Here is a 284,693-nt window from a genome sequence, read left to right as displayed (position 1 = left end):
GGCTTGATTCCCCCACCCCCACCCCCCTACAAGCCCTGCAGACAGCTGGGCACACAGAAGCAGACAATGGGAGACGCAGGCGCTGGGCCCCTACAGCATACTTTCACCGTCAGAGCGCACCCAAACAATCCCAGGCTCCCATATACAAACACCTCCCCACCCCCATCACCCAGGCAGACACAGCAGGAAGACAGGAGGCTTGGATTCACACAACACAGGCACAGGTGCACCCCAGATGCCTGCCACTCTGCTGAGGAAGGGAGGGGCCTCTCCAGGCTATACCAGAGCTCAAAAGGACCCCCAGCGCAGGGACAATAAGACACCCAAGGAGAACTGCATCCTCTTTAGAAGCATGCTGCCCAACCCGTTCCTTCCTCCCACTACATCTGGGAGAATAGAGGACATCTTCAGTCAGAGCCGGGCTTTGTGTGCCAGTTTATCTTGCAGGGGACACTGAAAATGTCCTCTGCTCCTGTGGTCCACTGACCCCTTCAAGCAAATACCCCACGAATGTTCGGGGGCACTGTAGGGAAGGAAACACATTCCAAGGTTCTGGGAGTACACACAGAAACACACACAGACACACACACACACACACACACACACACACACACTTGAGCTGGCCTCATACAGAGATCTGCCAACCTGTCTCCCAAGTGCTGGGGTTAAAGGCACACACCACCACCTCCAGTGAGTGACCCTGGGACTTTTACAGAGGAGATAGGGTACATTGTATCCCAAGAGACCCTGACCAGGAGGCAGTGTCCTAAGAGGGAGTATGTGATCAGGGGAGGTTGCAGGGCGGTGAGGATCATGCAAAACACAGGCAGAAGCTGCCAAGAGCCAATGGTCCAGGGCTGAGGGAGAAGAACCGTGATCTGGGGACCCTCCTCATGGCCGTGATCCAACAAGAAGCAGGTTGAGGAAAGGAGCGTTGCTTGTGGCTCACAGGCTGAGGGTGCAGCCCATCATGGCAGGAAGTCCCGTGTCGGGAACACGAGGCGGAGGCTCGCAGTGCATCCATCCACAGTTGGGGAAGCAGGGAGAGGTGAATGCTAATGCTCAGGCCAGGACCCCAGCGCTCAGGAAGTGATGCCGTCCACATCCAGGGTGGGTTTTTCCCCTCCTCTGCTGAACTCTGGGAGCGCCTCGCACAGTGCCAGCCCAGAAGTGTGTTCCCTTGCTGATTCTAAATCCAGTTGCTTTGAACTGTAGATTAACTCTCACAGGGAGCCACACAGGCTGCTGCACGGGGACTGGGACAGGGGGTGGGGGTGGGGCAGGATGGCCAGCAGGGAACTCAGTGCCTGAGAAGGCTTGCATTCTGGGGCAGGCTGGTCTGGGGAGCCTGAGTCCAGAAGACAACAGGCTGAACCAGGCATGGCCTTGGGGACTGAGGGGGGAAAAAAAGATGTGCAATTGGACAGGTGCTAGGCAGAGTGAAGCGCCTTCCATTCCCTGAATAAATCCCAACTCTTGGTCCTTTCCTTCAGCGTGTGTGCCCATATCTGTCAACACAGCAGTAGAGATCTACTCTTACCCTCTGAGACCACTGGTGGCGGCTCCTGACCTTTGACCTACACTGTGGTGTTGGGTAGGAGCAAGGGGAGGATGTCAGGGAGCCATGGACCAGTTGCGGCCTGAAACAGCTGAGCCGTCAGGTCAGGCTTCCAGGGCAAGCCAGCACCCCACATATGTGCGACACCTTCCGCCTGGTCAGGTGTGATAGCATACTGTAGCTCAGGAGTCTCAACCCTCCACGCAGGCCCGGCCACAGCAATTATACTCCAAGAGCACGCTAGGAACTTTACACCTACCACAGGCTATGAGAACAAAATATTAGAATTTCTATTGTGTGTCTCCCCCAAAGAAAAACGAATTGGCTATTGAGGGCATTCAAAGGTGCAATTCCCTCGTCAGGCAGCCCCATACCTTCACAGGGAAACATGACAGAATGGAGCTGGCCTCTCTCTCCCTGGCTCATCCTCCTTCACGTGGCCCGTAAGCAGATTTGTGGATTGTCATTTCTGGATTTAATTAAACTAACCCTAACAAAATGAGCAAGTGGCTTAAGGACTGTCCTGTGCAGGAAACATGGTTGAAGATAAGGGAAACAAAAGCTCAGCGAAAGGCTCGGCGGGGGATGCGGCATCGGCCATGTCTGTTCCCCTGTGCTTCATGCACGTGGATGCTGACGGAGCTGGAGGTTCCCCCTCCCCCCAGGGCACAGCTACACTTCATACCCTATGTATGACAAACAAAATACATGCTGAAGGGTGTGCACACTCCTTCCCCAGGGCTACCCACACTGCAGGTCTCTGGGAGGTCAACCCATTATATATGGATTTGTATTACAGCAAAGATGAAAGTGCAGTAAAAATGTTAAGCATCTTGGGCTTTTAAACTATTTTGAAAATAGTTGTAGGCTTATTACTGAAGAATCACAAACACACACACACACACACGCACACACACACACTCAAGTTCCAGAAAACCCTCCCCTAGCTCCCCCTAGTGGTAACATGTCACATAACCAAGGTGCACTTACAAAACAAAACAAAACAAAAAAAAAAAAAATGGATATTGCAAACTGGGTGTGGTGGCACAGGCCTTTAATCCCAGCACTGGGGAGGCAGGGGCAGGCAGATCACTGTGAGTTTGAGGCCAGCCTGGTCTACAAAGTGAGTCCAGGACAGCCAAGGCTACACAGAGAAACCCTGTCTTGAACTCCCCCGCCAAAAGAAGAAATGGGTATTGCTATATAATGGGGGAGTAGTTTTGATGTGTCATGAATGCCTCAGAGGACACAAGAGAAGTCTAGTTCACCCCTGTGGTTCCTCAAAGCCCACAACTCCAGTGCAGGAGTGAGAAAGCACCACACAGTCCCCAAACTCAGGGACCTTCCTAAAGAAACTGGCAGTCTTCTTTCAAAGTCAAAAAACGTGATAGTAAGGAAAGACTGAAGAACAGCGCCTGGCAGATAGCGAGACCTGGACACTGCCATTCCTGCTGAGCTACCCCAGCTTATTCTCTCCCTCTCCCTCTCCCTCTCCCCCGCCCCAACACCAATGGGAACCTCAAAGCCTCAGCTGACTGCGTCATGGCACCTGCAATGTAGAAGCCTGGCTTATTCCCCTGGAACACAAAAGAATGTGAGTGGAAAAACGGGGCATCTCAGCATCGGTGAGCGGGGATGCTGGGGCTTCGCTCTGGACTCTAGAACACTGTAGACGTTAACTTCTGTTGAAGTTGTATCTGCCAGCTGTCAATCAAGTTGGCGTTTGACTTGTGACTAAGCTAAAGGCAAGCTTGGTCAAGAGACAAGGCAGTGGCCAGTCTGGATGGCCTCGACCACAGAGTCTGAAAGGCCTGATGCAGTCAGAGCAAGGCTCTGAGGACCCAGTAGTACACATGGGTGAGGCAGAAAGCAAGTTATGTCCAAGTGATAGGAGACAGATGTATCTCAGTGAGCCCTGTAACGTGAGGAGACAGTGGGCTCTGAGGAGCGTATCTCTCCCCTGGAGAGCAAAAGCTAGGCCTCAGAGAGGCTCTCCTGGGAGACAACATCTGTCATGTGGCACAGACCCACCTCCTCAAAAGGTTGGCTCCAGAGGGTCGTGCACACACTCACACATCAGCACCACATGAGGTAACGCAGGAGGGGTGGGGAGCCAGGGGCTCAGCTTGCCACTGTGTCTCTGTGCTTGAGTCATCGGCATGTTCCGAGCCTCTCCTTCCTGTTCAATGAATGAAGGAGACAGATTGGGGGAGGTGGAGCCACTGGCTGGATGCAGCCCGCGCTTGAGCTCCTTTTCCCACCCTGCAGGCTTCTCTGAGTCTCTGACAGAGATAGGTAAGCGGTACTCTGGTCCTGAGTTCCCAGTCCACCAAGCTCCCTGCTGAATCCAGCTCCCCGGTTAATAATGTCAGTGGCCCAGATCAAGTGGGGACCAGCAGGAGGGGGCTCTGCTATAGTTACTGCTGCTGTGAGCCACTCCTGACTTGCCAGTATTAAATAGTTGCCATTCCTTCCTGTGCTCAGCTCAGAAGGACAGTACTTCACACAGAGCCCAGCAGGATAGCTCACCTCCACAGGTCTGAGGCTGCTGGGAGGGGCAGAGGGGCGGGCAGTGATTACAGCCACCGAGAGTTCCGAGTCACCTGGAGCTTCTTCATCACGGGCATCCCTGGGGGCTGGGATGCAGGCCGGGTGGCTGGCTCCATGTGGCCTTCCTGCTTGGCCTGGACCCGGAGCCTTAGTTCCCATGGGGCTGCTACAAAGAAGGCAAAAGTCTGACCCTCACCTCTAAGCAACATTCTGTCCAAGTTATGGAAATCAGGAAGGTTGGCCCAGATCCAAATCCGAGATCAGCCCTTGACAGGGACAAGAAGCCGTTGCAATGGATCCTGGGAGCCAGAGCATGCTCTGACCTATTTTAAGAAATGCCTCTTTCTTCAGGGTCCTCATGGCCCTGTGTCTATGCCCTGGTTCACACAAGGACCTTCCTTCTGGCCCCGCACCACCACTGCAGTGTTGATCCAGCCCACAATGTGGTCTACTGGCCTTGGTCTCCCCACCTGACACTTCACTTGGCACGGTATCCCGCAGAAGAGACCCAGCTTCTGGCCTGCAGCATCCTCTGGAGCAAGCCATATTGCATAAGGCTCTGACGGCAGAGCCAGCTTATGTCATCCACAGTATGAGGGTGGGTGTGGGGTGGGGTGGCTCCTCTGTCTCCCTCTGCCTTAGCCCGCATCCCACTCCTCTATACACCCCCAGCCTTCACCAGCTTGGCCAGTAGTCCTGCTTCTTCCCTGAGCCCAGACCTGAGGACTCTAGTCCTGTGACCCCAGTTATGTTTCAGTGATTCCACTGTAGGGTTAGCTTCCATGGAACTTCTCAGAGATGGAGCCAACTGTTAGGATCCTGTCCCAGTCTGCCTAGCAACCTGTAATGTCATTGCCTACTTGTCACTGGGAGTGTTCCTGCCCACCTACCTCTCCCTCTTGCTCTCCCTCCTCCATTCTCTTCCTCGGTTCTCTCTTCTTCTTCTTCTTCTTCTTCTTCTTCTTCTTCTTCTTCTTCTTCTTCTTCTTCTCCTTCTTCTTCTTCTTTTTCTTCTTCTTCTTCTTTTCTCTCTCTCTCTCTCCCTCTCTCTCTGTCTCTGTCTCTCTGTGTCTATGTCTCTCTCTCTCTCTTTGTGTGTGTGTGTCTGTCTGTCTCTGTCTCTCTCTCTCCCTCTCTCTGTCTCTGTCTCTCTGTGTCTCTGTCTCTCTCTCTCTTTGTGTGTGTGTGTGTCTGTCTCTGTCTCTCTCTGTGTTCTCTCTCTCTCTCTCTCTCTCTCTCTCTCTCTCTCTCTCTCTCTCTCTCTCGGCACCCCTCCTTCTCTGCCCCCCACCCCATGCTCATAAAATAAACTCTTCTCCATATCAGATCTGCTGCCTGGCCAGCCTGGAGCTAGAGCGAGGTGGAGACATGTCCAAACCCCGAAAATCTCAGCCTTGAGTCTGGCAAAAGTAAGGATCGCTCCCTCCGTGTTCTGTCCCTGCATGCCCCCAGCTCATGCAGTCTTGCAGACCCCCCAACCCTCGAGATTCTTTAGGTAGTCACATAGCCTAACATCTGGAATTCCTCTCCATGCAAATGAAGCATTCCCAGCACCTCGGTCCCAGCAGATGATGTTCAATCACCCAAAACCTACCCATTTCCCCAAGGTACAGTCTTTATCCCCTACCCCGCCCCCAATAAAGAGGAGCTGTGTCACTGAAAGGGCTGTGTCCCTGAAAGAGCTGCATTGAATACATGCATGTGTGTACACACACGCACGTGCGCGCGCGCGCGCACACATACACACACACACACACACACACACACACACACACACACACACACACACACTGCCCTGGGCATTCACTGCTGGACTGGAATCCTGCAAACCCACCAACCAGCTAAGCTTCATTCTTTGGGATCCAGCTTTGGTACCTAAACCTCCAAGAGGAAGAAGCAGAACCAGGGCTCCAGACCAACACCAAGAGACTCATGGTGCATAGATCCCCAAACCAGCAGATTGTGGCCAAGTGTAAAGTGGCAGGAAAAGAAGTGGATGGGCTCTGTGGCAGGCTAGAAGAGGAGTGAGCAGGGGTCCATCGGGGTGGGTGCAGGTGATGGAAGGGGGAGGAGGCAGACCTGGGCTGGGATAGTGAACTCTGACCCTCCAGCCCCAGCTGGCCCACCAGAGCTTGGGAGGTGCATACCCTGCAGGGAGGGGCATGTCTCATCCAGGCAGCTCTCTGCAGCTGGAGAGATGGCCCTAGTTGTCTGATTCTGGGCAGCTCAGCAACTCCCACAGGTGCCGTGTAATTAAGACTTCCGTGGTGGATAACTCTGGGTCAAGTTAGCCAGGTTAAACCAATACTCAAGCTGAGGTCAAAAGTCAGTGCAGATGTATCCGCAAGGGTGTTTTTTTAGACAACGTTCTTATTTAAGTCAATGGATTTTGAGGAACTCAGATCACCGTCTACTTACTGCATAGTGGGTCTCACTTCATCCATCAAGGCCAAAGAGAGCAGAGGCTGACCTCCCCTGGAGGAAGGAAGACTTCCGGATGCTCTCAGATTTAAACAGCAAGGCACCTCTTTCCAGCTGCCCAGACAGCTCCAAGGTGCTTAACCTGAGCATGCCTGCGTGCGGGGGTGGGAGTGGGAGTTATCTCTCTCCCCTTTTTCCTCAGGGCTGTGTGGATTTCCTTCTCTAAGGAACAGTCATTTACACAGAGGGACACTGACACACAGGTGCCTGGGCCATGGGTTCAATTAAGGACTTGAGGGCAACTAACTGGCAGCTTATTGCCAGCCAGCTTGGCTTGGGAGCCAGAGACTCCCCGCCAAATGCAGAGGGGTTGGGGGACAGCTGTAGGGGCCAACTCTGTGGGCCTTGTAAGAGATGATAAACTGCTGCTTGTCCTAAGGAGTTAGGAGGGAGGCAACCAGTTGTAACATGGAGGGTAGTGGTCCATGAGGAAGGTGATGCTGTGGCCTGTGTGAGAGGTGACAAGCACAGCGAATAAGGCTGGGAGCATGGGTGACTGTATTCTGTTTTGAGGTTGACTCTAAAAGTCAGGGTACTGGCTCTGAGCTTTGAAGCAATGAGGGGCGTCATGGTGGGATGAGGATGTAGTCAGAGTTTAAAGAACTCCAGAGAATCCTGTCACAGTGGGATGGCATGAGAGCGGCAATCCCCCCCACCCCCCGCAACCCCGCTGTCCTTTTAAGCAGGCTAAGCTTTGGTTACACATGAGTAGAGGGGCCATCTTTTTTTTGTTTGTTTTTTTGTTTTGTTTTGTTTTGTTTTTCAAGACAGGGTTTCTCTGTGTAGCCTTGGCCATCCTGGACTCACTTTGTAGACCAGGCTGGCCTCGAACTCACAGCAATCCGCCTGCCTCTGCCTCCCGAGTGCTGGGATTAAAGGTGTGCGCCACCACGCCCGGCTAGAGGGGCCATCTTTATCCTAGCCACCCTGTGGCCTGTGGGTGTAGACACCTGTGCTCTAGGCAAAAGACCTCAGCAGCCCCTGGCCTGGCGAACCAGGTCCCTTGCAAAGGGAGCAAGACCAGAGCCAAACGAAACGGAGCCTGAGGAACTCAGGCGAGCTAAAGAGAGAAGACACAAAATAATTAGTGAGCAGAGTGTGTAATTAAGTGCTAAATTGTGTGTTTCAGACTGGCTGCGCTGCGGGAGTGTGGGGTGGGGGAGTCACACTATACTGCAGTGGCTGAGGAAGGAAGACACCGGGAAGGGTGCTTCCACAGAGAGACGGTCTGGTCTCGCGGTCTCTCAGGTATGTGAGCAGTGGTAGTAGGTGGGGCCAGATTACAGTGAGGAAGGGTGCTAAGGAGGGAAACCCCAGAACAGTAGTGGAGGAGCACAGTCCATGAGCCAGGAACCCCAACACCCCACGCCAGGGCTTTAGGTGCCTGTGAAATGTGGTTACTTCTACTTAAGGACACCGGTAGCACTCAGCTGTGTTCAGGCCTGGGCCAGGGTCTAGAACTGGGAACGCTAGGCAGATAAGTGGGTGGACAGGAAGACAGGCAGGCAGGCATGCAAGGGAGACCTGGATGGACAGGTAGACAACTGTTTTTGGCCCCCTAGCCTGGCCCTGCTGCAGGACCCTGGTGCAAAATCCCACCCACTCTTAACCTTATCCTCCAGCAGTGTAGAGCTGCATGGTGGTAGCCCTGGTTTGGTCAAGACTCAAGGGCCTTGCATGACAGGGGGACATCATTGAGGCTCTTAGGAGCTGGAGTGCTGAGAGAGAGGACCCCATGGAAACTATAGGGCCCAGGAAAGCAAAAGTGGAAACCTCAAAGCCCAACAATGCTCAAACATTCAGAGTTCACAGCTGGGACAGGAGAGGCCCTGGCTGAGAGGCAAGCTGTGAGGGTCAGGTTCCAATAGGGACAAGCAGGGCCTGGCAGGGCACTGATGCCAGTGGCTGGGAAGGGAACCGGCATGAAGGAAGCACCCCCCTCTTCAGCTCTGTGTTTGCAGTGTGGCTTAGCACACACTGTCTGCTAAACAAATGTTATGACAGGACTCCTTGAGCACCCAGAGACAGCTGTGACACTCGGCTGTCACCAAGGGTGGCCTGCAATGGGGCACTGTTCTCCAGCCAAAGCCTCCAAGGTTTGCGCATGGGCAGAACGGAGCTAGCAGGGCAGGAGCCTTCCTTCCCTCCAGGCATGGTCCTGTCCATCGACAAGGGCTGCTGCAGGCCCTGTTCTGGGGTCTGGGACACAGAAGCTGCCTGGCTGCAACTGATACCCAAGTGTGGTAGGCTGCCAGAGAGAAATGAGTCCAACTTGTCCAGGACCCGTGTATAGGTAGAGCATAAAGACTCAAGGTGAGGAGATGGGCACGGAGAGATAGCAGTCCGGGGACAGACTTCAGGATGGAGACCCCGAACAAAGCGGAGGAACCATATAGGGATATGCAGGAAGAATATCTAGGTACAGAACAGTAAGAGCAAAGGTCCTGGGGCCAAAGGATGCTGGGTGGTTCCTGAGACAGGAAAAGAAACAGACGTGATGAAAGGAGAATAGGGAGCCAACTTCCTGAGGCAGGAGAGGCACCTGGATGTGTGCACTCGCCGCCAGGGGGCCACTGGAGGGGAGGGAGCAGGAGGGACAGGATCTGAGTTGAGAAGGAGCAGGAGCTCTTTGGGAGCTCGGAGGAAGGGAGGTGACTGAAAGCAGAAACAGGGAAACTAGATATTGAGGGACCGGTGGCTCTGCACAGGGAGTTGCCCCAGGACGGCGGTCAGTGTGTCTAGGGCAGCGGTGACAGGATATCTTTACAGAAGTCTCAGGGGCAGGGAGATTCACAGGCTTCCAAAGAGTGCCGAGTCTCCTCATTCATTCATTCCCTCATTCATTCATTCCCTCATTCATTCATTCCCTCGTTCATTCATTCATTCATTCCCTCATTCATTCATTCCCTCATTCACTCATTCATTCATTCCCTCATTCATTCATTCCCTCATTCACTTATTCCCTCATTCATTCATTTCCTCATTCATTCATTCCCTCGTTCATCCATTCCCTCATTCATCGATTCCCTTATCCATTCATCCTCCACTCATTTCTTTTTGCTTTTGGGGGTATGAGGAGGAAGCCATGACAGCCATGAAGAGCTGGTTGTTACAGCACTGTTTGTCAGAAGTGACCTGATTATCCCTTTACCAATAGGGTAATGAACAAACACACCACTCAGAGTCATTCAGAAACAAAAAGGAGGCGGTTCTGAGACTGGGAGAGACTTTTTTTTTCTTTAGAACAAATCCTGCCCAGCCCTGTGCAGGCTCCTTGCGATGCTGAGACCCAACAGCCCCAGCCTAGCCCAGGCTGGACCTATAGCACCAGGGCACAGGACCAGCCAGAATGTGGAGGGAGGGCGAGGGGCGTGTGCTGAAGATGGCGACAAGGCAAAACCCAGCTGAAGAACAGCTGTGACCAGAGATGCTTGGACAGTGAGCAGGGGAACGTGTTCGACAAAGCAGACAGGGTGGGGCTTACACCAGGAGGCTGCTGGTCCCAAGAGACCTGTGACAGCTGCTGGGGAGTGTGAACTTTGCCCGCTGGGCTAGGCTAGCACAGGAAAAGAACCATCCTGTCATTCCCTTAAGATAACAGTTCCCTGTGGCTCCTCCTACCTGGACCCCACCCAGTGCCTTCCTCCCAAGCCAGCGCCTGCTTTCTCTCCTCTGTGCCCTAGTCCCATAACTTACTATGAGACCTTGGCAAGACCTCTGCCCGCTCCGGGCCTCCGTGGAAGGCCTAAGTTCAATCTGCTCTTTGCAGAGTCGGGGACACAAGGCACAATCAGCCAGTCGCCCACAGAGGACCTTATCGATGACAGCAGCCCAGCTGAGCAGCTGATTTCACTGTCTTTAAACAAAGCTACCAGATGGGACACTGCTGTCTGGGGGTGCGCTAGCCGGCTGCTTCAATGGTCCACTAATTGGGTCTCCAGGGAAGAAGCTGAGGAAGAGCAGCCTCTACTCCATCCAATTGGTCCGTCGGTCCGTCCGTCCGTTCACAAAGAGTCTACCATGTGAATGAGGATGCTGGGGGTTGTTGCAGTTAATGGGAAGACAGTGTTGCACAGATGGGCCAGGCAGCCCACCATGCCTGCATGGGGGGGGGGGCGGGGGTAATACCCAAAGCCCATAGGGCAGAAAGTTAAGCATCTCTCAGGAGATGAAATTGAAGCTGAAAGCTGAGACTCGGCAGGTGAGATGGGGCCAGTGGGCCACCTTGGGGAGTGGACTTCCAACAGGGGGTTGTAGAACAAGGCTGAGAACCAGCCTATGCTTAGGGAGGTTGAGCGCCTTCGTTTGGGTTGGTAGATATGGCCAAGAAAAGGAAAGACAGCCTGTTCCTATGAATAGCCACTCCTTAGGAAGAAATGGCCCTGGGCACTAGGTACCAGGGCCAGAAAAAGTGTGTCACAGCTCCCTCTGCTGGGCAGGGCTTTGATGACCATCTGTGTGTTCAGTTGCTGGGTTGGGAAACTAAGGACCAGAGACTTATTCTGTATTCTTCTGTATTCTGTCCTAAAGAATCTCTCTCTCTCTCTCTCTCTCTCTCTCTCTCTCTCTCTCTCTCTCTCTCTCTCTCTCTCTCTCTCACACACACACACACACACACACACACACACACACACACACACACACACACACCACACACCACACACCTTTTTCTTCTACCTGAAAAGCTAAGAAAAATCTGTTGACAGCTCTCACAAGCTGGGAGACTGAACTGCATATGATAGCACAGATTCCCATGATCCAGCACACAGGAGGTTGAAGCTGGGTGGGAAATTCAAGGGCAGCATGAGGCTACAAGATGAGACTGTTGAAGAAACCAAAGTCAAGTGACATAAAACTTCATGCAAATATGTCGCTTCCCAGTCTCGCCTGTACTGTCTGGCAGAGGTGGTTAGACACCATGCCAGGCTTTATCCCCTTTTTGCATTCAGTCTCAGCATGCTGGGATGCTGGGCTGGTACCTCCCTGGGTCGCCTCTGGGAGGCTCATGATGGCCAAGAGCCTCTCTCTCCGCTGACAAGGGACCCAGGGAACCAGCCAGTCTCCTGCCCCTGGTTCCAACACTGTCTTCTCATAGCCCTGCCTACAGCCCTAGAAACAAAACCCCGTAGGATACAAATAAATTCAAAGGCCTTCACAGCCAGAGTCCATGAGCAGGGCAGTCCCACAAGGTGAAACTAAGGCTCAGTGGGCCTCAGGATAGCCCAGCCAGGTACCCCAGGTGACTTATAAGATATTAAAAAAAAAAAAAAGAAAGAAATAAAAAGGAGGGAGGGCTAGAGTATCTGCATTCAGCTGTGTGATTCTGGGTGAGTGGCTGGCCACCTTGAAGCTCTGAGTCGTCTTTCCAGGGAAGGCCAGGCTCCTAACAATGTGCTCGTGTCCACCATCATGGGCAATGCAGCCAACTGCGGTGGGGAAAGGGCAGTGGGGTGGTGCCAGGGTCTACCTCAAGGTGACAGGCAGCCTAAAAGGTTGGGACCATGCAGCCGTGGCTCCCCGCCCATCAGTCCAGGCTACAGGGTGCAGCAGGAGAGGGGAACCCAGGCTAAGAGAACAGTGAGGGGCATTGCAGTAGCATGCAGACTAGGCCAGAGCTGGGATGAGAGGGTAGGACATGGACTAGGGTCCCAGGAGGGGCATAGGAGGAGGAACAGGGTGGAGTAGACTGAAGTCTGGGTAGGGAGCTTGAGCAGGACACAGTGAGACGACAGGAACACAGCTGATCTCTGAGTGTTTGGGATGAGCAGCTGATTGTGGCCAGGTCCGAGGAGGAGGTGGCCTGGAGGGTAGGGCAGCAGCAAGGACCATCAGTCTCCCTACTCTCCCCTCGCTTCTCCCTGCCCTCTGCTATCGCTATTCCCAGCTTCCATAAGGAACTGCTCCTTAGAGCCTGGTACCACAGCACCCTCTGCTGTCCTCACGCAGCATCGTGTCCTGCCAGATCAGACCTGCTAGCAGCCAGAGACCGCATCGCCTTCTGTGGATCATGCTTCCTGCAGGACACAGTGCTCAAGTGTGTGGTGCTGTCCACCCAGACAGAAATTGTGGACCATGGAACCTCCATCTGGCTCCGAAGGACAAGGCCTGGGGTCGCCATCTGTGCATCAGCCACAGTGGTGGGACAAGCAGAATGCAGGCACCCCAAGTCCCCAACCATGGGAGACGCCCCACCTACCTTCCCTCTTCCTCAGCGTCTGTCTGGTACCCAGAGCGGAGTGATGCTGAGGGTCTCTGTGTGCAGGAGTGACTTTCCTCTTGGTGTCAGAGCTGGAGAGTGGCCATGGTAAAGCTGGGCTTGGGGGAGGAGAGACTAGGAACCGGCTTCCAATTTCAAATACACTTAAAGCAAAGGAGGAAAAAAGTCACATGGCAGATGGGAAACCGCAGCCCTTCACAAGCCAAATGAGAGGTCAGCACAGACAACAGCCTCAAAGGAAGACCCAGCGGAGACCTGGAGCAGGAGGTCTGCAACAGAGAAAAGCCCAAATGGCCCTGAGCTGGACAATCGCTGTCACTACAAATAATGAGTGAACCAAGGATATGCAGGCATCCTTCATTAGTCACAGAGTACCCTCAGGTGTGGCTGAAGTGCCATGGAAACAGCCTTGCTGCGCTGCCATCACCCCTAAAGACAGACCCAGCACGCCGTGGCAGGTCTCACAGACACTGGGTGTCTCCACAGCTGCACCCTAAGAGCTAAGGCATTGTCACCTTGGAAATGCTGACTGCACCCTGCCCAGGAGCTGGGGTTACATAAGCTCTGCTATGTCTGATGGCCTCTGGCTGCTGAGGGCTGTGAGCTCCCAATGCAGCACAGAGCCCCAGGCTCTGCACTCAGAAGCCCTCGCGCCTGGCTGTCCATCCTTGGCTGGAATACCTCCCAGAACAGGAGGCCCACTCCCTTTCAGGGAAAGTGAACTACAGCTAGACTCAAAGCCCTCCTCACACTCAGGGACAACCCACCTCCCTGGCCCACACCATCCTCAGAATCCAGCCTCCCCACCCTCCAGGGAAAGCCATAAAGACCCATGTCCTGGGGTCTGGGGCTATTCACTGCGGTGACTCCTGTTGGGTGACACTGGCAGTTCCTTTTCCTCTCTGAGTCAGTGCAGGTAACCTGTCCTCCTTTGTAGAAGACTGCCCCAGAACACACAAATGAGGCCAGTATCCCCTAACTCGTTCCCAACTTCATGGTTTAGTCATAATGTTTGGTTTTGCCTAGACTGGGCATTATGGGCATGCCCCGGGGGCCTCACACTATTGTTCCTTCTCCCTGGGAAGTGCCTATCCCTGCATCTTCTCTCCCTCATCTCCTTGGATAGGCCTCCACTGCCACTCTAGCTAACAATAGCCTCTTTACAGTCCCCTTCCATATTCTTATCCAGGCTCCCCCCACTCCCACTCCATCCCACCCCATCCCCCAGCCCCATTATCTGTGCTTCCTAATAGAACACAAGCCCAGAGGACAAGGTCCCTGTCCACTCCATACATCAGCAGAGCCTAGTGCCTAGCACAGTGTCTGGCACACAGTAGGTATTCATTAAATAAACCCATGAGTGAACAACTGCAGACTAGGAGCAGCAGGCTGGAAGCGGAGCTGCTGCACACAGGGCCACAGGCAGGCAGGGTCCAGCTGGGAGCTCTGCCCTGAGCAACCTCCACTCAGGTCCCACGCATTGACAAGCCCCTGCCTTTGTGTCCCATCTTCTCCCATCAGCCTCCTCCGGCAGAGAGGAGGCCAAGAGGTCATGTGTCTCCTAGAGACACATTGGGGTGGTGGGGATGGGGGGGTCCTCAGTTCAATAGGAAGCAATGTGACACCTAATCACTCTGCTCCTGGTGTGGGACTGTCACAGGAGCAATCCCAAGTAGTCCAGTTTGCAGGCAGAGAGAACAAAAGAGGCAGAGGCCCAAGGGGGCCCAGCTCCCAGCCACCCGACTCCCTCACACCATCCCAGCCCTTCTAAACCCTGGGCACCCACAGGACAGAAGAGGCCTTGAGAACCAGAGCACAAATGTGGGTTCTGTGAGGTACCTGTGCGGAGAAAGAGCAGGTGCTCCTGCGGATGGATGCCTCTGGTTGTTCTCCTGCGCACACCTGCGCTGTCTCCTCTTTCGTGTTTAATGTAGGCTTTGCAACAGAGGACACACACAGCACAGAACTTGGAATAGTGGGTCTGCATTGGAAAGGCTCCCCTTCCCACACCTGGCTCCCACCCCTAAGGATAAGCACACTGAGCGAAACCTTGTAAGATGTATTTGTGTACATTTGCACACATGCGCGCGTACACACACACATGCACTCACAGACACACATGCACGAACACAGACACACTCGCACACATGAACTTACAGACACACACGCATGGACACAGACACACATACACACACTCGCACACACACACATACACAGACACGGACATGGACACACAAACACCCACACATGCACGCGTGTGCGCAGCTGTGCACTATAAGCTTGCTTCTGCTTGTTATATTTCTCCACACGGTGCATCTGGAGACTTCCTTGTCCTGAACCCATCTGGTGACTCTCCTGAAAGCCTGTGTGTCGCTTCGTAGTGAATCCCCTCTTGTTGGACATTAAGCATTCTGCTTTTACAGATGATATCTTGATATGCCAATCTTTACACATTCCTCATTTTGCAAGCTGCTTTTCTTTTTTGCTCAATAATAAATGATGCTTATCTTCGTGGGTAAACAGCCCTGCCATTCCTTTGAGAGCTGAATAGCATGCCGTTGTGCTTTCTAGCCAAAGCAGATGTAACCACTCCCTTACTGGAGTCTAGACTGTTGCCAGCGTTTTGTTATTACAAGCTGCTCTGCAGGGACATTCCTTTAAGCTAAGCCTTGGCACACGTCCTTAATTCTCTCCTCGGCCATGTGCCCAGAGACAGAATTTATAGGTCAAAGGGTGTTGTGTTTTTTTTTTTTTTTCTTTTTTCTTTTTTTGGTGCCACATTTTAAAATCCTTTGAGGTGTGTGTGTGTGTGTGTGTGTGTGTGTGTGTGTGTCTTTGTGTGTCTTTGTGTGTCTGTGTGTCTGTGCTTTCTTTGTGGGCTAGGGATTGTTTCTGTAGGTTCCTGGAGGTGCCTTCAAAGCTTCCCTGTGGTTTCTCACGACAGGCTGTGTGTGCGTTCTCTCCCTGCCTCTAAAATTACTTAGCTCCATATTCTGCTTCTGCCTCTCAGGTGGGGGCAGACAGAAGTCTTTCCCCAGCCTGGAAGCTTTTCCACCCCAAGCAAAATATGGGAAGAGATACAGATCTCACTGGAGTTCCTGGCTGACCTGGGCTATCAGGGTGGAAAGCTGGGAGTGGTGGCATCACCAGGCCCAGCTGCTCAGGGCTGAATTGGCCTGTGACCCTGGACAAACATCTCACCACTAGGAAGCATTGCCCAGACTCAAGCAGAGGCGCCTGATTCAAAAACTAGAGTTCTGGGCCAACCTGGTCTACAGAGGGAATTCCAGGCCAGCCTGTGCTACATAGTAAGACCCTGTTTCAACCAACCAACCAACAACCAACCAAGCAAGCAAGCAACAACAACAAACTAGAGGGCAAAATGTAAAGGTGGCAGGTCAGGAAAGACTGAAGAGTGTTCCAGATTAAGGAAAGGCTGGAGACGGGCCAGCTCTGCACCATCAAGCCTGACTTGATGCTTCAGCTGTTAGGAACATCACTAGGCCCTTTGGCTGGGCAGGGCCTGGGGTTTGACTAGAGTGTCTATCTTCGGTGTCACTGACTGCCATGGGTGTTGCTGTTGGAGCCGCTGGAGAGAAAAACCTACCTCCTCCCTGTACTCTCTGGCCTTCCAGCCTGCCTGGGTGTTCTATACCCAAACACAGACTCCTTTTGGCCTATGACAGACATGATCATAACAGGATCAGGCCAAAGGGGCTGAACCAATGACACCGTGGCAAACCACCAGCCACTGAGTGGGCAGAAGAGTTCTGAGAGGCCTGAGACAGAGGAGGAGACCCCACTGGCCCTGAAGTGCTGGACAGGTGTTGGGCACTGGACATATCACTATTATTGTTAATTATAAATTCTCTAGGTTCTTACTGTAAGCTCTTCTGATGTCCATGTTCCTGCAAATAAACAAAGGCGGGGGTAGGGGGGCCGGGGTGGGATTTGGCTCCCTAATTAGCAGCTATTAGATTCATCCAAGTTTCTCTGAGCAAAAGGATTATCAGATAGTCAGCCAGGTGACCCTGATGCCTGGAGGAAGTGACACAACAGTTGCAACTGATTGCTGCATCTCTTGAATGTTGTAGCTCCAGCCAGGGCTGTTTCAGTATAAGACTTTTGTTATTACAAGTCTTGGTGAACTCTAGGTGACTCTGAAACCATTTCTTCCTGGGGCCAGAGGAGAAGGAGTACGCCCCCTGGTGGTCTAGCCACAAACCTCCCTGGCTGTGATTGGAGCTAAAGGAATAAAAGGCTGTGGGTTAGAACAAAATTAAATCATGGTTTGTATGTGAGGCTTAGCTGTGATTTGGGCAAATGCAAACTTTTATTTGTATATGAGGCTTGTGGTGATTGGTGGACACTCAAACTGTCATTTGCCTGTGAGGCTTGCTGTGACTGGTGAACACACAAACTGTCATTTGTGTGTGAAGTCTGTGCAATGTGTGCACTCACCTCACTTCAGATTTTAGAAACAGGCTGCTCAGCTCACGTGCCTCAGTGCTAGGAGAACAAAAAGTGTGTCCTGATAAGCCAGTGCTTGCTTCTACCTCACACATTTTGAAGACCTGTAGGCTCTGCATTTTAAATCTATTTTATTTGGTTTCCTTAATGCCTCTACCTCCCTTGCACCAAGCTCTCAACACTAGATAAGAGAGAAAGAAGGTTAGTGGGGAGAGGGGGTGTAGACCTCTTCACTTAGTTCCAGTTGGGGTTGTCAGGTTCTTTGGGAAAATACCAATCTTAGTCGTCAGGATTTCCAGCAGTCCAGCAGCCTTCTTCTTTCTCTGTTCATCTCCTCAAAATCCTTCTAAGCCCTATTCCTCTTTTTGGGCTCTGATATTTATACCCTCTCAGAGTCCTCAGAATTAACTAACTCCAGCTGTCAAAGACTACACCCCATCTGTCTCCTGAGTGCTGGGATTACAGATGTGCACCATCACCACCTGGCAAAAGACTTTTTAAAAATAATTTTTAAATTACATTTATTTATTTACCGTGGGGGGGGGGCGCACATATACCATGGTGTATATGCAGAGGCCAGAGGACAATCTGTAGAAATTAGTTCACTCTTTCTACCATGTGGGTCCCAGGGATCCAAATTAGGTTGTCCAGCTTGGTAGCAATCACCTTTACCTGCTGATTCATCTTGATCCGCTAAAATACTTTTTTTTCAAAGCCTGAGAGACTTTTAAAAGAACACACACACACACACATCCACGCTTGTCTTTTTAGCTACCAGAGCTATGATGTTAACACATACTGTGCCTAGGAAGTTCTCCTGGACATCTGTGAGAGAATGAGAAGGCAGGGGTTGTCTTACATTATTTAAAAATAGTTTTGACCTCAAGAACCCCTTTGAAGGATCTCAGGACTCCAGTTTGAGAACTCCTGGTCTGTGTCATGGCCCTGCTTCAAAATATTCAGGGATTGTTAAAGCCACTGAGAAGGAAATGGCAGCATGGTGGCACTGCAGATGTGTAAGCTATGACCACAGTGGCTTTGTCCCTCGGAACAATACCCAGGAGAATCAGCTGCAGAACGTGTGTCCCATCATCCTTTGTTTTCACAGTTACCAAACAACTCAAGTTGACAGGAGACTAGACAAATAAACGATGCCATTTATGTAACAGTGGCACACATGCATCTTAAGTATTCGTGCCAGTCCCTAAATCAAAGCGGGATGAACCAGCAAGGTGTAGAAGGTGAGCCAGTTCAAACTGGTTTGCTTCACTTCAAAGCAGGAATGACAGAGGTCACATGTTGTTTACACACACACACACACACACACACACACACACACACACACACACACAAGATTCGGTTGCTGTGGGGTCAGATTGGGAAAGAAGAGATGGACACAGGGGCCTTTCACTGTACCTGTGATGATTTATTCTTTAAGTAACCGCTTCAGTACCCAGAGACGATGGAAAAGCTTAAGCAAAGAACTCCAGCCAGGGGCAGAGTGAGCCACACCAGCCTCTGGGCCCATCTGTTACCATTTTCAGCCCTGACAGCCCACTGCCAGCTGCCTACCTAGTATCCATCTCTCTTCTTTCTTATTCACTTATGGAGAGTAGCAGTCCCAGAGGTGTCCAGCTGCCATTGTAGAGAGCTGACTCTTCCAGCCAGGCAACAGTAAGGTATGAGGCACCTTCTCATTCACACAGGTGAAAGTGGTAGCAAGGGACACTCTGCAGGACTAGACAGTTGAAGCCACCATCTTGTGAAAGAGAAGCGGGGGCTCAGGAAAGCAGGGCGCAGTGCAGACAGGCTTAGGTCATAGATGGCATCATGGGACCTCCTGTGCCAGCCTGGACCTCAGGCTCTCTTCTTGAAGTCAGTGTGGTCCAGCTGGTCTACCTCCAGCCATGCCTCCTTGAGCCATCCCTCACACTGCCCAGGCAGGACTGTCACCTCCCGAGCATAGCCTGAGTATGTGTTTGCTCACTGAAGATGCAAATGGCACGGGCTCCACCTCACTTCTTCTCCCTTAGCATCTCTGAGGAAGAAGCCTTCCCAGGCATGACAGAGCTCAGACAGGGACTGAGTACATGAGTCAGTCAGTCAGCCTGGAAACATCTGGATCCGCCTGTGTGTGTGAACAGGCACAGCTAGAGGTTTTTGGACGCCTACAGGCCTCTGGTTTACTCCAAGCCATTTTGAATTGGATTTGTGCTGCGTGTATGCAAAGGAATCCAGCTGATAAAAGAGCAGGAGCCTGATGGCTTTTGTGTCTCTAGAACTCTGGTTCCCAACCTTCCTAATGCTACATTGTGGTAAACCCCAGCCATAAAATTATTTCATTGCTACTGTTTGAATCGTAATGTAATATCTGATATGCAGGATATCTGATATGTGACCCCAGTGAAAGGGTCATTTGACCCCCAGAGGGGGTCCTCTGCTCTAGAATAAAACTGTCATTGAGCAGTTTGGCTCAGAAACCTGCCACCCAGTTCTGTATTTTATTTTATTTTTTATTTTTATATGGAAAAGCTTATTATCTGAGCATGGAGAAAGAAGGAAGAGGGGGCACCCCAGAAAGAGAAAGAGACAGAGACAGAGACAGAGGAAGAGGAAGAGAAAGAGGGAGAAAGAAAAAGGTAAGAGCTCTCCTTTATTTTAAAAGAAATTAAGAAACACAAATTGGTGAAGGAAACAGATTTATTTACAGCTTGGCCAAATGGGGAGAGTCTAAGCTCTTCCACATTCCAGTCCTTGTACCTGTGGCTGTGTTAAAGTTGTAGAAGTCATGAGACCAGGACTGGAGCAGGTGTCAACTCACCTGACAAACAGAGGCTTCTTTCCTGGGGGAGGGAACCTGCACGACAGATCACCTCCTGCTCTGTTAGAGACTCTTTTATTCAAGTCTAGGATGAGGAAAATAGAGGTCTTGAGGATTCCCCATCTAGGAAAAGAAAAGGACTTTAGGGTTTTGAAGGATTCTCTACCAATTTCAGCCCTGGCAGAGGACTTTGTCCCTTTCTTTAGTTTAAGTCCACTCTGTGTGAAAGGAGAGCATAGGGAAGGAGGGCCCTGGGGCAGCAGTGTCCCTCACGGGGTGGGGGTGGGTGAGGTGGGATGGGGGATGGAATGGGGGGGTAGAGTGGGAGGGTGGGGGGGTTAGGGGTGGGAGAATAGGGGGGTGGGGGAGTGAGGGGTGGGGGACTGAGGTGGGGTGGGGGGTTGTGGGAGACAGGGGTGGGAGGCAGGGGTAGAGTGGGAGGGTAGGGTGGGATGAGGGGGGTTGGGGTGTGAGGGTGGGGCCAGTTGGGGAGTGGGGGGTAGGGGTGCGGGATGGGGTGGGGTAGGGTGGGGTGGGGGTGTGGGGTGGGTGAGGTGGGGTGTGGAGTGGAGGGGTTGGGGGTTTGGAGGTGGGAGAATAGGGGGGTGGGGGAGTGGGAGGGTGGGGTGGGGTGAGGGGGGTTGGGGGCTGTGGGGGTGAGGCCAGTTGGGGAATGGGGGGTGGCGGTAGGGGTGGGGGTGGGGTAGAGGTGGGGGATGGGAGTGGGGTAGGGTGGGGGTGGGGATAGGGTGGGGTGGGGGTGGGGCGAGGTGAGGAGGGTGGGCTGCAATCCAGGATCACAATCCTCTTGCTTTGGAGCCTCTTGCTCTTGCCTTTAAAAAATTTTTTTTCTTCCTCTTGGTGACAAATAATGACATTTCAGCATTTAGCCTTGAAACTCCTGAGGCCTTTCTTCCTGCTCCTGAAGAATCTGCACTAAGATAAGAAAGAAAAAGAATGTCCCCACTTTGCTTTGCTACAGCTGCAAAAGCAGCCGCACTCGGAATCACAAAAACAAGTTCTGATCAAGTGGGGCGCGCGCGCACACACACACACACACACACACACACACACACACACATGCAGTCTCCTTTAGTGTGGAGAACAATGTGGAAGCCTAAAAGCCGTTCTAGTTTCTGCTACTATAGCTGCGTCTTTCTGGAAGGCTGATTTACACAGAGCCGTTAGGATGACTTCGGCCGCATCCTTCGAAGCGTGTGATCGTTGAGACGTCTCGTATGATCATTTCTTGCCCTGCTAATAGCATCTAATTTGGCGTCTGCTGTTTTCTGAAATCTCTTTGTCAAGTCTTACGAGGATCACTGCCATTTGCATAGATGGAAATAATTAGTAAATGCTGAGATACTGTTAAGTGCCTTATGGGAGCCAAGGCTCCTGGGGTCTTGCCTCATTTAAATCAGCACTGACCTGGGTTCTCCCTCCTGTCCCACCCCCACCCACCCCCATTCCCACCCCTTGCTCACCTTCAAACCTGGCCTAGTACCCACTTCTCATCAGGTAAAGCCAGGCAGCCCTCGGCTTGCTTCTCCCTCTTTTCAGGTCAGCTGGGCTCTTGCAGGTTCAAGCGCTAAGAGCTCAACTCAAACCGGCTTGAGCTAAAAAGCAGCTGCCCTGGTTCTTGTCCCTGAACATCCCAGCTGGTCCCTGCTCAGGCACAGGTGCATCCAGGTGTTCAGAAACTGAATGGCTCCTGTGCCCTGCCTGTGCCCTGCCTGTGCCCTGCCTGCGCCCAGCTCTGGCCTGCTTCTGCTCCGGCCCTAGATGACTTCCTCCTCCAAGAAGGAAAATTATTCAGAAAACTCTTTACTTCTGAAGAATTCCAGAAGCACCTTGGCTGGAGACATCGATTGGCTGGGCTGAGGGATGCACCGGCCCATTCCCTAGGGAGGCGTGCAGCTAGTTAAGTTGGTGGCACTGTCAGCTTCCCAGAATCAATTGCATACGTCTCCCCAAGCATGCAGTGACTTCACCTTGCTAACTGAACATCAGCAGTGAGCGGTGAAAGTAATAAGCAGACACTATAAAGGCTTTCTCGGAGCTGGGAATGTAGCTCCGTTGGTAGAGAGTTTGCCGACCATGCACAAAGTTACCACTACCTCCCACACGCAGAATTCCTCGGGGAAGTCAGGGCAAGGCTTTATGGCCAGTTTTCCATAATAGAAGCCAGCTGTGCGGTGCAGAGGAGCTAGGGTGAAGATTTAGGAGTAAGGAATAAACGCTATTGATGGCTACTGGGATGATTGGCTGGGTTGTGCCTTCTCCAAACCTTTGCTGGCTCTGTGTATTGAGTGTTTTCTGGGAATGGCTAACAACATCGGACAGGCCTGCCCAGCCCTCTTTGGCTTCTGTCTTGAGCACAGGAAATGTCAGTCAGCTGCACTCACTTCTTGGGCTGTCTGGGGCTTTGAGTTGTATGCAGAGGTCTGAAGGAGCCATTCCGTGACTGCAGCCACTGACGAATAAGCACGAAGTTAGCCCTTCAGACAGTTTGAACCAGGCTCTCTGGGCACCACTGGCTCAGGTGGCCTGAGAAGAACCTATGGCCACTTCCACTCAGACCAGAGGGAGCACTTCCTCCAGTGGCCAGCACGCAGGACTATACCCTGATTGGTGCAGGGAGCCCTTGCCACAGCCTCCTCTAGCTATGCATTTTCTATTAGCCATAATTGTCCTCACAATGAGAACACGGGAGCAAGTGCTGGTGGAAGTATAGACACCAGGCACTGCCCTGCCTCAAGAGCCAAAGGCTCTAGGATGCCCTGGGCCTGAGAGCTGTCACAGTAGCAGCTATGCCCCCCCCCCCACGAGGGTCCCAATCCCTGAGGCTCACCCAGGAGCTGTAGCTCCAGCAGGTATCATTGGTTGTCACCGTGAGATGCTGCTTAGAGACGAGGGTGAATGCTGGACTTTCATAGCAGAGCAGTGAACCTCCAGCCTCAGCGCTGGGAGCTACAACCCTGTGCCTGCTGATGCTGATGCTGTCTTTAAGTTCTTGGAACTTGTCACCTCTGGGATCCATGGGCCTGTTCCTGAGCATTCGGCTCCGTAGCCTCAAGTCTGCCAAACACCAGAAACTAACTAACTTTCTTTCTTTCTTTCTTTAAGATTTGATTTATTTATTGTATATGACGCTGTATTTGCATGTACACCTGCACACCAGAAGAGGGCATTAGACCACATTACAGATGCTTATATGTCACCATGTGGTTGCCGGAAATTGAACTCAGGACCTCTGAAAGAACAGACAGTGCTCTTAACCACTGAGCCATCTCTCCAGACCCCAGAAACGTCTCTCTTTATACTCATGACATCCTTCTGAGATGGTCCTTGGCTGGACAGGCTGAGGGCCAGGTCACTGAGGCCTGGGTGGGCAGGGGGGGGGAGTTGGTTGTCCTCTGGGTCACCAAGCATCCTTGTACACATGGCGCTTGGCAGAAGCTGCCTGCAGTGTCTGAGCAACCTGTGAGGTGTCACCCTAGTGCTACACGGTGGCATTTAAAGCTTACACATGTACAGGGGCTGCGGGACTGGCCTGGAGTCTGTGGGATCTATGGAGTGGGAGGCTCACATCCCTGTAGTTGGAGACCCATCCATCTCCTTGTGGGTGGGCTTCATTCCTCCCAGCTCTATTCAAGCTGCCATCTCCAAAATGCCGTCAGATCCCACAGAACTGATTCTGTGTTGAGAGGCTCCAAGGAGATCTGACTGCAGGCTGCAGTATGCAGCTGAGGCCTCCGTGCCAAGTGATATGAGAAACCAAACAGCAGGCATGCTCTATCAGCCAGCCCAGGCCCTAACCTGGGGCCAATTACACAGCAGCTCCCCTCATCACCTGGGACTCCTAGAAGGCTGCTTAGAAAGGGTCCATGGAGAGTGCCTGAACAGAGAAGCTACCCTCCGCAGCCACCCCACCCCACCCCACCCCACCCCTCAGAATGATTAGCCTCAGACACTGAGAACACTGGAGGAAGTAGCAGATGGGGACTGAGAACCAATCACCTGCCGTCGGCTTATGTGCGCATACTGGGTGTGGGGATGCAGTTCAGTTGGTACAGTGCTTGTCTGGTGTGCATGGAGCCCTGGTTTGCATCCCCAGCATTGAACAAACTGGCTGTGGCGGCTACGTGTCTATAATGCCAGCACTTGGAGAAGTAGCGGTAGGAAGATCAGAAGTTCAAGGGCATCTTCCACTATATAACAAATTCCAGACCAGCCTGGGCTCCATGAGACCCTGTCAATAAATAAATGACTGAAGAAATGATTCGGTGGTTAAGAGCACTGGCTGAGCCAGGCGTGGTGATGGGACACATCTTTAATCCCAGCACTCGGAAGGCAGAGGCAGGTGGATCTCTGTGAGTTCAAGGCCACCCTGGTCTACAAAGAGAGTTCCAGGACAGTCAAGGGTTGTCACACAGAGAAACCCTGTCTCAAAAAAAAAAAAAAAAAGAATTGCAAAGCCTGGAGACTCTTGCAGTGCCCTGGACTTGTGGTTTCTCACAGTTTTCTCTTATCCTTCAGTGTCAGCTGTCCACTCTCTGCCACCGGCACCGTGTCAGCTGTCCACTCTCTGCCACCAGCATGTCACCCGTTCTGCAGCCAATCCCTTTTCTCCTCTGCTATCGTCAGAGTTAATGCTGAAGTTCTTGTAATGACACCAGGGGGCAGCATAGGACAGTCAGCCGACTGAACCCTGCAGCTTTCAAAGGTAGGTGTGTGTGTGTGTGTGTGTGTGTGTGTGTGTGTGTGTGTGTAGGACATCTGCACCATCCACAGCCCAGCCCTTCCTGTACATAAAGAACTTCATTCACAACATGCAAATGAGGGACCACTTTGTCCCCAATCATAACAGTCCCTCATGCAAATGAGAAACCATCTTTGCACCAATCACAGGCCTTCTGCTGCTTTTTGGGTGAAAATGACTGCTAGAGTCCCCTTGGGCTTGTGATGGTAAAAAAGCTCTCTCACACAGGGCTTCAAACAGTGGCCAAAGCCTTCAGGAGCCTGAGTGCTTTGGCAGCGAGCAGCTTCAGTTGGCCTGGAGATTTCATCCGTGGAGAGTTCAAAGCAGTAGGTGCTGGCATAAGCCGCAGCCATGCTGGCTGCTTGGCTGACAGTCTCTGCCCAAGGCAGGCTCTTCAGAAAGACGGGGCATGCCCAGCATGTGACTGGCAGCTTGGTGTGTTGACTAAGATTAGGTTTAAGTGTGAGGGGAGAGTCCAATGTGGTTAAACAAGATAGCCATTTATCTTGCTCATTCCGAAAGCCACTGGAAAGACCATGGCAGACACATCGCAGTGTCAGGGATATCAGCCCCTCTATCTTGTTGCATGAGAGGCTTCTGGATGCCAAGTTAACCCTTGGTTCAAGATGGCTACTGTTACTTCAGCCATTACAAGAATTTCTCTGTGAGCTTGAAAGAGCCCAGTACCTCTCTTTTTGGGCAGAATGTTGCTTGCCCTCTCCATCCTATTGACCAGAACTTGGCTGCTGGGTCTCACATCACTCAAGGGAGGCTAGAAAGCATGGGCTTCGATAGGCTTTAATTAGGAGCAGTTACGCATCCAGGTGCCCCTCCCCCAACAAAAGAAACCAGGCCTTCTACAGTATAGAAAAATAAAAATAAAAATAATTTTAAAAAGACCGTATCTGGGAGGGTAACTCTTAGTTTCTGTAGAAGACTGATTAAAACTAATTTAACTGTGAATTCCAGAAACTGTTCTTGGGTAAAGTCCCCACAGGCCAATTTATAAGGATTTGGAGTTGAATTGTTCACTTCGACAACATTAAATCTAACCAAGTTGCTTGCTGGTCATGAGTGAGCATCCATACATGCGGGCCCCTGCAGAGAAGCCCTTCTCCCACCTGTCTGGAAAGACCACCAAGACCCACTGTGATGGGGAACGAACAGCTCCAGAAAGGTACAAAGGTGACATAATGGCAGCCTCCCGGTGAGCACCTTAGGCAGGCTAGCTCCAGGTCCCTAGGCTCCTGCCCTGTGTGTAGAGATAAAGTCCGAGTGGGAAGGTCCGCCACACATCTCAGCCTGCGAGTTTGCATCTTGCTTTGTTTTGCTTTTCCGTGTGCATATAGTGTCTGTATTTATTTAAAAAACAAAACAAAACAAAAACAAAAACAAAGAGCTGTAGAGCCAGCTCAGTGGTTTAGAGCAGACCACTCTTACAGAGAGGGCTGATGTCTTAGTCAGACTCTCTACTGCTGTGATAAACACCACGACCAAAAGCAGCTTGGGAAGGAAACGGTTTGTTTTTCTTTCTTTTCTTTTCTTTTTTTTTTTTTTTTTTTCGAGACAGGGTTTCTCTGTGTAGCCTTGGCCGTCCTGGACTCACTTTGTAGACCAGGCTGGGCTCGAACTCACAGCGATCCGCCTGCCTCTGCCTCCCGAGTGCTGGGATTAAAGGCGTGCGCCACCACGCCCGGCTCAGGTTTGTTTTTCTTATGCTTCCCATATCAGTTTATTATCCAAGGCAGTCAGGGCAGGACCGGAAACAAGTCAAGAACCTGGAGGCAGGAGCTGACCTAGAGGCCGCTACGGAGCGCTCACTGGCTTGTTCTTCGTGGCTTGCTCAGCCTTGTTTTTAATAGAACCCAGGAGCACCAGCCCAGGATCGTCTCCTCTCACAGCAATCACTAATTAAGAAAAATGTCCTCCATCAGTGGCTCTCAACCTATGGGTCGTGACCCCTTTGGGGGGGGGGGTGTCAAATGGCCCTTTCACAGGGGTCCCCTGAGACCATGAGAAAATACAGATATTTGCATTATAATTCGTAACGGCAAAACTACAGTTATGAAGCAGTAATGGAAATAACTTTATGGTTGGGGATCACCACAGTATGAAGAACTGGATGAAAGGGTCGCAGCATTAGGAAAGTTGAGAACCACTGCCCTACAGGCCTGCCTACAGCCTGGTCGTATGGAGGCATTTTCTCATTTGAGGTTCCCTCCCCTCAGATGACTTCAGCTTATGTCCAGTTGACATAAAGCTAGCCACCACACCTGAGCTCTGTGCAGTAGTAGTTTGGCTGGCCCGTAACACTCTGCAACTCCAGCTCCAAATGATCCAATGTCTTCTTCTGGTCTCTATGGACACTCCACCCCCCAACTCACACACATCGCATGCACCCACGCAGACATACACACATTCACATAAATAAAAATAAATCTTTTTTTTTTTTTTTTTTTAAAGTTGGCATCTGCCTCAAGCTCTGTGGTGGCTCCCATCCCCGCACTCTAACAGCTTGCTCAGTGACAGCTCTGGCAAACAAAGTTTACTACTGTGATGTCACAACCTACTCCTCCCCACTCACTACACACACACACACACACACACACGCACGCACGCACGCACGCACGCACGCACGCACGCACGCACGCACACACATGTATGAATGCACAGCAAAGGCATGAGCCCAGCTTTGGACTTGCCTACCTAATCCTTCTTGGTGGTTCCCACAGCTGCTGTCACTTCAGTGAGTGCAAGCTATCTGTAACCGCAGACCAGGCGCCTGTGTGTGCCACTTGGGAGAAGCTTCCAGAGATCCTAGCAGCTTTGTGGTCTGTCCCTTTACCACAAGGACTGAAGCTTCACTGACCATACCAGGTCAACTGCAATGTTCAGGCCTGTCAATGTCCTTCTGGGCCTGGGTCCCAAGGGGTCTTCCATGAAGGTCTTACCATGTTACAACAAGATGTTTGTGGCTATGCTCTTGCCATCCTCCTGGCCTGAGAGCCAGCCACTAGGCCAGGTAAGACACCTGGGGGAGCTGTCATCACCTCTTGGCTCTGACCACTTGGCTTGTCTATCACCTTGACAGACCCCCTGCTTGGAGGTCACCAACCACACTGAGAGCTCCTTTTCCAGGCCATGCCTTGTAGAACACCCTACATACAGTTCCAGCCCTTTATTTTTATGTGCATGGGTGTTTGTATTTGTACCGCGCATATGCGCCTGAAGATGTCAGAAGAGGGCAGATCCCCTGGAATTGGGTCATAGATGGCTCTGAGTCACCATAAAGGTGCTGAGAATCAAACTCAGGTCCCTGCAGGAGCAGCCAGTGCTCTTCTCCGCTGAGCCACCGTCCAGCCCACTCTTAGCACTTTCTTCCACCTGTTCTGTCAGTTACCGTTGTGCTCTCAACCAGTGTCTCTCCAGTGTCCTGCACTGTTCCAGAAGCTTAGAATGGTTTCCACGGCAGGTGATTGGTAGCACACGGGGACAGATGGGTCTCTTTGCCCCTATTTTACATCTGACATAACTGGAGAGGGGTGGCCCTAGATGGGAGGTTAAGGGGCTGAGGGTGGGAGGGGCCACAGGCTCTACCATATGCACTGAACATGGCAGGGAGACAGTAGCTCCCCAGAACTCCCTTCTTTCCAACACATGGCAGTGACCTGCCCCTCACCCTGCCCTGGCATCCGGTTCTGGGGGACATCCCTTGGTGGGGGTCTCCCTGCCACTTATATGGCTCTGCTGCTGAAAGTCACCAACAACACACCTACTATTCTTTTTGCTTTTATTAAAAAATAGATCAAGAAAATATACACACTGTAGCCCTGGGGCTAAAGAGGCTGAGAGCCGTGAGGGAGGGACAAGTGGATAGGCAGGCAGGACCCCAGCAGGAGTGTAGTACTGGGAAGGCGAGGGTCCCAAGCTGGAGCACAGGGGGCAAAGGAGAATTGGGCATGGAGAAGAGGAGGAGGCCGGTAGCCTGGGGCACAGGTACACCTGTCCAGGGGCTATCCGCATGAGGTCCTCAACTGCACTCTGCTCCACCTGGGAGCCCACCTGTCCTCACAGGCCTCCCTATGCCTAGGTGCCCACTCAGGCATTGATGGCTTTCCAGCGCTCGCTGTCTGTGCTGTTGATGCTGCCCGTGTGGCAGGGCATGGAGGCAATGTCATCTAAGTAGGCCACTCCAGCAGAGTCAAACTGTGTGCTGGAATAGCTGGCTGCTGAGGCCCCCGCAGGGCCTGCAGACTCTATGCCCTCACGCCGGGCCACCGCGTAAGGTTGTGGCAGGTGCATGTCTGGCTCTTCAGCCTCATCCACTTGGCATTTGTAGGAGAAAAGGATCTTGGGCTCTGAGCTGGTGAGAGAGTACAGAGGAGCCATTGCAGCCAGGGGGAATAGGCGCCAGACAGAAGCCTAGCTCACCTGAGGTCGGTGAAGGAACCACACAGCTGTGGTAGGGAGCAAATCAGCATGGCCAGGGCTTGTGGTCCTGCCCTGACCCCATGTCATGCCCAAAGGAATGGGGACCCTTCCTGCCATGGTGGTGGCCACTCTACTCCACTCCAGATCCACCCCACCCCCATGGTGGGCACCTTCTTACCAGAGCCCCTCAGGAACCCTTGAGCCCACCAAGATTTGCTTTGAAGCTGGTCCCATCCACACCTGAGAGCTGGGGCAGGAGTCTCTATACCTCCCCACCCACGAGTGTGTCAGCCCCTCGTGGCAGACAACCAACTAAATTATAGCCTTCCCCAATCCTGGGCAAGTGTGACCCCCAAGCCTACAGCATAGGACCACCCACTTCTGATCAGGCCCGGATGGGAGCCAGTCCCTGTCTTAGCATCCTGGCCTCTGAGGCTCCCCACATGCCCCTGTGCTCTCTCAGGCTGAGTGCACTCATGCCTGCTCTGCTCCCCTGGTGTCTGTCTGTACAGCAGGGTCTAGCTCACAGTATCTGCTTGCTGACAAACTAGGCAATGGAAGAGCGTTGCTGAACTGCAGCCCCTGTCTCCGGAGAAACGCACCTGTCTGTGCTTGCTACACGTACCCAGAGAGAGCACACAGGTGCCGCTCGGCACACTCTGTACGCACACCTCTATGGCCATGCACACACAGTAGTTTCAGGTGCAGCCACACTAGAGAGCAGAAGTGTGTTCATCACTCACCCAAAGAAACCACGGAGGAAGGCCACATAGATGAGCGGTGCAAAGAAGCTGAAGTAGAGGAAGGTCGTGGCGTCCACACAGCTGTGGTAGGGAGCCAGTCAGCGTGGCCAGGGCCGGTGGTCCTGCCCTGACCCCATGTCATGCCCAAAGGAATGGGGACCCCTCCTGCCATGGCGGGTACCTCCTTACCAGAGCCCCTCAGTGATGTCAGCACACAGCAGAGCACTCCCCAACCCCTGCACCAAGTTGAGTGTGGCCAGGATGCCTGCATACACGTAGAAACTCCTCCGTGCTGGAGAGTAAGGGTCATGAGCTTCTCAACTACCCTACCCTTTGGGCCCAGGTATAAAGCCTGGGGTTTTGCCCCTGCCCAGCGCTCCCCAGCTGCAGGTTGGGAGCATGCCAATGCCCTCACGCCCCCCGCCCCAGCAGGTACTCACAGGGCAGGGATATGCGCTCCTTTAGTGGGGTCTTGGGGAGAATTACCACCAATGAGTAGACCTGCAGAGACAGGGGTGACAGGGAGGCCGGGCCGGGCCAGCCTACTTCACCTGCCCCCAGGGAGCACGCTAGACCTCACCAGGAAGAAGAAGCAAGAGCTGACTAGCCAGAACTGGCGGCCACCGTGGCCATAGATGTTGAAATCCTCAGCCGAGAGATGGGAGTCGGGGTACAGGATCTCCAGAGTCCCCTGGGGGTGAGGAAGGTGGGTCAGTCCTCTCGTGGCTTTCCCTTGCAGAGCCCAGGGCTCCCCAGTATGCCAGACCCTAGCCCTGCCTATGTTCCAGCCACCCACCTAACTTCAGGGGCAGTTCAGAACCTGGCTGAGTCCCGCGTGGACAAGGCCTTCATAAACAGCTCTATCCAGCCTAAGAAAAGACCCATAGCATATACTCTCGGGGTGCCTGTCCAGGCACTAGCTCTCACACATTTCCAAGCCTTCCCAAGGCTATCCAGGGGAAGTTGGCCCTGCCTAGTGCGTGACTCCCTGGGAACACTCATAGTTTAGAAACATGACCCTTGACCCCACCACTACCACCACATACCTGGGTGACTGAGTAGGCCAGAGACAGTACTGTGGTGATAGCCAACACTCGCTTGATGCTGGACTTGCTCTCTAGGTGGCCTGTAAGGTACAGAGGTGAGTCAGTCCCTCCTCTGGTAACTCTCTGGGTAACTGCAGAAATGGTAGGGAGAGCAGGCCCAGGTTTGAGGAAGGCCCTGCAGCACACATACCAAAGGCAAGGCCCAGGATGACCACACTCAGCTCAATGGCCAGCAGGAAAAAGCGGGTGATCTCCCACAGAATCTGAGCACAGAGAGGCACAGGGTCAACTAAGGGTGGGTTCCACCAAGCCAGACATCCCTGAGTCTCTCCAACAGGGTCAGGGTACAGAGGGAGCATCGTAACCTCCACCAGCCTGGCCTCCCCCCTGCACCTTGTCAGCAACTCTTGCGGCATCGGAGGCGCTGACCGTCATAGAAACCACAGCCCTGGCAATGCCTACCAGGGCTACCACAAACACCTGCAGGGCAAGAGAAGGACAGAGTGACCAACAAGGCCTCGCTTCTGCGGGATCCACTCAGGAATGGGAGGCTTTAACTAGACAAGAAGGGGACAGGGTGGGTTAGAGTGGAACACAAAACCGCACATTCCAACACAGGGTTCAGGCATGAAGAACCAGACAGCTGGGGCCTTCCTAGCGCTGCTGCTTCTGTGCGTTACGACCTAAGGCAAACGTCCGTGCCCAACCACATTAGAGGACGCTAGCCTCACTAGCATACTAGTGCCTTGAGGCTGCACCCACAGCACCCAGTGCTCCCCAGGTCATGTCTCCCTATGTGCCCGCCATCCATCATTAGTGGGAAGCTCAGAGTCTGACAACACAAGAGACCAGGGAGCCACTCAGCTCTTGGAGTGACATCTGAGAGTCTCAACGTGGGGTACTCCAGTCAATTAGGGTCCTCTCCATATGGAAAAAGGAGTCCCACATCCTGGAATGGGGGTCACCCCTAGAGCCTCTGCCCCATGTACAGCCTTGCTCCGTATCCCCAAAGCAGCATGCATAGAGCCCACCAAAGGCTGAGACTACAAGGCCCTCCCGTCAGGTAAGCCTGCTGCAAGGACATTACATGAGTGGAAGAATGGACGACTGCAAGGGGCTGCTATGGACATCCCCCCCCCCAGTATCCATCCCACCCCGCTACTAACCAGTTCCCCATTTCCCATAGGAGCCACCTGCCTCCCTCAGTCAGCATGGTCCACTGGCCTGCCTCAGCCTTCCCTTTCCTTGCTAGCTGGCTCAGGCATGAATGTGGGATCCTAGTTGGATCGATTCAAGGCCAGGCTAGGTCTCTCTTAGCAGCCAGGAAAGAGCCACTCCCTGATGTCACTCGAAAAGCCAGGTGAGTCCCCAGCTGTCCTTGGCATCATCTCTATGGGGAGAACCGAGTGCAGCAAAGAGCAAGAGGAAGAGCCCCTGGACCCAGCCATAACCAGAGCCGTTTTCATCATGGAAGCCACTCATTCATTTTCCTTTATTTTCCATAGTGCTTAAATCAGAGATGGGCTTTCTGTCACTAATTGGAGGAAACTCACCAAGATGTAGAAGGTGATAAAAATGGGGCTGGAGGTGACACGGATCTTGGCTCGAGCTAAGGGAAGCTTCCAGAGCAGGAAGATGAAGAAGAGCACATTGGGAATGAGCAGCAGGAGGTCCCAGTACCGGACCCTGGCAGGGAACACAGAGGCTGGCTCACTGGTGAGGTGGGTACACAATTCCCCAGCCCATATAACACCCTGAGAGCCTACCCACAGCCCCTACTCACAGAGCCTGCTCAGTGGGGCCAGGAATCCTACCTGGAGGAGCCGATTTCCTCGTACAGCAGCAGCAGGCACTGGTGGGGCTGACTGATATTGGATGCTGCGGGCGGCGGCCACGCTGTGCTTCCATTGGCCTGCTGCACACTGGCCATTCCACCGGCAGTGGCCCTGAAGAGAAGCCCTCGTGGTTAGGGCACAGGGCCCTGGACCCCCTCCTTCGCCCTAAGGCTCCCAGGGAAAACCAAACCAGTGGTGCAGAGTACAGGCCACACTTGGGACTTGGCAGGTAGGATGCTGAGAGAAGACTGAGGGGCTCTTAGCTCCATACAGGGCCTGGTCCCTCCTCTCAGGCGCTGCCTTAAGCCTCTGTCCCCTGACGGTGACCCAAGCCACCTCCAGTTACTAAGCATCGAGCACCAGAGAGTAAGGATGCAGGCACCTTCCAGATTGTTCCTCCAGTCTCCAGAAACAAAGGAACTCAGAGCACAGCCCCTGCCCTGCCCTGCCCCTGCCGCTGGGCCTCTGGATGCTTCAGTGTCCCTTCTGGAATGGCACTGAGACCCGCATTCTCTTGGTGAGGCCATGTGGAGGTAGCATGCCCCAGCAAGACTGTATTGTAAGGCTGAGTGCTGTGGCTCCTGGCCCACCTAGCAAAACGCACCCACCATCTGATTGGTGAGGCCACCCAGCTGCTAAGGTCCTCAGAGCAGCCCTCTCAGCTGCACCGGAAAGGCAGCTGCAGGGGGAGGGGAGACCTGGAAGCACACAGCGGTCTCTAGGTACAGGGCCTAGAATGGTGGTACAAAGAGGGCAACAGGGTCATCTGAGAAGGACAGGCTGCCAGGAGAAGCTGGAGGACAGAGGAGCCCAAAGACCAGTGTCTTTCTGGCTATCTGGGCAGAAAGTCTGGCACTCAGCCTGGAGCACCAGGGGACTGAAGATCTGGGTCCCTGGAATGCCTCGGAAGGGAGGGGACTAATGGTGGCCACAAGACCCTACACAAGGAATCTTGATGAGAGAATTGCATGGGGATGGATGGCAATAGGGCCTCCAGCGGGACAAGCTGAGCCCCAGGACTCATTCACAGGTGGCAGTATTAGGGTCAGTGATCTGAAGGGAATCGCTCTATCCAAAACAGACAGCATCCAGGTAGGGGATGTGCACAAGTGATGCAGTGCCTACACTTGACCACAAGATGTCAGTAAAAAGAATGAGCCTGGCAAAATGAATGGGCCTCCAAAATGCTATGTGGGTGGATCTAGACTCAACAGTGGCACAAGGGACCAATATAGAAACATGGCTGGGATTGACTTTGCAGACTGGGGTGGCACACAACGCCCCGGGCGCTCCACCCATGTGTGGGCGCACAATCGAGTATACTAGCAGGAAAGCTTCAGAAGGCTTTTCACAGGAAAAGGTCATGGCCTGATGACTTGTCTGTGGCAGGAATGGCCAGGAGGCTTGCTGCACCCCCCCAACCCCTCACCCCCCACCCACAACACCTATCCCCCATTCAGAGTCAGCAGTAGTACAAAAGGAGCCCGGTGAGTTCACTAACAGCAGCAGGAAGAGGCAGGGCTTGGAGGACTCAGGAACATTCTCAGTTTGCTGGGGCCTCTGCCCTCTAGTGCTACCTCTGTTGAAAGGGACAGTAAACCTCTAGGGAGGCAGCCAAGACCCTGTCCCCAGCCTCCAGCTCTGATTTGTTAGACCTCCAGCTTGCTGATGGGGAAGAGCAAGGAGGGAAGCGTGTGCCTGGTCCCTAGTAGACAGTCCCACCGACGCTGGCTTCTTCCCAGTCCTGACAATGGCCAAGGGGACCGGAGCAACTGCCTTTCCCTCGTGCTGCGCTCTTCTGTTTGCCCAGCAGATCTGACCAGCCATGTAGTTAACATACCCACCCAGGTCGCTCAGATATGGCAGGGACAGAGCAGGCAAGGCCTAGCCTCCTGAGGTCTTCCTCCCAGGGACTGAAGGAGAGCTGACACAAACCCTTTGAACTTAAAAAGGCAAACTTCTGCTACATCCAGGCGCTTGAGAAGACAGTGGAGCGGGACACAATGACAGAAACACAGCACAGACAGGGAGGGCCCCCAGTGTCCACACTTCTTACCAGCAGAAGCCTGGGTGTCAGTCTGCTTTCCCCAGCTTCCCTTGCAGGAGGGAGTGGCCACGTGGACACCAGCAGAGTGGGGCTCGCCAGTTTCAGGTCGTCCCCTTCCCTTCCTCCTTCCTGTTAGCTGGAATGTGGACGTGATGATGGGAACAAGAGCGGTCATGTCAGACCAGCAGACAGATAAAGGCATGTGTTGAACTCACAAAGTAGCATGAAAAGATGTCCCCTCCGTACACGCCCAAGGCTGCGTCCACAGTCTGACAGGCAAGACAGAACAGTCTTCTATTTAGCCATCATGGCCTCACTTCACAGTTTAAGGCTGGATTCCAAGGAACCATATGAAGGTCAGTGTTCAGTCAAGATGACACATGACTGAGGAGTCAGCCTTGGAAAACTCTGGATAAGGAACATTCCTCAGGGAGAACAACAAATACAAAGGCCCTGAGGTAGAAACAGACTTGGCCAACAACCAAGAAGAATAGGCCTGGGCAGCTGTCAAGATCAGCGGGGTTGGTAGGGCCCGGGTCAGATGCAGTGTGACTGCATTCTCAGAGTACTGAAAGGGGCCTTCCCAAAAAGGTGAGAGGGTCCCATTTCATATAGGTAGGGTCCCTTAGGCTACCACAGAGAATGCACAGACCCAGGGGAAGGTGAGACAGGTGCAACAGGTCAGAGAGGATGGGACAGGGGTCAGGCAGCAAGAGGGCCCCACTTCCACAATGAGCTCAGCGCCCCTGCTCTGTTCAGGGGTTTAGATGTGGCTAGCTCCGTGAGTACAAATGGCAGGAAATGTGAGCATATCCGAGCCTGGCCAACCAGAAAGTCTCAGCACCCTGGCCAGTGAGAACCTATCCTGCTTAGGTCAGCAGGCCAAGTGTGACTCTGGGGCTGGGGCTCTGGAGAGAGAGCTCACACAGGGCAGAGTCACCAGGTGGAGGGAAAGAGAAACTCTGAACTCCCAGTAAACCCCTGGATTCAGTCACAGATGACACCCCATCTTTCCTGATCATAAGACACCTGTCTCCCAAGTCCTCCTCACTACCAGGGTGTCAGAGTTTGACCCCTCAACTTCCCAAACATGTTTGCTTCTTTATTTTGCATTGCTGGAGACTGGCCCTCTGCAAGCCGAGCACTGGACCATTGAACTATATCCCTAACCCTCCTTCTGAGACAGTGCCCCTCTACGTTGCCCAGCCTTGAACCTATCATTCTCCTGCCTCAGCCTCCTAATAGCTAAAGTGACAACAAGCTTGTGTCCCCAGGCCTGGTTCCCATCTCCTGTTGGTTATGGAATTGGCAAGCCAGACAAAGATGGCATTCCTGGCCCTGCCTCCTGCTTGCTGTGTGACCTCTGATGAGTCACTTCCCTTCTGTGTGTCACAGGGACAATCAATCACAGGTTGCTACGACAGCCAACAAAGGTGAGCTGTGAAAATGTCTACAGAAGCCAGGCAATGGACAAGTTTCCTACAGGTGGAGGGTGGGAAATAGGGAGGGGTCTGCCTATGGACCCAGGTGTCCTTAGAAGGTCTAGTGGCTATGCAGGGCAAGAGGACCAGAGATGTCAGCTGCCACCTGTGACACTCCACTATAGGATTGGGAACCACTGTAGCACTGAGAGTCACAATGCTCAGACATGTGGCCACCTGCTGCCTATGGTGCAGCTGAACCCTCCAGAGCCTGACATCATGGCTAGTCCTACACCTAGCAATAGCTCAAGTGGACACTGTTGAGCAGGCGGAGCCCCATCAGCTGCCAGGCCGAACTCTGGACCCAGAATATTCCTTCTCCAGCAGCACCTGGGGCTAGGAGGCAGGCCGCCACACCGCATTTGCCATAATGACTGCTCTCCTGAAGTAACTGATACCAACCACATCAGTGCACAGGCTCAGCACCCTGTGTGTCCCTCCTAGGAACACTGGACAAGCACCACCAGGGTCCCCATCGAAGGAAGAGCAGGCATGGCCTAGCAGACGCACAGACTCTGCCTCCTATGCTCGGGCCCAGGGCTTCTCCTTCCTCAGACCTGGCCTTGGTCACATGCAGTGATAGAGAAGTGAAAGGAGCTGGCCCACCAGAAAAAAGAGGAAGGAGAGAGGGCTGACTGAGAAAAAAAAAAAAGAGGGGGGGTTGCTGCGACATCTTGAAGGAGTAGCAGAGAAGCCCAGGCCTCTGGTGACCAGGGAACTGAGTCAAGGTTTCTTCCACCTAGGAACCTGAAAGGGCAGCTCTGACCTCAGAGTATTCTCCAGAGGCCAGGCTCCTGCCCACGGCTCACGCCTCTCACCTTCCTCCCACCTCCTGTGCCTAGTCTACTAGGCCTTAGGTGGAACCTACTCTGACACGCCCCCAGACATCACACACACACACACACACACACACACACACACACACACACACACACACACAGCGACCCCAAGGGCCTTCTCTCCCTTGGGAGAGGTTGAGAGAGCTGTCTTTCTCACCTCTGCGATGGAATTACCTAAGCCATCTGTGCTCTTATGTGGGATCTCTACCCAGTAGGAGAATAGCAGCCCCAAACACTTACTTATCTCCCTAACCTCCTAGGCTGCCGAGCCTCTAAATCTAGCTGCAGGGCAGCATGGGAAATCTCCAGAGGATAGGTGGGCTAAGCTCACTGCCTCTCTGAATCTGTCAGCCTTGGTGAGAGAGAAGAGATTGTCCTAAAAGGCCACCCTGGGCACCAGAAGAAGGGATGGTCCGGGTGACCTGCCCTCTGCTTCCTGACAACCCTTGACCCTTCTCTAGCGACTAACTTATAGCTCACCTACTTGAGAGGCCTTTGTGCTTTGCGTGTACCTTCCCCCAGCTTGATCTCATCCCTTCCCGGTGGACTTTAGCATCTCTAGCCCACCTAGATTTAAGACAGGGTCTCATAGGACCGAGGCTAGCCTCCAACTCAGCCTGTAGCCAAGGCAGGTCTTAACTTCTGATCCTCCCACCCAGCTGTTTATAGCGCTAGGACTCCATCGGCAGTAGGTGCATTTACATGCTTTCTGTCGGTCTGTCGGTCTGTTGTAGGCCTCGTAACCCAACCCCCTAGAACAGTGTAAGATCGATGACGGGCACAAATTTCCCAGCACAATGCCACCGAGCTGGGCAAGGATGGGAGGTCTGTGTCCCATACCCCACATCCCCCCCTTCCCTACGGAGCTGAGAGGTGTTGCCCCTTCCTTCCGCACGGCCAGGGAGGCAGAGGCAGAGCCTGGGCTGTCCTTTCCGGCTGCCGCTGAGCTCGGGCTGCATCCGGCGGCGCTGACAGTGTCCAGATCCATACAGGGTCCGGTCCTGACCGCTAGGGTCCCCCCAGAAACTTCTCAAAGGCTGTTCTGCGGCTGCACTTGAAATGGCATGGGGATAGGAGGGGACGGTAGGCCGGAGCCCGAGGAAGGAGCGCGGCAGGGCCTCCTTGCTAGCTTGGCGGAGCAGGAGACCAGGACTGGGCAGCGCTTACCTGAGAGCCCAGCTGCGCAGGCCGCGGGACTCCGACTCCCGGTAGGCGGCGAGAACCGGGGAGCGTCGCGCAAGAGACGAGGCTGAGGTTCTACACGGGTCGGTGGCAGGTAGCTCTACTAGTCCCCGCCAGCGCGCAGGACCCACAGGACCCGAGGACTTCGCCGACCCTCCGCGGCAGTGGCGACTCGCAGGCGCTTTCGGCTGGTGTTTTTCGTCTAAGCAAAACTGCGAAAACAGTCCTGACCCCTGTTTGTGGCACTCAGCCCCGCCCCCGGCCTCCAGCAACCTATCGTCACCGGCTCCCACCCACAGGAGTGGAGCAGGCCAATAAAAGTCCTCAGGGGGCGGGGCATTCCGCGGAGCTCTTAAAGGGACTGCAGTTGCAGCAAGGCGCAGGGGGCCAGAAACTTCTACCAGGAAAAGATTTTCTGCACAGCTCACCCATTCCTAGAGCGTTTTGCGACAGCGGCATCGAGCTCGCTCCGCCTTTGCTTCGCGTCTTTCTGGGATCAGCTCCGGTCCTCTGACCGGGTCGCCACCTGTCTCCCAGGGTGGAGCTTCGGGGACTGGCGTCCCATAATTATGACCTCTGGTCACCTGAACCAAGGAGGAGGGAAGGGAGGGTGGCCCTTCTTCGGACGCCGTGTGCTTGCCCACTTCAAAGAGACTTGGAATTTACAGGACTCCAGCCCCGGTCCCAATCACGCTGTACGCTGGGTGCTATTAGTCGCGTTTTGCAGAAGGAACCTGACGTTTCCTGAAGGGGTTAGGGAAACCCCCTAGGGAAACCCTGCACAGTGCAGGGTGGGGGGAGCTGTGTCGGTTTTGAGAACATAAAGTATGTTGGGGTGTTGGGACCCTCCATTGGCCTGTTCCACTCAGTAAAATTACAAACCAATACCTCTTCCCACCCCATTACAGGAAGGGGATAGCCCACCTGCAGGGTCCTTCCAGGCCTGTAGTGACACCTACCTCTGCTGTCACAGGGTCTGTCAGGACCCAGGCCACTTGGGACTCTTTGCAGAATTTGGCTCTGGAATGTGTCCAGAGCCATTGGGCTAGGGAGTGGTCAGACCAGGTCTCGTGGTTAGGCAGATACCTTCTAGAGAAACGCATCTCCTCCCCCACCCCCAGGCTCCGAGGCCTGGCCTCATCTCAGGCCACCACCTGCCTACCTTGTATAATTAGGCCTTGTATATCCAAGCTTGTGGCCGCCCCAGCCTCGGCGTGCATTACTCAGACCTGGCTTCTCACATTCTTCCCTTCACAAAGAGCTTCCTGGTCTCTTCCTCAAGTGACGGTACTTGACATGTCTGTCCTTCTCAGGCATCTGGGAGGCCCAGGATGCACCCCATAGTGTGTCCCAGAGAAACGCCCCTGAGGGGTGACTTTTCCTGGCAGACAAGGTGTTTATTATAGGATGCCAGGATAGCCCAGGACAGCACAATGGGCCTGGAATGAGGCTGAACCTCCTTGTGACTGATGTGAGACTTAGCTTCCCTGAGACTTCCTGGTTAGGCCCACTGGTCACTTTTGGTCTTAGCCAAAGAAGCTGGCTTCGCTTGACTGCCTGCCTGCCTGCCTACCTACCTACAAAGTCAGCAGTTGTCACAGCCACAGTGGGCTGAGAAATCCCAACTTCCTGCCAAGAGGATTTACAGTATCCTGTTTAGAAGCAATGGCACAACAACAGGTCCTAGGACCTCAATAGGTCAGAAAAGCCACAAGAATTGAACTGAGGACTTCTACAAAGGTAGTATGTGCTCCTAACTGCTAAGGAATACTCTCTACTCTCGTTGCCTCTCTACCCCCTCTCCCTGCTCTCCCCCTTGCCGTCCTGTCCCACTATCAATCACACTCGGGCCTAGTGACTAGGCAAACAGGGTGTGGTGGGTGTGATGAATTGATGGAATTACATGCTTGTAACCCCAGCATTCTAGAGGCTGAGGACAGAAAACTGCCTCAAGTCTGAGGCCAACAGGGCTACATACCACGACAATGTCTCAGAAAAACAAAAAACAGTATGTTATCTGCATCTCACACTCTGGAATTTTGGTGTGTAGGTTATGAGAGATTTTACGGCACTTTGCCGAGTAACAACCGAGGTCGTCAAATGCCTCTTTCCCTCTGGAAGATGAGGCCGTGGCCCCTTCATTGCAGTGTCCTCTGCACACAGGACAGTGCGGTGTCCAGTGAGTCACATGAATGAGGGTCTGCCAGGTGGTGTTCCTGGCTTGCACAGTGCAGGGTGGGGGGAGAGCTGTGTCGGTTTTGAGAACATAAAGTATGTTGGGGTGTTGGGACCCTCCATTGGCCTGTTCCACTCAGTAAAATTACAAAACCAATACCTCTTCCCACCCCATTACAGGAAGGGGATAGCCCACCTGCAGGGTCCTTCCAGGCCTGTAGTGACACCTACCTCCGCTGTCACAGGGTCTGTCAGGACCCAGGCCACTTGGGACCTCTTTGCAGAATTTGGCTCTGGAATGTGTCCAGAGCCATTGGGCTAGGGAGTGGTCAGACCAGGTCTCGTGGTTAGGCAGATACCTTCTAGAGAAACGCATCTCCTCCCCCACCCCCAGGCTCCGAGGCCTGGCCTCATCTCAGGCCACCACCTGCCTACCTTGTATACATTAGGCCTTGTATATCCAAGCTTGTGGCCGCCCCAGCCTCGGCGTGCATACTCAGACCTGGCTTCTCACATCTTCCCTTCACAAAGAGCTTCCTGGTCTCTTCCTCAAGTGACGGTATTGACATGTCTGTCCCTTCTCAGGCATCTGGGAGGCCCAGGATGCATCCCATAGTGTGTCCCAGAAACGCCCTGAGGGGTGACTTTTCCTGGCAGACAAGGTGTTTATTATAGGATGCCAGGATAGCCCAGGACAGCACAATGGGCCTGGAATGAGGCTGAACCTCCTTGTGACTGATGTGAGACTTAGCTTCCCTGAGACTTCCTGGTTAGGCCCACTGGTCACTTTTGGTCTTAGCCAAAGAAGCTGGCTTCGCTTGACTGCCTGCCTGCCTGCCTACCTACCTACAAAGTCAGCAGTTGTCACAGCCACAGTGGGCTGAGAAATCCCAACTTCCTGCCAAGAGGATACAGTATCCTGTTTAGAAGCAATGGCAAAAACAGGTCCTAGGACCTCAATAGGTCAGAAAAGCCACAAGAATTGAACTGAGGACTTCTACAAAGGTAGTATGTGCTCCTAACTGCTAAGACTACTCTCTACTCTCGTTGCCTCTCTACCCCCTCTCCCTGCTCTCCCCCTTGCCGTCCTGTCCCCACTATCAATCACACTAGGGCCTAGTGACTAGGCAAACAGGGTGTGGTGGGTGTGATGGAATTGATGGAATTACATGCTTGTAACCCCAGCATTCTAGAGGCTGAGATAGGAAAACTGCCTCAAGTTTGAGGCCAACCAGGGCTACATAACAAGACAATGTCTCAGAAAAACAAAAACAGTATGTTACTCTGCATCTCACACTCTGGAATTTTGGTGTGTAGGTATCTGAGAGATTTTATGGCATTTGCCGAGTAACCAACCGAGGTCGTCAAATGCCTCTTTCCCTCTGGAAGCTGAGGCCGTGGCCCCTTCATTGCAGTGTCCTCTGCACACAGGACAGTGCGGTGTCCAGTGAGTCACATGAATGAGGGTCTGCCAGGTGGTGTTCCTGGCTTGCACAGTGCAGGGTGGTGGGAGTTGTGTCGGTTTTGAGAACATAAAGTATGTTGGGGTGTTGGGACCCTCCATTGGCCTGTTCCACTCAGTAAAATTACAAACCAATACCTCTTCCCACCCCATTACAGGAAGGGGATAGCCCACCTGCAGGGTCCTTCCAGGCCTGTGGTGACACCTACCTCCGCTGTCACAGGGTCTGTCAGGACCCAGGCCACTTGGGACTCTTTGCAGAATTTGGCTCTGGATTGTCTTATCCATGGCATCCTGCTAGTAAAGATGGGTGAACACAGAGTGGCAGGCCAACGATGAGACTCTGTAAAGGGAGGAAGAGCTGGGGACTTGTCCCATCACTGGAGCTTGTAGGGGACGGGGGGCCTAGGGTAGACTCTGTTAACTTTTCGAAGAACATATCCTAATTATGGTGACAAAAATGCATCTTTTATTTATTTATTTTTGAGCCCCTGGCATTTAGACGCAGTATCTTCCACGACGGAGAATGCAGCTGTCACTGGCATAGATCTGGGTGGCACAGCGGCTTCCAGCTTTGAAGGAGACCTCCAGCAGGAAAAGGGCTGTGGCCTCCTGTCTCAGAGGCCCCACTATCAACCCATCTCCCTAAGGCAGATCCTTTAGCACCTAGTGGTATCTCTTGTGCTATAAGGCCTGCAGACGCCACCCTCTGAGCTTCCTTCCATATTTCTTCTCCACCCTCCTATTCAGACTGAGCATACAGCATAAATCCACAGCAGCTGTCTCACTGGAAGCATCCGGCCTGTCTCTGCCACTTGGCCAGGTGGCAGCTACTGGTTCACCAGCACCCGGCTCTCACAAACCCCTCTGGTGACCTCACAGCAGGATAGAGCTCCAACTCCTAGACAGAAGGCAGAGCTGTGATCTGAAGTCTCCCACCCCTTGCTGGGCATTAAATAAAAGTAGTTCCTGAACCCTTCAGCCCGCACGCTATTGCTCCACGCGCCACGTCCGTCCTTCCCTCCTGTAAAGCCCTCCCCGTACCTTTGCCACCCGGGCCAAGTTCGACTCCCACTTTGATAAAAGTGCACAGAAGCCTGGGTGCTTGAAGGATTGAACCTCAGAGCTTTGGGAGAGGTTGATACCAAGTCAGGAAGAAGTCAGAAAACAGACTCAGTTGCATCAAGTGGCCATACCGACACCAAGGTCACACAGAAGGCTCGACTGGTCCTCAGAGCCACCAGCAACACTGCTTCCAAGCCTTAGCGTGATAGACTCAGAAAAGTTACAGCCTTGGTATACAGGCGGTGTGGGCGCAGCCTTTTGAATGCTGTGGGCAGGTTTCCTGGAAGCGGGGCGGGGCCTCGAATAGTGTGGGCGTGGCCAACCGCTCTAGTCCTCCTCCCCGCCCGAGATTGACGCGTACGTCGTGACGTCTGCTTTCCCCGGGCGCTTCCCGGGAAAGGAGCGGGTCACGTGATCCGGTTTTCGCGCGAAAACCGGTGGCTGCTGGTGCGGTGGAACTGTCGCCGGGATGGCGGTGAGGAGCGGGCTGATTCCGGGCGGGCGGTGTTCAGCGATCTTGGTTTGCTTTGCTGGGTATTTCCCTCCACTGGCAGGCCTGAGTGCCTGGCTACCTGTTCCAGTCCGGCACGGGTCATCTCTGTGACCCTAGGCCCCAGGTCTCCACGCACTTTTTATAGTGAGGGGGCAGGAAATGGAATCCAGAACCTCGTGCACGTAGGGAGAGCGCGCTACCACGTAGCTGCATGCACCAGACCCTCCTGAGAAAGTTTTACAGCCGGACAGTGTGGCGCACGCCTTTAATTCCAGCACGGGGGACGTAGAGGCAGGCGGATCTATGAGTTCGAGGTCAGCCTGAGCTACAGAGTGAGTTCCAGGACGGCCAGTGTATTGGAAAGAAAGAGAAAGAGGCTTACTAAATAACCCAGGCTAGTTTTGAACTCACTCTGTCGTGTGAGTTAACCTTGAACTTGGCGATCTTCAGGCCTCAACCTCTGTGTATTCCGGATTACATGCCTGTGCCATCAAAGCCCGGTTTCTTTACTGTTAGTTTTAGCGTTCTCATCGCTCTCATTAAAGGTTAAAGCTGTTCGTTACACCATTCAGTTCTAGAATAGTGTTCCTTGGTGAGTCCGTTCCCCCCCCCCCCCCAGACAGGGTTTCTCTGTGTAGCCTTGGCTGTTTGCTTTGTAGATCAGGCTCACAGCGATCCGCCTGCTGAGATTAAAGGTGTGCCCCACCACGCCTGGCTTCTTGATGAGTCTTAATACTCATGTCTTGTTCCAGCACCCAGCATATTGTCGGGGCTGGGGTCTGTGGGATGTGTAAATAGATGACAGAGGGCTTAAAGGAAACTGCATAGCCCCTTGTGGTTTTTCACCTGGTATGTGAGGAGAGGGCTCAAAGGCTTCCATGTCCTTGAGAACAATGCCTGGTAGACGGGAAGGCCCCATGGTAAACAGTCAGCCTGTGTGTCCCTCTGGTGTCTGATGGCAGCCTCTCTTGCAGGAATCTTCTGAGTCTTTCTCTGCAGCGTCTAGCCCTGCCCGGCAGCGGCGACGAGTCAGCGACCCTCTCACCTCCAGCCCAGGCCGCAGCTCCAGACGTGTTGATGCCCTGACCTCCAGCCCTGGCAGAGACCTGCCCCCATTTGAGGATGAGTCTGAGGGGCTGCTGGGCACCGAGGGCCCCGTTGAGGAAGAAGAGGATGGAGAGGAACTCATCGGTGACGGCATGGAGAGGTATTTTAAGTCTGGGCTGTGGTTAGGTGCTTAGCAGGACCCTTGTGTCTGGTGGCCCAGCCTTGGGGACCCATGAGTGTATGAACCTGGTGACTTTAAATGTGGCTTGGTTGGGGGCAGGGCGGGTGTTCACCAGCCACTATGAAGATCCATTTAGCTCACTGTGTACAGCTCAGACTAGACCCGAAGGCCCAGGCAGACCCCTGCTCAGAAGAGGGGGACCCCAGAGTCTGATCTGAAGAACCCTGGGCGAGGGGAGGTGCCAGCTCAGAAAGATGGGTTCAGTCAGCAAACTTGCACCCGGCCTGCATCAGGCTTGGGGTCAGAAATGTGCCGGGTTTGAGAGCAGATACACAGAAGGTAACTGAGGATGAGCAGGGGGGAGGCTTTGCTGGTAGGTAGATCCATACTTCAGCCTTACAGCAATTGCAGCTGTGGTCTGGTACCAGTTACGTGAGCACCTAGGAGCCTCGTGGCACCCTCCTTTTGTTCATAAGGGATATTTGTGGGGTGTGAGCCATCTCAGGGACTGCCAAGGACTTTGTGCACTACTCAGTTCTTGGCTTTAAACACTGCTGGGCTAGGTATGTAGTGTGAGTCTGGGTATGGGAGGAGTTGGTACAGATCATCCTAGACTCAGGGTCAAGGGCTTTTCTGAGAGCTGCTCACCTGAGGCCCCTCCTATGCTGCCTCCTTCTCTGTCTGTGGGGTGTGTGTGTGTGTGTGTGTGTGTGTGTGTGTGTGTGTGTGTGTTTCTCTCAGAGAAACAGACAGGGTTCTTCTCTGTAGCTATGGCTGTCTTAGACTTGCTTTGTAGACCAGGCTGGCCTCGAACTCACAGAGATCAACCTTCCTCCGCCTCCCCAGTGCTGGGATTGCAGGCGTGCGCCACCACTGCCTGACTCCTTCTCTGTCTTGACTCTGTAGATCAGGCTGGATTCAAACTCCCAGAGATCCTCCTGCTGGGATCCTCCTCCTGAGTGTTGGGATTAAGGGTGTGCACCACCACTGCCGCCTGGCTTTTATACCTCTTGTTTAAAGTGAGAGAACCTTGGGGATGCCTGAGGACTTTCTGACTTAGGGTTTGTGTGGAGAAAGGATAATTTATATATTATAAGCCTTATCCTTAAAGAGTACAGCACAGGGACATTCAGTGCAAGCTTTCTGAGCATTTCTGTCACCCCACTGCGGTCCCTCCTGTCTGTTGGTCATAGCTCCCCGCCCCACCACTGGCTACCAACTATCTACTCTGCATCTCCTCAGCCCTCCCAGCCCTGATCTTTTACCAGAACTGGAATTATACGGTGTTTTGTCTTTTTGTGCCACCATTTCACTCTGCACATTGTTTTCAAAGTTCAGTTTTTAATGTATTGATTGTTTTTACCACATGCATGCTTATTCCTGCAGAGACCAGAAGAGGGCGTCAGACCCCCTAAAACTGGAGGTAACATAGTTGTGTTTTTGTTTTGTATTTCGAGACAGGGTCTCTCTGAGTAGGTTTGACTGTCCTGGATTCCCTTTGTAGACCAGGCTGGCCTTGAACTCACAGTGATCTGCCTGCATCTGCCTCCCAAGTGCTGGGATTAAAGGCATGCACCACCACTGCCCGACTAGTTAACATGGTTGTGAGCTGCCGTTGGGTGCTGAGAACTGAACACAGGTCCTCTGCAAGAGCAGCCAGTACTCTTAAACACTGAGCCATCTCTTCAGCCCCTCTTTTTTTTTTTTTTTTTTTTTTTTTTTTTTTTTAATTTCATTACATTATTCATTGTGTGTTTGTGTATGGCTGCTCCTGTCATGGCATGTGTGTGGAGGCCAGAGGACAAGTTGCTGGAGTTGGCTTTTTTCTTTTCACTATTGGGTCTGGGGTTGAATTCAGATCCGGTTTGGTGTCAGGCCTTTAGCCATTGAGCCGTCCTGTCTGTCCAGATGTGTCTTTTCAAGCACAAACCTTTTTAATTTGCTGAGGTCTAGATTGCTTGGTTTGTTTGTCTTGCTCTAGACTGATTAGAATCTCACCGAGTGTTTCCGGTGACTGGAGTCCTTTAAGGGTCAGGATGTATTTTTCTCAGAAACCACTAAATTCTGGACTTTTACCTGATTTGGTGTTGTGAACTTGTTTTGACCAGAGAAAGTGGTAGCCTTACCAGTTACCCAGAAGAAGAGAGAACTGTTTCCCTGGGAGGTGCCAGCTCCTGGGTCACACTGAGGAAAGAGCTTTAGCCATTGGACTGCATTTGCCTCTTGGTGCTGCTGCTATAAAATTGCCCCCTCAAAGAGGAGGCGGCCCTGAGATGCAGGGACTCTGTCAGGGACTCAGCACCATAGGGAAGCTGTGCCTGGCTCTCTGTTAGTATTTCCTTTCAAGTACCTAACAAGTGGTTGAGCCAGTGGCTGTGAGCTTTCCAGGAAGCCAGTGTGGCAGGGGAAGGTGTAGCCCCTGCACTCGCTGGGGTCTGCTCTCTCACGCCTTTCTGGTGTCAAGGTCTTGGATTCCTCTCATTCCATTTTCGTTTTCCTTTCTTTTTTTTTTTTTTTTTTCAATTTCTTTCTTACTTTGTGTATATTGGTATGCACATATATGTATGTATGTAGATATAACGTGTGCACATTATGTGCATGTATATCTGTCTGTGAGGGTGTCAGATCCCCTAGAACTGTAGTTACAAGTAGTTGTGAGCTGCCATGTGGGTGCTGGGAATTGAACCCCGGCTCTCTGGAAGAGCAGCCAGTGCTCTTAACCACTGAGCCATCTCTCCAGCCCCCTAATTCCTTGTTTTCTTATTGGAAGTTAGCAGCTCTCTTTAGAGCCCCGTTCCCTAACCCCTCCCTTTAAAAATAATTGTGTATAGTTGAGGGTCTGCATTTCTGCCCGTGCTGGCTGCAGAGGCCAGAAGCTGTCAGATCCCCTGCCTGAAGCTGGAGTTACAGGTTGGTTTATGAGCTGCCTGACATGAGTGCTGGGAACCCAGGTCCTCCTGAGCCCTCTATCCAGCCCAGCCCCCTCAGTTGTAGATACACAACAAAATGTCTTCACTGTCTTTAGTGTGCGACTCCATGGCATTCATACGCATTATTGTGTGGCCATCACCACTGGCCATCTCCAGAACCTTTTTATCGTCTCAAAGCTGAATTTCTTTTCCGCATAAGCACTGACTCCCCTTCCATCATTTGGCTGTCATTCTCTGGAATCTGACCTCTGTGGGTCATGTGGTACAGCTCAAATCCATTGGTGTGATATCAAGACTCATCCATGCTGTGGCACCTGTCAGAGACTCTTGTCTGTTTTTTGTGTGTTGTTTGCTTGTTTGGCTGCTTGTTTGGTTTGGTTTTTCAAGACAGGGTTTCTCTGTGTAGCTTTGGCTATCCTGAACTCACTTTGTAGACCAGGCTGGCTTTGAACTTATGGAGATCCTCTTGCTTCTGCCTCTCTTGAGAGCTGAGATTATAGGTGTGTGCCACTGTGCCTGGCTCCTGTCTGTTTTAGGTTAAGTGATGACTTACTGTGTGGGCAGGTGTATCCAGTGGTCACCCTGGGATTTTATCCCTAACTCCTTTATTAGAATTCTATTCTATTTTTTCTGACTCTTAAAAGTAATTGTTGATTTTCTTCTGAATATCCTTAGTAGTAATTTTAATTTTAACTTAATTCTTCTCACCCATGTGTCTTCTCCTACCCTGTTCTCATACTGGTATTGATTTTTAAGGTTTAGTTCTCACTATGTAGCCTTGACTGGCCTCAGACTCTCAGATCTGCCTGACTACCTGCCTCCTGGGTCCTGGGAGTGAGGTGCACACTACTACACCTGACAAAGATGACTTCTTTAAAAATATTTTTTTTTCAACTTAAAAAGTTATTTTATGTTTGTGGGTGTATCTGGGTATGTGCGTATGAAAGTACGGGTGCCAGTTTGGATGCTGGGAATCCACCTCTGTCCTCTGCAAGAGCTGTTTCTGAGCTAGGCACAGTGACAGGCATCTTTAATCCCAGTGTGCTCGAGAGAGACGGCAGGAAGGCCTGGTCTACAGAGTGATTCCAAGACTCTCATGGCTACACAGGGAGACCCTGTCTGGGGGGAGGAGGGGAAGGACAGTCTGTGTTCTTAACCACTGAGCTATCTCTAGCCCCATATGTGTTCCAGCTGTTGAGAGCAGGCTTGGCTAGCCAGTCAGTACCTTCTGTTTCCACTGAGGTGATAAGAACTCTAGAGATTTCCCCACATTTGTTATCCAAAGAGCATATTCTGTTGCATATTACGTTTTCCTAGTTTCTGTCCTGTGTCTTGAGTCCCCAGTTTCTTCCTGGCTGTGGCAGTTACATGCTTTCTAGTTTTCTGATGAAAATGGTGCCAATTGGAGATTGTAAAATGACATCATTACCAGGTTGGCTCGTGCCTTTGCAAAGGGACTGCTTAGCAATGGCCTTGTCCATCATATACCACCAGTAGGTGGCGCTGTGGTGTGGTACTTGCTCTCCTGACCAGACTCACATGGCTGTGCACCTCATGCACACAGATGGACCCCCTTTCCATCCTGGGGGCTTGTGTCTCCTTGAGTTCCTAAAATGTCCTTTAAACTCTCAGCTTTCTGTTTACAGCTGTCCAGCTGGGGCCTTGTAAACCTGAGGAGCAGATCTTATTTCTAGGTGGGCAGTTTCGGACTCCTTGTCACTTGTTGGCCTCTTGCAGAGACTACCGTCCCATTCCTGAACTTGACGTCTACGAGGCAGAGGGACTGGCCCTGGATGATGAGGATGTGGAGGAGCTGACGGCCAGTCAGAGGGAGGCAGCCGAGCGGGCCATGAGGCAGCGGGACCGGGAGGCTGGCAGAGGCCTGGGCCGCATGCGCCGGGGGCTGCTGTATGGTATGTGTGGTGGGCGTCCCAAAGGGGCCACTTGGACCTCCAGAGCCTGGGGAAGTGGGGAAGGCATGGGTGGCAGGCAAGTGTTCTGCCGAGGCTGCGGGAGAGGCTTCCTCACAGGGGGGGTGCCTTGCTATCCAAGACAGCGACGAGGAAGATGAGGAGCGGCCTGCCCGTAAGCGCCGCCAGGTAGAGCGTGCCACAGAGGATGGCGAAGAAGACGAGGAGATGATCGAGAGCATTGAGAACCTGGAGGACCTCAAGGGCCACTCCGTGCGTGAGTGGGTGAGCATGGCGGGGCCCAGGCTGGAGATCCACCACCGCTTCAAGAACTTCCTGCGCACCCACGTGGACAGCCATGGCCACAATGTCTTCAAGGAGCGCATCAGTGATATGTGCAAAGGTAATGGTCCTGGTAGGCCGGGGTGGAGCACAGGGGTTCAGCACTTGTCTTGGCTCAGGTCCTGGTTCAGTCTTAGCACTGAGCCGTGGAGGCTGCTCCTGCTGGGTCTGCTGTACCACACTAAACACATAACGAACAGGAGCATTTGGGGACACGGACTGAACCTGAGGCATCCTCTCAGAGGAACCCAAGGTCTCCTACATCTGCAGCAGAGTTGGACTGTTTGGGGACGTGCTTAAAATGTATTACTACCCTGCGGTGTTTTGTTTGTTTGTTTGTTTGTTTTTATAGAATTAGGTTGAGCCCCAGGGTCTAGCACATACATTCGGAAGTAAGTACTCTGCCACTGAGTCTCTCCCCAACCTGTGTGTTACAATTTTGACCCAAAAGTGGTAGCCTTTCTATGTGACAGTATTGGCTTTAAAGCTTGGGGCTGTGGTAGCCCTTCCAATACTGTCTGCAGTTCTTTTGTAGGCTTTTTTCCCTATGACACTGTGGCACTCCACTTTGTAGCCTGAGGGCTCTGTTCCTCTTTTTTTTTTCTTTTTTTTTTTTAATATTTATTATTATGTGTATAGTGTTCTACCTGCATGTACACTTGCATGCCAGAAGAGGGCACCAGATCTCATTATAGATGGTTGTGAGCCACCATGTGGTTGCTAGGAATTGAACTCAGGACCTCTGGAAGAGTGATCAGTGCTCTTAACCTCTGAGCCACCTTTCCAGCCTTGGCTCTGTTCCTCCTAGTGACATGCTGGTTGCGTGCTGGTAATATTACCACTTGGACTTCTGTTGCATAGCCACAGATAGTGGGCCTCGGGTGCAAGCTGGGGGTTCTGGCCCACTCAGGTTTGGTTTGGGTAGAGAACCTTTGGCTAGCAGGGTTCTAAGATGTTAGCCACCTCTGTGGCACCTGGCTATGTCATTGGCCCACCCACCATCCTCTTTAGAGAACCGTGAGAGCTTGGTGGTGAATTATGAAGACCTGGCAGCCCGGGAACATGTGCTGGCATACTTCCTGCCTGAGGCACCGGCTGAGCTGCTGCAGATCTTTGATGAAGCTGCCCTGGAGGTGGTGCTGGCCATGTACCCTAAATACGACCGCATCACCAACCACATTCATGTGCGGATCTCCCACCTGCCTCTGGTGGAGGAGCTGCGTTCACTGAGGTGAGCATGGGGGGAGAGAGAGCGGTCCTCATGCAGAGAGTGGGGCGGGAGGGACCCTGTGGGCTCTGATGTGCTTGCGACCTCCCACACCCAGGCAGCTGCACCTGAACCAGCTGATCCGTACCAGCGGCGTGGTGACCAGCTGCACCGGAGTCCTGCCCCAGCTCAGCATGGTCAAGTATAACTGCAGCAAGTGCAACTTTATACTGGGGCCTTTCTGCCAGTCTCAAAACCAGGAAGTGAAGCCTGGCTCCTGCCCTGAGTGCCAGTCAACTGGGCCCTTTGAGATCAACATGGAGGAGGTGAGTAACCCAGACCTGTCTACGCTGTCCTTAGTATGCAAAGCCTAACCCATGTCCAGGGCCACAAGGGCTTAAGGCGGTTGGACATGGCCGAATGAACCAGATTGGCCCCGTGGCTTTAGGAGTTCAGTATATTTGAAACTGGGTGATCCTATTTGGCGAGTGCACATTTGTGGTCTCTAAAGATACGGACAAACAGGGCCCAATAGACAATAGAGCGTCTACTTGCCCATCACGTGGGCATCTGGACCATCCGTTGACTTGTTGACAGGGCCTGACTGGCTCCTGGTGCCTTTTGTGGGTGTCTCCAGGGTTATAACCACCTTGGATCCTGCAGGGCCCTGCTTGGGGAGACTCCTGTACCTCTGGACTCTGAGGTCCTGGGAACGGCATGTGCATCTTTGTTCTTGTCTTCACCTGCAGCTGGCTCCCCCTTTCTGCCCAGTGTAGTGGATGTAAACATGTTTTTGTTTGGGTGGGGAGGAAGGTATAAACATTAAAGAACTCCAAATAAAGTGGGTTTGAAAAAGTTCAAAGTCTACAACCAGGCTCCAGGAAATCTTAGCACTCTTAGCTGTGGATAGTTCTAAGCTGTCTAGTTTGGAGCTGCCTGACCAGGAAGTTGCCTGTGACAGTGTTCACGCCCAGGTCTGCTTTACCTGGGTGACCCAGCTCCAAGGCTGCACTTAGCTGTGCCTCCCTCCATCCTTCGCAGCCCCCCAACCCTACAGCCGTGTCACAAGCTTGGACTCTGCCCCCAGGACACTGAGCTGTATGTACTATGGGGGGATTAGCAAGTGGAGTCAAGTGTATGCAGGCCTTGCTGGCTACCCAGAGTGACTTGGGTCTTAGTCTTGAGTACATTCTGGGAGGCAGCATCTATAGTTCTCTCCTCGTGGAAAAAAGGGGTGTCTGAAGGTTTTGCTGTGTGGTCACCCACGCAGCAGTGTCCTGAAGATCAGGAAAACATATAGATGTGATTGTATGTTTCTGAGACAAGGGCTTACTATGTAGCCCTGGATGGCCCCAAATTTATGACATCCACCTAACTTTGTTGAATTACATTTTTTTCTACACCCTCTACAGCTCTCAAATAATGAAACAAAAACCTGTTAAATTTATTGATAAGCTTTAATTAAAGTCTGGGCATATTTTCATCTATTCTAACCTGACTATGCTAGCCTGGCCTACTTCTCAGCCGTGTGTCCTGTTTCCTCACCACTCCTGCCTCCATCTTTGTCCTCATGGCCAGCTACCTTCCCGCATCCATTCCCCTCAAATCCCTATCTACTTGGGACTCCCAGACAGGGAGCGGAAGTCCCGCCTACTGTCTTCTTTACCCAGTCGTAGACTCTTCAGCTTCTTTATTAACCAGTTAGAGATAATTTGGGAGCAATTTTTACACAACACTGAGACAGGAGATTCCTCAATAGCATTGACAGTGCCAGAATCTGTTAGCATTTAGCTCATTGCTGTTTGGTTGGGTGATTAACAGTCAGATATACAGAGACACACCATAATACAATGGGAATGAAGGTCGCCTCTACGTAGCACCATGATCTGACACTGTGCTAAAAGCCACTATGTCTTGTGGGTCAGTCAGCTCTGGGTTCCTATAACTACACCCTCTGGTTTGGTTACAGGGTGACTTCCAGTTTGGTTTTAGAGTCGAGTTTGAGGTCAGTTGACCCCATGGCTTAGAGGCTGTGTTGCAGTGATGGTGGGTGGTACAGCAAGCTGTTAACATCACATCAGACACAAAAGAGAACAAGAGACTAGCCAATATCCTTTCAAGGGCATACCTCTGTGACCTAAGGCCTCCCACAAGGCTCCATCGTCTCTCACACGTGGACTGAAGAGACAGTGCCTTCTGTGAATAGGCCATAGGCGCCACTGGCAGCCCACACTGTAACATGGTGTCTCTTTTCTGAACAGTAAATAAACTAGTGGGATGCTGCGGCACATGGCCCAGCTCCACCCTGTGGTCCTGCTTTGCTGTTCGTGGGTGCTGCTGTTGCTGCCTCATACACAGGGCCCAGCTTGATCCTCACAAGGTCATCCTTAAAGTTCCGCATCCTCTTCTGCCAAGGATCACACTACTTACGATTGGCTAGGGTGTGGACATGGGTGAATCCAGGCTCTAGGGTGTAGAATAGAGGCTGGGGCCCAGGAGGAGGAAGACACTGCCCAGGGATGGTGGCAGGTGAAGAGACTTGCTGGGCCCCGGTTGGCCTGCCCTTTGGTCTCTGTGGGTCTCTCGGCCTACTTACCCTTTGGGGACTGCAGTGAGGTCAGAGCATGCAGGAGAGCTGTGCTTTGAGGAGAACAGTCAGCCGGGTAGGAACCGCGGTCCTCTTTGTCCCCTGCAGACTATCTATCAGAACTACCAGCGCATCCGCATCCAGGAGAGTCCCGGCAAGGTGGCAGCCGGCCGGCTGCCCCGCTCCAAGGACGCCATTCTCCTTGCTGACCTGGTGGACAGCTGCAAGCCAGGAGACGAGATAGTGAGTGAATGCCAGGACCTGGTGGGATCTTCTGTGGCCAGTGGGCGTGGGTTCCATGTCCATGGGGGAGCTCAGCCAGCACCAGCTCCTCGGTCAGGAGGAGAGCTTTCTTCTTCCTGCTGGTTGAATGTCGGGCGTGACTCGGTTTTGCTGTGACAGTAGAGGAGGAGAGGTTTATCTTGGGTCAGTGTCAGAGGTTTAGTCCATGGTCTTTGGGCCTGTGGCTGTGGATGCAGCTGCACAGTGCATTATGGCAAGAATGTGAGTTGGGCAGGAAGTGTGGCTGCTCTCCTCACAGAGCCCAAAAAGCAGAGAGCTGGGAGCAGGGAGGTGTGTCAGGGTCGGATGTCCCCTCCCAAGGGCACACCCTTAATTTAATGACCTCATTAACGCTTTGCAGTTAGGTCAGGTCTTCAGTGCATATCCCTTCTCTCCCCTCCCCCCTGCCCCCACAGCATGTAAAAGCACAGCGGGACAAAGCTCGTGTTTTTTGCGCTTGCTGGTTTGCTCATCTTATCTGTAGCATAGGGAGCTTGGGGTGGAGGAGAAAGCAAGATGGATGTGGGCCTCACCTTGGCTCAGGCCCCCAGGTTGCACCCTATGACATGTGACCACTCCCTCCCAGGAGCTTACTGGCATTTACCACAACAACTATGACGGCTCCCTCAACACCGCCAATGGCTTTCCAGTCTTTGCCACTGTCATCTTGGCCAACCATGTGGCCAAGAAGGACAACAAAGTTGCTGTGGGCGAGCTAACTGATGAGGACGTGAAGATGATTACCAGCCTGTCCAAGGATCAGCAGATCGGAGAGAAGGTAGGTGGCTGGGCGAGGCTACACCGGGAATCTTTAGGCTGGTTCTCATCGTGTGGGCCTTAGTGGCAGCAGGCTCTACTCCCTCCAGGGAGATCGTAAGCTGGTATCGGGGACAGCAGCCCCAACTCTGTCTGGAGTCTGGAAGTCCAGGGTGAAGAGTCACCTGGGGCAAGGGGCTTCATGACATGACAGAAGATTCCATGCATCGGAAGGGCAGAGGCTCGGCTCCTGTTGACTAGAGCCCACTGCACACGCGCTGAGCCCTGCTGGCCTGATTACCTCTTAAAGATTCTTCTAATACAGATGCACTGGAAACTCAGTCTCCAGCGCGTGCTTCTGGGAATGCACTCTCAGGACTGCCCTCTGCCCCGGTGTTGTAGCCGTCAGTCATGGCCAGTCTTGCTGCTTTGAGCCTCTCAGACAAGTTTTAGTTGTGGCTATATATATGGTTTCTATACCAAGACCATGACCAAAAGCAGCTTGGGGAGGAAAGGGTCTGTTTGGCTTTTCGTGCTGTGGTGGTAGTCATTGAGAGAAACCAGGGCAGGGACTTAAATGGCCCACCTGCCTGCTAGGTTCCAGTCTATGGGTCTCTCTATTCCTCAGATCTTTGCCAGCATCGCACCCTCCATCTACGGGCATGAAGACATCAAGAGAGGCCTGGCTCTGGCTCTGTTCGGAGGGGAGCCCAAGAACCCAGGTGAGCCCCTCTTGCAGACTCTCCCTCAGTGGATTATAGAGTATTTGTTTTAAACATAAGACTTACTGTGCGGACCTGTAGTTAAAGTTACAGCCTGTAGTGAGCGTGGACTCTGCTCACCCTGGCCCACTCTGATGGGAGGTCTCTCCTGCTTGGCCGTGGTCTAGGGGCTGTGACCTCACCACCCTCTCAGGTGCACAGGGCATACTCAGGGTTTCATGATAAGTGCTGTTTGGTTTGTGTCCCAAAGCTCCATAGCATATTCCTCTGGACTCAGCTTACTAGGATCCTGGGGCTTGGGTACCGCCTGCTTTGCTGAGGAGCAGGTTTGAAATGGAGGGATCTGTCCTGTCCTTTGGCCCTCCTTCCTGCCTGCACACATGTCTTCAATCTCTCTCCGTTTCTGGCTCCTGCAGGTGGGAAACACAAGGTTCGAGGTGACATCAATGTGCTCTTGTGTGGGGATCCTGGCACAGCAAAGTCGCAGTTCCTCAAATACATCGAGAAAGTGTCTAGCCGTGCCATCTTCACCACTGGCCAGGGCGCGTCTGCCGTGGGCCTCACCGCGTACGTTCAGCGGCATCCTGTCAGCAGAGAGTGGACCTTAGAGGCCGGAGCCCTGGTTCTGGCCGACCGTGGCGTGTGTCTCATTGATGAGTTTGACAAGGTGGGGCTCTGGGCCAATAGGCTCTGGGGCTAAGCTCTTGATGGTGGGAAGGCTTTATTAGAGAGTGGTGAGGCCTCCTGTGATGCCCTGTCTTGTGCAGATGAATGACCAGGACAGGACCAGCATCCACGAGGCCATGGAACAGCAGAGCATCTCCATCTCCAAGGCCGGCATTGTCACCTCACTGCAGGCCCGCTGCACCGTCATCGCCGCTGCCAACCCCATAGGTATGCCTGCTGTAGGATGCAGAGTACAGGCCTGAGGGTAGCAGCAGACACAGCCCCCATCCCACATGTCCTACCAGATGGGGACAGGAGGGCTTGGGAACTCGGGGTACCATCTCTTCCTTATACCATCTTTGGGTGCTTTGATCCTTTGTCAGATGGGTCTGAGGCTACACCTAGGCCCAGCCAATAGCACCCAGGAGCCCACTCACCTTCCTCTGGTCAGTATGCGGCTTGGCTTTGGAGCAGCTCTGGTTCTAACGGAATCGGGCATAGTGTCTCCAATCCCTTACTCTTTTCCCCACCTCTGCCCTGGGAGGCACCCTGGTTCTGGAGAAGCTTCCAAAGCTTGGAGCAGTGGATGAGTGACCTGAGACCTTGCCTCCTCATCTCTCAGGGGGCCGCTACGACCCTTCACTGACCTTCTCAGAGAATGTAGACCTCACAGAGCCCATCATATCCCGCTTTGATGTCCTGTGCGTGGTGAGAGACACTGTTGACCCAGTTCAGGTACATCCCCATATATCCCTCGTGACACCTGTAGGTTCTGGGCCATTTCCTGAAGCTTGGGCTGTGCGGTGTGCTGGGTGGACATGGAGTTGGCACTGTGTGGACATGGCCTCATATCCAAGTGTCATCCTGACCTCTTTTGGCTTCCCCGGCCCCTCCCTGGCTGCCTACCTAATCTGGTCACAGACTGTACCGTATCCTGTATCTCTTCCTCTAGCTCTGCCCTCTGACCCCAGGGACTGCTGTTGTCTAGGCTGGTCACTTATTTGCCTGCCAGTTAGAAGAGTAATTTGCATGGCCACCTGTTCTTCACGGTGACCCACAGAAGCTCTGCTTTGTGCCCTGCATGTGTTCCACATCCACCCTCCCTGCACCTGCTGAGCAGGGGGTAGCTGCCCCACACTGCCCCAGCCAGCTCTGCAGCTGCTACCTTCGTATTAATGAACCCATGTGCCTGCTGTCCCTCACAGAGCTTTAAATGTGCTCCTTCCCCTGAAGGCCCCTCCCCCACACCAGATGCCTCTTAGCTTAACCCTGTGCTGAGAGGCTTCTTGGCCACTGGATTCTCCTTGGTTCCATTACCCTGTTTTTTCCCTTAGCTTGTTACTTTTCCATTACTTTTTTGTTTTTGCTTGGCTTTAGTTTTCAAGTCCTGTCTCAGCTCCTGGGTGAATGGGATTGTGCTCCAGGCACAAGTGTTTTTTGTCCCCACTAAGCCTATCAATGCCCTCCGTGCCCATGAGCCTGGCTAGCCTCAGTCAAGTGTGACAGTCATTTCATTCCATGATGTGTAGCTTTTCCTGTCTTTCTGTCCCCACCCTTATGGCACCCCTCACCCCTTGTCTCAATGTCTTAGGATGAGATGCTGGCCCGTTTTGTGGTTGGCAGCCATGTCAGACACCACCCCAGCAACAAGAAGGACGAAGGGCTGACCAACGGTGGCACCACGGAGCCAGCCCTGCCCAACACATACGGCGTGGAGCCCCTGCCTCAGGAGGTCCTGAAGAAGTATGTCATCTATGCCAAAGAGAGGGTCCACCCAAAGCTCAACCAGATGGACCAGGACAAAGTGGCCAGGATGTACAGCGACCTGAGGAAGGAGTCCATGGTGAGCTAGGAGGGCACAGGCACAGGGTCGGGTGAGAACAGGCAGTATTAAGGAAGAACCCCTGGGGCTTGGCGCTGCTCTGTGGTGGTGAGTGCCTGCTTTGTGTGGACAGCACACCGGTTCTATCCCCAGCACTGGAAAAAGAAAGAGGCCTCCCATATCTTAACCATTGGGTTACAGATGAACTTTAGCTGTGTGCAAGAGGGTCATAGTCTGATTGCGAAGCTCTGTATTAACATAAACCTTGGCCAAATCAACATGAGTCTGAGCTGGTTTGGGTTCCCAGTATTGGTACCAAGGCCACTGGCTATCACCGGAGCTAACCAAGAAACGAGCTAGAGTTTTTGTTCGAGGGTTTTGTTTTTGCCTTTTCCATGTAAACCTCCCATCTTCAGCACGTTCAGCTTGGCTTCTCTCTCATTGTTCTGGGTCATGTAATGCTCCGTGTAAGCTGGATGCAGGTGTCACAGACCAGGGGGATACACCTAGCTACGGTCAGAATAGGCAGTGTGCTAGTGGCGGCCACACCAGCCTGTTTTTGCACCTGGCATTGGAGCTGAGTTCAGCTGTGCTTGCTGCTCCACTAGGCACCTTGGCTCTAGCTGCCTGTTTGCCTCTGGTCCCTCCTGTCCCTCTCCTCCTGAGGAAGGCCCCAATTGTTCTCTGCAGGCAACGGGCAGCATCCCCATCACAGTGCGCCACATCGAGTCCATGATCCGCATGGCCGAGGCCCATGCGCGCATGCACCTGCGAGACTATGTCATGGAAGATGATGTCAACATGGCCATCCGCGTGATGCTGGAGAGCTTCATTGATACCCAGAAGTTCAGCGTCATGCGTGGCATGCGCAAGGTGGGTGGCTGAGGCCTGTTTTAGAGACTAGAAGACTCTAGCCTGGGCCTAGATATGGAAGGGGGCCCCTGCCCTGGTGGCTCAAGCCATGAAAGTGGCCTGACATGACTGGCAAATGAGCTGGCTTCTGACCTCTGACCTCTCCCTGCAGACTTTTGCCCGGTACCTCTCATTCCGGCGAGATAACAATGAGCTACTGCTCTTCATACTGAAGCAGTTGGTGGCTGAGCAGGTGACGTATCAACGAAACCGCTTTGGGGCCCAGCAGGACACCATTGAAATACCTGAGAAGGACCTGGTGGACAAGGTATTCAAGAACAGGGCGGGGCGGGGCTTGTTGCTCTGGGGAGCTTGTGCCAATCTTTGGTGTGCATCAGGTAATAGCTAAATCAGCTAGAGATAAGCACACGGAGATGGGTCCCAGCAACCTAGTCCGCATACCTCCGGTTTGGAGCTCAGTCCTTTCAGAGACGAGGGCTAACCCTAACCCTGCTAATGGCTCTGATGTCCTTCCTCCTCCAGGCCAGGCAGATCAATATCCACAACCTCTCCGCCTTCTACGACAGCGAACTCTTCAGGATCAACAAATTCAGCCGTGACCTGAAACGCAAGATGGTTCTGCAGCAGTTCTGAGACCGGACCCCTGTGTCTAGCCAAGGCTCAGTCACCACTCTGCAGACAACAGCCCACTTCTGCCAGGGGCTCCCTGTGGGGGTAGGATGGTAGCTTAATGCAGACCTTTACCCATGAACCCCTGGGCCCAGGCTATGGTGTGCCGTGGCTGTGTTTATTCTTCTGCTGGCCTCTAGAGCACTCTCCTTGGCCAGACCTCTGCCTGAGGCACACCAGCCTCTCAGAGTACCCCAGAGCTGGTGTTCAGGAGACTCGGGGTGTGTTCACGTGACAGACTTTACCAGAACTATTGCTATCTTGGCAGTTGGAGTTTTGTTTCTGGATTATTTCTTCCCCTTTTAGACAAAGAGCGACTTGTGTTTGCAAACTTTTCCAGAACATTCTCAGAGCCTATGGTGGAAGGGTATAAGGCCCTGGCTGTGGAGGGCCTGTGCTTCTTGTGATGTGCACCTCTCTGGTTACCATTTCTGTGTGTGAACCCGTTTCCTTCCCACCAAACCAGTGCCTTCATTCGCTTGTTGTACAGTTTCTTGTCTCTGTAGTTTACTTTTTAATAAAGTTGAATAAAATCTAAATTTACCATTTCTTTGGTTCTGGTTCAGTGTGGTAACCCACGCTTCCCTGGGCTTCTCTGAAGGCCCTTTCGAGCATGAGTCCTGTACTTAGGGTTTTAAATGTCCCCCTTAAGGGTCATTGCTAATGAGACCACCATTTTTCTTTTTGTTTTTTGAGACAGGCTTTCTCTGTGTAGCCTCGGCTATCTTAGACTCGCACTGTAGACCAGGCTGGCTTCGAACTCATAGGGATCCACCTGCGTCTGCCTCTGTCCCCCGAGTTGCTGGGATTAAAGGCATGCGAGACCACCATTTTTTAATTCAAGGTCTCACCATGTAAACCTGGCTAGCCTGGAGCTCAATATGGTGTTCTGCCTGCTTCTGCCTTCTGGGATTAAAGGTGTGTACCACCAGTCTTGCTCATTGCTAATTCACCAGCTTGGAGCCTTATGGGAGGAAGTGAGGTTTTTGGACCCCAACATAACCCTGTTTCCAGGTCAGCAAGTCTGCCACTATGAAGCTCTTTTCTAAGTACACTCAAGCCAACAGGCCAAGGGGAAACTTTGGAACTTATCCCCAAACCTTACCTCCTTATAAGTTGGTTATCTCAGGGCCTTCATCAACACGAGAGTGACAACACGAGGCAGGGCTGTCACAGCATACTAATGGGTTCTTGTTCCGACAAGACACATCTTTGTCCATTGTTCCTGCCTCCTAGGAAGCTGCGGACCCTTCTGCATTTAGATTCTACACATCTGGTTTGGTTTCTTCTGGCTTTTAATTGTGCTGTTGAAACAATGTCTTTTTATAAAATATTTTATTTAATTTTAATCTACGTGTATTGGTGTGAGGGTGTCAGATCTTGGAGTTACAGACAGTTGTGAACTGCCATGTGGATGCTGGGAATTGAACCCGGGTCCTTTGGAAGAATAGGCAGTGCTCTTAACCACTGAGCCATCTCTCCAGCCCCCTGAATGTCTCTTCTTTTTAAGCCGTGCCAGAACAAGCCAGGGCCCTGTGCATGTCGTGCAAGAGTGCACTGAGCCACATGCATGCCCCCTGCACTGTACCAGATAAAGGAAACAGGTGAGATTGATGGGGGAAAAACGCAAAATTCCAGCTGAAGAGTTGAAGGCTGGATAGAAGCTGACAGTCGGCCCCAAATGGTAACCACTGGAAAGTACAGTTAGCAGTTTGGGTGTTAACGCCCTTCTCCCTTTGTATATCGGGGCACGCTTGTAATGCGCTTGAAGTCTGGTTATTGATGGTAGGTTTCTGGGTGATCCTCTTCTGGATCATGGAAGTTTCCTACACTTAGTTTGTATCCCTGCAAGAGTTTTGCGTGGTTTTTTTTAATAGAGAATCCAAGTTTAATCACATAATTGAAAGAATAAGGTTTGTGTCTTTTTTTTCTCCCACTCTACCCATCATGTCCCTGAGCTGAGCCCGGCTTAGCTGTGACCGGTTGCAGGTGGTGTGTGTGTGATTTTTTGTGAGGCTGTCACTGCTGGGTGAGAGGGCTGGGGCTTTCTGCTGTGCCTTCCCCTTTTCTGCCTTGGTGTCAGGGCTTTACTACCACAGGGTGAACCGGGACAATAGTGGGGTTTCCTCTGGAGACACTGTGTTGTGGGCACTTGGCTTCCAAATGGCCTTAATGTCAGAAAGGGAAGGGTTCTCTTTGCTTCCCTATAGTTATTGGACTCCAGACTTTCTACTCCTGGGATGAGTTTCACTAAACATAATTTTACAGTAAAGCATTTCATCTGGGGGCTAAGGAAATGCTCAGTTTCTAAAACACCGAGGACATGGCATTCTATTTATTCTCAGAACCTATGGAAGGTGCCAGGAGAAATGGTGTGTTTGAGCAGCACTGGAGAGGCAGGGCCAGGCAGATCCCCGGGGCTCAGTGGCCAGCCACACTACCCTACTTGGTGAGCTCCAGACCAGCTCAAAAACAAAACAGTGCCTGAGGGGTGACACTCCAGGTTGTCTTCTGACCTACACACACTTGCATACACGCATTCATTTAGACTGTTTTATGTTACTATGTATGTGTGCGTGTGTGTGCAGGTGCGGATCAGAAAACATTGGTTCCAGGGATAAGCTCAGGTGGTCAGGCTTGGTGGCAGGTGCCTGGCTCAGCCATCTCACCAGCATCATTTAGACCCGTGGTTCACAGCCTAACGATGAGACCCTTTAATACAGTGCCTCATACTGTTGTGACCCCCTGCCATGAAGTTATTTTTGTTGCTACCTCATAACTAATTTTGCTACCGTTATGAGTCATAATGTAAATATCGGATATGCAGGATGTCTGATACGCAACTCCTGTGAAAAGGTAGTTTGTGTTCCAAGGGGGTCGTGACCCACAGTTTGAGAACCACTGATTTAGACTTTAAATTTTATCAATAAGTCATGTTGTTAATGTCCTAGATGCTGTAGGTTTTTTGCTTTATTTACACACACACACACGTTTATTTTGAGACAAGTTCTAAATATGTAGCTCTGGCTGCCCTGGAACTCAGAGATCCTTCTGCCTCTACTTCCCAAGTTCTGGAATTAAGGTGTATGCCACCATACTATTTTTATTTTTGAGACGGGCTCTTATTCTGTAGCTCAGACCTAGCCTGGAACTTGAAGCAATCCTCCTGCCTAAGCCCCCTGAGTACTGGGATTACAAACAGGAGCCCTTTATCTCTTTAATAACAACAACAACAACAACAACAACAATAAAATAATGGTAGTAGTAGTAATAGTAATAATAGGCTTTTAGCACTTGGTTCCATCAGGCTCTTCTTTTCTCTTAAAACAATAGACACTTATTGATTTGTTTTCCGTGGGTTTTTAAAAGTAGCTTCTTAGGGCTGGAGAGGTGGCTCAGAGGTTAAGAGCACTGTCTGCTCTTCCAGAGGTCCTGAGTTCAATTCCCAACAACCACATGGTGGCTCACAACCATCTATAATGAGATCTGATGCCCTCTTCTGGTGTGTATACATAATAAATAAATAAAATATTTAAAAGTAGCTTCTTAAATTGACTGCTTAATTCATTCACTTTTAACCTTTTCTTTAAAAATAGCCTGTATTTGCAACTATGATGCCACTGCCAGCTGTTGGCTGCATCCCTGGACTTCCACACACAACATTCTCATGGTATTAATTTTTGAAAAGACTTAAGGGTTACACTATGATGTGCTCTGACTTGAGCTATTTAGAAGTGCACGCGTTTGGGCCTGTGGTTTTCTCCATTGATTAAATCTCATTGGCTTCTGTGCTGGCTAGTTTTATGTCAACTTGACACAAGCTAGAGTTGCTGGAAGGGAGGGAGCCTCCATTGAGGAGATGCCTCCGTAAGATTGGGCCGTAGCAGGCTTGGTGCCGCACTCCTTTAACTCCAGCACTCTGGAGAAAAAGGCAGGCAGATCTCTGAGTTCAAGTCCAGTCTGGTCTACAGAGCAGGTTCCAGTACAGCCTGCTAGTAAGTGGTTGATGTGTGAGGGCCCCGCCCACTGTGGGTGAGGGCCCCGCCCACTGTGGGTGGGGCCATCCCCCAGACAGGTGATTCTGAGTTCTATAAGAAAGCAAGCCAGTAAGCAGAGCTCCTCCATGGCCTCTGCATCAGCTCCTGCCCTGACTCCTTTCGATGATGAACAGTGGTGTGGAAAAGTAAGCAAATGCTTTCCTTTCCTCCCCTCCCCAAGTTATTTAGTCATGGTGTTTCATCACAGCAATAGAACCCATAGCTAAAACAGCTCCTTTTACACCTTTAAGAAATATTTATTTTTATTTATGTGTATAGGTATGAGTGTATGCTATGCATATGCATACATATACAAAGCACACAGGGTGTCAGATCTCCTGGAACTGGAGTTTCAGGCAGTTTTCAGTCGTATGTGGATGTGGGGACCAAACCCCGGCCCTGTAGAACAGTAAGCACACTTAACTGCTGAGGCATCTTTCTAGCCCCTGTCATTTGCTTCTTATTTTTCAGTATTCCTCATGGGTGTATACCTGCCAGTCCCCAGCACATGAGGCAGAATTCTCAGGCTATGGTGTATGTGTGTCTTTCTGTCACTCTCAGGAGGGGAAACAGCCTCTGCCCAAGCCACCAGCCTGTCTTATGGGAAATTAGTTTTTATAGATTTGGGAGAGGTTTATTGTTAATAAGAATGATCTGGAAGAAACTCAGGCCAACGTGTAAAGAGTAAAGTGAGATGCTGCCGTGAAGTGAGATGCGGAGCCCAGGCAGAGGGAGATGCTGACCCGGATGTGTCTCGCTCTCCTTTCCAAACCAGATACTCAGTGTAACAGCTAGCAGCTCTTCTTGACACTGCAGTCATCTCTGTGACCTGCCCCCGCTGAACAAGGGTCACAGGAGAATAATGCCCATGACGCTCAAACAGTCCAAAACAGCAAGGCCCATTAGCCTTGTGGACATTTCACTTTAGTTTCAGCATTCCATGCCTGTGTCCTCTGGGTGGCCTGGCTCTGCCAACGGGTTTTTCTCTAACTTGAGCTTGTGTTTACAGTCAACAAACACCAGCCAGCGTGGGCACTCTCCGGTCCTTTCTGCTTCATCACAGCGTCCCATTGACTTTAACTCACAGCTTAGCCTAGGTTAGTCTTCATCACTACCTGCCAGGATACCAGCAGCAACCTCCTGCCTGGCCATTGATGGGTTGGTTGCCTGAGTGCTTGTGCATTACTGAGACCTAATCGGACCATAATTCCTATGTTAGAAATGAGTTTCTTACAGGACAAAGTCTATACTTACCCTGACATCCATAACCCTTCACTCTCTAGGGCCAGACTCACCTCCACTGCCCATCAAACGACACAGGCTGGGCAGTCAGGTTGACCTTTGACTAGGTGAAGGAAAAGAGGGTCCACACACCTGTATTCTGACTGTTGTTGCTTTGCCTTGTGTCCTTGGGCTAGCCACTTTGTCCCTGTGTCCAAGGTCCTCACATTGAAGGATAAACTACAGAGCCGCTAAGTGCTACCCATCTCTGTCTTCTGCACGCTCTCCCGTGATGCCCACTCTCCTGAATATGACAGAGCATGTCTACTCTGTCCTTTTCCTTGAAGCCCATGTCTTGCCTGTACCTTCTCCTCAGGTCCTGTTTTTCTAAATAGAGTTGAAGAGCCCAGTTTATCTATCTAATGACACCCCCTTCAATGAGGACTGAATATAGTTTGCAAAAACATCCAGCATAGGCCAGGCGTGATGGCACAAACCTTTAATTGCAGCACTCGGAGGGAGCAGATGGATCTCTGTGAGTTCAAGCCCAGTCAGGGCTAAAAATAATAAATAATATTTTTTTATCTTTAAAAAGTGTAATGATATTTTATATCATTTTATAATTTGGGGGGGCCTTTTCTAGTCACCCACTCCAGCTCGCAAATAATGAGACAGAGACCTCTTAGATTTATTCAGCACTCTTTTAAAGCACCAGAGCTGGGCAGATGTTGATTATTCTAACCCTCTAGGCTAATCTGGCTACTTCCCAGCCATGCGCCTTGAATTACTTGTCACATTGGTCCTGCCTGGGCTGCTTCTGCCCCATCAGGTCAGTCCTCACGGCCACGGCCTTTCTCTCTCTCTTCTCTGTCTACCCCAGACTGAAAACAGAAGTCCAGCCTCCTTGTTCTCTGTCCAGTCATTGGCTCTCAGTTTCTTTATTAACCAATCCAGAGATCATTGGGAAGCAATGTTTACACTGCATTAGTAAAGGGAATTCTTCATAGAAATGGCAGTGCCCACATCCAGACTGTAACCAGATCTCAGGGCACAGAAACCAGCACCTGAACACACACTGCACAAGACTAGCCTCCAACAAAAAGGACTTGGTTTTTAGACTATTTTTATTTTATGTATATGTGTGTCTGCCTGCCTGTTTGTTTGTGCACCGGGTGCATGTGTGGTGCTCACAGAGGCCAGAAGAGGGTACCAGATCCCCTGGAACTTGAATCAATACCAGTTCTAAATCATGTGGGTGCTGGGAATAGAGCCCAGGTTCTCTGCAAGAGCCAGCAAGTGCCCCTAAACAACAAGCCAGTCTCCAGTCTCTTCGTTCGTGTGTGTGTGTGTGTGTGTGTGTGTGTGTGTGTGTGTCTATGTGTGAATATATGTCATGTGTCTGCAGATGACCAGATGTCAGAAGAGGGCATCAGATTCCCTGGAGCTGGACATACAAGCAGTAACAGTGTGGGTGCTGGGAACCAAATCTGGGTCCCTCCAGAAGAGTGGCAAACTTTCTGCTGAGCTGTCTCTCCAGTGCCCCTTCCTCTCCCACCAGACAATCTTATGTAGCTCAGACAGACCTGGTCTTAACCCACAGCCCCCAATTACCCTGCCCCTCACTGCTTGCATTACCTGCATTTACCACCATGTCTAGCTACAGTTTGTTATTTTGCACAAATGTTTTCCTAATTTATTGTCTATAAGGAAAAATCTCACAAACCTCTGGGTGCTGGACAGTTACGCTCTGGACGGTGTTTTCTCTGCTCCTTAAAGAAGCAGGGCATCTTTCTGTCTTGAGAATTGCCAGAGCTTCTCTCTGTATCTAGAATGGCTTCTCCCAAACCCAGCTTCCTCAACATTCCATGCATCCTATGAATGTCTCTACAGAGTGAAGGGTCCCTCTGCTGCCTGCCCACTGCCCTTTGTGCTTAAACAATCTTCCTACAGTGTGGCTCTGGTCCCACATGTTGAGGAATGTCCCTGTTCTCCTGAGACTGAGGAAGAGTAATGCCTGCCTTATTTGCCACCATCGTGCTTGGCACAGGAGAGGGAAGCGCCGGCTAGAGAGAAAGGCAGTTCTCACAAGATGTCTCATGACAGGGACAAACCTTGCCTCAGGCTGTGAAAGCCAACTGGAGGTTGAGGTCTAAACTACACCCAAAGGCAATAGTAGTGCCTCAAGGGTTAAGAGTTCAGTTCCCAGCACCTATATGGTGGCTTACAACCATCCGTGGACACCAAGCATGCACGTGGTGCAATGCATACATGCAGGAAAAACACTCACACATATAAAATGAAAATAAACTACACCTGACACAGAGTTCAGCTCTCTGCTCTTGCCCGGACACCTCACCAAAGCCTGGCCTTCAGGACCCCCAGGCCATGTGCCCCAGCAGGTCTGTGCTGATCCTGGCCTCTGTTTCCTTCACTGAAGCTAGGGGCCGGGTCTACTGCACAAAGGGTGCGGGGACCCGCTTCCCAGGGATGTCCCGGCGTGGTGAAGTGTGCGAGGCTAGAGGTGCAGGTGTGAAGCCAGACTCAGCAGCAAGGGCCCGCCCCCGAGCCATCCACTGCATCGATTGGGCAGCTGAGCGCCTGAGTGACAGGTACGCGGGCCAACGGAGATCGCGCGCGCCGCCGCCTTCGCTTTACGCGCCCCCGATGCCGGCCCGGGCGCCGCGGCGCTGCGGCTGCGGGCGGCGACGCTGCACCATGGCCCGGCCGCTGCGGGCCGCCCGACTGCCGCCGCCGCTACTGTTGCTGCTGGCCGCGGGTGAGTGAGGCCGGGCCCCCTCCGCGAGGGCGCAGCGCGCACAGGGCCAGTGCTGGTAGCGCCGCAGAACAAAGGCTGTGGGGCGCGCGGGGTCGGCCGCGCGCGGGGAGGAGGCGGCGGCGCGGGGCCTGGCGCGGGGACCCCCTTAGGCGCCGTGCCCTGGGCGCTGGATGCTCTATGCCACGCGCGCGCACGGGGACAGCGGCTACGGGGCCGCTGCACCAAGGTGTCCGTGCCCCACCTCTCGCCAGGTGACAGGTGACAGGTGATCAGTCTGCGGCCACCAAGCAGAGGGGCGTGTGCGTGCGCGCGCGCAAGGATGTAGGGAAGCGCAGCAGGGAGGCGAGAGCGCACGGGTGGCACCCTTGGAGAAATCGTATCATAAAGGTCCGGCGGGTCCCCATAACGCTTGGTCCAGGGATGCCGAGGGCTGAGAGCGAGCTGCGTGGCCGGGGTGGATGTTTACATATGCGTGGAGCTTGCCTGGGAAGGCGTGTGCGTGTCGTTGCGAACGCGTGTCCTCGACTGCGTGGGGCAACTTTATTAGGAGCTGACAAAGGGCTAGGTCTGCGACAGCGACTGCTGCCATACGGGGCTGTGTGTGAGACTCCAGTACGCGGGTTTCCATTCAGCAGTCTCACCAGGTACCTCGTTAGAGTGGGTGTGTGACAGGTCTGGCCCTGCGGCAGGTAAGAAATGGATATGTCTGTGTGAGAGAGAGACAGCTTCTCAGAATAGACATGGGATTCAGGGGTGTGTGTGTGTGTGTGTGTGTGTGTGTGTGTGTGTGTGTGTGTGTGTGTGTGTGTGTGTGTGTTTTTCAGGGTGTGTGTGTGTGCGCGTGTGCGCGTGTGTGTGTGTGTGTGTGTGTGTGTGTGTGTGTGTGTGTGTGTGTGTAGGGTGTGTGTAGGGGGCAGGCACAAGAGCTTGACAGGCTCAGAGGCAAGCCAGCGCCACAGAAGGGGATGGAGAAAGGCTGACTGCAAAGGTGGTGGGTCAGACCAGGACATGGTAGAGCAACTTCTCACGCAAGGGTGGAGCTGGGACCCCTTCCTAAGGTGGGCCTGGTGCAGGAGCAGGGTGCTGGGCTGGGTAGGCTACAGGACTCAGTGAGAATAGTCCCGAGCTGCTAACCCCTCCTATGGAGACAGGCATGGGACTGGCTACTAGTGCTCAGGCAGTTACCCCACCACAACCCACCCTCCATAATGTATGCAGATTTGAGGGGGGTCTCTGTGAGGGGAGGAGCCAACCTTGCTTGATATGGACAGGTGGTGGGCCCTTACTTTGAGACTGTTAACGATAGAACCCCAGGAAAATGTCTGCAGGAGCTAAGAAGGCTGTAATTCCAGCTCTAGAAACCTAAAGAGGTAGGCAGCTTGGGAGTGCAAGGCCAGACTTAGTTGCAGAGCAAGACTCTGTCTCTAAATAAATAGATAGATAAAAATAAAATAAAACAAAAAGGATGGGAGGGGACCGGCCCCTCACACTGCTGTGGGCTGCCGTGGGGCGTGTTGGGTTAACAAGAGCACAATTTGGGGGGAACTGTCTATTGATGTTGGCATCAGACATCTACACAGGCCACCTGCCCCTTTGTACATAGCTCTCTCTCTGGAAGGTCTGCTGTCTCTCCCGAGTGGAAGCCACAACCACCAGCGGTACAAGTCAGAACCCAGGCCTGGCTCTTACGGCCCTATCCTAGTGACCAGTGGCATGAGAGCCAGGCTCCCTCCCTCCTCTTTCGCACCACACTCTCTCCATTAGCATGCCCCTGTACAGGCATGCGTGTGTCTACCAGCCTGCCTCTTTTTTATACCTTTGTGTAGAAGAAGAAAGCTTTACTGAAGCACTCTTTCTCAGCAGTGCACGGCCGTGGAGCCCGGGTGGGGGATGGGGCTGTAGGATGGGGGTGCTAGAGCATTTCTGTTGTGGCTGCCACTCCAGGCTATGGGGGCAGAGTGGCAGATGCTGCCCAGCCACCTCCCATGCTGGTGTCTGCTAAGGGCTTAGGGGGATCCGACTTGAAAGCTGCTGACTAGGGGAGGGCGGTGTGCAGCTGGTGGGAGATAGAAGAGCTTGCCGAACAGTAGACACACTAGGTTCCAGGGGCCTTGGCTTTCTGTGATCCTAAGATACTTGCCTGTTTCCTTAGTCCCCTTTTCTGGGTTTGTTCGGGTCCTTTTTTTTTTTTTTTTTTTTTTTTTTTTTTTTTTTTTTTTTTAGGCTGATACCACCATCTCTGCCTTTTCCTTTCTGCCCCCCTTTGGGGTGATGAAATAACAGAAAACGCAGCGGCTCGAGGAAGAAAATGAATCACACAGAGAGCATAATTCCGGGCTTTTCAGTCAGGTGGGGGACTCCACTGAGGCAGACTAGTTATTAAATGAAAAAGTAATGATATACAGAATGGACAAGGCTCACCTTCTATTCTGGTGTCTTCTTAGGGTTGGTAGAACTGAAAAGAAATATCCTGTGCCCCCCCAACCCCCCCCCCATATTGCCTAAGTAATTACACACTCCCAAAGCCTTTGAAAATATTTAGATCTATATAAAGACAGAGCAGCCATCCCCAGGAACATGCCGTCCAAAGAATGAAATTTGGATGGGAAAAAATGAAAACCAAGGAAATAATCAGATTTCTGCCCTCCCCACCCCACCCCACCCCCACACCCCCTTTTTCAAAGTGAAATTTCAGTCTTTGTTAATGCCTACAGACTACCCGGAGAGGTGGAAAAAGAAGAGGAGGTGCTGTGGGGTGGGGTACTGCTGGCTGCTGGGGTGCAGATGGAGGCTGAGAGTGGACGCTCCCGCCTGCATTATGGAAGTATCAACGTGCAGACCCAGGATGAGCCTAGCCATAGTGCTCTGCACACCGACCTGGCTGATCAAGATGCATTGCCTCCCACACCCGTGGGAAGCGCACAGCCCTACTCTGCTGTCTTGGGGCAGCTGGCTGGAGAGCTGGGCAGTTCAAGGTCCAGCTGGCTTCTGTGCCACACTTAAGTTAGTTTTGTTGTTTGTTTGTTTTTGTTTTTCCTTTTTTTTCAAGATAGGGTGTCACTCTGTACCTCTTGCTGTCCTGGAACTCACTATATAGACCAGTCTGGCCTTGAACCCAAAAAGATCACCTTGCCTCTGCCTCCCAAGTGCTGGGATTAAAGGCGTGCCCACCACACCCAGCTAAATTAGGTTCTGAGGAGACAGTGCAGAAGCTCCCAGTCAAGCAGGCCACACATCTCTTCAGGACCCGTCTGGAGTAGGAGTTGAGACTCTTGAGGAGGAACAACGTTACTCTCCTTCTGTGGCCGAAGCTGTGTCTTACCCAGCATCCTTGCTGAGGCACAGCGTCTAGATGAAGCTTTGCTCCTCGTGGCCTCGAAGCGTGGCTACTCAGGCACCCTGGGAACCTGCACAACATTCGGGGCTTAATTAGCACACACATCCCTCATCACCTGACGTTTTCTCTTCTTCCTGGGATGCATGAATGAGTTTTTCCAGATTGGTTTCTCTCATTTGGCTCCCTGCCACCCCTGCTCCTCAGCCCTGGGGAGGCTGCTTCTACAAACGAGGGCTGCTGTAGCAGCTGGTATCTTGTATACAATTTAGATTCCATTTCTTTCCCCCCCCCACACACACAAACTGCTAATTTCCCTGCAGGCAGAGACTGTCCAGTGTCCATCTTTGTATCAGCAGGGAGGGCCTGGCATGCCACTTGGCTCAGGAGTGATCACATGATTCTTGTATGAATTTTACCTGCAATAAGGTGGGTACACTCCCTGTGAGTAAATCTCAGTTTTACCAGGCATTTGGGGTAACAGGAATCTGTGGATCTGTTTCACTTTTTTAAAATTAGAAAATAAGTGTTAAATAAGTAAGGACAGTTTATATAAGTGTTTCTAAACTGGGCCCCTGTGGACCTGGGAATGAGAGATCAGTGGAGGACAGCGTTCTGGAGGCTCTTTGCAGGAAGAGCCTCCTCCCAACCCCCTGGACTCAGCTTGGAACCTCAGGTAGAGTGGTCAAAGAAAAGGGGTGCCCTGCAGTCCTCAGTGCTGGTGCCCTTCCTTGGTACCACCCCTTGGGATAGCTTTGCTGCCTTGAATATCGTTTGATGCAGCCCAGCCCAGCCCATCAAATAATGACTTCCCAAACCTCCTTCCCAGAACATCTGTAAGGCCTTTCCTGTGGGGAGAAGCAGCTAATTACAGCTCTTTCTATTAACTTAATCCCATGAGTCCTCCATGATTTCATCTGTAAAACAAGAAGGTCCAAGCCAATTATTATTTATTCACTCAAGGGCTTGTCGTGTACCAGGAACTAGACACAGCAGTGTCGGGGGACATGCTTTGTGCTGAGGGAGTCTGGATGATTGTTTGGTACCCTCGGGTGGGCAAACGGTAGGGCCAGGACTGTGATGACAAAGAATGGCATCCTGCCTAGGCTAGTAACCAGGAAGGCTGCTCAGAATATGTTTGGGAAGTTGGCTCGGTGGATAAGAGTGATTGCTGTACAAGCTTAAAGGCCTGAGTTAGGGTCCCAGCACCTACAAGAAAGGCTGGGCATGGCTGCGCATGCCTGTAACCCCGTAACCCCAGCTTTGGGGCCAGAGACTGGTAGATCTTGGAGTTGGGTGGCCAGCTAGGTAAGTCTCCATCCCAGTGAAAGACTCGAGCTCAAGGGAATAAAGCAGAGAACAGAAGAGGAAGCCACCTGACACTCTGGCTGCTGCATGTGCAGGCATACTCACATGAATACAACACTTAAACACACACACACACATGCATACACACATGCATACACACATACGAACACACATATACATACATACATACACACGTACATACATACATACATACATGCTTACACACACACACACACACACTGAGCGGAGGAGGCAGGGGTGAGGGATGGGGCAGGGAGCAAGCAAGCCCTGAGCCCAGAGGCAGGAATAAGTTAGGCAGATGGGAAGGCTGAAGAGATGGCTCAGCAGGTGGGATCACTTGCTGCTCTTGCAGAGGACCTGGATTCAGTTCTGAGCACCCATATACTGCAATTCACACCTCTAGTTCCAGGGGATCCAGTGCCCTCAGCCTGGCTCCATGGGCACTACATGCAGGTGGTACATGTAGGTCCACCTTCAGGAAAAATAAAAATAAATCCATCTTTGAGAATTAGACAGGAGAGATGGGGAAAAATGGATGCTCATGCAGAAGGCGTAGCATATATGAGGGGGAAAAAAGGAGCTTGTAATGTTCTAGAAATCTCTAGAAACTCAGTTTACAGCACAGAGCATGAGTGGGGAAGGCTGTGACTGGAGAGCGGATGAGGGGTACTGGGGTGTATGCACTGATGGAGAGCCCCACCCCCCGTCACTGTTAAGGATCTGGCTGGGTCGTCTTTGTGGTGGGATGGTAGCTACAGATTTCGCTGTCAGAAAGCTGCTCTGAGTTTTGCTATTCCAAGTGCGCTCTGTGGACCAACAGCATTACTCATCCAAACGGAGCCAGGCACAGTGGGTGAGTCATGTGTACACTTAGGCCTGGTGGCACTCGGCTCCAGAGGAGAGTGTGGAGGAGCGACGGGGCACAGTGAGCAGCGCCCTGGAGGAGCACCTGAAAGGTCGCTGGCTGGGGCGTTGTCTCAGTGGAGAGTTGCAGAACTCAAGGATGTTCTCGGGGCCAGCATGTTGGGAGGGTGGAGCTTGGAGAAGCCACCTTACCTCCTCAAGGTGTTGGCCTTTGAATAGACCTGATTTCTTCCTCCCAAAACTGCTGGCCCTTTGGGCTGTGAGCAGTGTGGACCTTGTGCCAACAATGTGGCCTTGACTGCTTCGTTGTAGTGTGACGTGTGGATCGCTCTGCCTATGTGTGTGTGTGCGTGTGCGTGTGTGTGTGTGCGCGTGTGTGTGTGTGTGTGTGCGCGCACACGCGCGCATGTGTGTAGCACCATTGTTCACCCTGTAGAATGAGTGGAGGAGGAATGAGCCTTCCCAGGTTCTGTCCACGCTTTGCTCCCAGCAGCACTTCTTGCTCAGCGTCCTTCCCTCTCGCAGTCGGCTAGCACAGGCACCTGCTGTCATTCTGTGCTTTTGGGCCTCTTCCCTTCCTGTTACACTTACACTATGCTATGGGGATTCGTCTTCTCCCTGGGCCCTTTCTATTTCTGTATCTCCCTGGCCTTGTGTAGTGCCCAGTGCAAAGCCTGCATGTATAAAAAGGATTTTTTGGGTGAATGAATGGAGTTTGGTTGTTCAAGTCCTAACCTAACATGAAAGCACTCCATTTATAACTTTCCTTCCTCAGTATCCATGCAGGCTGTGTCAAACTCGGGGCTTTGTAACAGATCACCCCAAAATTTCATGATCTAAAGCAGAACTTCTTGGGATGGCAAGACAGCTCAGTAGGTAAGGGCATTTGTCACCAAGCCTGAGGACCTGAAGTCTCTCCATCCCACGTGGTAAAAGGAAAGAGATAACATCCAAAGTTGGTCCTTTGACATCCATGCACACGTACATATGCATACACGCAAAACACACACACACACACACACACACACAGGGAGGGGCATGGGCTCCGATGAGAGAGAGAGAGAGAGAGAGAGAGAGAGAGAGAGAGAGAGAGAGAGAGAGAGAGAGAGAGAGAGAGAGAAAGAGAGAGAGAATAAATATAAATTTAAATTTAAAAATTAACAAGACCTCCAGAAATTCTTTATCATTATTTTTATCATTAGTAGTAGTAGTAATAGTAATAGTAGTCATAATGTGTGTGTGTTTTGCCAGCACATGTATGTACCGTGTGTGTACTTAGGGCTGGCAAAGGTCAGAAGAGTGTATCAGATCTCCATGAAGTGGAGTCGTAGATAGCTGTGAGCCACCACCATGTGGGTACTGGGAATCAAACAGGAGCAACTTCTTAGCAAGAGCAGCTAGGACCCTTAACCACTGAACCATCGCTCTAGCCCCAGCCCCCAGAAATTATTGATGTGATGACCAAACAGAAACATCCACCTGGGAATGCGCTAGAAATGTGGATTCCTGGGGCTCCTCACAGAACTGGGCTCAAGGCTTATCTGTGGCTTACCTCTCTGTTTAACTCACATGCACCCCCCCCCCCCACACACACACCCTGCGTGTCCATACTGGCTCAGAAGAGAAAGGTTCTGGCTTTGAGCAAGCTCCGTCTATTTGGTTCATGCCTCTGGGCTGGCAGCGCAGCCTGGGAGCTGCTGGCCAGTCTCCTTTCAGCCAGATTCCTTCAAGTTCCAGGTCAGCTTGTCCTGGCTGGTGTTGCAACACCGGCCTTCAGCTGGGACGCTACACTAACCTGGTTGCTTTGCTCTTGTTCTACATCAGGCCAGCCTGGGCAGTTTGGCCAGGAGCCCTAAGAGAATAAAGCCTGCAAAAACGTTTCAGAGGTGTGCCCTCCAGGAGGACCCTTCCCAGAGCCTCAGAGAAGAACCTTGCACCTGGGTGGTTTCTGTGTTAGACCCAGCACCCTGACTCACTACCTGCCACCTATAATGGGATGGCTATTGCTCTTCCCCATAATACCAGGACTAGAAAAACCAGAGTATCCCTGCGAGGGGATGAGAGTTAAACTGGCATCCTCTTCTAGAAACAAAAGAGAACTTTAGGGGGAGCTGGACCTCAAGCCGGTTGCCATGGCTCCCTCTGACCTCTAGATGTCTTGAAACCATGAATATGTAATGTGGACCCAGGGGCATAGCTTCCGCTCCATGAAGCCAGGCCCTCCTGGCAGCAGGACCTTTGGCCTTGGACCTGGTGTGTGGGATAGCTAGAGATGCTCTGAAAGAGATGCGATGAATCCCTCGGTCACAGGACACACCCAGGGAGAGCCTAGCCATGTCTCTGGTCCTACCGCCCAGCAGAGCTCCCGCCACCAGGTAGAACTGGGCCCCCCACAGCTCTGAGTGAGGCCCGTGGATGAGATTGTTGAGAGAGTCTCTGAGCCTCCCAGTGGCAGGGACCAGCATGCCCTGCAGTTCTGCCTTGGTTTCCTTTGCCTCCTCAGTCAGCCAGAGTTGGCTCTGAGGCCACGCTAACATTGATGAGCCCTGACATTCACGTTAACATTTTCTTCTCCCTGCTTCCTTTCATACGGCTCGCCCTTCTTCCCTTCCCATTTGTTTTTTTGTTTGTTTGTTTGTTTTGTTTTTTTGTTTTTGAGACAGGTCTTACTTCAAGTTTGCAATCCTCCTGCCTCAGTCTCCAGAGAGCTGGGATTATAGGTGTGAGCTCAGCCTTTTCCTAAATGCAGGTGAAGATAACAGCCCATCATCTGCTCGTAGGTCTCTCTAGCTGGCCTCTGTGCTTTCTTCGGGTCCCTGTACAGCAGTGCACACAGTACCTGGGGGCTCACTGGGGATAGATAGCTCTGCCCACTTGGAACAGTGTTTCACCCCCATGCCTGGGCCTGGGGGCTTGGAGTGACTGTCCATGTTTTAGAAATGAGACCACCAAGGCTGGCTTAGAGCCCCTCCACTCAGGGAGGGAAGACAAGGATAAAACTTGGTTTTTGTTTTGTTTTGTTGTTGGGTTTTTATTGTTTTGTGTTTGTACCTGCCTGCCTCCCCTTCTGGTCCTTTTAAACCCCACTAACCCCACCCAGGTGCTTTCCTATTGGTCAGTGTGCTATTCCCAGCCCAGGCTGACTGACAGGTGCATAATGTACCTGACATTCCCAGTTTCTGCTGGAACTCTGTGGTCCTTTCTCTTCCTTTAGCGGCCAAGCGCTGTCTTCCTCATCAGGGGGTTGAGGTGATTAAAATTCAGACACTGTTTGTAAAGCACTTTGCACATGGCCCTGAAAATATGAGGTCTTGTTTTTATTATAAACATCACTGAAATTTTCCCTTCATTATAGTCACAGCAGGTCTCCATCCGGTGCAGGGGCATGGGTGGGGCTTGGAGCTGCTCTCCTCACACCACTGATGTCTTAGGAAGGATGCAGAGTACATTCCATTTAACCTCCTGGTCTTCTGGGTAGGAGGTGAAACCCAAGACCATCGAGAAACTTCTCCAAGCATTGAATGAGATGGTGACCAAGCTAGCTGTGAAGGTGGCCAATAGTGCAGTTCTACTGTCCTCAGGGTCAGAGGGAAAGAGAGGGAAGATGGTCCTCTTTAATTTGTAGTCTGGTCTTCATCTATTTTGTCTTGATAAGGCAGGAGAGTTCAAGATTCTAAGCAAACATACAGAATTACCAGCTTGGTGAGTTCGCCCTGCAACCTTGCGTGGGTGACCAAACTGCGCCCAGGAGACCTGCCGCGATGCAGCTCGCATCTAACGCGGGTTGGAAGTGTTTCGGACTGGGATGCAGACTTAGAGAACATTGTCAAATGCGGAGCGAGGTCCTTGGCTGACATTTGTACCTGCAGTGTCTGGCAGAGCCTCCAGACAGGGACAGAGGAGCCTTCTGAGCATCCTGGGGATGAAGGGAACAGGGTCATCAAGTCCTCACTCCCTGCTGGCCCTCTGGCCACTGTCACAGAGGAGACTGCACACACGCACTACAAAGGGCGTCACAGGTCCCCTTGGAGACTGAGTGCTGAGATGTGTCCGTCTATGTGATGTGTCCTTATTAATGTCTGGCTTTGTGTTTACAGGAGCGTCCCTGGGTGCCTGTGCGGTGGGTGTGGATGAGCCTGGCCCTGAGGGCCTCACCTCCACCTCCCTGCTCGATCTGCTGTTGCCCACTGACTTTGAGCCACTGGACTCGGAGGAGCCCAGTGAGGCCATGGGTCTAGGTGCTGGCCTAGCCCCAGGCTCAGGCTTCCCCAGTGAGGACAGCGAGGAGTCCCGGCTGCTGCAGCCGCCACAGTACTTCTGGGAAGAGGAGGAACTGAACGGCTCCAGCTTGGACCTGGGTCCTACCGCAGGTAGCTCTGCCCACTTATCTTCACACAGGATACCTGGGGTGATCTATGTTGACAGGGGCCACGGGGTAGTTTCTGCTCCAGTCTCTTCTCCTTTTCCCTCTGGTGTCCTCCAGGCTGCCATCTGTCACCTGTCACCTGTCACCTGTCATCATGGCCACATCTTCTTAATGGTGACTACTGTTGGCTGACCATGGTGGCGCACGCCTTTAATCCCAGCACTCAGGGAGTCAGAGGCAGATGAATCTCTGTGAGTTCAAGGCCAGCCTAGACTACAAAGTGAATCCAGGACAGCCAGAGCTGCACGGTGAAACTTTTTCTCGAAAACCAAACACCAAAACCAAACAAAAAACTAAAACAAAATAGTGACTACTGTTTAGTGAGGCCCAGGTATCCACACATACAGCCAACTCAGGGCTGCTAACCAGTACACAGAGCAAGCTTGCCAGGCTTCTAGCCCTAGCCCTCTGCAGTGATGTTGGCTTGTGGGAGGTCCTTTTTTTTTTTTTTTAAGATTAGGAAAAGAAAACTGTGGTATCATAAATCAGCCACAAATCTTCCTAAACTATGACATACTCATATCTTTGTGATTTAAATAAGAATTGGTTAAGAGCACTAGTTGCTCTTCAAGAGGACCTGGGTTTGGTTCCCAGCATCTGCATGGTGGCTCACAGCTGTCTGTAATTCCAGTTCCAGGGGATCTGACACCCTCTTTTGAACTCCTCAGGCACCAGGCACACATGTGGTACACAGACAGACAGACATGCAGGGAAAACTCTCATGCACGTTAAAATAAAATATATACATGTAAAATTTTTTACGTGAATATGAGTGGGGTGTGGTGGCCATGTCTTTAATCCCAGCACTCAGGAGGCAGAGGCAGGTGGAGCTCTGTGAGTTCCAGGTCAGCCTGTGAGTGAGACTGTCTCCAAAGAAGAAGAAGGAGGAGATAAACGTTGTGCCTGAGATAGCACAGTGTGTCTGGGGCCTGAGATGTTCCCTGTCCCTGAGGGCGGTTAACCAGGTGTGATGGCCCCGGCAGTCTCTGCACTCAGCTGACACAGGAGGATCAGGATGAGGTGGAGGCCAGCCTAGACTATGTGGCAAGACCCTGTCTCAAAAAAAGCCGAGGTCTGGAGCTGAGACACGAATGTGGAGTTGCCTCCCTGATCACACACAAGGGCGTGGCGTCCATCCCTAGAACCCAGAGGGGAGGATCTTGCTCAGTTTGATAGGAACAATTATAATGGTCTTTGGTCAGGGCCTGGCAAACAATATAAATGGAGTATATATCCATTAATAATATATCTAACATTAAATCTCTATGTATGTGTGTGTACATATTTTAAATGTAGATTATGTGATATATTTTATATAACGTGTCTTACATTATAGAATATCAGCTATAGTTTTAGGGGCTGGAGAGATGGCTCAGTGGTTTAGAGCACTGGCTGCTCTTTGAGAGGATCCAGGTTTGATTCCCAGCACCCATATTGTGACTCACAACCATCATCCGTAATCCCAGCTTTAGGGGACTTAACAGGCATGACAGTGTTGTGCATACATGTATGTAGGCAAAACGATTATAAATATAAAATGAAAATAAATAAAATGTAGTTTTTGGCCCATGCCTGTGATCCCAGCACTCAGGGAGGCAGAGGCAGGCAGATCTCTGTGAGTTTGAGGCCAGCCTGGTCTACAAAGCCAGTCCACAGCAGCCAAGGCTACACAGAGAGACGCTGTCTCAATACCCCACCCCCAATATGGTTTTAGTTTGGACTTGGAGCATGCATGGGGTAGTGGAGAAAAGGCAGATCCTATAGTTCCAACCCCACCCACTGACAACAATCTGGCATCAGGGAGAAGTACAAGGCCAAAGCTCCGTTTTCTCACCCAGGACATGGGGGTCCTCGCCTTGGAGGGAGGTGCAGCTTAAATGAAGGGATGTGTTCCCAGCATGCAGTGTAGGTAGGGTTTGGCACTGGGAAGTGCTCTGCAAATGGTTGCTGCTGTTACCGCTGCCACACTTTTTTTTTTCCTGATGAGGAATTCATTTTTTTCCTGCCACTGTGAAATCTTTCTATAGAAGAAAGAAAATATGTCTGCCACTTAGAAACAGAAGCACTTTTACAGTTTGTCAATTGCTTTTTTTTTTTTTTTTAATGTTTTTTTTAGGTTTTTACAGATTCTGTTTATTTACATACTGTGTGTATGCCTACTTGTTGTGCATAGCATGTGTGTGCAGTGCCCAAGGAATCCAGAAGAGGGCAGCATATCCTCTAGAACTAGAGTTATAGGAGCCGGTGATCTGTCCATGTAAATTCTGGGAGTTTAACCAGAAAATCCTCTGAATATACTTAATAACAGCTGAGTCATCGCCCCAGCCCCTTGAATAGTTTCTGTTGCTTTGCGTTTGGAGCAGTTCTTCCTTCCCTGAGATTGCTGCTCCTCCATCCTGCTGTTATCCTGTGGTTTTATACTTTTATATTTAACTATTGCAATGTACGGTGGGATGCAGAGGCCTGTTACTTTTCTTGTTATTGTGATCACATACCCGACAGGAAGAGTTTAAAGGAGGAGGGGTTTGTTTGGGCTCAGAGTTAAAGCGACACAGCACCACCATGCAGGGGACGATGCAGTGGCCCCACCAGGGCAGGCATGTGAATCCAACATGCCTCAACTGCTCACATCTTGGGGAACAGGAAACAGAGAGTGGAAAGGAAGTGTCTAAGCCTGCCCCTAACAACCCTCTTCCAAAATGGTGCCATGAGCTGGGGACCAATTGTTCAAAACAGGAGTTTGTGAGGACATTCTCATCCCAACCACCAGAGGGCCTCATCTCCTTTACCTGGTTAGGCTCATCACTTCAGCAGTTCTGCCCTTTTCTGTACTGGGCAGTCAGACGCTCTGGGCCTCTTTCTCTCTGGCTCTTCCTGTTGTGGAGCCGCATGTAGGCGGTGGGTAGCAAAGCCTGGGACTGGCTCCTGGGGCCACAGCAGGGCCTGAGTCCAGGGAAGGTTTGCATCTCCTCTCTGGGCATCTCCAGGCCTCTTGGTAAGACGTCATCCACTGAATTCAGGCCGTGTCATAATTTCTAGGCCTCAATACGGCTTACTTGGTGTTGTTGCTTTCTCGTCTTGTCTCACAGAGTGTTGCTAACATACATAGTCCTTGCAAGAAAGGAAGGGAAGAGGCAGGCAGGCCCCCTCAGTGCTGGCCTCTTGTCTGTGTACTTACTGGTGGCCTCCTCCTGTCCCCTGGTGTCTTCCCTTTCTTTCTTTCTTTCTTTCTTTCTTTCTTTCTTTTTTTTTTTTTTTTTTTTTTGAGATAGGGTTTCTCTGTGTATCCTTGGCTGTCCTAGACTCACTTTGTAGACCAGGCTGGCCTCGAACTCACAGTGATCCGCCTGTCTCTGCCTCCCGTGTACTGGGATTAAAGGCATGCGCCACCACGCCTGGCTTTGTCTTCCCTTTCTACACCACATGACCCCAAGGAGCAGCCATCTTCCTGAGCAAACATTCCTGGATGAGCCCTAGTAATACAGAACGCAGCCTATACCTCCAGCCCACCAGTAGCTGGTCTCCACAGTGCAGTCCCACCTCTTCCCCTGCCCTCTCCTGCCTGACAGAGCTGTGCTGACTCAGGGGCTCACCTGGCATCCAGCCCCAGCCCCGGGAGCCTATTCTAACTGGCACTAGCTCAAGCCTGCTCCGTAAGCCTCAGTTTCTGATTCTTTCCATCCCATTGGCCCCAGAAGCTCTTTTGCACCTTGCCTGCCTGGTTGCTAGGTGACCATCCTTTATTTATTACCCAGCTCAATAGGGACGGTCACTCTGTCCGTGAACAGATGATGGGGGTAGGGGGTGGGGGCTGTGGTGCTGCTAGTGCCCTGTCCATAGGTGTGCAGCCTGGCTGGTAACATGGGGCTGCTGTCCCATGCCATCCTACTCTCCAGAGCAGTGCTGGGTGAAGGTACTCCACTTTCTAATCCACCCACTGGAAGGGTGTCTCTATAAGCCATTAGCAGCCCCTCACCACAGTTTCCCTGCAGTGCCTGCTGGGCATTACTGCAAGAGGGATGAGGTGGGAAGAGAGTTAGGGTCTATGCTGGCAGAGGGTAGGCAGGCTGATGATACTCAGAGGACCCATAAGGCCATGTGTCACTCATCACCATTACCCTGTTCTGTTCTTGCACCCTGAGGAGTTGGAGTCCTACACCCGGAGCTTGAGAAGGTGCTCAGGGAGGCTCTTCAGGTCGATGGGTTTCCAGGAGTGTAGACACAACAAAGTGGGGTAGGGTGGAGATGTATCCACGCCCTCAGCCAGCTCAAGGTAGAGTTAAAACAAGATCAGCTCCTTCCCAATTGCTAGTGATAAACACTAGCTGCTGTTTTATCCAGTCTTAGCTGCTTTCTGTTGTAGGGTTGGAAGGTTCTAGAAGCCAGACCTCCATGGTGGAAAGGCTCCATCTGGGAGGACTTTGGGTCCTTGTGGTCCTGTAGCAGAACAAAGCTGGAGAGGGGCGAGCCTGAACTGCTCCGTGAGACTTGCCCCTTGATAATGATACAAAGCCACCCAGAAGCCGGAGCACTAAAGGCCTATCTCTCAGTGCGATCATAACCACAGTGAAACTCTCCCTCCCCTTATGTACCCCACACTACCAGAACTCACAATCCTCCTGCCTCAACCTCCTAAGTGCTGTGCTTACAGGTGTACAACACCCACTGTTGCCTTCTGAACAATACATTTCTCTTTTGTTGTTGTCGTTATTGGTTTTTTTGTTTTTGTTTTTGTTTTTTGTTTTTTTGGTTTTTTTTGACACAGGGTTTCTCTGTGTAGCCTTGGCTGTCCTAGATTCACTTTGTAGACCAGGCTGGCCTCGAACTCACAGTGACCCGCCTGCCCCTGCCTCCTGAGTGCTGGGATTAAAGGCGTGCACCACCACACCCTAAGATTGCTCCTCCTGTCACCCTCTAACTGCTCCCTTTTCTGTAAGGCAGGATCGCATCAGGCACAAAGGTCTCAGAGAAGTGAGTTAGAATCCTGCCAGAGAGGCTGTGGAGGAGAGGCTGTGGCTGTCCCTGGAGGCCTGCAGGTCCTAGAAGCCCCATGCATATACACGCCAACTCATGGGCTTGGGTGGAGAGGGACCTATGGGGGCTTATGGGACAAGGAACAGGCTTGCAGCTCCAGCAGGAGACTCAGTGTGGGTTATCCTGGGCTATCCTGCTCCATCTTGTTCTACTGGCTTTAATTCGGGCAGACTGCTCAGAAAAGTCATTGTCCCTTCTTTTAGTGACCCCCATTGGCAGTGAGCAATCCCAGGACGAGGGGAAGGTCAGGCTGGTTCAGGTCGGGTCTTGAACCCCTTGCCTGTCCTGTCCCAAGGCCAGAATACTCTGATTGGCAAAGCCTGGGGTAAGCTAACCCTAAAGCCAGTGCATTGAAATCCTTAACTCCAAGAAGAGGAGGGGCATCTCTCCAGAGGGGGCTCACACTCACAGAAAGAGGGGCAGTGGAGGGGGCCGCGAGCAGCAGTGCCTTGAGTAGATGTGTGATTCATAAGGGCTTTCACTCTGAGTGTCTCGCAGATCGCAGAAACAGGGCGGCCACCATCACTGTTTTATAGCTAAGGAAACTGGGTCAGAAATGTAAAAGTGGCACTAAATTACCCAGATAAGTGGCAGAGCTAAATCTCAAATCAGCCACCCTCCCCTAGATGGAATCATTCTTACTAGACTTCTTTAATTACGCCTGCCTGAAATGGAGCTTGCAGAAACCAGACGCCACGGCAGCTGTCTGCTGGGACTCGGAGATAGTTTCGTACCGCGAATCCTTGCTGAGCCGTAGCTGCTCCTGCACACGCTCTGACCCTGCGGTTACTGTACCCAGATGAGTCCAGTCACAGGCCCACAAGGCAGAGTCAGCCGCCAATACGGAAGGGACCACCCCGACCCCAGGAATAAGGAAAGCTCCTTGTTTTTAGGCTTTTCAATGAGTACTAGCATATGAATCTTTTAAAATGCAAATAAAAGAAAAAAGTAGAATCAGCCCACATTCTCACCACCTAGAGTTTCCGAACAACGTCGTGCTGGTGTCTCTTCTGACGTCATAGAAAATGGGTTTTTTAAAGGCTTTGGCATTAAACAGAGCTTTGGTCCACACACCTCTGAGGCCTGTTCATCAACATCCATGTCCTGTGCCGGGGAGTACTCCTGCAGCTTCCCGGTGAGGCCTGATGGGGTCCTAGGGTCCACTTCTTCCACTGCAGGGGCTAGGCCTTTTTCTTTTTCTTTTTTTCTTTTTCTTTCTTTCTTCCTTTTTTTTTTTTTCTTTTAAGTCAGGGTCTCATTCCTTCCTGTCCCAGGCTGCTCCTGAACTCTAGCAAATTCTCCTGCCTCAGCTTCCCAAGTGCCCAGTCGAGCTGAGCCACCATACCAGTGGGCTCTAAGCTTTTACTGTGTGACCTGAGCTGCAGTAGATCCTGCAAACGTGAGTGTGAGCCCCTTGATCGACCCTAGAGTTCTAGAGCCTAGGGGGCTAGAGTTCTAGGTTTAGAAAAAAAATTTTTTTAAACTTATTGTGTTTTATCTCTTTAATTTGTGTTTTTTTATTTGTGTGTGTTCGCATGTTATGTGTGTGCCAGTGGAGGCCAGAAGACAGCTTTCTGGAGTCAATTCTCTTCCTCCACCTTGTGGGTCCTGGGAATCAAATTCAGGCTCGGTGGCAGGTGCCTGTGCCCACTGAAGCATCTAGCTGAATGCAGGCTCTTTTTTTTTTTTTTCTGTACTGGGTATGGAACCTAGGACCTCCTGCATGCCAGGCCAGCACTCGCCGCTGAGGGAGACCCCAGCCTTGGCTTCTGCTTCGTTGAACACTTTGGAGGCTGATCCTCGGAAAGCCGGCTTAGCTGTACCGACACGTCTCTCCTTTGCCCCTGAGTTCTATACAGATCTCTCTTGGCTTTGGGGAGTTTCCATGTTAACACTTGGTTGAATTGCTGACTGGCAGGTGCACTAAGGGGACAATATTCAGGGATTTGCCATTAACTGGAAGGGACATTTAAAGTGATATTTTAAGGTCTCTGGCTCTGGCGCCAATTTTAACTCCAGGCCTTGAACAGGGAGGTCAGTCCATTAATATTTCAGCCAATGCCAAATGTCTTTAGTGCAAACACTGTGCCCTGGGGAGAGGGACAGAATACGGTCCCGCGGCCGTAGCCCATGGAGGGAGGGGCTTGTGCAAAGCTCAGATGAGGCAGAGGGGAGACATGCAGCACGGTATATTTAGAAAGCAAACACCAGCACTGTGCTGAGGTTAAAAGACAGAAATAGAAAAGGGTGGAGGAGCAAGCCATTTGAGGAGAGCAGAGTTCACAGAGCGCAACGCTGGCCTGCCCTGAGCCCACAGTATCTCCCAGGAGCCACCACGGAGAGCCTGCTCTTCTGCTCCAGGGAGCCCCCAGCTGGTACATCTCATTCAGCAGGCACTGGCAGGACTCTGCTCTTGAAAGTGTATTGAAGCCAGGTGGTGGCGGCGCACACCTTTAATTCCAGCACTCGAGGCAGAGGCAGGTGGGTCTCTGTGAGTTCGAGGCCAGCCTGGTCTATAGAGTAAGTTCCAGGACAGCCAGGGTTACACAGAGAAATCCTATCTCAAAGACAGACAGACAGACAAAACCAAACAAAACCATTCTAAGGACAAGAGTATCACCAAGGAAGGTGGAGAATGGAGTTGTTTGCCCCCAGGATAAGGATGGTAGAAATGGAGGCACCCGGGGAATATGCTAATGTCCTTTACTTCTCTACCCAGGCAAGGCAAGAGCACTTGACAAGTGGTTCTCCCTAGATAAAACAGAAATTGGTGTAAGCTGAAAAGCACCCATTTGAGATAAGGTAGGAAAAAAGAAGCAGCAGGAGAGAAAGGCTTTTTAAAAAAGGAGGCCAGGAAAGTTCCAGAAGATAATCAGCTGCAGCCAGTTACCTGCCAGAAGGTTGGGGCTTCTAGTAGTGCAGCGTTAGAGGCCCGGCTGGCCCGGACCTCATCCTAGTAGTGACTGCCACAGCTGTTGTTGCAGCCACTGCTCCTTCACGAGGTGCACAGGGGGGTGCAGTGTGGCTCCAGGAGACCTCTGGGAAGGCCAAGGCAAGGCTGTTGCCACTTCTGTGGTGACTTAAGGAAGAAAGGATTTATGGTGACCCGCACTTTGAGGGCACAGTCCATCGAGGTGGGGAGAGCATGGTGGCAGGAAGATGAGTCAGCTGGTCACGTGCCTGTACAAACCGGAAGCAGCAAGAGAGGAACGCTTCATCTCACTTCACTCTTTCCTTTTTATTCAGACTGGGACTCTGGTCCCTGGGACAGTTGGACCAAACTTAGGACTTTATTTAAGCCGATCTAGAACCACCACCAACACATAGTCAGAGGTTTTTTTCTTTTCCCCACGCTGATTATAAATCCTATCAGGTTGGCACCTAAGATGTGTTTGTTCGTTTGTTTGCTTTTAGGTTTTTCTCTTTTTTTCCTTTTGTTTTGTTTTGGTTTTTCGAGACAGGGTTTCTCTGTGTAGCCTTGGCTGTCCTGGACTCACCTTGTAGACCAGGCTGGCCTTGAACTCACAGCGATCCGCCTGCCTCTGCCTCCCGAGTGCTGGGACTAAAGGTGTGTGCCACCATGCCTAGCTTATGTCTTGTGATTTTTTTTATGATGGGATAATTAAATTTTACTACCAGGTTGGCACTTAAGATTAACTGCCCCAGGCTCCCTGTCATTTGTTAGGATGCCATTTGTTATGACATCACCTTGAGAACAGTGTCCCACCAGGGGGGGTGGGTATGGGGCACATAGACTCCATGCCATTTCCCCGAGGTGACGATTCCCCAAATTACTTCCCCTGCCTACAAGTCTTTAGCGGCCCCTCTTGTGAACCAGCCCCAGCGTTGAAACTGTGGTTGTGGTCAGAGATGGGGTTGCAGTGGACAGGGAAATGACGGTGTGAGTCCTAAGCTGAGTCTGAAATGACTCTGAAGTGACTTAACTCCACAGGACTCAGGGCTGCACAGAGCTGACAGGAATCACACTCAGAGGTCATGTTTTCTACTCCTGGGCTCCCCATGTGGGAAGCAGGTCCCTGGTCTGTGGGGTTTGGAGATCAGTTAGTTTAGGGGTTAGTGAAGAGTTAGTTTCAAACTAAAGCCACCAGGTGGTGCTGTAACTTCACAACCTCGATCCCCGGGAGCAGTTCCAGAAGACAGGGAGCCTCTGTGCCATTAGCGACTGACAGTCTAGGCCCAGGTTCTGATTGTGTCTTGTGACCTAGCTTGATCTTGTTGGGGTAGGTTGAGTCTGGGAAAATGTTCTTCTCTCTTTAGTGACCCTTATTCTGTGGATAACTTCTTGGGCACAGGCTTCCTGGAAACAGCCTTGTGCCTCATGGGCAGTCCTACTAGTTGGCTGTGGCTGCATCTGGGTGCCTTGGGTACTCTCATGTGTCTCAGCCTCAGGCAAGCTTTTGGGGCTGCAGCAGGGACTCCAGCGACCTAAAGCCATATGGACCAAGATGGTCGGAGCTGGGCTGGGACAGCTGCAGTTCACAGGCACGGTCCTAGAGAGCGACCATGTGGTGTGTTCGCAGCTCTTCCTCTGGCTACCCTAAACAAGTATTTATGGTTTTTAGTTGGCTAGTTCTTGCTATGTGCTCCTAGGCCAGGGTCTGCACCATCTCCATCTCTCCTTTCCCAGATGCCTTTGCGCTTTGCCATAGGCATGCCCTCTTGATGTCTTTACGAACATACTTTTCATGCCAATCTAAATCGGGCAGAACTGCGGGAGGCTCTGCGACCTCATAAAGATCTCCTCCTACCACGGGACCCAGCAAACCCACTAGCTGCATGCCTCGGCCTGCCTTGGCCTTCTCTGTATTGCAGTGTGAGCACCGTAGCCCAAAGCAGCCTGCGGAGGAAAGAGTTTATCTGGCTCACACTTGCACAGCAATTGCAGTCCATTCTTGAGGGACCTCAGGGTAGGAGCCATGGAGCAAGCTGCTGCAGCTTCCTGGGTTGCTCCCAGTGGCCTGCTCAGCCTGTTTCCTTACACAACCCCGGGACTGCCGCCAGCTGAGGGGTGGCGCTGCTCACCGTGGAGCTGGGCAACAATCAAGGGAATGCCCCACAGACAGGACCACAGGACAGTGTGGCGGAGACGGTTCCTCGGTTGATGGTCCCTCTTCCCACATGACTCTAATTTGTGTCACGGGGACAGAGCCTGCAGCAGCACACTGCTGAGTCAGCATTTTAACTGTCCTGTGACCACAGGCCTACTCAGCCCTCTCGTGCCATCTAACACCACCCGGACCCAATTCCCCCAGTGAAGCCTGCGTTTTCCCTATTGTCTTTGAGTGTTCGGTTCACAGAGACCTCAGCCACTGATAACCGAGTGTCTGCCAGGGACTGGTTTCCCTTGCATTGCTGCAGACGGTGTAACTTCTGTCTGCAGAGAAGAGTACCTGCAGTCCTCAGTGCTTCTGCGTGCACAGCGCCAGGCTGAGCCCGTGCTCCTTCTCGCCATGCACCCTCCTCCCCCCACCTCACAAGCCAGGCTATGGGGAGTTCTTTAGCGTCGTAACAGTCCTCCCCAAGCCAGGCGTGGTGGCGCATGCCTTCAATCCCAGCGCTTGGGAGGTAGAGGTGAGCTGATCTGTATGACTTCAAGGCCAGGCTGGTGGAGAGAGAGAGAGAGAGAGAGAGAGAGAGAGAGAGAGAGAGAGAGAGAGAGAGAGAGAGAGAATTAGTTTCAGGACAGCCAGGGCTACACAGAAACTCAGTCTTGAAAAACAAAACAAAATCCTCCCTGAAGTTCAGAGACAGCATACTCCCTGATCCCCATAGCTCCCTGTATGCTGGTTAATTAGTCAGTCAGGCCCTGTCTACTTGTTGAATCTCAGCTTTTCCCTTCCCCTGTATTAGAGGCTAGACCTGAGGGCTGTCTTCTGGTCCTCCTTTCTCCCTCTCCTCTTGTCTGATTCCCCCCATAGATTCTCAGGGGAGAGCTCCTTAGCACAGATGTAATTTGTACCTCCTCTCTGCTGTGTCTGTAGAACAGCAACCAACACCTCCCTCTCACACCCTGTCTTTCCTGCCACATCAGAGGCTAGCACAGAGGACAGTATTCATGTGTCCTTTTCCCACTGTCATTCTTTCCTTAGGCAGGACAGTACTTTCTGACGGCTTAGCTTCAGTTGTCCGTCTTAACACAGCACAGGCCATTCTGTTACCTCAGAGCACCCGGGATCTCATCTCTTCCGTGCTACTGTCAGGGATTACACTGTATTCTCTAGTTGTCATCTGTTTTTGGGGGCAGACCTCATTTCTCAAGGAGCCATATCGCCCCACGCAGCATAGAGGAATACATTCACCCTGGGATTCCACCTCGAGACGCTCCACTCTCAGGGGTCAGCCTCAGTTCACGTAGCTCATCACTCACCATGGTCTGTTTCCCTTGGAACTGTGAGTCAAAACAAATCTTCCTTTAAGTTTCTTCTGGTCAAGTTTTTGGTCACAGTGACAAGAAAAGTAATTAATACATTGCCGTAACCCATTTCCTTCACTCTTGTTATTTATTTATTTTATTTTTATTATTTTATTTATTTAGTTTATATGAAGGAGTATTTTACCTGCACCATGTCTACGCACCATGTGCATGCAGTACCCGTGATGGCCAGAAGAGGGTGCTGGATCCTCTGGAACTGAAGTTGGAGATGGTTGTGAGCAACTGTATAGTCTGGGAATGGAACCAGTGCTCTTAATACCAAGACACTTCTCCAGCTCCTAAATTTGTATTTTTTTTTATTACCATAAGGGAAGAAATGACCAGTTATCTCCCTGTGCCCTTGTGGGCTGGCTTCATTCTCTCACTGGCTCACTTCCTATCCTTTCCTAGCCTGCTAAACCTCTGGTGTCCCTCTATCCTTCTGTCTCCATGGGAACACAGCTCTTCTTTAATACTAATAGAAACTTCTCCATAAGGGTCACCCCACCCATGTCTGATGAAGCCTGTCAGTTAGCTCTCCATCTCTCCTTAGACTACGTCTTCCCAGACCTGACTGAGAAGGCAACTTCCATGGAAGACCCAGGCCAGGCTTCAGACCTGCCAAACTTCCCCTCCATCCTGCCCAAGACGGATCTTGCTGAGCCTCCCTGGCATATGCCTCTGGAGGAGGAAGAGGAGGAAGAGGAGGAGGAAGAGGAAGAGGAGGAGGAAAAGGAAGAAGAGGAGAGGGCGAAGGAAGAAGCAGAGGAGGAGGAGGAGGAGGAAGAGCTGCTCCCAGTGAGCGGGTCCCCAGGAGCCACCATGCAGGCCCATGACTCTTCACCCAGCACCAGCAGCATCAGCAGCCAGAGTCCCGGGCCCACCAGACACAGGCAGGAGGATTCTGGGGACCAGGTCACACCAGGCATGGATGTGGAGAGCAGTGTGAAGCCCACCTTGTCAGTGCCCTCTGTCACGCCAAGTACAGTGGCCCCTGGGGTTCAGAACTATAGCCAGGAATCTGGGGGCACCGAGTGGCCAGCTGGGGGGCTGGGGGTACAGTCTGAGGTCCCCCAGGGGGCTGGTGAGACCACAGTGGGAGCAGCTGACTTGGATGGCCAGCAGGGGGCGCTGCCGTCCTCCTCACTCCCACAAACAGAGCCTCCGGGTGGGACTGAGGTCCCCAGTGAGGGTCCCCTTTACCCCACAACCCCAGACTCTTTCCCACCTGGCCCCCAAGACACAGAGTCAACCCCTTCTTCTGCTACCTGGGCACAAGACGGTCTCAGTGAGCAGCCCCTGGAGGGTCAGGCAGCTGAAGCCCACTCACTAACACCGTGGGACTCTACTCAGGTAAGACAGGCGCAAACTGCCCTCTCTCTGTACAAGAATAACTGCCGTCCCCTGGGTCCTCGGGATTTCGGCAACAGTGCAGTGTGGTGGGAGCTGACCACACCTTTCCCACCACAACTGTCAGTGCCTATGTGCCCAAGTCATTGTTCATACCCACAGGGAGCAGGGGGCTCGGGGGAGGGGGAGTGTTCAGTCCCCAGAAGTGCACAGCAAGGCCTCTGGATGGGCCAAGCCTCTTTTCATTACGGTGCTCTGTTTCATCTTACGCATGCGGGGAGGGGACCCTGGCGTGGCCTCTCAGGAGGATGCAGTTGCCCTCAGCTCCTCAGACCTCAGGCTTGCATCTCCTCTGGCTCACTGGAAGTCTCTCCTGAGGCCTCCGTGCCCTGTGTTCTGTTTCCTTTCCCAGGTGATCTGTAAGGATTGGAGCAACCTGGCTGGGAAGAACTACATTATCCTGAACATGACAGAGAACGTAGACTGTGTGAGTGCTCCGCTGGCCTGCCCGCCCGCGCGGAGGGGGGCACCGCAGTGGGGTCCTTGCCGAGGAAAGCCAGCCTAGGGCGGGGCTGAGCCAGCAAGAAGTCTTAGAAACTCCAGGGCTCTCTTCCTCTTTTGCTTCCTGTAGTTTCGTGTTGTGTTGTGGTTTTGTTTTTCTTTTTAGCGTAGGCGACCTCAAACATAAATATGTAGCCAAGGATGATTTTGAACTCCTGACCCTCCTGCCTCCACCTCACCTCCCCAGACCTGGGATTTCAGGGTCTGGTTTTAATCAGTGTAATGGCTCCAACTCCGGGTGGGATAGCATGCTAGGCAAGCACTTGACCAACTGCGCTGCCCTCCTAGCCCGCCCCGTTTCAGTTCAAAGGAATTTGTTTTGCTCCTGTGTGCGACATGCCTTACTCTCTGATATCAGAGACCTATTCTTTTTGTCTCTAGGGATTTGTGGAGACAGGATCTTGCTATATTGGCCAGGAGAGCTTGGAATTTCTAGGTTCAATCAAACCTCCCACACCTACCTTCCAAGTGCTGGGAGCACAGTCGAGCACCATTGTTGCCCATCAAGGCTTTTTAAAAGAGTTGTTTTTTTTTATGCGAGCTGTAGTGGCACATGCCTGCAACCCCAGCACTGTGGCAGCTGAGACAGGGGAATCAGGTTCAAAGCCTGGTTGGGCTACATAGTAAGATGCTGTCTCAAGAAGGATGTTTCCCCATCCTGGTAGCTTTTTTATTCGGCCTTAGGCTGTTTCATAAGCAACATCTGTTGGTGTTTGTTCGTAGCTCTCTAGGGAGGCATCAAAGGGCTGATGGGAAAGCTTGTGTGTGTGTGTGTGTGTGTGTGTGTGTGTGTGTGTATGTGTGTGTGTCGGGGGCACGACTCTCAAAGCTTTGTAATGATCATGTGTTGGGTCACCATCACTGAGCCAGCCATGTCTGAGCCTCCTGATGGGGTCTGGACCTTCCATGTGATCGAGATGGTCTGTTGCCGTGATAAGACATCCTGACAACAATCAACTTGAGGAAGAAAGGCCATTTGGCTTACACTTCCAGGTCACTGTCTGTCACTGGGGGGATGAACTAAAACAGAACCCATGAAGGAACACTGCCTGCTGGTCAGCCTGCCCTCAGCCTCATGCTTAGCTTTTTTATATAGCTCAGGACCATCTGCCCAGGGAAAGGTGCAGCCCACAGTGGCTGGGCCCTCCTGCATCCATTAATAAGACAGTCCCTCACAGGCATGTCTACAGACCAACCTGTAGAAGAATGTTAATTTAGAACATGGCTGTTCTGGCAAGAGATCACATCCAAAGACTTAGATATGTGTGATCCGGCTGACAAGACATCACACCAAAGATCTTTTAGGTCTGTGTGGCCTGGCTGGAATACAGACACACCTTTAATCCAGGAGACAGAGGCAAACAGATCTGAGTTCAAGCCTAGCCTGGTATAGAGCAAATATCAGGTAAAGAAAAACTTAGGCCCAGGCATGATGATACACACCTTTAATCCCAAACAAAGGTAAAGTTAGTTTGCAGAAAGAAGCACCTATGTTTGAAAGTGATGTCTAATTGAGTGGCAGACCAGGTGAGGAAATAGAAAAGATTGACAGAATAGGATACGCCCAGCTCTCACAAGAAGAGAGAGGAAAGGGAAGATATTTAAGAAGCAGCTTTACAGAGAGAGGAGGCAGCTTTACCAGGACAGGAAGAGAGAGAAGGAGAACTCAGGTGAAGACAGAATGAGCCAGAAATGAGAAAAAGCCAGAAGATTAGAGCAGATTGCTGAGTTAGTTTGAGGCCAAGCAGAACGATTCTGAGCTGAGAGAGAAGCCAGATTAATAAATAAGTCAGCTGGGAGAGGTGTTTGAGCCAGAACAGCTGAGTTGAATCTGCCAGCTCAGATCTCAGAAAGAACAAGTAAGGGTCAGCTCATTAAGCAGTAAGTCTTAGAGGCTGAAAACATTCTAGGCCTAGATTAGATTGTACGGAGGCTAGAAGCTTCCAGGACTAGGCCTAGGACAGCAGATGGAGGCAGTTAGCCCCCCAGATAACAACTGAGCCAGGAGACTAAATGTTACTTTTACACCAACCTGATCTAGGCAATTCACCAACTGAGGCTCCTCCCCTCGGATGCTCTAGGGTGACAGTTAAGGCTAGCCTAGACTGTGGCTCCTGGTCTGGTGGCCTGGCTTGGGCTATTTCATTTGGAAGTGCCTGATGTCAGTGACATTAGGTCCTTCCTCCTGCGGTGACTATTCTGCCCTACTAGAAGTATGAGGAGCTGTCGTCAGTGTTCTGGGGCTCACGGCGGGGCAGAAGTTGGGGGTCTCCATATAATAGGTGTGTTTGCATGGACACCAGTGCTCATTAACTCTGTGGTGCAGGACACAGTTGTGCTGGATATCTTCATGGTCGGAGGCACTCTGCTTTATTCTTGAAAACATGAACTCCCAGGGCGGGGGTGTGGCTCTGTGGTGCTGCTCAGCACACTCAAAACCCTTTGTTCATCCCCAACATGGGGGTGGTGGCGGCGGTGGTGGTTACAAAAGAAAACAGAAAAGGGAAGATGTCCCCCTCTTCTCCAGGCAGGGAGATAGTTTGCTGTTGGTGTATCCATTACGAAGCACTGTAGGAACACACCTCTTTCTCCATCCTTTCCTGTCTGTTATAGCCTGTGAAGAGAATGGGTCAATGTGGGTCAAAAGTAGTGGGGCACACAGAGCCCTTGTCTCCAGGGGAAAAAAAAAAGAACAGGGAGGAATGTGCCTGCTTGCCCCTCAGAGACAGTTTTCCAAGATGCAGCTACAGTTTTAGAATTTTGCACTTGATCTGGAAGAGTGGGGCAGGCTAGTCAGCTTCTCCTGTTTTCTGCCTAAGACATCGGAGACAGGACGGGAGCCAGCAGATGCCAGCAGGCACAGATGCAGAGTGGTGAGGCGGTGAATGCCAAGCTGGTCTTGGAGTTCTAGAAGCCAGGAGAATCTTTGCTCTAGAGATGAAGGATCCAATCCAATCCTGGCACAAGAAGTACTGGGAACAGAGAATGCTGGGTGGTTGCCAGGGAGGACCACCTTTAGGGCAGAGGGCTGTATTCCCAGCAGGGCTGACCCAGAGGAACAGCTACCATCCCAGAATCTGCCACTGGTTCCATGATGTTAGGTAGCCCACATCTCAGATGGGGAAACTGAGGCTCAGAATGTTGCCAAAGGTCAGAGCTAAATATGATAGCCTTTGGACCCTGGTGCTCTTAGTTCCAAGTGCAAGGGCCTTTCCCTCCCCAGCTAACTCTCAGTCTCATAGACTTCAGTACGCGGTAAAGGGCGGCACACATGTGGCACAGCAACTGTGGGCTGCCGAGTCCCAGCATAGGCCGGTAGAAGTTTGTCCTACCCTCCCACATTAGTAATAACACTGACCACTTGACCCTGAGACTTGCCTGTGGTGGGGCAGAACTGTGACCAGGAAGCTGGAATGTCTAGACTTGAGCTGCACCTGGCATTTGCTATGGTAACAAGGAACGAGCCCAGCATGGAAGTCAGCCTGGTAGACTTCAGGTTGGCATGACAACCAAGGGATGGATAGGTCCTTATCCTAGGCAGCAGCCCAACAAGAGCAGCAGGTTCATCTCTGCCTCAGATATCACAAGGAAGCCATTGGGCATGGCATTCAGGCTGCCCTGTTGGCATGCCTATGGCCTCTGACAGCCCCAGTTCCCACAACACCCTGCAGAGCTGAGAGAGGGGTCTAACCGGGACTCTTGGAAGCAAGAGGTTTTTCATATACAAGAGGGAGAAGTTGATGAAGAGGTCTGGGAACCAAAGGAGGGCCTCTCACAAATAGCCGGCATGAGCCTGCTGGCGGCAGCCTGGCCTCCAGACCTGCCACACTGAGTTCCTGTGGAGGGCTGGGTTTGTTTTGTAATTATATTTGACACGATCGTCTGAACAATAAGTTAGAGAGTCTGAGGGCAAAGAAGCCATCTTTATTGGTTTTTCAAGTCCCTCTTGTAAAAGCATTCCCATCGCTTTCTCAAGGCTCAGTGGCAGCCACATGGTGAATGACCAGCAGAGAAACCCGCTGTTTTTGGCCTTCCTGCTTTCTGGTGGCTGTGGGGACTTAGTGCTGTGTCTTCCCAGCACTGTACACTTGCTGTGGGCATCGTGGGCAGTGTCTCCATAGGCCTGGACACTGCAAACCCCAGTTAAGGGTTTGTCATTATCAGTGGAAAGATTCATGTCCCCTCTACCTGAGTGGCTCTGGGGCAGGCTCACACCTTCACCATGGGGCCTGCAGAGGGAAGTGAACCAACCAACTGTATCTGTGTGTGCCCTGCTCTCAAATGGTCCCAGAGCCAACCAGGCTAGACGGAGGAGCATATATAGGCCGTTGGGAGCTGGGGTGAGGGCAGATGGGGTCAGGCTACCACCCATCCTTGAGCTTGGCTCCTCTGAACCTCTAGGAAGTGTTTCGGCGGCACCGGGGACTGCAGCTCCTAGCCCTGGTGGAGGAGGTACTGCCACGCCACCGCAATGGCCACCGTGGAGACTGGCACATCTCCCTGAGCAAGCCTAGTGAGAAAGAGCAGCACCTTCTGATGACACTTGTGGGCGAGCAGGGTGAGCAGGAGATGGGGGAGGTGTCCCACCACAGGCCCATACTCGGGGCTCAAGAAAGAATGGTTAGGGCTGTAAAGCTAGAAGACCTACAGCAGCATGCTAGTGTAGGATTCTGGGTGGAGCGATACCTGGGACCTGGTCAAGAGGAGGCAGGTATGGGCATCATACACTATGAGAGGGGGACCCTTGGGCTGCAGAGGTGCCTTCTAGCATCACATCTGACATATGGTGTCCCAGTGAGTCAACTCAGTGGGAAGCAGGTCAGCCCAGGACATACATGGGGCCTGAGGCTCTGTGGTTAGAACCAGAAGTGCAACAGAGAAGGCTCGGGCAGGCTGCCCTGGGAGAGGGGTTGGGTGGTGTGGAGACCCCTCAGGGGAGCTGTGGTGACGATGGCATTTCTCCTCCAGGGGTGGTACCCACTCAAGATGTCCTTTCCATGCTCAGTGGCATCCGCAGGAGTCTGGAGGAGGTAAGTGTGCAGGGACTTGACCTGACAGCCACCGTAGCATCCTCTTCCTCCCATCCTCGATGCTCAAGAGTGCTGGAAGAATTCACCGCCTCCTCCAAGACAGGGGTGTGCTTCAGGGCCCTAGCCATCCCCAGACTTACAAAGAGTGTGTGCAGACAACCAACTGGGCAACCAACATGGCCCCAGGCCGTGGTGGAAGAAAAGCCATAGAAAAGGGGGTTAAGTAGGAGGGTGTCTGAAGAATCATGAAAAACCTGGTGGAGGGGGAATAAGCAGTCCCTGCCCCTGCCAGTGCCCCTTCAGGGTAACTTGAGGTATGGGAGGATGTCAGGAGGTGGGAAACAGTCCTCCATTGTTAGAGGTGCCCCGCCTCCCCTATCAGGTGTGGTCTTCTGCCTCCTGCTGGGCTACAAAACATAGATGCTGGAGGTCCAGATACTGAGACTCCCAGATCCTCACCCCTGCCTCTGCTTGCTCTCCCTCACCCATGACCCGTTCAGTCTTCCCTTCGGAGGGACTCTGCAGGGCTTGACAGCACCCAGGATGTCACAATGCAAAGTAGATACATCGAATGTTTACAAGGGCTGGACCACACTGGATTCTCCCTTTGTTCCCTCTTCTGCTCCATGGGGTTGTAAGGGTTAAATGAGGTGAGAGTGGAAGCCCAGAAAGGTCAGGGGCCTGGCCTGAGATCACCCAGGTAGCAAGGGACAAAGCCGCTGTGCTGCCTGGATGACTACCAGAGCTCATCTGCCTGAAGCTCTGGGCACCTAGGAGGCAGAGGCAGGCGGATCGCTCCAAGTTCGAGGCCAGCCTGGTTTACAAAGGGAACGGCGTCTAGGACAGCCAAGGCCACACAGAGAGACCCTGTCTTGAAAAAACAAACCCACACACACACACACACAAAACAAAACGCCTCTGGGCTCAGGAGCACAGATGGACAGTGGAAATCTGCAAGGCTTTCACATGGTGCAGGAAGAGCCAAAGCTCAGCCTCTACTCAGGAGTGATAAACCTTAACCTCCCCTGGTCTCACCTGAAGCTGGTTTGTAGGGAGCTTTCCCACTGGGAGAGGCCCAGACCTCCCAGATTTTACCACTGGGAAAGGGCGCCCAGGCACCTCAGTAGTGGGCTGCAGTTGGCATCCCCACAGGGCTCCCAGTGATGCCAGGCTGCCAGGCCAGAATGACATCGGCTACCCCTAAGTCGGAAGCTATGCTTCAGGGCTCTGACTTTGTGTAGTGGACTTGAGAGTCTCCCGGATGCCTTGTTGCTTTGTGTACTTACTGAGGATAGGTGTGGGGCCTCATTTATTTGGGCCATGGCTGTCATCTCAGTGCTGGGCAGGGCCAGGGCTGGTGCATTCTGAGTTGGGTTGGGGCAGGAATCACCGTGAGGATGGAAGCAGACTGAGAATGCGGCCACTGGGAGAGGCTTGGGGCTGTTCTTAGATGAACCAATAGGGACAGACTAGTATGGCCCTCAGCATGGGTCCCGGTCCCAGGGCTGTCAGGGGCTCCAACTCAGCCCTGTAATGCTAGTAGCTCTCGGAGCTTTCCTGAGGCCTGGTCTCATCCCCCAACCCTCAGATTGGCATCCAGAACTACTCCACCACCAGCAGCTGCCAGGCACGGGCCACCCAGGTGCGCAGTGACTACGGGACACTCTTTGTGGTGCTGGTGATCATTGGTGTCATCTGCTTCATCATCATTGTGCTTGGCCTACTATACAATTGCTGGCAGCGTCGGCTGCCCAAGCTGAAACACGTGGTGAGTAGGCCAGGTGGGGCTTGGGAAGGGCAGAATGTGGCCAGTCTACCCGCCAGTGCCACTCAGCAGCTTCACCTGGTGACCTGTGGGAACCCAGTTGTGCTCAGTGCCACTCTGGGGCCGCCTGTCTCTGAGCCTGGTACTGTGCCTGCTAGGAGGTACACGGTGAAGGGTGTTGGTCTCATTAAGGGAGTCCCTCCTCTTCTTCAGCTCCCCCTGACCACTAAGTGCCCCGCGCTGTAGGGCGTGAGGGCAGCTGCACATCCAGGAGCCAAAGGATCTTGCAACCTGCACAAGTGGGACGGGCCCTGGTCATCCCGCCCAGCTCATGTGTTCTGAGTTTCGGGGAGTCTCATATATAAAATGGGCTGTTGGAGGGATCAGGTGACACCAGGGAGGTCACAGGATATATAGTGCAGAAGATTAAGGTCTGAGTTGCAGGCATTTGTCTCCTGGTCCCCCACGGAACACTCTGGGGACTTGGCGTGGTCAACCACCACGTGCACCCAGCGTTCTCTCCCACTGCCGCAGTCGCACGGGGAGGAGCTGCGCTTCGTAGAGAACGGCTGCCACGACAACCCCACGCTGGACGTGGCCAGCGACAGCCAGTCGGAGATGCAGGAGAAGCAGCCCAGCCTCAACGGCGGTGGAGCCATCAACGGCCCGAACAGCTGGAGCGCGCTGATGGGCAGCAAACGTGACCCTGAGGACTCGGACATGTTCGAGGAAGACACGCACCTGTGAACGCCGGGCCACGCGGAACTGCCCGACGCCACGGCCCCGCGCCCCTCCCGGCCCTCCGCGCGGGGCCACTACGCTTCCCCAACGCAGCAGGCGACCGCGGCGCAGCTCCCACCCCGCCCCGCCCGGCCCCGAGCGCTGCCCGAGGGCGGCGCGTTCCCCGCGCCGGGACTCCATTAAAGCCGCCAAGACGCGCGGGCCGCTCCGCCTCCACGCCTGTTTTCTTGCTTCACTCTGGGAGGGAGGGGATGGGAGGGGTCTGGAGGAGTAGGTGGGGCGGGGCCAAGATCGATGGGCTGGGAATTCGCCTGTTTGTGGGCGTGGTTGGCGGCGTGTGGGCGGAGTCTGAGGGTGAGGGGTTGACTGTCCTAGGTGGCGTCCCGGCCGGATGTGCAGAAAAAAAGACCCCCCTGGTGGGCGGGGCCTGTAGCGGACTGCCCTTCGGGTGAGGCTCTTGGGGGGGCGGGGCCTTGGTAGTTATCCTCTGGGCGAATGGGGCGTGGTCCAGACTAGAGGACCCCTCCCGCCCCTAGAGGGTAAGTGGGCGTGGTTAAAGCTAATGGGTGGGGCCTTGCTGAGCGGTCTCCGGGATGCGGAGGTAGGGTTCGCGGTCCTCCGGACGCCAGGCGCCGCTGCGGAGACTCAGGCGGACATTGCTGGGCGGTGCTGCGAGGGGCGGGACAGTGAATGTTTACATCCGCCCGGACACTGACATCTCCCGAGATCGCTCGGCCGGGGGTCCAGCCTCCTTCGCCATGGACACCAGTGACCTGTTTGCCAGCTGCAGGAAGGGGGACGTGGGCCGTGTGCGGTGAGGACCTGCAGTGCAGGAGGCGGGCAGGTGTTCGCAGGGCTTATTGGGCACGGGTGTGCGGGACCGGCGCTTGTGGGGATCCCGAAGCTGACCAAGCCCGGAGAGATCGGGCTCCAGGTCCCTTACCTAACTCAGTGCAGGGAGAGGACTCTCCCCGTCACGGAGGCTCCAAGAGACGCAGGAGCTCCTGATGCAGCCAGTATAGGCCTGGCGCCGAGATCTTGGTCTCCGTGGGCAGGCAAGGAGGAGAACGGATCCCGGCCCTCACTCTTCTTTGACAGACTTCTTTCTCCCAAGGCCCTTCCTTCCAAATCCCCTGCTCCTCATCAGAAGAGTCCAGGCTGCAGCTGTCTCCCAAGCTCTCCTTAGGCGTATCCCCAACACCAGATGCTACCTCACAGTTAATGATCCCTTCCTTAACTGCAACTCTGAGAGCCCAGGTCTTGCCTTGGTAGCCTTCTTCAGCTACCAAGTCCCAGTGATGGCTTCCTGGCGCGTGGCCTTCTCTCACCAGCATCTTATCAATTGTTCTTTCCACTTCTTCCATAGATCTATCCCTGTCTGCTGCTCTCCAACCCCAGAGTGCCTGCATCAGCTCTTCCCTGGCTTTCCTGCAGAAGTAGGGGCCGACCCCATCCCCCAATATTATAAGACCAAATTTTCAGCCTTCTGAACCTGAGGCTTGGGCCTCTGTCCCCGAAGCCACCACCCAATATAGAGTTCCTGACCCTTGCAGGCCTGTGCGGTTGTAGGCCCTGCCCTTCTCAGAGGCGTCCCTCGCCTAGAGAGAGATGACTGCCTTCCTCTTCCTGGTCCCCTCTCCCAGGTCAGAAGCAGTTCTGACCCAGGCTCTGACCTTCCTGCCCAGGTACCTGCTGGAGCAACGAGACGTGGAGGTGAACGTGCGGGATAAGTGGGACAGCACCCCTCTGTGAGTGTGAGTGGCTGGGTAGCTGGGTGGGCAGGGTGGGCCTGCCCTACTGACAGCGGCCCCCTTTTCCTAGGTACTATGCCTGCCTCTGTGGGCATGAGGAGTTGGTGCGCTACCTGTTGGCTAACGGTGAGAGAGGGTCAGGGTCTGACTCTGTAAGCCCTGAGACCTTGCCACACATTCGCATGTACCCTTGATTTCTCATTACCCCCCCCCCCCCCCCGCCAAATCAACAAATGGCATTCTCCAACTCTCTGTCACTCTTGACACCCGGGCCAGTTCTGGGCTGTCTTTAGACTATACCACCATTGGTCTGCTAAGCTGACTCTCTTGCCCGACCTATAGTCTGACCTGTATATTGCAGGAAGGAGGATCTTTGCACAGCAAAGGTGATGGGAGGCGTGTTTGGCATAAAAGCACTTGGGCACGGTGGCTCACACCTGTAATTCAGTTACTGAGAGAGAGGAAAGTAGAGGCAGGGTGTTTGTCTCAAGTTCAAAACCTAGTCAGGGCTACACTGTGAGACACACTCTTTCCTCCTCTGGCCATTGCTTCCCCTGATGGCTGCATCCCATCAACACCAGTCCCTTAGTGCCCCACTAGACGGAGCCATCTCCTACCTCAGTCGCAGTACCTTCTGCTTAGGCTGGAGTTTCTGTTCAGATCTGTGAACTTCTCACTTCATTCAAGTCTCTGTTCTTAGCCACTGCACGGGCTTTCACAGCCGGCCCATGTAGCGTCATTGTTGTCATGTCACCCTTGGCCCTGTTCTATAATAATGGCGGCTGAAACATAATAAGGTGCTCATGTGCAGTGTGCTAGCAGCACTAGTGTAGGCTCCGTTGGGACAAGGATCTGCCGGTCATCACGATGGCTATATACAGGGCCAGCCGTCCAGTCTGCTCTCAGCTGCATATAGTTCCATAGGGACTCGTGAATATGCCTACATCTAAGTGTTACATATAAAAATTAAAGTAATGATAGAATACAAGGTAGCAGATATTATGTTATATGGAGTTTATTAAATGAGCATGGGGGGGAGGGAAGGGGGGACGGGGTACCCCAGAGAGAGAGAAAGTAGAGATAAAGAGTGAGAGTAGAAAGAGCTATGTGGAGTGCCTGTCTTATAAACGGCCCTGGGCAGGGCCACGCCCCTCTGCCAGGTAAATGATGACATCACAGGTAGACAGACTAAAACAAAATACTAACACTAAGTGCTTGGATTGTGTGCTCTTGGTCTTCACAGGGACCCAAGGGTTGCCTGGGCCACCTTCGGAAGGAAGGGCCTCTAACACGTCTGGGCTCTACATGTGGGAGCTGGGAAGGAGGGGAGGCCTGGGATCTCCCCAGATTTAGGTGTCCCCTTGATCCTGACTGGTGCGCATTGCTTCGTAGGAGCCCGCTGTGAGGCCAACACCTTCGATGGAGAACGTTGTCTCTATGGGGCACTGAGCGACCCCATTCGCCGCGCACTGAGAGACTACAAACAGGTCACTGCATCCTGCAGGAGGCGAGATTACTATGACGATTTCCTGCAGCGGTGAGCTTGCAGCTTGGGGGGGGGGGCGCGGTTGTTTTGCACTCTCAATGGGTTCTGGTGGGCGGTTGTGTTGAGTGGTCCTGATGCACCAGCGGTTACCTGGGTGATGTAGCCCTTTCTGGCTTTCCCCAGGCTTCTGGAACAGGGCATCCACAGCGACGTGGTCTTCGTGGTACACGGAAAGCCTTTCCGGGCCCATCGCTGCATCCTTGGTGCTCGCAGCACTTACTTCGCCAACATGCTGGACACCAAGTGGAAGGGCAAGAGTGTCGTGGTTCTGAGGCACCCACTGGTGCGTCCGACTACTCTGGCAGAGTGCTGACTTCTGGGGGAAAAGTTAGCCCATGCTGGGTGGCGGCCTCTGATCTTTCCTCTCTGCTCTGCCCGCAGATCAACCCGGTGGCCTTTGGGGCTCTACTGCAGTACCTGTACACAGGTGACTGACTCCTTGGCCAGGACAGCAGCACACCCAGGGTGGCCCAGAGCTGATGTGCCACTTCTAAGACACTCACCGTTGGGGAGGAGGGGGTGCTCAGCATGCAAGCCTATCGACTTGGGCGCTGTGTACTGACTTACTTGCTTGGAGAGAAAAGGTTCCATCCACAAATTGATCAGGGCTTAGGGCTTTCTGGATGAGCAAACCAGGGTATCGAGTAGGAATCACTCTTAGGTCCTGACCCAGCCCCCTGCACTCTTCCCCCACCCCACCCCCCATATCCCCAGGCCGCCTGGATATCGGTGTGGAGCATGTGAGTGACTGTGAGCGCTTGGCCAAGCAGTGCCAACTGTGGGACCTGCTTGACGACCTGGAGGCCAAGTGCGAGAAGGTGTCTGAATTCGGTAGGTACAGGGTCTCCGTTCAAGGACTTGGGTTACGGCCTGCAGCGCTGGTCCAGCCCTCTGAATCCCTGCTGTCCTCTTCCTGCAGTGGCCTCCAAGCCTGGCACGTGTGTGAAGGTGTTGACAATTGAGCCCCCTCCGGCAGATCCCCGGTTACGGGAGGATATGGCACTGCTGGCTGACTGTGCCCTGCCACCTGAGCTGCGGGTACTAAAAGGGCATCACCATCCTGGTGGGCAGGAGGGGTGTCTAGGGATGGGGTTCGGAAGGGCAGGCTTCACGGGGCTGGGCTCTCCTAGGCCAACCTAGGAAGTTGCTTCCCTTTCATGAACAGCTTTGCTCTGAAGGGTACCTTTCCTATGGCAGGGTGACCTAGGAGAGCTGCCCTTCCCGTGTCCTGATGGCTTCAGCAGCTGCCCTGACATCTGCTTCCGAGTGGCCGACTCCAGTTTCCTCTGCCACAAGGTGCCTGTCCTACACCTGTCCCTCCTTGTTCATGGCATGGGGTAGCTCCACGGGGGCCGATTCCAGCCTGGTACGTTGTGAACTTGCTTCTCTCAGGCTTTCTTCTGTGGCCGCAGCGACTACTTCCGAGCCCTGCTGGATGACCACTTTCGGGAGAGCGAGGAGCCTGCAGCCTCTGGGGACCCCCCAGTTGTCACCCTGCATGACATCTCCCCGGATATCTTCACTCACGTGCTGTACTACGTGTACAGTGACCATACCGAGGTGTGGCACCCAGTGGAGGACCCCTGGGCTTGTCGCAGTCCTTGGGATTCTGGGCTCTAGGGTCAATTCTTGCTCTTAGCTGTCCTAGAGTTCCTGACTCGGGCCTGTGGGTGTCAAAGGTCAGCAGGACAGCATGTAGAAGTATTTTCCATTAGGTCTGAAGGGGTCAGGTGGCTTGTTGGGGACCCAGGTGTGCCTCTGTCTGGGTTTTCCAGGGCATCCCTGCAGGCTTTTCCTCAGAAGGTAATGTGTTAGGCCTGGTAGGCCACATGGTGTCTTCAGGGCTGTCCAACTGGGCGTGCTGAGCTCCAGGAATGGTCTGTGTAGAAGTGGTGGCCCTGACCTTCAGGCTGTGACTCTCCCCCCTTTCCCCCCGCACCCTGAGTGTCTGCTACAGCTGAGACGGAGCCACAGGAATGTGTGTACCTGTACTTCTGTTGACCCCAGTCTTGGCCCCCAGCTCCCATCAGCCTACCCTTTCTGTATTAGGCTCGGCTATCTCTTCTGTCCACTTCCTCATTTCCTTTGTCACGGCCTGCCACTCACTCTGTGCTTGAGTCTGTCATCCTGAGTCACAAGCTTTCCCTCTGAAGAAGCTTTGTACCTCAAGAGCATTCCTCATGGCACAGCCTCTGAACATGGTCTAATAGTAGTTAAGTCTTTGTTAGCTGGGTGATTTTAGGCAGGTTACATACCTGCTCTGTGTCTCACTGCACTCTCCCGCCCCCCTTCCCGAAGATGATGGAGGAAAATGAGTTTTCCTTGAGTCTTGTGCAAGTGACCAAATGACCACAGGTCAATTAGATAGCAAGGTGACAGCCTAAAGTGTGGCGACATAGCCCCTCTTCTTTTTTTTTCTCCTCTGCTCAGTCCCTGAGCCCCAAGGTCAGGCTGAAGCTGGGCCCCTGATCTTTCTCAGCCAAGGCCTGGCTGTCGCCTGCTTAAATCTATGTGGTCGCTGACAGTTGAAGGAGCCATGCCTAATCAAGCTTGTGGGCTAGAACAGAAACCTCCAGCTCGCTTTTCTAACAGCCTTTGAAGGCAGCCGTGAGTGTCTCTACAGATGAGGGAACTGAGGTACAGAGAGGTGAAGGGACTTGCCTGGGATCCCATAGCTGCTTGTGGAGAGCTCGGGTCTATGACTGACCCCATCTTGTTTTTCCTGGAAGGTCTCTAGCCCTAAGTACCTGCCTGTGGTAAAGCATGGGACCCTGTTCCCACTGGTTTTCTTCTGCCCCTTGCACCTCAAGGACCTGGGTTGGGCTCCAGAGATGGGAGTCATTTGTGCTCCCACTGAAGCTTCCACTGCAGGCCCTGGGAGCCCTCGGTGATCACTGGGTGTTGTCCTTTCTTGTATCACAGCTACCCCCTGAGTTGGCCTATGATGTGCTAAGCGTGGCTGACATGTACCTTCTACCTGGCCTGAAGCGCCTGTGTGGCCGCAGCCTGGCCCAGATCCTGGAGGAGGACAGTGTGGTGGGTGTTTGGCGCATAGCTAAGCTGTTCCGCTTGGCCCGGCTGGAGGACCAGTGTACTGAATACATGGCCAAGGTCATCGAGAAGGTGGGCAGGGGTGCAGAGAGGGGGCACCGTGAGGGGGCGGGATGCAGCCTGGGCTGGGATCCGGCCTGTCCTGAGCCCGCTGTTCTGCAGCTGGTCGAGCGTGAGGACTTTGTGGAGGCAGTGCGGGAAGAGGCAGCAGCTGTGGCCGCCCGGCAGGAGACAGACTCCATTCCGCTGGTCGATGACATCCGCTTCCATGTGGCCAGCACAGTCCAGACCTACAGCGCCATTGAAGAGGCGCAGCAGCGACTGCGGGCACTTGAGGACTTGCTCGTTTCCATTGGCTTGGACTGCTGAGCCCTTGCCACCTGCTTAGTCCTGGCACCAGGGCTTCCATGGTGACAAGCATGCGCAGTGTGTGCATGCAGCAACTGTTGCTCTTGCACGCTTGGTGGCATTACAGTGGGCAGTGGGCAGAGGGGACTCAGTTGGGTTCCTGGGGACTTCATAGGGCTTTCCTGGGATGAGCCACCTCCTCCAGTGCACAAGGAAGCCCCAAGATTTGGGGCCAGCACCACTCAGGGAAAGCTGGGGTATGGTAGGCTTTGAACTTAGTCCCCTCTACCCCAGCACCCCACCTGCTCACTCCTGGTTCTCACCCAGCCCTGGCTTGCTTCAGCTGTTTCCACATACAGGGCTAGACAGGAAGTGGGGAGTGTGTCAATAAAGCTTGAATTCACTGTGAGGGCCTGAGCCTGTGTTGGGGTGTAGCTTGGGAGGGCAGACTTTGGGGGATGGAGCTGGGGACTATGGGTTGGAGGTTTGGGCATTCTTAGGATGCTATGGGTGACCCAAGAGGCTTGGAGAACAGTAGGCTTGTACCCCTGCCACATAACCACAACAAGTTTGACCTCATGGCTCAGCTACAGAGACCAAGACATTTAGAAGAATGTTTTATTCCCTAGATGCCCTCAGGACTATGGACCACACCCCCCACCCCCACAGACCCTTGCTTTGGCCCCATTCCTGGACAATCATCAGTCTGTGCGTGTTCCCTGCAACCTTCTAGGTCTCCCCGCCTTTGTCGTTTTTCCAAAACTTGCTAGATTATTTTCCTCTCCCTCACTCATGTGTTGGTCATATGGGGGGAAGGTCTGAAGCCACCAGCTGGAACAGGTTGCCCTCAGTCAGGGTTGCCAGCCGAGCATTGCAAAGGTGGAAGGCAGTTTGCCCCAGAGCCCAAAACAAGCAGAGGGAAGACAAGATGAGCAGTTGGGTCACACTGGCTCTGCCTCTGTATCTGTCCCTTCCAGGGTCTGAGTCACTACTGTGGTTACCTTAAGTCTGTGGCTATCTGAGAAGGCTCAGCTGTGGTGAGCCAGGGTATTTGTGAAGCCTATGCAGGGGTTGCCTGGTGGGAGGCGCCAGCCAAGCAGGGGTGTGTCAGTGACTTGTATTTTTAAAAGAAAATTTTTAATTATTTTTTTACATATGCATTTATATTATTATACGTATATACAATAAACTACAGCAAGAAGAACCATGAAACAATCAGCATTTATATCTATTTTAGTGTTAGTGTTTGGGCTATGTGACTTCTTGCATCTTTAAGCTTGTACTTTTGAAACCACAGGGACCGGGAGGATGGGGACTCAGGCCACACACAGCCCAGGATATGTGGACTTAACTTCAGAAGGTAAAGGAAAAACTTTAAATTTTGTGCATTCCTTCCCATGTGTGATTACCAAATCAAGCCTATCTTCTGTCCAGATGTTACTTGAAGTTAGAAAGCTCCTGTTTCTCCTCAGACAGTAGGGACAAGAGCAAAGGAGTTGGCAGCACCCTGGGGTCCGTGTTCTCCAGGTCACTGATGCAGCAGCAGTCAGGTGGGTCACTGGTCACTCACTGTGGAGCCAGGCTGTGGGTCAGAGTGGAGACAAGTTCCCTGAACACAGCACACGTGCCCAGTTCCTCATTTTAGTGTGAAGCAGGGCCCCTCCTGAGTGTTGCAAATAGGAAACTGCAGCCTCGTGGCCAGTTAGGCAATGGGGTCCTTCCTTCTCGGTGCAGAGAGAGGTCATGAGCACGTAAGATGTTCTCCTGGGATGGCTGTCCCACAGGGCCAGCCAGCCATGCAAAATCAGAGGCTATGGAGATGTGGGTTCTGATGTTGCTCTTGCCTCTGTCTTCACTGTGTACAGCCCACACCATTGACCAGAGACAAGAACAGGCCACTTTCCTGGGACCAGTGCTGCACCAACAGGGGAGGGAGCACAGGAGGGTGTCCCTGCCACTCAGGAACCTGAGCAGCCTGAGAGAAGCTATTTGGGCCAATCACAGCCTTGCCTCTTAGCCCAGGTCACTGCAGTCTGCTAGGCTACAGGGGATGTGCTCCTCCTCTGGCTTAGGTAAAATGGGCTGTAGGGTCATCTAGGGTTCACCCAGCCTCAGGACAGCCCTGGCTAAGGCTGTGCCTTCGGGAGCTGGGACCGTCAGATGTGCCTAATTGAGAGGATACTTGCACAGTTTTCTTGAGTTTGTGGAATGTTCCAAATGGGCTGGTGCTGGCAGAAGGTAGTAGAGCTGACAATTCTTTTGTTCAGAGCAGCCAGACATACTTCAGAAGCAAACTAGCTAGTTAGGGTGACACATTGGTCCCATCTCACAAACTTTAGGTTTTATTTATAGGAAAACAAAGAAAAGAACTTATAACCAGTAGTGATTTTTCATAAGATTGGTTTCCGTCTGAGTTTGGGTTTTATTGCTGTCAAAAGACACCACGACCATGGCAGTGGTGGTGCACGCCTTTAATCCCAGCACTCAGGATGCAGAGGCAGGCGGATCACTGTGAGTTCAAGGCCAGCCTCGTCTACAGAGTGAGTTCCAGGACAGCCTAGGATACACAGAGAAACCCTGTCTCGAAAAAACAAAAACAAACCAAGCTCTTTTAATGGAAAATATTTAATTGGGGCTGGCTTACAGCTTTAGAGGTTTAGTCCATTATCATCATGGCAAGAAACACGGCAGTGTGCAGGCAGACACGGTGCTGGAGGAGCTGAGAGGTCTACGTCTGGATCTGCAGGCAGCAGCAGGAGACTGTGCCACACTGAGTGTAGCTTGAGCACAGGAGACCTCAAAGCCGGCCCCCACAGCATCGTGCTTCCTCAGCCAATGCTGCACCCACTCTAACAAGCCACACCCACTCTAACAAGCCACACCCACTCTAACAAGGCTAACCTCTGACACCTCCTATAATAGGGCCAAGCATTCAAACCACAAGTCTATGGAGACCATTCCTATTCAAACCACCAGGTTTCTTTTCTTTGTTTTCTTTTTTTCCCCCCAATTTTTCACGTGTTCTTTTTATTCAAGGGTTTACTCACAGGCAGTGTTAAAAACCAGGCATTTAAAATTGAAGGCCCAAACTACGAAGTTTTCCAACTATGACACTGGCAAAGAGCGAGTGGCTGGATAATTTAAGCCCTCATTATTCTGGAGTCCGAGTCTGTGACACTGAATGTTACAAAACAAACAATTGCTGGGTGGTGGTGGCGGTGCACACCTTTAATCCCAGCATTCGGGAGGCAGAGGCAGGTGGATCGTTGTGAGTTCCAGGCCAGCCTGGTCTACAAAGTGAGTCCAGGACGGCCAAGGCTATGGAGAGAAACCGTCTCGAAAAACAAAACAAAACAAAAAACAATTGAGAAACCATACCACCACGGCTTCTTTTTAGATTGCGACTTGTACCCCAGAGTGACTTCAAAACTAGCTATGTAACCTAAAACAGTCCCGAATTTAGGATTCTCCTTCATCCACCTATGATCAAAGGCACAAAGCACCATCCCTGCTTAGCAATTTAAACAGTGTTTTAACACCTACCCAATGCTCCTAGAAGAGGTGGGTCGCTTACATATGTCCCAGGGTTGCAGCTCCTGAAGTCGGGTAGAGGAGTGGGGGTGGGGGGGTGGAAGGTTGGGGGATCGGGGGTAGGAGGGGTGTGCTTAGAGCCACAGCCAGCGTTACAGCTCCGGCCCAGGGTCTGAGAGCGTGTAAGCTCAGTGCCAGTCCCAGCACATGCATCTCTGCTTACAGATAGAGAAAGGGACATTTGCAGCAATGGGGGCCATACTTGGGCCATCCTTCATTTGTATGAATAATTCCATTTGAGCCAATAATCACAGCTTCCTGTCAGCCACCAGGGGGCGCACGTCTGAGCACGCAGCAGGCTGAACGGGTCCCTGAGGTCTGTTTTGTCATGTAACCTGCTGAGCAGTGGCCTTGGAGGCTTCAAGAGTTGGGGCGCCATTCAGCATCCCTGGTCAAGGTGTGCTCTCAGCTCTGCTTCTGGCAGCAGTGTTATCTGTTGAAGGGGCCAACATGGTTCTATAAGACAAATACTTTTGCTCTAGGGTACTGCCCCTCCCTCAGGGACAACTGGAAGGCTGTCCTGTCTGAGGGTTGGCCTGGCAGGGGGTGGGGGTGGGGGGATGGGGCTCTGCAATTCCTGGATTTCAAAGCCAATGAAGTTTTAGGGCGCTGACTCTCTCTTTGCCTCCGAATTTGAAGAGAGGTGCAATTAGTATGCCTGGGCACAGAGGTGAGCAGCTGACACAGAGTGATAGTCACAAGATAAAAGCAGAGGTGCCAGGCTGTCGCCCTGCTGTTTGTGGGACCAAATGAGGAATCAAAGCCTTTTAGCAAAAGCGACTTCTAAGAACCTTTCTGAAGATGTGAGGGGATGGATCAGTATAGCTTTTATATTGGGCTTTTAAAATGAAAACACACCTGTCTCTCACTTGACAGCTTATATTTTACTTGTGTGATGGAACCCAGGGACTGCACTCCTCTCTCAAGCCACACTCTAGCTCTTTGGTTATACACTGACCAGTGTTAAGGCCTTGTGAGTCTGGAGGAGGCATCTGGTTTCTCTGGTCAGGCATGGATGGGCCTCTGGACCAAGTTGACTGGCTGTGCAGGTCACTCCCTCTCTGCAGGGTTTGTGAGTATATCTATGGCGGGCTTTCTTGGGTCCTTGGGGAGAGAACATCTGTCCAGGTCCGGGAGACAGAGGTGGAGGTCCTCAGGCCTCACTAGTTTCCCATGAGGTCTTGCTGTGGGGCCACGAAGGTGTATGGCTCTGCCTCAGCTGTGGTTGTTGCAAATCTCTGCCCTCTTGGGTTTCCAACCAGACACAGGACCCCAGCACCTATGGGGCCATGATGGGACTCTAGTCATTCATTACGTGACCCTGCCTCCCTGGGAAGCAGAACCAGGAAAATGGGTAGCGAGCACCCTGGTCTTACTGGCGGGAGGTCTCCTTCCCTCCATTGCTCAGAGGGGTGCACATTGTTAACTTTATAAAATTGTGTTTCTCAGTCTCCCTCAACCCGGCTATCATCCAAACAACTGAGATTCTATTTTTTGTTTAAACAAGCTTCACAGCACAACACCTGAGCAGTCGTTACTATATTCGTAACCCTCTAAGATAATCTGGCTTCCTCCCAGTACATCTCAGAGATTCTTGTACTTTGTGGCTTCGCTGCTCCAGCCCCTATCTTCTGCTCTCTCCTGAGCTCTGCCCCTGGCTGAATCCCCTACTTCTCTTCTAACTCCTCCTCCTCTGGCTGGCAGGAAGTCCAGCCCTATTCTCTCCCCTGCTCATCTATGGGCTATAAGCTGCTTTATTGGCATATCAGGACAATTGGGGAACAGTGTTCACACAGACAGGAGATTCTCAGAACAAGGATTGCAACCAGATATGGAGGGGGCTCGGGTACAGAAATCCGCATTTGAATAATAACCCTATGCCTACAGCACATTTTCTTCTCTCCTGGCCCCTGATATAGCTGTCATTTACCTCTTAAGCAGTTTTGTCCCAACTGTCAAACACTGCTGGCTTGGGTCCTGCCACACTGTTTTGTCCTCTCCCTATGCTGCCATCTCTCCTCTGCAGGCCTCCATGCTGTAGGTTCATCTGGCAACAACCCACCATACCCCGTGTTTGAGTCCCACCTCTTCCTCTTACAGTCCACTGGTGGTTCATTTCTGGCCTCCCAGCTGTGGCCACTGTTATGTTTAATAATCAGATATCAGACAAGTATAATAAGGTACCAGGCAGCAGATATTATGTTGTGGAGGAGTTTATTAAATGAGCATGGGGGTAGAAGGAGGGGGGAGGGGTATCCCAGAGAGAGGGAGGAAGAGAAAGAGGGAGGGAGGGAGGGGACAGAGAGAGAGAGAGACAGACAGACAGACAGACAGACAGGCAGACAGACAGACAGAGTGTAAAAGGAAGGGGCGAGGTAGGACTGTTCTTTTATATAGCCCTGGGCAGGGCCACGCCCCCATGGCAGGTTAGCAACTGACGTCACAAGGAGGCAGACTGAAGCAGAATGCTAACAGCCATGCCTCGGGCAAGTCGGTTCTAATGTAAAGAAACACAAGTTTTAGCTTCTAACACCTCTTCTTCTTTGAAAGACTCATGCCCAACTGGCCTTTCCCAGCTGCTCATTCATTCCTGCCTGGGACCACCTGGGAAAGGGCTGCACCTCCAACTGAGCCTTCTGCAAGGCTGAACTATTGTAGGTCAAGAGCCTAATCACAATTATTATGGGCTGTCTTTGGCCTCTTTAACAGCCATTCCTTGCCCGCCTCTGTGTCTGGCCGAACATCCTTTGTGGCAGGCAAAACCTTTTGAAACGTGTCAACCTAGCTGGGTGGTGACTTCTACCAACCAAAAGGTGAAGTGTGGACATCAGATAGCATCCAAGGTCTCTAGCAGGGACCCTGATTCACTTTAACTTGATCATATTATTTTGTTGTTGCTGTGATAGGACACCGTGACCAGGAGTGACTTAGCCCATCCTCAGTGATGTACTTCACTTCCCAAAAGTTCCATAACCTCCCCGAACAGCGCCACCAACAGAGGACCCAGTACCTACGCCAGAGCCTATGGGGGACGAACTGCTTCACCTGTGTGCGTACCTAATGTTTTCCATCAGTGTATTTGAGAAGTGCCTTGATTCATGACTTCCTTAATTCTGTCACTTCACGAAACTTGGACATGGGAACATGGACTTTGAAGTGACTGGAATCCATGTTCCCAGGCCATGTTCATTCATATTTAACTCCAGAATAAACTATCTCTTATCCTCTCTGAGGTGAGAGCTGTGGTTTTTTGTTTTTTTGTTGTTTGACACTCTCTTTCCTTCTTTCCTTCCTTGTTCACCTTTGCTCTTTCACCTCATCACAGCCTCCCCCACCCTCAACCCCCCCTCCCCCGTTCCCTCTCACCCGGTCTCTCACTCCCAATATTCATTTACTTGCTCCCCTCCCCTCTGTCCCTCCTCCCACTCATTCACCCCCTCCCCCCACGCCTGCAGCTCCACGACACAGTATTTCTGGGGACCCCCTGGACAATGCATAGGAACATGCCTTTCTCACCTCATAACCCAGGGAAGGGGCCGAGGGATGCCCAGAAGACCAATAGTGTATCATATCTAATGGCGTGGGCCAGGGAGGGAGAAAGCAGGACGTGGGGAGGTTGTCAGTGATGGAAGTCCCAGATCAGAGGCCACCCACAGTAGGGACCTTGGCATTTAGTGGGCTGGGCCCGCAAGTGGCCTCCGCATAGGAGAGACTTCACTTGGGACTTGGTGGGGATCCCTGAGGGAGCTGCTGTTCCCTAGCCCTGATTTTGTCATGCGGGGACATGATGCACTCTTTCTAGTGCTACTGGTTCTTTAACCAGTCACAAACGCATCTCTAAGTGAAGTCATGCATGAGAAAGCAGCCAGCCCAGGTGCTGGCATTTGGTTAGAGTGAAAGAGGGCCAGTCTGATTTTGGTGACACTCTGAAAGCAGAGCTCTTAGGCCGGGAAGATTGCAAGGAGCAAGAGAAGGTGCCCAGGACACCAGCAACAAGTGTTCTGGATTAGCCACAGCCAGGGAGCAGACATGGGTAAAAAATGGGGCATGGCCATAGTGGACACCCAACATGATGGTGCAACAGAGGGAGCAAGCACTTAAGTTGTCTGAGCCACTGGGCAGAGGTGGGGGCTGAAGGAATACATCTAGACTGTAGCATGACCTCCCCAAGATGGGAGAAGATAAAATCCATGTGTCCGATTGCAGTTGGCCCTGGGAGGGCGGCTGAGTTCACGTCAGGTGACGCCTCACTGCTTGTAGCACAGGCCTGTGGTTCTCTTAGCAAGGGGATTAACATACAGGATGACAGACCAGGCCGACAGACAGAGATTTCCAAAAGCAGTGGTTTATTAGGGTGAGCTGTAGTGCACGTTGGTTTCTTTAGTAGTTCTAAGCCGGTACAGGTTCCCCACTAAGAGTATACATGGGGTGTGACTGGGCGCCGTGACAGTAACAAATCAGTGAGCCACTGTGATCCTTAGAAAGTTACACTAGCAATCGAGAGAGAGAGAGAGAGGGAAGTGTGAGGTGACCTAGAGGAGGGATAGGAGCAGAGCCCTGTGGTGGTGTCAGAGCACCCCCATTGCTCTCATGGTGGTCCACAAGACACCCAGAAGCTGAGGGGGCCATGGTGGAGGGAGGCTGTCCCCCTGTCTCTAAGGAGGAACTGGGGCTTAGTGCTTAGTGGGGAATAGTGCCCCACTACCTGCAGGTGGTGCCCTTTCCTAAAAAGCTTTTCAGGCACTGAGTCCATCATTGTTGGAGAAGGTGCTTGGTTCTGGCTTCTGCCGCCTTCACCGGAGCGGGGCTCCTCGGTGGCCCCTTCTCAGGACGAGCCCTGCGTGTCCAAGCCTTCTTTCTTCACTCCAAGTCCTCTGCATCCTGGTGACGGGGTGAGTGTGAGGGCCCACTTGTCAGGCCTCCTCCAGTGCCAAGGGTGGAGTCTGCACAAGGCTGGCTCAGCTCTCTACAGGCAGAGCCCTGTGCCGGTCCTGATTTTGGCATGCAGGCGCACGATGCACTCAGTGTCCCTGTGCCCTCTTCCAGGTTTCATAAGCTGGGTCCCAATTTCAGATCATTTTCCCTTTTGTTATTGTGAGTGGCTCTTTAACCAGATACAAATGCGTCTCTAAGTGAAGTCATGCACAAGAGCAGCCAGCCCAGGTGCTGGCGTTTGGTTTGGAAATAGTGGCGCTGTCAGCATGTGCTTTTGGGAGCAGCCCCGGGTGGCTCCTGGTGAGAGAGAGCCAGGGAGCTGGGCCCAGGGGCACAGTAGTCTGGAGTTGCTTTTCAAAATGGAGAGCAGAAATACCCCATGCCTGCCCGATGCCGCCTGGGGGTGGGAGGGATGGAGGGGTGTGGGGGGCGGTGGGAGAGTGGTGCTGACTGCCCTTCTTAGCACTTTATATATCTTAATTTTCTAAAGAGAAGGTGAGCTAAGAGGGAGCTCTGGACAGCTCCTGGGCCCTTCCTTCCCTGCATGCAGTGCTTGGGCCCCCGCTGAGGGGCACAGTGCCCTTGTGGCCTGTAGTAGGTGGCTGGGTTTGGACTATATGCATGGTCAGGGCCACTGGAAGGGGCAGAGGGCCCTCCCTAGGACCTAGAAAAAACTCCAGAAAGGACAGGGCCTATGTTGACAGGTGCCTCCTCCAAGATCGTAGGGCCCTGGATTCCACCTTCCCGGAGGATCCAGGGCCCACACACACCCCTCCCAGCAGCCAAGCACTTCTCCTCGGCTCCTTCCCAGGGTCTTATGTGCACTAACAAGACTCCTGAGGTAACAGCAAGCCCCTCTGTAAAGATGAAAGTGCTCCTAGAGGGCGGTGAGCCCCAGTTATTGCTGGCGCTAAGTAAGGCCCGGAATGGGCCTCGGGGTGGGCACCTGAGAGGACAGGGGCTTGGACTTCACTGGCCCAGGGTGGCCTCTATGAGGCCTGGCCTGGCCATCCTGCTGCAGCCTGGAATGGGGTGCAGACAGCCGTGGTCCTTGTCTGTGGGCAATTATCGAGTGCTCTGTGCTGCCCTGGACAGGCAGCCAGCACCACGGCCCCATGGGAGTCTCTCCTGCCACCAGAGGTAGCTGTGCTACTGGCAAGCAACTCCTAGCGGCTCTGGACAGAGGGACGGCCCAGGAAACGGTCCTCAACACCAATCCCGTGTGTCTTCTCTACAAGAAGAGTCAGCTAGTCCTCAGTTAGGGGACTGGGGCCCTCAGCGGACTTGCCCTGTATACAGCCAGGATCCACCAACCCACCCACCCACCCACCCACCCATATAGTCTTTACTTTAGAATATACCATATATATTAAATGCTCATTTTCAAAGCCACCCTCCTCAGCAAGGAGTGTGTACTTAGTGACCTGAGAAAAGGTGCTTTTCTAAATACACACAACATGCTGTGGGTAGAACAAACTCCCAGCCGCTGGAGGAGTTGTGTGTGGGGAGAAGAGCTATCCAGGGCCACCCTGCCCTCCCCGAGCCTGGCTTCATCTGAGAAGTCCCTGACCAGGTCATAGGGTGGCTGCCCGTACTGAGGACGTGCCTTGGAGGGGCATGTGGGCCTGGTAAGGAGCTAGCTCTGGGGACACAGGCCACCTCATCACATGCCAGAGAGGACTTGGGACAGGAGAAAAGAGACCTCTGATTATTGCAGGCTGGGACGTGGGACTGAGAGTTGTGAACCCCACGGGAGCCGGGAGAGGTGGGCAGATGCTGCCTTTTTTTTTTTTTTTTTTTTAATTCAAAGGGCATTTCAACACAATCTCTGTGTGGAAAATACACTCCCTCTTTCATAAAGTGCCTACCCCTTAACGTGGTAGATCAGTGGTCATATACATTATCTTTTTTTTGTTTTCAAAGTAAATTGCACTAGGGTTTCCTCCAATTTGTGATTTTTTTTTTTTTTTTCCTTTTTGAGCTAGCCAGTACTGCCCTTCCTCTGCCTGCTTCCCCCAGACCACGAGCTGGTTGCCTGGCCAGCATATTCAGGGCAGACCCCGAGCTCCTGCCATGGCTATCCTGTGGGAGACCCATGTGTTTATTTCATGGAGGACAGAGCTGGTCACGTCTGGAAGCTCCTTGTGGAGAACGTGGTAGGCACCTTCATACATCTGCAATCCAGAGAAGAAAGGAGTTAGAGCTGGCGTGGAGGACAGGCAGGGTACAGGAGTGCACGATGTCATATCTACGAGCTAATTCGGCACACATTCCCAATGGTACCCCGCTTCGTTTTCAGATGGGCTGTTGCCTTGTTGCTTAGGCTAGCCTTAAGTGTCTAGCCCTAAGCCACCACCCCGCCTCAAGCAGTACTGCATCGGCCCTGCCCTGCTCTAGCCAGCACCTTCTACTCATGAGCTACAATTCTGCAATAGTCTGGACATCCCCTGCTGTTCCCAGGGCTCCCCACCTGCTTAGGTTACCCAGAGTCTTCACTGCCAGGAAGCTCTGTCCATCTTCACACCCCACCTTCCATCTCCCCCCAGCTCTTCACCTCCCTCCATACCCACCCATAGCAGTGGCCCTTGGCAAGGTCTCTAGGCATCTCATTTGCCACACCCAGAGACACTTGATGCTTGGATGTCTCTGACCTTTCCAGGAATGTCCAGAGACAGACCAGCAGCCTAGTAATCACTGTACCATGTCGCTGACCAGGATGCCCCCTCCCGTCAGCCCTCCTTCAGACGTGGCACCTACCAACTTGCCATCTGCCTTAGGATTTCTTTCTGATGTCTGTTGGGCTCACCTATCTCAGAGGGGCACTGCAGCCCCCTCGTTTTTACAGAGCTAAACTCCAGGAGCATCTTTCGGTGCTGTGTAGAGCATCAGCACACCCATCGCTCCCAGCCGCTTACTCCTCCGTGCTAAGAGTACTCAACAAATCTCTTCCACTTTGGAATGTTCAACAAGCCACAGAACACCAGGACATACAGGACACAGCCACCTAGGCGCATCTGCCCCAACCTACCTGTCGTCCTGTCTGTCCCTCCTTGGGAACCATCACTGGGAACTGTTTATAGTGTAGTTCGCACATGTCCATGAGGGCATGCCACTCTTGGTTTCTGTGCCTGGCTCATGCTGCCTCTGGATGCCGTTTGTCATCCTCCAGAAGCTGCAGGTGGTGCAGGTGCTCACCCTGTAGGTGGGCTTGTGTACCAATGGACACAGGCGCCTCCCATCTAAAGGCGGCATGCTCTGAATGGTGTTTCTCATGGGCTCCTCCCCCTGTGCCAGCCTTGTTCTCACTTCTGTTCCCTGTGTCAAGACTGAGGGCCTTCCACGCTTGGTCTGGAATATTCTACCATGGCTACTCTCCCTGATTTCTTTCTTCCTTCCTTCCTTCTCTTTCTTTTTAAAAAATATTTATTTATTTATTATGTATACAGATTTTGTTATAGATGGTTGTGAGCCAACATGTGGTTGCTGGGAATTGAACTCATGACCTTTGGAAGGGCAGTCAGTGCTCTTACCCTCTGAGCCATCTCTCCAGCCCCATCCTTTTCTTTCTTCCTTCCTTCTTCTTCTCCTTCCTCCCTCTCTCCCTCCTCCTCCCCTTCCTTTTCTTTTGTGTGCGTGTGTTTTTTGTTTTTCTAGACAGTGTTTCTCTGTGTGTAGCCTTGGCTGTCCTGGACTGGCTTTGTAGGACTAGGCTGGCTGATCCACCTGCCTCTGCCTCCCTGAGTGCTGGGATTAAAGGTGTGCACTACCACGCCAGGCCGGTTCTTGGACTCCTTGTTTCATGGGAGGAAAGCGCCTGGCATCCCTATGTCCTGCAGCCCTTGACCCTTGTCCACAGCCATTTGGAGCATCCATTTCCTCTTTGCTCACCCACTGGAGTGCAGGCTCCAGGGAAGAAAAAGCCATGGCCGGACTGCCCTGAAGACCTCTATAAAGTCAGAACCCAATAACAGGAGTTGCAGATTAAATGGATGGCTGCTGAGTGAGCAGAAAGCTAACTCTCCTTGTGAGCTTGGAGCCAGGAAGGAACCCGGCCAAGAGAGGAGGCAAGAGCTCCACCACTGAGCAGCACCCCAGCCAAGCCCTTGACAACATGCAAAGATACGAATCTCTGCCAGGGTGGTGCAGTGCTGGGAGAGACTACAGACTCAAGTCCAAGGACCTCAGTTCAAATTCTGACTCTACCACTTTTTAAGAGACATCTAGCTGTCTTTATAACATAGTGAGGATGCAGGCCAGATTCTGTGGTACCTCCACACCTACCCAGTCTAGGAGCCTAACAGTGTAGGCAAGTGGGTGGGGATGTTTCAGTTTCAGGGTTGCCTGTTGTCTGACTGGCATCCAGCAGGGCCTCACCCCCTCAGTCGGGGTGCCTCATAATTCAGTGGGACAAACAGACATGCATATTTGGACACCGTCAGTCTTGAAAGCCTTTTGATGGTACTCTGTTTCTTGTGTCAAACATGCCTTATCATCAAGCCTGGCCTCACCGCAGGGCCAAGCCCTGCAGATGCCCTTGCAAACCAGACTCATCCAGGTGCCCCAGAACCTGCACTACCTGCCCCCATAGTCCCGGAGGCCCCAGGACCTGTGGGCCTTGAGCTGTGGCAGGTGCAGAGGACACTGGGACAGTGCAGGTACCCCTGCAGCTTGCATAAGACTTTGTCTCCTATGTCTGTCAGATTATTCTCTTCCTCAGTTGAGCTTCATTCTTTGTGAAGCGATGCACTGGGGACCCATGTGTTGTCACTAAGTTCACTTGCCTCAAACCCCTCCATGTTTCTTCTCGGCCAGGCTGGTCTGACCAGTGCCCCCCACTTCCTCTGCCAAGATGGCCTCCTACCCCTCACCTTGAGTGTCTTGTCCTGACTCCGGGAAGACTCCATAAGCTGGTAGGCACCTTTGCTGTCGCACAGCCGGTCAGCAGACCCCTGCAGCAGCAGGAATGGCAGTGTCAGCCTGGGCATGGCACGCTCCACCCTCGAGACAGCGTTCAGCAGCTGTATGCCAAAGCACACCTTCACGCCCGCGTGGCAGATGAGTGGGTCAGAGTTGTACAGGTCCACCTGAGAGGAGGAGATTCCGTCAGCTGGCGGGCTCCTGGGAGGGTGCTCTTCTGCCTGCCCAAGGGTTGTGGTGCCCCCGCCCCTGAGAACATGGGTCTGAACCGTTGCACCCAGACCTGAACATGTCTCACACAGCTCTGGCTCAGCACACAATTGGGGAACAGATCCAGGACCCCCAAAATGTGAGGTACCTTGTGTAGTGCCTTGAGTAGGACCACCACACACCCTTCCCCCGTTGCCTCGGTCACCCCCAAAGGCTTATCCAATGTATGCCAAGGTCAGTGCTATAGAAATGCTGGACTGTGTAGAACAGATAAAGAAATGGCTGTTTGGAATCTCCTAAGTCGAGTCCAAGGATATGGAGGGCTATCTGTCTACATAAAGGCCTGCAGAAACTTTCCAGTACTAAGTTGCAATTTTGCAAATATAAACAGCAACATAGCCAGGCACGGTGGGAGGGTCAAAGCAAGAGGAGCTTGAGTTCTAGGCCAGACTGACTTTGTTAGAAACAAAACAAAAAACCAACCAACCAACAAACAAACAAACAAAAAAACCAAAAACAAACAAACAAACAAACAAAACCCCAAACCCAAAAAACCCAACCAAACAAAACCCAAAAAAAACCAAAATGCAGGAACAGCGGGTTATCTACTCAGGTCATCTGGCTCACGAGCAGCTCTGAGGGCATTGAGGTGTTACGGTGGGTTTTCTTGCCTCCTCCTCTCAGCCCACAACTCTGCCTGCCTATGTGGGATGACATGGTGATGGACATTCCGGCGGAAGGGCTGGAAAGCGCAGGCTGGAGCAGGGACCCTCCTTCTCTACAAGTCTCTTAGGCTCCCAAGAGCAGGTGGGAAGCCATGATGCCCTTGGCTTACTCGCCACAGTAAGAATCTGAGCAAGCTTGAGACAACCAGATGATCAGACCCTGAGACCAAGGCGAGGGGGGAACTGAGGGCTTCTGGGCCTGATAAGAGCAGGGGTCTCTGAGCCTAGATTAAGTTCACCCAGTTCAGCTGCCACCCCTCCCTCCACAGGCCTGGACAGAGCTTGAGACCCACGTAAGAGGGGACAGGCTGTCCTGCAGTCACCCTGACACCCTGGATCCCTTCCCACGCTGGGCATGGACTGAGCCCTGCCAAGCTGACCATTTGTGATGAGCTGCACGGGACAGATTAGATGCTTCCTGCAGCTGAGCTGGCGAGGACCCCACAGAGCCAGGCCATCTGTTCAGCAGGCTGAGAGGGAGCTTCAGTCTGACAGAGCAGTGCAGGGAAAGTGTGAGGATAGCCAGCCATGGAACCAGGTCATTATAGGTTTGTTTCTTTCAGAGTCTCTGGGGAGCCCTACTTGGAGGACAGTTATGGTGCCATCTTAAGAGTGGCTGGGGTTAAGACCTGGGGTTGGCCAAGTCTTGAGATGGCAATAGTGACAATAGTGAGAGTGGCAGCAACAGTTGTGCCACCCCATCGGAAACCCACCTTGCGCATAACCTGGTACAGGAGGAACCATTCAGGACTGCATTATGTAGCAAAACAACAGTTGTCACCTGAGCTCTTGCTACAGGTGCAGTGCCCCACATGGATGCAAGGCTCTTATTATCCATATGCTACCGGAGAGGTAGCTGAGGCACTGAGAGGTCTAGTGGCCTATTGGTATTAGTACCTCAACTCCTGTAGAGCCCTTGGCATTAAGCAGGGTATAGGCCCTCCCAGACAAAGAGTACACACATCTCAGCCTCCCTTGCAGCTAGGTGTGGTCACGTGTCCACATCCTGGTTAATAAGAAGCTAGCTAAGAAGCTGCCCTGTGCTTTGGGTCAAGGGCTTGCTTTATTCTCTAAGGAGTGAAAGACACTACGAAGGCAAGGGTCACCCCTAGAAGAGCTCGGCAATAGGAAGGGTGCCTTGATGCTGAGAGGGCATGGGCCAGACAGAGGAGGGAACCAGCTCCTGGCCACCATATTGCTGCTTCTGGATATGTTCATGCTGCGTCTATGCTGTTCTCCCCCAGGCTCTGAGGATGACGGCCTTGTGGGCTCCAGCTAACTGGGGCACTAAGTCTGCAATTTATACCCTTCCTGGCCCCCCTGGAGTCTCCCAATATGTTAGGTCCCCGAGGAGTCTACTCCTGGGTTTAATTGCTTCAAGGCCCTAACCACTTCCTACTCTTGGCTTTGTTTCTATTTCCTGGTCACACAGACTTTGTTTACATAGTGGTACCTCCTGGGAAGGAGCACCAGTGGTGTTAAGCAAAGGCAGGTCACAGATAGAACTGCAGCCACGACAGGAGGGAGGGAGACACAGAAGGAAATTAAATTTAAAAAGAAAAAAGACCAGGAGATATGTGCCATGAGGGGAAACTGAGGGGGGCCTCCCTCAAATCCTTTGGTTAGGTCACTGTGGGCTTTCTCTCTCTCTCTCTCTCTCTCTCTCTCTCTCTCTCTCTCTCTCTCTCTCTCTCTCTCTCTCTCTCTCTCTTTGTGGCTCTGAGGGTGGAAGTCAGGGCTTTAGGCATGGCGAGAAAGGGCTGCACTGAGTCAGCCTGGCTAGCATTTGGGAAATATTTATGGCTGTCAGGGCTGAGGATAGGTGATGGTAGCTATACAGGGCCAACGCCTGACTGGGCGTCTTCCTTGTTGTGGGGGTGGGGGCAGAGCGAATGGACACATGAAATGCCTATGTAGCTCTCACAGCTGTATGTGGCTCACAGTGATTTTAAGAAGAGAGCTCTGTGTGTGTGTGTGTGTGTGTGTGTGTGTGTGTGTGTGTGTGTGCGCGCGCGCGCGCAGGTGTTGACAGCTACATTTTTTTTTTTTTGACAGCTACATTTTTGTTCCTAATATGTTACTGTCAAGTGCATTTGGCACAGACATGGACCTGGGTGAAATCCTGACTTCACTGACTGTGCTGTTGGGTGAGTGGTTTGCTTCCTTTTGGCCCAAGCTTCCATTACTTCAAACACAAGCTGACTCAAGGCTACAGGGAGACAGAAGGGTGTCTGGGAGGTGTGGAAATAAGATTATAGCTTCAGGAAGCTCCACAGAGGACAAGACTCAGGGGTGGCCATTGTAAAGTGGCACTAACATTGTTGGGTGGGCTGGAGGACTGTACCACAGCCGAGGGGGCACGGTTTGGGATCCATCTAGAAGCTGGAAGGAGGCACAAGCCCAAGCACAGACTTGTGGACCAAACAAGCTTACCCCCAGCGCTGCCCCTGACCTGCAGCCCTGATCACCGACTCTCCCTGAGCCTCACCTTCCTCCCAGGGGCAGTGAGGTCGAGCTTGCCCAGACCCAAAGCTGACTTTTATTGGCTGGCTTTGGCCTTTCTCAGTCTTTGTTCAAACATTCAGAAAGACTAAGAGCGCCACACAAACTGCCCACCCCCCAAACCCAACCCCCACCCCACTAGCCCACAGAGTTAGCCGGGACATGGTGGCACACGCCTTTAACCCAAGCAGAGGCAGAGGCAAGCGGATCGCTGTGAGTTTGAGGCCAGCCTGGTCTACAAAGTGAGTCCAGGACAGTCAAGGCTACACAGAGCTTAGGCACAGAGTGTGGGCTTGATAATCACCACAGGTTTTAGAATAAAGTTGTATTAAAAGTTTAAGGGAAGAGCTGGGCAGTGGTGGCGCACGCCTTTAATCTCAGCACTCGGGAGGCAGAGGCAGGTGGATTGCTGTGAGTTCAAGGCCAGTCTGATCTACAAAATGAGTCCAGGACAGGCAAGGCTATGCAGAGAAACCCTGTCTCAAAAAAAAAAAAAAAAAAAAAAGTTTAAGGGAAGGTGGATGGCACCCTGGGTCCAAGGCCCTCAGGCTTCCTGAAATACCGCCCCCTCAAATTCCCCCCCCCCCACCTGAAATTTTTAGGGGGACTAGAACCTAGGGCTTCTTACAGGGAGAGGAGCTCTCCACACTGATCTACACCCCAGCCTCTTACAGTCTTTTACACGGCTGGCCCCGCAGGCTGGGGGCTCTCCACCCCCCCTGCAAGCCGATAAAGGCATTCTCTACCCCCACTCCCACACGTGTCCCTGGATGGAACCTGACCAGGAGGCCAGACTGACTGCCCAGGAAAGCAGGCCAGGCCATTGGGTTGTCAGGGTCCTGCCTGCCGCCCCTGCCCGCCGCCCCCCAGCAGGGGAACAGGGTCTTTGGGACACTGGGGTGGAAGAGTTGGCAAAGCAATCAGTAATTCTGGCATCTGCCACATGTCACGGTTGTCCCTTCAAGCCTTCAGGTTTTCAGGCTCACTCACACTCAGCGTGTGGGAACTCCCAGCAAGTTCTCAGGCTAGCCCAGCAGTGGCAACCCCAGGCAGGTCTTCCCCTTATAGAGATTGTCTGTCCTTCCTGTCACCGCGATCCAGGATCCGGGAACCTGTCTTCTTTTCTCTCAGCCCAGAGTGTAGGTGGGGCTAGCCCTACCCACTTCCTGGACAGCCTGACAGCCTGGGACATGTAAGGGAGTTGCACTGTGCTACTCAGGTGGTAAGGCTAGTGTAGTGGCTTCTTTGCCCTTACTTGGGGAAATCCTGGGTGGGGATAAAACCAAGCGGAGGTGCTGGTCAGGGAGAGACAGATAAAGGGCAGGTTCTTACAGAGATTTTTGATCCCTGACCCAACTGTGCCTGAAGCCTTTATTTCCTGTTAACCAATAAACACCCTTGTGTGCTTAAATCCCTTAATTTATTTTGTATTCTTATGTATGCATCATGTATACACACACACACACACACATACACACACACACACACACACACACACACTTCTGGAGGCCGGAAGAGGGTGTTAAATCCTCTGGAGTTGGAGTTACAGGCAGTTGTGAGCCACTGGTGTGAACTGGGAACCTAACTAGGGCCCTCTACAAGAGCAGGAAGTTCTAGTAATTGCCGGGCCATCCGTCTGGCCCCTTACATCTCTGTGACTTGGGTTTCTGCTACTTGGAACCAGGGAGCCCTGACTAACCATGCAGTATGTCCTCCGTCAAGCTCTTTGGTTGTCTGGAGTGGAGCTCAGACTCTCCACCTTCCCCTATCCCCTAAGGCAAGGATAAAAGTGCCTCCCCTGTGCTCCCATCGCCCCATCACTCAAAGAAAGGGCATCAGAGTGAGGAGGAGACTAAGGTCATATCTCACTGGGCCCCACACAGCCCCTTGTCCGCCCACACTCACCTCTGTCTTGTTCCGAGACAGCGAGCTGGTGTCGATGTGCCCCAAGGTCAAGTTTGGCAGGACAAGATTGAGCACTTTGGCAGCAAGGACCTGGGCAGGGAGGCAAAAATCAGAGTCATGAGTGCAAGCCATCCATGTTGGAGGGGCTAGCGTACAGCCTGGGCAAGGAGCCGACCCAAGCTGAGAGCAGCAGCCCTGAGACCCGGGACTCCGGGATGCCGCTCCTGCTGGTACCACCACCAATGGCTTCCAGGAGCCACTGATGAAGCTGCAACCTGGGATGTGCCCCTTCCCCAAGGCACCAGGACGACACAGCAGAGTCCCCAATCATTGGATCAGCTGCCAGCGAGCGAGGGAAACAGGGCGGCTTGGATCAGAGAGAACCTTTTGCATGCTGTGGTCTACCCCATGGGAAAGAACCCGTCACCAGCCTCAACAGCAAGTCCCATGGCAGAGGGAAGGAGACCCCCTGCCTGACTCCCAGCTCCATGAGCCAGGAACACAGGCTGGGGTCTCAGCACTGAGCTCTGTTGGCACAGCTGCCGGTGGGGACCCTGTCATTTCCCCAAATGGGCCACAGGGAAGGCTTATAACACTATGAGAAAGCCTGGGATACACGCCTACGGAACATGAACTTGAATTGGGTCTCAGCCCAGGCCCCACATTTGCATCTCAGATAGTCCCAGGAAAGCTCTGATATTCCCAGGAAGGCAGAAGACCCAATCTTACACATCTGCCTTCTGAGAGAGGCTGTTTAACTTCAAGGCTGCAATGAGTGCAGGCACTTGGGGAGAAAGAAGCTATTTCAAAAGTGAGCTGTGAAATGCTGAAATTAGAACCATGGGAGATGGTGAAGGGTAAGTTCTTAGGAAGCGTAGCGGGCTCTTGGCACACAGATTGGTCCCTTGATGGTGGGTAAATTGCATGTGGCACGGAGGGGCCTCTATGCGAGATGAACCTCTGTGTTAGGTGGACCTCTGTGTTAGGTGACCACTGTGTTAGGTGGACCTGTGTTCCAGGTGGCCTCTGTGCTAGGTGGACCTATGTGCTAGGTGACCTCTATGTTAGGTGGCCTCTGTGTTAGGTGACCACTGTGTTAGGTGGACCTATGTGCTAGGTGGCCTCTGTGCTAGGTGGACCTATGTGCTAGGTGGCCTCTGTGCTAGGTGGACCTATGTGCTAGGTGACCTCTGTGTTAGGTGGCCTCTGTGTTAGGTTCTCTCTTTGTAGATGGCCTCTTTCTAGTTGGGCCTCTGTGCTCAGCAGCCCTGCCTCTTGGTGTCTACTAGATCCTGTGAGTAGGGCTTAACCTTCATCCAGCATTGGCAAGCTTTTTTGGGGGACCTTGGGATATTGGGATAATAGAAGCTTGGCTTCCCTGCAGTCGTCAGGCCTGAGTGAAGACACATTTGTCCTTTTGGTCCTATGGCTTGGACTGCCCATCCCCCCTTTATGTGTCTCTCCATGTTAGTACCCAAGAGCTCTGGTCTTCCTTCTAATGACCACAGCAGTCCCTGATGTTGTCTGGATGACGCTGTAGCCAGGCCTACCCCAGGCTCCTTAGCCAACCTGCCTCTTCTGTACTCAGGGTCAGCCAGCAGGGACCAGGCAGAGTAAGGCCTGCTTTGCCCCTAAGGACACTGTGTTGGAACGAATGTACTCTGAGTACCGACTCATCATCTGCTTGTCCCCAGAGAGGGCGCGGTGGGACACTCCTACCTCAGAGAACATCTTAGCCTGTTCACTCTGAATGCATGTTGGCATCCGGGCAGAGAAAGCTCATTGGTGTTGGTTGCTGCTACTGCTGCTGTGTCAGAGTGCCAGAGCCCTGGGCTCCAATGCCGGCCAGTTCCGTGTAGATACAAAAGGACTCCATCTGAACACACTGTGTGGGTTGCCAACAGGTTACACTCTGTGAAGCCACCTGGGGTGGACGAGTTGTGCATGGGTGTGCATGTATGCGTGTGTGTGTGTGTGTGTGTGTGTGTGTGTGTGTGTGTGTGTGTGTGTGTGTTGCTCTCTCTCAGTATGTGTTGCGCCCTCTCTCTCTCTCTCTCTCTCTCTCTGTGTGTGTGTGTGTGTGTGTGTAAGAGCTAAGTTTTATGCAGCAGCTCAGCACACATACAAAAAGGGAAGGGCTTGGGATCTGGGAATGCTGACAAACACTTAGAGGAAGCATCTGTGAAATCCAAGAAGCGGGGGATTTCTTCTGTGTTCTGGAGTCGGGAGCTGTGCTTTCAAAAGTTACAAAATCTAAGGACAAAGCAGGAAAACAGCAAGTTAAGTGCACAGAAGCTGCGGGCTGCATCCCTGTGGCCATCGCTGGCCTCAGACTACAGCAAGGGGGCTGTCCACTGCCATGGAGTAGAGTCCAGTGGCAGCATTGCTATGGGGAAATCGTCACATATCTTGAAGTTTCACAGAACTGACTCTAGACACCCCGCTGATCTCCATGACTTCTGCCCCAGCTCTTCCCTGAAGCCATGTGAGGCCTCATGGTTGTCTCACGCTATCCCCACTATTCTCAGAGGGTGCAGCAAGGTCCCAGGCAGCAAGAGGACAGGTGTGCTTCTGCCATGGTCCCAGGCACTGACCCCTTCTGCCTGATCCAGCTGACTTGTTGCCCACCCTCAGTGACACAGCCACAAGCTAGGGAACAGCTGGCGACTGACTGCAAAACCCTTCCAGCAGAAGGAATGGATCAATTGATAGATCGGCTGATCGTCCACTGGGTCGCTGCAGGGAGCACTCGAGGATGTCATGGTTGACTATTTATGGTACAGATTAGTGCTCTTAGCCTCATTCATGGAGAGTCAGGGAGATAGGGTCAGCGAAGAGGGACAGCAAAGCAGAGAAGCAGAGACTGCCTCAGCACTGGCTGTGCAGCAGAGGAAGACCGCAGAGTGCCTTTTCCACTTCAACGGACCCACCACCAGGTCCCTCTCATGCCATGTGTCATCCAATTCCATGTGACCCTGGGCTAGTGCGGTCTTGTTCAGGATTGCTCATTGCACAGAGACACACAGACCCTGCTGGCTGCTCCCAAGCCAAAGCATTGATGCCCCAAGGTGCTGAGGCTTCCGTCCCAGGCTCTCAAGCAGTCACTGAGATTCAAGAGGGAGACAAGGATGGATGGCTGGAGTTCCCCAGCAGCCCAGCCCGTGGGGCGGGGGGGGGGGGGGGGGGGGGCGGGTGCTCTGGTGCCAGGGAATCTGCCTCCAGGGGAGAGGTACTGTGAAAACAACTCTACCCTCCTGCCAGTCAGCAGTCTTCTTCCTCCATTAACGAGGACCACTTGGGCAGCTAAAGGAAGCTTTAAAAGAATACTGGGGAGGGGGTTGAGGGAGAGGTCACTATTCCCTGAGATATGTTGCTTTTCAAAACAGGCTGCTCTGCATCCCCCCTCCCCCCAGATGATGAACAGTGGGCCACCTCCCTTTCCAGTATGGAGGCTGTGTCCTGGTGGCCACTTTGGATCCCCAGCAGGCTAAAGCCCAGTGGGGAGCTGTGGTGGGAACACACCAGGATGGGGGAGGTGGTGCCATAGTAGCCATGCTCAAATGCAGTAGCTCCTGCCACCCCCCACTCAGGGTGTGTGTGTGTGGGGGGGGTGTACCGCTAAGCACCTCCCACCTAACAATGAATGTCCAGTGCTGTCTGTGTAGATGAAGATGCTGGTGTCCTAGCAACAGGACTAACTGCCCACTCACAGACATGGATGAGGGCCATCGCCTGCAGGGATGCAGCCTTTTGTCAGGGTCTGCCCCACGGGATGGATGCCACCCAGAAAACAGGAGGGTCTCAGTACATTGGTGGCTGTGGGAGATCTGGGTACAAGCCAAGCCTGGAGAGAGACTGGGCGATGCTCAGTGCAGATGCCCTATTCCTGGACAAGCATAGAGGGGAAAACTATCAAAGAGGCATTCCTATATGGCAGTGATGTGATAGTGTTAGCTGTCAGCCTATGAGATGGACCCCTAGGGGTGTCTTGGTTGTTACAATTGAGAAGGGAAGCCCCACCTACTGTGGGTGAGGTCGTCCTCTTTCTAGGATCCTGGACTGCACTGTCGGGCACCACCGAGCAAGCATTCACTGGATGCTCTCTGGGCTACAGATGGATGCAGTGTTACCAGCTCCCTCATATTCCTGCTGTTGTGTCTTTCCCATACATACCATAGATACTATAACCTGGAGCCGAGAGCAAAACAAACTGTCTTTCCTTAAGTTGCTTTTGTCAGGATATTTTATCACAGCTACAGGAAAAGAAACCAAGGTGGGTGGTGTCTGAGGACCTGGCAGTCCACTGTCCACAGATACCTGGGCCACTCCCAGATCTCTGACCTCCTTAGCCTGAGGTAGGGCCCTGCAGACCCCACCCGAAAGCTCCTCACTGACCTCAGTGCGCAGGCAGAATAGGAGTCATACTGCAAAGCTGGCTGCTAGACGGGCTCAGATGCTTGCCCGGCTCTCTCGTCACCAGCTTTCTAAACCCCGCATGGTAAGCTCTAAGAAACATTTCTAGCAGGGCCCATGCAGAGGAGAGAACATCTTTGGACAACAACAGTTTCATGGCTTACAGAGATATAGGCACTTTTAGTATCTGCTTCCACCAACAAATCGAGAGAGAGGTAGAGATCTGTTCCTGAGAGGCAAGGTATCAAGCGTGTGCAAGAGACCCTTTAAAAAGCCCCATGCTGGATGACTGCATGAGGCAGGGATGGAGGATGGGAGGAGAAAGTCTTCTGCAGTGGATAAAGGATGTGTGTGTGTGCGCGTGCGCGCGCGCGCGGTTGCTGAAGCGGCATAGAAAAAGAAGGCAGCACAGCAGAGCCCACAACTGGAGGAGCCAGGGGTCAAGGTTGCCAGACAGTTCCTAGAAGCGGGTGTCATCATGTCCCTAAACCTCCACCACAGTAGCAGACCATGCTCCAGATTCTTCCAGGAGACAGAGGGTGGGGTTGTGCTCACCCACAGGTAGAAGGCAGATGGGATCCAAGCCTTCATCACTATGGCCGCCAGCTCAATGGGGCTCGCCTGGAATTTGAAGCTTTCCTGCAGGGTGTGGAGACAGCTGTGGGGCCCCTGCTCAGGAAGAGGAGACTATGGACTACCCGCCTTCTCCACCACCCCAACAAGCAAGCCAGGCCCAGTTTGGTCAACTTGGGTGAAGGCTCTGGGTTGAATTCTTGAGACAGTCTCTTTAGCACCTCTTATTGCTAATAAAATATTATATATAATATATTACTGTAAATAGTATACTAGCATACGGCCATTACACAACACACTGGATGTCACAGACATTTCATTCGCGCTTACTATGCATTTTGCCTACATTTATGTCATTCTTCTCTCCTGCTCCCCGTTCCCCTTTCCCGGTGAGCCCATTCCTTTTTTTCAAATAGTGCCCTTTCTACTTTCACAGTGTGTGTGTGTGTGTGTGTATGCACGCGCGTGCGTGCATATACACATGTGTATGGGTGTACACGCATATCTGTGTATATGTGTGCATGCCTATGTGCACGCATGTATGTGTGTACATGTGTGCTTATGCATGCACGAGTATCTGTGTTATATGTGTGTGTGTATGAATGTGTGCGTGCGCGTGCGAGGGTGTGTATGGTGGTATGTGTGTGAGGCAGGTCTCACATATGAGAGGAAATGTGACATTTGTCTTTCTGAGACTCGCTTATTTTGTCTCACATAATGATTTCCAGTTCCATTCGCTTTCCTGCCAGTGATATAATTTTGTTCTTTGTGGCTGAGTAAAATTCCACTGTGGGAACACACCATCTCTCCTTTATCCAGTCATCTGGGGATAAGCATCTTGGCTGGTTCCATATTTTGGACACTGTGACTATTACTGTGGTGAACCTGGGTGTGCAGATGTCTCTGTGGTAAGCTGACTTAGATTCCTTTGGTTAAGTGTCCAGAAGTGGTAATGTCTGTATCACAGGGTAACCTGTTATTCATTTTTTCCCAAATGGGGATAATAAAGTCCCCCTCGAGCCGGGTGTGGTGGTGCATGTCTTTAATCCCAGTACTCGGGAGGCAGAGGCAGGCGGATCGCTGTGAGTTCAAGGCCAGCCTGGTCTACAAAGCAAGTCTAGGACAGCCAAGGCAACACAGAGAAACCCTGTCTCAAACAAAACAAAACAAAACAGAACAGAACAGAACAAAAAAAGTCCCCCCTCAAGGCCTCCTGTGGTGTTTCCCAAGACTGACCCCTGCAGGGCTAATCCCTTGGTCCTTGCTGGTCAACTGGACGAGAAGCAAGGAACACCCCTAGTGGAGACCTGAGAAGTGTGCGACCTGGGACTTTTGTGTTGTTGTTGTTGTTTTTGCTGCAGGAACTCACAAGGTAGTCCAGGTTAGCCTTGAACTTACCACCCTCTGTCTCCACTTTCGGAGAACAGGGATGGCAGGTGTGTGCCCCCATGACTGGCTCGGTGGATGAAGGCCCGCAACCCATGGTGCAGCCCCATAAAGGCGAGCACTTCACCCATGCCTGTGGCTGCTCTCCTGATGAGCAAGGCCTGGATGAGGAGAGATGTCCTGAGACCCTGTCGCACCCTGGGGACAGTTCTGAATCAACTGCAGTGCCCATCACTGTAAACAATCGAGACATGCATAAATGCCTTTATTGATCTGAAAGGTCTTAATAGCTCCTCTGATCATTTTTAAGCTCTCGCCAGAAGAACTTGCCGTGAGAGGTAACTACTGCCCCCTTCGTTCTAACATGGTCCCCGAAAGCTGTCCTGCATTAAGAAGGCCATGGGATGGGTCTGGCAACTTTAGATTGTCCTGGGTAAACATGTGTCTCTCTACATAGTTGTGCGATAGAGACGTCTTGTGCTTTTCCAGTGGCTCAGAGCATGCTCTGGTGACTCCATGGTGCCTGTAGGAGTGAGGGGAAGTCATGCCTACAGCTTATGGTGGCTGCCTCACTGGCCCATGCAAGGCCCTTCACCTGCAGTCCCCCCAACTCCATATCCCTTCCGGCCCACTGGGGTCCAATGACAAAAAACAGGCTTGGGGTACTCAGATGGGAAGTAGGGTGTGGTCACAGGAAGCTGACCTAGGGCATGTTTTAGGGTGAAAGGGGCTCACCGGCTCAAGCAGACCTTGAGGAAGACAATAGCCTCATTTCCTGGCCTGCAAATTGGGAGTCATTTCCTGCCCTTGCAGGTGGTGGTGGGAGAAAACAGTACCCTCTGTGAGACGGGTCTCTTGGAGGTAGCCCCTCTCCACACTTTGGCTAGAGGGACCCTGGGGACCTCAGGCAGGGAGATGGCTCCCACTGATGCAATCTTGGCACCCCCAGCCCAGACCTGCCCAGGACTTTTGCCTTCCTTGAGGCTCCTAGAAAAAGGGATCCTAGAAGGCGTGTAAGACTGTTCGAGGCGGCAGCCAGGGCTGGTGAGCTGCAGAGGCCCGGTTCTCTGCAGCATTTGTCTTTAAATGTCTGCTGCTGCAGCCACCGGTTTCCCTGTGAAACCACTTCCTCAGCACAGAGCGCCGGGCACTGCTTGTCTTTGTCCTCAGCCTCTTCCCCAGGGCTAAATATATCCCAGCTTGTCCGAAACACAGCCTCCTCAGTGTAAAAAGCAGATGGTGGGAAGCTGTTGGTGAGTGAGCAGCCTCCCGTCCCAGGGGTGAGGTGGTCACCCTCCGCACGCCCACATCCTATGAAGAGTGTACACTACCTGGGGACCAGCTGAGGCTAGGGTGACATGCGAGCCCTCTTCCTGTGTTGGCTTCCACTGAATGGGTCCCACAGCCACGCACCGGGGGGGCCAGTCCCCACCACCAAGCGGCATGCGGGCCCCATTAAATGAGCTCAGGGGTCCATGCGGACATCCACTCCACCCTTCAACGCTAAAGCCTCCGACCCCCGGAGTGCCCTCCTGTGAACCGTACCTTCACTTCATTTCCCAGAGCCCAGGAAGGGAAGAGACAGCAAGCAGCGAGCAACTGCTTTTGAACTCTATGAATTATACTAATATTTAAAATTGCACCTGGGGGTAAAAAGATGCTGCAATCCTGTCCCAGGGAGCCTGCCTGAAGACTAGGACCTATGTGGAGAGCAGCCACATGCCCCCTGCAGGTGAACCGAGGAATCACATTTTGACAGCGCCAGTTAAAGACAACCCTGGCTGAAGCCTGGAGGCAGAACAGATGTTGGGTGGGTGGGTCTAGCCCTCACCAGGCCAAGGTGGGGCTAGCCCTTACCAGACCAAGGGAAATAGGGAAATCTAATTTGTTTTGGTTAATCAGAGGAGACCCGTGTCCCCCCTAGAGACCCCGGCTCCTGATTTGACAAGGTGATCTATTAGTACCAGGCCTGAAAGGTCACCAGCCCTAGAAAGTCTGGCCACTGCTGGTCCTAGATGGAGCCCCACGGGACCCTGGGAGGAAACCTCGGTGGCCCTCCTCTGGGCACAGCTGCTATAGTGCACTTTATCTAAAAGGCTCTGTGAGCTTTCTCTGAGGGGAAAGCATCCACTCTCTTCTCTGTGAGGGGCAGCCCCACTGGGGCTCACATGCACCACTCTAGGGCCGATTTCCCTCTTCCTAGGCCTCACCGGTTTTGCCTTTACCCTACTCTGGGACTGTGTGGGTGAACGCAGCTCCCACTTGGCAACTCCTGACACAGTTGGAGGCTCCCCGACGCACTGGACACGGGTCTCCAGGAGGGAACCACTGGAACATGGTACAGCCTTTTTCTCTAACCTCTGTCTTACTTGCTTTCTTTGGAAAAGAGCCTTGGACTAACTTGGCCTTGCCTCACAGAATCAGTCACCAGGGCAGCTCGGATGTGGAGAAAGCCATACCCTTTGAGCTTTTCCACGATGCCACTGTACTCGGTGCCTTACGTGCTGCCTGGGGACCACAGACAAATATCAGGTTCTACTGAGTGGGCCCCGAGAGATAGGGGCATGACAGGCCACACTGGTATTTAAACAACCCCCTGTTGTCATTTGCTGGTGAGAGTACAGGCTGTCCAGTGGACCTGGACCCAGGACACACCACCTCACCTTCACTCCCCTCCAAGCATCCTGAGAGCTGGCTCAGGCCACAGTAGCCGCTGCCAGAGCTGGGGCACTCCTCCTCAGGACAGACACATCACTAGTCTCTCAGGGATACTGGCGTTGGCTCCTTCCTTGGGGTAGGGGTAGATGCAGTTCTAGGTGCCCTAATGCCTTGTTCACCTTGTCAAAGGGACTCAAAAGCTCTGGCAACAACCGCAGATCACTGGCAACAACAACTGATCGCACGGCACATTATTACCCACAATGCAAAACGATGCATCCAACAGTCAAGGCTGGAAGAGCTCAGGGGCGGAATGGAGCCGCCAGGAGCAAGATCCTCAGCTGCAGCTCCGCTCTGAGTTTGCTTTCTGCTGAGGCTGGCAAACATTCGGGGACAGCAGCTCACGCTTGCGTGGGGCTTGTCAGCAGACGTGACTTTGCCAGCTAGAGAATGCCTGTAACCTTTCCTCCCCTTAACTTTGGCCGGCACAGCATGTGCAAACAGGAAGGCTTTTTTTTTCCCTCCTCTGTGTTTGGGGGAAAGACACACCTGACTTCAGAATTGGGAGCCCTGGGGACTAGTTGACGACAAACATTACACAATAGTGTCTGAAGTCCAAGCACGGCAGCGGGCCCCTTGGCACAGACTCTGGCTGTAAGGGGAATGGATCACGTTGCAGAAGCTTCTGGCCCACACAGACTGCTGTGCCCTCCTACCTTGAGAGCTGATGCAGACTCTGGACTGGTAAGAACCAGAGGTGAAATCAGGACCATGCCAGAGAAGTGGGTTGGCCTTTCTGCAGCCGCTAGGATGGAGATGGCGCCGCCCTGCAAGGCAAGATGGACAGAGTGGTGGCAGCCTCTGAGCTGACCGGGTTCCCTTTCCCGTTTCCATGCTGGCCAAGAGGCCAAGAGGGGCCTGGAACACACTCCATCCGCTGGCAGGTCACTCCTTTCCTTCTGTACTTCCTCCCTTTTCTCCTTTCCTCTCCCCCCTTCCTCCCTCACTTCCTTCTCTTTCTTGCTCTCTACCCCTCCCATCTCTTCCTCTCCTCTCTTCCCTCTCCTCTCTTCCTCTCTTCCCCCTTTTTCATTTTGAGACAGAGTATCACTCCATAGGCCAGGGATTCATGATAATCCTCCTGCCTCAGCCTCCTGAGTGCTGGGATTACAGGAGTGAACCCCCGTGCCTGGCTCAGTGAATGTCTTCACAGACATTTCAGACAGACACAAAGAAGGCTCCTGCCTGTGGGCCACAAATGTAACACATTGCCTTCTAGGCTCAAGCCCAAAGCCAGTAGGCCCACAATTCATCTATCCTGACAACCTTCATTAGAGTTGTTTCCTTTCATAGGGAGAGTCCAATTATAGTAATAGGTGGATATATATATATATATAATATATATATATATATATATATATATATATATATATATATATGGTTGAGTAATGATTCCAATACAAATATGTGGATGGAGCAGGAGCAGTCTTGTCTGTTTAAAGCCCAGCAAGGCCGGGCAGGTAAGAGATGTAAAGGCAGAGCCAGGCAGCGAGGAGGTGCCCTGTGGAGAAGTCCCAGGTCTAAGCAGTTCTCAGGCCTCTGCTAGCTTTCCTGAGGGAAGGAATGGCTTGAGGCTGCTAGGGGGTGCATGGTCATCTGAGATTAAAGTAAGCTGGTTCTTGGCACTCAGAGATCTCGAAGGGAAAGGGACTCGAAGGCTTCAGGACGGTCTCCTGAGATCCTGCCGCTCACCGCCATCCCGCCAGCCCTGAGCTTAAGGAATGAACTCTGGGACCTAGTTCCTCTCCTAAGTGCTGGCGGTGCAGAGGACACCATGGGGCTGTGGAAAGGACACCCACCCGGGCAGAGGCCAGAGAACAGAGGGGCAGGAAGTCAGGTGGCCTTTTGGGGACCAGGCTTGCTCTGAACTTCTCTCTGTGGCCTGCTTACCATGGAGTGGCCCAGGAGGAAGATGGGGACCTCTGGGTGGTCCTTCTGGACGGCGTCCACGTGCTGCAGCAAATCTCTGACATAAACCTGGAAGTCCGATACCACCATCCTCTCTCCCTCACTCTGCCCATGGCCAACTGGAAAGAAACAGAAAGAGAGTTTCAGGGTCACCCTGGGTGCCCTGCGTGCATCACGCTTAACCCTGTCCAATTTAGGCGGAGAGAGCTTAAGGGACTTGCCTCATACCCCAGCCAACACTTCTCCTTCCAGGCAGTTTCCCAAGGAAGAAGGAAGGGGCAGGAGGCACCCAGAGTAAGTAAGCCTTAGTGAGGCTCAGCTATTCTCCTGGGGTCCCCAGCTCCCTGCTCCTTCGAGCTGGCCCTGCCTCACTGGTGCCCTTTGACCAGGTGCGTTCTGTCTCCTCTCTGCAGCATTAGGGGAAGATTATACATCAATACCAAACAAAATGGTCCATGGTGCCCGACAAGAATTTCCACAAAGCACAACAAAGTAAAACTAGGCCCCACCCTGTCCCTTTTGGGTTTGTCAACCCGTCATCTGCCCCTTCTCCTCTGCTTTAAGGTCTCTCCACTTTTTCCCTTTGTGAAAGGCATCAGTTGCTATAGAAACAGCCCCTGGTCGGCTGCACGCTGCATCAGGTGCTGGCAGTGCCGCTCACAGGCCGGGCCACCTCTTCAAAGGGACTTTGCCACCATGGGGGTAAAACTGCTCTTTCTACAGCACAACTGGGTTAGGGCTCAACAAACCTAGAACCAGCTGGCTATCCAGACCCAGACTCAGATCCTGCTGTGGTCAGACCCATTTGCCATTGACGCCCTTACCCTCCCAGCTGTCCACCTGCCCGCCCGCCGGCCTTTCTGTCAGTGTGCTGGACAGCAGTTTCACCATCTTTAGAGCAAAGCTTCCAGGGCTCCTGCCTGTCTAGGGCTCCCCTGCTTTACAGTTCATTACCTCTGTGGTACCTGTGTGTCACAGAAACTGTCCCCCACCACCCATTCCTACCCAGCTCAGTAACACTGAAGATGTCCACAGCGTCTTCAGTCTCCACCTACCACCAGGACACTGTCACCTTCCCAGTGGCCTTTGTATGGCCTCCATTATCCACGTCCTCCCCCACCCCCCTTGCTGAATTTCTAACTCTCAGAGTAGTCCTGTGTTTGCAGATGGAGACATTAAGAAGTGGCCAAGTTAAAATGATGTGACCTGGTGTAACTGATGCCATCATTAAAAAAAAAAAAGAGATTTGTATGCCGACACACTGAGGGACAATTATGTGAGGGTACAGGGAGACGACAGAACCTGCAAGCTGAGGAAGGAGGCCCCAACAGAGCCCATACCTTCACCTTAAACTTCTAGTAGCATGGAAAAAGAATTGATTATTATTTTTTAAAAATGTTTTTGACTATTTGATTATTATATATATTTTTATCAAACATATATAACATTTGATTATTATATTGTGCACGTGTGTGTGTGTGTGTGTGTGTGTAGGTGTGCACTTGCATGCAGGTGCCCGTGGAGTTTGGAAGAAGACATCCCACCCCCCTGGAGTTGCAGTTACAAGCCATCTAATATGGGTGCTGGGAACTAAACCTGGGTCCTCTGCAAGAGCAGCAGTGCTCTCAATCACTGAGCTGCCTCTCTGGCCCCCTCATTTTTTTTTTTTTAATTTTTATTTTAAGGCAGAATCTCACTAAATTGCTGGCCTTGAAACCACCCTGTAGCGTAAGCAGTCCTTGACCTTGTGATCTTCCTGCCTGACCTGGCAAGCAGCTGCAAATGGCATCACGGTCCTCCGCGTCAAGCCTTTTCTGTGCTTCCTACATCCATTCTTTAGATAGCGCACTTCATTTATTCACACTTTTTGGGGTGGGGGTGGGGGGTGGGGGAGAGGTTTCTAGACTTCTCTGTGTAGCCCTGGCTGTCCTAGAACTTGATCTGTAGACCAGGCTGGCCTCGAACTCAGAGTTCTGCCTGCCTCCGCCTCCTGAGTGCTGAGATTAAAGATGTGCACCACCACTGCCCAGCTCACACACTTATTTTTAAGGCAAACAGTTGCCCTTCAAAAAACCAGTCTCATAATTCACAAATTGGCACATGGAGCATGTTCCTCCCAGACCCAATGTCTTCTGCCTATCCAGCCATCTTTTCCTAAATTGTAGTATTTCTGCCTCTTTGCAACCCTATGAACGGGTGAGGTAGGTTTAAGGCCTTGCCCTCTATACAGGACAGCATATGAGGAACCTACGTGCATCTCCTAGGAAGAAAGTCAGCCTTGAGGTCAAGCCCTGACCCAAGCTTTTCTGTCAGAAAATTTTCAAATGTGTAAAAACTTTGGAAGACTGTTTCCATAAATACCCACATTCCTGTAGCCTTTACCCAAAGGTTGTTGCCATTTTATTTTCTATCTGTATATATGTGCTATGATTATTACTAACGTCACTTTGGCAGAATCTAGAATTGCTTTGGAGATGGGATCCCAGTGTGGCTGGGGCGGGGCTTGTCTTGGTTGCATTAATTGATTGCATTAATTGATTGAGTCAGGAGGACCCATCTTAACTGTGGGTGAGATGTTCCTGTTCCTAGGCGTGGGAGCCTGGACTGCACAAAACGGAGAAAGCCAGTGGAGTGGCCGAAGAGAATGTGCGTGGTCTCAGCTTCCAGCTGCAGATGTGAAGTAGCCAGCTGCTCCAGCTTCCTGCTTCCTGCCTTCCCCACCATTACGACTGGGAGCCCAAAGAAAGCCTTTTTTCCTTAAGCCGACTTTTTTTTTTTTTTTTTTGAGTGTTTTATCACAGCAACAGAAAAAAAAAAAAAAAAAAAAAAAATCCAAGGCAAAAACTTATCAACGAAAAGACGGATAAATCATTCAAAAGTAAGTTACAGAGTTTGACAGCTGGGAAATCTGCATAATGACATCAACACCCGTGACCTCCAAACGTGGCCTGGAGCCTTGAGGCTCCTCGCCTTTCATCTGTTCATCTCATCACCCACAGGAAGCTCGGCAGTTCAGCAGTATTTACCATCAGCACAGTGTCACCGGTGGTACAGCCAACAGCTCCGCTCTAGCGCCCAGTTCTCAGCTGCCCTAGCAGAAGGCACAAGTGACACTTCTCTCACTTCCTAAATTGTGACGTCAACCTTGTGTTACAACTTCCTGTTCCATCTCAGTCCAGCCTATTTGTGGATTTTACTTATTTCTCTTCAGTGTTGAGAGCTGAACCCAGAAGAGCCTTGCTCGTGCTGGGAAAATTCGCTCCCATGGATCTACACCTCAATGTCACACTTATTTTTTTTTAATTTTAATCTCTATTTAAAAATTATGCGCATGTGGGGGTGGGGGGGGATATGTGTATGTGAGTGCAGGTGCCAGGAGAAGTCAGAGCATCAGTTCTCGACCTGTGGATTGTCACTTCTTGTGTGTGTGGGTGGGTTATTCACAAGGGTTGCAGATCAGATATCCCGCATACAGTTACAATCCTGCATACAGTGCTATTCATGGCAGTAGCAAAATTACAGTTATGAAGTAATCATAAAAATACTTTTATGAGCTAGACGGTGGTGGCACACACCTTTAAATCCCAGCACTTGGGGGAGGCAGAGGCAGGTGGATCTCTTGTGAGTTCGAGGCCAATCTGGTCTACAGAGGGAGTTCCAGGACAGCCAGAGCTGTTACACAAAGAAACCTGTCTTCAAAAACCAAATTAAAAAAAAAAAGAAAAAAGAAAAAAAAATGGTTGAGGTCACCACAACAAGATGAACAGCATTAGGAAGGTTGAGATGCACTGGGTTAGAGGCATTGGATCCGCTGGAAGTGGAGTTACAAGCAGCTGTGAGCTGAGTGACACGGGCTTTGGGAGCTGAACCCAGGCCTTCCTCAAGAACATCATGTCCTCTTAGCCAGTGAGGCATCTCTTCAGCCACCCCGCCCTTAAATGTTTTTTAAAACAGTTACATTTATCATTATTACTACTATTATTTTATTTTGTATGCATGAGTATTTGCCTGTATGTATCTCAAGTAATGCCTGGTGCCAGTGGAGGCCAGAGAGGGCATCAGATTCTCTGGAACTGTGGTTACAGGTGACTGTGAGCTGTCGTGTCCCAACAGAAGTGAGGTCCTCAGCAAGAGCAGCTAGTGTTCGTTCGTAATTGCTGAGCCATCTCTCCACATTACCACCACTTCTTTGATTCCTTTCCTTTTCTTAAAAAGACAGTCCTCACTAAGACTCCCCAGGTTGGCCTTGAACTCTGTCTGCAGCCCAGGCTGGCCTTGAACTCTGCTCTGCAGCCCAGCCTCACCATGGACTCAATCCTCCTGTTTTAACCTCCGCAGTAGTTGGGACTGCAGGCCAGTACCACCATGAGGCGTAGCGTAGCATATGCGCGTTCCCTCTGGATTTCAGCTCAGTCCACCCAGCAGAGCTCACACCCCACCATGCCTCTAATCTTTAGTCTCCCAACAAGGCTGGCTTTGGCTCTTTGGCTTTGTGCTTGCATGCGTCCGACCTTCCCCCACCCTTCGGTTACTACATCACAGTCTCCCAAGTCGGCTTCCATGTGACTTGAAGGGTTGAGACCACAGATGTGTTCCTTGTTCTAAGCAACCTGTTCCCTCCTTTTCCCCACCCGCATCAGAGTGGGGGTGGGGGGGCGGGGGCTCCTGTGCTCTTGGGTCTCTTTTCAGAACACATTCCCCAAGTCCCAGGCCAGCATTCCCCACTCTCCCACTGGCCCTGTGGCCCTGCCATCTAGCACATTCCAAGCCACCTGCCCACGGGGTTCAGGTTCCTGAGACAAGCCCACACTTTCCTGTCCCGCCCCCTCTGCTCAGGAAGCCCATTGGTCTTGCTGTCCAGGTCAGAGATTAAAGCTCTTTGAGGCTGTGTTTGCTGGAACCCTTCTTAAAGAGGAAGAAACACACATCACCCACCTATATCCAATGCTCAGGGTCTGCACAGGCGTGGCAGAGGACGGGTGTGCAATGCTACATGTCTGTTCAAAGCACTGTCGGGAGAGTTCTGTAATGGCTCCTCGCCAGAGACTGTTGGTCTGTTTCCCTTAGGCACCCTGTGAACAGGATCCACTGAGCAGCACTGCCCTGAGAACTCCTGGCCTGCAGCTCTGAGCTTCAGCCATCCTCTGGGATCACAGGTGCAACCACCACACCCAGCTCAGCCAAGCTCATCATCTTCATTATGTATTTTCAGGCTTTGCTTACTTGGGAGGGCGTGGTCCTGCCCTTCCAGCGTTGGCTGTTACTGGACAGGTTATCAATTGCTTGTGAGCTAGCCTTTAACATGCACCAGCCTACAGGAAACTACACCCTTATCAGGTCCTGACTTTGTAGACTTTGCATAATCATCCATAGGCAAGGAGTCAATCAGGGACAGCCCCACTATGCCCTGCCACCCATCTGAACCTTGCCCACCCTTGTTGGCTAGCCCTCTCTGTGGAGCCATGGTGGGAGGTCCCTATGGGTTCTCCTTGCTCCCTGGACCTCCTGGCTTCCTGTGGGTCCCTACGTTGTGTTGGGTCTGTGGGTAGATGGGATGAGGCATGCTGGCGCTTCCTGGTAGTGCTCTGTCCATCCCGGTATGGTAAAGCAGAGCCTGATCTTGAGTGCTGGTCAAACACTCTGGCAGGGCTGGGCTGTGGCTAAGAGGCAGGGCACTTGCCTAGCGTCAGGGGGACTCTTGAGTTCCATGCCCAGTTTGCAAAAAGTAAACCACTCCCAACCAAGAACAAACATACTACCAACACCTTAGAACCCCACTGGCATAAAACAAGTGATTAGCAATTCTTTGCTGAGCCATTATTAAAACCCCCAGTCTCTGTTTCACACATAGGATTCTACCTGTACTTTCTGTGGACCAGGCTGTCCTCGAACTCACGAACATCTACCTGCCTCTGCATGCAAGAAAAAAAAAAAAAAGTTCACTAGCTCAGGACATAACCAGAAAGCCAATCATCCTGTTAAGGCTAGAGTAGGGAGACACAGCGCCTCACCTCCATCTTCTCAGAGAACCAGTTCTACCTAGTGTCCAGTTTCTCCCAGAAGGAAAACCTGGTAGATAGCCTCAGCGCGAGAAGAAAGACCCAGCCTCCACAGAAGCATGTGAGGTCTGTTGGGGAGTCTAGAACCCACACTTTTCTCAGAATCCATGCTACCCAATCCTTGTAAGTTTGTATGTCAGGGGCCCTTAGGTTTTCCAGCCGAGAAGACCGACCAACGCTCAGCAAGAGGCTCGAGCTAGCTACTGGCTGGTAGAAGCCAAGGTGAGCAGGCCTTGGTCTCCGGAGCCAGTGTCCCTCCTGTCACAGCCCAGGGACAAACCAGGCAGGAATCAAGAACCTGGGAGACTGACAGCACCTGGGATGGGACCCAGGACACTGCATGTGCTGGCCGTGAACCAGACTACTGCCTTTCACGTACTTCTTCTCATTTTGAGACGGGCTCTTACTCCTTTGCCCAGGCGACCTTGAACTCCTGAGGAGCTGGAACTAGCAGCCAGCCTGCACCACTAGCCAGGCTCCTCCTCCTTCTCCTCCTCATCCTCCTCCTCCTCAACAACAGCAAAGTCTTTCTTCAGAGGAATAATCTGCTGTAGAAGCACACTGTTGGCCCAGTCCCCAGCCAAGGGGCAGTACCCAGAATTGTGCAGACCTGAGGCTACATCATGCAAAGGGGCTGGCTAGTCACCTTGTGTAGTGACAGCCCACTACCATATGTATCTATATGGTCTTGTCCTCCAGGACCTGCAGATGTGCAAACAGAGAGACCACTGGGAATACCCCCATATAAGCCTCTGTACATTTCTATGTGTCACCATGAGGGCAGATGGGGACTCTGGAATGATCTATAACAAATGACAACTGAGACTCACTGTGAACCCAGTGCTGGAGAGCACTGGGGCTGTAAGCTGATGGTCAAGAGCCCCTGGGGCACATAACTGGGTATCAGAAGCTCCAGATGGCTGAAGTAGCTGGAGGACTGTCTGGCAGGAGGATGGGGAGGTGGATGGGGGTCCTGGTGGCAGGTCACGGCAGTAGTAGACTACAGTAAGGTCACTGACCTCTACCCATGAGAGGTGAAGATATGACCGACAGGAAAGATGGAAAAGATGGGAGAGAAAAGAGACAGAGGCCAGACATACTGAAATCCAACTGTGAGGCCACCCTGTGTTTGGCAGACTCTTCCCTAGAATCTCGCCCAGGGGTGGCTGCTTGACTGTGGACTCTCTGATGCTTTGCCGTGTTTCCCTAAAACCAACCTAGACCGTGCCTTACTTACACAAGTCAATGTGGTGGTGGTGTGTGGGATGGAAAACACAGGCATTCTAGTAGGCTCCCCCACCTCTAGATATCCAAAAGGCAACTCTGGAGCGAGGAGATAGCTCCCTGGGTGTCAGAAGGCCTTCCTTAAATTCCACCATCTTCACAGTGAAGACCCCAGCCACTGTCTAGGCTTCCGAAGTGGACTGGCCTCCTCCCTGACCCACAGGTCCTCTGCCAGACAACTGCACAAACTGAAGTGTCTGCTCATCACTCACTTCTGTTCCTCTTCAGGTCCCACTGGACTCCACAAAGTGGCCTGTCTCCATCTGCCACCAAAGCTAGCACCGTGGACAGATGGGAGGGCTGATGGTGGAACAGGCTCTGGGCTTGGCCTTGTTCCAACTGGACAACTTAGGATGAAGAGACCCATGTGCCATGGGCTCCCTTACCAGGCTGTCGTGTCTGTGCACTTCACCCAGGCCTCCTGTCTGGGTTTATTTTGATGAAGTCCGCAGGGCTGGGGCAACACTGTACTGTAGCGAGCTGGCCTTGGCTTCCAGACAAGATGACAGGCATTTCCTGTCCCTGCAGTCTGCCTTCCCAGACAGCCCATACGCAGGCACCAGAGGACGGAGACTGCAGGATGTAAGATCAGGCCAGTGATAGATGGGAACGGGCCCCGAGAACTACAGGGTGGACCAGGAAAAGGTGGGTGTGGGAGCCTTGACTCCCTCCACTCAAAGGACAGTGAAGTCCCTCGTCCATGAGTATCACAGTGTTTGAGGAGCGTAGAGGGAGGCCTGAGTGTGTGTGTGTGTCCCTACTTCTAAAGCAAAGAGTTGCCACAGACTTACACATGCCCCACGGGTGCACCCATTCCAGAAATGCATGTTGTCCTGTAAGCCTGCTGTCCAGCCTGGAGATGTTAGTCCAAGGGAACTTCCAGGGCACTGGCCTCCAGGACTGAGAAAACTGGAGGGCTACTGTGGTCCCTGGGGCATTCAGACATCACAGCAAAATGACTGCTGGACAACAGACAGAAAAGGTGCGTGGGGGAGATGCCAGACACAAACCATACGTGGGTAAAAAGCTATGACAGAAAACTGCAGATGTAGGCCACCATGCTGGAGAAGCTAAAGCCAAGAGCATGTGGCTCAAACCCACAGCTCAGGGAGTAAGCACAGAGCATCGGGCAGAGGAGTCAACCTTGAACCTCTGGTCACTTCCTGTATTTATCTGTTTTCTATTATTGCTATGAAAATCATGATTAAAAGCACCTTAGGGAGAAAAGGGTTTATCTCTCATAGCTTATAATCCATTATGAAGGAAAAGTCAGAGGGGACTCACGGCCGGTCCTGAAGCAGAGGCCATGGAAAAACATTGCTTACTTGCTTGCTCAGCCTGCTTTCTTAAACAGTCCAGGACCACCTGCCTGGGTGGTGGAGGTGATGGTGTGGAGGTGGAGGTGGTAGTGGTGGTAGAGGTGGTGGTGGTGGAGGTGATGGTGGTGGTGGTGGTAGTGGTAGAGGTGGTGGTGGTGGTGGTGGAGGTGGAGGTGGTGGTGGAGGTGGTGGTGGAGGTGGTGGTGGTGGTGAAGGTGGAGGTGATGGTGGAGGTGGTGGTGGAGGTGGAGGTGGTGGTGGTGTTGATGGTAGTGGAGGTGGTGGTGATGGTAGTGGTGGTGGCGGCGGCGGTAGTGATGGTGGTAGTGGTGGCAGTGGTGGTGGTGATGGCGGTGGTGGTGGAGGTGGTGGTGGTGATGGCGGCGGTGGTGGAGGTAGTGGAGGAGGTGGTGTGGCGATGGTGCTGGTGGTGATGGTGCTGGTACTGCCCACAATAGGCTGGACCTCCCCACATCAGTCATGCCCGTGGTTCAATCTGTTGGAGGCAAATCTGCAATTGGGGCTTTCTCCTCACAGATGTCAAGTTGATGTCTTGTGTCAAATTGACAAAGAACTATCCAACATGCTTCCCTATCTGTAAACGTGGAGATGTCTACATATGCCATAGCGTCTCTGGGGAGCAAGGCATGGTGGCACACACCTGTGCTCCCAGCACAGTGGGTCTGAGGCTAGCCTGAACTACATATACACAGAAGAGGTCTGTGCAGCAGCTGTAAGTGAAGGCGCCCTGCCTGGCGGGCACAGAGCAGGTCTCCAACATCCATAGCTTTTGGCCCCTTTACACTGCTTCAAGTCACCTGTCATGTCAGAGAACCGGCTTCCTTGTCACAGTCTCTGCCCTCTGGCTGCATTTCAGAGAGAGAGAGAGAGAGAGAGAGAGAGAGAGAGAGAGAGAGAGAGAGAGAGAGAGAGAGAGAGAGAAGAGAGAGAGAAGAGAGAGAGAGAGGAGAGAGAGAAGAGACAGAGACAGAGAGAGAGAGAGGAGAGAGAGGGAGAAGAGAGAGAGAGAGAGAGAGAGTCTGCATTCTTGGTCACCCTTGCAGCTTTTCCAGATCCACCTATTTATTGGCTCAGTTCCTTCAAAAGAAAAGTGCCTGCACTGGTCGTGGGGCAGATCGTTGTGAGTTTCTTTTCCTTCATAAATACTATTACTAAACGAGTTCTACTGCCCATTAGACTGCGGAGATTCCCAACTGGCGCCTACTTGGTTCCAGCTTAGGGCTGGTAAAACCTTTGGGTGGTTGGCAAATCAGACCAGTCACATCCAAAGCACTCAGAATACACTGGACCTAGAGGGCATGGGGCACAGATACTAGTGTGGGAATAAACAAACAACATTTAAAAAGCAACCTAAAAATGAACTGCTCCTGTCCTTGGCAAGGCTGTCCGACATCAATGGCTCGGGCATATCTCCTTAAGGAAGGAGCTTAAGTTGCCTGCCAGCTGTCTACTTAATGCTTTTAAAACCCACAGTGGGCTCATATCGAAACACAGAAGGCCCACAGTCTGTTTTCAATGGTCATGGCGGTGACTCCCCAACCCTCGCTCTGGTCCTGGAGATTAAACCTAGGACCTGATCCTCTAGGCAAGTTCTCTACCACTGGGTTATATTCCAGATCTAAAAAAGCAAGCAAGCAAGCAAGCAAACAAACAAACAAAGCAAACCAAACCAAACCAACAAAAAACAAAACAAAACAAAACAAACAAGCCTAACTGTTTATTTTGAGATAGGGTCTCAATTAGTTGCCCAGGCTGGCCTTGAACTCACTATGTAGCCTAGGCAGGCCTTGAAGTTGTGATTTTCATGCCTCAGCCTCTTGAGCACAGGGATTACAGCTATACACTACCCAGTCTGATGCTCCATGCCTCCTCCTTTCCCTCCTTCTCCCTGCTCCCCTCCTTCCCTTCTTCTTTGTAGTGTTTCCTACATGCGAAACAATGCTCTGAGGTTGAATCACATTCCAAAGACCCACCTCTCCTTCACTCTCTCTCTCTCTCTCTCTCTCTCTCTCTCTCTCTCTCTCTCTCTCTGTTTTCTCTCTCTCTCTGTTTTTTTGAGACAGGGTTTATCTGTGTTACCCTGGCTGTCCTGGACTGGCTTTGCAGACCAGGCTGGCCTCGAACTCACAGAGATCCACTTGCCTCTGCCTCCTGAGTCCAGCTCTCTTTTTTAAGGCAACTTTCCCCCCTCCCCGCCCTGCCCCCGTTGGTGAGATGGGAGAGCTCTAGAACAAATATGACCCAAATAATGGGTCACAGAATACCCCCAGTTTTGGACCATCTGACCTCAAATCCTGACCACAGGCAGATCCAAGAGGCTTGCCTGAGCCACATCAAATGCCCCCAAGGGTGTTTTGACAGAAAATCCTGCCTAGGCACTAGGAGGAGCCTGCCAGCTCCAGGCATGGCCCTGTGACTATTTTGATTTCTGGCTCTAGCCTTTAATCTCGGTGTATTATGGGAACAACAGCACATCTTGTGTTTCCTTTCTTCTTTATGTGGCTACTTGACTAAGCTTTCAAAGCATCAGATGTTACAGTTTCCAACTAAGTTTTCTACTAAGATTTGGGGTGTCTTCTGACCTCTTGCAGTATTCAGAAGTAGAGGTTCCAGGAGCACAGGGGGGTTATACACCAACATATGAGCCACTAAAACCAGTAACAAATTGAAAAGCAAGGAGGGCCATTCAAATTTTTTTTTTCCAACTGAAGAACACCAGCCACCAGAGGACACATTCCAACACTACTGTAACCAACATCCTGTTAGGTCCCAGGAGCTGGGGGTGGCGCAAACTCACAGGTCAATGGGACAGGAGAAGGGGGCTGGCATGGGAGAGGCAAGAACTGTGGGCCTGTGTGTAGCCACCCTTCCTGTCAGGGCAAGGATGCCACACAAACAGGCAGGCTGCTTCTCTCTCTCTTGCTGAAAAACACGCAGATGGCAGAAAGACCAAGGCCGCAGCTTGTCGGCCTGGAAAAACTATTTGTTTCCCTCAACAAAAACCATTTCCTCCTCTCTGTCTGCTGAGGATCCAAGTTTCTGTCTTAGGGCACTTAACACTCTCCAACCACCACAGCACTAAGGTACCTTCGCCCTAAGAAAACTGTCGCCCTGGGCAGCTCTCCGCATGGTCCTAAAGCAAGCTCCAATTTACAACAGAGATCAAGGCAGAAATTAATTTCTTTACTAATTGACAACAGCTTGGGAAAGGTATAAAGATGCCAGAATTCAGCATATGGGCTATGGAAACACATCTCGACTCAGATTTTTTTTTTTTTAGCTGTTACAACATGCTTTATAATGTAACCAACTAAAAGGCTGCTATCGGTGCGCATTTTCAGAGTCATGCATTCTCAGAATTTTGTATTTAGAGGATTTATTTGAAAACATCCTACACTCCACTGTATAAATAAGAGGAAACAACATGACAAAAAGCGTCACAACTGCCATGCTTGGTGTCTGGCAGGACCAGCTTCCTTTTGTGTCGTGCTATAGGATGATAGTTTGGAGAACAAGGGAGGAAGGATCTGTGGGACGGGCAGTCACATCCCCATGAGCTGTGCACACCCAGGCTTCTCTTTCAGGAAATAGTGAGGCTCTGGGCAACTGTGTGGGCTGGCCAGAATCACCCCAGAAAGCTATGCCTTTGGCTCACATCTCTCCATGGAAGGGGCTCTCTGGCTTCTGAGCCAGGAGCAGCTGTGAGGTGGAGAGGCGTGTACCACTAGAAACTTCCAGGATGCAACACATCAAGGAATGAAGTCTGTAACGGAATAACAGGATGCTTGAAAAACCCCAAGTGGGGCTGGAGGCCAATTGCAGTGTTTACGGTGAGCAATCCCAACGGCTTTTTAAAATTCAGGAAGATGTTTAATATACATATCTCACAGACAGAGCTGAGTGGGGGTGTGGGGTGTCACAGGACAGGCAACTTAGCATGACCCCGACACCACCCAAGTTTGCTGGTTGCTTCTTCCTTAAGGTCACTGTTGTTTGTGTCAGGAGACCAGCTAGAGACTATATTTTGAATAAATATATCTGCCTCTATGCTGTAAAGCCAATGACGGGCAGTTTCTGGAAGGCAGCAGAAAGGACACAGGGTGTGTGAGACGCAGGTTCCACCGACTCTGTTTTCTAGCTGTGTTACCCGGCACATTCCTTTGCCACTAAGACTCTTGGTATTTCTTTCCACCAGTGACAACTGACATCAAGGGTAATTGTATTTGTTTGATGGATGGCTCAGAGGGTTAAATGAGAAAGCGCCCTCCACAGAGCCCTGCGGGTGCCCCCTACCTCACAGCCTACTTCTTGCCGGCAAGACTGAGGAAGCCTGGCTGAGCCCTTTTAAGTTCTGGGTGTTGTAGACATACATAATCCAATATGCAATCTCACTGCTCGGGCCAAAGCAGGCTTTCAACAAGGTCTAGACCCAGAGCAAGGCCCAGCCTCAGGGCACTGTTCCTATGGCAACCCACCCTGTGCGCAGGCACAGGCAGAGCAGGGAAGGATGGAAGACGGCTGGAGGATACTCCAACCTCTTATAAGACTGGGTGGGAAATTTTGTACTGTCATGTTACTGAAATCATCTGGACTTTTCTAGAGTGAAGAGAAAGAATAGGGTGTTAAGGGACAGAGATTCAGCAGCCAGGAGCTGAGAGAAGAAGAGACCCAAGGCTGGAACAAGAAAGGTGAGAAGCCAAGAGCCAGCCAGCAGCTCACCAGGACTGATGGAGCTAGATGGGATGGGTGACTCTGGAGGTCGGCGGGGGGGGGGGGGGGGGGGGGGGGGGGGAGTCCCTTGAACTTCCTTCCATGGAAAACACTTAGCACGGCTGTGGCCACGGACGTTGCGTTCACACCTTTCCTATGCTCTGGAAGCCACCCCTAACAGTGTGGCAGTGTCCAGGCTCTCATGCACTGCCATGCAGGCATTCCACTCTGTCTGGACCGCTTGTCACTTTCTTCAGCCAACCTGCTCATCCTGTCACCCGTCTCCACTGTTCCCTGGGCACCTAGAGTACGCAAACCTAGTGTCATCCCACCAAAGCCAGAGCCCAGAGGAGACAGTCCCAGTCCCACCAGGTGAAACTGGAGGAAGGCCGTGCAGGCTCCCACGCACACCACCTGTCTCGGCGCCACCGTGTTCTCGCTGGAGAGATTTCAGAAACTGGATCAGGCTGCAGTCCCTGCACATTCTGTGGTCCCCGGGTAACTGGGCCCACTGAACCCAAATAAACAAGGGTTTGGTCACAGGCCTGGCACCCTGGGACCTGACCCAGAAAACCAGCTGGAGTTCTAGTTTGGAGAGACACTTGAACTCCACAGGGGAGGGGGGCCTCGGGTCAACCAGCTTTGAGTAGGGTTAAAAGTGACCAGCAAGAACAGGCAGGGTGTCCTCGGCACTCTCGGTTTTGTTTTCCCTCAATGCTGGAGATCAAACGCCTGGCCTCACACAGAAGCCGCTGCTGCTGTTGGTGACAAGTGTCAGGAGTAATCTGAGACAAATTCACACTGGGTGGGTGTCCCCGGGGCAGCAGAGTGCCTGCTACCGTTTTCTTGGTAAGCAGGTGGCCTCCGCAACTGCACTTACCAAGTTGCGTTGTCATTTTCTAATTTCAGAAAATTACAGCAAAACAAAACCCTAGAGGCAATACAGATGTGAGGGAGAATGCCCCAAACAGCAAGTGGAGGCTGGACCCCAGGGCCTCATAAGGGGCCATCTGGCCATATTGTGTTGAAAAAACCACTGTCCGTGTGTGTGTGTGTGTGTGTGTGTGTGTGTGTGTGTGTGTGTGTGTGTGTATCTGTCTCTCTTACACACACCACCACAGCAGCCAACTGGACGATTAAAACTAGTTTTGGGTCATTTTTTTTTCATATTTTTCTAAAATTTCTAAAAGGAGGTGATATGTCATCATCAAAGGGGGACTGAGTACAGCTAACAGGCCATCAGCCTGCAATCAGAGACGCTGGGTGGCTGTCACTGGAGTCCGATCATTTGTGCATTTCACTGGGGTGCAGGCTATGGTGAGGTGTTGAGCATATGAAAATGAGCCAGCTAAGTGAATGTGAGGGGCGGGGGGTGGGGGGTGGGGAGGGAGCAGGGGAAACAGCAGTCAGCGTCAAGAGCCCCTTAATAGCAGCAGGATGCTTCTGCTGGACTGGATTGAAGCCATCAAGACAATTCCCTAACTGCCACAGAGGTACGCCTGGGATAGAAAAGGCAATTATCAGGAAGAGCTTCAGGAGGCACCTCTTGTGATCTGAGCCACCCTGGCAAACGCATTCGGCAGGCTGACTGCAGAAAGGGCTGTCTTTGGCCCCCTGTACATGCTTCTCTGCAGCGTTGTCCCAGCAAGGATACATCAGAGCTTGCGACTTTAGCCTAAGCCAGGGGTTTTCAGCCTTCTTAACGCTGTAGCCCTCATCAGGTCCTACTGCTGTGGTGACCCCAACAGCTTTCACTGCTACTTCATGACTGTAATTTTGCTACTGCTGTGAGTCGTAATGCAAACCTCTGACATGCAGGATGGTTTTAGGCGACCTCCAGAGGGGCCACTACCTACAGGTTGAGAACCCCTGGAGTGATGCAGGGGTTGTTGTAACATGTTCCAGCCTCAGCTGAGAAGGACTTGAAGCTCTTGTGTGGGCTCCTGAGACACTGCTATTTCCTCACAGCTGTGAGGACAGGGTGTAGGGTGAAGGTTTCAGAACTCATCCTCGCCTCTCCAAAGACCAGGACAGATGCTTCTCGCACTAGGCTGCCTTCCTGCACTTGGCCTCTCCTCACCAATCCACTTGGTGGCCTCCCATGCCCAGGAGGGACAAGGAATGCCAGGTGTACATTATAGGGATTGTTTGTTTGTTTGTTTTGAGACAGGGACTCACATGTAGCCACAGTGGGCCTGGGACATCTTACGTTGATGAAACTAGCCTCACACTCGCAGAGGTTCACCTGCCTCTGCCTCCCAAGGGCAGGGACTAAAGGCATGCATCACATTACCACAACGGCTGTCACAGGGCTTTTGAACAAGTGCTAAGCACAACAGCTGCTTTGGAATGTATGTAGGTGGGGGGCATGGCCCACAAGGGCTGAGGCTCAGCCACAAGGGTAGAGGAATGGTCCTGCAAGTGGAGACACGGCTGTCACCAGGACGCCACCTCCGGTGATCTGAATAAGAAATGCTGTTCTCCATAGGCTCAGATATTTGGTGGTGCTGGTGTCATGGAACCTTCAGGAAGTGTAGACTTCCTGGAGGAAGTATGTCACTGGTGGGGGGGGGGCGGGGGCGGCTGCGAGTCTACAGCTTTGCCTTACCTCTAGTTCCCTTCTCCTGTTTTCTGTGTGTGGCTGAGGATTGGATCTCTCTGCTGCCATACCTCCAAGCCTTAGTTTGCTTGGTTTATAAGTCCAGCAAGAAGGGAAGTCATGATAGGAACTCAAGCAGGACAGGAACTCGGAGGCAGCAACAGATGCAGAGGCCACGGAGGGATGCTGCTTACTGGCTTGCTCCCCAGGGCTTGCTCAGCCTGCTTTCTTATACACCCAGGACCCCGTGTCCAAGGGATGACACCACCCCAGTGGGTTGGACCCTCCACATCAATCACTAATTAAGAAAATGTCCTATAACTCACCTACAGGCGAATCTGATAGAGGCATTTTCTCAGTTGAAGTTCCCTCTTCCCAGATGACCCTCGCTTGTGTCAATGTCTCAGAAAACATAGCCAGGAGACTCCCCACCATGCCTCTGGTACCATAAGCCAAAACAACTCAGTCTCCCTTAAGTCAAGCTGCTTTATCACAGTAACAAACACTAACCAATATACCATCCTTCATGATGGCAGAGGCCAAAGTCAGTAGCAGGGCGGGCCCTTGGTCTTCTGCGTGCACGAGCTTGGCTTGCCAGCTCAGGGCTTCCCTGCCCCCTCCCTCTAATGCAGATGTGAGAAGAAACGAGAGACTCTGAGCCTCAGCTCTGAGAGGCACCCCTTGCTTCTGCCACCCTCAAGGGCTTTTGCTGTTGCCCTGGAAAGAACAGGTCCCAAGCTGCCACTAGTCCAAGGCAAGTGTGAGACACAGAGAGAGCAGGACCAGGTGAGCCCAGGCCAGTGACTAAGTCAGCTAGACAAAGAAGACGTACCTACTGTCGCAAGGGGAAATTTGTTACCCAGCGTTGTCCTGGTCATTGCTGACTGAGTCAGTCAGCGTAGCAGCAATCTACGAATACTGGCTGATCTCGTATTCATTATTTACCTACGGTTCTTTGATTTATTGGAAACTGCTATGCCTGTCCCAGCTGCACTCTACGGCATCCAGAGCAGCAACCTAGGAGCAGCATCCCTGGGGGCTGAAGCTCATTCCCCAGCCCAACCATCCATCTGACACAAAAATCACAATCCACAATTGGATGCATGCTGATTTCCCACTCTTACCACAGAGCAGAAAATATCTCAGGTAGACCCATTGTAGTAAGCCAGGGCGCATCTGTAACACAGACACAGACAGACAAACTGAAATGCCAGGTGGACCCCTCTTCAAGGAGCTTGTGTTCTGGCTTCGGAGCATTCTTGGGTCACGTGCCCAAAGCATTCTCTGATGGATCCAGGGCAGATCTGACTGTGTCTGCAGAAGGCTGGATGAACACCCCCCATACACACATGGACCTGGCCTGTGTTCGTCAAGTCTATGTGACAATGGCCTGGGGTCTTCTGCTCCTATTTTATAGATAGGGGAATGAGGTTCGTTGGGCCCCTCGTGGTTCGGTTTCCTGTCACCCCCCATCCCATCTCTTACCACTTTCTCCTTTTCCCACTCCGTCAGCCATGTCTGGATTGTTCCTTTTGTGAGCCAGCTGCAACCCCCCCCCCCACCTCAGGACCTTTGCACTGGACTCTCATGTCCTTCAGGTCGTTGAGTTCAATGTCCGTCTTTCTCAGACAGGCCTGCTGCCCCTCGTGCCGCTTTTCTGCGCGGCCCTTATTTCAGTGGGAAGGGCCCTGAAGTCATGCCTTTGAGATGACTGCCTGACCAGGCTGTGCTTCAGCCCTGTCAGGAGGCATGGGAAGCTGGACCCAAAGCCTAAGGCCCAGTAGAGCCGTGGCAGGTGCCCAGGGAATTTAGAGGCGGAACTGCGGGCTCAGAGGCGTGCAGGGACCGGCAGAGTCACAGCTAGCCCTGTTGGACGTGAGGTAGAGCCTGTGGGCCAGCCTCCAGCAGCAGCAGCCTGCTGGCACCTGTAATTAACTAGCAGCCCAGCTTCTCTCTGCTGGCGCTCTGAGCTGTTAGTGCTGAAAGACACAGTGTCAATCTCATCTTAATAGCTCCACTGTATGGGAGCGAGGAGGGCGGGGGGAGTCACTTACAATTTCCTCTCTTGCTCTTTCAAAAGACCTTCATTTAAAAAAAAACAAACCAACAGATATATATTATAGCAAAATAATGGATGAAGCAGCCAACCTGCCATGTCAAGCCAATGGCAACCATTCGCTTGAAAAAGTACAAAACTGCTCTGGCCGTGAGGGTAACATCACTCTGGTGGCAGAGGTGGGGGAGGGGAGGTGTCAAGGGGCAGTCCTTGAGGTTCTTAACAACTCCCATTGTAAGGAACCAGCCCTGTTTGTGGTCCCAAGATGCAGCGTCGGGGGTGGGGGGTAGGGGGGTGGGGGGTGGCGGGGGGGAGGGGGAGGAGGCGCAGCCCTCAACTCTGATCCCAGGCAGTGTTTCACAGACCCATCTGCATCTCTCTCCCAGTGCCCTTGTCCCTCACATATGTGGCCGAAGCTCTCAGACTATGTGCCACACACACAGAACTCTGCGAGCTGACATGCCTTCTTCTGGACCATGTGTCATGGGCATCAGTGACTGTCACTGGTACCCAGGGCTCCTTGCAGGCTGGGGAGGGGTGTTGCTCCCAGGAGGGAATTACTGAGGACACAGAAGCCCTTCACAGACACACTTCACATTGGGGCCTGATGACCCTTGAGTCTGGGTGGGCTGGAAGCATCATCAGTACCAACGAGCACCCCCACAGACTCTGCAGCCCGTCCCGCTTCCCCACTCCATTCAGGGGTTGCGGAATCCTCCCTCTGCCTCCTGAGGAAACACAGCAAAGGGTTCATCTCCTTTTTTGGTAAAGAAAGTTTCTACTGAATAAACACCCTTAGGCTCTCCCAATCTGCACAGACAGCGGTAGCTAGAACGGTGCTAAGGGGCCCTTGTGTGTCTCACGCAGGACAAGGGTTGGATCTGCAGCTCACTAGGTCAGGCCTTGCCCTAGACAATGACTGGGTCATGCCTGAAGGCCTTGCTCAGACTGGGACACAGGTTCTGGGAACAAAGCAGAGGGCAAAGCATAGACTCACATCTGCTCTGCTGGGTTTATGCAGTGCTGTGAAAACAGCGTCAGGCCCGTCACGCAGATGGATCACCAAGGCACAGAGGCCCTGCTGCCCCACCAGCAGAAGCAGATACCCAGGAACATGAACGTCAGTAGACAACTGGCCCCTCTGGGGCACTTGGGGAGGACTGTTTTTCATTCCTGAGACAGGCCCCGGCTCTGTCTCTACACCCTGCCCCCCCCCCACCCCTAAGCTGGGCTCAGGTGCCACCTCGGGGAGTTGGAACATCTATGAAGCCTTGGCAAAAGATGGGGAGCTGGCACCACACCCCAACAGTCTGCCTGTCATGAGCTATTCCTGGACTTCTCTTGTCACATGGTGCAGAAACCCAGGGCCACTTGCTTGAGGACTGCATCCAACATCCAAGCTGGGCTTCTCAGAGGCAAGCCCTGCAGTGTGTGTGTGTGTGTGTGTATGTGTGTGCACGGGCGCATGTGTGTGTTGGGGTGGGGAGTTGTAGCTGCAACACCCCAAAGCAGCTTCCACTTAAAATTAGTTATGGCAAGGAGAAACTGTGAAGATCTGAATCTGGCTTTGCCACACTATGTCTGCATCTCCTTGGACAAGTTACTTAAAAGTCTCCGAGTGTTCTTTCCTCCTGGGTAGGGACACTGCAGGAATAAATACAGGCTGACTTGCGGGGAAAGTTACTTGGACCATATGATGGAATTTCCAGTCATGTAATAGTTGCTCGGCTTTCTTTAAACACAGGCCATCTCTGACCCCCATTTATACTTGCAGGTATTATTTGGCTCACAAGTCTGACCTTCACCATATCCAGGGAGAACCCTCAGCTCCAACAACTGTTGCTAAACAGCTATTAGTGCTGGGTTCCTCGGAAGGTAGGGACCAGCAGGCCTTGGTCTCTGTTCCCAGCACGATGGTGTGGTTGGAGGTGGAGGAGGTGGCTCTGAGGGCCACGGACATGGACACGGCAGCTGGGCGTCGGAGGCGCCCTGGAGGCTGGTGACTGACTGCCAGGCTATGCTGAGCCCACTGGGCAGCTGGCTTCTCCCACGGGCTCTGTTTCCTAGAGCACTAAATGGAGTGCTGGCCCTTGTTAAAGGTGAGGTCTTGCAGGCCCCAGCGTGAAGGGCTCTCCCCTCTATGGCATCAGAGCCCACAAGGGGTGCTGCGGAGCCCTGAGGACATTGGCCACTCAAGCTGTTTGGACGGCTGCCTCTAAGTTGACTGACACAGTTAGCAAGCTGTTTCTCTACAGGCATGTCTTAGTGTGTCTCTGTTCAGACTGAGCAGACAAAGAGGCAGCTTACGCCAGCCTGTTCATTCCACGGTCCCCATATGTTCTCCCCCATCACATCTCTGGCAAGGACCCCCGGGGTCAAGCGCCCTTCAGGCCTTGAGTGGATATCACTTCTCTCTCTCAGAAGTCCAGTCAGGCACTAAGGGCTCTTGGCACCCCACGGTGTCATACATGAGGTTAGGGTCCTCTTATCGCAATGGGAGCAACCGGTGTGGCCCTAAGAATGCAGCTGCATGCTGAGAGCTGTCCTGCTGGCTCTTCTCTCCTGGCCAAGTGGAGACGTGGCTCTTCCATCTGCCCCTGATCACCTTGCATGGCAGAAATCATGTGAAAGCTAGGAAGAACTTCAGAGCACAAAAGCTACCTCCAAACTGGATTATCCCCAGAGGGCTTAGGAAACACCCTGCCTGTCCCGATGCTGTTCTGTTCCACTGGAGGACCAGCTGGGTACCACCCCCGCCCCCTCTTTCCAGCCCTCCTGCTTGTCCTGAGCATTGGCAGAGGCCCAGCCATTTATTTTTAGTTGTGGATGGGCTGGCCACTTCCTGGTCACATGCTGCAGTTTGAGCCCTGCAGGCAGAAAGGCTCAGCTCACGAAACACTCTATCCCCCTGGGAGGTCTTCAGCGTGCACCCCACGCAGCAATGTGTGGGCTCCTCGAGGGTGTGCTTAAACAGAGGCAGCCTCAGCGTGCTCTTTCAGAGCTCAGGGTCATTTTCGGCAGAGTCTGCTGAACCTTGGCTTAAAAACAAAAACAAAAACAAAAACAAAAAAACCCCAAACAAACTGCAAAGGCAGCTATGAAAAACGAGGAGCCTGGTGCTCATACCCAGGGCCAAACCTGTGGTTTCAGTTGTTAGGGACTTGAAGACCATCCTCACTCCATAGGATGACAAAGGGAAGGGCCTCCTGGTGGCTCCACTCTGCAGATGAAGCTGTACACAGATTGACAATTCTCTTAGAAGTGGGGACCTAGAGCCAGCCAGGCCCTTGCCTGGTGACAGGAACAGTGGAATCCTCTCCCAGTTTTGGCCTGGGCAGCTGCCCTCATCACCTCAGCAATGCCCCTGTCCCCCCTACCCCACCCCTCTCCACCCCCATGCTCCCTTTCTCCTCCTCAGTGGGGTGCCAGAAGATCACATTGTGTCCCACTGGTTGGTGGCTGAGGACAGACACAGGCTTCGCCTTCTGCGACTGCCTTTAGGAAAATATGCAGAATTTAGAAAGAGGCAGGAGGGAGTCCAGGTCCTTGTTACCTAACCAGGATGCACAGGGTTTAAATTCAGACTGTGTCTGTGCACGGTGAGGAGCCAGCTCCGCGGAGCTGCAGTGGTCCACGTGTGGACAGACCCAGTGGATCTTCTGAGCCACCCCAGCAGCCAGGGGACAGTACAGTACTGCAGGAAAGGGCTCTGTGGGGCACAGTGCCTCCAGAGCATTTTTTTTTAAAAAATCTGTGCCTTATGCCTTACCATAGGGGTCTCACTCTGCAATCTAAAGCAGGCTAGCTTTGAACTCAAGATCCTCTTGCTTTGGCCTCCTGAGTGCTGCGGTCACAGATGCGCACCACCGGGCCAGCTACAAGAAAGGGGGGACACAGCTATATATTACACGACCTTGCCCCCTCAACACAAAGCTAATGCACCTGGCCAGTGTCCCACTGCTATGGCTGCCTGACCTCCTGCAGAAGAAGGCTAGCTCAGACCTGGAGTGTTCCCGCCCCCCCCCCCCCACGCATGCCCCCATCTCCCCTTCCCCCTCCCCCAGCCATACTCAAGAACACAGCCTCTGCCTCCTAAGGCTCCCTGCTGTCTCGATGGGGCAGGTACTCCTTTGGAGACTATAGACTGCCAGAGTGACTCCATTTTGTCCAAGTTTTAGCTTATTTCATCCTGCGCTTTGCCCAGTTGCTCCCTAGTCCCTGCTAACACACAGACTGCTAAGAAGAACGCTTGCAACTTGAAGATTTTTGCAAGTATATTACATTGCTTTACAACATAAAATTGGGTTGTCTTAGTCAACTGAACTGAAACTTTTGAAACTTGGGTCCCTAGACTCCTCTGGTGGGATGCAGTTGTCTTCATAAACCCTGCTCTCTAGGGCTGAGAGCTCTTTCTGAGATGAGCCTGCTCTCAACCACCAGCAAGTCAAGGACTCTCCACCTGACTTTCCTCTAGTGGCATTCTCATGCTTTACATGGACACATTTGGAGGTTCCGAGTGAGATTTCTGCCCCTCAAGGGGCTCAGCCTCACTCTGGGCCTCTCTAGCTTGGTGAGCTGTTACAAAGGAGGTGAACCCGTGAACCACTCCGTGTCCATACAAGGGCCAGAGAGACCCAGGATGACCACTGTGATCCCAACACCCACACTGACCCAAGTCCCTCTGGGCCTCATGGGAAGTAAGTTTTGACTTTTTTTTGTTTTGTTTTGTTTTGTTTTTTGTTTTTTCTTGTTTAGTCTCTGGTATGGGACAGAATACTGACCGGGATGCCTCACTCAGCACTTTCCTCTAGGAGTCAAGACACTGAGAAATCCTGGATGTCAACTTGTGGTTAAATCCTTGTCTTATGTCTATCTCTGGGGATGCCTAAGAGAGTAATTGCACAGTCTAGTTTGTCTTTTCTCTCTCAGCTAGTGTTCTGTGCCTTTGTATTTGTCAGGGTTTTCTAGAGGAACAGAAACTATAAAATGAACCTCTCTCTCATAAATCACACACACACACACACACACACACACACACACACACACTTTATTAGAATGGCTCACAGGCTGTGTTCCAGATAATCCAACAATGGCCGCCTATGAACAGAAGGTCCAAGAATCCAACACTTGTTCAGGCCACGAGGCGGGATAATCTCAGCTGGTCTTCAGTAGAAGCCAGAATCCTGGAGTAGGCTCCAATGCCAGTGAAGGGATGGACTCACTAGTGAGAACAAGAGCTAATAGGCACAGAGGGCAAGATTCCTACTTCCCTGTCCTTTATACAGGCTGCCAGTGGAAGGTGTGGCCCACACTGGAGGAGGACCCTCCCACCTCTGAGACCCAGATTAGAAGTGGGTCTTCCCATTCAAGTGATTTAATTAAGGAAAAAAAAAATATCCCTCATAGGTGTGCCCAGCCATTTGAGTTTTAGTTCATTCTAGATGTAATCAAGTTGACAACCAAGAACAGCCATCAAAGCCCCTTTCTGTGATTCCCCTTGGGGACCAGGGAACCTGCTCACTCGCTGAATTTACTGGGGCTAAAGACAAGTGGAAGATGACCCCTGGGTCTCCCCCTCTTCCTTCAGGAAGAGTTCGCCTGCCCTTGCGGCCTCGCTCAGTGAGTGTGCCAACCTCTTTTCTGATGCTGTGTAAGTGAGTCTGGCGAGCTCCAAGTCTCTCTCTCTCCCTCTGCTCCCTTCTCACTTGGCCCCCTCCTCCTTTCCTTGTCTACACCTCTTGTGCCCTGCAGCACCAGCTCCCCCAGCCTTCCTCTACAAAAATTTTTTTCCCCTAGGCTTCCCTCTCCGCCTCCCCTCACGATAAAAATGAAGAGATGGTCTTCTCTCCCCATCTCCTCTCCGATCTCAACCCCTCTCATCCCTGCCACAGGGCTCCTCCAGTTCGGATGGGAGTGGACCATGCAGTCTTGAGGCTGAGCCCTGTATGGTGAGGTCCCAGCCAGGGCAGGGTAGCCTGTGGTGCAGGGCTCATTGGCGGCTAGGGAAGGTACTGGGGCAGGCGCTGCAGGGAGGGTGGCTTCATCAGACCTTTCCCACTTCTTTAGACCCCAGACGTCCTGGCAGCCTTGCCAGCCAGTGAGTCTGGGGCCCCATCTCAGAGTGGCAGAGGGGTGTGTACCTAGTTTTTTGGTATGGCAGAGTCCCTTGGCTGCATGGCTACAGCAGGAGACTGGAGAGAAAGCTACACCGGGCCCTTTCTCCTCGATCTCCAAGCCGGCTTCCTTGGACTAAGGATGCCCTTTCTGTTCTTGCAACTCTTGTCGTTTGCTTGCTCTAAGCCCCTGTTTTGGCCCCACCAAGCCTGGACCCTCTTGCTTCTGTTTCTATCACTTTCTGGATTCCTTAGATGTCTTTTTTAAAAAAAATGATTTTCTGTTTAATTGTCTCTAGGTTACAGGTTCATATAAGTTTAAAACACCAAAGTGGAAGAAAAAGTGTTAGTGGTTTGATTTGCAAAAGAGCCAAGACCTCCCTGTTTCATAGACTCATTATATTACCCTGCAGTGTGTTGTCATTACAAGACAGGGAAAGCTATTAAACTTTTCAGATTGTCTGGTCCTATCTGCGAACGTGCGCACATGTTTATATGTGTGCATGCACACATGTCCCTGCACACACGTGCGCGCGTACACACACACACACAACTGGTTATGGATATGTCGATCATTGTACTCAGTCTTATGAGAAATAAATGCCTTTTGGGTGTGAATGGTATTGCGAAGCTGTCACATGCTGATTCAGCTCACCGAGAGGCTGGCTCTGCAGGTAGGATTTGGCCTTCGCACTCCAGACCCAAGTAGTTTGTCTCAGTTTCTGCCAAGGCTACTATTGCTTATCTCATAATATAAAGATGTCTATAATAAAACCAGCTAATGAAGATGCTCACATATAGAAAGGATAACAGGGGTCCTATGCCTAAAAATCTCTCAGCAATAACTCCAGGATCATTGGCAGATTCTGTGGAATACTGTAGACATCAATTGAATGATTGTGACACACACACACACACACACACACACACACACACACACACACACACACATACGCCGCATAAGCTGCAAAGCCTGCCTTAGGTTTTTAAATAAGGCCCAATGGCTTAACGGGATGTACATAGGTGATAGTAATTTATTGTATTACTCAATGTGTGTAATTTGCATTCAGCCTTTTTTTTTTTTAATTAAGAAGATGTTGCCCAGCAGCTTCTAAGCTGAACAACTGTCATCTTCATAACTTCAGCTGTGCCTACTCAAAACAGCCCCAGCTGGGTTTATTGAATGTTAATATTACTTCAGGAAATGAGGAGACAGGCAAGGCCACTGAACTCTCACCTCAGTGTCCTGCCGGTCCTCCCAGCGGCTTACGTGCAATTTGGCCCTACTTGCATGAAGTCTCAAGGTTTTCTGGAGAAGTAGGATATTCTAGGAAAGCGAGAGCGGAGGGGGTGTGGCCACCTACACAGCTGCGGGAAAACTGCTCTACATACCTGGTAAAGGCCCCGAAAATACATGTTGCCTAACACCCTGCCCACTTTAGGAAAAACTTCTTAGAGCCAATTGTTGATGTTATTATGCCTCAGGGTTTTTTTTTTTTATATTTTTTAAATTGTTTAATCAAGGGGGCTTTATATGTAAAGGTTATGGTATCTAAATGCAATGACAGATGTTTAGCTCTCTGAGTAACCACTTCTTGGTTTTCTTTACAAACATGTTCTCTCATTCAAGGTTATCAATATGCTAAATCTCTTCCTGAGATGTACGTGTTCTCTCCCAGGGTCAGTGAGACCACAACAAAGTTAAATTATTTTAGATAAGATAAATTATATACATAAAGATAGAGACAAAGCCATAAAAGCTTGAAGCCAAGTCACAAAAGGTCTGAATATGCTGTGCAGGAGTTCATGGGTGATGAGATTTAAAGACAAACACTTTAGTGGTAACAATTTGTTAATATTCCCAAGGTCCTAATGATGTACTCATGTAATAAAAACCAACCTGAAAATGCCTTGTTGTTTATATCTTTGCTAACTTGTTAAACTAGAACTATTTGGAGATGCCAAGACATAACAGCAACTGTGGCAAGACTTAACTGTATACCTTTTTATTCTTGTAAATGTCTCCTTATAAAAACAAATCTTACTATTCTCTCCTGTAATTATATTCTTTGTGATAAAATGAGCTACTTATTTTTTTTAAGGATTTATTTATTTAAGTATACAGTGTTTCACCTTCATGTATGCCTGCAGGCCAGAAGAGGGCACCAGATCTCACTATAGATGGTTGTGAGCCACCATGTGGTTGCTGGGAATTGAACTCAGGACCTTCGGAAGAGCAGGCAGTGCTCTTAACCTCTGAGCCATTTCTCCAGTCTGAGTTACTAAATATTAAAGATCTGTTAAATTGATTTAGATTTTGTAAAAGTACAGTATACAAGGATCATGAAAAGGAAAACCAATTTTTCCGTGGTTATTTTTGGTATATTTGGTTAGAATAATTTTGGTACTAAAAGAGCATCAGCTCAAAATTTGTAATTTTTAAGACTCAAAATCGTAAAAGCGATAAATTACCTTAGTGTATAAAATTTCTATCCTGTGAGAGTTACTAATTTATTGTAAACTGTTAGAACAAATAAAAAAAAGTTAATTACCAGTCACCTTATAAATGATTAAATGCCCTTCATATGCCTACAATTTTATTTGTAGTCATACAAAGCACAAATGTAATTCATTTACAGGGACAAGATTGGAAGATCTCCCAATATATATATATATATATCTTCTGTATATATTGCCAAAGTTAAGCCTAAAGTGGCAGAGTCAAAAACAAGTTTCAAAGTAAACTTAAAAATTTATTTGATATAGAATCATATTTCAAATCTGGTATATTTTAAACACTGGCTACGAAAAAGAAAACTTTCCATGAATGCTCGAGGAAAATGGGTTAGTTTTATAACACACTTACATGACAGGCCATCTCCAGGCTCAAGGACCCTCTCCCTTCAATGGGACACAGGCTAAATCGCATGCTAGCTTCATTACAGGACAGGGAGACATGGGGAAAGAAGACTTGCCAGAGTCTGCTGTCTCTAGTGAGGTAGGCCTGGCTAGGAAAACCTCTCCTTGTCTATAGGGAAGATAAATTACTCTTCATGTCTCACATGACAGGGGTAGGGTGGGGGTGGGGGTGAGGTATGGGGGGATGAATTCTCCCACACAGTGGAGTATCTTAGAGTCTGCACCCACATCCTAAATGTCTCAAGCATTGGAGAGGCACAGAGCAGCTACTCCTCACTTGCTGTTTCCCGAGAAGGAGGAACCTGTGAACAGGGAACCTTGTGTCTAAGTCTGCCACCTGACTGGTACGGGAACTGCGTCCTAGTTCAGATGGCTGTGCCCTTTACCCTAGCGCTCAGCTCTCCTCTGAGCAAAGCTGATCCCAGGGCTGAAAAGTCAATACCTGATTTTGTTAGGAGTTCCCAGAGGAGTTTTAAAGAACAGACAGAGACACTGCCACAGGGCCAGTAGGCACAACAGGCTGAACTGTGGGCACCCACTTAAACACCAGGCTACAGTCGTCACCCAGAGGATCACATCCTGATAAACTGTCTAAGGAGGAGTCCAGGCCTGAGAAAGTCCACCCAGACCAGTGTCCCCAAGTCACTTTTCTTTTTCTTTTTCTTATTTTGTTTTGTTTAAGTAATTTATTCAGATTACATCTCAATTGTTATCCCCTCACTTATATCTTCCCGTTCCCTCCTCCTTCCTTCTTTCGCCCTATTTCCCTCCCCTAGGTCTGTGACAGAAGGGGACCTCCTCCCCCACCATATGATCACAGCCTATCAGGTCTCACTCTGGTAGCCTGCTTACCCTTCCTCTGAGTGCCACCAGGCCTCCCCACCAAGGGGAAGTGGTCAAATAGGGGGCACCAGAGTTCATGTCAGAGTTAGTCCCCAGTCCCCAGTTAGATCTGAATAGGGGTTCTAGGTTTACTGCATGTATTGTCCTTGGTTGGTACAGCAGTTTGAGCAGACCCTGTTGGGTCCAGAGCCACCAGCCTTGATAGTCTTCTTGTAGGTTTCTAGGTCCCTCTGGATCCTTCTATTTCCCCATTCTCCCATACCTCTCTCACCTGGAGTCCCAATAGGAAGTCCCAGCATCTATCCCAAACTCCTGCTAAGTGAAGACTTTCAGGGGACATCCCTGTTGGGCTAGTGTCCAATTATAAGTAAGTATATACCATGTGTATCTTTCTGGGTTTGGGTTAACTCACTCAGGATGATCATTTCTAGTTCCATCCATTTGCCTGCAAATTTCAGGATTTCCTAGTTTTTAAAAGCTGAGTAGTATTCCATAGTGTAAATGTACCGCAGTTTCTTTATCCATTCTCTGACTGAGGGACATCTAGGTTGTTTCCAGGTTCTGGCTATTATGAATAAGGCTGCTATGAACATGGTTGAGCATATGTCCTTGCTGTGTGGTGGAGCATCTTTTAGGTATATGCCAAGGAGTGGAATAGCTGGGTCTTGAGGTAGCCTTTATTCCTAGTTTTCTGAGAAAGCACCAGATTAATTTTCAAAGTGGCTATACAAGTTTGCACTCCCACCTTGCCAGCATGTGCTGTCACTTGAATTTTTTTTTATCCCTATTCACAGATGATACGATAGTGTACACAAGTGACCCCCAAAATTCCACCAGAGAACTCCTACAGCTGATAAACATCTTCAGCAAAGTGGCTGGATACAAAATTAACTCAAAAAAGTCAGTAGCCTTCCTGTATACAAGTGGCAACCGTGCTGAGAAAGGAATTAGAGAAAGTACACCCTTAATGCAAGTAATATAAAGTATCTAGGTGTAGCTCTAACCAAGCAAGGGAAAGATTTGCTTGAAAAAAACTTCAAATCTCTGAAGAAGGAGATTGAAGATGACATCAGAAGATGGAAAGATCTCCCTGGTTCGTGGATGGGGAGAATTATAAAAATGGCCATCTTACCAAAAGCAATTTACAGATTCAATGCAATCCCTATCAAAATACCTACACACTTTTTAAAAAGACATTGAAAGATCAATTCTCAACTTCATATGGAAAAACAAAAAACCCAAAATAGCTAAAACAATCCTGTACAATAAAAGATCCTCTGGAGGAATCTCCATCCCTGATCTCAAGCTGTACTATAGAGCAACAGTAATTTAAAACAGCATGGTATTGACATAGCAATTGGCTGGTTGACCAATGGAATTGAATCGAAGGCCCAGAAATAAATCCACACACCTATGGACACTTGATTTTTGACAAAGAAGCCAAACATATTCAATGGGAAAAGGATAGCTTCTTCAACAAATGGCGCTGGTCTAACTTTGATGTCTACATGTAGAAAAATGCAATTAGACCCATAGTTGTCATCATGTACAAAACTCAAGTCCTGGATTAAAGACCTGAACATAAAACCAGAGATACTGTTAGAAGAAAAAGTGGGGAAGAGCCTGGAACTCATTGGCACAGGAGACAACTTCCTGAACAGAACACCAACAACCCAGGCTCTAAGGTCAACAATTAATAAATGGGACCTCATGAGGCTGAAAAGCTCCTGTAAGGCAGAAGACACTATCAACAGAACAAAGTGACAGCCTACAGACTAGGAAAAGATCTTCACCAACCCTACATCTGACAAAGAGCTAACAACCAAAATAAACAAAGAGCTCAAGAAATTAAACACCACCAAACCAAATAACCCAATTAAGAAATGGGGCTCAGAGGAAGGACAGCAAGTAGCCAAGAAGAGACTTGATACCCTATGAGAATATACAGGGGGATGTAATCCCCCTCAGGAACAGTCATAGGGGAGGGGAATAATGGGAAAATGGGGGTGGGGGGCGAGGAATGGGAGGATACAAGGGATGGGATAAACATTGAGATGTAACAAGAATAAATTAATAAAAAAAAAAAAAGAAAAAGAAAAAAGAAATGGGGCTCAGAATTAAACAGAGAATTCTCAACAGAGGAATATCAAATGGCTGGGAAAAACTTAAAGAAATGCTCAGCGTCCTTAGTCATCAGAGAAATGCAAATCAAAATGACTCTGAAATTCCATCTTATACCCATCAGAATGGCTAAGATCAAAAACTCAAGCGACAGCACATGTTGCCAAGTCACTTTTCAAAGACAATGGAGACTGGCTCTTCAGCCCTGCTCCCGTTGCAAACGTGGAAGGCAACAGGTCTATGATGGCCAAAGCCTGATAATGCTCCTGGTAGGGTTAGTCACATGGGCTCCGCAGCCTGGATTCTGACCCAAAGAATTGTTACTAGCTTGGCTGTATCTGGGAATAATAGGTCTGTTGAAAAAAAAAACAAACCAACTCATTTCTTTAATGAGTTATGCCTGGCTATGCATCCAAATAACAGTTGGTCCTTGTAGATGATATAAATATTTTGCTAAAAATAAATAGAGCCTTACAACTCTGTAAAAGGCTTAAATCTACTAGCTGCTGAGAAGGCGAGGCCAACAATTCCATAGCTGGCTTGACTGAAATCACGGCTGACCACCTTTCTTCACAGGCCTGGCAGGCCCCTGCTTACTTAACTGGCGGTTAAACTTTGTCAAACAATGAACAGTATTTGTTAAATTAATGTACCTAAGGGTCCAATAGAACCTTTGTATAATGAGTCAATTATCTGATTCTCCCTAAGACCAGGAGGTGATGGCACTGCCCAGAGTGACTCCATTTTGTCCTAGTTTTAGGCAACCCATCTTGTGCTCCCTGAAACTGCTCCCAGTGCTCCCGCCTTGTCACCCCCACCCCCGCCCCATCCCACCACCACCACATGCGCTAAGTATATCCCTGCAGAGCAGAGCATCCTCACACAGCTGCACCTGCAGTTTTGGCAGGTCCATTTTTTTTTTTTTTTAATGACATAAAACAAATTGTTTCAATCAACTGAACTGAAACTTCTGCCCCTGGCCTGCCCCTGGTGTGATACAGTTGTTGTTTTATAAGCCCTCCCCTCCCTCTCTCCCTCCTGGGCAGGGCTCTTTCTGGGATGAGCCTGCCCTCCACTGCTGGCAAATAAAGGTCTCTTCATCTGACTTTAATCCAGTGGCATCCTGTGTCTCAGGTGGAAGCAGTGCCTGCCAGTATGTGTCCTGTTGCCTGACACTTACTGAGTCCACTTGGCCTCTGCTCTGAGACCAGCCTACAGAGCCCTCCTTTGCACCTGCCCCTCCTCTCTTAATGCTGCCCCCATTCTCAAGCTCATCCAGAAATGGGACCCCAGCTGCAGGAGAGTTGGAGATGAGGCTAAACTAAATCCACATATCCATTGTCACACCTGGCCTCAGTGGCCATAATCTCAGGAGGGAGGGAGGGAGGGAGGGAGGGAGGGAGGGGGATGGAAAGTTAAGACGAGAACCAGGTTCAGCATCAGATGAGCCAAGTCTAGCTGGGAAAGGAACACATGACCAGGACACTAAAAATACACCCTCTGGTAAATGCCAACCTAAAGCAAATGGTGCATCTGAGACCTGGAGCAGGTGTGTGTGTGTGTGTGTGTGTGTGTGTGTGTGTGTGTGTGTGTGTGTGGGCAGGTCGGTGGGTGGGTAGGGACTTACTGAAAGACGTGAGCTGGACTCCACCATGTTGGCCAGAGCATGGTGTGTAAGAGTGTCTGGCCATAGGAAAGAGGCTGCTGCCCAGTCACAGCCAGTGCTTAACTCTCAAAAGTTCTAACACTTGCACAAATCTGTGTGTTGGGAAAGAGCTAGCGCACCCTTGGCCATGCATTCCAGCCATCACTGACAACTGCTTAAGGTGGCTAGGATAGCAGCCAGCATTCTCCCTGACCCCAAAGCCTGTATCTGGGACATCCTAGCAGGTGTACACTGGTAGGAGTTGGCCCCACTGCTGGTATCAGCACCATCCTCCTCCCTCCAAGGGCTGGCTTAGCCATCTCTAAACTTTAACTGCACCTGTTGTCAAGCCCACACTTTTGCATGTCACTCCTGTAGTGGCCTCTGGCACACGTCGTGTTCTTAGGAGCAGAACCCTGTCTAGCCATGGGACCTTGGCCTGGCCTTGTTTCTTTCCAAGCTGAAATTTCCCACTCTTGAATGGGAGCTCGTGCCCAGGGTGTGTGCCTTGCTGCACTGTCACTAGCTCTGGGCCCTCTCTGGGCTGGGAGGCCTCATGTCTTTCTGAGGACTCCAGTCAGCCCTCTCTCTGCAGCTCCTCACGTGCTTTACACTGTGTGTAGCCATCCCTTTCCAGTGCCCAGAGAGCCTTCCAGACAGCAAATTTACTGAGGTTTGTAATCCCTCCCAAGAAGCGGGCTTCTCTCTTCTCAGGCGCGGAAACCCACCTCTGACAGGCCCTGGGGAGAAAGCAAGCTTTCCTTTATAAATGGACGGCATGCTGCAGCTTCTTTGCGCTCCATGAAGCCCAAGGGCCTCGGGGAAGGGAAGCAGAGGAGCTGCCCAGGCATGGACAAAGGGGCAGCAGAGTTAAGGGTGGCTTCTCCCAACCGCCTCCACCACCTGTGTGATGGATCCCTGTGCTGCATAAAGTTGGTCCCTGGGTGTCTTAGTGACCAGTCTGGTAGGCAGAGCACATGGCCTGAAGGATGGAAAGAGCTGGAAGAACCAGGCCATGGTTAAATGCTGAGCCCTGCTGTGGGGGGCATGCGGGCCTGCATTTTACGAGCTGTGTGCCCCTCGGCAGCCACAGTAACTGGACCGCCTTCCAGTGTTGCCATAGGTCATATCAAGCGCGGTTTGAAACTCTCCTTGCCAAGACAGTCAGGAGTCATTTAACTGGTAATAAACGTTTGCTAATTAGATAGAAAAAAATCATCTTGTGCTGTGACTGGTCTGGTCTTATTTTTAATTAAAACTTGAATTCCAGGGTTCAAGCGGTTCCCCGGCCTCAGCACCCTAGGGCGGGTGGAGCACAGAACCACACTGAGGAATCTTGCAAGTACCCGGTGAGGTAAGCAACCTCGCACAGACTGTGAAAGGGACACCATGACGGCTAACCCATGGTACACACTGACAGCATGCCCATGGTATAGTTGAGGGGATTTTTTTATTTTTTATTTTTTTAAGATATGAGGAGAAACAAGCGGAAGCATCTGGAAGATTCCAGAGCAGAGAGAGAAAGTAGTGGACTGAACATGGCCAGCAGACTGGACCTGGCCAAGAGAGAAGCAGGAGCAGAGCAGAGAGTGTGCAGGGAAGACAGAGGGTGGGGGGAGGGGAGCTGAAACACTGGGGGATGCAAGAAGAACAAAAAGCTGGGGAAGTTTAGTGGGGGAGGCAAGAGGAGCTGGGATGAGCAAGGGTGCCGGCCAGCATGGCTTCTGAAGTGTGTAACAGGTACTGAGCGAGCCTGGAGGCCAGCATGCACTTTGGTATTCTAATAGGTGCCACAGATTGTCCCTTCTGCCAGTGAGAAGGGACATGGCTCCTTTGGTAGAGGACAGCCCGCTTCACGAGTTCCTGAGGAGCGCTGGCTTCCGTCCAACAGCCAGGATTTGGAGAAATGGCTTTTCCTCTGCACATGACAGGCATGGCTTCTAGAAAGGGGACGAGGCTTCTCCAGCACTAGTGAGGAACCACCAGCCACGGCTTTCCTGGGTGCCAGGCATTCTCCGTGGATCAGAGAATTTAATTCCTTCCTAACCCGCTACTGCTCCTTGGAGACTAAAAGAGGCTTGGAGTCTGCTGCTGTTGAGCGAGGGTGGTAAAACAGGCTCAGATCAGTTAGGTCATTTGCCCAGAGTCACAAAGCTAGTAGTTTAAGGGAACCCACCCACCCTGGGTCTTCTCCACACCTCGACACAGCCCATAATGTGCACAATAATAGACATAATCGATGATATATAAAAGTATTGTGGGTATAACCCATAATAGGCAAATCTTTCTCAGGTCCAGAGCAACACAGAAAAACATCTCTGGGGTAGATTCTCCCTCCCTGCTCAGTCTTTCTTTTTAACACAGGACCACATGCGGTCTGACTTTTTTTTTTCCCCCTCCCTCAACAAGTGACTCATTTAAACACCTCAGAAACTGCCTCTAGAGCCCCAGAGCGACTCTGTTTTCTTTTTGCCAGGAAACTTTAAATATTTTCATCAGAGGGACTGCATGACTAATTCTGGACCAGTGACTATGCCTTCAGGGTAAGTTCCCCAGGAAACTCTACCAGACAGAAAAATCACCGCAAAGCTCCCACAGGCTCTTGGGAAGCTAGCCCGCCTGAGGCCTCCTGCAGCTCCAGCTGTGAGAGGCAAAGCCCACGGCCATCAGACACACCCTGCAGGTTCCTGTCACTCCCCCCCATGAGGCTGAGCAGACTGCATGCCTAACTGACTCACGTGCAAACTCTAGGCTCACGCTGCACCTTTCCTCACTTGCTACTCACACGTAAATGAGCAGAGTTGGGTGTGGCCAGGTGAGATGGCTCAGTGGGTACAGTGGATAAAGACACTTGCCACCAAACCCAACAACCCCAGTTCTAGCCCTGAGAACTAAGTGCTGGGAAGAAGGAACAACTCCCAAGATTGTCCTCTGACCTCCACATTAATAATAATAATAATAATAATAATAATAATAATAATAATAATAATAATGATAATAATGTGTGTTGCTGAGCACAATGGCATACACTCATAATCCTAGGACTCAGGAGAGAAAGTGTGTGCCAGGCCTGGTGGCATACACCCTTAATCCTAGGACTCAGGAGATCGAGGCCGAAGGTTGCAAATTTCAGGTCAAGAAAGTCTACACGGTGAGTTCTAGGCCAAACATCCCCAGGAACAACGGACAACGTTGGTGACAACAGGCAGCAGTGAAGGCCTGCAAGAATGGTCCCATGGTTGGCCGCACTATTTTCCAGATCAGAAAAAGCATGGTGCTGAAGCAGCTTTCCCACTTCACTCTGAAAATACCCAAGAAAGGTTTCTGTTTAGAAATGACAGAAACTGTCAATTTGAGGAGACTACAAAAAAAAAAAAAAAAAAAAAGCTTCTTTGTGTAAAGGCAGTGCCTAAGGTCTGATAAAGAGAACAGTTCCATGCCTGGGGGAAGGGCAGAGGACAAACCAGCTTCTACCTCACTCCCTTAGTCATTGCAGGGACACCCAAGTACCTCAGAGGTACAGGTGGGGAAACTGAGGCCCTGTGAGGTCGCCATCATCACGCCCTATGACAACTTCTGCAATTCCCCAGCACGGACTCCCTCTCCCAGCGTACACATCCCATGCTTTAGTTAGTCAAACCCCAACACAAGCCCTGCCGCATGCTCTCCCCCTGAAGCCTCTGTCCTCTCTTTCACACTGATGCTTTGGGTTGAGGTGATGCCTTGGGTCTCACATCCTGATGTTGAGGAACACCTCACCTTCAACTCTACCCCACAGTGCCATCTATTCCTGTGGAGACCTGGCCAGCCTCTGGGCTTTGGAACCTGCCAGATCTGCCCCCTCCCCCTCTGTCTCTCTCTCCAGCTGCCCTGTCTGGATCATCACTGGAGACGAGATAGAGGAGCAGTGGCTCTGTGGTTTCGCTAGGTTCTGGAAGTCACTTGGGCTACAGTAGCGGCATGGTAGACTTGTTTTCAGACAACGGCTCACTGTGCAGCTCAGTGTTGCCTGGAACTTGCTATGTAGACCAGGCTGGCCTTGAACTCACAGAGCTCCAGCTGCCTCTACCCCCAGGGCACTAGAATTAAAAGTGTGCACCACCCCTCCCAGAACATGGCAGTCTTCCATGCAAGAGCCCCTTTCTTTCTGATGCAAAGTCTAGCTTTACTGGCTGGGCTGGGGACTATCTGCCTCTGTGGATTCTTTCTTCACCACCATTGTCACCATCACGCTGCCCTCTGGGGAGCCCTGCCTACCGAGTGCCACTGTGCACACACTGCTGTTCCTTCTTAGGAGTTGATGCAGGGAGGCTCTGGAACTCTTCCTGAGGTCACCCAGGCAGTGAGCGGCAAGGTCACGCTTGCAGGGCCAGTGAGCAGTTCACTCATAAGAGAGCAGCTGTACGATTCCGTATTTGTGGCTGATGGTAAGGAGGGAGCATTCAGAAACACGTGGGAATGGGGTCCCGGAGGGCTTTGGCCTAGTCCTCTCTGTCCCTCATGGAAGGCACTTTACATGGTCTCTGAGTGGGCACACCAACTGCCTAAAGAGATTCGAGAGCTTCCAAGTCCTCAGGGCCTCTGTTTTATAAGACTGTTCCCAAAAGAAAATTTGAAGCCACTCAGTTTAGCTGTAGAAACAGCAACATCAGCAGTTTTTAACTTAAGCGTTCAGAGTGATGCCAGCTCAGGCACGTCTCGGCAGTTAAGAAATGGAATTTGCTGTTGGATGTGGCGCTACACGCCTTTAACCCCTGTGCAGGGGAGGCCAAGGCAGGGTGATAGTGAGTTCTGGCCAGCCTGGGTTATAAAGTGAGACTCAGACTCGTAAAAAAAAAAAAAATCACACAAACTACGGCTTGGCAAGCAACTGAACCAAGGGACCCGAGGCTACCAATAATTTCTAATGCTTGAGCACTGTGTTACTGTAGCCAAATGCCTGGATTTATCAGCTCACAAGGAGGAGACGCTGGTTTTGGCTCATGGTATGGAGGATTCTGTCAGACTCTGGATATTTGGACCTCTGGGAGGTGGCACATAATGGTGGCAGCGAGTGACGAGCAAAGCTAGTCACCTCCTGCCTGGACCACTGAAGAGAAGCAACCCTTAGCTCCAATCCCTGACCTCCCACTAGGGCCCACCCTTTAAAATTCACACTTCCCCCAAGCTGAGGACCAAGACTACAACGCATGGGCCTTTCAGGACACCCTGGAGGCAAACAATAGCAAAGTCTGTCCCAGAATCTTTGGTAGTGATTCCATCTGCACTAAGATGCCTGCCACCAAACCCCCAGGAGGCCGAGGCAGGAGGACTGTGAATTCAAGGGCAGATGGTGCTGTGGATGGAGGAAGGAAAGCAACAACACCCCTTCCACTTACGTGACAACCCAGTCACCACTCTAACCCGAGACAAAGACACGTCAATAGTCTGTTCTCTGACGAGGAAACTGAGGCCTGGCCTACTCCAGTAACCTATCCCTGCTCCCCAGATGGTGCTGAACTTGCGGTCAAATATGTGACGAGTTGCCATAGAGTAGAGGCCTGGGATGCCCACCTGGGCCTTCCTAACCCGCAGTTAGTGGCACTAGCCTCACCTGCTTGATGAGGTACCCTTGAAGTCCTGCCCCAAACTGGGCCGCTCCTCCCTTGCCCCTGCCTCCCTCACCAGCTTCCTCTGAAGTGGGCTGAGTCTCACAGACGCAAGGTGTCCTTGTATCAGTTCATGGGTCCAGTGGCTCCCACAGTGGGCCCAAGGGCCAGCAGCTCTGGCATCCCAGCAGCCTAGGTCCCCTGGCATGCACGTGCCCAGATCCTGACAGGCCAGCTGAGCTTGAGAATCTGGGGGTGCTGGTGCCCCCTCCTCAAGTTGCAGCGCTGGCCTCACCCTGTTTCTTCACCGCCTCAGCACTGGTGACTCTTCTTTCTTATTGCTGCTGCCCTTGTCTCATGGATGAGCCAAGTCACGCTGGCCACAGAGGAGGCAGATGACTGCATTTTCATACAAATCCACATCAGAGATTTACTCAAAAACTGAAGGTCTGGAGCTGCGTAAAATGCGGACTGACTTGAAAGGGGGAAGGGGGGACAGGAAGGGTAATACGCCATGGGCTGTGGGCTCCTGGCGCTCTGAGGGGAGCAAGACCAGGTTCACTGCACCTCATCATGTTCTCTGTCACCCCGAGTCAGCTGGGGGACTCTAAAGCATCAGCAAGCAACTTCCTCATCCTTGTCACTCTTGTATTTACTAAGGCGAGAAACGGTGTCAACACATTTTCAAGCGTTTCCGACAGACGTGCATGACATGCCTATGACGGCCACCTACTTTATTAATAGAGTACATCTCACTGTGCCCACCCACCCCCTGCCCCCGAATCTGGCTCCTGTGTGGAAAGCACCACAGATCACCTTTGGGCTTGCCCCTGAATTTTCTCAGTACTATTTATGGCCACACGGGGCCCACCTCTCCATAGAACCACACTGGCCCACGGTTGTTCCCTGGCCACTTCCTCTTCTCTCACACCCCAGCTGAGGCCTTGGTTTGTGTGTTTTTTTAAAGTCTTCCTTTAGCACTTTCCCTCAAATATTTGCAGATAATTAATTCACTGTTAATTTGCTGAGGGTGTTTTCTTTACGTTTTGTAAATAGAAAGCTGGGCCCAGCAAACTCTCATGAGTTTCCTTCCTCATTTCCTTTCTTCTTTTCCATCCTTTCTTCCTTTCTTTTTGCCACCTCCTTCCCTCTCTTTGCTCCCTTTCCCCCCACTCCCTCCCTCTCTCCTTCCCTTCTTTTTTTTTTTTCCTAGAGGCAGGGAGGGTGGGTGGGGCTAGGATGGAACCTACAGCTTCACATGTGGTGAGCAGGTGCTCTGACATTGAGCGACACCCTAGTGACAATGTTTCGTTTTCTTTTCTTTTCTTTCTTTCTTTTCTTTTTTTTTCAAGATAGGATTTCTCTGTGTAGTTCTGGCTGTCCAGGACTCATTTTGTAGAGCAGGCTGGCCTAGAACTCACAGAGATCCTCCTGCCTCTGCCTCCCGAGTGCTAGGATTAAAGGCGTGTGCCACCTCACATGGTGTGACATTGCATTTTTAAGGAGCTGTGTGAGACATACAGAAGGACACTTGCTGGGAAAGGCAAAAATGCTTTGGCAGCGAGACACAGGCGGATGATTCTTCTTGGCTCTCTGTGGCAGGAGCTGTACCTCCCTCCTCCTTGAGTCCTCCTCACGCCCTCTCTGCAGTCTGGCTGGCCAGGACGCCTGTGTAAGGGGTTTCCAGTGAGTCATAGGAGCAGCTGCAGACCCAGTGACTGCACGCACACCCACTGTGGCTCCGTTGTGCTGCGTTTAGAAATCACAGGAAACTGCCTTCTAGTGTCTACCTGTGCAGCTGTGGCTGGCACCCCTCGCCCACCCGCCCGCATGCTTCTTGCTGGCCCTTGTCCTGGGTCCTCGCCTCCTGCCAACAATGAGCAGCTCTCCGTGCTTACCGTCCCACAGGGATTCTTTATAGGCCTGAGCTCTGCAGGCCAGGCCTCTTCTCTCCTCAGACCCTGGGCTCTGGCTAAATCAAAAGATGCATGATACTACAGATCAGAGAGACCTTGCTGCCTCCCTTGGCTTGGCTCTCAACCTGGACTGCCACGGACTCACCCGGGATAACTAAGAATTGCAGTGTCTGAGCTGGGCGTGGTGGCGCACTCCTTTAATCCCAGCACTTGGGAGACAGAGGCATGTGGATCTCTGAGTTCGAGGCCAGCCTGATCTACAAAGCTAGTTGTCTCAGGATAGCCAAGGCTACACAGAGAAACCCTGTGCCGAAACCCTCCTCCCCCTTGAAATTACAGTGTCTGGACTGCACCAAAGACCAAAGACAGCAGGGTCTGAGGATGAGAGAGGCAGACATTAGTCTCCACACAGGCTCCCCAGGGGTTTCAATGGTAGCTAAGATAGAAGCTGGGGTCCCAGTGGCCAGTGTCCTTCTATGCTTGTTAATTTTTTGCCAGCTTGACACAGGCTAGAATCATCTGAGAGAAGAACCTCAGTTAAGAAGATGCCTGGGTAAGAGCAGGCTGTAGGAAGGCCTGCAGTGCATTATCTTAATTAGTGATCGATGTAGGAAGGCCCAGGACACTGTGGATGGGGGCACCCATGGGCAGGTGGTCCTGGTCTATAAGAAAGGCTGAGCAAGCCAAGGGGAGCAAGTCAGTAAGCAGCACCCCTCCGTGGCTTCTGCATCGGCACCTGCCTCCAGTTTCCACCCTGCTTCAGTTCCTGCCCCAACTTCTTTTAGTGATGGACTATGGTGTGGAAATGTAAGCCAATTACATGTTTTCATCCCCAACTTGCTTTTGGTCACCGTGTTTCATCGCAGCAACGGTAACCCAAACTAGGACACCTTCCTTTTCCAGTAAGAGCCCATTCATGTGGGACGACCCTGCTACCCTGCCAGCCCTGCAGGATCCGGGGACACCAGCGTAGCTCAGGGACATCTGTCATTGCCTTGGCATCCACACAGCAGATGTGTGGCTCCCCTGTTCAGGGTGCTCACATCATTTACAAGCTCCCCTGGCCCTTAGCCACCAGACTCAGGGGTCCAGGGGCCACCCAACCCAATGGTGGGTTCTGACAATGATCAGCCCCACGTCTACGGATACACAATGTGGAAGCGCCGCAACTCACATCTGAGATATTTCCGTCTCACTGAATGTGAGTTACAAACTCTTCTAGCCTTTCAATAAGCACCAGTGACGCCTCCAGTGCCCGGGGGGGTCACATGTGGATGACCGGGAGTGGGGTTTTGTGGTTGAGAGAGGGACTAATTAACAGGAACATAGCGGGGAGGAATGGGAGGATACAAGGGATGGGATAAACATTGAGATATAACAAGAATAAATTAATTAAAACAAAACAAAACAAAACAAAACAGGAACATAAAGTGGTCTGTGCTTGCCTCAACTCAGGGAGCCATCACCCCCAGCCTGACAGGTACCACACATGCTCTTAGAAAAGGGCTGCTGGATTCGGGGGAGGGCAGGCTGGACTACAAGTTACTGTGCCAGTGTACCCCTCTTTGCACAAGGCCCATGCAGAGCAAATGTGCAGTTAGGAGCTTAAACCCAGATTACTATCGATGCTTATAATAGTTGTTACCTCAGACCTTACAAAGAAGGACGTGGAGGGATGACACACAAGGGGGTCTTGAGATTTGCTAGAGCATCCCTCTTTCTTTCTTTTCTTTCTTTCCCTTCCTTCCTTCCTTCCTTTTCTTTCTTTCTCAGGATTCCTGAATTGTTTGGGTCAACAGTTGACAATTCCATTCCCTTGCCTCCCTTGCAGCTAGCTAGCTACCACTAGGGAAGCAGTTCCAGCCACTGGGATCCAGCTGTGGCCTGATGCAGATCTCCGAGGAAGGTCTCCTGTCCCTGCTCTGAGCTTAGCCCCTCCCTCCTCCTCCTGGCTTCCTGCTCAGTGCTACGTGGCTAAAGCCGGGCCCATCAGAGTGAATACTACAGACATGTAACATCCGTGGGGAAAGCCTCTGGACAAAGTCTGGGCTGTTGGCAGTACCTTGCTATTCTTCTCCTGCCTGACTCTGTGGCATGGGAGGAAACAGCTGTCTCTTCCTCAGGCTGCTGTGGTGGGGGGTCTCTGTCTCATACTGTGGGCCCATGTACGGTCCCAGTGCAAAGCTAACATCCTCCTGGCTTATATCCTACATTAGGCCTCCACCTATGAGTCAGGGATACTAACCTCTCTAGGAGGAATCTGAGATAACAAAGGAAAGGTGCCTAGAGTGGGGCCCGCAGGCAGCACTCAGTGACAGACAGCATCGTGGCTTTCCTTCTGGTAATCTATCCAATCTCATGAGGCCACTCTGGAAAACTCCAAAGGATAAGATAGAAAGCACCCCTAAATTTCTGTCTGCAGGCACGCTGAGAATCATGGACTGATAGAGAGAGCCACAGCACAGCCTTGGTGGCAGGGTGGGGTTGGAGGGTGGGGGTTGGGGGGGGGCGGGGAGGGCACGGGATGCAGCTAATGAGAAGCCAGCAGGCAGCCAGGCAGAGACCTCCGAGGTTCTGTGGCTCAGCATCAGGGCTGCAAACAGCAGCACTTCTGTAGATAGCACTGTGGAAGGCAGCACTGTAGCTGCTGGGGGCTGTCTGCCCAGCTGCTGTGTCCAACGTTTACCGTCTCTGCCTTTCTCTCCCCAGTGGCCTCTGCAGCTCTGAGGTGACCCAGCTGAAGGGTAGCAATGCTAGAACCTCCTGGCCCCAGCTGTGCTGTCCCTGTTCCGAGCCCACGCAGCACAGAGCAGCACAGCCGCTGGTCTGTCCTGAGTCCTAAAAGGGGGGGGTTCACCCTGGCTCCCAGCTTGGAGGACCTTTCTCTATGTTACCTCAACATTACGACAGAATCATGGTCCACGTGGAAGGTGAGAAAAGTGAAGGGCTGAGTGGCTCAACTCTTCATCAAGTGGGGGACTCGGACCCATGGGGTGGGGTGGGGGACGCTATGCCCCTATGACTAGAGAGAAAGCACATGTGTATGTATATACACATGCTCAACTGGGTTCATTTTTGAGTCAAACTCCTCCCTTTGGCACATGCAGAGGTATTTCCAACGTGTCATTCTGGGAATGTGGAACAAGTGAACACAGCCACATCTGCCTGGCATTTAGAATGCCACAGAGAGCTCTGCTGAACCTCTGATTTGTTTGTTTAGTTTTGGTGGCAACGTCAAAAAAGTGGGCCGATTCTTTTCTCCCTGGACTTTAAAAAAAAAAAAAAAATGTTTTTTCCAAGCACCACTGTCAGGCAATATAAACAGAGCCTCACATTGACTTCATCTGGCCTACTTTACCCGATATGGGGGCTGGCTCTGAGCTGTAATCAGACGCATGGATTCAGGGCGCTCATTGCAACAATTCTTTCAAGGAGTCCCCAGCACATAACTATGGCGCTAAAACTGGTTCTAATGGAGACAAATGCAGCAGGACAAAACATTCCTGTCTCAGGGTTTTCTGGCGTGCAGAGCGTTAGGTTTAATAATGGCAGAGCCCCCACAGCAAGCCTTGGGGATAACCCTGGAATATAATCTCCCAAACAACAGTCCCACAGATACAACCAGGGCTGACTTCAGAGCAGCAGAGACCATCACAGCTCTGCGAGGGGAGAATTTAGTTAATAATCTCAATTACGGGGGACGTGCGCGCATACATCTAGCTTAAAAGGGGCTCCTGGCAAATCAAATTCACAGATCTTCATGGACAAAAATCACCTAGCAGGCTGTGGTCTGTCTCACACGAGCTTCTCTCTGTGAGGCCTCAGCTCTCTCTCTCCTAGGAGACTCAAGCCACTGCCATGGCTCCCCTGTCCCTCCTTCCAACGACATCACTTAATTATCTACTTTCATATCGGATAGACAAAGTGGCATTTTGGGATTCGGGCAGAATGGCAGAGAACCACCCTGGGACGTGGGGAAATGACTATGCTGTCACTGGGAGCTTAGCCTCAGAAACAAAGAACCAAATCTGGAGACTTTTCGGTCACATGAACACCATAAAAATAACTCAAGAGCTGCATACTGGGCTGATGGTATTGTTCAGCCACAGAGTGCTTGCCTAGCGTATTTGAGGCTCTGAGTTCAAGTCCTAATACGAAAGGGCCAGAAGCCCTATTAGAAGTAGGATTTTTGTCACATAGAAAAAAAAAATACATTTACCCTGGAGGGATCATGTGCACACCTATATGTGTGTATATGCATAGCCTGTACACCCACGTGTGTGCATATGTGCATGTGAATGCATGCATGTGTGTTTGCACATTAATACACCTATATATATGCTGGTGGAAGTGTGAACTGTGCAGATGTGTCTACATTCGAATACCCATTTGTGGTTGTTAATCATCATTGTCAACTGGCTTGACTGGCTTGAGAAATGTCTAAGAGATGATTACAGTACAACTCTGGGAGTGTCTGAGGGCACTTTAGTAGAGGATGAGCTAAGTGGCAAAGACACTGCTGCAATGTGGGCAGTGCTATGCCCTAGGCTGGGAATCTGACAGAATAGAAAAGGAGAAAGGAAAAGAAGGCCCTTAGCGCAGGCTTGCTCTCTCTGCTTCCTGGCTGCTGTGAGCTGCTCTGTTCTGATCCACTGTGATGGACCAAAACCTCTGAAACCATGAGCCAAAATAAATTCCTAATGTCCTCCTCTGTTCCTCCTAATCTGGAATAGTGCTGTGGAGGTACAGCTGTTCTTGATGTATATACATGCATGTGCAAACATATTCAAGACTTTTCCTGTGTATCTACCTTGAGACACTTTACAAGTCTCTGCTGGTTCATCTGAGATTAAAACTGGACTTACTCTGACTTACTGCCGCCACCTGTCTACTTTGAGGTGGCACTTCAGAGACGTTCCACAGGACCCCTTGGCCCAGGTAGGCTCCGGATAAACAGGCCCAGCTTTGGTTTCTCAGGCAAGCTTCCAACAGCCTGCATGCAAACTCTGATTCGATAGTAACTGCTGGCCAGACACAATGTCCCACTTACATACCCACATGTAGGTTTTAACCCAGAGAACAGAATCAGGCATGAAGACAGAAAGGGATAGGGCCGAGTATACGGGGACCTTTCTGCCAGCCTCAGTGGCACCCCGGAGGTACTCACCATGGTCGTGGGCAAAGACCAGCATGTCCAGCCCCTTCAACATCTGTGCCACTTCATCATAACGGCCACAGTGTTCACCAGCGCCATGGGACACAAAGATGAGGGCCCTGGGGGATAAGAAAGGGGCAGTTAGGAAAGCCACCGACAAGACCGCTGGAGCAGTTGAGGAGCTCACACCAGGCCAGCACAGCACCGAGTCAGAACTCAAAGCCCAGCTCTGTGTGCCATTCCGTGCCATTCGGTAAGGCACGGGGCTAGTGGTAAAAGGCAGCTGGAGTTGGAGGGGTGGGGCCCACAGCCTGGCCCTCTCTCCACACAGTCCTATCCCACACTGGACTTCCCTTCTTCACCTGGAAAGCCAGCGTCTGAGAGGTCATGGGAGCTGACCTATGCTAGGGTCAGGTAGAGAGCTAACACCTAGCTGGGAGGTGGAGGAGGTTTGGGGGACACTGTCACCAGGTCTGTTTGTTCCTGGGTGTCGGCTCAGGGTTCTGGGATTCTGAAATACACAATTCGGGCGAGGAGTTCCTGCCTGTAACGATGACAGGGTGAGGGCCGCAGCCGCCATTTCACCCAGTCTTACTGCCTTGTCAGTCCTCCTGACAACCGAATATAAGAGGACATGTCAGAATGTTACCTCCCAGCTTTAAAGTCTCCAGTGTACTGCCACAGGACTCAGCACAAAACTCACCCAGGCCCTCTCCAGGGCCTTCTGCCCAGCCCCCAGCACTCACCACAGTGTTTTTGGCAGCATAGTCCCTGTGCTTGCTTCCTGGCTTCCCTGCCACCTGAGTTTATCTCTGAGGCACGGGCCTGAGAGCTACCCCAGGCTTGCACCTCGGGCCAGCCCCTGCACACAAGCTGGGTACATGACCAACCCACTCAAAAGCTGTGTTCTTTCCCTCCCAGCCAAGCCAGGCAGGCTGCTAACAATGTGGGGCTGTTTCGCCCTGCTGCCTATTTTAATCTTTGAGCAAAACCCCCTTTGGCAAACGTATTTCCTGCCCCTTATTATTAAAGACGTGTGAGACCTGCTTCCCCAACCTGTGTGCTCAATGGATATGTAAGCTGTGTATTTACTTGGACATCAACGGGCAATGACACCTGCCTGCTTGCCAGGTCAGCAGACAGGTGTCTTCCATACTTCTCTCAGCTACTAGGGAGTGGGCCTAGGAGTGCAACATCCCCCATCTTCACAAGGATTTCGCTTGACAAGGGATGGCTCAGGGGTAGCCAGGTTACTAGCAGAAGGGTGGTCAGACTGGATTTTGCAAATGTATCAGTTCCTTAGCACAGCCATGGGCTACAGCAAGGGATTTCAGGGGAGCAGTCAGTTGGGCTCTGAAAGAACAGTAAAGGCCCCATTGTCACGCCTGGCTTGACCGACTGGTCAATACATGAGAGAGGCTTAGACACTTGTTCTGCGCAACTTCCTTTCACTCCAGCTGCGTCCTGACCCCATCCCAATCTGAGGGTCACTAGGGAGCATCTGAAACCACTGGCATGTGGATCCCTCTCCAGGCCTGTGGTCTGTCTGGCCTGGAGCTGGGGAAGCTCCTCATGGCTTATGTACAGCCAAAGTTGAGGAGAGCCTGTTCTGGTCAAAGGTCAAGACATTGCTCCAAGGCTCCGTGAGACTCCACAGAGGTAAAAATGCAGACACGTCTAAGTCACAGCATTCCCCGAGTGCTCGCTGAGTGAGCCATGGATTCTGTCCACAAAGGCATGAAGCCTTCAGGAGCTTGCTGCTGTCACTGCTCGGAAAGAAACTGACTGCCTGGCTGCCTGTAAGGAAGAGCAAGGTCAATGGGTTCTCCACGCCCACCAGCTCCACCACAGCTCACCTCAGTCCCACTGGGCATGCTCAGACTCACCCAATGGGTAAGCTCAGCCTTACTCTGTCACAGGAAGGGGGCTTTCCATAGCTTTGGGTTTCAGATATGGCATAGACTCCATTTTGTCAAGTCAGAGCACACGCGCGCGCACACACACACACACACCGCACGCACGCACACATGCACACACGCATGGCACATTAGTATTCACTGAATCCACGTCTGTCTGGCTAAGTGAAATTAAGTCAGGCTGCCCTGCTTAAAGCTCTTTAGAGCTCTCTGCAGCAGAACAAAGCCCAGACACCTCGGAAACATCATCTCCTTCTGACTCTCCTTTACTGCTCAGGAACCTTTAGCTTCCTTCCCGGTTCCCAGATATGCCAATCAAGGCATGCTGCCTCATGTCTGACTATCTCCCCGGTATGAAAGTGCACTTGTGGCTGCCATCCAGCTATTAATGGGTGTCCCTGGATGCTCGGTTCAGAAGATAACCCCCAGTTCCCTCCCCAACAGGTTTGAGCTGGCTTGAGTGCGCTCTCAGAATGTGCATTCCTACCTGCATCACTGTCCCCGCTGAGGCTCCTGCTTGCTCCCCAATCTTCACCTCTTAGCCTCCTCCATCCTAAGCTCTCTGACTCAACAGGCCCCTCCAGCACTTGTCACCACCATTTGTCACTTACTTTCTTCTGTCTCCTCTGCCACTTCTGGGCTCTGTGGCCCTGTCTGTCTTTCCACTGTCATCTTCTCAACTGAGATGTCAATGCCCAAGACAGCAGAGGAGTAGGTGAGCTGATACACAGCAAGAGGACTCCTGGCCTGGATCCCTCCGCCACAGCAGTCTCAGGTTTATAATGCAGGGGAAGGCAGGACCTGCCAGAAGCCCCAAAGCCAGCCTGTGGCTGCATCTGTGGCCCCTGCCATCTGGCCTTCCTATTGTTCTGTCCCTCCACAGATACACCTGATGTTCCCCAACTCCCTCTTATGACCCACTCAGCCCAGTGATTGTATGCTCCCGGCCAGTGGTCCTGCTTCTTGTGTGATACTTGAAATGAAGGGCCGGCCCCTAGCCCCAGGAAAGCTAGTAGCACATCCACACCACCCTTGGAAGCTGCTGCCACTTGGAAGCTCCTCCTTTGGGGGGTTTCACAGAACACTGGAATTAAACTTCTGCTTGGAGGAATCTATTCTGAGAAGCTGAAACATGCGGCCGCTATCATCCTCGAGGCCAGGAGGCCAGCAGAGAGGACCCAGTGTTGCAGAGCAAACGCCCCCTGGGCCTACGTGACTGGCACATGAGTAGCCATTACCTGAATGATGCCCTCACAATATCAGACCTATGAGCATTTCCTCAGAGAAGAAGTAGGAGAAGGGCCATCAAACCCTCACCCCAGAGCCTAGAACTTTCCTCCTATGCCCCCCCCCCAACAGCTGCATATAATTCTGCCCCACACACATGGCCTCTGATAGTGGCAGAGTACACACGTGGAAAGGTAACTGAAAGGAGACTCCATGATACAGCTTCCATGAGGTGGTCATTCATAGATGGGACTTTTGGGTGATGCAGTTGTCTTAAGGTCCCCTACACACCTTGGACTCCTCACTGATTCTCCAAGCTGGACTCTGCCTCTTGTGGGTACCTTACTTATATGTTTGCTCACATCTCCCCAAGAAGAGTCAAGTTTGGTTTGGTGGTTGGTAGCCACTCACGACCCCAGGAAAGTCCCCCTGACTACCCCGACTCTCATCATGGACAGAGAAAGGAAGAGGCTGTTGCCTCAGAAGATGGAAGTCACAGTGGCACCTAAATGTGGCCCAGAAGCATAGCTGTGAGCTTGTTAGAGGGAGCCTCTGGGGACTCTGAGATAAATGTGCAATGCTGCCCCTGTCTGCACATGGCTTCTGGTCAAGCAGGAAAGACGCTCAGCAAGAGGGGACATACGTATGAGCACAAAGAGGGGGCAGGAAGGAGAGCCCTACCTCACCTGATGGATTGGCTTTGGAAGGAAGGCCCTGGATGGAGTCTCTGAGGAGCAAACCCCAGGCCTGATCAGAGACAGGAGCACCAAATCCAGGCACAGGAAGGAGGCCCAGCAGCAGCAGCAGCAGCAGCAGCAGCAGCAGCCGCCGCCAGGCACTGCTTGGTGGTGGTGCTGTAGGAGGGGGGGGGGCTCCAAGGTGCAGGCAGCATGAGGAAGCTGGTAAGTTTCTCTGAGAGCCAATGGTATCAAGTGGGGCAGTGACCTGATATGACTGTGCATCGCAGAGCCAGAAGACAGGAGGATACCTATCAAGGAAGGAGCTGGTGTAGCCAAGCCCTGAACAGGTGCCAAGGGAAACGGTCGAGTTTTGCGTTCCCTCCTCCCCTGGCATCCCGCATCCTCAACAAAGAACAGCAGTTGAGCATCAGCAGAGCTGTTTGCGTAGACGAGGCAGGACCCACAGCAACAAAATTCAGGTTGCAGAAGAGGCTGTACAGATCTTTTCCCTGGATCTTCCCTGTGGTGGCTGCAGCCAGACGGGAGCCAGGTGGTTCAGGGGGAAGGCAGGGGCTGTGGGAGGGGCAGCAGGGCCCCAGAAGCAGATGGCCTGCCTGGCACCCAGCCCTGAGAGGAGGGGCCACCCTAGAAACCATTTGGAACCTGAGATAAAGGAGCCAGAGGCTCAAAGCTTTTTTCAGAATAAGGGACGCCTCACTCGGTGGCATGGTCTTCGGACCCCAGCAAAACTGAACTTGCCTTTTCCTAAAGGCGGTGGTGGTCTTGCTGAGTCTAGACGTGTCTGCTTGTGAAGAGGAGATGAGCCCACCACCACCCCACCTCAGATGGCACTGCAGGTAAACGAGAAGTAGTTGTGCAGCCTGTATGCCCAGTGAAATCCTGGGGTTCAAGTTCAGCACTCTCTGCAGCATATTCCTAGACCTCCACAGACCTTGATCTCTACACGTGTGAAATGGGATGCCCGGGGTTTTTAAGATGGAACAACCTCATGCTGGCTAGTTCTTTTTGTTTGTTTGTTTGTTCTTTGTTTTGTCAACTTGATGCAAACTATAGTCACCCGAGGGGAGGGAACCTTAGTTGGGAGTCTGCCACCGGTAAGATCAGGCTGTGGGCAAGCCTGCAGGACATTTTCTTAGGGATGTGGAAGTGCCCAGACCACTGTGAGTGATCCTGGCACACTCTCAGAGAACCCAGGGTGGTGGGTTCTCTGAGACAGCAGGCTGAGCAAACCACAAGCAGCAAGGCAGAACGCAACACTTCTCGGCTCCCCTCTCCAGGGTCCCATCCAGTTTGAGTTCCTGCCCTGGCTTCCCTCAATGGACTGTGCAATTCAGGATGTGTACGTCTTTCTAAATCCTTTCCTCTGCAAGTTGCTTTTGGTTGTGATTTTTTTCACAAGAGTAGTAACCCTAAAACAGGGTCCAAAGAAGTATGCCCAAAGGCTCTGAGTACCCTTTGCCTTTGCAGAGTGTCTCCTCTGCCTCACCTACCCCTGGGTTAGGTAAGAAAAACAACCTGTGATCATAGACTGTCACATTCTTGTCATCACCCCCCCCCCCCCCCCCCGCCACAGCCACCTGCTCCAGGAAGCTGAGCAAGACCCCTGGTAAGAGGAACATGGAACAGGCAGCAACCACAGCCACCTGGGGACATAGAGCCCAAGGCTGAGAGGACGGGGACTCGCCCTTCTATTCCCCACAGGACTCTGGTCTCGGTGGGCCCTGCTCTGCCTAACTGCGGCAGGAGGCCCTACGCCCTCCTAGCTGCGGGTTGGGAGACTTGGCTCCATCCTGCCCATACGTGTGCTCCAGGACATCCAGTAGGTGCTCAGGGCAGAGCTGGAGAGGGAACAGGGCAGTCAGAGAGGTGCAGCGCCCATTCCTACCTCTGGGGGCCACTCAGGCTGGGGAAGCTTGGACACCAGTGAACCCCAGCTCCTGGAGCTTTTTTCCATGGAAGGGTGCTGTGTGTTCTTCCTGCATACTTCCTAGCCCCCCCCCCCCCACACACACACACACTTTAACTGCTTACTTTGTCATTCACCTCTCAGACAACAGCTTCTGAACCGTATGGCGGTAAAAGGGTTAAAAGAACGGTCTGCTGGTCCTCAGGCGGGACTGTGAAAGTGATCTCTTCTGGGCTCTGCTGAAATCCAAATTTAACTCCTGTCCCCTCCCCTTGGGGATCCAGGAGGCCTGGGCTCCTCCCTGCCTCTGGGAGAGCTTCCCAAGTAGAAACAGGCCAGGGGATAAGGACAGGCCTGCACCTGCCAAGGACCACACAATCTAGAATCAGTACAAATAAACTTGCCCTCTGCAAGATGGGTCAGTGACACCGAGCTCACTGAGTTGTGTGACCACTGATTAAGGCACTATAGGGAAAAGCCCAGCATGGCGGTCAGAGCTGAGTCTGTAAAACAGCCATGCTGATGGCTGACAGGTGCTGGTCTAAGAATGTTATAAGTTAATTCATTGAAAACATGCACACACACACACACACACACACACACACACACACACACACACACACACACACACACACACACACACGAGGTGGTACTGTTTGGTGTCCATTCTACTGATGAGAGAAGTGAGGTTCAGAGAGGCTAGCCAGCTTGCCTAAACTCATACAGCCAAAAGGCTTTGAACCCAGAGAAGCTTGCAAGTCTGCCTCTCCTGGCCACCATGTAAACGAGTCTCAAGACGATACCTGTGGTCATGTCTCATGTCCTGGCGGGTGACGAGGTCAGGTCAGGCTACAACCCTGCCCCACTCCAGTCTGACCACTTACTCCTCTGGCCTCATGCCCCTAACCTCCCCTTTCCCACCCTGTCCTCCAATCACACAAGACATATATTGGTTCTCCAGTGCCCACACTTTATCTATGCCCTCCTACTTGGTGTGAGCTGACCTCTGACTCTATAAACACCAAAGGTCTCAGCAGCTTCCTACACTAGCTGATCACTCCCTCCAGGGGCCCTAGAACCTCTGCCTTTATTTGGTTCATCCAGCATCTGTCAGGACCTGGTACAAGCGGGATGGATGGATGGATGGACGGATGGATGGATGGGTGAATGGATGGACAGACAGAATTCTTTAGAACGCCCCCCCCCCCCAGAATGCTGGAAGCCTCTTCTTCGACTGCTATTTACTAAACTGCACAGAAAAGCACCAATTCCCTTCTACGCATCTTCCCAAAGTGCTTCCTGTCACCCATAGATGACCCCTGTTTACCACACAGACAAACACTTCCATGGAGATTGAGCAGAGAATGAGCAGGTGGGAGCCACAGGCGTCAGGGCATTCGAGGCAAGTGGGAGCTGTGCAGAAATGGAGGCTGGAACAAAGAAAGGCAGAGGCCTCAAGGGCTGGCAGGGAGGCCCGAGATTTTTGCAAACACGACAGGAATTACATGAATCATCTGATTGAAACCCAACCTTCATTTCTTACTAAAAGGCAGAGGCGTTTTCCAAGAAGAAAACAAGATTGCAGTGATAACAGAACCACAGCCAGGGCTCTCCGAAAGCATTCTACCAATTACACTTGCGTTTGAAGCGGAGCACTTGAAACCTGCAGCAGCCTAGCCTGGAGGACCCCCGCCTCTAATCCTCCTATCCACCCAAGTTGTGCACTTTCAACTGTTACCAAGCACTGAAACTGAAGATGGCGAGTTGTCCAAGGCAGGGAAGGGGAGTCAGTAAGGGTCATTAAGGAAGACAATGAACAATCACCCTGACAGTGGTGCTAACAGGCAGGCCTTGTATGTGGCCCTCCTCCACCCAACATCTACATTGACAGTGATTTTAGGGTTCACCAGCCACAGCTGGTTGAGGACCCCATTCTCCTGGATGCCTCTTGTCTCCTGGAGAGTTGCAGCTGAGGTCCCTGTGTACCTCCAGCCATCTGCCCAAAGTGCCCAACAAGTCAGCAGTGGGTGGAGCCAAGCATCTGGTGAGGCTCCCTTCTCCCTGAGATGCACACACACTGTCCTTACTAAAGTGCTCCCAGAAAGAGATGACAAGGGAGGCTGATGTGCTCCCTGCCTTCTGGGCTGGACACGTACCATGAGCCTCCCTGGAATCACTGAACATCTAGAAGAGTCTATACATAGTGCTAGAGTGGTAGAGAATGCCCGCCTCCTCTCTGCCCTCTTTTCCCTTGGCTCAATACTCTAGAACAATGGTCCTCAACCTGTGCATTGAGACCCCTTTAAGGGTCACATATCAAATATCCTTTGTATCAGCTATTTACATTACATAGCAAAATTACAGTTATGAAGAAGCAACAAAATAACTTGATGGCTGGGGGTCACCACCAAAACATGAGGAACTGTACTAAAGGGTCACAGCATTAGAAAGGCTGAGAACCTATACACCCTATAGATTTCCTGTCAGTCTGGCTTTAGACACTGATGTGGGTCGTAATGTTAGCTGTGGTGGCTCCCACCTAAGAAGCAAGGTGATAGAGTGTCAGGTGACCTCTACCTGCCCTCGGTGCTGCCTTACCTTCCATCTGCACCCTGTGGGTGTCTGGGGAGGCACAGGGAAGCTAGACCAGGCAGGTGTCACCAAGGGGGTGATTAGAATATGCAGGTGGCTTGGCTCTGAATAAACCACAATAATTAAAGCATCAGAAATCCAAGTGTGTGTTTGTGTGTGTGTGTGTGCGTGTGTGTGTTAACAAATATAATCTGATTTTTAAAATGATAATGTGTTAAATGCTTAAGTATACACCAGCTACTGGGGCAGGGCCTCCATGGGCATGGGTCATTTCCCCATTAGGAAAGTGCCCAGTTCCATGTGCTTTAAATAAGGTTTATCCCCTTGAAAGTCCAGCAGAGGCATAATTTCTCCACATTCACGGTGATAGGAGATGTTAGTACTATGTGCGTGGGTCCCTGCAACTACGAACTGAAATAAACCTCCTACCATGATAAAATGTCCAGGCTCTGGCATTCGGCTACAGCAATGGAAAACAGCCTAAGGAACCCAGGGATCTTTCAGATGTCAGATATTCTTTCCCTGCTTCGTCATAACAGCCTGTTCCTACTCCACGCAAACCGAGTCTTTTGTGTTATGTTGGAAGTTCCTTCGAAGTTTCTAAATGTCTTCGAACGAGATAATTTCATAACCAGGCAAACAAGCAATCCTTCAGCCAATGCCCCTCCTCCTCTTTGAGGCTCTGGTGTTGAGTAAGCCTCCCGGTACTGTAAACAAATGCCTGAGGCAATCAACTTATAAAGGAAAAAGGTTTATTTTGGCTCACCAGTTTTGAAGTTTTGGCCCATCGGCTGTGGATCCCACTGCTTTCAGCCAGTGGCAATTATACCATGGCAGAAGGCAAAATGGAGCAAAGGCATTTGCCTCGTGGCCATGAAACAAAAGAAAAGAAGGAAGAGCTAGGGTCCCAGTACCCTCCTTCAAGGGCATGCTCTCAGCTGGGAAGACCTCATCATCATCCCCAGCAGTTCCTGTAGCAGGGGGCTGAGGAAGACTACCTCTCTTTGGGGGAGATTTACTCAAACCATAGTAGGTGCCTTTGGATTTCCAGTGAGCTCTTGACCTTCTCTTTTGCTCACACTTTCAGATTAAGGCCTTAGAACGGGAGGGGGCAACGGCTGCTATCCAACTCTCTTGGTCCCGGGTGAGCTAGCAGTTTGGTGCAGCCCTCAAATTTATGTCAGGAGGAGTAATTAATGTTTCCTGTGAATTTATGAAGTTAAAAAAAGCATGCCATCAAATCTCCAAATATGTATTATTTTTAAAATATGCACACACCCACTCACACTTGAAAAAGAAATGTGGGTCATTGCAAAGAAATAGAGGCAAGCATAAAGAAAAGAAAATCTAGCCATTGTAAGCATCGGGACAGTTTCTCCCTTGCCATATATATTTAAATTTATTAAACATTTCATGATTCAATTACATAGTTATAAGTAGAAATCGCCATGTAATTAATTGTAATTATGTCGTGTGTTTCATTTTTGGCTCCTGCTTTCAATTCTTTCACATCTCTCCATGAACATTTTCCTGTGAAAAACATTCTTATTTTCAGAGTTGCTGCCTTGAGGGACAAAGGAGAGAACATTGGAGAAAGCCCCTAGCACAGCACCAGGAACAGGGAGGCCTAGAAAATAGGTTACTGAGATGTGACACTTGAGTCACTAGAGTGGACATCACTACCTACAGCCTCTTGAACTCAGAGCAGACATCACTAATTACTCACAGACTCCTAAGCTCACAACAGGCATCACTAATCAGCCATAGTCTCTTAAGCTCAGAGCAGGCATCACTAATCACTCACAGCCTCTTAAGTTCAGAGCAGACATCACTAATCATCTACAGCCTCTTAACCTCAGAGCAGAAATCACTAGGCAACCATAGCTCCATTTTCTATTAAACCCAGACAGCTTAGGAGCCTTTTTCAGCCCTGTGCTCTAGATAGTCACATGCTGTATTCCTGCACCAGGCCCTGCCTTTGAAAACACTACTTTTAAGCAGCTCTGATTCACAATTTACTCCCAGGACTAAGTTATCATTGCTTAGAAGATCCAGCCTCTAGCACACAATGAATCCACAGTTGGGTCTTTTGTGCCTTGCTTTGCCGTTCTCTAAAAAGCTGCATGAGCTAATGGGTTAGGGCAGTTGCAGTCAGGGTCCTGTGGTATCCAGTGGGCAAGGCTGGTCCCTCCTGCCTGACTGGCACTGTTTGGGACCAGTCCCTCCCATTTCCCAGGCCTTCAGGTAATGAGCCCCGTGGTGACGGTCGCAATGTCTGGCACTGTCCATTTTCTGAGCATAGACTTCAGTAGAGCTTCCAGCACAAGGGTAATTACATTCCAAAGGGGGCCCACCCTGAAGTCATTCGGCTAGAAAATTACAAGCCACTGGAAGGACGTGCTTCCATGTGAGCGAGCAAAGGCAAATTCAGCATCCAGCAGCCTGAGGTGCCCAGCAGCTCCATGCATTTTTTTTTTAAACCACGTGACCTAGCATGCTGCCAGCATCTCTCATTTGAACATTTAACTCACTCTTCCACCGGTGGCTCGCCTGCCTAATCTAGCCTGCTGAGCCTGCAGGCTCCGCAAAGCTGATGACCCCCACCCCCCCAGCTCTCCAGAACTAGCCCCAGGAGGCCTCAAGTCAATTGGTATGCCTGCAATCAGGGTAGCTGAGAGCACACCAGGCCGTAGAGTCACAAGGCAGAGGAGGCATGCTGGGTTACACGCCTTCCTGCCACCATTGGCTGTCCAACCTGTCAGCATCATCTCCCCACGCACAGAAGTCCGGTCCCTGCTTCCTCGTGGAGCACCAGTTTCAGGGTGACTCCCACAGGGATCTCGGGACAATCATCCTGATCCCTGCCGAGCCCTCTTCCTAGATTTCCTCATTACTTATGGCTGACCTGGAGAAGACCCAGGCACAGTCTCCAGCCTGGCTTTCTGCAAGCAAAGGAAGTCCCCAAGATACCCCAAAGCACTATGTCTCCCAAGTAGTATTTTATCTTGACTGTCCCGCGTTTAATCCAGGATTACTCTGCACACAGCCTGCTTCTTGAGCTGAAAGGTTGGGAGTAGGTGATGGACCAGCCTACCTCCATCCTAGGTTTAAAAGCCATCTTGTAGCACAGCCAAACTAGGCTCATTTCTGTTTATGATTAAGTCTGTTTTTTAAGGATTGGGCTGTGTCCCACTTGAAACCTTAGCTACAAATGGTTCTGTACTTCCTGCTCCGGGAAATGGCAATCATGCCTTTGTTTCAAAAAGTTGCCATGCCTATCTTGCAATCCTACCTTTGTCTCAGAAGATTATTATAACCGCTTGTCGTTGTGGCTACCTTGCTATGTTCTGTTCCTGTAATACCACCTATTTGCCTGGCAAATCCCCCATTTGGAAACCCCCTTTACCCCTTAGCTATAAAAACCGTGGCCTCCTCATGTCCAAGGCTTGATCTCTGGTATTTTGTGTTAGGCAGATGTAGCCAGTGGCCAGGAATAAAAAAAGCTTACTTTAATTAATTTGGTCATGATGGTTTTGGGGGCCATGGTCTTTCTCCTCCCATCTTTGGAATTAACATAGGGACAAAAACCTAGGGCAAAAAGATAAGGGCAAAAAGATAAAATTTTGGGGGCTGGAGAGACAGCTCAGTGGTTAAGAGCACTTGCAGCTCTTGCAGAGGACTGAGGTTTGATCCCAAGCATCTACATGGTGGCTCACAATCATCTGTAACTCCAGGTCTTAGAGGCTCTGATACACTCCCCTAACCTCTGCAGGCACTGCACACATATGCTAAACACACATACATGCAGTCAAGCACTCATACACATTAAATAAAACATTTTTTTAAAAGACAGAGACTTAAATCTGTAATTCCTATTTACATACCTAAACCTTTACAAATACTCTAAAGCATTTCAGATTAGAAAAAAAAAACAACAATATTAGGATATCAATTGTTTTTCCTTCTGACTGCAGAGAAGATGGACCTAGGGTCTCATATACACCAGGTAAGTGCTTTACCACTGAACTTCAATCCAGCTCTCTGTTTACATTTTGAATTTTGAGATTAAGTTGGCCAGGCTGGCCTTGAACTCACTGTGTAGCCCAGCCAGGTCTTGACCTCATGACTCTCCTGCCTCAACCTCCAGAGTAACTAGGCTTACAGGTTTGCACCACCAGGCCCAGCTCAAAAACTGCTCCAACATTAGAGAGAGTTTTGGGTGACTGTTCAGGCAGCAAACTGTCTCCGTCCTTTTTTTTTTTTTTTTTTCACTTTGGAAGCTGCTAACCTGCATTTCTAGTTTACTCAGGTAATTATTTTTATTCCTTCTCAAGTCCCTGATGGAGTTGAAGACCAGATAGTTTAGTTTTACAATTAAGCTTAGTTGTTTAGGGGTTAAGATGTTTTAAGGTCTAGATAGATGCTTTAAGTTGATAATGATGAGATATGATAGATATTGATTTGCATTCAGAATTTTAGACTCACCAAAATAGGAAAATGTTTTCTTCAAGGTTGCCAAATACAAATAACCAAAACATTATGATGTAACACAAATATAATTCCTGATTGTTTCATGGTTCTTGTTGCTGTGTGTAGTTTAGTTTATATATGTGTAATAATATCAGTGTATATGTAAATTTTTAAAAGAAATACGATTTTAAAAATTGAAATTAAAAAATTGCTTACATAGCCTAGGAGAGTCAATGCACCCTCAGCCCTTATCTCCAACCACACACAGGTCAGTGGCACACAGACCAGGAGGCCTGGGTGATTTCTCAATGGGAAACATCCATAAATATCAGAGATCAAACAGCCTCCCGCTTGAGTGACAGGATGTAGCAACCACCACCCTCGCTCCATGTCAGTTGAGGGACCGAGGCGGGCTGTGCACACAGGTGCCTGCTTGCCTCCACCTGCACCAGCTGGTTCTGACCTCTGCGATGAGGAATCCCTTCCTTGCTTTTCTTCAAAGTCTCTCCTGCGCGTGTAGGTAGATAATAACATGTTTAGGGCTACCCGTATTTAAAACTTCACAGGCAGATACTTATCACAAGGGCCGAGGAAGCCAGTTTCCTTTTAGTGTGCTTTGGAATCTTGTGTATACTAGAGCACATTTTAAACACTGTTCACTCTGCAGAAATATATATCCCATGATTTCTCTCTCCATCCTTCCCTCTTAGGCCATGTCCAGCTGAGTGGGATGCAGGCCCAATGGCTCTAGACACTCGTGTGCCGCCTGGCAATGGGGGTGAGGTTGGGACATACTGAACATGAAGGAATAAAAATGAAGGTACTTGCTTATGTTTAAAAAAAAAAACAAGGGCGTGGAGGTAGAAGGTTATGAAAAAAAAAGGCTTCTTAACATCTTGCCTGATAATGACCACCCCAAAAGACTGAGCAACCAGAACCACAAGCTTGCACAGTGGACTAAGAGTACTGGTAAAAAGTATATCTTTGAGGATTTCTCCCTAGCAACTGTCCGCTCAACGTTGGGGCTGATGCCACATGCGTATTGGTCATCGTGACCAAGGACATTTGCTTGAAAATAGCTAAGGTAATCCTTATCTTTAAAAACTTGTTGCCAGGTCCTGGTGAACTGCTTTCTAAAGACGGCCCATCTGCACTGCAGCCTGCTGGGGTGAATATGTTGTCACCCTCGGTTGGCATCAACACCCAGTGCTCTGATAGTGGGGCCCCATGAGGATAGTGCCACTCATGGTCTGAGTTCCCATTTCCTTGTGCTCAGTGAGGCTAAGGCATGTGGGAGCCTTCTGAGCCATGCTATCTAGCATGGCATTATCCAGTGTATCAAGGCCCTGGCCTCAGGGACCCTCTCCTTCTTGTATCCAGTGAGTATCTACTCAAAGAGCCATGCCCAGGGCCCTGAGGAACGGCGTTCTCTGTCTCTCTGTCTTTGTCTCTGTCTCTGTCTCTGTCTCTGTCTCTGTCCCTGTCTCTCTCTCTCTCTCTCTCTCTCTCCTGAGTTCCCATGCTCCTGAGTTTGACAGTACCCTTGCCCCTGGTTACCCTGGCTATTTCCAAGTTCTTCTTCCTCTTTGAGTCTCACTTCCCCCATACAGGACAATACTTGTCCTAGAGGAGCTGCTTAGACTGTTCTTTGACTGATTCAATCAGGTTGAGAGAGAGAGAGAGAGAGAGAGAGAGAGAGAGAGAGAGAGAGAGAGAGAGTCTCTCTCTGAGCAGACAAAAGCTCAAGTACAGGAAAGTGTAGATTCAGGTCTGCATCAGCTTGACACCCACAGTGCATTCTTGGGCTGTCCTGGCGTGGACAGGATGCCTCCTTGGATCCTGTCTTGGGCTTTTAGCTCTCTGCTTCACTTTGAACCTCAAGTCCTGTGCTCTCAAGGTATAGTCCCAGCGTGGACAATGCCTGCTCTTCCCTCTGTGCCTCAAGTTTGCCCGTCCACAGCCCACACTTAAGTCTCAGGACTCCCTAGACACAAAGCTCTTCCCGACGTCCTCACGGCTCTTGGCTTTGTTCTTTCAGGCCTTCTGTTTGCCCCCATCCCTTCTCACCTAAGCACACAGCAGCCTCCTAACTCGAACTGTTCCTTGCTCCTCCAACTCAAGCCCCGACTCCCACAACGCCAGCTCTCCATCCAGCAGACAGGCAGGCACGGCCAGCCCTCAGTTCTGCTGCAGCCCTCCCCACCCAGCTTGTCATCCCAACCCTCACCCGCACAGAAACCTCCCATCTTAGGAGGTCCCGCCACTTGCCGACCCCGGTTCCTTGGCCTACTCAGAGCCTTCGAGGGGGATGGAGGAGGCTGGTATTCAAGGAGCCCACAACAAGCAAGGACCGCGGGCAACGCGCCTTTGATGAAGGGCACCAGAAAGACACTCAGGATAGAGCAGGCAGGAGGCAAGACACGGAGGAGCAGAAGTGGAAATGGTGGACCAAGCATTTCAGGGGCAGTTGGAGCCTCCTGCCTGCTGCCCCCAAGTCTACAGAGTCGGGACTCATCCTCTCAGCAAACTCTTGGGACATCATAGACCGTGCTACGCCAGAGGGGAAGAGAAACTCAAAGCCACGGAGCATCCTCATCTTAGTACCAACCCATCATCCCAGTAGATATTCCCTTAGCCTGGTACCAGTCAAATCCCATCACTATACACATCGTGGAGTGGCCAGCTAAGACGACTTAGGAGGAAAAAAAGGATTCTTCAGTTTGTAGATTTGGAGTCTGAAAACCAAATGGCATGGTGCAAGCCCTGGCAAGGGCTCCTGGGCTGCATCACATAATGGTGGACAGTGACCGTGGGAACGGAGAGCAAGATTGCGCCTCAAGCCGAAAAACCCAAAGAGCTGGGCAAGGCCAGGCTCGCTCTTTTTACATCTCTCTTAGTGGAAAACTCAAGGGGGACCCACGAGAGCTGCCATCCTAGAGCACACCCTTGACAGCCTACGTTCCTACCACTACCACCCTGGGCGCTGAGCCTTCAACACGCATACCTTTGTGGTGGACACAGCCAACCAGGGTAGCCCTCTAACACAAGCCACGTTAGCACCAACTTTACGGATGGGGATGCCAAGGCTCAAGGAGGAGAGCTGACTTGACATTAGGTGTGGAGTCGGGACCAGAATCTGGACCTGCCTGGCCCTGACTTGGCGCGTTGACTGCTCTGCCACATGACTTCAGGGATTTGCCTGGTTCCCACTCTCTTCCTCGGGGTGAGTGAGAGTCTGAGGGACAGAAGTGTGTAAGCAGCATTGTTCCCTGCGGTATGTGAGCACAGATCTATGCCTCAAGCCCTTCTTACAGCGAGGCATAGAATGATCAGAATTCATAAGGCAGCGCTATCCTGTCTCATGGCTGGTGTCCCACCTCCCTGCCACTTCACACTGACTCTGCCCGCCGCAGAGGTACGGCAAAGGAAAGCCTTCTGGAAGGTACTGAGTGAACCAAATGCCCACATGCACACACAAGAATAGCGAGTTCACACAGCACTTTCTTGGTGGCCAAGCATTCTCTGTAGTGTGTTTTTCGGATAGACGTGTTTCCTAGTCTCTTGGCAGCCAGGTAAGACCCCAGGACTACTTGCTGCGGTGTGAGTGGGAGGAACGGCAAGTCTTCATGATCTTTGCTTCCGTGCTGCCTTAGACCTATTCATTCCTTTTGCTGTGGTTAAGAGCAGCTTTGGTCACTGGGTCATACCCCGAGGAATGGTGGGGCAACATCATGGATGGAGACTGGGTTCTGAGCAAGTATGTGAGACAGAGGTACCTTACAAAACTTCAACAGTTCATCTCTAAACTAAGAGGGTACACAACCTCTATCTTGCAGGAGCCACTATGTCTTGGGATCAGTTTGCTATAGTGACAACTTGCTAGTCCTTAACAAATGCAACGGACACTAGTCATATCCCTCTTGCATGTGTACCTGGGTTGAAACCCAGGGTCACCTACTCCCTAACTCTGTGACAATGACAAGTGGCTGGCCCTCTTTCTTACTTCACACATGACATGATGGTGACAGTGAACATTGCCTCGGGAACTACAAGCCAGGAGGCACACAGAAGAGCTGGTAACTGCTGGGTCCCTGCTGATGAAGGCCCCGCCCCCATCTGCTAGTCTTCCTGAGTCAGAGGCAACAGCTCTCGTGCTGGCCACATGGGGTGAGTGACATGGCTTCCTGTATATCTGATCTCACCATCCCTTTATCTGCTCCAGTGGAAACCACCATCAAGTCTGGGAGTGGAGGCTACCCGCAGATTGGCCTGGGAACCAGCGAGAGCTTGGCTTCACCCTGAGGGGCCTGAGCACTGCCACTAAGAAAGCCCTGAGAAACTGGAGCTCATCAGACCCTATTTGGCCTCAGATGATGACAAGGAGAGGGGACGATGGGTAAGGGAAGGGAAGAGCAGGGGAGGAACACTAGGACTGCTGGGAGCATGGTCTGTCTCCTTGAGTCTCTCAGGTATTGAGTCACAGTTTCCTCTGAGGTTAAAACACTCCACCCTGCAGTAGGCTCCATAAGCAAGAAGGCAAACAACTCAAATAGCTCCAGGAAGTCCCTAAAGCTGACTAGATTCACTAGGCTTCTCCCTGTCAGAGTAAACAGCAGAAGCTAAGGGTCCCACTCAGACACAGAAGGAAGCCGAAGACTCTCAGAAGAGAAAGGCTGAAAGGAGTCAGGCTAGTTACCTAGAAGAAGCAGAAACCAGCTGAGCTGCCTGGAAGAGGTTCAGACCAACGGGCACGCTCAAAAAGGCACTCTCCAAGCTGCCGGATGCTGTGCAGTGTGCTCCAGGCTTCCGGCTTTGTAAGCTGTCACTGTGCTGGGGTGGGTTTTCGTGAGGCAACTGTTATTGAGTCATCTCTACTCCTGTAACTCACTCATATTACTGTAAGCAGCCCCAGTAGAACTCATTGGTTCACTAAACTGGACTTTAGTGGTACATGTACTTTGGCTTGTCATGGGATCCCTATCTGGGATGAGTAGATGTGTGCCTCCCCAGAAAAGGTTTTGTCACACAGCAGTGTGGGACTCTCATCTCCACAGTGAGGTACTGACTGAGAGGGCAGACACAGCGCGATGGTGGTGCAGTTAGAGGAAGGAGGTGATTAAGTGAGCTGAGGTCACTGGGGTGAGATGAACAAAACTTAGACTTTGAAAGGTGAGACCAGAGACACAGTACTGTGACACAAAGCCAGCAGGAGATGCAGCCCTTGACCCCTGGACTGGAGCCATGAGCCAAGACAAGCCTCCTGTTTACTAAGGTTTGCAGCATGCATGACTGTAGGAGTAGCCATAGCCACAGACTGCTGCAGCTAATTTAAAAAGAGTGGTGTGTGTTTCAAGGTAAAGATCAAGTCCAGAGCCGGGTCTGGTGGTGCACGCCTTTAATCCCCCAGCACTCGGGAGGCAGAGGCAGGCAGATCGCTGTGAGTTCGAGGCCAGCCTGGTCTACAAAGTGAGTCCAGGACAGCCAGCGCTACACAGAGAAACCCTGTCTCAAAAAAAAAAAAAAAAAGATCAAGTCCAGGCAAGTTTTCCTGAAGTGACTATTTCCTCTTAAAAAGATTAAAAAAAAAAAAAAAAATATATATATATATATATATATATATATATATAATGTATCTTAAGTATAATATATATTAAAATACGACAAATGTGGGGTTTTGGTTGTTGGTTTGGTTTGGTTATTTTTGTTCTTGTTTTGTTTTGGGTTTTGTTTTTTACTTTTTGAGATAGGGTTTCTCCTTGTAGCCCTGGCTGTCCTGGAACTTACTTTGTAGATCAGGCTGGCCTTGAACTCATAGAGATCTGCCTGCCTCTGCCTCCCGAGTGCTGAGATTAAAGACGTGGGCCGCCACCTAGCAAACTCATTTTTCAATATTTTTTTTCCCCTAGAGGAAATGAAGCCTCAGGCACATGACCGGAAGGCTGCTTGGTTACAACTGTGGCCTGACCCAATAAGCAGGAGAACCCGCGCATGTCACCAACCTGAGCCCTCCAGCTCTCGGCCCTTTATTCTTTATCAATAAAAACTGGCTGAAGGGCTGGGGCTGGGGCTCGGTGGTTGGGGCTGGGGCTCGGTGGCTGGGGCTGGGGCTCGGTGGCTGGGGCTGGGGCTCGGTGGCGGAGGCCTTACCTAGCATGCTCTGGCTTCCACCCCTGTGACTGAAAGAGGTGAAAAGGGACACTGAGAACTTTGTTTGATCCGGAACTGGCTTCGGCTGGAAGGACATGTTTGAGTTCAATAAAGATCTTACTGTGTGGAACACTGAAGCAAGAGAGGGGAGTCAGCAAGCCGAGCATATCCGGGTGCAAGGACACTGTGTCCTGTCCCTCTGGACACAGAACTGCTTCTTAGAGTAAGCAGAGACACTGGAGTTGAAAATTTAAAGTGACACAGTGGGTGCCAAAACAGAAGTGAGTTCTGCTATTCTGTGGCAGTGAGAGACTGAGACCTTTTGAACAGTGTTGGTTGGAAAGGGCGAGGAGAGAAGATCCAAATGCCCTCCCCACAGGGAGATTGCAAATGTTTCAGGAGACGGTGTCCTCACCTTGATTTAAACACTATACAATGAATACATGTGTCCCATGACATCCCATAAATACGGCTGGCTAGTTTTAATTTTCTTAATGCCTTAAAATTTAGAAAAACAGAAACAGAAAAAAAAAAAAAAAAGACTTTAAGAGATACAGCCGTGCGTGCCATTTTACAAGAAGTCAGTCTGAGACAGACTACGTACATGATGGTGTCTTGTGAGATGACTTCGCCCCATGCCATCACAGTTGTTTCTATTCCGTGTAAGCACACATGGCGTTTGCAGGATGTGTGCTTCTCAGAACATGCTCCCTATGTTAGGCAGCACATGACTGGGCTGGAGCAGTCTAAGAGTCTGGTCAGAGACGCTTCTCTCCCTTCCAGGCAGGGTCTACCTAGTTACTGCCAGGAACATGCAAAAGGCAGCGAGCAGCTGCGGGGTGCTGGGGCCCAGAGAGCTATAACATGGATTGGAGCTGACATCCGGGTTCCCTCATTAGGCTTAATTATCCTCTCCACATTTTTTTCCCTCCTGTAATCTCTGAGAGGTGCAGAAAACATGTCAGTTCCACTGAAGAGAGATGGGTAATTGCCTTCCATAAACTAGGTTTAGGAACTTCTCTGCAAATTATTACTCTTCCAACACCAGGTGACTTTCCTGCCTCCAACCCATTCGGTATGTTTTGGGGATGCAACCTCTAGGAGTGGTCTGTTTTCATAGAAAGTGGCTCTGTACTGACGGGCCTAGGACACCAGACCCCTCATTAGCATGTGGAATCTCTTCAGAAGGCTCGCCAGGGCCCTGGCTGGCTCCAGAAAGGATCTGGTGCCAAAGGGCTCCTCGGAGCCGCATCCAGATCAATATTGGGAACTGGCCTTCTGGGAAATCACTAATGGTCTGTGGAAAATCACGTGGTGCATTAATGAAGAGCTTCACAGCTGTCCCAGGATCTCGGGGAAGAGGATAGCCAGAGGCCAGGCGCTGGTGGAAGTGACCAGCTCCCACGCGCTCACAGCTCCTTGCCAGGCCGAGCATCCTTTTGCTGCATGATGTGGGATGCACCTGAGACACTTCAGCCCTGTGGGCAGCTTTTGGATGGAGAGAGATGTATAAGGCAGGTTAAGAAGAACTCCTAGGAGAGCTAGGGGCTCAATCACTTGGAGGGCCGCTGAGCTCTCCGTGTGGTGAATCCGTGTGTACAGAACACCATCTCTCGGCCTGTAAGTGAGTCGTTATGTGCATATATACGTGCAAGGATGAACAGCACAGAATCAAAACAGCTGCTGCCCAAATCACAAACAGGCAGGTGAGTGCTGAGGTCGGGGCAAAATCCACATAGAGCCATTGGGACAGAACACTGGGACTAAGTGGCTGGATGGGAGTCAAGCCTACAAAGTGACCTCAGTGGGGCAAGGAGCCAGACAGCCTCATTGCCAATGGACTTCAGGGCCTACAAAGTCCCAGGGCCCAGCTCAGCTCTGGACAGCAGGTTCCTGATCAGAGCTCAAATGCCACTTCTGCTCTGCGCTGACCTGGCTACCACAGCTGTCAGCTGACCTTCTCTCCCTCTGCTCAGTGACCCCTGTCACACAGCCACTCCACTCTCACTTGCTTGCCAAATGCCACCTCCCTGTCACTGTCACCTGTATGTTATCTCCATGGGTACATAAACAAGCCACCCCCCCCCCCATGCCCACTGCACCATTGCTAGGAATTGAACTAGCTCATTTTAGGAGTGTGGGGCACTAGCCGTCATTGTCTAAGCCAGTAAGTCTACCCAGTTATCAAACTTTCATAATGAACACATTGGTAAAATAGAGAGGTGGTTTTTATTGGCAGCAGAGGAAGAAAACCACCCCAGAGAAGCAGGTGGAGGCCCTGGGTATCTTGGCCCCTGGAAGCCATCCCCAATCCCAAAGAGGCCAAATCATCCAGCACAGAGTTCAGAGGAATGCTGGGGCGGGGCGGGGTGGGGCGGGGCAGGGCTGTGCAACATGGAGGCAATATGCAAATGTTTCCTACAGGTTCTGCAAGGGGAGACTGGCTGGGAGCACAGAAGCAGACTGAACGGGCATAACAGGAAATAGCAGGTAGGGCTACCGAGCCCGACCTCTTCAGCAGGAGGCTCCCTGCCATCCTATAAGAAGGCGCTGGGCTTCATCTTATGTAATTTCTTTTTTTCCTGGAAGGAAAACAGCATGAATTCCCCAAGGCTGCAGATGGCTCCAAGTTCTGGGTGGTGAAATGCCAAGCGGATGGCAGTGAGCAATTAGGAGTTTATGGAGCATGCAGGAGAGGTGGGGAAAATGTCCCCATCTAGACATGTGATGGAGCCTCTGAGCTCAGCTGTGACCTAAATGGGCAGCTGCATTAGGCTGGCAACAAGACAGCAGATGCTGGATTCGGACACCCATAACAGGGTGGACAGAGTGTGGGCCACAAGCTGTCCAAACCTGCCATTCCTAAGTATGGGACCTCCTCTGTGATGTTCTCCAGTCTCTCAGGACAGGTCACTAGTCTAGAGCCCAGATCCTGGCATGGACAGACACCAGTAGCTTGTCTGTTTGCCTCTCTTCTAGCTGAGGGCTCTAGGAAGGCAGGGCTGCGGCTTAAATGTGTCTACATCCCTCAGTCCCAGCACAAGGTTTGTCATATAGCGGACGATCAAGAAATATTTGCTAGAGCCTGATGGATCTGTTGGTGACCAACATACACATCGACCCACCTCTGGCTAACACGAAAACGGCTGCTGGAGTTTGCTGAGGCTTGTGATGCGGGGAGATGTCCAGTGTCAGCTGTCTAAGACAGTCGTGGCCAGGAAGGAAGCGCCTTCTAATGCCAGAGTTGCAGTTAGGCGGCTAGCAGCTGTGGACACTGTGTAGCTTCCTCAAAGTGTCAAGGAGTAGCAGCAGGGACAATGGCAGTGAGCAGGTGTCGGGAGGGTTCCAGAGAGCAGAAACGATAGAAACGGAGGCAACAAAGACAGCCAACGTTGACGGAAGTAGAGAGAAGGCAAGAGAAGGCAGAGAGCTGAGAAGTGTCCAGACAAGCCAGCTGCCACCACGGCCATCCAACTGGCTCCTGACTATCTGCTGATGGTGCTCCAGCTAAGGCATCTGGGCATCAGATAGGGTCTAACAACCATCAATCATGGAGTCAAACCTTTCAGCCGCTAACAGCTGAAAGAAAACATAAACTTCAAAGGAATGTTTATCACAGAGGCTAATCATTAACATTAGTGGACAGTATTTAACCGTACATAACAATGTTTTACTCATAAGCAAACACCCTTTGGGAGACTCTGGTCAGTTTATCTATCTTGGACACAAATGGCCTGAGGATGGATTGAGGTTGGGTGGTGGTGGGTATACAGGTGGATGCTGACAACCACCTGTGCATCTGTCCCTAGTAAGAGATAGCAAGGCATTCGTGGCCCGTTGTTCAGGGACCGGAAGCTGCTAGCCTGTTGTCACCCAGTACTCTTCTTTCTTCTGAGAGGCCCTAACTCATCCAGGAAGAGTCACCCTAAGGAATGCCGTGACCAGCCACCCTAGCAGCCTTTCCCCACACTGCCTGCTTTGTAGCTAAGGACACTGAGGACAATAGCCAGGCCAGCTGCTGGCCCACAGGGTGCCATGTTTGGATATAGTGATCTTCTCTCCTGCCACTCTGCCTGCTGGTTTGGGTTTGTGCAGCAGCACAGGCTCTGGATGTTGGATCTACTGTGGTGTCCGCAGTGGAATCTCTGTTTTCCCCTCTGTACTCACTTCCACCGAAAGTCTCAAAGGCCTGTCCAGCACCCCCAGGCACACGAGGCCATTTCCAGCCCATCACTGGCTCCAACCCTCCGTGCGGTCCTCACCGGGCCCTTTTGATGCTGCCCAGTCTCCGGGGGAACACACATCCCCTTTCACTCTGATCCCACCATCCTTCAGTCCTGGCTCTCCTGTAATGCCTCCCAAAGCCTCCCTCTACAGTGGTCCTTTGACAAAATGCTAGAAATACAGAAAAATCTAAAAATCAGAATGAAGGTTAGCCATCAACACTCCACGCCCCAGAGCTGACCATTTTTGCCTCCTAGTCCTTCCCACCAATATTTAAAGAGGGGCTACTGTCTTATCTGCTCCAGGAAAGCATGGGTGGGGGAGCCTCTTTCCCTGTGCAATGCTGACTAGCCCTGGGAGGCAGCACTCTCTCCTTGCTCCTCAGCCTCTTTTCCCGGATGTCAGGGTTGACGTTTTGTGCTGTCTGTTATCAAGATGGGGCTAGTCCTTTCTTTCTCAGGTTTTTTGGTGTTTTAAATCTTGAAATGTTAACCAGATTTTGTCAAATTTCTCTTCTGTATCAAGATGACTGTAGTTTCCGTTTCAGTCGGTTAATCTGTTTAGCTATACTTTTTCAGATATTAAACCATCCTTGCACCGCCAAGACACGGCTCTCTCGGTGTGTAGATTTTTGTGTGTTTATTGTTTTTCAATGTTGCTGGATTCAGCTTGCTAGTTTTTTATTTATTATAATTGTATGTGCACGCACATGTATGGAGTTTAAAATGTTAATAGCTCCGCAGTCAGTTCTCGCCTTGCATTAGGTCATCAAGTTTGCACGCGAGCACCTTTACTCACTGCGCCATTTTGCTGGCTCATCAATTTTCTGGTTCCCATTAAGGATTTTATTTTTATAAGAAATGTTGATCCAGTTTTCTTTCCAAGTGATGTATTTAACGGCAATGCCCTCCCTGGGGAATGAACTGGGAGAATTCCCTCTCCTGTTTTTGTTGGTGGTGGCCTCATTTTCCTTTTTAGAAAGGTTTGTGAAGGACAGGGATCACTTCTTCACTTGCCTGTTGACTGCAACAGTGAGGAAAAGCCTGGGCTTTTCATGGGGGATAGATTTTCTTTTTTTCTTTCTTTTTTTTTTTTTTGCAGCTGATAAAAATCTCTTACTTTTTATAAGTGTACTATTTATTTTTGAGTCCATTTTTGGTAGTTTGCATCTTCCTAAATATGTCTCCAACTTGTTTTTGTTTTCAAAACAATGTCTCCTTTTTTTTTTTTTTTTTTTGTTTGTTATCTAATTTATTGTTCCTATTCTTTTATAATTTCCTTAATTTCTGAAAGACTGGTGGTAATGTCCCCTTTATCATTCCTGTTTCTATTGCTTGAATTTTCTTTGTTTTATTTATTTAGTTTTTTGATCAATTTAACTTAACTTTTGTCAGCTTTGTTGAGGCTTTCAAATAGCCAACTTTGGGCTTGTTTTCTTCCTGTTTCATTATTTTCTGACAGAATCTCACTGTTTCCTCCTCCTCTTGCCTTAGGCTTGGCTTGTTCATTGCCCAGTGTCTGAAGATAGAATTTGAGTCCACGAGTCTCTGGTTAAAGACTCTAAGTGACAAGGCAGGAGGAAGGACGCACAGGCACTCAGAACTGTTAGGGCTCAGGCTCCGAGGCAGGGTGGCTCTGAAGCCCTGCGGCTCATTCAACTTGCTGTGGCTGCCTCCACATGACGCCTCATGGTGACACTCTCCACACATACTGGCTCATGTGACTGTTGGCTCAGTCCTGTCACAGAAACAACACGACTCTGACTCGCTTTCCCCTCCAATACTCCCGGCTCTGCTTTCTTGAGGCGGGACCCTTCCCAGTTAGGCCTTCCCCTCCTAGTTCCAAGATGGCTGCTTGGAGCTCAAGCTGGCAGAATCTCCTCCTCAGAGACCAAGGTAGGCGGGGAATGCAAAATGGGAAGGCTAATTTTGTTACAGGATTAAGCTCTGAGCAGGCTGGGACGCCCTGAATGGACAGCAAGGTGACCGCTCGCTTGGCTCAGAGTCTGTCCTCAGTGTCTGTCATCCGCCATCAGCCTGGGTATCTGTGCTCAGCCTCTAACATACGCCCAGTGTGCCCTGCCTCCTCCTTGCTCACACTCCTGGGTGAGTTTGGACTCTTAGGAGACACTTCAAACTCCAGCAGCCCACACACTCCCCATACACCTCCATCGCTTGGCTGCACCTGGCCCGACTCGTCAGAACTCTGCGGTGGTTGAGATGAATAGTGATTGAGGCCGGGGATTCCAGTGGTATGACCTGACCCAGTGACAGTAGGAAGGCTGTGTCTGGGAACCCTCCAGAAGGTTCTCTTATGTCTTGCCAGCCATCACTGGGCCTGGCAATCAGACTTGGCTACAGATGATGCTGGGAAAGACAGAAGAGAATTGTGCCTTACTAAGAGCAACCCTGAGCGCCCCCACTCACCCCTGGGGCTGAAAATAAGCCAGAAGGGGTGGGAGAAGAACCCAGAAGGCCAAGTCAGGGCCCTCACTCTCTAGAGACAGGGCTGACTTCTGTCTGCCACCGCCCTTGTCTTGGACTGAGACAGCCCAGGAAGGGACAGCCCCGACAGGCTGGGGTTTCCCCCAGGGTCCCCCAGAGAAGCACAGATGTGGAAAGTCAGGCTGCTCATCCCAGTCTAAAAGCTCAGCCATCTGGAGCTGGGAAGATCCTCTCGGTTGCTTGGGATGTACCACGCCATCCACAATAGCCAACCTCAAGCGCCCTGAGACTCTGACAGCTTCCACGAAGGCCCACACACCAGGCCCAAAATCACTGCGCAAGTTAGACAGGCTGTTAAAACTAAGCAGAGTGAACCAAATGTGCAGGGCGAGGACACAGCAAGAAGGCGGCCTTCTGTACTCAGGAGGCGGTGGCCTCCAAGAAGCCAGCCCCGCCCACACCTTGATTTTGGACTGCCAAGTCCAAAACTGTCAGGAAATCAATTTCATTTTTTTTTTTTTAAGCCAACCGTCTGTGACATTTTGCTAGAAGGATCCAAGCACACAAATGCATCAGCCATTCCAATCTGTCCCCTCACCCCCCGCCCGCAAACCAATCATTCCAAGCTCACCTGCCATGCAGTAGGACTCGTTTGCAAAGCCCCTTTCAGTGTCAGAGGATCCCACACCTTTTCCCACCTCCATGCCAGTACAAAAGCGGTTCCCTTTTTTACATCTAAGACCAGGCCGAAGCCTGCCTGAATTTCTCCCTCAAGCCCCGACACAGAATTCCTGACTCTTCCTAGCAGACTCCCCAGAGGCCTGGCACTGCCTCCCCAACCTACAACATGCAGGGTATATTCAAGGCAGAGATGGCAACTCTTGTCTTTCTCCACTAGATACAGGGGAGGTGCCTGGAGAGAGCTGTGACATAGGAGATGACAGCCCAGCATTTTTGTGGCCCCTCCTCTGCTGTCCTGCAAGGCTCAGAGTTACACGTGAAACCCACCCTCGTATTAAAATAGGGAAGCAAGGTCCGCCCCCACCCAGGTCCTGGAATCCATCTGGCTCCCAGGCTGAAGTGGAAAGCAGCTGTAATCGGCAGCTACACACACACACCGCCTCTTTCCAGGCAGCGTCCCACGGCACAGCAAGGTTGGTCAAAGTGTCGCTACCTAGTGCTGGGCTCTTCTGGAAGTTCCCACGTCTGAACCGGCACCCAAGTCTTATCCCTTCTGAGTACAATACCTCCTTTCCTAAAACTGTAGGGCCTTGGAGCCTCTGGGAATTGCCCCTCCCGAGTCATCCCGCTGAGAACACAGGGAGGCAGACTCATGAGTTGTAACGAACACCTTGATGTCTTATTTTGTTCCAGGAGTGGGGCAAACACTGGAGAAGACTGAAGGAACGTGAAAGATGACTTCCGCCCTAGAGAAGCTCATAAGCGATTACCTCTGGGCTCATTATCATGGTCACCACGATGCTGTGGGAGGTCACAGGCCCACAGAAGATGGACCACGCAACCCTGCGTTGAAACCAGGGTGAGCCAGGACAATCTCTTTCTTCTTTTAATCCATGACACAGCAATAGGAGGATGGCTAACAAACTCCTGGAATCCTGCTCACCCAGGGACAAATCTAAGCTGGTCTGAAGGATAAAGCCAAGTGGAGAATCACTGGGGCTATCCTACCACAGTCCCCAAGTGCTGGGCCTGTGGGTAAAGCCATCTGTGACCAGGAAGCACCTCCACAGCCTGCCAAACTCACACGCTAGCCACTACGACAGGCCGCAGAAGTCCAGCCAAGGGCAACAGAGTCCTGCCAGGTGGAGCCCTCACAGACCAACCACCCCCAAAACCATGCACTGAGTCACGGCTACAGAACATTAGCAAAGACGCTCACTGACACTCTGGCCACCTGAGACCTGGTGAATGGCATGAACGGCCCTGTAGTGACAGCCTCACCCCACGCATCGCCAGCATTTTCCACACAGTGAAAGAGAGAAACCTGTGTGCAGACTGAGCGCGGTTGAACACTGAAAACCAGTCTCATTAAAGATAGAGTTGACTGCTGGGTGTAGTCCTCTGGGAGCTGCCCCATTCTCCTTCCAGGCAGGAAAGAAGAGCGTTAAAATATCACGGTGTACCCCATAAATGGGACAAGCAATCATGACAACAGCGAATAAAATAACAAAATACCACGTGCTCTTGGTAGGAATACAAATGAGTGTGGCCAATAGAAAATGATGTGGGCCTCCACAGAACACTGCAGCTAGAGCTGCCAGGTGACCCACCTGGAGACCGCGCCTAGGTATGGGGGGATCAGTACAGCAAAGAGAGCAAGCTCCTGCTTACTCTTTACTGACTAGAATGGATGGATAAAGGAAACGTGAGTATTATTCAGCCGTGAGAAGTAACACAAGCATATGATTTGTGGCAATGTGGATGGAACTGTAGGACATTGAAATAAGCCGGGCACAGACAGACAGGTTCAGTGAATGTTCCTAGTCACATGCGGAAGGGTATTGCAGAGAATCATAGAATGGTATCACTAGCAGCAAGCAGGGGAGCAGAGGGCATGGGGAGAAGGCACTAACCAGAGGCGTGGGTAAGCACTAGGGTTCTTCAGCACCTAGACTAAAAAGCATTGTATATGTGTGTGTGTGTGTGTGTGTGTGTGTGTGTGTGTGTATACATACATACATAGACACACACACACATATTATAAAAACTCGCAAGAGTACAGTCAGTGCTATGGTGTCTCTGGGTCTGTGACCAGGGCAGAGGAAAGTAGAGGATGATGGGAGACAAACGTCTACAGGCAGCAGTCTGAGAACAACCAGAAAAATTGACCTGCTTTGACAAGGAAACTTCCGCCGGAAGCTACTGATAGCCAACAACACAGTTTCCTCATGCCCCCGACCTTCCTCTCCATAGACTAACCCCTTATGTCCCTACTTCCCTTTCTACCGCTATGATAAACGTGAACCAAAGCAACTTGGGTAAAACCAGGTCTTATCTTACAACTCTTAGGCCACACTCGTCACTGAGGGAAGTCGGGGCAGGAACCTGGAAGCAGAAATTGAGCAAAGGCCATGGAGGAAAGCTGCTTACTGGCTCGCTCCGTTTGCTTTCTTATGCCATCCAGGACACAGACTTGCTTCCTGGCCAATATTACAAAGGCGTTTCTCAAGTAAGGTTTCCTCTACCTTGATGACCCAGTCTGGGTTAAGCTGACAAACAACTAATCAGCACTCCCTATGACTACCCAGAAGCCTCCTGGAGTCCCCACGGCTAAGGAACGTCTGTAATTATAAAGACACTCAGTGCTCAAATTTGTTGTTTTTTTTTTTTTTTTCCAGCTTTTATGCCCATTTTTCCTTTCTTCCTTTCCCTTCTGTATGTCCTCCATCCATCCGTCTGTCCGTTCCTCTCTCCCTCCCTTTCTTTCCTGTATCCTCCCTTCCTTTCCCTCTTTCTTTCCCTTCCCGCCTTCCTGCATGCTGATAAAGCTAAGATCAAACGTAAAGGATCTACTGTGGACCTCCCTGGGGAAGGGGAGGCATGCACTCTCTTCCCCGTGCCCACAGGGGAGTTGTTGCATGAAACTGAAACCAGGTGGCCAGCACCACCAGGAGACTGGCAGGCCTGGCAGAAGATGCCTACCAACCTCTTTCTGAAGCCGTCAAACACACAGAGCATGGTGTCACTTCGGTTTCACCTGTGACTACCACATGTTCCCACCCCAGCCCCCACAGTAACAGGGTGTTGAGAAGTGAAAGGAACCTCCTCCCTACAGGAACCTTGGATGCCTCTAAAATATGGGTCAAGGGTCATCTTGTAATCCCAGCTGTGAAAACTTTGCACCACTAAAGGCCGTTTTCGCTCTTTGCACAAAGACATCAAGAGCCCAGCTCGCAGGCATGGACAGAGTGCTTCAGGGATGGCCAGCTGAGCCTAAAGGTGCCGACAGACAATGGTGAACAAGGCTTCCATTCACAGAGGGCCTCTCTCCGCTATCTGCCCTCTCGGACTCTGTTACCAAACAAAGCCCAGACTTGTATCTGCAGAACATTCTTAAGGCCACTGGGGGGACTGTGCCCCTTAACGAAGCTGTCGGAAAAAACCAACCCCAGGACCGCAAGAGCCTCCACTCTTCCCACCAGAAAAAGCCCTGCCATTCAAAGATTCCTTAAAAAAAAAAAAAAAAAATAGCCCTGAAGGGATGCCCTACTTAAAAGCAAGAAGGTTTGCTGTGCTCAGTGCACAGGCAAACGCTCCAGCAGGAAAAATAACAGCTTCTGATGAGGGAAAGGAGCTTGTGGAAATTCTTAAAATAGGCAAGAGAATAGAGAGGTGCTTCTAAATGGAGGTGAGGGGTTAGAAGTACCAGCGCGGCTGAAATGTGCACCGGAGGGCCCAAGTCCTCAGGGCTGTGGGGTGACAACAGGTGTTTTGTGAGGAGACTGTGTGAACCACGGCCACTTTCTTCACAAACGTCACGTGGTTGGCTGGCTACTCTAGGCTATGGGGGGCGGGGGGCACACACTTGTTCTCCTCCATTTCTCCCACTGGTTCATTCCAGATCTGCTCCAGCGAGTGTTCCAAATTACTTGGGGACCTGTATGCTCAGAGCAGCCCAGAGCTTCCTGAGCAGAGACTAAGTATCCAGGAGACACTTGAGCTCCCTGGGCCCTTGGGTGGTGCAGGCTCTTCCTGTTAAGGGGTGAGACTCTGCAGATTGCCTCCCTCCATCCCTCCATGCCCTTGGTCGTCAGGCAGGGGCAGCCTTTGTCCTCTTCATTTCCACTGCTTCTGGAGTGGCCCTCCTCGAGTGTTCACTCATGTGATTACCAGTGTCTCCAGCCAGCTAGCAATGAAGGCACAGATCTGCGGCTCCAACTCTGTCTGGCTTTCTGCTTGGCACTTCTGCCTTGTCTTTCCTTCTGGATGATGGTCACTTCTGAGGACACTGGATTAAAGCCCACACTCCGCTTGCCAGCCTCTAGGGTGGAAGCCATCCATGGCATGTGGCTGACACACGCGCGTGCGCGCACACACACACATACACCCTCCCCCCTTCATTTAGAAGAGTGCCCTTAGCCTTCCCATCCCCACCGGCTCGCATGCCTGCTGAGTAGAAATGACCATGCTAAGTGACCTGTGAGTGGGAGCCTGGTAGGTAGAGAGGAGAAGCAGAGAGGATCTGGTGCGAACCTCAGCAGCCGGTGGTCATCACGGAACTAATGTGCCAGAGCCAAGCTAGGGAAACCTAGCCATCCTGACTCTCATGGGGGTCACCAGAAAGCATCACAGAATAGCCAATGGGAAGGCGCCCCGGGTAGGTGTTGGCTAAGTAAAGAAGGTGTCATGGTGACACCTAGCCCCTGATGGAGTAAGTCTAGAAGGGGGCACAGGGAGGTGGAGACATTGAGACATAAGCTACCAGCACATGCCATGAACATAGAACAAGCAACAAGAGCCTGCTTGGAAACCCCAAAGGGAAGAAGAAGCCAGAACAAAATTTCTGCCACACAGAAGGCAGAAGAGGTGGCCATCACTGTGATGCAGAGGGCAGAAGAGGTGGCCATCACTGTGATGCAGAGGGCAGAAGAGGTGGCCATCACTGTGATGCAGAGGGCAGAAGAGGTGGCCATCACTGTGATGCAGAGGGCAGAAGAGGTGGCCATCATGGTGATTCAGATTCTTCATCTCCCCATCTAGGGCCCTGATGGCTGAGAGGGACCCTTATCCTTGATAGCTGCATATCGTGTGTGTGTGTGTGTGTGTGTGTGTGTGTGTGTGTGCGTGCGTGCGTGTGTGTGTGTGTGCGTGCATGCGTGTGTGTGTGTGTGCGTGTGTGTGTGTGTGTGTGTGTGTGTGTGTGTGTTATGTGAGGCAAGTGTTATGGGTGGCAGGAGGAAGAAGAACTGTGACATCTGAATTAGCTTCTAGCAAGTGGCTTCTTCTCCAGATAAATTTGCATAGGTGGGAGGAAGTGTTTCAGGTTGGTACTGACATCATTCCATGTCTGGGAAGGCAGAGAGCCAAGGAGCCAAGGAGCCAAGGAGCCAAGGTGTCCCAGGAAAGGGGGCACAGAGGACCCTCAGATGAGCTCCGCCCTGGGGAGCTGGAGAACATCTGCAAGCAACTGAGCTCAAGCTAACCACAGAGCCAACAACGAGTACAGTCTGTGAACGCGAGAGGTGTGCAAACATCACCCTTGTCAGTCTATTACCCATGTACCCCCTTCACAGACCTGCCCTACCTCTCTCTCTCTCTCTCTCTCACACACACACACACACACACACACACACACACACACACACACACACGTCTCAAGGATAGTGCAGGTGGTCCCACCCTGGCTATAGAAGCAGCAGGAGGAGGGCGTGGCTAGCAAGGACACTGGAGTGCTTGGCTTCTGGAGTCTCAGTGCTGTGGACAGCTACAAGTGCTGACAGCAACTCAAAGGTCCAGCACTTGCCAAAACCTAAGGTTCAAAGCTGGGCTCGGCACAAGTCAACCACTGGGCCTCGTGCCTCAGGACACCGAGGGCTACAGTGGTCACATGTGGAGGTTCCCTTGATTAGGGTCACAGTGGCCACAGAAAACAAAGCGTGAAGGAGCAACCTAGAGACCAAGTGCGTAGACCATCAGGCTGGAGAGGAGGGCGCTGGGCTCTGCCTCAGCACTGTCCACTTAGCATCTCCTCCAGGCAGCTAAAGAGAGGCACTTCTGCCTGGAGTAGGTCAGGGCGGAGCTGGGTAATCCCGTAATTACAGCGTACACTCCAGCCTGTGTTACAAGAAGCAGAGGAGCACTTTAGGGGGTCTCCATCACCAAATCAGCCTTGTTCTCAAAACAACAGAACCCCCACCCAGTGTGCTTGCTGTTCTTGGGAACAGTTATACGATGCTCACTCCTGATTCAAAGTGCACTTCGTAGGGTCCGAGGGCCACTTGGTGAAAAGAGCAAAAAGGTGACCCCAGGGCATGGAACAAACACGGATGCCCAGTTCAGGGAAACATATGGCCTCTTGACCCTATCCACAGGCCAGTGTCTGTGACCCCGCCCATCAGAGGGAACTTGCCAAAGAGCTAGTAGTTGGTGTTGTCAGTATAGGGAGCCTGTATGGGGCAGTTTGTCACCTGGGGCTTTCATCCACTTTCTCCAAAATAGACACATATCTTTAATCAACATGTACACTTTTGATGTGTACTTTATTTTGGTGAATTACTTCTTCTTTTCACCCTATGAAGTAATCTATCCCAAAACCCCTAAGTGTAAGAATTAATAAAGAAAACACCACCTGTACAGCCGGCCATGATTGCTGGCTGGTGTGTCCAGAAGAGTACTTGACACGGGGTCTGAGGCATCTGGAGCAAACCCAGCAAGGGCATTCACAACACAGTGTGTTTGTGTGTGGCCGGTTGGCTGTGTGTGAATGTGGATGTATATGCACATGTGCACACACTCGTAGAGGGCAGAGGTCAACCTCAGCTCAGTGAACAGGGGTAGGCTCATTTGCCTGTCTCTGGCTCCCCAACACTAGAAAAACAAGTGCGCAGCCACTACACTGCTCCCTGCTTTTTAACATAGGTTCTGGGAACCCAACCCAGATCCTCAAACTTGTGCTTGTGGCAAGCGCTTTATCGACTGAATCATCCATCTCCCCAGCCCGCTAGACACTGTATAATCTTGGGTTTTTTTGTTTTGTTTTTTTGTTTGTTTGTTTTTGTTTTTCGAGACAGGGACTCGATTTGTAGACCAGGCTGGGCTCAAACTCACAGCGATCCGCCTGCCTCTGCCTCCCAAGTGCTGGGATTAAAGGCATGGGCCACCATGCCCGGCAACGCTGTATAACCTTGTATCTCTGCTCCCTACTGGGAAAGCAGCCATAGTAGTGAGCACGCTATTTCCCTCTGGACTTGTATGGATAACGAGATGGGATATGGGCAGGGTCTAGTCCAGACTCTGAGCCTTACTTGGTCCTTCACAGAAATGAGATCCTCGGGAAGAAGCACAATATTTTCATGACCTCAAATGCATCTGGATGAGCAACACTTGCCTTGGTGTGGTCAAAAGGAGCAATGACTGATTAAACCCCAAGATTCCAGACTACCGCGTTAAAAACAACATGCTTGCGTGTTCACGTTGCAGCAACTATGCCAAGAATGCTCACGGTCAGGAGAGATAACCATTAAAGAGACAGAAGCAGCTCTTTCGCTGTAACAACTATGCCAAGAACAGCCCTCTTCTGCTTCAGGGTCCCAGGGAATTCCAACCAGTGGCCAGAAGCAGGTTAGGCCGGTTTTGCCAGCTTGACACCAGTAACTTTGTTTCCTGACACCAGTTTTGTCAGCAGACACCAGTAACTTTGTTTCCTGGCCACCTGCGGACACAGCCTTCCAGACAGTCTCTCAGGCAGAATGTCCCAGCAGGTGCTCTCTGAGAGAGGGCCCAGGGGATGGGAGGACAAGCTGACCAGAAAAGCAACCAAACAAATGCCAAGTCACAAAGGCAGACATGGGCCCTGTGGGAGACCAGCATCCAGGACTCTAAAGGCAGGAGGCTGAGGTTCAAAATCACAAAGAAACAGGTGCACATCACATGGGGTATCCCTGTGGCCAGAGGGACAGGCATGGAGGTTCAGCCTCCTTGTCCATCTCTCATTCTTTCCCCCTTTCCTCCTTGCTAGGAGGAGGCATATTATGCAAGGGGAGGGCCAGATTGCAATTAAGGAGGGGACCGGCTCTGGGCTGGGGGTGGGCTGAGGCCCAAGACGACCTGAGGTACCCTCTCTTCCTGAGAGCAAGTGGGTGGTACTATGTGGATAATGGCATTTGGGGGTCTCTCGGACCATGAAAGACAGAAGCTTGCCAAGCAGCTGCTCCTGTGATTAAGATCTGGGAATGCCTGGATACCAGCTGGCACAGTCCCACCATCTTTCCACCGCTCCAAGTGCTATGACACTTTCTCCAGGACCATTAAGACCTTTCCAAGGTCCACTGGCTACAAGGATATATCTCTCTCCAAAGGAGAATTCCAGGACAGTGTTGACGCTACCAGTCAGAGCTGGTTGTGAAATGTCCCCAGGACTGGCTCTAACAGAGGCAGTCCTCAACGCCAAGGGAAGTTTACCAACTGAATTCTCTCCAGGAGGTGGTGGCAGACCAGGTGGACAGAGGGCTCCAGAGACAGCTACCTGGGTTGTCCGTGAAACCATGGCAGAACTGCAGACCTGTCTATACACTCTTACAACGCAGAGCTAACAGTATGGGAAGTGGCCAAGCCACAAATGCTAGTGAGTTCTGGTGCTTTCTTTAGTTTATGCCTCCTGCCCTTAACCTTCTATTTTCTTTAACTTTTTTTCCTGACTGTGCGTTCTGGCTGCTTGCCCCCCGGCTCCCAAATCCTTGGGCCCAGTGGCTGCCACTGTCCAGCCCTTTCCTACACCCATGACACCCACCAGTTGCTGACTTCCAAGAGCCAGCTCAGCCGAAGCCAAGATGTTGGGTTGCTGTCTCTAACTAGAGCAAAAGCAAGTGAGCTGGTAGCCGCCTGCATCGCAACTTCAGTGGGGGAAGATTGTGAAAACCACCCACAGCCAAGGCGAGGGCAGCCAACTTGGCCACTCCTGGGCTCAGTCCACCACCTCCCTTCCCCCCCTGCCGAAGACTGCAGGCCTTCTGTGTTTTACTGTGAACTGGGGCACTGTCACTACTCTACCAACAAAGCCTCCAAAGGCTTTGGCTGGATATTAACAACGGACTCTCACCGCCTGTTCTTCTGCAGTGACTAAACTGCTCACTACATGAGGACTTGTTAGAAAGTAAAAACAAAAGAGAATTTATGGTGCTAGTGCTGGTATAGTCAGAGTGAGAATTAATGATTAAAGAGGACAGCAGCACCACACACACACACACACACACACACACACACACACACACATACACATACACACACACCTGCACATTCTCGTCTGGGAACTGGCAGGAACCTTGCCAGCCACGCTATGCACCACTTTGTCCACTTTGAAAACACACAGGACACAGCACAACTTGATGTAGCAGCGTTGAAGCTAGTAAAAGTCACTCCCTCTGCATCGTTGACAGGAATCTACGTGGATTACACGTACCTTGTTGACATAGCTGCTCAACCTGGTAACCCCAGAAACACAATGAGGCCACAATACACACCTACCAGGACCCTTGGGAGGCAAGAGGCCCATGGCACAGGTAAGCTTTCCCAGAAATAAGGAACAGGAAACAGTGGCAGTCACCAGGCCAAGGTTGCCACAAACACTCTCTTCCTTGATTAAGACAAACAAGCAGGGCTTTTCCTGCTTCACCCAAGAGGAACAGGGTGGCAGGAGAGCCGCTGTGGGGCTGTGCACAGCCCCAGCCAGTTTCTGGCAGATCCTGGATAGGAAAATGGGAAAGGGACAGAGTGACCGAGCTGGCAAGGAACTAGAAGGAAACACCAGACCCCTCTCAGCCCAGCTAGGTCGGAGTATCATCTCTCAAGCTCAGAACAGGCCGCAAAGGTTAAAGTGTGCACGCGCAAGCACATATACACACATGCACGCATACACACACACACACACACACTTATGCATTCACTGGATTTTTTTTTTAATTGTTGGGTTTGCTTTTAATTGAATGCTTGCAACAGAAAATCAATTCTGGTACGGAAAAGAAAAAAAAAAGTCATGTGAATCTCTGGAAATTGTCAGACAGTGGAATCTTACCCTAGTTGTAGCGAAAAGAGAACTCCTGGTCCCTCATTTTAAAAAGAAAACCATAAAGTATAGGTCTCAGGTTTGCCAACACCATTGTGCCAGGGTTGTCAATAGTGTGGGAGGTAGGTCACAGAAAGGGTGGACCCCATGAGGACCAAGGATGAGAAGCAGGTGCCACGAAAGAGGAGGCCAAGGGAGAGAACTTACTTGGGTGTGGCATTGGGCTTCCAGTACCTACAAAAGAGGTACTGTCCGTCTGCATTGACCAGGTGAGGCAGGTCCTGGTAAGGAACGTTCTGTGGAGTTCGCCTGGGAGAACTTGCCTCAGGCATCCTGCAGAGGTCTTCAGGCCCTTGGGAGAAAGGTGGACATAGCCTAAAGTCAGAAATACACTCACATCCAGAGAGGAGGAAAGGAAGCCTTGTTCAGAGTCAGGACTGTGGCTTTTCCCCTAAGCAGTTAAAAATAAACAAAAAACAAACAAACAAACAAGCCAAAAAACCAAAACCCCACCTCTATTTGATATATATTTTTAAAATTACATACATCTCTTGCAAACTTCTCCAAGACTGAAAAATTCTATTTGTCCTTAAGAAAATGCTCACTTTTTTTTTAAGTGCCTCATTACAGCCCCCCTCCCATCTGTGTTTATTTTAAATCATCTCAGGAAACTTCATCTTAAAGACTGTTTTAGCTGTAATCAAGCGGAAATTACAGTCAGTTCCGTGGGTACAAAGCCCCAGCTGCAAGGACCCATCTCTCCTAAAATCTCCACTGAGTGGGTTCCAGGGGGCATAATAAGTAGGTGACGCGCCCCAAGCGGTTTATCCCCTCTGAATGCCAAAGATGCCATGACAAACCTGTTTCCATTCCGTCTTGGCTTTCGCATTCCACTACCACCACAGCCTCGAGTATCAGCGCCAGGCAAACGAGGGCTGATCCCTCATCGCGGCCGCAGGGTAGAACCACGGGGTCCGCGCCCTCCCCGCCCGGGCTGCAGGGGTGAGAGCTGCTCCCTCCTGCCTCTTCAGCGCTATCTCATGTCACCACTTTTCCAGAACACACCCCTGAAGGGGTTCCGGGAGCGAGGGACAGCCGGTCCCCAACCCGGAGCTGCTCCGAGACGCGCTCCGCGGCACCGCGCATTCGCACAGATGCGGGTCCCCGAGCAAAGTCACCCCGATTCTCCGACAAACTTTGCCTCCTGCCTGCCAGCGACCGTTTGGGGAAGGAAGCCCCGCCGCTGTCATCGGCACACCACACAGGACGGGGACTTGGCTGGTGTTCCCACACCGGTCTGGGAAGATGCAATTGACGGGTACAAGTCGGTTTGGGGGTTGGTGCGAGGGCGCGCTCACGCACACACGATGACACGCGCGCACACTCATGCGCACGCACACGCGCGCAGGGGACCCCTGGCGGCGGCTCCTATCCTGAGGCAGGGGCGGAAGGCAGTTACCCGGGCCACGAGCGCCGCTGTCACGTCCCCCGAGCACCACGCGAGTCCCGGTCTGCGGCGGGCTACCAGACTACTGCGCGCTGCCGGCTGCGCGGCGATAGGGCGCGGCATCTGCACCGCCACTTTATCCCTAGCCGCTTGGCGGCGGGGGCGGCCCGCTGGGTGGGGACGCGCGGGGAGGCGGTGCCGGGGGCCCACGTGTGCCCGGCCCCCGGGGAGGAGCGGGGCGCCGCCCGTCCGACCTGCCACGCGCTTTTCCCGGCCGCATGGGACTGTCACGGGGCACGGAACCCAACCAAGGGTTTCTTCCAGCCCATGTGCACAGGCGAGAGCACAGACTCATACACAGGTACCAGTAGCAGAAACATGCTCACAAGTACTGCATGCACATGTTTACAGATGCCCACGTGTGGAAACCCACTTTCAGATAGCACAGGTGTGGGTAAACCCACAAGGACACATTCTCAGGACCCTTGTGTGCACACAAGGGCACACATGAATATCAGTTACTACATGAATACAGACACACAGCATGGACACACTTTCCCTAGACACCACGCACACAGATAAAAACAACACACCACATGCACAGTGTCGGCACAAAAAAACACAGCTCTCATTTTAAAGGGAGGAGGAGATTATTTATGCTGGAGCCATTTTGAGTGATTTAAGTTACCCCTAATTCCATGCTCCAATGTGAAAGCAGTTTCAGGAAGTTTTTATAGTTTTACAGAACAGAGAAAGTCATGCATCAAGGCAAGTTTAAAATACATTGGTGAATACACCAGAGAGGCAGGTACAGATGGGGGAAGTTTTCCTACAGGCGCAGGATGCTATCTGATAGCATTTTTTTCTTAGCTTTTGGGTTGGTAGACCTTGTTGTTTTTATATGTCAATAGATTCTAAAGTTGTTTTGTTTTTGTTTTTGTTTGTTTGCTTGTTTAATCTATTATCTATTTGTTAGTTCCAACAAAGAGAAACAAGAAAGGAATAGGTCTTCCAGAGGGCTAGAACTTAGCCCAAGATAAGGTAGTTTGCCTCTGGACCTGCAACATTCCAACCTCTCCACAGTTGTGAAATTTTAATCAGCCAATCAATCTCAGCAGACCCAGCTTCCTTTCAGTTTTCCTTCACAGCCAGAAGCAGCTTCTTTTCATCACAACAGAGACAAACAACACAACACACACCCCCAGACAGCTAAAAACACATGACGTTCACACATCTGTGCTTAGAACCCTGGGGAAGAAAGCAGACACACACACACACACACACACACACACACACACACACACACACTGTATGAAACCACTTCACCACTTCCCCTAGGTGTGGAGTCTGGAGTCCAACACTAAATTTACAGTCCACTGTGTCCTCTGTCTGCCACCTGTGAGTGACAGAGAAGCAAGAGGGAAGACCCTGACCCACACCCACCTCCATAGGCCTTCCAGAGCTTTCTTCTTGGCCAACAACTTTGCAAAACAGCATGGTTAAATGGCACCACTGTAGTGGTGGCACAGTAGGGGTTTCCACAGAAGTGAGCTACGGATCCAACTTTACTTGAAAGATAAAAGCAGGCACTCTGAGAGACAGTCTGGTTGCAGGCCATGCTGAAGGACCTAGCTTACTCTCTACCTTAGGCAGGTCTCCAGAGCTTGAACACACCAGGAGTGACTAAATGATTTCTTGGGGGCTATTTCTGTATTTTCTGGCAGGTTAGGAGCAGCAGGCTCAGGGAAGGGGCTGGGAGTCTGGTCTCAAAGCTGGGACTGTTCAGTGCTCACCACTGTTGACTTCAACTGTGGTTTACTGAAAGCAAGGGTGGCTAGGTGTTGCAGCTACTGTTTGGAATGTTTTGAGAAGAGAGGTCACTGTTAGCCGTCAACAAGGTCTCTCTTGAATCTAGAATTGGTCCCACTTGAACACAGGCAGAGAGTTAAGAGATTAGGGCCTGGTGTGGTGCAGAGCTCCTGTTTTCCAGCTATTCAGGGATTAAGATAGGGCATCCCTTCAGGCCATGAGGTCTGTGCCATCCTGAGCAACAGTGGAGTTTGAATCCACTGGGGAAAGACAATAGATTTGAACCAAATTATAATTAAATGAATTTGCTAGTTATTGCTAGCAGGCCTGTAAATGTTTTATTTCCTCAGAAGAGGGAATGAGATGAGAGCTATACCCAAGTTATGAATATATGGCTTGGGCCGAGCCCCAGAGCATTTCTTAATTATCCCTAGGTCTCATCACCTGGAAGGCTTTAGCTGGTGTACAATCTTGTGTTCTGCAAGCCTGGACCTTGAAGGCTTCAGCTTCCAGCCTCCAACTGCTAACCTAAGCCTAGACTGTTCTCAGCCTCTGAGACTCACTGCTGAGTAAGCTCACCCTTTCCAGTTCTTTCTGAACTCTGGCTGGCTGGTTCAACTCAACTGTTCTGGCTCAAAACTCCTCTCCAAGCTGATTGATTCAAAATGGCTTCTCTCTGCTTCTCACTGAATTGCTCTGCTGGGGAAAAAAAAAAAATTACCTCTGAACTCCACAAACTGAACTGCACTGTATTCCCAAACTCTACTGTACTTTCTCCATGACCTCTCTTGTACTCCCGTACTGTGTTCTCCTCCTCCGTACTGTACTACCTGTCTCTCTGCACTGCTCTCAAGGAGCCTCCCACTCCCCACCCAGAGCTGGGCATATGCTATCTCTGACTTCTTCTGCCAGATCTTTCTCTGATTTGTCACTTTGTCTGCCCCTCAATTAGACATCACTGTTGGGATTAGCGGTGTGCACTAAGGGCATGTCTGTGTCCCAGCCAGATCACACAGACCTAGGTCTTTGGGTACGATCCCTTGCCGGAGCAGCCACGTTGCTGGACCACAATTCCTCTACACAGGCCAACAGCCTTAAAGCAAAACCGAAAGTGTGCCACACTGACAGGGCTAGAGGAAAGGTTTTTTTTTAAAGGTGGGCACCACAAATATCTCACTTGTGTGGAATGTGTAGCTGAGTGAGAACCTTCTTGAACTCCCCTCAGCTGTGAGGATCTGTCTCACTCCCTCTGTGTGCAGCCATAAAGGAGCCGACTCACTCCCTGTGCACAGCGATAAGTGGGTTTACAGAAGCCAGAACAAGCAGTTAATTATCTCATGGCAGCTTTACAATTTTGGGAAGGAGTCAAGGAGTCAGAGTTGCTGAAGCTCACCTTTTAGAAATTTAGAGTGGGATGCCTAGGCCAAAATGGAGCTTTCCTTAACCTTGTAGTGGGACCCAGGGAGAGGAAGGGAGGGACTAAGCTAGCTTCCTCTCATGGTAGCTTCTTACAAAACTATAGAGCACTATCATAATGACATTGGGCTTACTTTTTACTTTATTTATTTTATAAGACAGAGTCTCCCTGGATGGCTGGGAACTCATAGATATCCACCTGCCTCTGCCTCCCAAGGATCCCAAGCTGTACGCTGCCATGCCCAGCACAACACTGGATTTATACAATGGAGAAAGGGTACCTCCAATCCACTGAGACCTCTCATGCTGCCCTTCACAGCCACATCTCCTGCCCTTTCTTTTGCTCCTTCCCTACAATCTCTGGACGTCTTGGCTTTATTCACTATTCCTAAACTTTTGTCATCTTAGGTTGCTTGGTAAATGAAATCATGAGGTGAACATGTGACGGTCGTTACTTTTGTCAGTCATCACAATCTGGATTATCTGGCCCCACGTTCCATGATCAGATGGAGCACAGTACTAAACAGTTCACCAGGTGAAGGACCATTCATGTATGTGGTTTCCAGTTGGCAGCTAATTCTGAATAAAGCCACTGTGAACGCTGGCAAGAAAGGAAAAGGAAATCACTTGCTTAATTTTCTAAACAGCTGTCAAGTTGTTTTTCAAAGTGGCTGTATCTGTTTACATTCCCACTGTTGTTGCCATAAAAATAATGTTTCAAATGTTCTTAATTTTATGTATGTGTATGTGTGCCTGGGTGTACGTAATGTGCACCACATGCATGCACCACGTGGAGCCCAAGTAGGTCAGAAAAACGCATTAGACCCCACCTGGAACTGGAGTTATATATAGATAGTTATGAACTGCCATGTGGGGGAACCAAACCTTGGTCTTCTGCACTAGTATCCAGTACTTGTGATGGCTGAGCCATCTCTATCATCCCCTCCTGTTTTCTGTTTGTTTGTTTGTTTGTTTTGCCCTTCTATTGTGTGTCTTGTGGGTTTATCTGCATTTCCCCGATAGTTTACACTGTCGAACGCCTTTCCATGTGCCTGTCTTCTCTATAGCCCACTGAGATACCTCATTGCGCCTTTTGACCATGTGCTTAGTGTGTTCTTAAACTGCTGAGATCTGGGAGTTCTGGGTGTACTATAAATACTAGTTGTGTGGCAGACATGTGATTGGCAAATATTTCCTCGTGGTTTACAGTCTGCATCTTCAGTCTCTTCATAGGGTCATTTGCAAAGCAAAAGCTTGAGTTTGGGTCACAAACAAATGTTTAGTGTTTGCTTTAATGGATCATGTATTTGGTGTCAAGTCAGAGAAGCCTTAGCTTAGTCCTGCATTTGAGGATATTCCCTTATGTTGATAGCTGAAAGTTACAGTTTTATATTTAACTCATTTATAGTTAATTTTGATTAAAGTTTAGTTCAAAGTTCTTGTTTTGGGGGGGGGGGGGTGGTCCACATATCAGTTACTCCTGCTCCCTAGCTGGGGGACAGTTTTTCTTCCCATGAGTTGCTTCCACTTTTGTCAGAATCCCGTTGGTCTGTCTCTGAGTCCGACTCTGGCTCCCCATTCCATCCCATCGGTTTGTGTCTGCTTCTCTGGCAATACCATGATTGTTGAAGCTGTCTGGCAGACACAGAAAGTCTATGTCCTGACACTCTCCATTCTTACTTTGCAAGGTTGGTTCAGCTCTTCTAGTTCCTTCACCTATTGATATGTTTGATCAGTGTTGTCTATACCTATTAAAAAATCCTGCTGAGATTTTGATGGGAAATACATTGAACATGGATACCAGTCTGCCCAGAGCTGATGCTTTCAAGGTTAAGTTTTACAAACCATAAACATGGTACCTAGTTCTTTCAACACAAGGCAGTGGTTTTAACAGCATACAAGTCTTTTTTTTTTTTTTTTTTTTTTTTTTTTTTTTTTACAGCATACAAGTCTTTTTTTGTTTTGTTTTGTTTTTCGAGACAGGGTTTCTCTGTGTAGCCTTGGCCATCCTGGACTCACTTTGTAGACCAGGCTGGCCGCGAACTCACAGCGATCTGCCTGTCTCTGCCTCCCAAGTGCTGGGATTAAAGGCGTGTGCCACCATGCCCGGCTACAGCATACAAGTCTTACACATATATTTTGGATTTACACCTTAAGTAATTATAATTATCATGTGTTGTTTACCTCAGTGTGCTGAGGTTAGTTTCTAGTCTATAGTGATAAAATTGATTTTTGTTTCTTGGGCTTATGATCTGTAACCTTGCCTAACCTACCTATTAGATACAATGTAGGAAGGCTTGGGTCTTGTTTTATTTTGTTTATAGCTTACTTGGGGCTTTTCTACAAGTACCATCATTATATTTGAACCAAGTTTCTTGTAGACAACATGTAGTTGCATTTGGGTTTGTTTATTTAATTGTACCTATTTGTTTTTGGTGCAGGGAATCAACAGCAAAGGCTTTGTCAGCTTTTGGCAGAAATTCTCTTGGATTGTTTTCATCTCACACATCTGAAAACATCTGGGACCCTTGATTTCTGAACAATATTTCCACTGAAGATAGATTTTGAAATGACAGTTCTTCCCCTGCCCCTCCATATTTTAAAAATGTCTGTTACTTCTGGCCATGGTAGTGTCTGATGATGCCCACTGTCATTTGAACTCTCCTAGTCTCACAGGTAATATAATTTCCCTCTCATTAGTTTCAAGATGTTTTTCTGTGTCTTTAGTTTTCAGAAGTTTCTCTGTGTCTTGCTATGGATTCTTAAGGTTTGTTTTATGTAGTGTTTGTTCATCTTGTCAAATCTGAAGAAAGCAAAATTTATGTCTCTTGACAAAATTTGGAACTTTCACACATCACCAGCATAATTGCTTTAAACACACTTTAAGCCCCTCCCTCTTTTCACTTCCCCAGACTTCTTGGCTTCCTTTCCTTAGCCTTCTGTTGGCCAGCCTTTGTGTTCTCACCTAGGGCTTTGGCATTTCTAGGTTACTGGATTCCTTGACACCAAGGGATTTAAAAAACAAAACCAAAGCTGAATACACTTAGCACCTGTCCTAGGGGGTTCAGACTCTCATCAACCTTTTCTCTCCACCATCTTGAATTCTTTTACGTTCGTTTTGTAGACGTGGTCCAGAGTGTTCATACTGAACTGGAAGAGTGCTGTGAGCACATCCCCTCCATGTTTGCCGAGCGCGGCAGAGAAATCACTACCAGGTGCTTGCCTCCCTTGCACCTACAGAAACCTCCAGAGCAGGACAGCTCTAGACACAATCAGCTCCAAAAAGAAACTAGCAGTGGCAGGCTCTCCTGCAACTCTCATGACCCAGCTAGGTGACAATTCAAGACACGTGGCATCTTTCTACCTAGTCAAGAGCCCTTATGTGATCTGCGATGCACTGAGGCTTGAAGCAAGTGGCCATGCTGGAAATCTCAGTGAAGAAGGAAGAGAGAACACACTAGAAGGCAGTGAGAATGCCAAGTGCTTCTATCACCGAAATCCAGTGAATGCGATTACACTTCTCACAGTCTTCAGGATTTTGGTTGGTGTAACCCTCCATTATGAACCTCCATCGTAAGTCTCTTGTGGTACAAGGGAGGCAGAGATCAGGAATAGAAATTATGCTTAAAGAAGATGGCGGAGAGAATGTAAGACTTTGCATGTGAAGTCGGGGGTGGGGGTGGGGGGGAATAAAGCTGAGTAATTTAGGCCTCAGAAACCAGCAGTGCTGGCCGGATGGGTCACTTCCTGGTACGTTTCTTCACCTCCCAGACCTACCTTCTCACCTGAGGCAGGGGAATGCTCAGGCCAGGACTATGACTGTGGTGTTGTTGACTTAGCTCCACTAAACTAGCAGTGCCAAATTTGACACAAGAAAAACAGCTTTTACATATGAATTTTTAAATCTGAATTTTATAGAAATTGTTGGTTTCACGTTGCGTACCTAGGTTTCCTGTGCTTGCCAGGTGGGGTCTGTATAAGGTGTGGAGAGGACAGGGGGCCATTCTGCTCTGGGGCAGTGAGAGGGTTTGGCTCTCTCTGCTGGGGCAGGTAGGGCCGCAGGCTTGACTGAAGAAGGATGGCAGCATCTACACTGCGCCTATCCTACCCGCAGGAGACTGGGCCAGTGAGCACTTTTACAGTATTTGCACTGCTAACCAACATCTAACAATCACGACATCTCACCCAGGGATGCTGGAAGGCAAAGGCCTCAGAACTCTGCACGTCTTGGCCACTCATTCTGAGTGATATGCCCCTCTTCCTACTTCTTACCCCTCCTCCAGGCCACCTCCAAAATAACCAACTTGGGTTTCCGGGTTCTTAGACTGGGTGTTGCTTTCCTGAGCCACCTACACAGAGGAAGGGAGGAGGCTTGGGAAGCAGGGGTCAAGTGGGGAAAACAAAACAAAACAAAACAAAACAATATTGGGTTCCCAGGGGGAAGCCAACCCGGAAGGCCTCATGAGGTCAGAGTGGAGGTGAAGGTTTAGGAATTGCCATTTGTGAGCATGCCTTACACAGGAAATGCAATCTGGAAGGACAAGTGTCCTGGGAGCTTCCTGTGAGAAAGAGAAAAGAAAGGGGAAAGTTTACTTAAAAAAAAAGTGATGGAGGTGGAAATACAAGAGAATGGTTCACACTCCAAAGTCACCGCGTGCTCCCAGAAAGAGCCTGGCACTCCCCAGACCCCAAGCGAAAGAAGAACTGAGAGACATAGAGTGGGGCTGTGACACTGCACAGCTGGAGAGAGAAGCCAGTTCACAGATTCATGAGGAGAGACATCGATTTGCATGGACTTAATTAGTGATTGGAAAGTAAGCCCTTAGACAGTCCTTCCCAGTCCTCTGTGAAGAAGAGGCAGCGCAGGGCAGTGTGAAGCCACTGGGCCCTACAGCCTGGTCACTAGAATTAAGATCCTAGCTCTGCTGGCCTGGAACTCCATGACCAAAACCAGGTGAAAGGCCCACTTCCTGTCCCTACACAATGATGACGGTCCCTGTTTTTTCTTTGTGGGACTAGATGGAACACTCAAGCTGAGTACTTAGCACAGAGCCGTGAGCATGGTAGGTAGTACGGTGAGGAAGAAGTTTGCTAGGCTCATAGGCACAGTGGATAGGCAGGGAAAGGCTGACCGGCTGGTACTGTTACAGTCAGAAAACAACAACAACACTGGTGAGCCACAGTGAAGTGGGGTGACTCCAAATAATGTATGTGGTAGGTGTCCTAAAAACACTGGAAATAGTCTGTTTCATAATAAAGAACAGACAAAAGGTTCGCAGTCATAGGTGTGTTTAACGTGATTTAAACTTTACACAATGCATATATGGAGTGAAACATTACACTCTACGCATACATGCAAATTTGGTTATTTCTGTTTTCTTCTGTTTTGCTTTTTGAGATAGTCTGTAGCCCAGGCTGGCCTTAAGTCTCCTGCATCAGCCTCCTGATTATAGGCATGTGCCGCCACCACGCTTAGCAACATGTACAACTTTTACATCGTTATGTACCGCTGGCTGGGGATGTAGCTCATTGATAAAGTATTTGCTTAGCATGACCAAAGCCTTGGTTCCGTACTAAGCACTGCACATACATAGAGGGGGGGAAAAAGTCAAAAAATAAAAAAGATGAGGCTGAGAAGGTGACTCAGTTGCGAAAGCCCTAGATATGAAGCATGGAGACCTGAGTTCGATTCCTACCACCTACCTAAAAAGTCAGGCATGATATTGCATGCTGGGGATTGAGTGGATTGGGGGGAGGGGATACTGTTGGGGCTGATAGCTAGCCAATCTAACACCAATCAGTGAGCCCCAGTTCTTCCTGCCCCACTCCCGCCACCAAAAGAAACAGCCAAGGTGGACAGCCCCTGAGGGACAACACCTGAAATCCAATCTATGGCCTCCACATGCACACACCCCCATCTGTACACCATCCGTCTCAGATGACCCCCGTTTCACACCCACTGACACTCACCCAAGCACACACCATTCCACCCTGTGCTAGGCTTCTGTTCAATCCACAGAGCAAAGTGGGGCATGCTGGGACACGCTTGGGCGAGTAGATTAAAAAAAACAAACAAACAAGGTAAGATGGTTGAGCGTGGTGGGAAGCAAGAGTAGCAGGCTTCCTAGGGGGCCTGAGTCGGGATACAATGGTGAGGGGACTGGACACGTCTCCTCAGCAGGTAAGAGCTCTGTCTCTGTGCCCCACGTGCTGGTGTGGAGGGTCTCCTCTTACCTTGAGTCTTCACTGCCCTCCGACTTACTCTTAGCAACAGGATGTAGTGCAAATGACGCTGACCTGAGTCCCGACGTCGAGAGGACTTAGATGCCACTCCATTGCCCTTGACCCCCACACCCTCACCCCTCCTTCTGCCATGAACCAGCCTGGACTCACTGAGTGAGCAGTGGCCTCAACACATGGAGAAAAGACCATGGAGGAAGCTAAGGCTCTCCCGCAGACAAGGTGACAATCAATCCCCAGAGGCAGCTCTGACCTGCTGCTGCCCCACAGAGCCTCCGCTAAATAAGCTGTGGAGTGATAAGCCAGCAAGTTTGGGGCTGGCTTGCTATACAACAGAAGCACACATGCAGCAGATAATATATTCCATGGGCCAGCAACACATTTGCGTTACCCTGTCTTCATAACCACTGTTAGATGTGGGGATACGATCCAATGGTTTTAAGTTAGAAAAAAAAAAAAATCAGGTCATTGAAAAATTGGACAGAGAAAGATACATGGGGGAAAATGGTGTGTGTGTGTGTGTATTATAAAACATAACATATACAATTATATATCATACAGATAATATCTACAAAAAGAAGACAGACTTTCAAAGAGACTTAACAATCCTGTTAATAAGCTGTACCTAAGGCTACAACTACAGAGGTTACAAATGCCCTTCCTGTTAATGGAACAGAGTGATCATGTCTTTATACTTTATATTTATTTTTATTTATTAAAAAGAGAAGTATTTATACTTCTTTCCCCCAAACCTTTTGCCTAAGGCCCTTGCTCAGTTTCTCCACACCATCTTAAGGCTCTTCTTCAAAAAAATTCTTCCAGTCTGTGGGGACTCAGGCCACTACCACCCATAGCTGAGAAGGATCCACCAGGCACTGGAGGTGGGTGTGAGCCCCTGAGGGACTTCCACTCTTCTACTGACCGTTCCTGGACACTGGCCCAGGCTCATTCTTCCTGAGGAGGGCGGGTCTCTCATTACAGGAAGCTGTAGACATAGAGCCCTCATTGCCGGATGGAGGTCAAAGGCACTTTATTGTCCTTAGAAGGCCACGAGGAGAAAAACAGGCATTAAAAATTTTAAATCCTTTTAGTGTGGCTCCTGCAAAGATAACATTGACTAGGACGGAACCAGGTGAATGAGCAGGGCTTGGCCGGTACTGCGAGCTCACAGCAGACCTCGGGCAGATTTCAGCTGGAAATCTGACAGCTTGCCTGAGGCTGCGAGGCTGTGTAAGGAGTGGTGGCAGGGCGTGTCCTTGAGTCACTTCTTTCTCAGAGACCCTCTTTCCTGTACACAGACATGAGGCTGCTGGGAAGAGGGTGTTGGCTGTAGCACCCAGGGAACTGAAAAGCACAAACTTCAGTCTGAGAAAGTTCTCATACAGGCCACCTTTATTCACCTTTATTCTGATTATTCAGAGGCAAAGTTCCCGCCCCCACTCCCCCCACCCCTCCCACCCCCCATGCAACATGCCTGTACTGGCTCATCTTCCTTCTCAAAAAGGCAGCCCCATGCCACTGGAGGTCGGGTGTGGCTTTGATTTCATTGATTTTATATGCAGCATTACCTTTATTTTATGGCAAGTGTTTGTTCTTAAGACCAGTACAATGAACTTAAAAATATGGGGTAAATTAAGGGAGATGAGAAAATCCGTTGGGCTCACATGGGCCGAGGCATCATGATCATGTTATGGCCATGGCCTGGGTGGGGGACACTCAGGGTGGAGCCCAGGTGGAATGGCGCTGTTTGGCCTCTGACACATAGGCCACACCCTGAGAACAAAACTGTCCCACACCAGGCCAATCCTTCACTTCCAGACTCCAGTTTTCTGTCAGTTAGGGTCAAGGCTAGGGGCCATTCACGTGGCTCAGCACAAGCCTCACAACATGAGCTCCATCCCCAGAACCCTCATGAAAGTGGAAAGGGGAAGAGGGGCCAACTCCAGGACGTTATTGTCTGACTTCTGCCTGTGTGTCATGGTATGTGTTCCCTACCCAATGCATAACACACACACACACACACACACACACACACACACACACACACACACTTAAAGACCAAGGTTCCCAGCAACCCTTCTGGCCTCAGAAATTCTATTTTTGCTATATATTTAAGGCCGAGGGCTAGGTCTCTTGGGAAAGGTCATTGAGTACAATGGAATCTACTGAGAGGGAAGTGAACGTTCCTAGCCACATGCCACTGTCCATAAATGCATTTGGCAAGTCCGGAATGTCAGCAATTAGTAACCGGGCCCAGGCACCCTAATGAGATTCAGACTGAGCGTCAAAGAAGAAATTCTCCCACTGACTAATCGGGTTAGTGAAGCGAGGAGAAGTTGTACACACTGAAAAATACTTCACAAATAGAGTGCTAGCAAGTAAAAGTGGTGGGGTGCACGTTGCATTGTTCCACTTTATCTTTTTTTTTTTAAAAAGAGCCTCTGACTTAACACTAAAGTGTTGCCTTTGAAGGCAAACGAGAGTGGTTGTGTTTAGACAGGGAAAGTCCCCTGAAGGGCTGGGGAACTGTGCAGAGAGCTGAGGCACAGCTAAGCAGGGAGGGAAAACCAGACAGCATTCCTAAACAACAGCATTCCTGAAATCTGCGGAATGTTGTCTTATCTTTCTCTTCCTTCCTTCCTGTCTTTCTTTCTGTCTGTCTTTTTACTTCTTTCTATGATGGGTATAGAACCTAGGGCTTTGAGCACAAGGCAAGCACTTACTTAACAGCTGTCCACACTCTCTCTCCTGGGTTTTTTCTTGGCTGGTTTGGGTCAAGAAGGCCTTGGAGGCACAGACCCTAGGGCCTGAATCGGCTCTTGGACCTACAAGCTCTGTGACATTGAGTGAGTGACCTAGCCTCCCCATGCCTCAGTTTCCCCATTGGCAAAACACAGGTAATGAATTCTTCCTAGGATTATCGGAACAAATCATTGAGTTAATAGATGATACTGATGGGCAGTAAATGTCTTGTGTATGATTGATGGGACTGTTGTCTGTAGAACAATGTCAGTTCTCCCACCAGCTGCCCTTGTACCCTGAGACCAGCGTCATTTAAAACCATGGTCCTTTATGCAATGTCCCAGTGCCTGTGGGTGGCCTGTGGGTGAGCATCTGGCCGACCTCAGGGAAGACTTTTTTTTTTTTAATACACACAAAGGCATCCTTCATGTCATAGATGCTACAGTTGCCATTTTACATGTAGGTGACACAACTGAGACATAGTAAGGATCCTTGCTCAAGACTGTGACACAAAATTCTAATCCATCTGCAAGTCTAGCTGAGGCCCGCCTGGTTGTAGCTGGTAGCTCTTTCACACCTGGCTCACTGCTTAACACGGTTTCCTTGTGCTGCCAACAGGTTCTCAGTGTTTCGTATGTGAAAGGAGCTGGAGGGCTTGGGTTTCTCACCCACACAGGCCTGAGTCATACATAGCCTTCAAATACATAAGAGGTTTATGTGGATGGTTATGTCCTCTAGTTTGTTTAGCAGGCAAAGTGACCAAAAACCATACAGCCAGCCCAGTGCTCAGGCTTTCCACTGAAGACTTCAAGCCAACACTGGGCCAGCGGTATGGAAGGGAACTGTGTCTGTATGTCTATGCTGAACACATATCGCTTCCTGTCATTGTTTCCTACCAGTGCAGCATACCAACTATGACACAGCATGGGTGGTATGCTAGCTATGTGACATGGTAGGTGAAAGGTGACTGACTGGAAGCATACATAAGGTCTATGAAAATGCTCTGTCACTGTGAACAAGTGACCTGAGCACTCTCTGATTTGCCTGAGGACAGTGAGGGGGCGACTCTAGTTCCCCTCAAGAACTGAATATCACTATGTGTGTTCCTAGGACAGCTGTCAAAGCCACCCAGAGCCCAGGAAGTCCGAAGACTTTCCCTGAGCAGAGTGTGATCTCATCAACCCCTGATGGCTATGGCTTAACCTACTCACTTGCCCTGCCAATGCTCTTGTGAAAGTCTCCGCGAGTAGATAGGCAGCTACAGGTGGCAGGAGAGGGGAACACAAGGGCTTAAGGTAGAGCTGCCCGTAGGAAAGAAAGGATGAGCAGAGAAACCTGAGAAGTCTCTTTGGACCAGTCAGCAGCAGAAAGTGAGCAGGAGCCATGCCAAACCCAGGGGTTGGCACCATGAAGTCTCAAAGGTGGCAGGATCACAGGGCAGTGGGACAAGAGAGTCCCTTGCAGTTGAGGACCTGGAAACAGGAAAATAAAAAGTGGAGAGAGGATATCTTCCAGGACCTCAGCAAAAGGGTCCCTAACAAGGTGCCCTTAAAAATGAAAGCAGGGAATTCCACTGGTACAGAGATTGCTTAGATTGCTTAGCGCACGTGAGTTCCCTAGCATCCCCCCACACTCCACTCCAAAAAAAGAGGTAAAGGTGAAACTAACTATTGTTCTTTTTTTTCCTTTTTTCTTTTTCTTTCTTTTTTTTGGCGGCGGGGGCGGTTGTTTTGAGACAGGGTTTCTCTGTGTATGTAGCCTTGGCTTGCTTTGTAGACCAGGCTGGCCTTGAACTCACATCGATCCACCTGCCTCTGCTTCCCAAGTGCTGGGATTAAAGGTGTGCACCACCACGCCCGACTCTAACTATTGTTCTAAGGAAAGCCTCCTGGACAGTGGATGCCAGTACTCATTCATTCTGTCATTCATTCACCCGGCATGCTTGCATTTATTAGGTATCTGCCAGATGCAGAGTTTTAAGAGGGTGCTGAGATGAGCTCAGTCACTCCACTCTTGTGATTGGCATCTGTAGGAAGAAAGGGACAAGAAAACCAATTGGCTTAGCTAGAGAGGTGGAAGGGACACACAGAGGAGGGAGCAATGGTTCCTACAAGAAATCATTGGTGGGGACACCCATCGCCAACAGCCAGAGCAGGACTTGTGAGGCCTCCAGGGAACTGTCAGCCTGCACACCATAGGGCCTGCCCCTTTGCTTGGTGCTTGGCATTCTCCAGGCTTTGATGACAGAAAACAAGTGAGAAGCTAAGGTATGTTTGCTTAGGTTCCCAAAGGCCTCTTAGAGACATCCACAGACTACACTCCCCTGTGTACCCAAGCGTGGATTCTGAACCAGTACTGGGACCTGTCTTAGTGTGTGGTCAGAGCACAATTCCACACATCTAGGAGTACAGGAGGAGGCCAGGAAACCAGAACCAAATGATGCGGGTTGGGAACAGTAACTTCCAGTGTATGTGGCTCCTACCAACCTGTTTCACACTTTATGAATCATTAGAGGAAGAAGCCCAAAGGCTCCAGGCAGCAATGAAAGGGAACTTCAGGAGTCCACTCGAGGGTGCATGAGGCGGTGAGCTCTGTGGTGGGGTGTGGAGGGAAATGAATATGTTACTCCTGACCTAAACGCCACCACTGCCCCTCTCTCCTCTCCCTTTTTACCTTCCAACCACACAAAGAGTGGAAAACTACTAGAAGTTACTGACCATGGAAACAGTCTGGGTCCCTGAATGGCTGCACAGAGCAGAGAACCTCCTGCACGTGCATGCACACACACACACACACACACACACACACACACACACACACACACACACACACACCCCACACACACACCACACACACAATACACACACCAAACACACATACCACACACACATACGCCACACACACACACAACACACATAGACACATACACCACACACATACCACACAGACACACACACACACACACCACACACACTCCCTCCAACAACAACAACAACAACAACACATGCTCCTTTCTCTGTGACTGTGAAGTAATGTGGCATAGCTTTCCACTGAGTTCAGGCACTAAAACTGGGTTTTGTCTCTGACAGGAGCTAACATCTCCTGCCCTGACTAATGTGGCATTTGAACTGTTGTTACTGCAGAAGAAAGCCCTTCCAACGCTTTTAGCATCTTTTAGCTCCCCTGCCTCAGTCTATTTGTGATACCTCAACACAAGAACATGCAAATTTTAAGCTAAATCGTAGATGCATGTCAACCCACATCCAAGCTACTGCCTGTCAGTGCTCCAGAGGACATAGCAAGAGAGGGTGGGAGGACCTGGGCATGTGAGAAGAACAAAATGATAGGAGAGACAGAACCTTGGCATCTGAAGAGGATCACAAAGAGCAAGTTCAAAACGATTGGAAATAGTGCGTGGTTGTACTTCTAAGTGAGAACACTCACCTGTTCGCAGCAGAACACAGGGAGCATTGTTAGAGTTACACAAACCGAACTGCAAGGAAGCAACAGAACTCAGGGAGGCAAGGAGAGGGGTGCCTGGCTGGGAAGGCACCAGCCAGGCGGGGCTAGCAAGGGAGCAGGAGAATCTGCAGCTCTTTCTTTGGGCTGCGTTGCATCCACAGAGCCACAGCCTCACGCCTGCTATGATGGAGATCCCGAGTCATCTCTAAGATGGGGGGGTCATCTTGGCAGCCTTTATGTAAGTGATAACAGAGGGACTTTGCTGACTCCTCAAGAGCATCCCAGAACTTCCTGGTGGTAGCAGGCAAACATGGTAGCATCTATTTCACCTGACCTCTCAACCCCAGCAGGCACTGGGGTCACTTGGGGGCCCTTGTGCTGAGCAAGGAAGGCCTACAGGAGGAAGAGTGCTTGGGAAAAGGCTGGCATGCAGAAGGAGAGGTGGAGGAGAGAAGGAGTGCCTGAAACGCTCCACCAGAGTGGAGATGTCTCCAGAGAGACAGGGAAGACAGCGCTGGGAAAAGGCAGCTCTCAGGGAGGCAGGCTCCAGCCCACAGTACCCACAGAAGGCTCTTGATCACAGCCTTGGGGGCGGCTACTTGTGGTCCCTGCTGTTGGGTAGCACTGTAAATGCCAACGAGTGTTCCTAGTATAGGGCCCTGAGCCCAGCCAGCAGCGGAGACGGGCTGGGTGAGTCAGGCTTCTCCAGTTCAGAGGAAGATCAAGACTCTGGGATGCAGGGCTGGGAAGGATGTATGCACCCTCCTACCATGCATGACTACAATGCATGCGAAATCAGTACCGCGTATCTGTGGGGCTGCATCCCGTGATTCCACTCACCACGGGAAGCACGCTGCATCTATACTAATGAGTAAAAAAATGTTTTTCTATTGTTTCCCACAATACCATAGGAAAGTCCGGACATACATTTCTAATACTTTAGGCATTCCAAGTCACTAAAGGTGAAAAAGGATAGAGCAGATGTGTGTAGGCTCTGAACAAATGTACCATTCAGTACAATGGACTTACACACCCACAGATTTGGCTGTTTGTGGGAGGGTGATGGAGACAGTGCTTTTCAAATATCAAGGGCTGGGGCTGTGCATTCAAGGGGCCACGCGAGACCGTTGGGACATCAGATGGTGAGAAAACACCTTTAAAAGTGTGCCTTGGGGGTCTTGGGAGGTGTGGCTCTATAGGGAAAAGTATAACAACTTGAACTCAGATCACCAACACCCACATAAGAAGCAGGACATGATGTGCATGCCTACAAGCCTTACGCTGATTGAGACAGAGGCAGAAGGACCCCTGGCCAGCTAGTATGGCTGAGTCAGTAAGCTACAGGCCCAGTGAGAGACCATGTCTCAAAAAATAAGGTGGGATACGATCAAGAATGACATTCTGCCTTGATATTTAGCCTCCACGGGTGGGTGCACACACAAGGGCGTGCATATGAGAAGACTGCTTTGATGCACAATGTCTGCCCTGTCACACAGAAGTCTTTAGAATGTACACACCCATAGAGACATGGAAAAGACATGGTAAAAAAAAAAAACTATATTCAAAGCCCTTGGCGCACCAGAAGACAGAACACTTAAGAAACATAAGAAGGCAAGAGATGGCACAAGGCTGGACTCCTTGTTTGAACTGTGATGTACATGGCCATGTGACTTCTGGGTTCAAGGTCATGTCCCTACTCTCGCCTTATTGCTCCAGCCACACATCATCTTGAGAAGGTCCTGGGTGCTGATGCAAGACCTTTGCTTTTGCTAGGCACTCCTCCAGCCTTGCCATGGCTCACTTGCAATAGTTTCTGCTGCACGGAGAGTTGACTGACCATAACCAGCCTGGCCAGTGACTCCTGTGTCCCCTATCATTTGTGTTGTTCTTGTCACTTTGCTTATGATGTCTTTACTATTTCTAGAACTGTGCACCACATCACACGTTCAATATTAACATTACATCTTTAAATATTTACTTAGAATAGATCGCATCTGCATTTGTCTGTTGTTTGTCCAAGATGGACAACTCTTAAAATGGCTGGTCTTCTTTGAGATATGCTGTGCCAGGTAGACACTAGATTTTGAAGACAGCATGAAAAGGAGTGCAAAGCATTGGTAATCTTCATATTGATAGCATTTATCAGAAAGGATATCACCTCTCAGCCTTTTGGGAGAAATATTATTTTTCTAGATACTGGGATGGACAGCAATTAAAAAATTGTCTTTATTTATGTGTAGGAGTGTTTTGCTTGCATGTACATATACGAACCACATACATATGCGCTTGATGCCAGAGAAGTTCCAAAGAAGGCGTCGAAGCCCCTGGAACTAGAATTGCAGATGGTTGGGAGTCACCATGTAGGTTCTGGGAATGGAACCCAGGTCCTCTCTGCACAAGCAGCCAGTGACCTAAACCACAGAGCCATCTCTCCAGTCCCCAGAGTTTTTGAAATTTAAAATGAATTACATTTGTTTCTTTTGAAGACTGTCTCTGCTGGAATCTTTTCAATCCCACCTGTGGTCTGTTTCCATGGGACAGCGGAGATCTGGGTCAGATTTCCTTCAGAAGAGAAATGGTGGCTGCTTTGTCCCAACGCCCACAGAGCGCCTGGTGCATGGAGCAGGCTAGCACACGGGGGGGGGGGGGGGCTAAGTGGGGATCTGTTTTGTTGAAAACTTAGCAATAGTCTCTCTGTGTCTCTTGTCTTTCTGTCTCTCCCCCCTCCCTCCTTGCTTTCCTTCCCCTTCCTGGCGACATCGGTGTTATTTAAGACTCTGCCACCCTTCCTTATCTCCTTACTGCAGCCTGGCTTTACTCATATGCTTTTCCAATAGATATTAAACATGTTTGCCACACTGTCCTCTGGACACCTTAATTATATTCTAAAATAGTTACAGCACTTTAAGTGGCCCATTGTGTCAGTCTGTCTTTCAGTGCTATAATGAACTAACTACAGTGAGCAAGTGGCCTAAATTGTTTAACTCACAGGTTTGCAGGGATGCCCGCAGCTGCTGGGTACAAGGCCCTTACAGCACAGCACGCCACAGTGTCAGTCAGGCACTGGTGGGAAAGTGAGTAGGAGGAAGGGTCATCCCTTGAAGCAGGAAGTGCAAGGGGACCTGACAATCTCTTCTCAAGGCAGTGTCCCAAGCTGACCCAAGGACTCCCACAGAACAGTGCCTCTTAAAGCTTCACACCACCTCAACACCATAGTGAGGACCAAGTCTCCAACACATGGACCCACAAGGGACAGGTCACATTCTGGCCATAGTACCCATCTTGCAGGCACACTGGCTAATCAACTTGATGGGGAGACTGTTTGTACAGTTTCCTGTTTCCCACAGGAAAACAGCACAAAGGTGAACATGCGAGCAAAGTCTCAGATGCCACAGGCGTGGTCAGAAGGAAGACAACAGCAAGCGATAGGCCTTTTCTCCTGATTAGCCCAGGCCTGCCCCGCTAGAGAGAGCATCAAGCTGCCACAAACAGATATACCCGCAAAAGAGGAGGAGCAATCCAATCACTTTCCCCAGCACCTTAGTGAGCCCCGGCCTATGTGTCGGAGTCTGGGCACAGTGGAGGACTGGACGAGATGATCCACACAGCACAGCAGGCGCGAGTGGCCTGTCTTGTCTTCTCAGCCCCTGCTCTCCATTAAGAGTTAAAGTTCTACAGTAGGGGTCGGGGGGTTTGGAGGGTGGAGGGAACGCTGATACTGGACAGTGGAGTCTCCTGAGAGGCATTTAAATTTTTTTTTTTTTTAACGAATTATGGCTATTAAGGACAAATCTCCACAGAAATAAAACACAGGCTGGGAAGGTGATTCCGGAGACACCCTCCCCACCCACCCCCCTCCACACACACACAAAGGAATATGCCAAGTGGGTAAAGATTCTGCAGCAAGCAATTCCTCCTGGGTGCTGAGTGCCCTGCATGACAGGGGGTCCCTCATGTGAAATATCTCCAAGGCTCACATGTTGAACATGCAAACCTAGAAAATGGTAACAGTGTGTTTTCAGAGGGTAGAAGAAATAAGGTTTAACACCCGAATGCACACAGCACTAGTACAAAATACCCCTTTGGAGATAACTGTGGCTAGTGTGCTCTTTGGCCCAGACCCAATGCCAAAGCATGAGGCCCACCAGAACAGACCACCCTGCCCTAAAGGCCCTTAGACTCTGCAGCGTCACAGAGCAGAAAAACACACCTACCCTCTTTTTGTTGGCGTTGACTGTGCCTGAATGTTTTCTAGAAACTGCTAGTATTGCGGCCTGGATCAGCCACCTGAAGCTAAAAGGAAGCAGACAGTCTGAGCAAAGGGTTTGATCTAAATTCTGCGGTCAGTGCAGTACCAGGGCACCGGAGCCTGCCGGCGGGACCACGGCACTGAGGGGCCCGGTGCGGCCAGAGTGGAAGTTTCTAGGCAAATGTGCGGTCAGTCCCTGGCCTATAAATTATATAACAGCACATCTGTGTTCAATGAGTTTCCGTGGACGGAATGGGCATGCTAGACACAAGTGGAGTCTTAGCACTTCTTATGCAAGTGAGGGTTTGGATGGGTACACATGTGATTATATTATCTGCACTTATTCATCTGGTTTACAAAGGTCCTTACAGTGTCAGTGCTGGGGTTACAGAAATGAAGAAAATAGGGTCCCTGGCTGTAAGAAAAACACACTCTTGGGGCTGGAGAGATGGCTCAGAGGTTAAGAGGGCTGCCTGCTCTTCCAAAGGTCCTGAGTTCAATTCCCAGCAACCACATGGTAATTCACAACCATCTGTAGTGTGATCTGGCCTACAGGTGTACATGCAGGTAGAACGCTATATATATAATAATAAATAAATGAGTCTTTAAAAAATTAAAGAAAAGAAAAGAAAAACACAGTTTTGTCTGAGAGTTGACACCGTATGAGCAAATGACCAAGGTGCCACATAGTAAACCCTAACAGACAGTTGGGGTCTCTACTGTGGGCTCACTATCCAGCAAGGAGTGGGTCAAGGATGGCTCCTCCAGGCAGGGATGCTCAAGTGGGCTGTCAAAGGTGAGTGCAGGAAAAGGAAACAGCTTGTAGGAAACACATGGGTGGAAACAGGCTGTATTTACAGCTTGGTAATATTAAGTAGGAAAATGGACACAAGAGGAAGCTGAGCTTGGCCTTGGCTGTTAGCTGGCACACTGGTTCGGATGCTCTGTTCTAGTTTGCTTCTCTGGTGCTGCGATAAAACCCTGACCAAAACCCAACTCAGGAAGGAAAGGGTTGATTTCAGCTCATGGGTAACAGTCCATCACGGAAGAAAGCCCAGGAAGGTACTCAGAGCAGGAACCAGGAAACAGATCCTAAAGTGAGGGCTGCAGAAGAACACTGCTTGCTGGCTTGCTCAGTCTCATGGCTTGCTCAGCCTGCTTTCGTATGTAACCTAGGACCACCTGGCCAGAGTTGGTACTGTCCACAATGGGCCCTCCACATCAATCCTTTGTTCTGGTTTAGACTGTGTGGGTGCGTGTGTGTGTGTGTGTGTGTGTGTGTGTGTGTGTGTGTGTGTGTGTGTGTGTTTGGTTTTGGTTTCGGTTTTTTAAAAAATTGGTGGTGCACACCTTTAATCCCAGCACTTGGGAGGCAGAGGCAGGTGGATCTCTGTGAGTTTCAAGCCTGTTTGGTCTACAATGCGAGTCCAGAGCAGCCAGGACTACAAGAGAAACCCTGTTTTGAAAAAACAAACAAACTAAACAAACAAACAAAAACAAAATTTATGTATTTACTCACTTTACATCCTGGTAATAGCCCCCATCCTCTCCTCCTAGTTCCATCCTCCCTTGACCTCCCTTCCCCTCCCCTATTCCTCAGAAAAGACAGGCTCCTCTACCCACCCACCCCAGTGCATCAAATCGCATCAGGACTGAGTTCATCCTCTTCCCCTATGGCCAGGCAAGGCAGTCCTATCAGGGGGAAGTGATCAAAAACCAGGCAACAGAGTCCACGTCAGAGATGGCCTCTACTCCCCTTACTAATGGAGCCACTCACATGAAGCCTGAGCTATCCATTGGCTACATCTATGTAAAGGACGTAGGTCCAGTCCACGCATAGTCCTTGTTAGTGCTTCAGACTCCATAGGTGTCACAGACATGAGGATACGTCATAGAGGCTTTGCTTGACAAAGTTCCAAAGATCACCACCGCCCTTCATATGGTCCAGATGTAATTTTGTCCAGAAATCTGCTTTTTCTCCTAAAACTGTCTTTTTCTATTTATTTCTCAGCCATAAGGAAAATCATACAAGGAAAACCTTTTTCCCACAGAGAATGTTGAGAAAGGGCATCTAGCCAAAGGTTTGAGACAATGATAGTTTTTCACTCTGACTGTGAGCACCCAAGCAGAAACTGCATGAAAGAAAGTTAAGACCCTGACATAACAGTACCTGGCTAGTTACTGTTATGTGTAGAAAAATTTCTTTAGAATCTGCTTTGGGAGAAATAAAAGGTGGGCTTGGAACGTCATGCTTTATATATACTTTACAATACAGGACCCCTTGGTAGTGAGCTGAGGCTTGGATAGCACACCTGTTGGTTTGGGCCTGGAAGTAAGTCAAGTTTTTTCTTTATTAGAGAACACTTAGCTCAAGCTGTATTGTTATATGACCATCTTATAAACACAATGGCTTTAACCTGGGGAAATTTATGACTAAACTTTCCTGAGTATTGTTTAAGAAATGATAATCAGGTTATGCTGACCATTACTTGGAAATTGATTGATTTTTGCTGTATGGCTTATTGTAGGTTATACAGAACTTTTTGTATTTCCTTGTTAGACTGTTCTCTTACTTTGTTGATTTTTGAATGCCTTATTGATTGTAAAAGATGAGAAAAATCATGATGTAATCTGTAATGAAAACTCTGAACTTCATTTTAATAAAATACTGGGGTTGGCCCAAGGAGAACAGCAAGGAGCCAGTCAGACAGCAGGAAAGACAGAGGCAGAGACAGATAAAGAGCCAGAAAATAAAGTTCTCCTGGCCTTTAAGACCTTCAGCTTACACCGCATATGCCTGAGTCTCCCAGTGTTTCTTTTTCCTCCGTTCCTCAACCTCTCCTCAACAACTAGTTCCTCTAGCTAGTTGTTCAATCAACGGTTGGTTTCCCTTAACCAGCTGTTCATCCTCTGCTCAATTTCCCTACCATGGATCCACCTGTCTTCTCTTTGCTGCTTCCAGAGCTGGTCAATGGGAGCAGCACATAGGCCCCTCTGGGCCAAGGTTAGTTGGCTCTGTTGGTCTTCTTGGGGAGCTCTTGTCACTTCTAGGTCCTTCTATCCCTTTCCCCGCTTTCATACTAGACTCTCCTATGCTCTGCTCAATGTTTGCCTGTGAGTCTCAGCATCTTTTATCCCTGCAGGTCTTACAGGCAAGGTAAGATTTGGATTGAAGTTTTAGTGGGTGGGTTGGTGTTCCCCTCCCTCCACTAGGAGTCCTGTCTAGTTAGAGGGTGGCCTCTCCAGTCTCCGTGGCCCCTGCTGCTAAGAGTCTCAGCTAGAGTCCCCCTCATAGTCCTTCAGAGGCCTGTCCTGACTTAGGTCTCCAGTTTGTCACAAAGATGCCCTCACCCGCGGTTTCTCTTCTCTGCAGGCCTTCTGTCCTCTGGCCTCCACTCTCCCCAGGACTGACCTCTACCCTCTGCGCTTTCTCTCCTATTTTGTTCCCTCTCTTCAACCACTACCTCTGTGTAGCCTTGGCTGTCCTGGAACTCGCCCTATAGACCAAGCTGGCCTCAAACGCAAAGACTTGCCTGCTTCTGCTTCCCAAGTGCTAGGATTAAAGACTTGCCCGCAGGCCATGTGATGGAGGCAAGTCCTCAGTGAGGGGACTCTCTTCCCAAATGTCTCCATCCAATTGACAAAAACTAACCAGCACAGACCCCAAATCAGACAGGTTTAAAAGCAGGCACATGCCTCTCCCCAATCCCGTCCTGGTATTGACTTGGTGGCTGAGTTCCGAAGTGCCTTTCCCGGATCCCCCCTCACTGGACCCGAGTGTGGTGGCAGCTCGGGCTGGGGCCTTGGTTTCCAGGCGGTCTGGGCTGGTTGACTGCTTTAATAGGTTTAGTTCGGTGGTGCTCTGGGGAGGGGGCTAAGGATTGAAGTGTGAGGCTGGGTGGATGGGAAAGTCCAATTCTGGTCTTCAGATCTATGGTTTTGCTTTTGCTGTTGTGACACTTGTTACCGTCTCTATGTTAAAATGCCAAAAATGGGGGGGGGGGGGGGAAGCAGGCACAGGCACATGTTTCTCTCAGGTAATAGTGTGGATGTGAGCAGTCCAGGGCTAGCAGGAGTAGCCTCAGCTAGAAACCATGCCCACTTGTGTCTTAGAGCTCAGCCATCCCAGTAACATGGAGCCCGTTCACAGAGTGGACCAGCTGAGCTCTAAGCATCGCCTCCTGTCCCGACCACCTCTGTGTTCTGCCCGTCATGCCTGTAGTCACTGTGTTCTGCCTCCACCCAATCTATGCCACCCCCACCACCCACGTCCATACTCGTGGGATGTTTTGACCGTCTTTCCCCCTTCTGTACTATAGCTGGAGGGGCAGAAAGCCTCTTAGCTCTACAGGAACAACCAGAGAACCGCCCAGGCTGTTTACATGATGTGCGGGTGGCAGATAAAGCTGTAAGGAAACCTGGGAATAACAGTCCTCTTCTCTAGTCACTGTTTGCCAAGTGGGAGAGGAGAGGCCTCTCTCCACTAGCAGGAAGCAGTCAGATGAGGCCAGCACCTCAGCCTTGGCTTGCTTCAGTGTACTAGGCCAACGGTCTCTGGAATGCCCCCAGAAAAATCAGTGTAACCTGTTGGAACTGTCTGCCCTTCGCAAGCCTTCTCCTCCCTTTTCAAGTACTTTTTAAAGATTTAAAATTTTTTTCCTCAAAATAAGAATTTTCAGGGTGTAAGTGGTGCCTCAATGTCACAGGAAAGGAAATAAACAAGGATCCAAGCTTGTGTGCCCGGGAAGCAAGAATTCCAACCTCCTTTAAAGATCTTTTCCGTAACTGGCCCTGCACACATTTAAAGAACCACACCATATTCTACCGCTCAAGCTGGGCAAGTCCTGGGCACAGTTTCCACTGCCCCGGATTGCAGAGCCCGGGATAGACTTCTTGGCAAGTTGAGGCAGGGAAATAAGGTATGTATAAACTTTATACCACCTTTCACCTGAACCCCAGCCAGTATAGACACCCTTTGGGGTGTCCAGTGATCTTCCTCAGATGAAGAGACCTCATCTGTCTCTGCAGAATTAGAAGAGAAGCCACATATACCCCCAGAGGGGCCCCAACAAAGGCTTTCTCTCCGTACAACTGAGGAGATGTCAAAACTTCCTCCCACCAAGCCCCAAGGTCTTTCTAAAGTGACATGGGCTAGATCAAACCTTGAACACACTCCTTCAAGGGCAGTCACTGGATCAGGGTAGGCGATTCCAGAAAACACTCACAAGAAGAGGACTTGATAACAAAGGTAAATAATCTCTAATCCAAAATCTGAACTGCTTCCAAGTGGAGGACATCACACCCACCGCCATGGCAGGTCACACTAACGACACTGCACAGAGCTGCCTGAAGGCTGTGTGCAAGGCACTTGAGAAATAGATACACTTCATCTGTAGACTCTTTGTGCATATCTAAGGCTGGAGGAAAAATAAGCAACGAAATCCAGGACATCTCCGGTGGCAAGCATCTTGCTCACACAGCCTGTACATGTGGTGCTTGTAACCCATTGTAACTCCATGGGGGCAGAGGGCATAGAGTTTGGGATTAAGGCAACAGTCAGGACACAAGCAAATACAAGAATTCCTAACTTCAAGGAAAAAGAGAAGTGCAGGAAAAGAAGAGCGGACTGCAGCTTCATTTGCCGTCTTATAGTCCCTAGGAACAGGAACCTTATTCATACGCAGAATGAAATCTCCCTTCGATATGCTGCAAGCCCTTAACTGCTCTCACTCTAGGAGAGGTTATGGCTGGGCTCTGGCTTCCTACAGTTCATTCGGCAGGCAATCCATGTATGCTGAATACACGCACACATGGAGTGATTAAGGAATAAAAGTCAAACTATACATGCACTTAAGTATATGGAACTTAATCAGTGATGGTTGTCCCTGAGGAGAAGCAGAGAGTCAGGCGCTCGCTCTTGCTGTGCCCCTGCACATCTCTCCACCAACTTTGCTTTTTGTCGCTGCTTTTTTCCGGTTATGAATACAGACACTCAATCTTGTTTATTACTCACTGACTTCTGAGGTGCTGACGACTGAACCTGGAGCTCTGTGCTTGCTAGGCAGGTGCTGTGTTATTGAGCTGCGGTCCCAGAATCATTCATACGCTTCTCATTTTACCGGCTCTTGTAGAGAATCCGTGTATAGTCACTATGTGCTGTGGTTATCCACAATGGAGAAAAGCGAAAAGCGCTGCCTGTGTGACGAGGTTAAGTTGAAAGTGCAAGCGTATACCCAGAAAATGAACCCAATCATATAAATATTCATAGAAAATGGCTGGAAGGAAATCTACTGAAATGTTAGCAGTGGGAGTTCTCGGCAGTGAAGTCATGGATAATTATTTCTTCCTTTTTAGTTTTCAATATTCCTAATTTTCTATTATAAGCATGCATTATTTTTATAATTGAAAAAATAAGTACTATTTTTACAGAACCTGCATGTAATTGCCAAGTACACTGCTGCATTCATGCTGATGGGTCGCCAGATTTTCTCCTCAGCAGGGGAGCTGCTTGGGAAATAGTAAAAAGCAGAGAAGTTCTTGCAGGTCTGGGGGCTGGGGTGTGTGGGGGGAGCAGGGGGGTTAGTGGAGCGGATGACAAGGGACATGGGACTCTAGAGAAACTGAAGTTGCATATCTGAGACCAAGAGACGGTGCCATGTCACAGTGGAGGGCTGGCCGAGTCACACAGAGCCGCTCTGAGGAAGTGACCAGGCCAATGGGCCTTGGAGTGAGGCCTGCTATGGACAGCCTCTGGGTAACCTGGGGAGGAACCCAAGGGATTCCTGCAGTGTACTTGACACATGCTAATGAGCTGCTGTTTCCCTGTAGAGACCAGATCTGTGCCTCCAGTGTGTCAAGCAGCACCCATTCCTTCACACCCCAGGCCACGGGGCACTCCTCCTGGAGTATCCCCGCTTGCTTCTGAGGTGTTTTTCTGGAGGGTTAATCACCTGACACTTTAACATGCAACTCTCGGTCACTATCACTGGACAGGTCCCTCCAACCGCATGAACCCTGCCTCTGTACTCAGCTGGGACTGCAGACATGGGAGGAGGCCGTGTGCACCTGCCTCATAGGTCCTCAGTGTCAGTGAGAGCCAGAAAGCCAGCCAGGGAAGGGACTCATGGAATCACCAGCATGACAGAGAAGTGAGGAAGGGTGTCTGTGTAATCGGGCGGGGGGGGGGGGGGCAAGACAAAGCAGGGTGACAAGGTCAGTGCCAGCAGACACAGCCGATGGCTGTGAGGATGTGCTCATGGTGGGAGGGAAGGAAAAAACACAAAGTATTCCATTCTCCAATGGCAGAGTGAATAAACTTGTAACCCTTTCCTGCTCGGATCCAGAACAGCTCGCCTGAGGGTGGATGGCCTCCACCCCACTGTGAGCTCTGCACTGGCCTGAGCATTATTGAAGAGGACCATTCGTAATGAGGGCTGGCCATAAATGAGGGGACAGATATCAGCTACCCTGTGAAGGCGGTCTATCCTGTCCATGAGACACCTGCCTGCTGCCGAAATGAACGCCACCTGCTGCTGTGCCCACGGAGGGGAACCTGGTAACGTGGGCGGAGTGCCATAATGTGCATGGCTTATGTCCAGCACTGCCAGTTCTAGGACTCTGTCCAGAAGACACATGCCAGCCCACCCTATGCAGCTCTTTGTAAGTAACCCAAATGCTCTCAAGGTGGGGTAGGTTAAACAAGTGAGAGCAGATCCACAGGTGCACCGTGCTGATACAAGCACAAAGGAGAGCTACCTCTACGTTCTGCGACAGCAATCGTAAAGATATGGTTAGGTGAAACGGAAGGCAGAGAATTCTGCATAGCACGCCAGACGCTTTTCCCTATGAAACGAGTAAAATGAGTGTACATATATGTGCGCTTGTGTATGTGTGTAGATACCTAAACCGTTCAATGAAAATGCAAGTCTAATAGGTTGCTGGTGACGCAGGGTTAGAATGAGCTAATAGGATCAGGGACAGAAAATGGACAGGCCCTTGGACACATTTGGCTTTGAGATTTGACTGTGAAACAGTTGTTCATCTTCAGTGACAAACAGGACAGCATGAAGAAATCCAGCTGTGTTTCTGTAATCTTACATTACGACCTCTGAACCTGCACGCATATTCACTCAAGCACAGAAGAGACTTCTCGTATTGTTAGTTCCTAAAGAAGATGGCATAAATGTTAGTAATTAGGCAGTGGTCACCATGATCAGAAGCACGTCATCGTCAGCCGCCAGGATTCAGGTCCCCTAAGCCACTGGTGCACTTTCTGCATATGTGCCAGGTCACTTTACAAAGGGGTCTCACCCCATCCCTTCTCTCTCTTCCTCGTGTCTCCTCAGAGACCATCTCTGTGTACCCTTCCCCCAATGAAACCTCCTATGTGGTTCTGCCAGGTGGTGTGATTTGTATATCTATTACATAGTTGCTTCATGAACCCGAACAATAAAACGTTGCTGTGTCATCAATTTCTCTAAAATAAAACCTTCCATCTTGGTAGGAAGTTCCTTAAGATGCAAGATAAAATTGCAAGATAGAAATTGAGGCGAGACAGTCCATGCTGTGGGGATGCTCATTAAAATTCAGGAAGCAACTCAGAAACCCCAGGAAGCTCCTGAAATTGACCAAATACACTATATCTCCTCTTTGCCCAAGCATATGGAAGAGTGGCTTAGACTAGCTGAGCAGTCTAGAAGAGACACTTTCCAACTTGTTGAGCTACCTGAAAGTTGTGCAGTGTGGTCTGGGTTACCAGCTTTTGTGAGTAGAGCCACCCATGCTGGAGTGGGCTTTTGGTGATGTTATCTTTGAGTCATTTTAGAAGGTACCCCACATCCATATTCCTGTAAGTAACGCTAATAAATGTATTGGAATTTGATTGTATCCTTACTTAGGTTTTTTTTTGTCAGTTCTCTCTTGGGTGAGTTCACATCTCAGTAATAGTGTCAGAGAGCACAAGTGCAGCTCATTAGGTGTTATGAACCACCCATGTAGAGATGATTGAAAGAGAAAGAGATGGTAATTATGGGAAGGTTCTTTATATAAGAGATTTGACCTGAGGAGTATCTGTGAGGCTCCTGGATCCAGTTCCTGTTGTGGTAGCAAGGAACAACTGTGTGGTCAGTAATAATACTAACACACACACACACACACACACAGACACAGACACATACACACACACACACATAACTAAACTATAAGTTAAATAAGGAAGCATTCAACAAATATCATTAGGTACCATTAGATAAAATCTAAGTATTTAATAAGGAAACATTCCATCACCCTTAATTAGAATAGAAAATATAATAAATCCAAAATGTGTTTGCTCTCAAAGGAAAGAATATGATTCCTGAGAAATCCCAACAGCAAAGACTCTGAGCACCTCTAGCACCCTGGGTGGTTTCTGAGTGTCACGTGTGCATGCATCAGCACTTTCCTGATATCAGCTAACTCAGGTAGGGGACAAGACACAAGAAGGCAGATCAGTGACTTCTCATGATGAAGCTCATGTGACAAAGATTTAAAGAACATCTAAGAGGCCAAAAGTAAAGCAATCTGATCATAAAAACAATAGAAGCGGCACCTTGGAGCCCATCAAATTTGCCTTCTAAAACTACAGACCTCAGATGAAACTAAAATTCAGGACCTCCTCTTTTTCATCTTTGGAGATGTGGTGAATTGTTCATTACTTATAAATAGGTAACTATAAAGGGAAAGAAAACTATTGCAAGTTTTCCAGAGAAACACTGTACCTAGGCACAGAGTCAACCGGAGGAGAGTCTTCCTTGTAGAAGTCCTATAAATACAGAAGGCTTTTCCACTATTAGGTAACAGTTGGGTAAGGACTGTCACCACCACTAAAACCAGGTTACAGGCTAATGACAAAGCTGGCTGTGGATAGAGCTGATTGGCAGCCAGTTGGTCCTGATGCTTTGCACCTGTGGCAGCACAATACGTCACAGCAGGAGAACGCCACACCCACAACCTTTTACTCCATAGCCAGAAAGGGGAAGAGAGGAAGAACTTAAGGTCCTCTTCAGGGATTTCCCCAATGACCTACCTTCCTCCACTAAGCACCATCTTCTATAGGTTCCACCAACTTTCAGTATGGTCAAGGTCAGGACCAACCCTTCCACACCTTGGCCTGGGAGTTGGGAAAGGCGTTCTAGATCCAAATCGTGATATTAGGCAAACATGACCTATTTTGGAAATCTGTATTAAGAAATGTGCTGAGGAGACAGTTCGTCTGGTAAAGTGCTTTTTGCGCAGGTCTGAGGACTAGGTTTAATCCCTAGAAACCACATGAAAAGCCATCGTGGTGGTATGCTATATATTTGTAATTCCAGTGCTGGGAAGGCAGAGGCAGGTGGGTCGTTAGGACTCACTGACTGGCCAGCTTAGCCCAGAGGGCAAGTCTCAGGCCTGAGTGACAGGCCTGTGTCAAAAAACAAGGTGGACAGCTATCCTAAGGAACAACACCTGCAGCTGGCCTCTGGCCTTCCCCATCTGTGCTCCTTACCACCTCTTCCTCCCTAAACATAAAACACAGATTTAGAACATAAAAAGTTTAAATATGCATATTATAAGATTGATAGCTAGACACTGAGGCAGGAGAATTGCTGTGAGTTCCAGACCAATCTGGACCACAAAGTGAGACTCTTTCTTGAAAGTCAAAAAGAGAAGAAACAGGTTTGATTACCGTTGTCTTCATAAACTAAAAGAACATGGGAAAAGTGTATTAGTTTAATGCAATTTCAACTTAAAAGAATCTCTGGAAGCTGGATGATTCATGCCCATTGCTCTTACACTGGTTTTGTGTTCCGTTTCCAGTATCCATAAGGTGCAGGCCACAGAACTGCATTTAACTCCACTTCCACGGTATCAGATGCTCCCTACTGGCCTCCACAGGCACCTCCACTTGTGTGTGCACATGCACACACATACACATAGTTTAAAAATAATAAAAATAAATCTTTAGAAGAATTCCAATATTAATATATAATATGTCAAGGTCTTTGATATGATTTATCCATGCATTGTCCATATGTGATTCTGTTTAGAGGAGGGGCTTTCCTAGGACCTTATTTTTAAAATATTTTGAAACATGAGCTAACTATATCACAAAAGGGTATCGAGATGTCCTGTTACAATCTACCTCTGTCGAATGAAAAAAGAAAAAAAAATTTAATGAGATCGCGTCTCTAAATAGCCCGTGGAAAGCCCTGTTTCCAGGTATGGTTTCAAGCAGTGAGTTAGTTATCCTTAACACAGCCTTTTGAGGTGTACATTCATCACTGCTCCAGTGGGGAAACTGAGGCACTGAAATCCTAGCAGTGCTAAGACGCAGAGACTAATAAAGCAGGTAGCCTGTCCTCTAAGCTGTTTGGGAACCCACAGTGTCATCACCCCACAGTGCCTCACCCATTCCACATAAAACCTGCGGCTTCAAGGCAGCCAGTCTTTGTGGTCTCCTTCGTCACCCATTCTTGTTCTCCTCCAGACTGAGAGGGGATGAGGCAAGAAGCCGTGCCACCTAGAACTCCTGACTGAGGATTGGACTTCCTGGTTGCAGATCCTAAAGGCACGACAAGGTAGCTCACAGCAGCAAAGGGGGCCTCAGCTGAGGGCAGTGCTGGCTCATCCAGATACAACCAGCAAACACCCCAGACTTCCATCACTACTGCATCGTGAAAGACATCCACGGGGACACAGGGGTCCCTGGACACCAAGGACCAAAGCCAACCCCTCTTTTTCTGTTTGTTTTTTTGAGACAGGGTTTCATTGTCCTGGAACTCACTCTGGATACCAGGATGTGATTCCACTTTTTTCTCCCTCCCAAGTGCTGGGATTAAAGGTGTGTGCCACCAATGCTACCCCTCCCTGAAGGATTTTTCCTTTCAATACCTCTCTGCTTGAAGTACCAAGGTAGAAGGGAGAAGGGCAAGCCAGCCCAGCTCTGGACTGAGATGCACCCCTGTCCCCCTGGATGCCTATGGCCTGAGGGGACAGCACCTGCTACCTAAGTGCACATAACACACATCAGAGTATCCACAGTGGGGAGGACTCTGACCAGAGAGACTGTGGCAGCCACCCACACTAACAGGATAACTTTCCTTAGTCATTACAAAAGCAGCGACCTTCCAAGATGCCTGCCAAAGCCACCATCAAGTAAGAGAAAGGCCAGGGAGCACAGGGGAGCAACTGGCCTAAGTATGTTAGGTGATTCGGGCCTCCAATCTAAAACCACAAGACGATATTCATGGCTTAAGTTTCACATTTGAAGACTGTTGTATTTGCATGGTTCAGAAATCAATGGAAAAATAAAAGGATAATTCCTCAAACCTCACCCGTCTCTGGCCCAGATATTGTCACATTTATCTGTTTCTGTGCAAATATGAATGAATGTGGACGTACATATTTACTTCCGTTCCTGTGTCATATAAAACACGCATGCTACACTCATGGGTCGGCTGAGGCTGTCACAGTAGACCTGCACAGACAAGAGAGGTTGAACAACAGAAATCCAATGTCTCAGTCAATTCTGGATACCGGATATCCAAGGGCAGGTATGGTGGGATGGTATCTGGCAGCTCCTAAACGCTGCACAACCAGATCCCATCTCAGCTTTCGTGCTCCTCAGGAATGTACTAATCCATCAATACGTTGGATGCAAAAGGCAAAGTGATGATTTTTTTTTTTTTTTTTTACATTCTTTCATCCTTTCTTCATAGCATCTCATAGGAATGTCTTTCCTCCAAACTTCCCCTTATAGAAGATAACGGGCACATCGGTTCCTGGAGTGACCTCGACTTAACATGAGTACCTCTGAAGAGACCCATCTCAAGTAAGGTCTCTGTGGTCTTGGGAGTCAAGACCTCTGACATGGTTTCTGGGAGAACACAGTTCACCTAGCACTATACAGGTTTGTGCTTTGCCTTGGGAGTGTGGCCCCTGAGGTCTTTCCCCTTCGTGGTGTTTACTTTCTTCCTTCTGCGGCCCCTGTTTCCTCAGAGGGTGAGCTGCAGTGTGTTTGACTCTCCCCCTCTGTAAAAGATGTCTCTCATTCACGCCACTGCACATGGGCTGCTTAGTCGAAGGGAAAATGTGTTGATAAACGTTCACAGGCATTGCCAGCCTTCACCCTTGAGGCTGAACTATGTCGCGTTGTGTGGGAAGTCTTGTTTTTTCCTCAGCCTGCCAACACAGCAAGTTCCTAATATTTCATTGTTTTTCTGATCTGGTGAGTGGGGAGATTTTTCTTCATATCATTTAAATCTCACTTCTCTTGTTAACAAGTTAAGCATCATTTCACATATTTTAGGTCTATTTGCGCCCCTTTTATTCTGAGAACCGGTGGCATTTTGTTGATCGCCAGCCTGTTTTGTTCTGGATTTCCAAGCATGCCTTACGTTAATCACAGTAGCTGTGATGTGGGGTGCGGGCATGCTCCTGAATTTATCATCTTGCTTCCAACTTTGTGTTTTGGAAAGTTCCAAGCATGCACAGAAGTGGAGATAAGCTTCCTAAACCCCACGTCCTCACTACTCAGTCTCGGTTGCTACCAGCGCGTGGGAGAACTGCTGCAGCAGACGGCTTCCCTCTACCCTCGGTGTGGCAGCATTTTATCAGCCATCCAGTGTTCTAGTTGTATCTCTTCTGATATAACACAATATTGTTATTACATACATAAAATAATGATGATCCCTTAATATTAAGAAATAAGTCAGTGCCCAGATTTCCCTGAACACACAATGGCTATGTCTTTTCAATCCATGCTAACTCTTTTGACCTTAACAGTCTTATTTTCTCAGAGCTTGGGCTCCTCCTCTGCAGGTTCCCAGTCTGGATGCTGGCAAATGCATCTCCACCATGTTTCCAGCATGTCCCTCTGTCCTCTGCATTCTCCGTGTGCTGGTAGCTAGATCTGCAGACTTCGTTTGCTGTGGTTGGGCTGGAGGGGGTGCAAACAGCATTACAGCTGATGACAGTGCCTCCTTCCCAGAGCACACCATGTCTGCTGTCTCCATCAGGGCCATGGCTGTTGCATAAAGGGATTTTCTTAGTTAGGGTTTCTGTTGGTGTGATGAAACATATGCCTAAAGCATGGGAAGAAACAGTTTATTTCAGCTTACAGCTTGCAACTCTCAGGTCATATTTCATCACTGAAGAAAATCAGGGCAGGAACCCGGAGGCAGGAACTGAAACAGAGACCTACCTGTCCAGGGGTGACAGCACCCACAGTGGACCCTCCCATATCAATCATCAATCAAGAAAATGGCCTACAGACTTGCCTATAGGCCAATCTGATGGGGGCATTCTCTTAATTAAGAGTCCCTCTTCCGAGACATGTCTAGGTTTTTGTCAAATTAACAACAACAACAACAACAACAAAAATCAACCCGGATATTTGCTTTCCAAATTTTACTCATTCTTCACTTATTTTCTAGAATGTATCTCTGAAGAGAAACTTATTACTTAATAACACAGACGTATAAGTCATACAACAAAGGCAAGATAAATGTTTGAATCTTTTGTTTTACAACCCCTTTTTAAAAATAATGCTGGGCTTCATGGGGCTGGAGAAAGGGCTCGGCAGTTAAAAACATTGCCGAGGTTCAGTGCCCAGTACCCACATGGCAGCTCACAACTGTCTGTATCATCAAATCTGAAGGATCTGACTCCCCTGTTTTGGCTCCCATGGGTACTACACGCATGTACTGCACATTCACACACGCATGCACTTATGCACATAAAATAAAAATTAACAAATGAAAAACAATAAAAATTAACAAAAACTGCAAATATTTTTAAAACTTTTTTGCTGGCCTTACGATTCCTTGAGGATTTTTTTTTTTTTTTAATTAGAACCATAACTCATCTTCTTTTGCTTTGTGTTTTGGCCCATTGTCGTTGCTATCTTTACTGATGGTCCAGGTGTTCAATCGTTGGTCAGAGGGAGCCACTGCCCCATGGCCCCTTCACCCTTTAGCACAGCCTCAGGCGCCACTGTGAAGCTCCGGCTCACTCTGTCACACTGCTGTGGATCTCTCTCTTCTATTTCCTGGTCAGTGGGTACTTGGAATCAGCCTGTCCTCGGGAGCCTTGCTTCTTCAGTGGGGGAATGGTGCTTTGAGGCAGTACAGCCATGCTTAGGAAGTAATCGTTTCTAATTAGTATGCACTGCACTACCACTGCTGTATAAAACAAATAGTCCCTACTCCAAGGTTATGAAGAATAAGAATTTGCTTACTAAAGTAAAACTATCAGCAGGCCCAGAGAATACAATGGAAATGGGGAAATATCAACGGGGATCCAGAAAATAAAATCAAGCAAATTCTTAAGATGCAGAACAAAACGACAAAGAGAAAAGCATATAACCACAACAACAAAAACAACATCAAAACGTTTTAAGAAGCATAGGAAACAGTTTCAAGAGTTTTCAATGTTCAACTATAGAAATTCCAGAAGGAAAAAAGAGAGATAATGACATTGCGTGCAATGGACCCTCTGTGTTTCACATAGCAGGGTTCATTCAACCACGGATTAAGGTTCAGGGGGGAGATGCATTGTACTGAGGAGGCACTGACATTTCCTGACATCATCCCTTAAAGTACACACACACATACACACACACCCTCATGTATGGTTTATGTCGTAGTGGGTACCACAGGTAATCTAAAGGTGCTTTGAAGTAAGTGAGCATGTGCGGGTTTTACATAAGGACTTCACCACTATATAGAAGGCATGAATGCCTGTGGATTCTGCTTTCCATGGGGCATCCTGGATCATTGCCCCTCAGATGCCAAGTATTTTGAAACGCCATCCTCTGGGCATGGCGCAGCACTACCAGCTTGAGGTCAGAGCAGCTGTGATTATCTGAAAGGAGATCCCACTCCCACTCCCTGTGGAAGCAAGAAGGACTCGTGAGGGCCACAAGGCAAGGCTTGTCCCTCCCTGAGGATATATAAGCACATATATAAGTTGATTATTGCTGGGGGGTGGTGGAAAGGAAATTCTTCTTTCACTGTGTAGCCATCTGTGCTCCAGTTAGTGACCCACTTAAACTCACTGGTCACCAAGCGAGATGGGTGGATTTGTTCCGCTGGTCTGTCACTACCCTCTCCACCTGGGGTGAACAGACTTACACTCCCCAAGAAAAGTAATGGCACATCAAGGGACAATCATACTGTTTGGCCTGTAGGTGACCTCCCGGAAGTAGAACCTGTGACCGAATCAGCTTCCTTACTAAAACAGGCTCTGCAGAGAGGTGCTTCTGACAGTAATTTACCTAGGATCTGCATGTGTGCAGATCTTTGTGTCCTTTTAAAAAGAATTCACCTTTAATTATGTGTGTTAGAAACAAAGCATAATCTCAGTGTCACACAAAGGAACGCGTGAACAAAGGAAGCAGCTCAGAAAGGCAATTTCTTTTTGACAAAAAGGGTATGCCGTGCCCCACACTGGGTTAGCAAGTACACTGGGGTAGGAAGTTCACTTGGTGTTTACTCTAACGACTGTATCTTTTCTCCATTGGCTGGGGATGCAACTTCACAATCCTTTATTTTTAATTTTTTAATTAGATTTATTTGTTTTATGTTTGAGTGGTCTGCCTACATGTATGACTATGCACCATGTGTGAGGTCAGCATTGGGCATCAGATCCCCGGGGTCTGGAGTTAGAAGTGGTTGTGAACCACCATGCGGGTGCTGGGAATTGAACCTGGGTTCTCTGCGTGCTCTTAACCACTAGGCTATCTCTCCAGTTCCGGGGTTTTCTTGGTTGGCTAGTTTAAAAAAGAATCAGCATAAAGGAAACGTAGGAAAGGGAAAAGGGGTGGCTGTTCTAGGCCATCAAGTTCTAGGGATAGAGGTGGGACTTGTACAAAGAAAAGTTTTACCAGGCGAGGGGGAGTTAAAAGACAGGCATAAACGTTTCACAAGATGAGGAGGAATAAAGACGGGGCAGTTTTTATGAGATATTTGCCCTTGGCAGGCTAGCTACCTCTGATAGAAAAAAAACAAAAAACAAAAAAACAAACCAACATCTCACACCTGTGCATGTGAGTGTGAGTCTGCACACACGAGTGCAGTGCACCTATGGAGGCCATAAGAGGGTATTAGATCCCCTGGAGCTGGAGTTACAGGAAATCGTGAGCTGCTTGACTTAGGTGCTGGGAACAGAACTGGGGTCCCCTGCAAGAGCAGCACATGCTCCAAACCGATGAGTCATCTCTCTAGCCCTGTCTTAGAGTGTTAATGCTGCTGTGAAACGCCACGATCAAAAAGCAAGTTGGGGAAGAAAGGGTTTATCTGGCTTACTCTTTCCAGATCTCTATCCATCATTGGAGGGGTGGTGCTACTTACTGTCTTTCTTCCCTTGGCTTGCTCAGCCTGTTTTCTTACAGAACCCAGGACCACCAGGCCAAAGACGGCACCACCCACAATGGGCTGGGCCCTCCCCCATTGATCACTAATTGAGAAAACATACAGCTGGGTCCCATGGAGGCATTTTCTCAACTGAGACTCCTTCCTGTCTGGTGACTCTCTAGCTTGTGTCAAGTTGACACACAAAACCACCAGGACAAGCTCCTCTGTGTCTTACTTGTTTTAATTGTAAATCTATGCATATGAACACCTAAGCAGGAGGTCAAACTCACTACAGTCATGTAGCTCCTCCTGGGAGCTACCAAAACAGGCCTATATGCAGCTTCAGCCCCGGCCAGCAGCTTCATCCAGCCTTTGCCTCTTCTTCTTTGAAAGACCATCTACCTTCTGGGAACTAAAGGCCTATGGGAAGCAAACATGTTGTATTGGAGGGAAGAAAGGGCACGGAGAATAAATATAGTAAATGCACTGGAGAGTGGCTCTCCGTGTGAAAGTGCTGTGTGACGCCTCCTGTCGGCCCTGGTCTCCACCTGCTCCTGCATCGCCTGTAAATGCAAGTGACCTTTCTACAGTTGGGAAAAACCAAAAGGAGAGCAACGATAGAACAAAAAAATACATCCTGGAAACACTGGCAATCCAACCATCAGTGCCCATACCTGAGGTTTTACTGAGGCAAACGCACATTCCTATGCTTGTGATGGCTGCTCTCAAACCACGACGGAGGGTCTACAATAGACTCTCTAGGGGTCTTGAGGCCAGCAACACCTAAATGTTCACTATCCCAAATCCTCCCCTTTCTTCCGATAGCCTGCTGACTCAGGTAGCAATATTCCCTCTGCTCAGTGATTTTACGACCAGATCTTCGAGCTAAATGAGCCCAAAGAGCAAGGATGATTAATTTTTTTTCTGCAACCTCACTTGCAGAGATATTCTGGTAAAAGTTTAGGCCTATAAGATAAGATAATGTCCAAAGACAAAGAAAGGATGAGCTTGGAACAACCGTCCACACCAGACCCTCTAAGACAAGGTAGCAGTGCTTCTAAGTCCTAGGATTCCAGACCCTACAGCATGCCATCCTAGGTGACTAAGAGAAAGCCACTTCTAACATGACAAGGACTCAGATAATCAACCCATATTGTCTATGTTCAAAAACTCTGCTCTGGCATTGTAGCTCCACAAAGGGGAAATATAGGCCAGAGTGCCAGCCGCATGTGACCTGGAAGAAATAGCTGAGGCGAGAATGAAAATAAATGACTCCTGCAGAATAGTGAAGATTCATCTTCTGCGTGGGGAGAGGTGCTTAGGTTCACCACGCATGCGGGTTCTTCTTGTTGCTGCCTCTGTAGGCCTAGAAGAGGGAAGCTGTGGGGTTCTTTCCCTTGCTAGTTATTTTATTCTATTTTATTGTGCAGGGGGTTGAACTTAGAACCTCAACGGAGCTAAGCCCTTGTTGTAAACTGCTTAACCTGCTTAAACTCTACAGCCCCTCCGTTGAGACCTACCCTAGTTCCTAGCATGACTGTAGCTCCTCTGTTAACACCAGCTCTTAGCATATGAGAAACCATGTTGACTCCAAGTCTCTATTTTGACTATAAGGTGAAATTAAGTTCAAGTTCTCAGGCCCTACGTGCCCGAAACCAGGGAGGTTCAACACTTGCTGCTTAGAATAAAACAATAGGTGATAAATGCATGTTCTGCTTGGGTTTAAGATAAATGATGTTCTGTTAGAGTTAAGGCTGCTACATCCTGCTGTGCTCCTTGCTCCCAGACAGCTGGAAAGCCCCCAAGAGCTCTCCTACTCTAAATCTCAGCCAAATCTTAAAATGCTTTGTCTAGCAACCTGGACATTGTGCTCGGAACAAAAATTGATTCTTCTTGTGTTTAACTAATCAAAATGATGTAATGCTCGTCTCCCCCCAGCCCCCCGCCCCTCTCCATTTCACACCTGGATACCTGGTTACAGTTTTTCTTGTATAAAGCCTGCCTTAGAAGCAGACCAATGTCACAGTCTGATTCCCAAGTTCCAACTGTGGCCCTGACTGGTCAGTTCTTGTTAACAATGTCACAGTGTGAATTTACAGGCTGTGGCCCTGACCAGTCAGTTCTTATTCAGCGTTCAAATAAACTCCTACCAATCTGAGTCTGGTGTTCGAGTGGTCAGTGTGTGGCTATTCCTGAACCCTAACAGCCCCGAGTCTGGGAAGCCACATTTCAAACACAATTCCTTTCATTCTGTAGCCTCACTTTGAGGAATACACTGTGTCTGGCCAAAGTTTTGATCACGAGCATTCAGTATTTGCCTCTGGTCCAATGCGGTCATTGGCAGGCTCCCTTGATGGGAGTGTTTACTCCAGTATGTATTCAGCATCTATTATGTACCAAGGCACTTTTTTTCTTCTAGGTTTCTGTTTTACATTCATGACAAGACAGATGAAGATCACTACATTGGGGGCTATTTTTTTTCTTTCTAAAAGGATCACTTAACCATCAGGAGAAAAGATATTTATCTTATATATATATATATATATATATATATATGTTAACAAGATACAGGAAGCATATTCACAAATACAAGTGGAACAGATTTTTTAAAAACAACAAATAAGCCTTGACAATAGTAAAATAGCAAGAGGAGTCAAAAGGACAGAATTATAGTCTAGTTTGAAGATAGTAATCAGCTTTATTTTAAATTCAGAATTGGACAGCACTTCATTTTGTAAGACAGCTGTTCTGGGTCTGAAGAAAGGAGGTTAGTTTTACACACACACACACACACACACACACACACACACACACACACACACACACAGAGAGAGAGAGAGAGAGAGAGAGAGAGACAGACAGACAGACAGACAGACAGACGGACAGACAGACAAACGGACAGACAGTGAGGTGGGGTGGTCTGGAAGGGAAGAAACAAAGAATTAAAGACTTGGGTGCTTCAAAGTGACTTTCCTTGTAAGGAGGGGCCCAGGAGAGGACAATGGGAAAACAGCTGCTCTGTTAACTCAAGCTACCATAGGTTAAAGCAGAGGGACTTCAAGGTCCAACAACTGAAACTGGCCTGTTGCAAAGTTGAGCTGTTCTCTCTCTAATCTTGATTTCTGCAAGGTCAGATAAACAGCTTAGTTCCAGTTTAGTAATGGGACTACAGTCAGTAGAAGTGACTACTATTCTATGTTTAGCTTGGTCTCTAAAGGAACTTAGTCCAAAAAAAGAAAAAAGAAATGGCCTTCTGTCATTTTCATTTAATACACAATACCTCAAGAGAAATACGTTTCTTAGAGGCTGGAGAAATGGCTCAGAGATTAAGGGCATTTGCTGCTCTTGCAGAGGACCAGGACTTGGTTTCTAACACTTACATGATGGCTCACAACTGTCTGTAACTCTATTTAAAAATTCAAATAGTTGCCAGCACTCAGGAGGCAGAGGAAGGAAGATCTCTGTGAGTTTGAGGCCAGTCTGATCTACAGAGCAAGTCCTGGACAGCCAAGGCTACACAAAGAAAGCCTGTTTCAAAAAAACCAAAACCGCCCCCCCAAAAAAAACCCAAAACAAAACAAAACAAATCAAATAGTCAATCATGTTTACAATTTTATTTATTCTTTATTTTTGTATGTGTGGGTATGCCTGCTTGTCTGTGTGTGTGTGCTGTGTATGCAGACACTCTTGGAGGCTAGAGAGGGCTTCAGGTCCCCTGGACTTACAGAGGGGTGTGAGCTGCCCTGTGGGTTCATTTTAACATTCACCTTGAGTTAATATAAAAGTCTTCCCTTGTCAGAGACCATTTAAAATTTCCTTTTTTCCTTTAAATCTCTTAAAAATGTAAAAGTATTAAATATTTATGAGAAAAATATTTTCGCTATTTTTCAAACATGTGGTCTTTTTCCTATCTGGATTTATTAAATAACCCCATGGATTTATGATACTATATCTAACATGCCCCACATTCCCCACGGACAGAGCCAGGTCCTGCGAAACAGCCCTGTGGCCGCTGTGGCTCCCGCTCTGCCTACCACAAGCTGTGGCTCCTGCTCTGTCTACCACAAGCTGTGGCTCCAGCTCTGTCTACCACAAGCCTCCTCTCTTCTCTGTGGTCCTCTCCAAAGTGCCGTGGCTGTTTACACACTGTTTAAAAAATTATTAAAGTATTTATGAAATAAAGAATTTATACTCTCATAAGGTAAAAAACAAAGCAAAGCTAAAAAAAAAAAAAAAAAACCAAACAAACAAAAAAACAAAACAAAACCAAAAAAACTTTACATGAAAGCAAAGTGAAACAAAATTTTCCCATCAAGGAAGAAAAGTCTTTTTAAAGATTTATTTATTATTACTAAAAGTTTTAAACATTGAGTTGGCGTTATCATATCTCCGAAGATAACATACACAACCAAAGTGAAGGGCTGGTACTTAATTTTGTATTTAGTACATAGTTTTAAGAGAAAAATTAAAATGTGTGAAATTGGAAAACTGCTGGCCTTAAGACAAATGGTTTTTAATCGTGTGTTGGTCCTAAAAGGTTTTGCTAAAGTCGTAAAACCAAGAGTCGCTTGTCGCAGACTTTGTCTGCGCATCTCCGCACTGACGTTACTCTCTGCTGTGCTTTTTCTACCCTTACTACCTCCCTCCCCCCTGGCATTTGTTAGCTGTATTCTAAGTTTTCACTCTGTCAAGTATTTTAGCATTTACATTCAGTTTCATAAACATTTTCCCCAGTTGCTTAGTTTTGGTTCTGTGTTTACATGACTTCAACATTTCTGTTTATATTACACACCACTGGTGTTTGGACTACATTTTCCACATTACTAAATTAAAAAAGGAAGTTATATCTCATCATTGGTTCTATTTATGGATGGGTTTTTGCTTTTAATAAGAGGCACCATATGCAGCACGGCTTGTGGTTCTTCCCCATCAATCTCCAGCTTCCTTTCTATTTGAACTCCCTGGCCCTCGCTCTCGGGGACCTCCCTTTTGTCCCCTCAGGACCTGAGGCTATGGCTTCCCTCACAACATGCTGTCCTGAACCCCCAAGCTGGCTTTTGTCTGTTAGGAAGGGTTTGTTTAAGACTGGCCTGTAATCCTTAGTACTCAGGAGGCTGAGGCAAGAGAACCCTGAGCTCAAGCCACCCTGGGCAACTTAGTGAGACCCTGTCTCAAAAAGTAAAAAGGGGCCCAGGGATGCAGTTCGGTAACGGAGGAGGAAAGCCCTTGCTTGTACGTCGGAATGCCTGGCGAACCCGCACAGCCTAGCCAGGCAGAAAGACTTGTTTCTCTCTGTATTCTCCTCACAGTCCTCCCGCGGACTGCTCGCCAGCGTCTTGAGCTCACACGCAGGACCCCGCTTACTCTTGTACTGGTTCACCATTATCACTTCTACTCCATCACCTGAGTCTCATATTTTCCCTCTGGAATCGAGTCGGGGACCTTCCCTCCGCACCAGAAATCTACCTGCCCGTCGTGCCTGCCTGGTTTACATATGCGTCAGTTACATATCAGAACTGTAACCCTGCTGGAACTTTATTTGGCACCCTTGATTTGAATATTATCACATTAGAATGCAGCTAGTTTTGCCGAGCAGCACACGCTGCAGGTTCTCTGTTATTCTTTGGGTCGCATTTTCCTCCAGACAGGGTTCTTCACTGTTTCCATGCAGGTCTGCGTATGTCCCTGCTGACGTAGACCTCCATTTGCATACAATTTCTACCTCCCTTCTTCCCTCCCCCACCTTCCTCATGTGTATGTGTGTGTGTGTGAGTGTATGTGTGTGTATGTGTGTGTGTGAGTGTATGTGTGCGTGTGTGTGTGAGTGTATGTGTGTGTGAGAGAGTATATGTGTGTGTTTGTGTGTGTGTATGTGTGTGTGTATGTGTATGTGTGTGTTTGTGTGTTTGTGTGTGTGGTAGGCAAGGGCCCCACCACTGAGCTACAGCCTGAGTTTCCACTCTTTCTCTACATACGCTTGAATCTATTGGCTCTGCTGTTGTGGAGATACGGGAATCCTTTGCTTTTTATCAAGCTGAGGCCTGAAGGCCCTGAGTTAGGAAAGGCAACACTGAGCCCGCTTGGGGCCTGAGCGGTCAGCTCTTGCCAGGGGTCTGAACACTGCTGTTTTCCAAGCACTGGATTTGTGACTAATATCTGAGAAACTCACCTTCACAGAGGTGCGGCCGACTCCTCTGGACTTTGTGCCATTCTTTCCCACACAGCAAAGAGCTCTTCTAGGCCCTTCCAGGGTCTAGCAGCGACCAACAAGCTCTCACTCTGAAGCATCTTCTCCCTTCCCCCTCAAAGCTGCCTGCCTATATTCTCCTTTCCCTTTTCTCTAGATCAGCGGGTACTACGAGAATGTTCTGGACCTCATGTAGAAGTAGCTGAAAGGGAGACATCAGCTTAGAACTCCCATCAGCATGAGGCCCAGTCGGCCATCTGATATGTTAAAAAGCCAGACGTCAGTGTCCAGGCTACAAAATGCGGAGGGTTGCAAATCTTAGCAAATGGAAGAAAAGTTGAGAGAGAGTGATCACTTCCTGCTGGACGTGAACAGCAGGCGTGAAGCCCGAAGCCAGGCAAGCCATGGAGGTGGTGCTGGGCTATCACGTTCAACTACCCGAAAATGTCAATAAGCTCTGACTCTGACGAACTGTGTTTTTTCTAAGCTCTTGTCCCGAGAACAGCAGCAGTGTAAAGAGACATAGGTGCGGACACTGGAGAAGGGAGCTCACAGTCAGGAGAGAGCCACAGCCTGGGGGTGTCCACTGAGGTGACACGCACCATTACCAAAACAGTTGCACATGCTTACTACTAAAAGTTGCAATCTTTCCTTGAATAGTTTTGGTCACATTTTCATTTCCAAGGTTTTAATATGTAAAACTGTAGTTATTAACACTTCCTAAATTATTAATGTGGGTTTAATTGGGCCTCTTATACACACCTTTGTATAGGTATATGTTAATGACATTATATGATTTTGAGATGTTATTTTCTGGGGTTTGTTGCTTTGTTTTGAGATAGGATCTCCCTATGTAGCCCTGGCTAGCCTGGAATCACTACTGTAGACTAGGCTAGCCTCAAACTCCCAGAGACCCATCTGCCTTGGCCATATGTGAGCCACGATACCCAGCTTCTTTCAGTATTTAATTGAGATAAAAGGGCTGGGCGTGGTGGCACACACCTTTAATCCCAGCACTTGGGAGGCAGAGGCAGGTGGATTGCTGTGAATTTGAGGCCAACCTGGTCTACAAAAACAAGTCCAGGACAGCCAAGGCTACACAGAGAAACTCTGTTTTGAAAAAACAAAGAAAACAACAACAACAACAAGCATACATACAAATAAAACTAAAAGAAAAAAACGTGATAATAACTGTTTAAAAAAATAATTGAGATTTTAAAAACTTACATACAATGCAATTCTCAGGCCTGAATTTGCAACTTAGTATATTTTGACAAATATCTGCAGCCACCTAAGTAGCAGTTGGTCAGACTTCTCCATTATTCCCAAAAGTTCCCTTGTTGGGACAGGCAGACCAACCTGGACTGCCTTCCCTAGAGCCCTCTGCTGACCGGATCTTGCATGCATCACGTGCTCTCTGTATCTAGCTGCTTTTGTTCCTATTTTGGGGTTCAAGACTGTGGGGAGCTGCCTTTAGTAGCTCTTGGCTTAAAACATTGGGCAATTCCACCTTGTCTGTAGACTCCATTTTCTATACCTCTGCCTGGCACGTAGCAGGCTGGGGTCAGCCCAGGCCACCCCACCCAGACCTTGGGAACTGCTGCCTGACATGTAGCGGGCTCCTCCAGGTTCTGGGAGGCAGCTAGCTTATCTTGCTTCTGTAGCTGCATTCCCTCAGAGCTCACTCCCTAATCATGGAGTTCTTACTGCCAAGGATGGATGGCGGGATATCTGCCGTTAGGTTCCCACAGCAACCTGCCCTTGTCCTAGATAGTGCCTATATAAACCCTGTAAGAATTTTCAATAAATGAGGCTTGATCAGAATCCAGACTTGCCCTCATTTCTTCGTGTCTCTTGTCGTTTTTTGGTTTGTTTTTTTTTTTGTTTTTTTTCGCTCCAGCACCCCCTCCCAGGTTCCGTTTGAAGACCCCACAGGCCAGGGCACAAGACTTAGCTGTGCTTTGGTTCTTCTTCACCACTTAGTAGTACGCTATTGTATGGGTGTGCCACAGACAGCTCTTCTCTTTTTCTGGTGCTAAACTCATGCTGTCTCATGGGCTTTACTATTCTGTATGCGTCTTTGTGTTGTTTAGCCTTCTGCCTATATAACAAACAGCTAAAGCAATTTCTTGCTAACATAAGAAGGTTTCTGTTGTTGTTCACAGCTTGGAAGAGTCAGTCCGGGATTGATTGGCCCTGTTCTTTTGGGTCTATGTGGTCAAGCCAAGCCATTCATCTCATGGCTAAGTGAGGAACAGACTAGACCCTGGTCTCCTTCAAAGGCCAGTGACCTGAAGACCTCCACTCCACTCCACTTATTAAAGGCTCCATCCCCTCCCTATAGCACCACAAGCTGGGACCCAAGCCTTCAACACATCCAAAACCAAACTATAACAGTCCTCTTGACAACACGTGCTCCTGTTTGCCTTGGGTAAAAGTTGGATGTGGGATTCCTGGGCGGGTGTATATTTAAGCCCACAGGACACCATCATTCTTCCAAAATGGTGGTTTCACTTTATTCTCTCAAAGGAAAGAAAGTTCCACGGCTCTGCATCTCCATCCGTCAGTGTTGTCCATCTTCTTTTATAAGCTATTCTGATAATGACACCTCGTCGTGGTTTTAAGCAGCGTTTCCCTGGTGACTGACTAATGAGGCAGGCACCTCTTACTGTGCCGTTGTCCATTTTTAGTTCTTTTGAAGCATCTAAGGCTCTTGCCTTTTAATGGATACTATGTTTCGGTGACATTTTTTGAAAACTTTAATGCTGACCAGTCATGTGCCATTATTTGGGGGCAACAGTAAATCACCTATGTGCAGTGGTTGCAGCAGGTCACATAATCCAGTGACACTGTAGCCACCTTGGCTTTGGGAGCTATTCATGGTGCTTGCACAGTGGTACAGTTACCTGGTGGTAACCTTCTCAGGATGTGCGAGTCTGTCTCTGTGCTGGGCTCTATTCCAATTACCACTCCCACGCTGTGCTGTCTTTTGGACCACGGCTCTGCTCTTTTAAGGTTGTTTTGAAGACCCGTGGTCCTTCTACTTCTTGTAAGTTATAGAATTCCACTCAGAATTTTTTGCCTTAGGGGCTTTCTGGGCTTTTCGTGGGGTGATAGTAAATCTACAGATCAATTTGGGGAGATCAGAGTCTTTCTGTTTACACTGACGGCTAATTGCCCATTTCTTTAGATCTTTAAGTTCTTGAAGCTATGTCTTTATATGCAAAGTATGTTATACACAATACAAAATGTGATTCAGTTAAAAGTGGCCAACTATGATGACTTGATTACTCTCAAGTCTGCAGTTCTAAACAGACCTACCTAGCACAGCAGGAGAGCCCCCAGTAAGTACTGTGTTGGTAAAGGTCACTAGACAGAGTCTGAGTTCTTGATCATAGCAACTTTCAAATGCAGTGGTAACTTAGTGAAGAACGTGGTAGCGAAATAACTTATCAGCTGGATTGCAGACTTACACAAGCAATATGTCCAATCTTATACCCAAAGATTTGCTTCAACTTTTGTCACTCAGACATCTTTCCTCTCTGTCTAGTTAAGATGTTCTACTATTGTCCGGGACAGGAGCCCTCTGCTGCTCCTGGGCCACTGAACTTGTACCCATGCCTCAGTCTTTCGTCTGCTAATGCATCCCCAGTAGCTCTTGAGGCACACAGCCACTTCCTGCCTTTGTCCTCTCCATTGAGCAACGCACTTCAGACTTGAGAAAGTTGTTTTTTTAACTGGCATGCAAATAGATTCTCCATCTACTGATGATTATTAAGTTAAAAATGATTAATTCTTTTTAAATTTTGGTTGGTTTTTTTTTTTTTTTTTTTTGTTTGTTTGTTTGTTTGTTTTTGAGACAGGGTCTCTCTGTGTAGCCTTGGCTGTCCTGGACTCTCTTTGTAGACCAGGCTGGCCGAGAACTCACAGTGATTCCCCCTGCCTCTGCCTCCCAAGTGCTGGGATTAAAGATGTTCGCCACCACCACCCAGCAATTCTTTATGATTTAAAATTAAAGGCAAATGCTTAAAGTAATTTGTCTAAATTAAAGTGTTTGAATCGCTCCTCTGGTTCCTAATCTAATTATAACATTATTCACTTGAAGCTGGATGAAATAAAAATCCTGCATGAACCAGGCTCCCCGTTATGCCTCTGTGAAGATCATCTGGGTCTTGCTACCAGACCACACTGCTTGCAGAAGAGCAAACATCAGATTGAGTCCCCTTGATTAATGCTTTGAGGCGAGGCTTCTAACTACAACATAAACCATGATTTACAATGTGATTAGCACTGACTCAATGTAAGCAAAACCCTCACCACTGAGACGCCTCATACACTAGGACAGATACCTGGCCACCATGCAGATGACCCAGGAAGAATGCCTGTAAGTAATTTGCAAAATGTACTTCAGCAAAAGGAACTCTTTACTCAAGAGAATAACAGCTTTTTGTCTCAAAGTGGAATATCTGCTTAGTCTTCATAATTGATGACTCTATGATCCACTCTATAAACCTGGCACAATTATGTGGAGAGAAAACAGAGAGCCAAAGGGTGTAATGTCTTGCTGCATTTCTGCTTGCCAGATTGGAAGAGAAGAAAAAGACTAATTATGCTGCCTGGCGATACTGCTGCATTCCAGCAGTTTCGATTGACAAAACAGCATCCATCATCTTTTGCATGACAAATTTTCTTTGCCACCGCCCTCCCCCCCCCAGCACCAGCTCATGATAACATAATTACATTCCAATTTTTTCCTAGCAAGGGGCCTGTATTTTCTTTCAGACAGGACAACAGCTGCAAAGCTCAACCTTGATATTGCCTTAAAATGGTGGCTTTTGTTCTAGTCTTGGCAATTCTGCTTTTGTTTTTTTGTTTTTAAAAAAAGGTCACTCCTGCCAGGAGACCACTTCTTCCTAGAAAATATTCCCACTGGGGGAAAAAAAAAGCGTTTGTCCCTGAGACTTTCGTGGAGCTGTGCAAAAGAGCTCTATGGCACTTAGTGCTTGTCCATACTGTAATTTATCCTTGGGCCACGTTGTTTTGGAACTGTGTTCAGGAAACGAACACTGCTCTCATGCTTTTTATAGCTAAAGGAGAATTGTCTTTGTGTCAGACCAATCTGAACATTTTTATTTTCCTCTCCAGTTATGTCTACTCACGTATCCTAGCATCAGTGTTTTCTGAGAGTTGGGGACATCAGGCCAAAATCTTATCAATAAAATCTCCATGCTTTATGGCAAAAAATTCTCAGATCCTGAATGCGTACTGATAATAACTAATGTTTTAGAAGGCATTGGCTTGTGGCAAATTGTATTCTAAAGACTCGCCAGCAAAATATCCGTCACAAAGGGCACAGAGTAAGTGCAGTAAAAGCCACAGAGTACGTCCACTAAAAAGCCACAGTGTGAGTCCACTGAAAACCACAGAACAAGTCCACTAAAAATCAGAGTAAGTCCACTAAAAGCCACAGAGTAAGTCCACTGTTTCTTTGCTTTTCAAAGGAAGGGAAGAAGCTTGAGAGGACTGGACACATTCTTGTGAGAGATTATATCAAATGTGCTGACTCAGGACTTAAATTCAGGTAGCCAGAAGCCATCTTGGTGATCTTGCCATACTGGTTTCACTGTGGTCACTCCCTATCTCAAATTCTTAGGAGGGCTACACCCCTAAGGGAGACAATTCTTGAAGGAGTAGCACACAGATATTAAAAATCTATATTATCCAGGCCCCTGCCACAATACCAAAACCTCCTGAGATTAGAAACTTACAAGAAAGGTTTATTTTGGCTCCTGGCTTCAGTGCATAATCAGTGGGGCCCATTACTTTTTGGCCCATTGCGTTGTTGTGTGCTGGAAATGTGTGTCTATTCACCTCACAGAAGCAATGAAAGGAACAGAGAGGGTCCCAATATCCCATCAAAGGCACCCCCCCCCCAGTGACCTTCCTTCCACTAAGACCCCAGGACTTCCATGGACTGAGAACCAAGCCTTTGGGAACCATTCTAGAGACAACTGTAGCCAAGAATAGGCTTACAACCATTAGCTGTGCTTTCCATGCTGGGCGCCTCACTGGCACACATGTGACTCCAGAGGCTCCAGGATCACTGCTCTCCCACCTACTGCTTCCAGCCTCATAAGACCTAGGCACAGCCTTCCCAGGTGACCTGACAGCCCTAGGCACATAGATAAAATAAATGGCTATCCCTGTCAAAACCACACTTTTGGGTAGTCCGATAGCAAAACACCACATCCAGCAGGGAACTCCTGAAAGAAAAATTCCATAGACCCATATCTGAGCCAATTGTTAGCTGAGGACCCATTAGGATGTCTGTTGTGTGGGCACTGTGGGAGTACATGTTAGCATTGATCGGGCTTGTGTTTCATAGATCAGGTCTTTCTTGAAAGGTAACATAATCCACTGCAAAAGCTATGAAAATTTTGTCCTGAGAATAGTGAAAACCATGTGAATCCAGAAATAAGACCAGGAGGAAAGGCTTTGGCAAGCACAGGGGTGGGGGAGTGGGGGGTAATAGGGGGGCTGGGGGTTGAGGGGCTGGGGGTTGGGGGTGGGGGGGTAGGGGGTGGGGGGTGTTGTTACAACCATGTCTTCGACCCACAGCAAGTGACATGTGCTAAGAGGCAAAGACTATGGCCCTTGCAGATGTTTTCCACATGGACACAGACCAGAAAAAGGAAGTAGGAATCCAAGTCAAGAGCCTTGCAGGTGGCTCAGCCTTAGGGGAGTAGCAGAGGCAGAGCCTGGGTTCCAGGTATGCAATTTAAGATCTGTTATAAGATGAACACTTTCTATGCTTTTTTTTTTTTTTTTTCCGAGACAGGGTTTCTCTGTGTAGCCTTGCTGGCCTCGAACTCACAGCGATCCGCCTCTATGCTTTTTTGGTATTCAAGCTTTTATTTTATTTTCCTCAATATTTAATAATGTCTTTGTGAACATTCTACCCTACTTGGGCCATGTGATGAGAGGCTGGGCCTGGGCTACTGCTTTCAGCGGGAAACAACAGTGTAATGGTGTGATGATGAAAAAGACGTCACTCCACACTCTTTAGGATGGCTATTATAAAAAACATAATGACAATGACCGTAATAATAAGGACTAGTTAATGGACAATTACTGTTACTTACTGTTTCAAATGGAAATGCCACAATATTCTTACAAAGAAGATTCTAGTGCTATTCCTGGTGTGTGTGTGTGTGTGTGTGTGTGTGTGTGTGTGTGTGTGTGTGTGTGCAGAGACACTACTGAACAAGACACAGAGAGGCAAAGTCTCTTGCCTGGTCTGCAACTTGGCACCCAGGCAGCTGCTCTCCAGAGCCACTGTATGCAGAGCCTCCCACAAACAGAGACAGATGGAGGACACCCCGTGCAGGAGCTAATACAACCATCCCACATGCGTGTTGTGTCACTAGGGTCCTGCTGACTTGCCTGTAGATTCCCGGAGGGCAGGAACACCATCCTGCCTTCCTCCATGTCCCCGGCAGCCAGTGTGGTCACAGTGCCCGGAATGGATACTACGCTGTAAGGATTGGATTCCACTTAAAATGAGATAATCCTCTTCAATATGTTCCAACCCACAAAAAAAGACACATTGACCATTTCCTGTGCAGCCAGGGATAAAGAACATCTTGAGGGCGTTTGTAGGCGTCTGTTTACCTTCTACTGTGATTTCCCCATAGAGGGAAAGTCATGGTGCCTGCTCTCCAAGTGTGCTCCCTCACCTCTACCACAGCCATGGCATCCCCTCAGAACCTCCCCTCCACATCTAGCCTGAGAACGCCAAAGAAGGCATACCCCACATGGCTACATCAGCTCTTCAGCTCTTGGCTTGATGGGGGCATAGGACCCCCTACAAGGCCCGATGAGTGGCAGTGTATGCCTTAGCCATTCTGTATACACTCTCTCTCTCTCCAGGGTATAATTACTGCTGCCTGACTCCTGGGCTGTGACAGGCCAGTTATGGAACACAAGAGGAAGTGCTGGTGAGGGTTTGGGAAGAGGCTGTCTCTCCCTCTGAAGGCTAAGGGACACGAGGCTGGGACTTCTGGTCAGCCTCACTCTGAAACCAGCCATTCTTCTAGACTTCTAATTACTCTGGCAATGTTTTATATATATATTATTATATATATATATATATATATATATATATATATATATATATATATATATATATATATTATATATATATATTAGTTCAAAGAATCCAAATTAGGTTTTCTGGTAGCTTCAACCAATGGTACCTAGCTGATATGCTTTTCATAAAGTCTTTTTCTTGCTCTGTCGCCCTAAGAGCAGCAGTCTTCTCTTATATACAGTTGGAGAGGCAGGGAGAGGCAGGGAGAGGCAGGGAGAGGCAGGGAGAGGCAGCGGCAGAGAGCACATCCACACCTTCTATTGTAAGTCAGACTGCTCTAACTGTTATCATGACACTCTCACTGTGCCTCACGAAACTTTACCATGGTGTGTAGATATGGAAAGAAACATGTCTGTGATTTCTGTGCCAGTTGTGGTTTCAGGTATCCACTGGGAGTTTTGTAACAAAGTGCCCCACAAATACGGAACACACTGCTGTACACACATGCAGTGGTTTGAATGGCAATGTCCATGCGGGCTCAGATGTTTGAGTGTTCGGATGCTAGTTGGTGGTGCTGTTTGGGACACTTGGGTGTTGTGGCCTTGTTAGAGAAAATGGGACTTAAAAGACTTGAGGCATTTGGAACTTGTGCTCTCTGCTCGCTCCAGATGTCATGCCACTGCTGCTAAGCTCCCCACAGTGATGGTGGTGGACTCCTGTCCCCCTGGAACTGTAATCCCTAATAAACCCTTTATTTAAGTTGCCTTGGCTGTGGTGTTTTGATCAGGGCAATAGAAAGCAACTAACACAGCACGCATCCAGACTGTATCTACATTCAAGTAAATTCACAGAAGGGGACACAAAAACCACTGGGTCTCCTCTGGCTGATTGCTGGGGACTGTTCTTCTCTCACAATTTTCAGCAGCAAGTGCTGGACAGCCATCTTTTTCTCTTGTCACTTGGCAAGGTGGAATTTTGCTCCCGGTGCCTGGGTTGGCTTTGGGTTACTTACAGCATCGTTAAGCTTCCCTTAGCTTTTGGCACATGGTTTCAGGAGTTGCAACCCATTGTCACTTGTCCCTGTTGCTTAGGACCTGCGGCAGCTGAGCACATTGTTAAGGGAGGCAGGACATGAGGCTGCTCATTTCACAGCAGCCAGGAAGCAGGGAGTCGGAGGGATGAAGTGCAAGGACTCCTTCAAGGGACCATCCTCAAAGACCTCACTTCCTCTACCTAGGCACCACCGCTTAGAAGTTTACCAATTCCCAACGGTGCTACAGGCTGGCGACTGAGCCTTCAACACAGGGTCTTTTGGGGACGGTCCAGATCCAAGCTGTGGCACTTATTGTCCTCTGAAGTGCCTGGCCCAGATGCCACTCATTTGCATGTACACATCCATGATACCTTGCTGTCCTGTCTCCCTCCATTGGAACGTGCTGAGGTTTCTCCGGCGAAATCCACCTCCACAGACTTTTAGCAATTGGCTCTTTTCTAAGGATAAAGCTGGCAGAGAGGAGAGACTGTGGGGAAATGAGGTTCTGGGTGCTATGTGTCTAACTTCCCAAGCGTTGAAAGCCAAGGCCGCTTAAGGGATTAGATGGTCCTCAGATCGAAAGCATTAAATCCCTGGACTGTAAAGAAACCAAACTACTTTTTCTCATGAGAGCCAAGAAGTCCTGAAGGGAAGAAGCTTTAGCTCAGGATAGAAATTAAGCCCCAGAGGAGCGGTGCAGATGACGGAAAGTTTAAGAGCTCTTCAGAGACTGCCGGGGCTGTTCGTGTGATGTTCTGAGTTGAGGACATGTGGTTTCTGGTCAGCTGAGCCTAAAGAAGAAGCTGCAATTCGCAAGAGACCAGAACCCCTGGAGTGAACCCTTGGCTTTACTGAGACGATCGATACTGGTTAGCTGGGCCTCAAAAGCCAGCTGGAATTAAGTATCATTAGGATCGATGAAGCAAAATACATAGAAATATTTCCTCAGAGTCAGCACACAAAAGCTGTGGTCCAGAGGGTGCCAAGGCCACATCTCATGCTGATGGCCAAACTTAGTAAATGTGTAAGAGTCTCCCACATGGTCCTGGTTTTGAAGGCATGAAGGGGTCAGAAAGAGCATCTGAGGCTTGGCACCTCAAATCCAGGAGAGGCCACTGCAGACCCAGGATTAAAGGGGTCATGGGGAGAAGCTTAGCCTTAGAACCATAACGCAGGGTCAGAGTCCCCGAGGAGAGGCCAGGAGGCCATTGGTGAAGGCGAAACCCATGGAGAACCCAGCATACTGGAGATGCCATACCAACAGGATGACTGCCAAGGACAGCAGTAGCTGTAGAGTGGAGCGGTCACGCGCCTATGAGACAAGCGATATGTATAGTGGATGGCAGAACGAGAGAAACGGAGCTACCCAAGCCCTTTGGAGCCCAGAATGTTGTGAGTGAATCCCAGATGCCGGACACAACATTGTTATTTACACTGTTGGACTTTGTTTCTGCTTTTATTGGATTGTGCATGTGTCCTGGTTCTTCTCCTACGGGCTCAGAAAGTGTGTAACTTGGTTTGTTTGTTTTTTGTTTTTGGTTCTTTACAGATCACAGTTGAGAGACTTTGGACTTTTAAAAAAGACTATTTTTAAAGAAAGTTTGGACTTCTAAAGTGTTGGAAAAATTAAAAACCATAGGACTTCTAAAGGTATACTATGTTTAAGCTGTGATATTAACATGAGATCTTGTGGATAAACAGCAAGGATAAACAGCATTGGTTCAATAGCAATATACTGGTGTGTCAAGTTGACAACAGCTCAGTCGTCTTGGTTAGTTTTTGTCAATTTGACACAAGCTAGAGTTATCTAGGAAGAGAAATCTCCATTGAGAAAATGAGCAGAAAGCAAACTAAGACAGAGAACTATCAGCCAGATGGTGGTGGTGGTGCATGCCTTTAATCCCAGCACTTGGGAGGCAGAGGCAAGGGGACCCCTGTGAGTTCATGCCAGCCTGTCTACAGAGCAAGTTCCAGCACAGTCAGGGCTACACATAGGTAATCCTATCTCAAAAAAACAAAACCACAGAGAGCTATCAACTCCCTTTCCTAAAACAAGGTGGCTGGGCCACTGAAAACTGTGAATAAAATAATTCAGTGTGGCTATAAGCCTGTGAGACTTTTATTATTATTTATTATGACATATTAACACAACAGCCAGTGACCCAAATAGTTTCCCTTGTAAGAGAAAATGTACTCACGAAGACATGGCCTTCCTTACAGGGTAACCATGGAATCTTTGATTTGGAATAAAACAGTCCAGCAACCCTTCTGATTTTCATTAAGGTAAACCAAGGTAGAAAGGTCACCAGTTAATAAACAGACTCAAGGCAATAAAGACGCAAGTCCCACCAGTAACGTGTGCACCAGCCCACACCGACTCCCTTTACTGTGTTACCGCAGGAGTTCCCTCCTTCCACAGTGTTACACTACATGCTGTATAAACTATGTGTGGGGACGATGTCCAGGCTACATGCAATTAGAAAACATGAGGTAAATGCTGGAAAAGAATGACACAATCATATCAATATTGAAAATAATATGACCAGTCTCATTCCTAATTAAAAGAAAATAGAAGGAGCCTCTTCATTGATAGAAAGGTATCTAAAAAAAAAAAAAAAAACCATAGCTCTAAGATCACACACCATGATGGGAAACTAGAAGCTTCCATACCCAGCTGTTCTTTCTCACACCATTCTCTTTAATTGTGTACTAGAACTTTTGCCTACTATAAGACAGGAAAGGCGAGTGAAGCACATACAGACAGAGAAGGAACAATGCAAACCTCTAATTTCAGGTAATTATCTATGCAGGGTATCTCAAAGTATTGCCGGGGAAAACTCCTGGGAGCTTGTGTTGTCAGGGTTACTCGTCAATGTGACAGAATGTAGAACCTCCTGGGAAGACGGGCCTCTGAGCACACCTCCGAGGGACTGTCTAGATTAAAGATGGGCTCTGGGGATGACTGTAAAGGCTTATCTTGATTATGTGGGGGCCCATCTTAATTGTGGGAGAGATCATCCCTTGGGCAGGGGATCCTGGACTGCATAAGTGGAGCTGAGCACTAGCATGCACGCACTCATCTCTCCCTGTTCCCAATGAACACGATGTGCAGCGGCTTCAAGCCCTGACTCCTTGGCTTCACTGTACTCTTGAGCTGTGAACTAGAATAAACTCTTTCTTCCTCAAGGGTCTTGTGTCAAGAGTACTTTATGATAGTAACAGGAAAAGAAACCAAGAACTAAAAGATGCTTACAGCAAAGTCACATATTGCAAAGTCAACTGCTTTCCAAAATGCTTACAACGAACTACTGAGACTCCAAAATGAAAACACAGTATTAGTAGTAGTAGCAACGGAAACACAAGACAAAAATCTAAGAAAATCTGAGAGATCTATGTGAGTAAACTGTAAGTCTCTGATGCAAGATGCCAAAGGTCTGAATAAATGGAAATATATTACATGTTCAATGATGAGAAAGGAAGACTCTTCACAAGATCTTGACAATAAATTTGATCCAGCCACAATCAAAATCCCAGCAAGCTATTTTGTAGATATTTGAAAACTGAATCTATAGTTGATATTCAGGAGCAAAAGACACCAAGTAGTCAGTCACTCGATGAATTGCTGGTTTGCTGTTTAACTGGTCTACTGGAATCTTGCCAACTACGCCAGTGGAATGGCTCCAAGGAACTGAGTCTAAAAAGGTCTATTTCTTCTGTTCCTATTAACCTCTTTTCTCTCCTATCTAAGGTAGGTGAGTTGGAAGGGAGGTGTAAGCATTAAAGAACCCAAAATAAAGTAGGATTGAAAAAGTTCAAAGCCTACAGAGAGTTCTGCAGGCTTTGGATCTGTTGGCCCCAGGAAGAGAGAGGGAGAGACACTGGCCTGGTATGGCCTTTTGAAATCCCAAAGATCATCTTTAGAGATATACTTCCTCCAACAAGGCCTCACCTCCTAATCCTTTCAAATAGGGCCATTCCCTAAGCATTCAAGTATGTGAGCCTAGAGAGGCCCACTCTTATTCAAACTGCAACAGGGCACAAACACGCTCAGGTATTCTTAGAGCACCACAAGCTAAGACAACTGAAATATCCAACACACATAGCAGAGCACTGGCACCCTCAAATGCTGATCAGGAATAGAGCACCAGGGTCACTCACTGCCCATTACTGACAATGTGGCCATGGAACTCAACACACTTTTACCATGAAACCCAGTAGTCACATTTCCTGGTGCTGACATGATTAATTGAAAATTTACACACACACACACACACACACACACACACACACACACACACACACACCTATAGATAATTTGTAGTCTTTATTCATAATCACCCAAACCTGAAAGAAATTAAGACGCTCTTCAGTACATGGACATCAAAATAAACTGGTAAATCTACTCAATAGAATATTATGCAACTCTAAAAATAAATGAGTTATCAAGCCATGAAAAGAGATAGGAGGAAAAACATGACATTACTAAGTGACTATACTGCTACAGTGTAGAGTATTTTGAGCAAGCTAGCCTTTGGCCTTAGGTCTCTTGGCCTTTTCCTACTGGGCCGACAGCTGACCTAGTGAGCTATTTGGGCCTTTTCCATCAGGGTGAGAGCTGAGTAGGAAGGTCAGCTCAGTGCTTTCTCTGTCGCTCTGAGCTAGCAGGTTTTCACCCAAGCATCTGGCTCCTGAGTCTTTATTGATAAAATAGAATGTTTGGGATTTTCATTTTAAACAAAAAGAGATGGCGTAGGTTGCTAGGACAACCCTAAGATACCAACAAGAACCCTTGGCTCACTTATTGTCATCTCTTGAGTGTGATCCACATTGTGTACAGTCAGCGCTTCTTTTTTTGGTTTGTTTGTTGGTTGGTTGGCTTTTTGTTTGTTTGTTTTTCGAGACAGGGTTTCTCTGTGTAGCCTTGACTGTCCTGAATTTGCTTTGCAGACCAGGCTAGCCTCGAACTCACAGAGATCCACCTGCCTCCGCCTCTCGAGTGCTGGGATTAAAGGCATGTACTACCATCACCTGGCCCAGTCAGCCCTTCTTATAAGGGCTCCCACTCATCATGCTGAGTTAGAGCTCCTCTGAAGAACTTCTTTTTAGTTTAATTACATCTGTCAAGACCTCATCTTCAAGAGTTTACGTAGTTGAGCCTGTAAACACCTCTCCATTTCCACATGCTCTCAGTAACACAGGACAGAGCAGCTTTAATCCGATCCCACGGAAACACAAGGATGTCAGTCCACCTTAACGTCTATGCCACCTATGCCTGGCTCCATGTGAACCATCATACTTAACAGATACATACAATGTGGCTGACTGAGCCAGTAACTCTTCCCTAGTAGAGATGTTCATATAATCCCTCCAATCCCAGGCCAGTCTGTAAGGCTCTGCGCTGCCCCCCACTCCCACCCCCACCCAAGGAACCCTATATAAACCCTATGTTCTGCCCTAGTTCTCTGCTGCTTCTTGCCCAAGAAGAGGCAGCCAACCTCCTAATAAATTTCTCCTGTGAGGTTGGTTGTGTGGTATGATTTTGTGGTATTCCTTGTCTCCCGACTGCCAGGATACCTTTCGGAGCAGAGCATTAACACTTTCACTGCAGCAGAGCTTTCGCTGGGGAACCTCCCTCTACTGGAGCACAGCTGTAACACTTTCACTGTGGAACTTTCCCCCCAGCAGAGCAAAGCCTCAACACTTACAATAATGTTAAGGATCCTAGATTACCAGGGTGGCCAGTGTCCTTAAGAGCAGGAGAAGCAGACTTTTTCAATCCAAGTGTAGACCAAAGATTTGGGAAGGTTTCAGATGAACTGGGATCTCAGTGCACTGTTGCTGACCGAGGATGAAGGTGGTGGTGGTGATGGTGGTGATGGTGGTGGTGGTGGTGGTGATGGTGGTGGTGGTGGTGGTGGTGGTTGTGAGTCAAGAAACATGGCAGCCCTTCAAGATGGTATGGCCTTCTGTTGGAAGTTAGTAAGGACCGGACCCCTGAGCACCATAATCTCAATGAACTCAATCTCCCAATGGAGCAGTAAATAGACCCCATGAAACGTTCCAAACATCCCTTTAAAATCCTATGTCCTGGTGAGAACTATGCAAGCTTTCTGAGCCTTGCAAAGCAATCTATTTGTGCTTTTGTTCTGCCACTGAATGGGTTTTTATTTGTTGTGGCAGCAATAGGAAGCTATGACACTCATATCAACCAGGTCTGTGGTAAAATGTCACTTCAGAGGGCCTCCTCCTGTCTGTTTCCTCGAAGTTCTCCTTATTTAATTGTGTGTGTGTGTGTGTGTGTGTGTGTGTGTGTGTGTATGAATGTTTGCCTGCACACATGTACATGTACTTACTGTGTGTGCAGTACCCTTGGAGGTCAGAAGATGGTGACAGATACTATAGAACTGGATTGGAGAGGCTTAGGCACCAACATGTGGGTGCTGGGTATTGAACCTGGGTCCTTTGTAAGAACAGCCAAACAGCCAGCACTCTTAACTGAGAGATCTCTCTGTGTGTCGTCATCCCACCCCCAGCTCTCCTTATGCATGTGAGCTCTATGACGGCTAGGGCACTTGGACAGGGGCTTAATATTTGTTGAAGGAATGAATCCCACCAACAGTGTTGAGTTTTATTAGGTGCTTTCTATTTGTAGATAATCAATTGGATTCTTCCTTATTTTATTAATGAGGTAGGTTGATTTATAAAGAATACAATTTTAAAAAAATTCTTGGCTCTGGAATAAAATTCACATGGTCTTGATATAAAATCTGTTTTCATAATGTTCTAGGTTTGGTTTCTTTTTTAAATTTTGTGTGTGTGTGTGTGTGTGTGTGTGTGTGTGTGTGTAGGAGGAAGAGAGAGAGCATTTATGTCTGCTGTGCATATGCAGGTGCCCATGGAGGCCATTAAGGGGCACCACATCCCCTGGGATTGGAGTCATAGATTGTGAGCCACCATGTAGGTGCTAAGAACCAAACCTAGGTCCCCTAGAAAAGCAATACACACTATTAACCAACGAGTCATCTTTCCAGCTACTGGTATGGTTTTACTGAAGGTTTGTCACATTGTTTGCATCTCTCTTCATAAGACAAAAGTCACAGGCCATCTCTCTTCTTGTTGTTAGTGGATGTTTAGTTTTCATTTTTTATTTTGTTGTTTAGTTTGTTTTTTAGAAGTTTTCATGGGGTTTTGTTGCAGGGGTTTAGTGGGTACACAAAATGCAATTGGGACATGTCTTCCTCTTTTATCTATGAATTTGTAAACTTGACATATGTTTTTTTCTTCTTTGAAAGACTGGTAGAATTCACCAAGGAAGCCATCTGTGCCTAGAGTTTTCTTTGTGGGAAAATTTGAATAAAAATTTAATAAGGATAGCTCCTTGGATATTTTTTACTACTGTCAGATTCAAAAAGTTATGTCTTACTCAAAGTATTTTCACATCCAAAAAGTCCATGAGATGTCTTGAATATTGTCTGTGGTGATACTCTTAAGAACTGGCAACTGGTCACTTGTATTTCTGTCACTCAGTCTCCTTCCCTCTCTGCTTCCCCCTCCTCTCACATACATACACGCTCTTTCCTCTCCTTCTGCTTGCTCAGTCTCAGGAAGGTTGTCAATTTTATTAATATTGTCAAAGAGCTGTTGCTTTTGTGTTTCTAATTGTTTAATTATTTCCCATTTCACCAATTTCTGTCCTTTTTATATTTCTTTTTCAAGATTCTTAGAGTTCCTTTCTCTTTCTCCTCTGTAATTTGGTCGCTGGCTCTTCCGTTTTAAGGTATATATTGAAGTCTATAGATTCAAGAACTGTTGTAGTTGGATCCTGACATTTTTGATACATCATGTTTTCATTATTTCCCAGTTAAAAAGCAAGTTTTAGTGTCTTTTATAATCTCTGCTTAAATCCATAGATGATACAAAAGTATATTCATTAATTTCCAAATATTGGCAAGGGTCATACTGCCATTTATTTATCTATCTATTTATTTATTTATTTTTGGTGATTTCCAGATTAGTTTTCATGTGATCAAGAAACATACTGATTTTGAATTGCTAATATTTATTAAGTTATTTATAACCTCAAATATAGTCCATTGATAATTATATCTATTTAGAGAGAATGCACATTCTACACTTGCTGGATATAAGATTCTCGAAGAGCCTACTGAGGCAAACTGGCTGGTACTGTGCTTTAAATCATGTACATGCTTGTTCCTTTCCATGTGCTTGTTCTGCTACTGAGAGGGGAATCACGTAGTAGGAATTTAACTGATCTTTGAGCACAACATGCTCATTTTTGAAAACAACCGAAAACTTTTTTGTTGATTCTTTGAGTTTCACATCACACATCCCAATTTCACTCATCCCTCTGTCCCTCCATGTCCAAAGGGCAAGGCTAGCTCTCCTGCCTTCAGGGTCAGCTCACCTGCAGACTACTCAAGCCTATGCTGTCCAGGGAAGGTGCAGGACTAGCTCTCCAGAGTGCTGCAGCCAGTGAGGGACAGGGACAGCTCTCCTGCCCTCGTGCGTTCAGGCCCGCTGGCCAGACTCTTTGCTATCAGGACCAGCTGTGCTGTGTTGTTCAGGTGAGGCAGCACACTGTGTTCTTGTGTGATATATTTTTTTAAGTAGTGTGGATTTATACACTCAGAACAGTAAAAGCCAAAGAAATATTCTTTCCTCCTTATTTTTGTCTTTGGAGATTCAGCCACATCAGCTACCTCAGTGTAGCGAGAGTATTTACACAGCTGCACAACAACTTTATCACTGTTGTTTTAGTTTCTTTTCTTGTGTCAGACAAGTTGTTTGACTGGGGAAACTGAGGAGAAAGATGTGTTTTTTACTTGTGGTTTAAGACGGGATATAGTCCCTCATGGCTGAAAGGCGTGGAGATGGGAGCTTGAGGCGGCTGGAACATTGTCAGGACGCAGAGAAAGACGGATGTGTTCTGCTGGCTTCTTCTTTTTTCTCTTCATTTATTCTGGGCCTCCAGGCCATGGATGGTGTCATCCACATTCAAGGTTAGTCTTTCTTCCTCAGGGAAAAGCTCTTTGGAAATTCCCTTACAGACAAACCCAGAGGGGTGTCTCCTGCTGACTCTAAATCCAGGCAAGGTGACAGAAGATTCATTAGATGTCACTATTTCTTTTTCCGTTCTTTTCCTTTAACCTTCCCATATCCTTACAGTTAAGAAGAATGTCTTGTGTGCGTCATAAAGTTAGACCTCATTTCTCTATCCAAACAGTAAAATTTATCTTTCTATCAGTGGGCTTAGATGATATATTTCTAACTGCTCTTTGGTTAGGTTTAAATTTATCATCCTATGGCTTGTTTTCCGTTGTTCCTTAAGATCATTTTAGCTTTTTTGCTTTCCAGACTCCCCCTGAACTGGACATTTTAAATTCTCCCCGTTTATCTCCTCTGTTGTATTTTTAGTATTAACTCTTCACACTGTGCTTGGCGGTTCCTCTGAGGATCATGTGTCTCCTCAGCTTGTCACAGTATGCCTAAAATGATTACCACAGAACCTGGGGTGTAGGAACTTCACAGCTGCTTATTTCTGTCGAATCTCTTGCCAATCTCAGGACATTTGTCATATATTTTACTTGTACATATCCACTCTTTCTTTTTTGTTTTAACTGGTCAGTCATTCTTAAAAGTAATTTTTAAAAACCACTCTTTCTTACCTACTTTCTTACATTTCTAGGAGTCCTCGGCTGTGCCCGGAGATAGAGGCTCCTAAGTGCAATCATTTCTTCTCACCTGTGTCTTGGGTCCGTTCAGGCCCTCCAGCAAGCTCTAACAGGCTGGGGTGGTATAAACAAGCATTGGTGTGTCACAATCCCATGTGCCAGTCTGATCTGGCCCCTGGTGAAGACCTTATGCCTGCACTGTAGCCTCACATGGCCTTTCTTGGCATGTGAAGAGTGAGCTCATGTGTCTTTCTCTTTTATAAGAGGATTATTTACATAACGAGGGCTCTATCCTGATGACTTGACCTACCTCTAGCTCCCACAGTTCCCCCATCCAAACACGATCACACTGAGAACTCAGGCTCAGCTTATTAATATCAGGGAACAAGAAAAGACCCCACTGCTTGTTTCGGGCTTGCTAGCCGTGAGCTTCTGGCATTCTCCTGTCCGACAAGATGCTTTGAATCGCCACAGTTCAAGGCTAAGCAAGAAGAGCACAACATGCCAGGCACAGACAGGATCACACTGTGTATTTTAGACAAAAACATAAAAGCATACCGCATCTGACTTTTTACATGGCCTCCAGGTATTTAAATCAGGTCAATTTGCACAGGAAGCATGCTTACCCGCTGGTCGGTCTCCCACGCCATCTATTACTACTTTTATTATTTTTACTACTTTTTATGGTTTCCCTGAAGGTAATCTCTTCTGCCTGTGTTTAAGATTTCCCTCTTAGGGCTGGAGAGGTGGCTCAGTGGTTGAGAGCACTTGCTAGTGACCTGGGTTCAGTTCCCAGTACCCACACGGTAACTCATAGCCATCCATAACTCCAAGCCCAAGGGATTTTAATGTTTTTTGGACTCTGTGGCACCAGGTATATACATGTGGCACACATATATACATGGAGGCAAAACACTCACACACATGACATACAGTAAAATAAATCTAAAACTAATAAAATGAGATTTTCCTGTTTTCTTTAGTGTTTAGTACGGCATGCTCAGGCACACCCAGATTCTCATTGTGAGCCTTCTTGGAGAACTCTGGGTTCTTCTGACCTATGGGTTGGTGTCTTTTGTCAGTTTTAGAAAAATATCTGGCCATTATTATGTCTTTCAAATATTTCTTTTGTCTCATTCTTTATCTTTTCCTTCTAGGAAGAGAGTAACTTGTGTTCCTTCAAGAAAAAAATAATTAACTACTGATTTGACATCAAATTAGTCTCATATCATTGGCCATTAAAAAAAAAAAACCTTCCTCCTTTCTGTGCTTCCTATGGGTAGTTTATGTAATCTGTTATTGTGCTTCCATTGCTGTGAAGAAAGGCCATGACCATAGAGACTTTTATAAGGAAAAACATTTAATTGGGACTGTGTAGAACTCTTTTTTTTTTTAACTTTACTTTATTTGGGGTGTTTAGGCCTCAACCTCCCAACCCTACATAGGAGAGAGAAGGTTAGTGGGGAGAGAGGGACCCTTTACTTCTCCGGTTGTTTAGGTTGAAGGATCTTTAGGGCTATACCAATTTCTGTCAACAGCAGACACAGCCAGCAGTCTCCTCCAAGCCGCAACACCCCAAGTGTTTCTCTCCATCTGTCTTCTCCAAACCACCACGCCATTAGTCTCTGGTTTCTCCAAACTGCTACACACCACATGCCAACACCACACACCACACGGTGCTCTCTCTGGGCTCTCAGAGCCTTAGACCACGCCCCTCTCCCTGCCTCATGAGGAAGGCCTTACCAACTGGCAAAAGCCATGTCCCATATGAGACAGTTAACAGCTGTGGACAAGCTAAAGCTCAAGCTGAAATCCCACACTTGGGATTAAAACAAAAACATATTTACATAATACAACTGAGTTTACCAAGAAACCAAAACTTCCATTCCAGGGCTGGCTTACAGCTTGAGAGGTTTAGTCCATTATCATCATCGTCATGGTGGGAAGCCTGGTGGCATACAGGCAGATGTGGTTCTGGAGAAGGAGCTGAGAGTGCTACATCTTGATCCAGCAAAGCCACACAGACTTCAACAAGGCCACGCCTCCTATAGTGTCACGCCCTAGGGACCAATGGGGGCCATTTTAACTCAAACCACCACAGTGTTCAGTTATCTTTTTCACTTCTTGAGTCTAGCCTGCTAATCACAACTGATGAGATAGTTTCCAATTTCTAATTGGGTTTTTATAGTGTTCATTTCCCCGATTTTTTAAAACCAAATTAACATTTAAAAATTTTTATTATTTTAAGTGTTTGCTATCATGTATGCCTATACACCACATGCGTGCCTGGTGCCTGTGGAGGCAAGTACAGAGTTACATCCTCTGGAACTGGGGTTACAGCCCTGTGGGTGCTGGGAATCAGACCCAGGTCCTCTAAAAGAACAGCCAATGTTCTTAACCACTGAACAGTCTCTCTGGACCCAACTTTAACATGTTTTTGGGCTTTTTGCTTTACTTCACCTGCCTGAGACAGGGTCTCACTATCTAGCCCTGGCTGGCCTAGAACTAGGTAGGTAAACCAGGCTGACCTTGAACTCCCAGAGATCTGACTACTTAACATATTTATATGTTCAAACATTTAATATATTTATAGCAATTATTCTAGGGCTCTTCTGTTTGTGTACATGGATGTGTGTGTGCGTGTATATAGAGGCAGTGTGCATGGTTTTATCTGAAGGTCAAAAGTCAATTCTTTTTTGCATTTGTTTGTTTGTTTGTTTGTTTGTTATTTTGTGAGTGTGCATGTGGTTGTTTTAAGGAGGTCAGAGGACTTATTTGGTCCTCTCCTTCTGCCTTGTGGGTCCCAGGGATCTAACTGGACTCATCAAGCTTAAAACAAGAATCTTTATCCACTGGGCCATCTTCCTAGCTCATATTTTATTGTTTTAGTTTCAGTTTTGCTATGTTTATTGCCTGCGAGTACATGTATGTGGCATGTCTTCCTCAATAGCTTGCCACCTAATGTTTTTTTTTTTTTTTTTTTATAAAACAGACTCTTACTGAACCTGAAGCTTGGCCATCTTGGACACAGACTGGCTGGGACTCTCCCCGGTGCACACCTCCACGTCTAGCATTTTTATATGGGTTCTCGAGGCTCAAACTCAGGTCCTCATGTTTGCATGGAAAGCACTTTATTGACTGAGCTCCCGCCTTAGCACCATTTTAAAGCTCCAAGTGCCGATCCCAACATGTAGCTCTCTGCTGGGTCTGCCTTAACAAAACAGAACAAAACAACCTGTCTTCCTTCTTTGATGATAAACGTAGTTTTCTCCTTCAAGTACAGAAACCACTTTGTGATATATGTTGGCCATTTGTGAGCCCCTAATACCCTAGCGGATTCTAGATTTTGTTATCTTCCTCTGGAAAGTGCTGAGTTCTGCAGGGAGCTCGCTGTACCAGTTTGAATTCACTGAGGTTTTGTTTCCCCATAGGTCTTCCTCAGGGTTTCTCACCACGGAGCACTACCTTAATCTACGGCATGATTCTTACTCCTACGTACCTAGTGCTATCTCTGGGGCTTTCACTGGGTGTCATACATGGCTACCTAGGTCGCTGGCACATGGCTGAGTGACTTCTGAAATCTCTGTTTCCCAGACTGCCTTGTAGTATTGTGGTCCTGAGCACGCAGGCTCAATGTAGGGCCTGGCTGGGCACAGGAAGGGAACTCTTACCTAGCGTTAAGGGATGGTTTCTTTGCCTTCCTCTCATGCACTGACACACAAACTTCTCTGTCTTAGCAGCCACAGACTAACTTGTTTCCTCTGCCCAGGAGACTACTGCTCTTTGGCTAACCTTTACTACCCCGTGGTTCAGAGGTAGTCTTAAAGCTGAAAGCAAGGTAGATATTGAGTCTGCTGTGAGCGTTGCCTGGGTTCAGAGGTCATGGCCTTCAGCTACACACTATCCAGTGTCTGAAGGCCACTGCCTCAGATGTTCTGACCACTCACTGGTTACTTGCGTTGGCGGTTAAATCTAATACCAGCAGTTGCTTATGGTGACTGGCTGGAAGTCTCCTGAATGTGTGAAGGCACACAAAAGCAAGAGGAGATTTCAAGTCTATCTCATCATGTCATTCAATCACAGTTAAATTACCAGGGCTGGAGAGATACCTCTGCAGTTAGGCACATTGACTACTCTTGCAGCTTGGTTCCCAGCATCCATGTTGGATGGCTTGCAACTATCTGTAATTTCAGATTCAAGAAAACTGACACCTCTGGCTTCCACTCACCTGTACTCACGTGTACTTATCACATGTAGAAACATGCAACTACATATAACTAGTAATGATATAAACAAATAAAAATTATCTCCCTTCTTCTTTTGAGCTCCTCTAAAACAGAGTCTGACGACCTAGGCTCCTACTTCCTCCATTTTGCCATCAGCCAGTGTCTGAGAGCCAGTCTCGTTTGAGGTCACAGTCTATTCATCTTCTACTGATTCTGAACCCTTCCTCTGACACTAGAGTTACAAAACGGCCATTGGACCAAAACAAACAAACAAACTGAAGAACTCAAAGGAATCTCAAATTATTAATATATTACTAAAAATATTTTCACCTTATTAAAATCAGATGCAGGAGGAATTAGAGATTCCTGAATGACTGCCAGAGTGAACTGCATTGATAACATTCCCGAAGGAAGGAGAAGCAATTTGCAGCAGAAAGGTTTCTTATAACTATTAGTCTCCTGCATTCAAAGTGGCAATAAATCATATAGGCCTCCCAACCTTCAGTGGAGGTTAAAAATAAAAATAAAAGGCCATGATCCAGGTAGGTAATCAGAAAAGCTCCCAGGAACATTCTGGGCACCTGCTGTGGCTGGCCAAATTTGGACTCAAGGTTTAACACAATGACTAACATTAACCATCCATCACATGTAATGCTGGGCACAATTTTAAAATAAATGTCTATGACTCAAGTCTTTAACCATTCCTTACAATGGCCTTCTTCTATTCCTGGATCATGCTCAGACTCTACTCTGGATCCTTTTGTTGACTCAGAACCTTCAGTCACCATGTTTACTGTTTGTGAAAATCTGATTAACTTGGAAAACACTATTGCCTCTCCCCACATCTGGATTTGGGACCATCTGCTTGCTGAGTTAATGCATGCCTGCTAATGTTTCCCCAAGCTTTATATAAGTATTTTGGAAACGTGGTGCACTTTGGCTTTGAAACATGTGATGGAGGATTTTTAATGTAGAAGCCCTGCA

The 284,693-nt window shown here is 50.2% G+C and overlaps 5 protein-coding genes and 1 long non-coding RNA gene across 15 annotated transcripts; 4 read left to right on the top strand and 2 right to left on the bottom strand.

Moving 5' to 3' along the window:
- Positions 1-28,611: 28,611 nt before the first annotated feature.
- On the bottom strand, positions 28,612-38,719 carry Tpra1 (transmembrane protein adipocyte associated 1). Its single transcript, XM_051154893.1, has 12 exons — positions 38,449-38,719; positions 34,971-35,097; positions 32,894-33,025; positions 32,633-32,765; positions 31,473-31,559; positions 31,270-31,342; positions 31,080-31,159; positions 30,614-30,724; positions 30,474-30,534; positions 30,223-30,325; positions 30,034-30,114; positions 28,612-29,222 (listed from the first exon to the last, which is right to left on the bottom strand). Exons 3-12 carry the CDS (start codon positions 33,007-33,009, stop codon positions 28,958-28,960), a joined length of 1,110 nt encoding a protein of 369 aa, XP_051010850.1. The 5' UTR covers positions 33,010-33,025; positions 34,971-35,097; positions 38,449-38,719; the 3' UTR covers positions 28,612-28,957.
- Positions 38,720-43,510: 4,791 nt separating this feature from the next.
- On the top strand, positions 43,511-59,623 carry Mcm2 (minichromosome maintenance complex component 2). Its single transcript, XM_051154892.1, has 16 exons — positions 43,511-43,640; positions 44,633-44,865; positions 49,554-49,729; positions 49,869-50,129; positions 51,080-51,299; positions 51,394-51,601; positions 53,971-54,105; positions 54,731-54,922; positions 55,529-55,622; positions 56,039-56,289; positions 56,390-56,516; positions 56,911-57,023; positions 57,880-58,131; positions 58,801-58,983; positions 59,135-59,290; positions 59,506-59,623. Exons 1-16 carry the CDS (start codon positions 43,635-43,637, stop codon positions 59,614-59,616), a joined length of 2,718 nt encoding a protein of 905 aa, XP_051010849.1. The 5' UTR covers positions 43,511-43,634; the 3' UTR covers positions 59,617-59,623.
- A 7,973-nt stretch (positions 59,624-67,596) lies between these two features.
- On the top strand, positions 67,597-98,683 carry Podxl2 (podocalyxin like 2). Its single transcript, XM_051154891.1, has 8 exons — positions 67,597-67,686; positions 77,311-77,583; positions 89,660-90,459; positions 90,869-90,943; positions 95,419-95,575; positions 95,986-96,047; positions 97,636-97,815; positions 98,347-98,683. Exons 1-8 carry the CDS (start codon positions 67,626-67,628, stop codon positions 98,557-98,559), a joined length of 1,821 nt encoding a protein of 606 aa, XP_051010848.1. The 5' UTR covers positions 67,597-67,625; the 3' UTR covers positions 98,560-98,683.
- A 523-nt stretch (positions 98,684-99,206) lies between these two features.
- Abtb1 (ankyrin repeat and BTB domain containing 1) lies at positions 99,207-105,390 on the top strand. 6 transcript variants are annotated; one of them, XM_051154886.1, is made up of 12 exons: positions 99,207-99,367; positions 100,239-100,266; positions 100,375-100,430; positions 101,697-101,841; positions 101,974-102,133; positions 102,232-102,277; positions 102,565-102,681; positions 102,770-102,888; positions 103,048-103,146; positions 103,243-103,410; positions 104,773-104,973; positions 105,064-105,390. In XM_051154886.1, the coding sequence occupies exons 1-12, from the start codon at positions 99,244-99,246 to the stop codon at positions 105,268-105,270; spliced, it is 1,470 nt and encodes a 489-aa protein (XP_051010843.1). In that variant the 5' UTR covers positions 99,207-99,243; the 3' UTR covers positions 105,271-105,390. The 6 variants fall into 6 exon arrangements, with proteins under 6 accessions (XP_051010843.1, XP_051010844.1, XP_051010845.1 ...); XM_051154887.1 differs by having other exon boundaries at positions 99,209-99,367; positions 100,239-100,301; XM_051154885.1 differs by having other exon boundaries at positions 99,229-99,397.
- A 10,324-nt stretch (positions 105,391-115,714) lies between these two features.
- Mgll (monoglyceride lipase) lies at positions 115,715-217,369 on the bottom strand. Of its 5 annotated transcripts, none has more exons than XM_051154881.1 (9): positions 217,208-217,369; positions 215,956-216,100; positions 179,393-179,499; positions 135,015-135,151; positions 133,781-133,891; positions 129,003-129,116; positions 124,035-124,124; positions 118,644-118,859; positions 115,715-115,949 (listed from the first exon to the last, which is right to left on the bottom strand). In XM_051154881.1, the coding sequence occupies exons 2-9, from the start codon at positions 216,078-216,080 to the stop codon at positions 115,824-115,826; spliced, it is 1,026 nt and encodes a 341-aa protein (XP_051010838.1). In that variant the 5' UTR covers positions 216,081-216,100; positions 217,208-217,369; the 3' UTR covers positions 115,715-115,823. The 5 variants fall into 5 exon arrangements, with proteins under 5 accessions (XP_051010838.1, XP_051010837.1, XP_051010839.1 ...); XM_051154880.1 differs by lacking the exon at positions 217,208-217,369 and adding an exon at positions 216,609-217,042; XM_051154882.1 differs by lacking the exon at positions 217,208-217,369 and adding an exon at positions 216,609-217,042 and having other exon boundaries at positions 129,003-129,086.
- LOC127197152 (uncharacterized) lies at positions 125,040-125,358 on the top strand. Its single transcript, XR_007831608.1, has 3 exons — positions 125,040-125,086; positions 125,135-125,167; positions 125,218-125,358. It is a non-coding gene; the product is annotated as an uncharacterized LOC127197152 (long non-coding RNA).
- Positions 217,370-284,693: the final 67,324 nt, after the last annotated feature.

Source organism: Acomys russatus, chromosome 13, assembly GCF_903995435.1.
Source record: "Acomys russatus chromosome 13, mAcoRus1.1, whole genome shotgun sequence".
NCBI lineage: Eukaryota > Metazoa > Chordata > Mammalia > Rodentia > Muridae > Acomys > Acomys russatus.
The sequence above is the reverse complement of the archived record's forward strand: the minus strand, read 5'-3'. Positions and strand labels throughout refer to the sequence as shown.

Bases quoted from the DNA above. Each gene is read 5' to 3' on its own strand.
- Tpra1 (XM_051154893.1), bottom strand. From the start codon at position 33,009: ATGGCCAGTGTGCAGCAGGCCAATGGAAGCACAGCGTGGCCGCCGCCC. The intron at 32,766-32,893 runs GTAGGATTCCTG...GTTCCCTGCCAG, and splicing joins GAGGAAATCGGCTCCTCCAG to GGTCCGGTACTGGGACCTCC. The intron at 30,115-30,222 runs GTAAGGAGGTAC...TCCCTACCACAG, and splicing joins GACATCACTGAGGGGCTCTG to CTGTGTGGACGCCACGACCT.
- Podxl2 (XM_051154891.1), top strand. From the start codon at position 67,626: ATGGCCCGGCCGCTGCGGGCCGCCCGACTGCCGCCGCCGCTACTGTTG. The intron at 67,687-77,310 runs GTGAGTGAGGCC...TTGTGTTTACAG, and splicing joins ACTGTTGCTGCTGGCCGCGG to GAGCGTCCCTGGGTGCCTGT. The intron at 77,584-89,659 runs GTAGCTCTGCCC...ATCTCTCCTTAG, and splicing joins GGACCTGGGTCCTACCGCAG to ACTACGTCTTCCCAGACCTG.
- Mgll (XM_051154880.1), bottom strand. The intron at 179,500-215,955 runs GTAAGTTCTCTC...CTTATCCCCCAG, and splicing joins AAGCCCAATGCCACACCCAA to GGCCCTCATCTTTGTGTCCC. The intron at 129,117-133,780 runs GTAGGAGGGCAC...CTTCCTGAGCAG, and splicing joins AGTCTGCATCAGCTCTCAAG to GGGCCCCACAGCTGTCTCCA.
- Abtb1 (XM_051154885.1), top strand. From the start codon at position 99,244: ATGTTTACATCCGCCCGGACACTGACATCTCCCGAGATCGCTCGGCCG. The intron at 100,267-100,374 runs GTGAACGTGCGG...CCCTTTTCCTAG, and splicing joins TGGAGCAACGAGACGTGGAG to GTACTATGCCTGCCTCTGTG. The intron at 102,682-102,769 runs GTAGGTACAGGG...CTCTTCCTGCAG, and splicing joins CGAGAAGGTGTCTGAATTCG to TGGCCTCCAAGCCTGGCACG.
- Mcm2 (XM_051154892.1), top strand. The intron at 55,623-56,038 runs GTGAGCCCCTCT...TGGCTCCTGCAG, and splicing joins AGGGGAGCCCAAGAACCCAG to GTGGGAAACACAAGGTTCGA. The intron at 57,024-57,879 runs GTACATCCCCAT...TCAATGTCTTAG, and splicing joins ACACTGTTGACCCAGTTCAG to GATGAGATGCTGGCCCGTTT.